Raw genomic sequence first — 255,175 nt, forward strand, 5'->3', positions numbered from 1 at the left:
TCTTAGCCTAGTCCAAATACGTGGCCAATACCTTGCGATAGCCAATCTATAGCTAAATAATAGCTAATAAATTATCAAGGAATAATCGATAAATTCCAAAAAATGCTGGGGATGACTTGGTAGTTTTTGGCCTAGCCCAAATCCATGGCCAATACCTTGCGATAGCCAATCAATAGCTAATCGATAATCGACAAATGATCTATAAATTCCGGGAAATTTGAGTACACGGGTGTGTTCGCATTTTGCCCCGATCGAAATGCGGCCGCTATTCGTCCCCGTATTCTCACGCTGTGTATTACCAGTACCACCTATTAATCCATTGGATCCACGTCTATCGCAGCTTTCGCTCTTTAGGAAACACATAGAATCCGAAGCCTTTGTCCCTTGTGTGGTTGTTGTACCAGCCAGGAACGCAGCAGGTCAATCCTCCCATCGCACGATGGCTCTACACGAACCATAAAAATTGCCAAAAATCGTTCGGATACAGAAGGCACAGGCACTCCGGGCGGCTGGAGCGGCCGGATGACTACAAGTACCAGCATGCACCGCGGCACCGGTGGCGTCGTGAAACTGGCTGGTGGGATCGGTCTATTCTGGCTTTTAGCAACTCTCAAATCTATGCAAATAAGCATCCAGGTCATTATTTCTTTCATCGAATGCCACAAGCAGCTTGCTTGGGTTGAGACGGAAGCTAGTTTCTTCCCTTTCAGTACTATCGACTCTTGCCTGGGCGGGAGCGTCTGTGCGCTGCTGCAAACGAAGTCGTTCGAGTTCTAACTCGTGCTGTCTTTGCCTTTCTCTCTCAGCTAATTCAGCTTCTCTTTGTTCTTTTCGCTCCATCGCCTCTCTTCTGTTATCTGTCGCTCCTTTGCTTCTCTTTCTTCTTTTCGCTCCATCGCCTCTCTTTCTTCTTTGGCCCGTTCGGCCGCTAGCTTTTCTTTCTCTCTTTCTAAAGCTTCTTTTTCCTTCAGGCTAACCCACTTCCGTAGTTCCGCTCCGGAAAAACCAATCTCACCACGGGCAACTAATTTCTCGACATCCATAATACCCTTAAAAAATCAAGCCGCGTGCAAAAATTATCTGCCTAGATTTCGACGATCAAACTGCTCTCTGCACACAAGTTAGCAAAAGGTGGTGCAACACTCAAAATCGTTTACAATAGCAATGTAAACGACCCTAGGCTCTTTCTCCCAACTATGGACACACAATTTGCACCAGAAAGGTCCTGTCGTGGACGCCAGAAATATTGTCACAGACCCCGTGAACGAGGCGCAGACGCCGGACCAAATTCCAAAGCCGACTTATCAGCTTCCGAAAATAATCCCACGAAAGCAAGGACAAATAAGAGTGAGCCCTCCGGTGCGCCAGCGAACGCCGGTTGCGGTCCAAAGACCGAGTCAGGGCCCAGAGTTGTCAAAACACAAAAAAATATATTCTTCACACAAGGCAGTTACACACACACACTTGCACACTTAGGCTCGACACAACACAATACAAATCAGATGGGTATTAAACAAAGGAAAATAATTAACGACAAGCACTAAGAGTCCAACACGTAAAGTACAAAATGAAAAGGAACACTAAGTGTCCAATAGTATTTACCGTGCTGGGTTGGTCTTGGAGTCAGACGATCTCGGCGTAGCTCGGGCAAATCTCGAAGAAAGAACTTTTGCCGGAAATGCAGACGCTCGATGAACTCGTCGACTAGCTTGCCGGTGAATCCCCTTCTTCCGCAGACGCTCGGTCTTCAGGTTACATCACTTCACCGGTGCGGACTGAACTCCTGAATTCCTGAATTCTACTGAACTATTCTCGCACGGCGGTTATACAGCTTCCACAGGCGTTCTCGAACCTTCCTATCGAAGTCGTGATCTCGTAGCATGGCCAAAGCTTAGGAAGCTTCGAGTCTTTTCTCGTACCTTCGACCGCCGCAGTTGGAGCATTCTCTAGGGGGGGGGGGGTGATGACTCATCCTGTTGGTGTATGCTCACGCGGTAGTAATGTCTGTCGACTCGCCGGGTGAGAAGGTGTCACGGCGCGCGCGTGTGCTCTCTCTCTCTCTGCGGTTAACGTCGCTTCGTCGAGTCTCTTCCAGACGTTTCGGCGCCGTTAGCGCTGCTGCTTGAGGCGTATGCGCTCTCCCCCTCTGTTGAAGTTGCCGCGGGGCCGGCGTGTTCTTTCGCTGGCTTGCGTGACACTCGGTGCGCGCTTGGATTACGCGCTCTTTTGTGACAAGTATAGTAAGCTGAAGGTCGGAAGTCCGAATCCTCCTGCAGTCCACTACATTTCCAGGCATGGAGTGGCGCCGGACACCGGCAAAAAAAGCGCCGACAGCTAGTGGGGCTACACTAGTCTAGGTGCAACCGAATTACGAAGGCCCACTAAGCTTCAACAATGTCACTCCCTCACCAGAACAGGAATTGGCCTCCCTGATGAAGTATTCGGCCACTACCTACCTAATGACTCCAACAATTTATCCATGGCCCTCCGTCCCAAGTAGCTGCGGAGCACCTGACCAAGGCTGCGGTCAGACCTTCTACGTCGCCGAGGGTGCTAAGACTCTCTGGGTCCGGACAGGCTGCCAATGGAAACTGAACCTGGCAACGTTCTACACACGCACCCTATCGAGTGAGGCTAGCTTAGCAGGGCTATTTGAAGAATTATCAGGTATTGAGTGTGACACTATTGGCCTTAGTGAGGTGAGAAGGACTGGTGAGGCTTATACAATGCTGACTAACGGCCACGTCCTCTGCTACAGAGGTCTTCCAGATAAGAGAGAATTCGGGTAGGATTTCTAGTCCATAAGGACATAGCGACCAACACTGATGAATTCTACAGCAATAATGAGAGAGTAGCAGTCGTCGTAATAAAGCTGAATAGGAGGTATAGAATGATGATTGTACAAGCCTACGCCCCAACCTCCATTCACGATGATGAAGGACAAGAACAGTTTTATGAAGATGTTGAATTCGCAATGAGAAAGGTGCAAACTCAGTTTACTGCAGTCATGGGCAAAAGTAGGGAAAAAGCAGGCTGGCGAGCAAGCAATTGGTAACTATGGCATCGATTCTAGGAACACTAGAGGAGAGATGTTGGTAGAATTCGCGGAAAGTCATAGGCTCCGAATAATGAATACCTTCTTCAGGAAGCGCAGCAACAGGAAGTGGACCTGGAAAATCCCTAATGGAAAAACAAGGAATGAAATAGATTTTATGCTCTCTGCCGATCTCAGCATAGTGCAAGATGTGTCAGGTAGGGTAAAGTGCAGTGACCATAGGTCAGTGAGGTGTAGGATTTCTCTCAATTTGAAGAGAGAAATAAAGTTAGTCATGAATAAACAGGCCAACCTAGACGCAGCAAGGGTTAAAAGCACACCAATTCAGGCTGGTGCTCGCAAACAAATATGCAGCTTAAGAACAGGTAGATAAAGACAACATAGAGGTAATGATCGAAACCGTAACTAGGCTGATCTGAGAAGCAGCAATTGATGTGGGAGGTAAGGCACCTAGGCAACCAGTAGGTAAGCTGACCCAAGTAACAAAGGACCTAATAAAGAAACGGCAAAACATGAAAGTGTCAAACTGGAGAGGTCAGATAGAATTCGCTGAACTGTCGAAACTGGTCAAGAAGGAGAAAGTAAGGGATATCCGAAATTATAACGTGGAAAAGATTGAGGAAGCAGTAAAATATAGACGCAACATGAAGTAAGTGAGAAGAAAACTAGGCATAGCACAAGGCAAAATGTATGCACTGAAAGATAAGCAGGGTAATATCAGCAATTTCGATGACAGTAAAAGCAGCGGAAAGATTCTATACTGACCTGTACACTGACCAGAGCAGCCAAGCTACTTTCATTCAAAGTAGTGACGAACAGGATACAGAGGCCCCCTCTGTAACTAGCGATGAAGTTAGAAGGGCCTTGAAAGACATGACCAGGGGAAAAGCTGCTGGAGCAGATAGAATAACAGTCGATTTAATCAAGGATGGAGGAGATATCATACTTGAAAAACTTGCGGCCCTTTATACGCTATGCCTCACGACTTCAAGTGTAGCATAAAGCTGGAAGAACGCCAACTTATACTCATACATAGGAAGGGAGACGTTAAAAATTCAAGAATTATAGACCCATTAGCTTACTCTCACTATTGTAGAAAATATTCACCATGGTAATTTCAAATAGAATCAGTGCAACACTTCACTTCAGCCGACCAAGAGAACAGGCTGGATTCAGGAAGGGATATTCTACGATGAATCATATCCATGCCATCCTCCAGGTAATACAGAAATCTGCGGAGTGCAATCATCCTCTCTATATGACTTTCATAGATTATGAAAAAGCATTTGATTCAGTATAGATACCAGCAGTCATAGAGGCATTGCGTAATCAAGGAGGACAGGAGGCGCACCTGATTATCTTGGCAAATATCTACAAGGATTGTACAGCAACCTTGGCTCTCCACAAGAAAAGTAGAAAGATACCAATCAAAAGTGGGGTCAGGCAAGGAGACACAATATCTCCAATGCTATTCACTGCAAGCTTAGAAGTATTCAACCTCTCATACTAGGAAGGCTTAGGAGTGAGGATCAACGGTGAGTATCTCGGCAACCTTCGCTTTGCAGATGACACTGTCCTAGTCAGCAACATTGGGGACGGAGAACAGGAAATGATTGAGGACCTGGCCAGGGAACAAGAATTCAGGATCGCCAATCAGCCTCTAGAGTCTCTAAAGGAGTACGTTTATCTAGGTCAATTACTCACAGGGGACCCTGATTATGAGAACGAAATTTACAGAAGAATAAAATTGGGTCAGAGTGCATACGGCAGGCATTGCCAAATCCTGACTGGGCGCTCACCACTGTCGTTCAAAAGAAAAGTATACAATCATTTCATTCTACCATTCCTAACATATGGGGCAGAAACTTGGAGGTTAACAAAGAAGCACGAGAACAAGTTAAGGACCACACAAAGAGCGATGGAACGAAAAATGTTAGGCTTTGCGTTAAGACACAGGAAGAGAGCAGTGTGGATCAGAGAACAAATGGGGATAACAGATATTCTAGTTGACATTAGGTGGAAAAATGGAGCTGGGCAGGCCATGCAATGCGTTGGATGGATAACCGGTGGACCATTAGAATTACAGAATGGATGCCAAGAGAAGGGAAGCGCAGTCGAGGACGGCAGAAAACTAGGTGGGGTGATGAAGTTAGGAAATTTGCAGGCGCAAGTTGGAATCAGCTAGCACAATACAGGGGTAATTGGAGATCACAGGGAGATGGCTTCGTTAGGCAGTGGATATAAATATAGGCTGATGATGATGTTTCAGGATCAAAAGAGCCTGAAACGAATAACGGTGGCGATGTTTATTGATGTCAAAGTCGCATATGATAATGTAGCACACCAAGCAATCTTCGATACTTTGACCGATGTGGGCATTGGTGGCCTTGCCTTGCGCTGGATTCATAGCTATTTGGAGGATAGATCCTTCTTCATGCTTACAGAGGATGGAATGACATCCCACTATTTAACCAGCAAAGGTGTGCAAGGCGGAGTATTAAGCCCCACGCTCTTCAACATAACACTGTTAGGCCTTGTTCGATCACTGCCAAGGATTGTCCAGATATCCATCTATGCACATGATATCTGCATCTGGGCATCCAGCGTGACACGTCCGCAGATACGAGCGAGACTGCAGAAGGCGGTCACACAAACGTCGTCTTACCAGCATATGAAAGGCCTTGAACTATCCTCAGAAAAATACCGATTACTCGCATTTACACGGAAAACAATGACTCCATATGTTATATGCATAATTGGACAAGTAATTGCTTACGAAACAAAGAACCGCTTCTTTGGAGTCATCATCGACCGTGATTTGTCTTGGACGCCACATATTTCATATATGAAAAAGAGGTTGACTGCAATAGCGCATGTATTCGAGTTTGTCGGCGGAAAGGCTTGGGGCGCATCTGTGCAATCGATGGTACAGCTGTACCATGCATTATTTATGGGCTTCCTAAGATACAGCCTGCCCGTGCTGAGTAACACTAGTAAAACGAACCTTCCCACACTCCAGAGTATACAAGCCCAAGTTCTTCGGGCGTGCCTCGGCCTGCCTAAGTGTGCATCCACAGCAGCCGCAGTCGCCATAGCGCGTGACCACCCTATAGCACAGAGCACTGCACGGGCTCGGGCTTACCCGAAAGCCCGGGCCCGGCCCGGCCCGTGGGCGGCGCCAGGCCGGGTAGAGCAATTTTTTCTCGGGCTCAGGCCGGGCTCGGGCACGGCGTGTGCTTTTTGACCCGGGCCCGGGCCGTACTCGGGTTTTTTGACGCGGGTCCGGGCTGGGCTCGGGATTTCTGGTGGTGTGCATGTAACGTGCAGCGAGTTATTCTCGGGCGTCTCAACTCTGAAAAACATATATTTTTCGGTCTCGGGCTGGGTTTCGGCCGGTTTCGAGCCGGGCCCGGGCCGGGCTGGGGCCTAAAGTAAATTGGTGACGGGCCGGGCCGGGCGGGTACCGTAGATTATTTCCGGGCCCGGGCCGGGCCCGGGTCTCGCCATAAAAGTTTTGATCGGGATCGGGTGGGCAGCCCAACGTAAAAACGGGTCCGGGCCAGGCCCGGGCTTAAAAAATCGACCCGTGCAGTGCTCTACATAGTATAGCAACGTACATTGCGCCCGACGCTCTAAGAGTGCACATTCGACAGGTCGCAAGAGTACCCTATCACTACCTTGCTTGCCTAGAAACATCTAGGCCGCATACGAGTGTTAGCCGTCTCCTGACTACTTACAGGGCATCGCTACCATCTAATTAAGTCCCAATAGCGTGGCCTTGAGTATTCACCTCGAGTGTGCCTTACCATTCCAGGCATCAATAAGAACGCACAAATGCAGTCAGCAACATTGATGCAGGCAGCGATATTGCTACTCCATGAGGTCCAGTGACCGCTTACATGTTTACACCGATGGGTCAGTCATACACTCCAGTTCATGAAGTCGAGAGTATGACGGAAGCCAGTCTGGTCGGAATGATGCATACTTAAATGGAAGGGATCGAGACACCGACCAAAAATGGTTGAAATATATTTAAAAATACAATAACGTTTCGGCTCCCCCACGGGAGCCTTGTTCACAATGAAATATGCGGCAGAGTTTGCGCCCTTTTTATGTGCGGCTCAAGCCATGACCAAGGCATTTGGTATACATGGACGGCAGATTTCCTTCGTTGCGATTAAGAGTGTGTGCCATGGTTTGGATGATTAAGGATTCAAGATACATACGCGCAGAATGATTTCGTTCCCTGGCGACCACGCGAGCTTTGTCCCAGTTAATCGTGTTTGACGTAGTTGCGCAGTGTTCGGCTAGGGCATTCGACGCAACGTGTCGTTTTTGACAGTCATTCCTGTGCTGTTGAAGTCTTTTCTTGAAGTAGACATAGGGACAGTCCGCACACGGAATGACGTACACCACACCTGGGAACTTGTCCTTTTCCAAAGGGTCTTGTACACGCACGAGCTCGTGCCTGAGTTTCCGGGAGGGAACGTGCGCAGCCTGCACGTCATATGAGCGCAGAACCAGACGGGCTTCCGTCATAATCTCGACTTCATCCATTTGCGGCAGGCGTACGGCCAGCAAGTGATCATTGAAATTCAGCGGTTCGTCTCACTGACTACGCGAATTCTGGCATTCAACGGGCATCTGATGTTCAACCTTGCCTGCAAGTCCCAGAGCTTGATCCCGCACTCGCTGCGTCTTCATAGACCCGTGTCGACGATATTTGGACAAAGCGTGGTTTCCAAGGCGGAATGGCATCTGTTGCAGGCGAGGATCATGGATTGCAAGGACCAGGTACGAAGACTCAAGGATGACGCGTTCTTTTCTAGACGGCGCTTGAGGCTCACTGCCCAGAAGAGCTTGCACGTATACAATTGCATGCTAATTTTCAAGCCAATCTACGCGCTCGGAAAAATGAGCAATGCCACGACAAAAAAATGGAAAGGGTGAAGCAGCGCGGCACAGCATGTTCGCCAGGCACCCCCAAGAACGCGGTGTACAACCTGTCCTCATACAAGTCTGACGGCTCCGAGATGGCAGTTCTAAATCTCGGGCTCAACTTGAACATGGGACCTGCAACAGACACGAAAAAAAGTAATTTGCGCCGCTGAGCGTGCTGTGAATTTGGTCTACCAATCCCGCCGGGACGAGGCTCGCACACGTGTTGTAAACGTCTTGTCAAAATTGCACGCCCAACCCGTCATGGACACCTTGTCGAAACAGGAACGCGGGGCCGTCAAGAGGCTGCAGGAGAACCAGGATATTGTCGTACTACCCGCCGACAATGGGAACGCCACCGTCCTTCTAAACAGGAGCAAATACATCAAAAAATGCGCTTGCTATTGAGTGATGCTCACACGTACGCCGACGTTGCAGGATACCCGACACCCAGACTTCAGAGGGACCTGCAAAAACTGCTGGCCGACATATTCCGCACGGTTCCGCCGCAACAAAAGCAGCTGTACTACAGATTACTCTGTCACAACGGATCAGCTCCAGCTATATATGGCCTGCCGAAGGTACACATGCCCGATGTTCCCCTGCGCCCCATAGTGGACTTCACACGTTGGCCGCTCCACAAGCTGAAAAATTTTCTTCATAGAGTGACATTGCCACTGGTTGGCAAAAGTGCTACCCATATACGCAACACGTACGACTTCATTGAAAAGGTTAAAGGGACAAGAGTCGACCTCGACGAAGTTTTAGTTTCTTTTGACGTGGTATCACTGTTCACGAGCGTACCGATAGACATGACCGTGGGTGTTTGCGTCACCGCCCTTGACAAGGACCCGACGTTGCCTGACAGATCCCCCATCGAGGTGCATGATCTAGCTAGGCTACTAAATTTTTGCCCTTTCAAACACATACTTCACGTTCCAAAAAACATTTTATCGGCAAGTCCACGGAGCGGCAATGGGGGCATCGATTTCGGTCACAGTCGCTAACCTAACAATGGAGGCTATCGAAGCTACGGCGCTGTCCTCGTTTACACCGACACCGAACGTCTTCTTCAGGTACGTCGACGACGGTTTCCGTGTTTTGCAACGACAGAACCTTGACCTTTTCACGGCTCACCTGAACAGCATGAACACAGCAATTAAGTTCACCGTAGAAGTGGAATCTGAAGGCCAGCTTCCATTCTTGGACGCCCTTGTGCAACATGAAGGACAAAATTTATTGTTCAAAGTGTATAGCAAGCAGACCCACACTGTTCGCTACCTCAACTACACATCGGTGCATCCTGCTTCGCAAAAGAGGTCTGTTGTCGGCTCTCTTCTTCCTCGGGCGAAAAATGTGTGCACTGCAGCGGAAGACTGCATGGCGGACAATGCACTTGTGCGGCGTGAATTGACGGCTTATGGTTACCCTCAGCACTTCATTGACTCAGTAGGGCGCCAGCTGGCTCGTGCAGTACCCAGCCACCCTGGACCCCTCCCCCCCCCCTCAAACGGGCTGCGATACCTTACGTCCCGGGCGTAAGCAAGACCCTTGCACGAGTTCTGCGCTCATATGACGTGCAGGCTGCGCATGTTCCCTCCCGGAAACTCAGGCACGAGCTGGTGCGCGTAAAAGACTCTTTGGAAAATGACAAGTTCCCAGGTGTGGTGTACGTCATTCCGTGTGCGGACTGTCCCTATGTCTACGTCGGAGAAACCGGAAACTTCAGGAAAAGACTTCAACAGCACAGGAATGACGTCCAAAAACGACACGTGGCGTCGAATTCCCTAGCCGAACACTGCGCAATACGTCACACACGATTAACTGGGACAAAGCTCGTGTGGTCGCCAGGGAATGAAATCATTCTGCGCGTCTGGGTCTTGAATCCTTAATCATCCAAACCATGGCGCACACTCTTAATCGCAACGAAGGAAATCTGCCGTCCATGTATGCCAAATGCATTGGTCATGTCTTGAGTCTCACATAAAAAGGGCGCAAGCTCTGCCACATATTTCATTGTGAGCAAGGCTCCCGTGGGGAAGCCGAAACGTTAATGTATTTTTATATATATTTCAACCATTTTTGGTCGGTGTCTCGATCCATTTCTTTTAAGTATACACTCCAGTTCAGCAGCTGCAGTATTTGTCCCAGCAAAATATGCAGTCAAAACATTCAGGACATCACACCTGACGTCAACGACGGCTGCCGAACATACAGCTCTGCGTGCAGCAATTCAATTGATCTATCAGGAAACGCACTAGAAATGGCCCATCTTCTGCGATTCCAAAGCCGATCTCCAGAGTTTGCTCTCGGCCTTACGCCGCGGACCCCACGAACGACTTGTGGCGGACACATGAGAAATTCACCATCTGGTAGTTGACAAAGGACATGACATCGCATTTCAATGGTTGCCAAGTCATTGTGGTATCCTTGGAAACGAGCAAGCAGACGCAGCCGCTCGATCTTTACATACCACTGCCGATTGCGTCACTATCCCTATGTCCAGAACAGATGCAGCGGGACAGCTGCATACGCTTGCTCGCGAGCTTACGTTAGTTCAATGGAATTCAACATACTCTAAAAGACCGCACCTTTATTCCCTGGATCCTGATATGAAGCTCGGCCTTCCACAGGGATTAACATGACGGGAGGTAACTCTCATTTGTCGCCTATGGCTTGGAGTATCTTTTACAAATGCGTACTCCTACGTTATCAAAATGGCCACAAGTCCCGATTGTGAAGTTTACGGGTGCAAAGAGACGATCGCGCACCTTCAGTGTGATTGTCGTCGTTTTAGTGCACTAAGAGAAGTCCTCCGCACCACGCTTGACAAGATTGACAGCCATCCCCTAACGGAAGCCAGAATTCTTGGACCCTGGTCCCAGCCGACGTCGGCACGAACTGCTTTAAAAGCGCTAGTGCGTTTCTTAAAAGAAACAGGACATGTTGAAAAACTATAGGATGTGGGAACTGATGCGTACTTTTTTTATTCTTCTCTTCTTTTCTAATATTTTCTGCCCTTACCCCATCCCCCTGTGTAGAGCAGCCAACAGGACACTTTATCTGGTTAACCTGGTTATCTGGTTAAAGTAATAGTTTTGTTTAAAGGGGGCGACAGAAATAATCTAGGAAACTTCAGACCCATATCTATTTTGCCGTGGTTCTCTAAGCCAATAGAGAAGTTAATTCACTCAAGACTGTCTACTTTTCTTGATAAACATTCACTTATTACTTCATCTCAGTTCGGTTTTAGACCTGGATTATCAACGGAAGTGGCTTTATTGCACCAAAAAGAATTAATATTACGGAACATTGAGAATAAACTGCAAACACTGGGTGTTTTTATTGACTTCTCAAAAGCGTTCGATCGAATAAATCATATAACTATGTTAAAAAAGCTGCTTTGTTATGGTATTCGAGGTATTGCAGCTGATTTATTAAGTAGCTACCTATCAGGAAGGTATGAATCAGTTTGTGTTGACCGAGAATTATCAACAGCCCGTGAAATTAAAGGCGGTGTTCCCCAAGGCAGTATCCTAGGACCCCTGTTGTTCGTCATATATATAAATGATCTTGTAAACATTGAAACCTCAGCTAACTACATAATGTATGCAGACGACACAAGTATATTTCTTCCTGGAACAGATGCTAATGACCTAGTAAAACGTGGAAATCTAATTCTGCATAAACTAAATGCATGGTCTGTCGAAAACTCATTATTAATAAATTGCTCTAAAACAAAAGCTATTTTATTCCGCCCAAAATCCGTGCCATGTAACCTCAGTGACGTCCTATACTTACAGGACCCTGTCATTGAAATATCTCCGGCAGCCAAATACCTGGGAGTAATTTTTAACGAATTTATGCCTTGGGACCACCACACTGACTAGCTACGCACTAAACTTGCGAAGGCTTTAGGCATGCTAAGGAAGTGTACGTATTTTTTCCCAGTCCGCCAGAAATGTTTAGTTTACAATGCTGTGTTTGAATCACTCTTGCGTTACTGCCATCTCGTATGGGGAAATCGCACTAAGAAAGCTCTGTATAAGCTAATGATAATGCAAAAAAATGCTGTCCGAGCGATTGCAAAGCAGCCATATGATGCACACACAACTCCTTTGTATACTAGACTCAAAATTTTGAAATTACACAATTTGTACAATTTTAAGTTACTATCCAGCCTTCAATGTGAAATACGTAAGGACACACACTATCTGAGAGCACTATCAAACTTGCGAAACAACGCTTCTTTACACTCATTGAGGCGCACAGAACTTTGGCATGTACCAAGATATCGCACGAATTATGGATTTCAGATGATGCAGTCAAGCGTCCCACAATTTTTAAATTCCACCTCACAATGGAGGATTTGGGTGTACTTTCGAGAAATGACTTGTATGCGCTTTTTGTATAATTGCTTGTTATAATTCGCTTTTTTAGTTCATTTGGTGACATAATGCAGCATAGTTTCCATCGTGTATCTATTGTTTACCTAATGTTGCAGCTTAAACAGTATTTGTTGTTCATGTATTATTTACTTCTGCGAAAGTGTCCGCTATTGTTTATCAAACCAGTACCCCAACTGAAACAGTTTGTGTACATGTATTACTTAATTCTGACAAAGAGCCCGCTGCCGAGTACTGGGAGGTGGGGCCAGTCAAGCTACATGTTGTAGCTTTTTTCCCGCTTTCCCAACCACATGTCATGTGCAATTTTCTTTTGTACTTTGTGTGTGGTAAATAAATCAACTTCAACTTCAAAACCTCTCTGCCTTTCACCTCTTGTTTTCCTCCTCCTCCTCCTCCTTGTACAACTCACTACACTCCAAGTGAATGAATTAAATAATAATGGGGGCTGTGTTATGTGACTTATCGTCTTCCTACTATTTGTTATCGGTCGTATTATGAGCATAATCACAGTATGATGCAGTGGTGACGTCACCTTCGCATTGCTACTTCGATACTGTAGTCGCTCCTGCATCGGTCCTGCAATCGCAGAATACTTTTGTTTCTTTGTCTTGTGCACTAAAATTGATTTCTTTGTTATGCTTAACGAGCTTTATTTCAACTATAACAAAATGCACAGCGAAGATTGTGCGATTGCGTTATCATACCTTGGAGAGCTTGCTTGCGTTGTATCCTCAGTAACGTCCATCTTTAGGGTATTTCATCTTGCAAAACGCCTTTGTTGCGAGATTTAAACTTCTGAATTAGACACGCAAAAACATTCGTTTGAGTGGTATTTCTAGTGACAATGTTCGTTGTACGCCGTTACCGGAGGCGTCGCTGGTTCAAGACAGAGTGCCTACGAGCGTGCGCTTATAAGCGAGCGGGCGCACTGCAGCTCGCCCCTATTGGTTTTCTTGATTTGCCCTGCTCGAGCTATCATTAGTGACCCATGGGTACCCAGGGAGCCGTAGGAATTACCCCATGCAACGAAGCGACAGTTTGAGGTTTCCTTCATTTTACCACAGAGGTACATAAATGGAGGGTATCAACCTGATCGAGGTTCACAATCGTGACACAACCGTGTGCAAGGTGACTACGTTACAATAAAGACGTCTTAAAGTTTTTGGCATCCACGCAGGCAGCAGCGTCTAACGGCCGGGCTGAGACTGTCGTTACTGGCAGGCGTCGTGATGAGCCTGGCGCCCGCTGTGAGCGGCGAGGACGAGGGCAGCCTGCGGCTGGTCATCGGCGCTCGCGTGACGACGCACGAGGGCCGCGGCAACGTGGAGATCTTCCACGCCGATCGGTGGGGCGCCGTATGCGACGACGAGTGGGACACCCGCGAGGCGCAGGTCGTCTGCCGTATGCTGGGACACGAGAACGCCTCGGCGCGTGTCACTGTCAACGCACACTTCGGAAAAGCCCTCAGTGAGTAGGCTGCGCGGGCGGTGCACTTAGATGGATGGATGCATGCTGTGAGCGTCCCATTTGAAACGGGGCGGTGGATCGCGCCGCCAAGCTCTGTTTCTTATTTTGCCTAATGAATAACATATCTTTTTTTAACATGCAAAATATTCTCAGCATCACTTTCTAAACCATTATTGGGAAATTTATTTTTGCCCTCCTCCGTTGTTCTTTGGTTTTCCTGCTTTTGTAACACCAAACCGCCAATTGCCTTTTACTAAACTCTGTTGCGGACATGTTTACTTTCTCCGTGCTATCCCTGAACCCATTGGCCTCAAGGAGGCCAGCGGAGCCTAAACCGACAGCACGGTAGATATCTTCAGATTCTAATAAAACTTCCATCGTTTCCCAAGCTTTACCGCATCAAGCACATACTTGTTCTTCCTTGTTGTATCTCTCTTTATATCTACGCGTTCTTATGCACACTGATCTCGCTTCGAAAAGTAAAGAGTTTCCCTTTGAGTTAGTATAAATTAATTTATTCCTGATTAAGTTTTTACCTTTTAGGTAGATACTCATAGCCGGTTGATTTTAAATTGCTGCCACCCAGGTGATTGTCTCAGCCTCTCTGACATTGCGGTTAACGTTCTTCGTTGCCACATTGCTTAATATTGCGGTCGCATACTTGCTGGTAATCTTCCAAGTTATTTTCCTCCAATGTTAGTGAATAATTTTCCTGAGCACTCTCGCAACCCATTTGCTTTCTTTCATATTGCTCAGCCATTCTTCGAAATCGATATTACTCTGAGCTTTCCTCACTTCAAACGTTGTCCAGCCCATATCACCTGGTACAGCTTCATTTAATTGTAGCCTTCCCGTCAGCGCCCAATGTGAAGCTGCCCGCAGTTCTTCGGTTGTCATCGAGTCCTGATTGTACCGCTGACTTCAAGAAAAGAACCGCATTTCCAAATACAATTCCTAGAAGCATTACACCTTTCCATATACCCCGCAGCATCTCGTACTTCTTGTATCTCCATGGCGCCCTGTTTTTCGTTATGGCAACATTTCTCTTCTCCGTTGCTATTATTGTTTTTCCCTGTGTTCCCGTTATATATTGCCGTCGTTTACCCATCCACCAAAAGGCATTTGTATTTACCAAGATACTTGATGATGATGACGATTTTTTGCCATCCCCTTTGAAACGGGGTGGTGACATATAGTCACGTAGCCTGCTTGAGTCACTCAGGTATGCTATATATACTTTTCATTCTAGCATTTTTGTATACATCTCCTTAATCTTTTGTTTTCTTCCTCAAAACTTCTTTATCTGCATTGTACCGCTACCTACGTCTGTAACGGATGCGGTCGTATCAATCACTTCCCTGCTTTCTTTCCCCAATACTCTAAACGTCTCTTGCTTGAGATATCTCAACTACTAACTGGTTTGATGCTTCCGTCCACTTTAAATCCAAGCGCTTCTGGAAGGTGTGCATTACTTACGGGTCTCACGGGGCCAATCCCTTTGCATTTTATTAGGGCGTGCTGATACACGTATTGCGGGAGCGCCACTGGTGGCCAGCCCCACAAGTATAGTTACAAAAAATGCCTGCTTAGAAGGCGGGAACTTTCTGGCCTTCCGTTGCTGGCTGCATTCGATCAATTGACTGCACGTCGCTGGGTCGAGACAGTTTGGACCTGGCAACAGCGTTGACTGGTCAGAAGGTCACCACCAGCTTCACGGCTACTTATAGTACCTGCTCAAAACAAGTTATCTCAATCTAGTGACGTACGGTAAGTGGCTCAAACTCACTTCTCAGCGCGCAGCTCTCGTGCTGTGCTGAGGACCGTGAAACACCAAAGAACAATAAGACAGGTTGACACGGTGGCTGGCGTAAACGGTGAGCCCCAGAGTGAGATGCTTGCTGTTTTAGAGTACAAACCAATAAAATGATATCATATGAGCCTATCTTTAGTATCCTTACCAGCAACAGCAAAAGGAACAGCAAGCCTCACACAACTTAAGCTGTATTTAAGAGATGATATACTAAACCTTCAATTGCTGTATATTGTTAAACCACATGATGTATATTTTATGCGGAGCCTACAGGTTTTCCACGAGACAACTTGTTGAACGGGAAAGCTACTTTCTATGAATTCACAAATCACCTTCTAATCCACGCGATATTAGTAATGATCGCTTTAGAATGACTTCTGGGATCGTTGTTGTGCATTGCTAATGCGAATGTGTCATAAATGCGGTGATGAGCTCAGCTTACAGGTGACTGAATGCAATCCTGTTCTGACATAAAGAGTCTAACCACTCCTTCTTTTGGCAAATAGCGTTTCTTTATTCTTTTCTATGATCACGCCAAACCAGAACACCCATGGCATGCACGCGAACTTCACGACCTGTGTTCTTGCTCTCCCTTGTAGGACCTATCTTGATGGACAACATATACTGCACGGGTGAGGAGCTCCACATCGAGGAATGTCCCTTCGACGGGTGGGGTGTGCACGACTGCGGCCGGGACGAGGCAGCGGGCGTCGAGTGCCAGCTCCCGGCACCGCCAACAACCCCGGGTCCGCCATCACCAGTCATCTTCAAGAAGAAGATAAGAGTAGGGGGAGATTCCCTTTCTATCTAGACAACATGCTGGTACATTGAAGTGCGCTCTTCTTAAAGAAATTCCACGTGTTTACCTACCTCTTATTCCCCGGATGTTTCGCGGTAGCGTCACTTAAAAAGTACTTTTGTAGAAGTTTTGTGGCGTAGCTATTCACTTAATGTATAACTGTGCAAGGAGTTGTGATTCCCACTATTTTCGCCATATTACCTGTGGTTTTGAGACAGCTGTGATAGTCGCTCTCGAAGCCAGCAGTCGTCATTGCGTTGCTACAGGCACGGCTTGCCAGCTATAAATGATAGTAACGTGAAGCTTTGTGTACGACGTCTTTATATAGGGTGTCCGAGCTAACATTAGCCAATTTTTATTAGAAAAATACGGAAGAAAAAACACGGTGCAAGATACGGTTATAAGACCTACGGTGTTCGGTCGCTAGAATTCTGACGAACCAAGATCATAGGTTTTGTAATTGTAACTGGCACCATGTATTTTTCTTGAATATCTTTCTTCTGACAGCTTTGCTAACGTCAGCTACGACACACGGTATACCACCAAGAGACAGCTGAGCAGGGACATGGTGGTCGACATATGATTTGTAAGTGGGAGCTTATATTTCGGCAGAATAAGGCGCTGCATTATGAAGCGTTCGTAATTTTGTTTAACTTTTTTATCCAAAAAGCTTGTGCTGCGCGGGCAAGTTCTTTAAACATTACTGATTCTGAACCGCGTGCAAAAAATAGGACAACTTCCATTTCACATTAATTAAACCACAGACGCTTCTATGGATTACCATCATGGATAGGAAAATGATCAGAAGTAACTACATTTAAGCAGGAAGTTTAACCACTTGGAAAGAAAGTGCGTTTTCTGTAATAAAAGTACTTGGTCCATCGTCGTGACCCGCTAAACAGATATATGTATTGGCGACCCTAGAGGATTTTTCTAATGCACAGCAACCCAAATTATTTGATTTTAATTCTATCTTTTGTTGCACAGTTCTTGTTTGTTGCAAATTCACTTTGTCACATTCGTATGTGACAATATACAAGGTGTCCCAGCTATCATGCACCAAGGTGAGCGCGCGTTTCCTCGTCTATACCAACGTGTAGAATAGGAAACTGGACCATGCCTACTTAACCTTCCTGCCCTTCCTTCCTTTTACTGTCCCTCTCTCTTCCGCACAACGCGCTTTCTATATTACTGCAGTACTATCAGGGACCACGGCACATAATCGAAAACTCTCCCCTCCCCCTCCCCCATTTCTTTCCTTTCCCGCTGGGTGCTGCTGAGGCATGAACATGGTCGCATCGTGACTCGCAGAGTCGCAGCCGGGGCAGTGTCAAGTTGCGGCTGGTCGGTGGCAGGACCCGCAACGAAGGCCGCGTCGAAGTGTACATACCCAAGCGTGGATGGGGCACCGTGTGCGGGGACGGCTGGGGCCTCCTCGAAGCAGCCACAGTCTGCCGACAGCTGGGACTCGGCTACGCCGACGCAGCCATACAGGTAACCTAGGCAACTGAAGAAAGTAGGAAGCGTCACTATGCACTGGCAACATCTCAAGCTGTTAAAAGCGTTGAATCGGTGAGGCAGCGCCCGCTTCGTCCGCAGTCACACAAGTCCTTACCCGTATGACTTTACCTACTTTAGCCGCCAGTGCCATATATCGCCTCATGCGTGACATTGAACGGACCAAAACCTTGTTCATTCCCTTACATAGCGGTAGTGATAAGTGGCATGCTTCCGCCACATTTAACATTATGGGAAGTTTAGCACCACGTAAGTTCAAATGAGACGCTCGAGCGGACCCATTGCCGCCATGCCTTCGTGAGGTTAGAACCGCCTGTAGCTAGTCCACCGTCCGTCTGCTCTTCCTCCCGGAAAGTTTCATAATTTCTTCGCTAAGATCTGCGTTATTCCTGCTAACCGCCGTCATTTATTTTTCTGTATTCGTTCCCTGTTCATCTCTCGCCGTGCATTGATCAACATCTTTTTTCTGAACCTACCATTCATTTCTGAATTTACTGCAGCGCACATGAGCGTAACACTTTTCTAAATAAAAATAAAGTTAACTGAATGCACGCTAGGCGAGTGGATACTGTCGAGTGGTTTTTCCGTGGGAAACCGGCTGAGTGCGGTTTGGCCTTTACACCGGCCCGCCCCTGCTTGCGTACAGCTGAAGTTGATTTCTGACTTAAGCTCCATCTGTACTTCGACCCTTCTCTCCGGAGAGCTGAAGTCGTAACGCTCTAGCGCTATGAAGGCTGCTCTGGCGATAACTGACGAACGGGCAGCCAGCAAAAGTGTTGGACAGCTCCGTGGCTGGCTTACAAAGCGGCCACATTTTTCGTTTTGTTACCAGTGCTAACACTTTACTTTCTTCGCTTAAGTGAGCTTGAATCGCAAACACGTTTTGTGGACAGATTCAATACTTTCAGCAGAGATTCAATACTTAAAAAAAAACCGTTTCCGCAGGGTGACCACTTTGGTGGCGGGAACCATACCATGATGCTCAGCGGTGTGATGTGCACCGGCCTGGAGAAGAACCTCGCCGACTGCCTGCATGATCAGCTGGGCGTAGGCGCCGTCACTTGCCCAGGAGTAGGGGACAGTGTCGCAGGCGTCGTCTGTGTGCGAGGTAGGCGTATAGCATAGCACATTCCAGTTTTCACTAAGGAAACACCATGGTTTGCTCCTCCTATAGAGATGGTAAAGGACATTCATTTCAACAGATACAGAAGCGTTTGTACTCTGCCCGTATCTATAGCCTATCAGTGTTTGCAACCTAGAAGAGGTCGTCTTCAAACTAACACGAATAGACAGCCCCTTTTAGGCAAGTAACGTGCGAGTTTAGCAGGTGTCGTGCCACCGATTTGGCAGCGCTGTCTTACCCGCTTTCTTACCCGCGTATGCGCCAGGCCTATATAAAACAGCGACTAACAGTGCAAACAGGCAGAAATTTGGCAAAGAGGCAGGAAAGGAACTTACGAAAAATTGTTCAGGGGATCTTTTTATCGAGTTTGACATTCTATGTATACAATACAATATATACATATCATTATACCTTATACTTCCACAATTCGAAGAATAAAGAAAAAATCAGTACATATATACATAGGCTCACCCCTCTCTATCGATGTGGAAAAAAATGACAAAGCAAAAACTTGATTATTACTGGCGTGCTCACTGATAGACGCAAGACGCGGTGCGACGACAGTGGCTGTCACTCATTGCCATATCTACAACGTTTGATCGTTATTTCTGCGAAACATGGAGTACGCCCATACCACGCAATTTCATGAAAAAGAAAACGCATTTGCCAGACGAAGGCTTTTATGAAACCGATCAATCTGCTTCCTAGCTGGGCAGTAGCATGGGCATGTTGTAAAGAGGTCAAACACGATTCATTAAGTGGCACGATTCTTGTATAGTGCGGTGTCATATCTACGTCCTTTATATGTATAATAATCTGGAAGCGATCGCAAAAGAACATCCGACCATACATTGTCTGTTTGGCCATTCGTGGAGAGTGCGGAGCCTGCGCTGCGCAAGTCTCACAGAATGACATCGTGTGCGCATAACTGTGGGGCAAACATCAAGTAGTATGCTCACGCAAACATAGGGGGTGCTGACTAAACATAAAAAATGGGAGTGGCTAGTATCAGCATATTTGTTAATAAAAAAAGAGTCAGCTCTTCGACAGGGGTGGAGATGGAAGACCAACGAAGCTGTACTATGGTGGAAATTATGTATTTCCAATTTTGACTATTAAGATGTGATGGTGTAATCGGTTATTTGAAATATAAAAGAATGAGAAATATATATGATCCGGTGGTTTTCATTTATTTAGTGACCACAGGGATGATGGCCTTGTGGTCGCTATGGTTACACCGCCATAGTGCGTACGGCAAAGGTTGGCACGTTCTTCATAAACACGTCACCAACGCAGCGCGCGTTCAATGCGAACGCGGGCAAAACGCCGCCGCCGGCGACAACAGTTCTGCGCGTTGCTGGTGCTGCTCCCCTGCCTCCCTCCCACCCACCCCACGGCCTTTCGCACGACGGAAGTCGCGTTTGCTCTCCGCCGTGCGTTCGCTCCCCGCGAAAGCGCGCGTCCCTTGCGCGCTTTCACTCGCACATACAGCATACGGCCAATAAGAGTTTTTTTTCTACACGCCGACACGACCATCGGAGACTGAGCCCTTAATAGCTTCGCTGTAAAAAAAAGAAAAAAAGAGAGATCAGGCTTTAGCGATTCCTGCTGCCCTGCACTGATTTACTGCGACAGCAGGAGGCTCCTTCTAGCAGAAACCGCTGTCTTGTATCCTTGCATGCTCATCAAATAATGCCATTATATTCTCAACAAGTAACTTCTTTGTGATTTCTGATACAGTATTACCTGCTGTTGCCTCAGAAATACATGCACAGACGTCACAACTTTCAGAGTTCGCTTGGCGCACAAAACACCTTGCTATCTCCGAGTGTGTATTTCACACAAGGGTTAGCGTTTCCGGCTCGCAACTGCACATTGCCGCCGAAGCAGAAGTTGGATTGCCAGTGGCGGTGAAGGGCAAACATTGTTTTTCTTTATATTGACACGTGTTCTTCTTTATCTTTCACCTTTGCCCGCTTTTCACCGGCTACCAAATGTTAAACATTATCGCTCGGCGCAGGACGCGCCTGCATGGATCGGAAGTATCTCGAACGTTGTCGACGCTTCTATCCATTGTCTGTTGTCACCGACGCTTATGTAAACTGATTTTATGAGCGACGCGAACTGTCTAGTACTTTCTGGAAGACACGAGGCCATCAGGAATTACTCTGGAACCTTCGATGACTCATGTATAAAAGCCGACGCGTTTCGCCGCTGATCAGATTTCGACGATCACCGATTATGTTCGCCGCTATCGTTCTGCTTCGAGTGCAACTTGCTTTTGTGGGCACAGGTTCTCCCAATAAAGTCTGTTTCGTCATTTACAGTTTTCCAGCTGTTTTCTTCACCGTCACTACTGCATGACATCTGGTGGAGCTACTAGTGCGTTCATGAATCGAACGCCCCCGAAAATCCGCGATCCAAGCCCGAAACTACAGGACAACACCAGCGTCGCCAACGGCCAGTGAGCTAGCCGTAGGCAGCAAGGACTTCTGCCGGAGCACGGACTTCTTCCCGCGAAGACCACAGCGATCAAGACCAAATCAATGACTCCAATGGCTGCTCTAGCGTCCCTCATCCTGCTGCAATAACCTCGGGAGCCAACAACCTTCCGTGTATCGTCGGCTTAAGACCCTGAAACCTGGCTGGAGACATACGAGAGGACCGCGACGTTCAAAAAATGGAGCGACGACGACAAGCTGCGCCATGTCTATTTTTCGTTGAATGACACGGCGCAGACCTGGTTTGAGAACAGAGAGACCACCCTGGTGACGTGGTACCTATTTCATGAGAACTTCGTGAGGACCTTCACGAGTGTTGTAAGAAAAGAAAAGGCGAAAAGAAAAGGCGAAAAGAAAGAAACCAGAGTGCAATTTCAGAACGAGAACATATCGATCTTCACGGAGGAGATGACTCCCCTCTTCCGCCACGCCAACCCCGACATGTCTGAAGAAAATAAAGTTTGGATCTTGATGCGGGATGTCAAATAGCAACTATTCGCCGGATTGATACGCAACCCGCCCAAGACTCGTTCAAATTGTTTCGTAGGCGACAACAATCGGTCCACTGACAACAATCGGGCCATTTCTTGAAATGCGCGGAGGCGCGCATTTCAAGAAGCTTGAAATGCGCGCCAGGATATACAACCGCCATGCGCTCACAAAGTACGCCGAAGCGCAAGCGCTAGGCACCGATGACCTGCGAGAGACGATCAGAGCGGTCGTACGGGAACAGCTGCAGAAGTTCTGCTCAAGGTCGCAGCCATAGGTGGCCTCGATCGCTGATATACTTAAAGAAGAAATTCAGCGGTCACTGGATGTGCCAGAAGTTCCAGCATCGCCTCAACCACAGCCGGAAGCGATGACCTACGCCGCCATCAAGGTAACCCCCCCCCCGCCCACGCTCGCGCCTGGGCCCCGTAACGCCGCAGTTCCGTCGTCCACCGCCGCCGCCGCCAGCACGCCCACCAGTAGCCCAGCGCAGCTCCCAGAGGGAGCTGGACGTTTGGCGCGCCCCCGACCACCGCCCGCTCTGCTATCACTGCGGGGAAGCCGCCATGTCAACCGCCGATGCCCATACCGTGAGGTGGGCCTACAAGGGTTCGCCGTTAACGCGCCGCGTCCAGTGCGAGGTGAACGGCCGCGCGACATCGCCGACTACCTCGCCGGAGCCCAGTGGCAACCACATGACCCTCACGCTCGCCGTCACCAGACCGCTACATTTCGCCGCATCGCCGTCAGTACACCGGTCCCACCTGAAGCCGATCTCAAAGCCCTTACCCGGGAAACTAAAAGCAGTAACCGATGGAGGTGCGGTTGCTTTACGACGCAATGCCGAACATCCTCTGCCACCGACGACGACGATTCGCGGATCATCACGCCGAGGTAACAGCACGCCGCCTGGCAAGAGCCTTGACAACATTTCGCCGCCCTAAAGAAGACAAGCCGACGCAGCCGTGATCCGACGCCACGACTTAACCGCAAAGCCAGACGACTGTCTACCTACCTAGACGTGCTAATCAATGGCCATAACGTCACCACTCTCGTCCAAACTGTAGCCGACTATTCCGTTTCCAGTGGCCCGTTCGCCGCCACGAAGGTGAAGACGGCCTGGTAAGCACCTGATGTCCAGACAGCGGGAGGACACCTAATAACGCCGGCTGGAGTCTGCACAGCGCGAGTCACGGATAACAACCGCACTTACCCGGAGAGCTTTGTAATCCTGCAGCCCTGCTCCAGGGATGTCATCCTAGACATGGACTCTCTAAACCAACATGGTGCCGTCATCGACTTAAGGTCCAATGCACAAAGGGATACCACCGAATACAAACATCAGTTACCATGCCTTGAATGTGCTAGAAGAACAAGTCACCATTCCACCTCGCTCCAGCGTAATGATTTCCGTCGGTACCGAAGTGCCTGCAAATATGGAAGGCGTCATCGAGGGCGGTCATCAGTTAGTGCTCTACCGTGAAATTTGCGTCGCTAGAGGCATAGCTGAGCTACGTGAAGGGAAAGCAAGAGTGATGCTCACAAAATTCAGCCACGAATACAAGCACTTAACAAAGGTGCCACGGTTGCCTACATCGATGAAATAGTACAAGTAAGCAGAGATGTCGCCTTCACGGATTCTAGCGCACCTGCAACGACGACTGTAATACCTGAACCAGCTTTCGACGTCCATCAGAACCTTCCGAGGCAGAAGAAAGAACAGCTAAAAGCCCTGCCCCTGCAATAGAAGGACTGCTTCTCGTCGTCGTCAAAAATTCGACAAACCCATGTCCCCAAGCACCGCATCATAACCGACGAATATGTCCGCCCACTCCGTCAGAGCCCATACCGAGTTTCGGCCTGCGAACGCGAGTCCATAAAGCAACAAGTCGACGAAATGCTACGCGACGACATCATTCAGCCGTCCAACTGTCCGTGAACGTCCACCGTGGTGTTAAGAAGAAGGATGGAACCCTACGTTTCTGCATCGATTATCGTCGCATCAACGAAATCACGAAGAAGGACGTATACCTTCTCCCACGGATAGACGACGCTTTGAATCGACTCTACAACGCAAAGTATTTTTCGTCAATGGACCTCAAAACCGGCTACTGGCAAATCGAAGTAGAAGAGAGGCACCGGGAGAAGACTGCTTTTATAACCCCAGACGGACTGTTCGAGTTCAAGGGCATGCTGTTTGGTCTTTGCACGGCACCTGCGACTTTCCACCGCGCCATGGATACAGTACTGGCAGGCATGAAGTGGCAGACTTGCCTCGTCTACTTGGATGATTCGTTGTGTTTGCCTCAAGCTTCGAAGAACACAACCGGCACCTTGAAACAGTTCTTCAAGCAAGCAAGACCTCCGGACTCACGTTGAAGCCAGAAAAGTGTCGCTTCGCATACGAGGAGCTCTTGTTTTCGGACTTTTCACGGATCGTTGAGCCACTGCAGGACGTACCTCCCGAAGGACGACGTCGTGTTCAAGTGGGAGACGCCGCAAGTCGAAGCATTTGAAGAACTGAAGCGACGCCTGTAATCGCCGCCAATACTTGCGCATTTCGACGGAAACGTCGAAACCGAAGCCAAACCAGCGCAAGCAGCGTATACGACTCGGCGCCGTGCTTGTGCAGAGAACTGACGGACTAGAAAGAGTTCTAAGTTACGCTAGCCAGTCGCTGTCGAAGGCGGAAAAAATTATTCCACAACAAAAAGGAGTGCATGCCTCGCCATCATCTGAGCTACATCAGAGTTTCGCCCTGCTCTATGGCAGGCCCTTCAACGTTGTGAGCGACCACCACACCTTGGCTAGCTAACGTGAAGGATCCTTCAGGTCGCCTCTCACGATGGAGTTTGAGACTTCAGGCATTCGACCTCACCGTCGTTTACAAGTCCAGGCGAAAGCACTCTGACGCCGAGTGCTTGTCTCGTGCCCCCGTCGAACTCCCGCCACAGATCGACCAGGATGACGACACTTTCTTGGGACCCATATGTGCCGACAAATTCGCCGAACAACCAGCGGACCCGTAACTAAGGAGCCTTGTAGACTACCTGGAAGGCAAGACCGTCGTTGTGCCGAAGGTGTTCAGGCGAGGATTGGCGTCGTTTTTCTTGCAAGACGACATTCTCCTAAAGAAGAATTTCTCACCACTCCGAGCCAACTACCTCCTCGTGGTACCCTCAGTATTGCGTCCAGAGGTTCTGCAAGCTCTCCATGACGACCAAACGGCTGGAAACCTTGGTATTTCCCGCACGCTCGCGAAGATTCAAGAAAAATACTGCTGACCTCGCCTCACTGCCGACGTCGCCCATTACGTAAAAACATGCCGAGACTGTCAGCGACGCAAAACACCGCCAACAAGACCAGCCGGACTTCTACAGCCGATCGAACCATCTCGCCGACCGTTCCAGCAGATTCGGGCGGACTTACTGGGGCGTTTCCCGGCGTCAACGTCCGGGAATAAATGGATCATCGTAGCTGCGGAATACGTCACCCGCTACGCCCAAACAAAAGCTTCGCCCAAAGGCAGTGCCGCCGAGGTAGCCAGATTCTTCGTTGAGGACATCCTCCTGCGTCACGGTGCCTCAGAAGTCCTCATCACCGACAGAGGTACGGCCTTTACGGCAGATCTAACACAAGCCATCTTGCTATACAGCCAGACAACATACATCACACCGACAACACTAAGCAGGATCAATCCTGACTTTCCTACTACATGCCCACACTGCGGCCATGAATACAACAACTTCGAACACATTCTCTGGCTGTGCCCTGCCAACGCGGGCACGGACTTTCCTGACCAGTCCTCCTGGGACTCAGCGCTCAGAAGTACAGAGCTCATCACTCAGCTCAAGGCTGTCCAGAGGGCCCGGGCCGTCGCCGAAGGACTCTGTCTACCGGCCCCGACCTGGGTGGAGCCACCGGATCGATTGGTGGGGCCTCCGGCCCCGCTTTAATTTTTCTCCTCTAGACCTCAATAAAGTTCGTACTCACTCACTCACAGCCAGACAAGCCATCGCCGGACCACCGCCTACCACCCACAGACAAATGGCCTCATTGAGCGCCTAAATAAGACCATCGCCGACATGCTGGCAATGTACGTCGACGTCGAACACAAGACGTGGGATGCCATCTTTCCGTACGTGGCCTTCGCATACAACACGGCCGTGCAAGAAACGACGCATATGACGCCGTTCAACCTCGTCTACGGAAGGAACCTGGCAATGAAGCTTGACGCCATGTTACCGGACGTCACCGACGAAGAAGGTCGACAGCTCGCCCGCCTGCGCATCAAAACCAGCAGGGGATCGATAGCCGACACTACAATCTTCGACGACGCTATAGTATACGTCGAGAACCAGCCCGGCGACTGCGTTTGGGTCTGGACTCCGATAAGCCGACGAGGACTTTGCGAGAAACTGTTACGACGCTATTGCGGACCATATAAGATAATCCGACGTATTGGCGCACTGGACTATGAGGTCGTGCCAGACAGCATTTCTCAAGCACAGCGGCGCCGTGCACGACCTGAAATCATCCACGTGGTGCGTCTTAGGCCTTTCTATGCCCGCTGACGAACTTAGGGACTTTGTTGCGTTGTTGTTTCTTCTTTATTACGCGTAGTTTTGTTTTCGCTTTCGTGTTTGTAGCATCGGGACGATATTTTTTTTCGGGGAGGGTATTGACCCGTGTAGTTCTTTTTCTTTCACCGGTGACCGCTTTTAACCGGCTAACAAATGTTAAACGTTAACGCTCGGAGCAGGATGCCCCTGCATGTATCGCAAGCTTCTCGAACGTTATCGATGCATCTATCCGTTGTCACCGACGCTTATGTAATCTGATTGTATGAGCGACGCGTATTGTCTAATAATTTATAGAAGACACGCGGGCACCATAAAGTCTCTATATCAGAAAAGTACCGCCATCCTTTGATAAACGCCGCTTCTCTCTCTCCTGTATCTCCGATTGGACGATGATAGCGCGCGCTTTTCACTTTTTTATATTTTCTTTTTTTCCGCCTCAGAGCCATGTTGAAAGTCCTCTGCGCAGCCGCAGTCGCCGGCACCGGCGGCGGCGCGCGCCCGGCCTGAAAGCTTCAACAAGGTATATGTAAACTGGTAGCAAAGCTTCCATAGAAGCCCATACGTTCAAAACATGGCGGTTCTTCAGCAGCTCATGGGGCTTAGCGCCATCTGTATGTAGTGGGAACACTTGCGGCGGAACAAAAATAAAGCGGATGCGACGCAATGTCCGGTACAATAGTGACGTCATACTGTTGGCACTGGCGCGAAAATTGACCTCAAAATAGTTTTCCTAGGCCTGCCGCAACCAAGGAATCGCGCCGATTGCCAACCGGCGCAAGTGCTTGGTGAGTCCGCACCTTGAGTCCGCTTCAAGTCAATGTCAGCTTTCTATCTCTAATGACTAAATTAATATAGACTCATGACTAGACTGGTGTTTAGGTATACTGCCGTTTAATTCGCCTTGGTTTTACTAGGAGATTTCATCCTTAGCCTGAGCAGCGTACCTAATATTTATAGCGCTGTTTCTGTTTCGCAGATACGCAGGTGTCTTAAGGTGTGCATTGCTTGTGTGGCTTGTGGGCTTAAATTCTAAGAAGCAAAAATAACGCGTATTCATGCGCAAGATTATGACATTTCAATTTTATTCACTGAACTTCATAACACAATTTGCATACACTGTACAGTCAGCACTGACTGTGGCAATAAGTAGAAAAAGTGCGTCTACACTACGTACATCACGCGCTGATAAATTAGACTTGCCCATAACATATAGCAACATGCACAATCAACGTCTCATTTAACAACTGCTTCAAAAGAAGAGAAAATGCCTCGAAAAATAACCGAAATATACACACACCAGGGTCCATGTCTCAAAAAAAAAGCTACCGAAAAATTGACCTAAAAATAAAAAAAAATCGACCTAAAATCGACCTAAAAATCGAAAAGGTAATTTATCCTTTTAAAATTTTTGATCGGCAGGTATACAGGTTAGAATGAGTTCAATTGACATCCAGTATGGACATTATTTCTGTTAGTATGGTGAATTTTACAGGGTTTCAAAACAATACACTGTGTTTTCAACACCTTAAAATCATTACTCAATATTCTGCCTTTGTTTCAGCATCGCAGGAAAAGAAGCACGCGAACGCGCCAGCACATATTTGCCTATCTATTGTTATGCATACAGTTTATTCTAAATTTCATCTAAAGATGTAATAAAAAATGACAAGAAGGCTTGTACACGCCAATAATTAAGGCGGAAGAACAAGAGTCCCGACGAAATAAGCAGCCGAGTCGTTGCTATTAGCAAGTTGCGCCGTTTTTTGCCTGATTACTGACACTTATATGCCTTTATAAAAAAAGAGGGCGACAGAATGGCCGACACTTAGTCAGTCGCCAGTCAGTCAATCAATCATCAAATGAAACATGCCCTGATGGGAATCTAAAATAAGGAGCGTGTACCAGAAAAAGACTATATTCTGCAGAGAGAGGTGTATAGACTCACTCCCGTAGTAGTTTTGATATCCGCCGGCTTCCATAGAGAAAATCCAAAAGTGCTTTGCAAAAAAGTTATAACAACATCAAATGCACAATGACCCGAGTGAACTGGAAATCGTGTTTGATAATGTAGCAGCCGGAGGTTTTACTCCTCACTTAGTCCACCGATGCTAAGTGGCGGTCAGGGCACTAGCACTATGACAACATCACGTTACGCCTTGCCACTAGTCTATAAACCGAGGCTGAGTTGAAATTTGTAACCTAAATAAAGACCATGGTAAAATGGGAAGGCAGGACAGAAACGACGAGGAAGGAACTGCCATGTATACCTCCTTTACTACTGGGGAACTCCACTTACACATTAATTAAAATTTCTTTTTCACAAGAGAAGATCGCTACTGGTGCATCTGCGAATATTTATTGCAAGCAGTACCGCCGAAACAGTGCAAGCCTTACTGCGCCCAAATGCTACAAAAGAATGCTACCTGGCGAGCTATAATTGCATGAGGCCACGAAGTCAGCGCTAAGAAGGATAATCCAGGATAAGAAAGAAGAAAAAAGCTGTGTCGCTCTACTTCACCACCGTGAAGGGCCACCTCCACAAACCATAGGATATGGATGTTGACATTAAAGGGATTAATTTTTATCTTTTAGAAAAAGCATGGAAAGTGTACACAGTTCACTGCTCATAATATAGTGCCAGATATGGCGTTCTCCCATTTTACGCCTTCGAATTATGTACCAAACATTTAAAAAAAATAAGTTTGCCTTCTTTGTGAGGAGACTCACCACCTTGCTCACCGCCTGGAATATACCCTGAGAAATCTCAACTGTTTAGCCTTTGCACTTGTTGCTTAGCTTGACGCTTCGTTTGTGCCACATTGAAATTCAACATTTCTTTTTCGTGCAAACCAATGCAACCCGATTCGGGCAAAGAGACAAAACAAGGCATTATAATTGTCCTCTTCACAAACGGTGAGTGTCTTTTCAACCTTCTCATGAAGACGCGTACACAACGTATGTCCTACTCTCTCCATGGAGAAAAGGCTACCGATGGCTTCCTGAAAAACATTTTCGCAGCCTTCAACAAAAGACACGAATGTAGGGGAAGGAACTGATAGACTTCCAAAGTCAGATTCCGCAGTACCTTTTACGCTCAAATATAGTAGCACTTGGTTGGCCTCACTAAATGACGCACATTCTACCTTCAGGCTACATTTCTGGGTTGTTCCGACGCATGAATGGGACCGCAAAAATTTCGCCGCTAACCAGCCGGCAAGATACACTAGGTTATTTTGCTGTATGTCCGAAAGTTCGTCCGAGAAAGAATCATCTGTCATGCTAAGCGAGACTGTGCTTCCGATATCAAGAGCCGGAAACAGTGCCGAAATACCAACAGGAAGAGTTGCCAAGACCGTTGTCATGTCCTCGGCGCAGTTAGAGTTTTCAGACAACTTGAACAGGTTATTGATCAAAAGATGCCTGAAAGCGGCCTGAAACTGACGAGCTGTAGTGTTGGTCTTCGCACCTGATTTGGACCTTATCGTCGAAAAGCTGTCTTCAAGTGCGTCCTTGTTTAATCGCCTACCGAGAACATAAGAAAATCCATAATTCATTGTGAGATGATCATAGAGCATCAAAAGAGACCGCATGGTTAAACAAAACCCGCGTATACAAGGCGGCTGCCTCGGTCAACCCACTACTCGCATGTTTTCAAATACTGCAATGCATTCCGTCAGAAACTCTCTATGAACAGAGCCATTGCACATCTCAGATGCATAAGGTGTCTTTGACGCTCTCTGTGAACTGTTCAGGCAGTCAAACAAACGATCTATCCTTTCTACAAATCGTGCAGTATGAATTGCTTCAGCGGGCAGCTGCTGAAAAGTGACCAAGTTGTACCTTGCAGCAGCACAGTGGTTGCTGAAAACGTGTGCAGCCAATTTTACAGACATCTTTGATGCAAAGGTTAGGTTAAAATGTCTGTCGTTCAGCCTTGCTATCGAACGAATCTCATGCGTGCGGTCCTTTTCATACGCCTGCCTAATGTAACTGCTCTTCACAAGGTGATCAGCTATTCTGAAATCATAATTAAATAGCATGTTTCGGAGGCATTTAAGTAAGTGCGGAGCATCGAAAAGAAAAAAGAGCCCCCTTCCGTCTGTGTCTGTATACGGCTCTTCGGTGGTGACTAGGCTTGCAAAAAGGGACATGTTCTGGCTTCCCTGGTCACAGACTACCGCTACTGGTTGCAAGCCAGCGTCCACAAGGGACTTGCAGCATTGCAAAAGCAGTTCTTTCAAAATGCTTGCGGTTGTTCCTCGATAGGCAAAAAAATAACCAAGAGGTTGTTTCCATGACGTTCGGACACCTTTTGCCATGAAGACAAGAGCCTTCTTGCAGAGGCTATTGCCTTGAAAACCGTTATATTCTTCCAGACCTTCAAACCTGTCATGCGAGGGGTTGTATGAAAGTTCTTTTTTAATGTGCATTTCATCGAAAACAATGCAATAGGCTATGTCACGCATGGAAAAGGTAGCCGCTCGTCTATTTATAAGGTCGAAGATTTCCGGGAAAAATCCAACCCTTAGTGGCACACGCTGAAGCCATAACTGCAAGGATCGCACTGATGGCAGCCTCAGAAGTCGCCTGCAATACATATAACCCATCGGACTATGAAAGTAGACCCTAAGGCAAAGGATTTGTTCTGGCTTGACCATCGGCGACCGAACCGGCTCACATTCTTCATCCTCAGCTGAGCCTCCAGGAGTGCAGCAACAGGTGGAGACACGTGTAAGCGGACGCTCCGGACGATTTCTTCAATCGTTAAAGCTTGACGCTTCCTCAGCAGTCTTCTTTGCAGCCTCCGGTTAAAATCCCGCTGTTTCCGCAGTTTTTTTTTTAACTCCTTGGTTTTTCTTCGAGCCTCGGACTCACTGGTACAGGGCGCTGTGGGTGTGGAAAGATGTGGGTTTTTCACAAAGATTGATTCATAGATATTCAATCTATATTAGTAACCGTTAAGATGAGCATGTGATATTGGCTATTTTTTACATAGTTCTGAGCTTTGAGGCAAATACTTAATCTATCCTAAAGAGACGATGCAAAACGCAAGGCACATGCAGTTTCTGATATGCTACTATGAGCAATTGCCCTGTGGAAAAAGGAACAGCTGGCGGCAATTACAGTGGGCTTGTCTTACACCTCCGTCAAAAAGAACCTTAGACTGTTATACTTCAGCTTTTCGTGCATACGAACGTCAATGCAGAGCAAACAGATAAGGTGAGTTACATGAAAAATATATATTTTAATAACTCCATCAGAAGACAAATCGTGATGAATGTCAACGTCCGAGATGGAAGGAAGACGATTGGGAGACCTGCTTTATGTGGTAGTTCTCTCTGCCAGATCACGCTTCTCGCCAGTACGCACGCATGACCAGATTGTATTTAACTTTTTACGAGGGCTATTTGTGTAACGCTAAGGAATGCTGATTACTGCAGCCCCGGCTGACTTTTACATCGTTGAATGAACTTGTGCGAATGTTTCTGCGTATTTGAGGACAGAGGGCCCGCTTGGCAAGTCATTCTTGGCACGTAAGCAGACCTGTCTGCTGCACACTTCATGTTGTATGAATCAGTGCTCAGCGCAGTGAGACCAAATAAAAGTTATTGTTTGAAAATTGAGAAATATTTAACAAAGCAGTGAAACATGACCTTATTTTAATGCCCGCCCTCTGTAGCAAGCACAAAAAGCATAACAGAAATATCTTTTCTGTTTTTACATGTTTAGCCATACATAAATCTGCGAAAGAATTGTTTTTCTGGATGAGTTTCAATTGCTTTCATATCTTTAGCTACTTCATGTTCAGCGCTATAGATGTTTTCAGCATTTTTGTAATGCTTTACCAGTATAATAATTAAGGGAGCTCAAGACAAACAGCCGATAGCAGGCAACCGCATCAACAGATGTCTTGTAATCTTAACTGGGTGCTGTCATTCGTAAGAAAATTTCCACTTTTGTTTTTAGCTTACACTTTTGTAAAATTTAAAGGGCGCGTTGGCGCCCTATATGATTTTACACGATGTAAATGTACTTACATTTGCGGAAAGCCTCAACAGCTGTGCCTGTAACGGAGCATTTTCGAAAAGTCTGTGCAACCGACGGAACCTGGGGAGCCGCGTCACCACTGGCCTCTTGTGCAGGAACGGCCCCCTCCAACTGCATGTAATCCTGTTGTTCTGCGGAGGAGGGAGAAAATATGGGGCATTTTAGCTTGTCCAAACTGGTGAGATAGCAAAAGAGAAAAGAAGTGACGAGAGTGGCGCAGAGACCACATTCCGCCAGGAGTTACCAGCGACTTCCTGCGGAGGTGCTGCGCCTCTAAGTGAAGAACAGATGTACGTGTGATCACAGTGGACCCTTACTGTGCTCCACCCTGCAATTTTTGGGTGGAACTTATTGTCGGGGAACAGTGGTGTCTTCGCTCCTTATATGTGTCCTTAACATAAAGAGGCAAGGTTACCCTCTACACGAGAGAACTCCTTCACCGAGGCGCTGCCTTCAGCAAGCCGGTAGGATGTTGGCTCAAGAACCGATGGCACCTGGGGAGCGGCGTTACCACTGCCCTCTTGTGCAGGAACAGCCTCCTCCAATTGCATGTAGCCACGGTGTGCTGCGAATGAGGGACATAATATGGTGCATTTCAGTGTGTCAAACACGCAGCAAAAAAATGAAAGGAAAAAAAGGAAGAAAGAAGTGATGAGAGTGGCACAGAGAGCACATTGCGCCAGGAATTACGTGGGACTTCCTGCGGAGAGGCTGCACGTCCAAGTGGAGGACAGGCGTACGTGTGATCACAGTGGTGCCTTACTGTGCTCCACCCTGCAGTTTTTTTCGGGTACTAAGAGAACAGTCGTGTCTTCGCTACTTATATGTGTCCTTAACATAAATAGGCAAGGAATTACCTCCTACACTAGGTGATTTCTTCACGGTGGTTGGTTGGCAGCCCATTGGCGAGACATTATCTGAGATGAACGAGCTCACGTGGCCTGACAAGTTGGACTCTGCAAACGTAATGTGGACAATTTATTTATGCCATATGCAACTACGTGTAAAGTTAAAATGAAAGTCACCTTCAATTTGGAAGGCTGGAGATGATTCTGACCAACGTCACCACACCTGTCGTCATGGGTGTCAGATCCGGTGCCTGCCATAAAGGTGTAGTAAATATACGTTAATTTTATACCAAGGAATGTATTCGATCAATTCTGTCGATGTATTCCCCTTGTTTTAATAAAGATAAGCACTGTTTTACGAACGACTATAGTACAGTCATGCCTATTGTCGCACGAAAGACGGCTTGGCGATTTGCTTACTCATAACAGGAGATATTGTAGGCTCTGCGTCGTGAAGAAGTAAACCGGGCCGCAGGAATGCTGATTCATGAAAGTGCAGCGAGCACACTACTCTCGACCATAGTTGTCCCGGCGTCTTATCTAGTAGGCATGGGTTCCTACAAAATTTCACCCAGGATAAATGCCTGCAAATTCAAAGTAGCATGTAGCATTATTTAGGCCAATGTCCTGGCGAATAAGGAAGAAAAAAAAAGAGAAAACTAGATCAACGCAAAGCAGGGTGATGACAGCAAATGAAGAACACATGGCAGGAAAGATGTGGCTGTAGCACAAAGTGAAAGCATGAAGTACGGCATGTGAGAGATTAGGGCCGCGATTTTGTAGCGAGGCATTATTACTTATTGTACTCTAGTCTTATCATCCACCGCTCAGTCTGTTACGGCTAATCCCGTTGATAACGCGAGCGGACTGTCGCTCCGACCACTGACAAAGCGCGATAAGCGCAAAAAGGCATTATTACATGAAAGGCATCGCTACAAAATACCGGCCTAGTTGTGCATCTAAGCACAGTAATAACGATTTGGAGCGTTGTTTTTATATAGAACTAAAGCGATGCGAATTTTAATTGACTGAAGCACAATATTTATGCTATTTGAATAGGCGGTGAAGCGCTGGGGAAGTTGACACCAAAAGCTCCTAGCCTAAACTACGGCAGCAACGTAGCGCTAATTGTAAAGTAACAGACGTTTCACACAGATTTTTCAAAGCACCACGGCATCCCTCCACACAACCCTACAGGAAGGCATTAATAGTAATAGAGTTTTGCCTCACCTTGTGGAATAGAGAGGAAGCCGGTGTAGTGAAACGCCAGCCGTACGGCTGTTGCTGTTGCATCCTTGCACGGCACATCGTTTCCACGGGTACCGAGGAAAACGTTCGGCGTGAACTGTTGGTCGCATCGTCCCGTAGGACGCCGAGCCCGTTGGATACAGTGTTCAGCACTTTCACCCACGATGAAACGCACCTCGCAACACCACGCTCAGCAAAAAGTAAATTGGCGCCACAATAATTCAGAGAACGCATGCAGGAGCGAAACACCAAAGCATGCGAGGAGGCGTGTCGTAGCAGACGAACTTTACGAGCTCGCCTTTCCGTGCAATACAAGGGTTGCATGGTATGATTACGACATGCGCCCCTTCTTCAGAGGGCGCTGAGAAAAAGGTATAAAAAAAGCACTATCATAATTTCTTCATTGCGCCTAATCAAAATTGATTGGGACATAAATGTCGTTTGAACAGTATAAAAAATTGCTTCGCCCTTCACAAAAAATGATTTTTTTATCACTGTTTCTTCCCTCCTCCCCTAGTCGCGCTTCAATCGCAACTCCCATAACTCCCCTTGTTGATGTCGCTGGCAATAGGTTCTGAACCGCTTTTCGCCCGAAGCTTCACGACCTATGTGAATTGGCCTTGGCTTCAACCTGGACTTTCTAGGTGCGCCACCGTCGACTTGGCTTTCGCAAGCCAAAAGTAAAGAAAAAAACAAGGGCTTTAGGAGAGGAGGCGGCGGAGGAAAGAGTAGATGGCGGTACTTTTCTTATATAGGGAATTTAGGGCACCAGGGTTTACTCTGGAACCGTCGATGACTCATGTATAAAAGCCGACGCGTTTCGCCGCTGATCATATTTCTACGATCGCCGACTGTGTTCGCCGCTATCGTTGTGCTTCGAGTGCAACTTGCTTTTGTGGGCGTCGGTTCGCCCAGTAAAGTCAGTTTCGTCGTTCACAGTTTTGCGATTGTTTTCTTCACCATCACTACCACGTGACAATATCGCTTGGGAGGGGAGGTGATGTGAAGGTAAAGATGCATGAGCTGGCCTCACAACAAATCCAGTTCCTAGCTTTCGAGTAAGCAAAGGTTGCGCTTCGACCCACCTGTACCGTGTTGCTGCTTGACGGTGCGATTTCAGAACGAAGTTTCAGAACGAAGTATTTCGAGCGGGTCGTGTGTGAACGGGGAGACTTTATTGGCGCAGACCAAGCGGACCTGGTGATTGACGAACACGAGGTGGAGCGGTCGGCCTATCTGGAGGACCGGCAGCTGCTGTACCTGCAGTGCGCAATGGAGGAGCACTGCGTCTCTGCTTCCGCCTATGCGCTCAAGGCAGACCCCGGTGAGATACCAGTGGTTGATATCTTTGGGTGTTTCGAGAAATTTACTCAACACGATGATACCTTTCGAAGTTGCCTGGTCCCGCTGTGCCTTGGTACAACCAGGGTTGAATCGAAACGCATGTCATTGTCCACTTTCGAAAAACGCATCGCATCTCTTCACAAAACTTCTCATTGACTTGTTCATTTACCAATGGTTGTTGTGGAGAATTCTCGTAAATAAGAGAAGCAACGTTTTTGATCAAAGACACCGAAAGCAATTGCAAACGCAAACATCAAAAAAACGGTGTTTACCTTGCGCTCGCCGAATCCAGCGCCTTTAAATGTCACAACCTTTGTCGATAGCAACGCTGCACCTAAATATAAGTACAGTTGCATACAGTTCTGAAGAGAAAGCTTAGTAGCGCGTAGAATGAATGCTCCATTGAGGAGAAGGTACTGAAACTGACCGGGACATTGCGAATCAGCAATATTCCAAGAAAACAAGGGAATTGACGACATAGTCTTCTAAAGAACGGCGAGGTAAATAACCAGGAAGCCAGCATGCTGTGCGAACACATTCGTGCTACTTTAGACGATATCTCGTAGCGACATGCAGGCTCATAAATGAGGTAACACTGCAGTTCATCACGTGATCACATCTCATTTAAACTGCCTTAAGCGTATCCAAGGGTGTTTTTTAGACCATGCAGAATTTCAGAAAAATCAGCTATGGCAGATAGCTTCATTCCAGTCATTGAGCTGTATTACTCAACGAGGCGGCCATTGCTTGTACAAGAAATCGAAATGCCTATTCGGTGAATTAACAAACATTCACCGAATAACTGTTCATTTATTTATTTTACGGCACATATTGCAATTTACGAATTGTAGCCGTGAGTTCGCAAGATGTGTCCACTTGGAACAATTCCTTAGGATGACACCACTTTCGAGATGTTCATTCCCAAAGCGTTAGACGAAATACATGGGCGTTCCAGTTATTTTTGTGCTACATTTTTGTACTACATATGGGGCAGAAACTTGGAGGTTAACAAAGAAGCTCGAGAACAAGTTAAGGACCGCACAAAGAGCGATGGAACGAAAAATCTTAGGACTAACGTTAAGAGAGAGGAAGAGAGCGGTGTGGATCAGAGAACAAACGGGGATAGCCGATATTCTAGTTGACATTAAGCGGAAGAAATGGAGCTGGGCAGGCCATGTAATGCGTAGGATGGATAACCGGTGGACCATTAGGGTAACAGAATGGATACCAAGAGAAGGGAAGCGCAGTCGAGGTTGGCAGAAAACCAGATGGGATGATGAAGTTAGGAAATTTGCAGGCGCAAGTTGGAATACGCTAGCGCAAGACAGGGGTAATTGGAGATCGCAGGGAGAGGCCTTCGTCCTGTAGTGGACGTAAAAAAAAATATAGGCTGATGATGATGATGACATAAAACGGCGGTTGGCAAAAATGTAAATGGAACAATAGTGGACATTTACTGCACGTTTGACGGCCCATATCACGGCGAGATACTTAGAAGTTGTTTCAAGTGGAAATGCCTTGAAAACTTACCGGCTATCATTCGTATCATGCAATATGGGCCGTAAAGTAATTATTTGAGAAGTTAATTAGTGCATGTTTGTTACGTCGATTATGTAGTTATATTTATCGGGCAAGCAATGTCCACGGGTTCGAGTAATACATCTCAAGGACTACAATTATGCTACCTGCCAAAGGTGATTAAAAAAATTCCGTATGATCTGAAAAAAGAAAAATCTCCCCCTATACGTATACGCAATATGATCGTTCTAATTTACCACTTCGCATCGGGCAAGGCTTTATTGAAATTGAAATTCATTTAGGTTTAGGTGTCACAATTTACGCACTTAGTGGAGGGAAAAGAGTGACAATGCCTGACTAGGCCCTCTCTCCCACAAAACTATGCTTTCCACTTGAACACATGACATCAGTCCCTTTGCATTTCAAGGGCACACAAACGAACCAACTCGCAATGAAGTGCGATCTCACAACGCAGAGCGAAGGGCTCTTGGCTACGCTCACCTTTATGCTTTAAATTCGCTAACAATAGGGGGCTATGTCAAGTAGCCGAGTCATTTTCACATTCGAGCCAGTGTGCAAGTCATCATTCAAATTCGACGGTTCAATGGGCTAGATAGGCTAAATTAGCTAGTTTAGCATGTATGCACAACAGAATGCGCAAAAGAACTCCAGAGATATACAAAAGAATTACCTGCAGAAACAACCTTGGGTTGATATTTTGCAAGTGCTTTCAGGCACATTAGGATAACAGACGGGCTTCTGATTGTAATGACCAACGCGTCATTCAGCCACCAGTGTGTACCTTGTAGAGAAAGCGGAAATTTTCTTCAGTATTCAAACGGGTGTACAATCACAAGACACGACATGCTTTACTCGGTAGAAAAGCGCCACAGTTTCCCACTACGACGAGAGAAGTGCAGCGAATTTCGGCGACGAACTTATCCTGTAACTTCTCTCTTTATCGTCAGGTAGAAAATTCACGCATTCACTTTTGAAGACAAGGTCTTTTTGGCGAGTTCATATCAATTTGAGGTTCGTGGAATCTGGGTACCCCATGACTTTCGCCTCGTAAATTAGATGGTTTGAGGCCTTCTAGGGCACGTAGGGCAACAAAAGAGGCGTAAAACTGAAGCTTGGAACCAAAAAGACACACAAAGTTATCGAGCTATGTAAGGAGGGGTAATCAGGCGTAAATTAAGGAAAAATGGAGACATGAAGCCCAGATGCGCTGGTTCAGACTGCCTACGCCTAAATCCCGAAACGTAAGTGTGTCTTTACTCACGTAAAAATTGGGGCCGAACCCGCAGATTGTGCAGTCTGAAAATGTGGACCAATCCCCAAGAAGTGCGGTTTAAGAATAACGAAAGTAAAGTAAAAAGTTAAGTAAAGGGCTCTATACAAAAGTAAGCTGGTACTAAAGCAAAACGTATGTCAAGTTAAGGCGACTCAGCAGCGGTTGACATCAAAGGAAGAAAGACACGGTCTACTGAGGGAGCTGCTCCTCCCCCCCCCCCGCCCAAATAACAAACATGGAAACACTTGGAAGAACAAACCACACGGTACACTAATGCGTCTCGGAAGACCTTGTCTTCAATGTCAACCGCTGGTGATTTGCCTTTTTTATAAGAGAATTATAGCTATGCGACGCACCTAAAGCGCCAAACGTGGCCATGTGCTGGCTTGCACGAGAGAAATTCGTAAAGGTGTTTTATTTCGCCTTTTATAGCATGCGTCGCTGGCCTGATGGTTAGACTCAGGTTGGCCATAAAGAGTCAGAAACATACAAATGGCAAGGTGTGCAGAAGAGCCAAAGAGAGCAATGGCTTAAAAATAACAATTGATCTATTGCGACACTTGATCACGCCAATAACTTGAACTAGTACTGGGAGCATACGTAGGAAAACGTGAAAATGCGCTACATGAAATACAACCTTTATCTATGTGCCGTTGCTTTATCAAATTGCAGGTGATGTGTCCCCAAATAACTGCTTGCAGTAGCGCTGTGGCGCCTCATTCGAAACGAGTAAATGCAATCAATAGTCGGTTGTAGTCTTCCCCAAACTCTTTTTCTCTGGACCACCTTTCCTATATACTGTTGCCACCTGACGAAAGTTAATAACTGTTTCAGCTATTGTGTTCGAAACAAATGTGCAGCCATTAAGCTTAACTTACCTCACATGTTGCTTTATTACGAACGTGCTTATAGCATATTAGACTGGTCGTTCCAGAATACTCTCCGTTCTGCGCAAAAGCGGTCTTATAATGCAGCTACAATGATTGTAAACTTTTCTTTTCAAGGCCAGCGGTAAACTTCCGGTCATAATTTCGTAATGCCAGCCGTGTGTTTCCGGATACATTTTATTTTTATGGAAATTTCTTTCTCATTATAGGGTCCCCTGTAAGTAAGTGGCCTATATAAATGTAGTCTTGCACAGATTCCAGAAGCTGACAGTCAATCACAAATTTTCAGTCACAATAATTGCATTCTACCGGTTCTAACATATATGGAGATTAACAACTTGGAGGTCAGCAGGGACGCTTGAGAAGAAGACCGAAAAATGTTAAGCATGACGTTAAAATGCAAGAAGACAGTGGTGTGGATTAGAGAGCCAACGAGGGCACCCGATATTCTAGTTGGAATTATGAGGAAGAAATGGAGCGGGGTGCGCCATATTATGGACAGGGCAAATGTGCCACTGGTCTATTAGTCACAGAATGGGTACCAAGAGAGCGTAAGAACACTCGAGGACAGCTGAGATTTCGGTGGAGTAATGAAATTAGAAAAAATTCTGGCATGAAATAGGGTTTCCTGGCTCACGACAGCAGTAATTGAAGATCGCTGGGAGAGGCCTTCGTTCTGCTGTGGACATAAATAAATGGTGATAAATAAGGTGATGTAAATATAATGAAAGATGCCGTTAATCATTGCTGCGAGCATAAGCGAGCACCAGTGGCAATAATGAAGCTGCACTGTAAAAGACAGTTTACAACATTTGCGGCCGTTTCTCGTCCACAAACAGTAATCGTCATCTAGCTGTCTTGCGTTTGCATTCCTGAACGTTGCGCGCCCAGTACTTCCAGATCACGAACGGCATTCGCGTTTTAAGCGTGACATAACATTCTTGAGAGAAAAATATCCAGATGAGAATTTTCACGAAAAGAAACGAAAGCAAGACAGATGACGATTGTTGTTTGGGGACAAAATACGTCCCGAAGGGTGGAAACTCTTTTTACAGTGCAGTTTATCATCTATCAGACCCTCTTATTCACGTAACGCAGCTTTAACAGAAGCTTTCAACACTGATATAGAACATTCCAATACTGTCACTCTGTCTCCTCACCATGTTCTATTTAGCTACAGAGCAAATGGCAACGCTTCATCCGAGCGTTGTTATCCTACGTGGCCGTGTCTTCAAACCACCGTCCCGATGCAGGTTGGCTGTACGAGAGTCGGCGCCTGCTTCGCTTCACGGCGCGCGTGGCGAACGTGGGCAACGCTGAGTTCATGCCCTTCCTGCCGAAGCACGCCTGGGTCTGGCACTCCTGCCACATGTGAGCTGCGCTTTACCTATACTCTGTGTCCCATCCCCATCGTCTTCGGTGAGCATCACTGATGCAACCCTGTGCTGAGCGCGTGGGATGCACCATTCACGTCATGGTAGGCTGGCGATCATGATAAAAGCCCGGAAGAAATGCTTAAATGGGTGTTCTGGCGCTTCACTCTTATTTTATTTTGGCATTGGCCTCCATTTGTTGGGTTAACTTTATTTCTTTTTTTCATTTACAGATGAGTATATTCAAAATTATTATGTTTGGGCTAGCCAAGTGGCAAGTTCTCCAGAGTAGCTATGATGGTATACTGTATACGTGATTCCTGCATAGCGTTTCGTATTTACTCGGCGGTACAATGAATGATCATGGCAATACACAACCCGCCGATGTGGCTTAGGGGCTATGGCACTGCGCTGTTCCCGGCTACAGCAGCCGTATTTATATGGGGGTGAAATGCGAAAACGCTCGTGCACTCTGATTAAGGTGCACAATAAGGAAACCAAGGTGGTCATTATTATTCCCGAGTTTCCCACTATGGCGCACCTCATATTCAGATCGTGCTTTTGGCACGTAAAACCCCAGAATTTCATTTATTTTTATAGCAATACACATACTGTTCAAGTTTGCGGACTCTCGTCTGCGATTAGAAGTGGTATATAGGTTCAGGATCAAAACACTTGTCCCGGTGACCGGTGTTTGGCCACTAATTTGTCTTCAGTACTTTTCGTCAGTACAAGTCCGTTTTCACCAGTACAACGCGTCGATGGAAGGTTAGCCACTGAAGCCAGCTGCTGTGCAAGTATCACGCAAGGAACCATGGCCTGCAGCACTAAAACCAATAAAGACCCAAGTGGTCACGGAGGAAGCGAGGTTGCCCCAGGTTGGCGCCTGAGAATTTTGTTGAAACGCCTAGATAGCGTATCAGGCCCCATGGAAAGGACACTAATAGCGGACATGAACGCAGGTGAAATTGGTAGATGGCCTTTCTTAAACGTCCTTGCAGCATTTGTTCAGTGAAGAAGTCATTAGGTGGGAGAATCGCGATCCGACGAGCAACTTTGTTTTTCTCAATCTGTCTCTCTCGGCGCCGACGGCACCAGTGACATCATTGCCACGACGTTCGTGCGAGATTGTGCGACTTTAGCCTTTAAGCAGTAAACTAAACAGCTGGAAAACCAGGACCCGCCCACCCAAAAAGAATCATTATAATAATAGCTAACTGTTTCAGGAACGCGACAGGAGCGTCCGTACCTATATTTCAGCTTTCGTGTTGCCGTTATGTTTCCCTAGCCTATTCCCCCTCTGACCTATAGAAAAATGCGACAATTATTGCGTTTGTTTTTGCGCACTTTTTAGAAAAATCTATAAGTGAACACTGCCTTATTCTTCTTTCGTGTCTGTTCATGATGCGGTTGGCTTAATGGATTAAGAAAAATGCATTATCAGAGTGAAGGAAACTGTTATTAAAAGTATCACGGCAAGAATACACGAAGCAGTGCTGAGCCTGCATGCATGTGGTCTGGCACGTGCCTCAGGACACCAAAATCTGTTCATACACGGGAGGTATTTTTTCGCATACGTACGCTTAGTTACCAGGATGGTGTGCGCTGTGTTGTTTTCGGTTTCAATCTTATTAGAGAAAGAAACAACTTGAAGAAAAAAGAAAGTAAAAAAGGAAGATCTTCTTCTTTCTGGGGTTTCACGCGCCAAAACCAGTTCTGATTATGAGGCATGCCGTATTGGACGGCATACGAGTTTTAGCCGTCTCCTCACTATACACGGAACATCGCTACCATTGAATTACGTCCCTGCAGCATGGCCTTCGTTACCACTGTGGTCTCTCCATTAACCTCGAATATGCCTCACCATTCCAGGCGTGAATAAGAAGGCGCAAATGCCGTCAGCAGCATTGAAGCAGGCAGCATTATTGCTACTACATGAGGTCCACAGTGACCGCTTACATGTTTACACAGATGGGTCGGTCATGCACTCCAGTTCAGCAGCTGCAGTATTTGTCCCAGCAAAATCTACAGTAATAAAATTCCGGACATAGCACTTGACATCGACGACGGCTGTCGAACTTACAGCTCTGTGTGCAGCAATGAAATTTATCGAACAGGAACCGCCCCAGAAATGGTCTATCTTCTGCGATTCCAAGGCTGCCCTCCAGAGTCTGCTCTCTGCACTACGCCGTGGACCCCACGAACGACTTGTCGCGGACACACGCGAAATTTACCATCAGGCAGTTGACAAAGGACATGACATTTTCTTTCAATGGCTGCCAAGTCACTGTGGTATCTTTGGAAACGAGCAAGCGGACGCAGCCGCTCGATCCTCACATACCAGTACCGATTGCGTCGCTATCCCTATGTCCAGAACAGACGCAGCAAGAAAGCTCCATGCGCTTGCTCGCGAGCTTACGTTAGCCCACTGGAATTCAACGGTCTTTAAAAACCAGCGCCTATGTTCCCTGGATCCTAATCTGAAGTTCCGCCTTCCACATGGCTTACCATGACGGGAGGTAACTCTCATTTGTCGCCTTAGGCTTGGAGTGGCGTTCACCAACGCGTACTCCTACCTGATGGGAATGGCCACAAGTCCAGATTGTGAAACTTGCCGGTGCAAAGAGACGATAGCACATCTTCTGTGTGATTGTCGTCGTTTTAGTGCACAAAGGAAAGTCCTCAGAACCACGCTCGACAAGATAGACAGCCGTCCCCTTATGGAAGCCAGAATTCTTGGTCCCTGGTCCCAACCGACGTCGGAACGAACTGCTTTAAAAGCGCTAGTACGCTGTTTGAAAGAAACAGCACTTCATGAAAAACTATAGAATTGTGCGGACAGATGTGTTTTTTGTTCTTTTTTGTTTTCTTTTTAATCTTCTCTTGTTTTCTAATCTTTTCTGCCCTTACCCCATCCCCCCGTGCAGAGTAGCCAACCGGACACTTAACTTGGTTAACCTCTCTGCCTTTGGCCTCTTATTTTCCTTCCTTCCTTCCTTCCTTGGAGGGCTCCGGATTAAATTTGATCACCCGGTGTTCTTTAACGTGCACTACAACGCAAGCGTACGGGCGTTTATGCATTTCGCCTCCATCCAAATCTGGTCGCCACTCCAGGGATTCAATCCCGCGTCCTCGTGAAAAAAGGAAGAACGTGCATTCTTCTTCTTCTTTCTGAGGTTTTACGTGCCCAAGATTATGAGGCACGCCGTAGTGGAGGGCTCCGGATTAATTTTGACCACCTGGGGTTCTTTAACGTGGAGCGTGCGTGCAACAGTGTATGTACTACACGCTCTCTGTAGGGCTATTCGTTGGTAAGCAAGGTATGCCAGAAACGTCCCCAGTTAGCAAACCGTCCGCAAGTCTACATCTTTAGAGTTCGATTTAACTCCTTTCTTTATTTGCGCATTTGCTTCACGAACTCACGAGTGTCGCAGAAAGCGCATGCAGAGCAATGTGAACGCTAGTGGATCGATGGAACAGCGTGTTGCTGCGCACTTGCAAGCCTGTGGCCGACATCGCCTTTGATCTCCGCTGTGCCTGCGACGTGGTATACCAGATTATCCCAACAAAATATTGGCCACTCTCTCAGCGTCCAGTAAAGTACTATCCGCACAAGTCGCAAGGTGGCCATGACGAAGTTGGTAAAATTCATTTAATTATGGGGTCTTACGTGGCAAACCAAAGATTTCATTATGATGCATGCCACAGTACGTGAAAGACTCCGAGTTAATTCTGACCACCTGTGGTTTTTTTCATCATCATCATCAGCCTATTTTTATGTCCACTGCAGGACGACGGCCTCTCCCTGCGACCTCCAATTACCCCTGTCTTGCGCTAGCTGATTCTAATTTGCGCCTACAAATTTCCTAACGTCATCACCCCACATAGTTTTCTGCCGTCCTCGACTGCGTTTCCCTTCTCTTGGCATCCATTCTGTAACTCTAATGGTACACCGGTTATCTACCCGACGCAATACATCACCTGCACATCTCCATTTTTTTCTCATAATGTCACATAGAATATCGGCTATCCCCGTTTGCTCTCGGATCCACACCACTCTCTTCCTGTCTCTTAACATTACGCCTAACATTTTTTGTTCCATCGCTCTTTGTGCGGTCTTTAACTTGCTCTCGATCTTCTTTGCTAAACTTTAGGTTTTTGCCCCATACGTTAGCACCGGTAGAATGCAATGAGTGTACACTTTTTTTCAACGACAGTGGTAAGCTCCCAGTCAGGATTTGGCAATGCCTACCGTAAGCACTCCAACCCACTTTTGTTCTTCTGTAAACATCCTTCTCATGATCATGGCCTCGTGTGATTAATTGACCTAGATAAATGTACTTCTTTACAGACTTCTAGAGACTGACTGGCAATCCTGAATTCTTGTTTCCTTGACAGGCTATTGATCATTATCTTTGTCTTCTGCATAATAATCCTCAACCGCACTCTTGCACTTTCTCGGTTAAGGTCCTCAATCATTTGTTGCAATTCATCCCCAGTCTTGCTGATCAGGACTATGTCATCTGCAAACCAAAGTTTGCCGAGATATTTGTCGTTGATGCCCACTCCTAAGCCTTCCCAGTCTAATAGCATGAACACTTCTAAGCATGCAGTGAATAGCGTGGGAGAGATTGTGTCTGCTTGCCTAACCCCTTTCTCGATAGGTAACTTTCTACTTTTCTTGTGGAGAGTCAAGGTAGCTGTGGAATCCTTGTAGATATTTGCCAAGATATTCACGTATGCCTCCTGTACTCCTTCAATACGCAATGCCTCTATGGCTGCTGGTATCTCTACTGAATCAAATGCTTTTTCTTAATCTATGAAAGCCATATAGAGAGGTTGATTGTACTCCACAGATTTCTAGATTACGTCATTGATGACAGGGATATTGTGACCTGTAGTAGTGCGAATAGGGCAAGCGCAGAGGCGGAAGAAGAAAGAAGTGCGCGTGCTAACCGCCCCGCTCGATAGTTAGCTCTCGCCGCCGTTTTTCTCCAGAGCCCAGCCGCTCTCAACAAACGCCGTCAGCCCCCTTTTGAAGACGCGTGACAAAGTGGGGGAGGTGCGGGGTACTTCTCACTCATGCCACAGACGCCTCCTGGGAGCAGAAGCACCAGCCCTGTGTTAGTCCATACTCCCGTCCATCGGACCAGCCGCAGGATCCAGGGACTGCCCCCTGAAGACACCGTAGTGCTTCAGACTACCCCAACCGGTATGGAACGTGCAATGACGAACCGGTATACACTTCAGAACCCGCTGGTGCCGAAGTTGTTCCATGGCGACGTCTTCGAAGACGTCGAAGACTGGATGACCGAATTCGAGCGCGTCGCCGAATACAACGAATGGGATAACGCGACTAAACGTAGAAATGTCTACTTTTGCCTCGAGTACGGCGCGCGTACATGGCTTCAAAACCGTGAGGAGCAACTGACGTCGTGTCGCGAGTTCCGCCGTCATCTACTGGGCACCTACGCCAGTCCTGATCGCTGCGAACGAGCCGACCGAACAATTCAGGTCCGAGTCCAGCTTCCCAACGAAAGCGTTACCGCGTTCGTCGAACATATGACGCGCCTCTTCAGACGAGCAGACCCTGGAATGACCGAGGACAAGAAGTTGCGTCACCTGATGCGAGGGGTGAAGGAGCAGCTCTTCGCTGGTCTGGTGCGCAATCCTCCGAAGACTGTCGCCGAATTTCTATCCGAGGTTGTCAGTATGGAGAACATACTTCAGCAGCGCTCTAACATTTACGATTGGCAAGTGAACGCGACTACTGACATGTCCACGGCCATCGGAAGCCACAATGACCACCTTCGGGACCTCATCCGCACCGTTGTGCGCGAAGAGATACTGAAGGTTTACGGCACCCCACAAGCCACGGTGAGCTCCATCGCGAGTGTTATAAGAGATGAAGTGCACCAAGCGCTCCGGTCCACCGTTCCTTTTGCTAACACCGCGCCTGCATCTTCTGTACACCACCGTGCGACCTACGCAGAAGTCTTGAGACAGCCTGCTTCGTCCCCGCCGCTGTTTGTTCAGGCCGCTCATCCGGTTGCACTCCCACCAGCCCAGCCAGTGCCGTACATCGAGGAACGACACACGCCTCCACCGTTTCCCCATGCTGCTCCTCCGGTTGTGCTTCCGCAAGAGCAACCGGTACATTACGCCGACGATCGACGCATGTCCCCTCGGAAGTCAGATGTTTGGCACACTCCGGATCGCCGTCCTCTGTGTTTCCACTGTGTTGAGGCAGATCATTTGTACCGCCAGTGCCCAAACCGACGCCTCGGGTTGCGGGGCTTTTCCGCCTACTCGCCGCCACCCCGTCTGGACCAACGACCTCGGGACATTGAAGATTATCTGGCTCAGCAACGCGTGGCCCCGCCTACCGGGCGGCAGTCGCGCTCGCCGTCGCCAAGGCGATTTTCACCACCGCCCCAGCGGTATTCCAGCGGGCGGTCGCTAAGTCCCCGCCGGGAAAACTAACTACAGCGACTTTTGGGGGCGAGGCCGCTGGCAGTCAACGCGCTGAAGACCTCCGATCGACGCGAGTAACGAAGGGTACCGGTCCGACATCAACTGCAGCTGAACGGAATGACCGGCTTTCGCTCGACATACCAGTGGTGATCGACGGTCACGCGGTTAGCGCTTTAGTGGATACCGGAGCGGACTATTCTATATTAAGCGGGAAGATGGTGACGTTTTTGAAGAAAGTGATTACCCCTTGACATGGCTCGCAGATTCGTACGGCTGGCGGTCACGTCGTTACTCCTCTGGGATCCTGCACGACAAGAATTCGGATTCGAGGATCGACATTCGTGGTGAGTTGCCTTGTCCTACGCGAATGCTCTCGCGACGTCATTCTCGGAGTTGACTTCCTGCAGGAATACGGCGCTGTTATTGACTTACGGGGAGGTGTAGTCACCTTCTCAGCTGACCAAGCAATCGGCACAAACGACGACAAACGACGTGCCGACGCGCTTTGTTTCCGCCGAAAGTGTTACACTTCCTCCACGAGCCAGTGTTCTAGTCGAAGTGATGTGCGGTGGAATGCGCGAAAGGGGAGTGGTTGCAGAAAGTAACTTAGCGCATTTACTGACGCAAGGTGTTTGTGCGGCCAGCAGTGTGCTACAGCTTCGTGATGGTCGATCTAAGTTGCTAGTCAGCAACTTTAGTAACGAGCATCGACACCTCTTCCGCGGTACTTCAATAGGGTTTGCCGAAGAAAAAGAACACGTCGCTGAATGCTTTGCCCCTGAACCAGTGAGGATGGCTCACAAGTCACTGGGCAACGTCGACATTAATCCAGAGTTATCTAACGACAAACAGGCAGCACTGCACGAGCTCTTGCTTGAATTCAGGGCATGCTTTGCAAGCTCGTCTAAGGTACGTCAGACTTCGGTTTCAAGGCACAGGATCATCACATGCGACGACGCACGCCCGATACACCAGCAGCCCTGCCGCGTGTCGGCAAAGGAGCGCGCAGCGATTCGTACGCAAGTACAGGAGATGATTAATGACGGCGTGATCGAACCTTCCAACAGCTCATGGTCATCTCCGGTCGTTCTTGTCAAAAAGAAAAATGGAACGCTACGCTTTTGCGTCGAATACCGGAAGCTCAACAACGTAACTAAAAAGGACGTGTACCCACTGCCATATATTGACGACTCGCTAGATAGACTGGGGCGTGCCCAGTTCTTTTCGTCACTCGATTTGAAAAGTGGATACTGGCAGGTCGAGGTAGACGAACGAGACCGCGAGAAAACGGCCTTTGTGACTCCCGACGGCCTTTACGAATTTTGAGTGCTCCCTTTCGCTTTGTGTTCCGCCCCAGCAACTTTCCAGTGAATGATGGATACTCTCCTCGCTGGATTCAAGTGGCAGACTTGCCTTGTGTATCTTGACGACGTAGTTGTCTTTTCTGAAACATTTGAGCAACATCTTCATCGCCTGCGGCATGTGCTAGAAGTGCTCCGATCGGCTGAGCTCACGCTTAAACCAGAGAAGTGTCACTTCGGTTATGAAGAGCTCAAGTTTCTCGGATACGTCGTCAGCGCGAAAGGAGTTCGACCCGATCCCGACAAGCTTGCCGCTTTAGCAGCTTTTCCTCCTCCTGCCGACAAGAAGGCCGTCCGACGCTTCCTGGGCTTGTGTGCGTATTATCGCCGCTTCATCGACAACTTCTCCAAGATTGCGGAACCCCTGACTCGCCTTACCAGGGATGACACACCATTTGCCTGGACGAATGAGCAACAGGCAGCCTTCGCTGAACTACGACAACGCATGCAGTCAGCACCCGTCCGGGCACATTTCGACGAGGAGGCTGACACCGAGGTGCATACTGACGCCAGTAACATCGGCCTTGGTGCAGTAATCGTCCAACGTCAAGGCGGCATTGAAAGAGTAATAGCTTATGCTAGCCGCTCGCTGTCCCGTGCCGAGGCGAACTACTCTACTACAGAAAAAGGGTGTCTCGCGTTCGTCTGGGCGATCACGAAGTTTCGCCCTTATCTCTACGGCCGTCCCTTCAAAGTGGTGACAGACCACCATGCTCTATGTTGGTTGGCGAATATACGCGATCCTTCAGGACGGCTGGCACGGTGGAGCTTGCGGCTGCAGGAATTCGACGTCACCATAGTTTATAAGGCTGGCCGCAAGCACGAAGACGCCGACACGTTGTCGCGTGCTCCCGCCGAATCTGTCAGTCGACAGTCAGAGGACGACGACGGCTTCCTGGGCGCCCTTACTACGTCGGACTTGGTCAGATGGCAGCGTGACGACGCTGAAATTCGACCTCTCATCGACCAATTAGAGGGCCTTCAAACAGCCATAACACGGCATTTAGGTCGCGTCTTGACGTCTTTCTGTCTAAGAGACAATGTGCTGTACAAGAAGAACGCCCGCCCGAATGACCGAGCCTACCTCCTAGTAGTTCCCAAAGACTTGCGGGACGATATTCTTTTCGCTTGCCACGAAGAGCCTACATCTCGCCACCTCGGCTCCTCACGAACGCTTGCTAGAGTGCGCGAGATGTATTACTGGCCCGGGATTTCGGCGAGCATCAAACAGTATGTTCAAGGCTGCCGTGAATGTCAGCGACGAAAGTCACCACCCCTGAAGCCCGCCGGGTTATTGCAACCCATCGAACCACCTCATAAGCCATTCGACCAAGTCGGCTTGGACATTATTGGGCCTTTTCCTCTGTCAACCGACGGCCACAAGTGGGTGATTGTCGCCACTGACTATTTAACCCGCTATGCCGAGACAGAGGCGCTCCCACGAACCACGGCTTCTGAGGTAGCGCAGTTCATGTCTCACATTGTATTGCGCCATGGTGCCCCATCTTCTGTTATCACAGACAGAGGAATGGCGTTCACGGCTTAGCTCATGGACGAAATTTTTCAACTAAGCAATACCAGGCATCGAAACACGACCGCTTACCATCCGCAGTCCAACGGCCTTACGGAGCGATTAAACAAGACCATCACAGACATGATCTCTATGTACGTCGACGTCCAGAACAAAACATGGGATCGTATCCTGCCTTATGTGACCTTCGCGTATAATACCGCCGTACAAGAAACAACGCGCTTCACACCATTTCGCCTCGTCTACGGCCGCGAAGTACAGACCACGGTGTAAGAAGATAGGTGCTCCGACGGCGCGCCCGCGCTGGGGCGAGAGAGCGGCCACTTCATGTGACCGGAAGTGAGCACCGCCGCTAGGGGCAGCACGGGTTCAGGAGGCCTTGAAGAAGCGGCGCAACAGTGGATAATTTACGACCTCCGTCAGCATTTAAACACCCATACCCAAACACATGCAATTTTTTGTTATTTAGCCGCCAAATCCGGAGCAGGTAGAAGGTTTCATGCCACTTACAGTCAAAATACCGTCATTTCGAACACGAGAGAGACGCGTCGTCTCCTCGAGCAGACGGCGCGCTGCGCTTACCGCTGCTCGCCGCGTCGGAGTCAATCGGAATGTCGGCAGAAACATAAAGGGACGCTCCTCCAACCAACTAGAGTCGTTTTAAGCAAGCGAACGTCATATATTCATCGAAATAAAGCACTTCTGTCGCGCGTGCCCATAAAAGCGCCAGCAAAGCGAGCGAAAAAGTGGCCCCCCAGAACATGTGCTGCCCCTTGCGGCAGCGGCGTGCGTAGAGTCACACTACGTGGCCGCGCCTCGCACCGCCGTCGGATCACCTTCCTTTTTAAACCGTGGTACAGACGATGCTGGACGCTATGCTTCCATGCCATGACGCCGAGAACCTAACTACTGACGCAGAAGAATTTGCTCAGCGCGCTGAGGAGGCTCGCCAACTCGCGCGGCTGCACATCGGTGAGCATTAACACGCAGATGCACGACGCTATAACATCCGTCACTGGCAAGTGCGCTACAGTCCCGGAGACCAAGTGTTGGTGTGGACCCCTGTTCGCCGCCGTGGTCTTTGGGAAAAGTTGCTCAGCCGGTATTTTGGCCCATACAAAGTGCTGCGCCGCATTTGTGACGTGAACTATGAAGTCATTCCAGACAGTGCGGCGCAAACACGGCGTGGACAACCACCTAGCCCTGACGTAATTCACGTCGTACGCATGAAGCCCTACGTTGCGCGTTCGTGATTTTTACGCTCCCATATGCACCTAATGCACTTACTCTCTGTTTCTAGAGAGGTAGAGAATTGTTTCTAGCTACGCTACTGTAGCTCTCACTGTGTTCTGTGCGCGAGCATCTTCAGTGAGCGTGTTTTAGTTTTTGCTGTTTTTTCTTGCCTTTCACCCACCAGTTCTTGAGCACCGAGCCGATGGTCTCTCCGAGGAAGGGGGAAAATGTCACCTGTAGTAGTGGGAATAGGGCAATCGCAGAGGCGCAAGAAGAAATAAGTGCGCTTGCTAGCCGCCCCGCTCGATAGTTAGCTCTCGCCGCCGTTTTTCTCCAGCGCCCAGCCGCTCTCAATAAACGTCGTCAGCCCCCTTTTGAAGACGCGTGGCAATATGATCCATCGTTGAATATCCTTTCCTGAAGCCAGCCTGTTCTCTTGGTTGATTGAAATCAAGTGTTGCCTTGATTCTATTGGAAATTATCTTGGTGAATATTTTATACAATACTGAAAGCAAGCTAATGGGCCTATAATTTTACAATTCTCTGACGTCTCCCTTCTTATGGATTAGTATAATGTTGGCATTCTTCCAGTTCTCTGTCACACTTGAAGTCGTGAGGCATTGCGTATAAAAGTGATTATTTTACGTGCCTGTAAATGCAGGTACACAAGCGCTTTTGCATATCGCCCCATCTTCATGCGGCCGCCGTGGCCGGTATCGAAACCGCAACCCCGATCTCCGCAGTGCAGTGCCATAGCCACGAAACTACCGCAGCGGAAGCCGTAGGCTTCAACCCACATGACTGTTAATTGGATCCCAGGTATACATCCACTCGGATCTGTAGTTTACGTTGCGCCCTACCAGGCCTGTAACAAAGGGTGGTGAACGAACACGATCGGCCCATTTCCAAGGTCGTAACAGCTGTTCAGTGAAAAATTGCTGAGACTTGCGCAATTTTCAACCTGTACACGTGAGATGTTCCGAACAGTTTGCCATAACGCATAACAAGTTTCACCTCGTTATAGGTTTTCGACTGCCCCACGCACCCCGACCAGATGATGATGGCGGAAGTGCATTTTAGCTTCAGCAAATACAGAGCTGGCCTCGTAAACCATGTCTGTACTGTATTTTTATTACTCTTAGGTGTAGGACTGCTTGGTGTTCTTTGTCGCAAGCCACAGTAAGTGTCAGAGGAGCCCTTTCTGCTTTTATATCTGTCGTTTGAGGAAATAGAATCAGCGTGCATTCAAGATCAATGTTTTTATTCTTCATTTTATGGGAGTGTATACAGTCTATATTGAGTTGTTCAGTCGGTATATATAATATATATATATATATATATATATATATATATAGGGTGTCCCTGCTAACACGCAGCATGGTTTTAAAAAAGAGGAACGGCGTTACGCGACGCAAACCTAGTGCGTATTTTTTCCAGTGCAGTGGAGTAGCCGCCAGTAATTTATTCATTACGGCCATTTATTTAGTTAATTGTACATAATTATCGAACTTGAGAAGTACTGTCCTAATCATCAAATTGTCAATGAGAAAATTGTAGAGCAACATCGAAAACTCCCGATACCGCTTTCTGTTGCTCAATACGTGGTACGTAAATGCGTTTTCCGAGTGTGAAATGAGCCCGCGAATACACGCAGAATTGCCACGGTACTGGCCGCTCGAGGCGCTTTGCGTGTATTCGCGGGCATCTTTCACGCTCGGAAAAACACATTTATGTAGTACGTATTGAGAAACAGAAAGCTGTATCGGGAGTTTTTCATGCTGCTCTACAACTTTCTCATTGACACTTTGATAATTAGGACACTAATTCTCGAGTTAGAGAATTAATAACAATGAACTAATTAAATCTCAGAAGAAATTGCTGGCGGCTATTCCACTGCACTGGAAACAATACGCACTAGGATTGCTTCGCGTAACGCCGTTCCTCTTTTTTAAAATCGTGCTGGGTGATAGCTGGGACACCCTGTATAGTCCTATATATTATCAGTTCCACTCTCAATTGTGTTGTTTGGTGTTTTATTGTGTTCAAAGTACAGAGTACAGTGACGAAGTGTGATGTAATAGTTACATTTTCTATATTAATGGCTGTTCTTAGTGTTACCATGGCGTTATAGGAGCCAAGTCAAACATATTCCTTAGTCTTTAGCGCCAGCGTAATGGCAATCATGCACTTTAATGTAGTATCAATCAAATAATTAAATTAGAAAACATAATACCATTACAGCGGAATGCCATGAAAAGTACTAAAAAGTTAAAGATGCTTACAAAAGCATCAAATAAATCTACCGTGGGTCGAAAGCTCTCTCACTTGGTGCATGAATGAATAGCGAAATTTTGCGGGTAACACAAGTACAAACAACAAGACTATATGGCGATGCTGAAACAATCTGGCCTCATCACAGGATAGTTCCAGGCCCGTCCCGTGTTCTTCTTACTCTGCCAATTCGTCGTGTTAACCGCTAGATTTGCCATTTAACTATGAAAATAAAAGTGGCCAACACATGCAGTAGTCTAAAAACAGCAACTACCAAGGAGGCGGCATAAACGTAGAAACCCGACAGTTGAGTAGCCTTCTCGAGCTCTAGGGTTAGTCTTAAGAGGGAAAGGCCACCGCTTCAACACCTGGGACCTCTCAGGTTCAAGACGTGGGGCTCCAGTTTCGACACATTCGTTTTATGACCGTTATGACGACTTGATGATGGATATTTCTCCCGGTGCACGGGAAACAAACGGACAGCAGTAGCCTTAATTAAGTGCGGCATTTACCGTTCCTAGCCTGCTTTGGCGATTTCGCGACTCACTGAACCTGAGCTCCTAAAGTCCTACGGGACGCTTAACCGAGAGAAATCCGGATTTTACATGTAGCCACGAAAAAAAACGAAATGTCGGTGTGCCTCTTAGTGAGAAAATAATGTTCTGCACATGCTGTTTCCAACAAGGGTGAACACTACAGGATACTGACCCACTCAGGTGCAGCAGTTGCACTAGCCATCTCTGAAATACTGACCGTTTTATAGGCTGTCATATCATGCGAGATGGTTCAGTTACCAAGTCGGAGTTTCTAGGGTGCAAAAACTATCGGAATAGACAGCAGTTATTTCAATCTATATGTCAGTTTCAACTTTTCTTAACGAGCCCACAAATTTTGAAAGCAGTAGCTAATTGTTTGAGACGATTTCAAGATTTCCTGAACTTGCATAGAAGTATTTTAACTTCCATTCAAATGTTTTTTGAGGTGCAAGAATATTCCCATAGCTAGCTTTTATCTAATTACCTTACCCTCGTGATGACAGGATGATAATTTCTAGCGACCCACGCGATTCTGTCGACGGGAGACGTCTTTGCAGCTTTGGCGGTGCTGCATTAGCCGGTGTGGGAAATAATATCCGATACGCACCACTTAAAAATGCCGGCAGTGTAAGCACGTGATTTCGCCAACGCCGGAGCTCGCCCACCGAGTTTGCACTGAACATCTCTCCTCTTTAAAACGGTATTCCTACATGTAGTCATTTTCACCCAACTACTCGCCGTTCTTCGAAAAACCGCAAACACAGAACCACCAGGTTAAACCTCTAGCTTCTCGCTAAAGTTAGCATCTATCGCTCTCCGTCGAGCCAAGCATATTGTAACGATGTGGCATCGACGGGGACGCGGAGCAGCACCAACAAAGACACTTTATCAGTCGCCAAGAAAACCAACAACGTCTTCTTCGTCTCCACGCTTAACCCAAAAGCCCGCGCTACTTCAACCTTGTCCCCACTGGCACATACGCGCGGCGATATAGTTGTTCCATTGGCTCCCCCCATAGAAAAAAAATCATCGTCCTGATCATAGAGGCTTGGCAAACTGCGATAAAGTAAAACAACTGTGCAGTCTTGTCCGTCTTCAAAGTACGGCTTCATACGAAGCACTTGAACGACCTCGGGTAAATGCCGTCGGCGCTTTGAACAGTGAGAGCCATCCGGAACGACTTCGTAGGTGACGTCACTGATGCGTCGAAGAACTATGTACGGCCCGAAGTATCTGCGCAGGAGCTTTTCAGAGAGCCCACGCTGACGAATAGGTGTCCAGACCCACACTTTGTCGCAGATCTTGTATGTTACGGGTCTGTGTCGAAGATTGTAGCGTCTGGCGTCACATTGCTGTTGTTCGTGGATTCGCCAACGCGCAAGCTGCCTAGCTGCTTGTGCTCGCTGTGTGATCTCTTCAGCACCCATCTCGTTGTCATCAAATTCATGAGAGAGCATTGCGTCTAATGTTGTCGTAACCTGACGGCCGTACACGAGGCTGAAGGGTGTCTTGCGAGTGGTCTCTTGACGAGCCGTATTCTACACGAAGGTGACATAGGGTAAAACCTCGTCCCAGTTCTTGTGCTCTACATCGACGTACATGCTTATCATGTCAGCCAGTGTCCTGTTGAGTCGTTCCGTCAGGCCGTTTGTTTGAGGGTGATAGGCCGTGGTCTTCCGGTGGGCGGTACCACTTAAACGTAGAACGATGTCCAAAAACTTGGCCATGAACGCAGTACCTCTGTCCGTGATGACTAGTGCCGGAGCGCCGTGTCTTAAAACGATGGATTCAAGAAAAAATTGCGCCGCTTCATCTGCTGTTCCCCGTCGTAGATCACCTGTCTCGGCATATCTAGTGAGATAATCCGTGGCGACGATTATTCACCTGTTGCCGGTAGCAGACGTTGGGAAGGGGTCCAGAAAATCCATGCCTACTTGTGCAAATGGTGTGGCAGGTACTTGAACAGGGTGCAGAAGGCCGGCTGGCTTGACGGAAGGTGGTTTGCGGCGCTGGCAATCCAGACATGTCTGAACATAATGCTTAACGACCGCAGCAAGTCTCAGCCAGTAGTAATTCTGCCGAATCCGTGCCTACGTGCGAGTGTAGCCCAAGTGCCCAGCGGTCGGCTCGTTGTGGCAGGCGTGTAAGATTTCACGTCGAAGCGATGAGGGAACAACGAGTAAGTAGTTGCTGCCGCTAGGGGAAAAGTTCTTCTTGTAGAGTACGTTGAGGCGCAAGCAGTATGACGTCAGCCCTCTTGTATATAGCCTTGGCACGCTGTTGGTTCGTCCTTCCAGGTAATCAATCAGCGGCAGCAATTCAATGTCATCCCGTTGCAGAAAGACCATGTCGTCATCGTCTTGTGCTGCCGTCTCAACAGGAGACCAAGAAAGGCAGTCGGCGTCTGCGTGCCGTTTTTCTGACTTGTATGCGACAGTAAAGTCGAACTCTTGGAGTCTAAGACTCCAACGTGCGAGCCGGCCGGAAGGATCTTTCAAATTAATGAGCCAGAAGAGCGAATGGTGACCGCTAATAACGGTGAAAGACCGACCGTACAAATACGGACGAAATTTCAGAACTGCCCATACCATTGCGAGGCATTCTTTTTCAGTGGTGGAGTAGTTAGCCTCCGCTCGGGACAGTGTCCTGCTGGCGTAAGCGATCACCTTTTCGCTGTCGTCCTGCCATTGTACTAGCACCGCCAGTAGACCGACATTACTATCGTCTGTGTGCAATATCGTCGGAGCGTCTTCTTCGAAGTGTGCAAGCACGGGAGGCGCTTGCATGCGTTGCCGGAGCTCGTGAAATGCCCGCTGCTGGTCTTCGCCCCAAGTGAAAGGGATATCTACTCTGGTGAGCTGTCTTAACGGCCACGCGATGCGTGAGAAATTTGCAATAAATCGCTGGTAATATGCACATAGTCCCAGAAAACGTCGCACGGCCTTTTTGTCCGATGGGGCCGGGAAATTAGCGACGGCCGCAATTTTATCCGGATCAGGTCAGACTCCTTGGTTACTGACGACGTGACCGAGGAACTGGAGCTCTTGAAAACCAAAATGGCACTTTTCAGGCTTCCACGTGAGACCGGCAGATCATATTGCTTCAAAAACAGTTTTCAGCCTTCGTAAGTGTTCGTCGAACGTTGCGGAAAAGACAATCACGTCATCCAGGTACACCAGGCATGTTTGCCATTTGAGTGTCCATTAGATGCTGAAATGTTGCTGGCGCTGAACACAAACCGAAGGGGAGCACCTCAAATTCGTAAAGTCCGTCAGGCGTCACAAAGGCGGTTTTCTCACGGTCTCTCTCATCCACTTCGATCTGCCAATAACCGCTTTTCAAGTCCATTGAGGAAAAGTAGCACGCGTTTCGCAACCTGTCCAAGGAATCATCAATACGTGGCAGTGGATAAACGTCCTTCTTTGTGACCTGATTGAGCTTCCGATAGTCTACACAGAAGCACAGGCTACCATCCTTCTTTTTCACTAAAACTACAGGTGACACCCAAGGACTATTACATGGTCGAATAACGCCATCTTCCAGCATCGTCTTCACTTGTCTTTGGGTTGCCTCGCGTTCCTTCGGGGCCATGCGATAAGGGTTTTGTCGAATAGGTCGGGCGTCGACATCAGTAATGATGCGATGTTTGGTAAGTGGCGTTTGACCAACTCTTGACGCAGATGAGAAACAGCCCTGGTACTGGTTGATGAGCTCAAGAAGACGGTCTCGCTCAACGGCCGTTAACGTCGAACTAACGTCTACAATAGGCGCAGCTGTGGGGATCGTAGATGTCGTCTCCTGCGCTAAGTGGCAGTCTTCTATCGGTATTACTTCGTCGAAATAAGCTACAGCAGTGCCTATCACGATGTGTCGACGCTCGTTACTAAAATTCGTCAGCAAGAGTTGGGCGCTTCCGTCAATTACATTAATAAGTGCTAATTAATATGCCGCAATTCAGTGCTAGCGCATTGATGTGTTCAGCGACTCCAGTCCCATTCTGCAGGCTGTCACAGTGCACGGGTACGAGAGAGCAACTCCGCGGCAAAAGTATCACGTCGTCTGCAGCTATACGTAAGCGACGTTGTGGATGCTCCTCATGCGTGACATTATCCGAGTTCGCGGCAAACGAGACGCTTGTGTCGCGGATGTTAATCACGGCACCGTACTCACGCAGGAAATCCATCCCCAATATAAGTTCCTTGCAACGCTCAGAAAGAATGACGAGGGTGGCGACGAAGGTTGAACCGGCGAATAAGAGTCAGGCTGTACATTTCCCGACAGGTGTCATCAACTGACCTCCGGCGGTTCGTATGTTGGGTCTGTGCCATGGCGTCTTCACCTTCCTTAGTTTGTCGGCGAGCTGTGCGCTTATTATTGAAAAATGGGAGCCAGTGTCAACAAGAGCGGCTACTTGGTGGCCGTCAATGCGAACGATGAGGTCGGCGCTGACGGCGTCAGTTACGTCTTTCGTAGTTGAGTCCGTCGTATTTGTCGTTGCATTCGCCGTCTTTGCCGTATTCGTCGTTGCATTCGTCGGAGTCTTTACATCGTCATACGTCGATAATGGGGATATGGCGAACTTCGAGTACTGGAAACCTCACCCCCGGAGGTCGCTGCGTCTAGTTTCCCCGTCGCGGGCTAGGAGACCTGCCCCTAGTGACGTCGGCAAAACTGCGACGCGTCGGTGAATTGTAGCGCGCAGGTGATGGCGAAGGAGAACGTGATCGGGGAGTCGTATTTTGCGGCAGGTCGTTCACAGGAGCGTCGTAGGCGCGTCGACCGTCATACGGAGAATAGGCGTAGTTGGTAGGAAAGCTTGGGTATTGGGCGGCGCGATAGTTGTTCCATTTGTGGCAAACTCGATAGACGTGTCCAGCTTCGCCACTATGGTAGCACACTGGTCGGCGATCGACGGTGCGCCACAAATCGGTTTTCCGACGCTGATAGTTCGGTGGCAACTCTCCATGGTGCCAAGGATTGGCGTGCGTGTGTCGAAGATGCGACATTGTTTGTGGTGGCGGGATCGGCGAGGTCGGTAGAGTTGACGGGGGTGACGATATCGACTCTGTTTGTAGCGTAGGTGATGGTCTAGTTGTGGGTGTCAACGGTGTCGAAGTTGCGTGGGCTGGACGGCGAACAGCCTCCGCATAAGTAAGGCGCCGCGGCGCGTTACCACAGTCTGGCGATGAAAAAGCTTGCCGGACTTCTTCCCGGACTACATCAGCTACAAAAGATACCGTTGGCGCCGATTCCGTACCCGTAGTCACAAATCCGAGCTGCCGAAGCTATTCTCGCACAACCTCTCGGATAATTTCACGCAGAGGCTTGTCGTTACTTGCCGCCAGAACGGAAGTGTTCGCCGCCGAGTTACTCATGTCGTGCTGGCGGTATCGTTGCTGCAGGGCCCGTTCAATGGCTGTGACCTCTTTTGTGAACTCCGCCACTGTAGTCGGTGGATTTCTCACAAGGCCGGCAAACAGTTGTTCTTTCATTCCGCGCAAGATATACCGTAGCTGTCGCTCCTCTGGCATGTCAGGGTCTTCTCTACGGAAACGACGGGCCATATCTTCCGAGAACATTGCAACGCTCTCATTGGGTTTTTGAATTCGGATTTCGAGGAGACGCTGCGCATTTTCCCTCCTGTCGATGCTCGTAAAAGTATCCAGCAGCTGTGCGCAGAAGTCGTCCCAGGTGGCAAAGCTTCTCTCCCGGTTGACGTACCACGTACGAGCATTGTCCTTCAGATAGAAATAGACGCTCGAAAGTTTGTCCGCCGAGCTGGTCACGTGGTTGTACTTGGCGACGCGCTCGAACTGATCAAGCCAATCTTGGACGTCTTCAAAGGCATCACCATGAAAGCTCTCCGGAACCATAGGGTTCTGCAGGGTTACTTGTGTTGGAGCCGCGGTGGCCATGGTAGTTGCAGGGGGCGAACGATTTCTTGAGGTTTCTTGCAGGGGACCGGACTCGGGCGTTAGGCCTAGTAGGCGGCGACTGAACCGCTGGACCGTTGTTTCGATGCGCAGCGCTTAACCTAAAAGCCCGCGCTACTTCAACCTTGTCCCCACTGGCACATACCCGCGGCAATATAGTTGTTCCAATATGAAAACACACAAAATCAAGCATCCTCCTCGAAATAGCTTGATATAGATTTGGCAAGCCATATCCGCTATTCGTCATGCATAATACACTGTCGCTGCCAATATAGAGTACAATGGGCATGGATGTCAAGGTCATTTAGAACAAACCGATAAATAACGCTCGATGCTCTGATGCTCGCGGATGCGTACGTGGAAAGTGGCGCGAACGCTAAATAATACGGTACACCACAAAAGCATACGGATCAAACGTATAGGGTAGGTGCAGCGGCGCAGAAAAGTCGACAAACACAAAGGAACACGCAGAGCGAACTTTTACAACACAAGGAACTGCAATTTAATAACAGAGCGGGGAATTTTAGGCGCTGTAGGAATACATCCTGGGTGGGAGGCCCAGTGTAGAGAAATATCCTCGGGGCTTCGCAAATTACGACATGCTGAAAAACACAGGCACTCACAGGCGGAAAGCTTGGTGAGACGAGTCATGTGCATTGGGTTAAGTTACAGACGGCCGGCTTCATTAAACGGTCATGAAAAAAAATTACTGTCAGCGGGCTCGCGTTCGAATCCGAGGTGTTTAATACTACGAGAGGTGCCTCTGCCACACGCTATCTAGTGTTGATTGAATCTGGCTTGATCATAGACTATCGTAAACAGTTTTGAGCCTGTATGCGCAGTACACTTGTGAACGAAGGAATCAGATATCAGTAGGCTTTGGTCAGTCTTTTATGCCTGTGTGTATGACTGTCTATATGTCTCTCTATTGAGTAGTGCGTTCAGGGAGGACTCACGGCTGCCGAACTTGATGTCGAAAGCCACGAGATGGGGCCAACAGAGCATGGGATGTTGCATAATGCAGCGCTTCCAATGCGCTACGGTGCTTTGCATACATCGCGCTAAAGAACCTGCTTTTTAATCGGTAACACGTCAAATCTAACACGTTCCTGCTTCAACGTCCGTTAGAGAGGTTCTTAGAAATGCAGAGAGAACAACTGTGGAATTCACATGCAATTCTTACAATTACGTGTCGCACATGAAAAAAATGTGTCAATGAAAACCTACTCCTTCGTATGCAGATATCACAAAAACAATACATGAATATTGTGTAAGGGGCCTGGCTACTTCATTTCTAGAAGTCACAGGATAAGCAATATATTGTTATAGAGCAAAAGTAATTAATTATAAAATGATTATGTGCCTATAATGACTCAATTATTTGGGTAATATGAGTAATGCAAACCAACAGTAAAATTATTGTTAAATAATCATTTATTATGAATCTTACGTTTTCATTACTTGAGTTATTTCAAAGTTCGATAATTAAAATTAATTTAGTAATTCAGTAATGAATTAGACGCATTAAACAGTTAATATTGCGGTGATAACCTCTGCGTAAGAATAAAAATGGGATGCCTCAGTGAAAATCAAGACTTTATATTAAACAAGGCGTCATTTGATCTACATAAACTACAAAAAAATCCGAAACAACACAAGCTTCGACGTACGCGCCAGCGGCGTAAAACCAGCACAGCTGACAACAGCAGGAATGTGCGACGGGTCGACGGATGTTGGCGGCGGCACTGCTGTCGCATGGGCTGGCCAAGGTCATTCCAAATTGGTCGCGAAGCTACGGGCGAAAAGCGCGTTAGAACGAATTGCCATCGACATCAGCAAGGGTGGTTATGGGAGCAGCGATTGAAGCGCCCCTATGTTTGGAGGGAACCAACGTTGGGAAAGAAAAAAAAGTTTTTTAATTAAAGCGAGACACCGTTAGATTCAGTCCACAAAAATAAAATTCCTAATCAACTTTATATACGCATGGCGAGAAAAAAAACTCTATTTTACTTAATCATTATTAATAAATACCTTTTTTCAGCGACCCATAAGAGCGCCCACCGATAGCGGCCGGCGTTGACGCCGCTATCACTTGATGCAATGCAGCTGTTGCAGCGTGCAGAAAGGCGCGCTGTAAAGTTAACCTGTTACAATACGCCCCCCTCACATGTTGTGTTGTGTTGTTTTGCTTGTCGGCGTCTGTCTGAATTTGGCGACGTGGGTAGTTTCATCGTTTCTTAGCCTGTTCAGTGAAAAATAGCGAGTTGCGACCGCTAGATAATTGTTTACGTTAGTAGTTTTCGTTTAGTAGTAGCTCAGGACTTTAGTAGTAGCTCAGAACGCCCATCAAGTCGAATGGCGGGGCATTTTAATATACAGCTCTAATGCAGGCCTCCGAAAACAAATTACGCGCCTTTGAGAACAAAATGACATCACTTCTATTTTTAACGGATATGACGTCACCTTATTTTTTCTTCCGCCGGAAGAGTTCTCTCCTCACACAGATGGCGCTAAGCCCCATAGATACTATACTACTATTGACCCTTTTCCCGGCGCTCCCGTGGGCGCTGCCATGTTTGATCACGTGGTGACGTGTCCATTGCTTGCCTCAGTCGCCTCCGTTGCCTCCGTGTTTACAATGCAAGCGCGTGACGCCGGTGCAGCGCAGCAAACCTACGTTTCGACGCAAATCATAGAAGTTGACTGTGTGGACGAGAAGAAGCTTTGACCACAGCCTTAGAGGACATGTAAGTGCTTTCAGAGCTCATTACGCCTTGTCCAAACGGCGTGAGCAGCGTATACGGTGCTTCTATTAAAAGCGGGCTAGAAATGTATTGCAAGCTGTGCATACATTCCGCTTATGAATTAAATCAGGATCATGCAGTGTGCTCTTCCTTCTTTATTTGGCAAGCATTTTGAAGCAGCGGCTTTTCATGTTTCTGACTCAGTAAAGTTCCTTCTCGTTGCTCGGTGTAGTCACTATTTCATTGTTTATTTTCAGCCTAATCGCTCGCGGGTGTGCTCTGCTGCGATAGATTTGCTCTTGCTGCGCACAAAGCTTGGAACGTAAAGCGTCTGTACTTCTGTACTGTTCCCTCGCTTACTCTGTGGACCGTCACGAAACGTTCAGCTTCCAACATGCGCGTCTTTTCGGTGTAGTCGCCCTCACTCATGCTTTGGCACATCGACACATTGATTCAAGTGTGCGCCCATTCACTTATGATTGGTACGTTGGCGATAGGGTGGGCGTCGTAAGTTTGCGTGCAAATAGGGGTTGATGTGTGTAGATATCGCGCGAGCACGCGCTATAAGCCTCACAATGTCATACCAACAAGCCCAAATCACTGCATTACAATAGGTTGATTCCATTCCTTAATATGCGAATCACTATTTTTGCAGCGAACTACCGCACACGCCTTTCCTTTATCGTTACACATTTTGCAGCATGAATTGGGCGCAGTGCATTAGCAAACACCCAGTTGCATTTCCGACAGCTGATCGCACAGTAGCAGGGCAGAATTAGCAGTAATGGTTTCGTATTCGTGCGCATTCGCTGAGGCAACATATGGCGCGCCGCCGAAAGCGCCATCTCGTTCCTCTAGAGCAAACTGTTCCGCGAAAAGGGTCAATATAAAAAGTAGCGCCAACCATTTCCCTCCTCCTCCGTTCCACTGTCGCGCTCGGCGCGGCAAGGGCGATCGAGGCGCGATCTTGACAGTGTCGGCCCTGTCGGCTCATGTCGGCCCTGCCGTACCAGACGATGGCAAACGCGCTACCAGATTAAATCCGCGGAAAACTTCGATCGCGCCCTGCGGAGCAGTTTCGGAGGTGCTATTTGGCTTCGTCAGTCAGTAACTGGCCTTAATAATGCCGTTTTGGAAGTAGCAACGCGACGATGTGAGGCGGCGCAAATACAAAGTGTGCAGCAAGCGTTTGCGCTCGCCGGATGACAAGCAAAAAAAAAAGCCTTTTGCCCTCGCCTTGTCGGTTGCGCCAACTGAAGGCGCAGCAGCATGCCATCACAACGAAGTTCTTGTCCCTAACACGTTTGATCCGTTTGTGCGTGCAGCACTTTCGTCGCACAGGCCCGAGAATGGTGGTCGGAGCGCGCTGGAAAGAAAACAATATACAAAAGCGCACCGCGTGCTTCCGCGTGACACGGATTGGCCAATGAGGAGCGGAGGAGGTTTGGGCGACAGGAAGCAGCCAGGAGGAAACGCCGAGGTGAGCGCGGTGGCGGCAAGATATAAGAATGGCGCTACTTTTTATACACAGGGGCTCTATGATCCGCCGACGAACCGCCATGTTTTGAACGTATGGGCTTCTATGGAAGCTTCGCTATACCAGGTATATTTACCTTGGGCTGGCATCCAAGTGCCGGACCTTTCCACACTTTTCGCCTCAGGGCAATGCAGGGCGCGTGCCGCCCCTGAACACACTACCCCCTTCTAGTACACCTTGAATTCACGTAAACGTTTACAGGTCGGGCTATGTCAGCCTTAAGTAAAGATGTGAAAGCCCGCGTGCATGAACCATACCGAATAGTTCATATACATTCCTATGCTTATGTCAGTGTCAACGTGGTCGGTGCATCAAACGTGCTATAAGACGGTAGTGTTCTGTTCGCACACTGTTTTCTCGCCTTGACGCTGACTGCTGCCGTGTTCTCGGCCTGATTACATTTCTGCGTAAACTGCCACAGGGGTGATGAAATCATGTATGTAAACGAGGAACCTTTAGTTGCCTTGTATTCGTGCGCTCCCTTTGGACATTCGCATACAGGATCACTGAGCCAACTGGCCTGACTAGATCACGTTAGTATATATATATATATATATATATATATATATATCATTGAACATGAGCCTCTCGTACATGCAGGCATTACCACTCAATGGAAGTGTTCGCTCACTATGACGTGCTCGACACGGCCGGACAGCGTGTGGCTGAGGGCCACAAGGCGAGCTTCTGCCTCGAGGACAACGTGTGCCAGCCCGGAGTGGACAAGCGCTACAATTGCGCAAACTACGGCGACCAGGGAATCTCTGTCGGCTGCACCGACACCTACGCACACAACATCGACTGCCAGTGGGTCGACATGACCGACGTGCCACACGGACACTACACTCTCAGGGTGCGGATGCGCAAGCTTAAAGTGATCGTTTCCTGAAATAAAAAGAGCCTATAGCGATTTCGGAAACTTGAAGTGGTTCATAAAGTTCGAAGATATCTCACTAAAGTCGATAGGAATGTCGGCCTCGGACGTGACGCACAGTAATCCAGCAGCTGACATTAGTGCTTCCATCTGGCGAAGTGTGCTCAGGAAAGTAGGTATTATCGCCACCTAGTATCAGCGTTTGATTACCAAGCCGTTTTATGTTCATCAGGGCGTGACCAGTGATGAAGCACTATAATTTAGTCACTGACTGCCTAGGAAAACGAAAGTTACTGTAGTTTTGCAAGGAAGCAAGGAAACGTCCCCCTGCGCTAAGAGAAAGAGAGGGATTGAAGTGCCCCGTTAGCCAGGATTACGCCACAGTAAGTATTCTGTGGCGTAATTGAAGATTAAAGATTGACGGCAGTGACGAATAGCAAAACAAATGAATTATTTTAAAGGTACAAAATACCTCGTGTATCTTCAGGCATTAGGAAAAATTGGAACGACCTGCGTAGACAAAAGACAAACATTGTAGACAAACTGCCTTGAGGAAAGGCTTGCTTCCCGAATTTGGGTTTATTTTCATCATCTATACATTTTTATTGGGATTGCAGTAAAAATACCTATAACAGTCGTTTAGAGGCGTCGGCTGCAGTCTGTGGTTAGTGCTTCGAGATAACCTATGTTTTTATCAGCTCATCCGATCCCTCTCATAAGTGCTGATGTAAATATGAGCATGTACCAAAATCTACATTGTTGGTGTTTTGGAATCTGCGGAGAGTGCGTAAAAAACCCTACTCTCCTACTACGCAGGTGTCCATCAACCCGGAATACAAACTGGCTGAGATGAGCTACGATAACAACGCTGCTATATGCGACCTCATCTACACGCAGACCTACGCTGCCGTCACAAACTGCACTCTTGGAAGGCCGTGAACTCGCAGCGACAACGAGAACGCTCCTTGCCCAAGAGGACGTGCATCTCAAGGAGCGTCGAGATAAAGTGGACACGTCAATGTGCCTGTTCGGACTCCTCCGACCTACCACATATGACCGTTCATTGGTTGGTGCTGCACTCAAGGTCCAAGTCGCAGCAATGGTGTTTGCGGCAGTCGAGGAAAAAGGACAACTCGCGCCTGTGTGAATGTTTTTTTTTTCTTTTTGTAAAAAAAGTTACGACGGCATCAGTCGCAGGGTCTACACGGCAGCATCCTGGTAACGACGGATGTGCTCGCGAGACCGTCTAGCGTTCTGCTTGACCGCCTTAAGGTACAGCGATCATAGCGAGCTGCAAGCGCATTCAGCGGAAAGGACTCGAATGATATAGCATACCTCTACGTGTTCTAATACGTTAGATGGCTCTCAGAGTTACCTTCCTAAGTGTGCATGCCACTTACACAACACTAGTGACCTGCATGATGACTTAGACATCGGGTGTGGGGACAGATGCTCGGATCAACAGAACCCCGTGAATCGAAGTTCGTAACGACATTTGTTTTTTCATGCCTGTTGCGTCAAAATAGTCTCCAGAACGGCGCTGCGACGCTGCTGACAAATATTGAATAAAAAAAGAATGAGCGCCGCAAGGTGACTGACAATGACTGGCTGGACCGTGGATGCCACAGGGTATCCGGACGTCTAATAAATGTGGAAAGAATGTGAGATTGCTGTAGGCTTGCAAAGTCGCCAAACTAGGAGCTACCCCCCCCCCCCCTTTCAAGCCGACTTGAAATCAAGCTCGGTTCAATACTCAGGTTTGGCAGGGGGATCTTCACCAACACCAAATACATCTTAGCGCTTCCTGTAACATTGTCTCTGGTCGTGCCTGTGTGTTCTTAGCGGGATAGTGCAGTCGACTTCTCGGGGAGCTAGGGCTTGCTACTGCCCAATCCACCCACCCCTGGTCTGTTGTGATTTCCTGTGCTAAGTTAAAATTGAAGAGACATATATTTACATGAGCCCGTTTCAAAGGTCAAGTTAGGTTCATATACATGCAGGCGCGGCTGAAAATTATGTAAGTGAAGTTATTTATAATAAGGTTTGATTCGCAAATCGTTGAGAAAAGTGACCATCCACATACGCCACACAAGCAGTAGGCGCATAGATAGCCGCCTTAACACCACCACCAATGACGAGCAACTGAAAGCTGATATGCTGATGTTCAACGGCTACTTTATGCCACCTGCTGGTACAGTAATTGCACTGCCCAAGAAACTTGAGTGTTTTCTGATGTATACGCTAACAAAATAAAAATTACAATAATAAAAAGGACATCAAGCAGCGTGACACTTTTTCTTAGTGTAAGATCGACATATAAGGTAACACACGAAGGATATGTGAGTCTGGTTACCGAACAGCAACGAGCAAATCCACAGAAAAAGCGTAGCCAAAACAAGCACAAATAAAACAAAACAAGAACAAAGAAACAAAACCACAAATTACAAGCCACAGCACAGTAGGATGCGCAGTGCCTAGAATTTGTATATAAGTCTTAGTATATAAACCTTCGTCCTGCAGTGGACATAAACGTAGAATGGTGATGAGGATTATACAGTCAAAAGTGGTAGAGCAAGGAATGTCACTGGAGTCATCGCTTCGACATTGGTTCTTGTTAAAGCGCTGGCTCCAGTGACATTCCTTATTCTATCAATGTTCATCACTTCATGCATCCATATTCCTGTGAACCTTTCTATTGTTTTAGCATACAATCGTGCTTGCTTATATGAAACTTACATAAATGTTTACATTTTTCTTACAAATATTTGTCTTATCGCTTTCCGGATTTCACGTAAAAGTGCAGACAAGCTGCATGTTTGTAAACAAAGAGACATGGCGAGCACAATGCAGGGAAAAAATGTAATACCATTCTTACACTCTTTCCAAAGTAATAATGCAAAGCTTGGCCACGTGTGTTAACCTTGCCTCCGAGAAAATTGGTATCACTAGGGTATGTCGTTTTCTTTTAAGTTTTTTGGCGCTTATTTAACGCGAAGGCAGAGCCACCGCCACTTTCGTAATGTCATGCTCAGACAGAAACTTGCCCTAACTGCATCCTCTATAAATAAATCTAAAATTCGCGCCATGTCCCTGAACCCAAATCCATTTGCAATCTCGCCAACGGGGCTTGAATTGAATGCAAACAGCTGCCGCGCGGGTATTTCTTTCACGGGTTAAGGAGGCAGAAATACTTGCCAAGAGCAGTAAAAAACTCATAGCACGCTTACGGCTGTGAAACGTGAATGCCTAAATTTTAGCTGCGTTGTGGGCAAGGACTTCTTGCTCCCAATCTCAAGCTCGTTGAATCGCTTTTGGGGTTGAAGGTCCCGCATGTTTCACAATATTTAATTGTAAATGATGTTTTATATTGTTCTAGTTTAAACTGTAACGCTCCTCACCGATGCTGGAGTACACGTCGGTTTTCTATAAGCGTACACTAGCACAGCTAAAGCGCTTTGACGACGGGGGCTTAAGGGCAATAGGATGACGACGAGTGTATGACTACAATGGCATGACGATGACCATGTGGCGATTTTATGGTGACGACGACGTGAGAATGACGGAAGGAGTAGAATCAGACGAAAGCTGGAATGACGACAATGGAAGGAACGCGAAGGCATTCCTTCCATGCCTTCGCGTTCCATGCCGACGACGGCATGGAATTGACTGCATGGCAATGACTGTATATATATATATATATATATACAGGGTGTTTCAGCGAACACTTTCAAAATTTATTTAAGGTTGCCTGTGATAGACAGCCCAATCCTAGTTAATGAGCTGGTCTACTCGAAAAGGCGGACATTACATGAACAAAAAATTGAAATGCATAAACGATTAATCAACAAAAATTCACTAATTAAGTTTTTAACTAATTACCTGATGGCCCATATTGCAATTTACAAATTGTAGCCGTGGAGTTCGCAAGGTGGATCCACTTGGAATGAATTATCAGGATGACACCAGTTTCGAGATATTAATTCACGAACTTTCCGGAGAAATGCATGGGCGTTCTAGTTAAGTTCTTAAAGAAACGTCGATTTATGCATTGAAGAACAAAAATAACTGGAACGCCAATGCATTTCTCCGCAAAGTTCGGGAATTGATATCTCGAAACTGGTGTCATCCCGAGAATTCGTTCCAAATGAATCCGCCTTGCGAACTCCACGGCTACAATTTGTAAATTGCAATATGGGCCATCAGGTAATTAGTTAAAAACTTAATTAGTAAATTTCTGTTAATTATTCAATAATGCATTTCAATTTCTTGTGCAAGTAATGTCCGCCTCTTCGAGTAGACCAGCTCATGAACTAGAATTGTGCTATCTGCCACAGGCAACCTTAAATAAATTTTGAAAGTGTTCGCTGAAACACCCTGTATATATATATATATATATATATATATATATATATATATATATATATATATATATATATATAACGACGACGCAGTGACGACAATGTCATGAGGACGCCAACATAATAACGATTCAATGACGAAAGCATGATTACGGTGGAATAATAATTACTTCGATGAAACAACGAAGACGGTATGAAGAAGACGGCATGACGACAATAGGATGACCACGAGTGTATGAAAACAATCGCGTGACGACGGCTCTATGAGAACGACTGGTTAACGACGATTGTATGACGAGATTCGGATAATGATGATGGTGTGACATGGCGTGAAATAGCGTGACAGCTACTGTATGGCGGCGACGGCTAAACGACGATGGCGTGACGACTGAGCGTGACTCTCAGTTGCATGACGTCATACACAGTGGCGTGTACGCAGCAGCACATGCCTGAGAAGAAGTGTAGACTGCACTATCTCCGGGATCTGTCCACCACTGCGAACTGCACCAACGGCGCAAAACTGAGCAACGAGCTAAGAAAAGCTAGCCATAGAAAAACGTCTTTATTTCATGAATGGGATAAATGTCGACAGCTGTATGCAGAGAACTTGCTCTCATGCTTTCGCTTTGGTTTTCCTCGAAATGCTATTTTTTTTGAAGTTCCTTTTAGTGCATGTCTCTGTTGCTGAGTCAAGATCAGTGGTCTCCATGGGATTAGTCTTAAGCCGATAGGTGTCATTCTAGGTGTTCGTTTTGTGACTGCTCCTGCCGCTGTGTACGCATGTGCGATCAAATACGTTAGTTTATTTGGCATTAGCAGGTTAACAGAAATAATATATTGTTACGGGGAGAAAATATATGTAGTATTTACAATATATACAGTTCTAAGGTTGTAGCTCTGTGGCCAGGGTAACACCATCTACCGAGCCCCGAGTCACTTGAGCCTCTTCTTCACCAACCAACGTCATTTTGTCCACAGCGGTACAAACTCGTACGTGACAATAACCCCCGGCGGCAGAAACACCATTCTTAGGGTGTCGAATCATTGTGCGAGTTATAGGCCTTTAGTCGCCAAACGAGCACGATATCAGTTCCTGGGGGGGGGGGGGGGGTAGAAGACTTGGGAGTCACAGGTGATATCTCATATGTGAGGCTGGTGACTTGGCGAAGAACTCGGTATGGCCCGACGTATCGTGGCAGTAGTTTTTCGGAAAGGCCGACGCGACAGCACGGTATCCAAAGCAGGACAAGGGACCCCGGGCTGAAATGAGCGTCCCGACGACGACTGTCGTAACGGTGCTTCTGGATAGTCTGAGATGCCAGAAGACGGTCATGGCCAATACGACGTGCTGTGGCCGCGCGAACAATGGCGTCGTGAGCATAGAACGTTGTAATGGTGGCATCAGAAGGGAGCAGCAAGTCAAGAGGCAGGAGGGGGTCACAGCCATATAGTAGATAAAACGTGGAATAACCTGTAATATCGTGACGCGACTAATTGTATGCAAACGTCACGAAAGGTAAGGTGCAGTCACAATCCCGGTGATCATCAGACACGTACATGGAGAGCATGTCCGTGAGTGTACGGTTGAGATGCTCGCTAAGTCCGTTTGTCTGTGGGTGGTAAGCAGTCGTGAACTTGTGGGACGTTGAGCAAGAGCGAAGAAGGTTGTTGACAACCTTAGAAAGAAAACAGCGGCCTCTATCAGTGAGTAGCAGACGTGGGGCACCATGATGTAGGATCACTTCATGGAGGAGAAAATCAGTCACATCAGTTGCGCAGCTTCTAGGGAGGGCCCGCGTTATGGCATAACGCGTGGTATAGTCCGTCGCAACGGCCACCCACTTGTTACCGGAGGATGAGGTTGGAAATGAGTCAAGGAGGTCCAGGCCGACGCGGAAAAATGGCTCACCGGGGATATCTATAGGCTGAAGGTGCCCAGCGGGATACAATGGAGGCTTCTTGCGGCGTTGGCAAAGTTCGCAGGTAGCGACGTAGCTTCTAAAAGGGCGATATAGCCCAGGCCAGAAAAATTGTCTGCGCACATGGTCGTATGTACGGGAGACACCCAAATCACCAGCGGTGGGCGCATCGTGTATCTGCGAGAGAATTGTCGAGCGCAGCGTCAGTATAAGGTGCCGTCCTGGAGAACAAACATACGGAGAGAATCGTCCTGTTGCTCCGAGGTAAGGCGTTCTATGGTGGATCGCGAATGTGGGTCACGACGCTGCTCGTCGGCGATGCTTGATAAGTCGGAGACCGACAAAACGCAGTTATCGGTTTCGGTGCCATCGGGTGGGTCGACAGGGTAGCGGGAGAGGCAGTCCGCGTCCTTATATAACAGCCCAGATTTGTAGTACACGGAAAACTTTACTCTTGCAGGCGTAAACCCAGCGGCCAAGACGGCCTGTCGAGTCTCTGAGTGAGGATAGCCAACATAAGGCATAATGATCTGTCACGACGGGGAAATGTCGACCAAACAGGTAAGGGCGGAACTTAGCAATGGACCAAACAAGGGCCAAGCATTCACGTTCTGTTATGGAGTAGTTTCGCTCTGGTGCAGAAAGAAGACGGCTGGCATACGCGATCACGCGATTCGTGTCCCGCTATCGTTGGGACAAAATAGCGCCAATGCCATGGCCGCTTGCATCAGTGCGAACTTCTGTGTAGGCATGCGGATCAAAATGACCCAACACGGGTGGATTGATAAGGCGACTGATAAGCGTTGAAAATGCTTCAGCCTGGTCAGGTCCCCAACGAAAAGTGGTGTCCTTTTTAGGAGGTCTGTGAGAGGTCGAGCAATTTCGGCAAAGTTCTGGGTAAATCACCGAAAATAGGAACACAGCCCTAGAAAACTTCGGACAGCGGTAGAAGAACACGGAAGTGGAAACTCACCAACGGCACGAACTTTGTCAGGATCAGGCTGGACGGCAAAAGCGTCAACCAATTGACCGAGTACTTATATTTGGCGGCGGCCGAAATGACATTTTGAAGAATTGAGCTGTAAGCCGGCCCGTCGAAAAATATCAAGGATAGCTCAGAGTCGGTGGAGGTGGCTCTCAAACGTCGGTGAAAAAACTATGATGCCATCAAGGTAGCAGAAGCGTGTGGTCCATTTGAATCCGCGCAGAAGAGAGTCCATCATGCGCTCGAAGGTAGCAGGGGCATTAAACAGTCCGAAAGGCATCACTTTAAATTGGTAGAGACTTTCTGGGGTGAAGAAGGCGGTCTTTTCGCGATCTTGTTCATCTACTGCGATTTTCCAGTAGCCAGAGCGCAAATCAATCGAGGAAAAATAACTGGCACCGTGTAAGCAGTCGAGCGCGTCATCAATACGCGGAAGCGGATACACGTCCTTTTTCGTAATTTTATTCAGGTGACGGTAATCGATACAAAATCTCCAGGTATTGTCCTTCTTTTTAACCAAAACGACAGGTGACGCCCACGGTCTGCAGCAAGGCTCGATAATATCTTTGGAGAGCACTTTGCCTACCTCCGTTTGGATCACCTGGCGTTCAGCCTCTGACACACGGTAGGGCCTCCGGTGTATAGGAGGAGCGTCACCAGTGTGGATGGGATGGGTGACGACACGGGGTCAACCTAGCGGGCGGTTTCCAAAATCAAAGATGTCTTCATAGGGGATCACAATGCGGCGAAGGGCGTCGGCGTAAGCAAGTCGTAGGTCAGTAGCTATCATTGGCGTAAACTTGTCGTTGCGTGAAGTAGGAGGGTCGGAAGCTGCAGCAGTGTCGAATCGTGGTTCGGGCGTAAGAGAAGCTACTCCACAGTCTTCCAAAGGGGACAGCAAAGCGATAGATACACCGTCAGGAAGCACTTGCAGACACGAACAAAAGTTCAAAAGTGGAAGCCACGCCCGATTGTTGACAAGAGTTGCAATTGAGCTTGGTAGTGCTATTTAGCGTGCCAGGAGAACGTCGCAAAGTGGGGACACCACGTAAGGACCATCTCGAAGTGGAGGAAAAGGCGACATGAGGATGTAGGTAGCAGCATCAGGTTGCAGTCGAACAAATTCAGAAAAACGAAGTTGGGACTTGTGGTTGTTGGTCGGGTCGGCAAAGTAATGGGGCAGTTCAAGGCCAAGGGTGCCGGTTGCACAGTCATTAAGTGCTGAATGAGCAGTCAGGAAGTCGATTCCAAGAATTACTTCGTGGGGACACTCGGCCAGTACAGTGAACAGGTCTAACACTGGACGACCGGCAATGGTAACACGGGTGGCGGACATTCCCATCACGGCTGTTGTACTGTCATTAGCTACTCGGACGGCAGGCAATTCGGCAGGTGTCAGGACTTTACGGAGACGGCTACGACGATTTGATCGCATAACCGACACCTGAGCGCAAGTATTGGTGAGGGCTTGAACGGGTATATCATCAACAAAAATTTCAGCAAGGTTCCGTCGAGCAGCACGGGTCAGCAGAGGTTTTGCAGTCGGAGTCGTCAACGCAGCCTCACCTCCGGGGGCTGCATTGCTTTGTTTCCCGAGAACCGGCCCGCGTAGGACGGGGACGAGGGACGTCGAGGTGTAGGCGAACGGGACTGACGGCGCTGCGGCGAGGACGAGTGGCTAGTGGTGTTTCTCCGAGAGCATATGGTAGAGGCGAGGAGTACCAGCGGAGTACCAAAGGCGAGGAGTACCAGCGGAGATGTGACCGACCCGGGAGCAAGCAAAGCAAATTGGCCTGTCATCCGGCGTTCGCCATTCAGAGGGGTTCTGATATCAATTCGGGAACGACTGGCGAGGTGCAGCAGAGGCAAAGACAGGAGCGGTACGGGTGAGACGTGGGCGGATGACAGACTGGATGTCCATGTTTGGAATTTCTTGGCGGACAACAGCTTGAATGAGCGAGATGGTCATGTTGTCGTGTGTTTGGGGACAGTGAGAACTTGGTGCCGTAGCCTCAAGTTCGCGACGGATGACCTGTGTCAAGCTTTGCGTGGCAGGCGGATGTGATGCCGGAGGGTCGTTGCAGGAGGAAGTGGCAGCCGTATTCGGAAGTCGGTCGAAGCGTTGTACGATGCGTTTGCTCTTCGCTTGCTCAAAATTCCGGCATTCCTTTATGATGGATTGAACCGTTGAGCAGTTCCTGCAAAGCAGGAGGTTGAACGCATCGTCCGCGATGCCCTTCAAGAAGTGTCCAACCCTACCGGCCTCTAGCATGTCCGCGTCCGCTTTACGACAGCGAGCCAGAATGTCTTGAAAATGCGCGACGTACAATTCGGTTGGTATCTGGACACGAGACGCTAGCTCTTGACTGGCCTCCATTTGACATCCCACAGGTATTCCGAAAAGATTGCGTAGCTTTTCCTTGCAGGAGTCCCAGCTTGTAATTTCAGTTTCTTGCGCCTCGAATCATACCTTCGCGGTTCCTCCCAAGTTAAAGATCACGTTGGCCAGCAAAACTGTGGCATTCCACTTGTTGTGCTTACCGACGCGCTCATACGACGTCAGCCAGTCTTCGACGTCGACCTTGCCAGTGCCGGTGAAGATTCCCGGGTGACGTAGTGCCACTTCCGCTGGTGTCTAAGCAGCGGAGGCAGCGTCAGCGTCGGAGGCAGTGTCAACAGCCATAACAGCGGAACCCATGTGACGCCCGCTGCGAAGATCCAGGGCCGGCTTGTGGCGAGATTGCCCAGCACCTCCACCAAAATGTTACGGGGAATAATGTATTTACAATATATACAGTTAGTAGATTGTAGCTCTGTGGCCAGGGTAACACCATCTCCCGAGCCCCGAGACACTTAACCCTCTTCTTCACCAACCAACGTCATTTTGTCCACAGCGGTACAAACTCGTACGTGACAATATAATTCAATTCAGGAGTCCTATATGCCAAAACAACGGTTTCATTATGAGGCACGCCATAGTGGGGGACTCCGGATTAATTTTGAGCACCAGTGGATCTTTAACGTGCCTCCAATGCACCGGACACGGGTGTTCTTGAATTTCGCCCCCCATCGAAATGCGGCCGCCGCGGCCGGGATTTGATCCCGTGACCTCGCGCTTGGAAGCGCAACACCATAGCCTCTAAGCCACCGCGGTGGGTAGAAATAATAAAAAGATATGGAAAAGAAAGGTTCTTTCAGTCAAATGGGATGTTCGACATTTACTACGTTTAATGCCACCCATCATCAAACGTTATGTAGAACGGCAGTAGAATCCACTTCGATGGTGACCGTTCAAGCGGGAGCAGAGCATGCTCCTCTATGCGTGCTGCTCTTACTTGATCCCACACGTCTTCACTGAAGCGGTGGCGCTGCATTTTGTACACAACGAACGCCGTCACCCCCATACACATCCCGTTTTTCTCAGAATACGTGGCGACTGGAAGACATACCAGAGACAGTCTAGAAAGGGGCCGTCTGCATGCATGCAGCCTCGCCCCTCCGTGGTCAGCCCCCTTTGCTGACCACAGGCATCTCTCCCCACCTAGAGCCCGATGTTTTACGACCTTGTGTACTGTTGAGAGTAAAACCGCGTTTCGAAGAGCAAGGTTGTCTCCCTGTTTTCTCCCCAGAGATCGCGAGGCGCCCTTTGCGTGGGGGCCGCTTCGGGCGAGTGCACGCGTGTGTGTTACTTCGCGTCGAGTATTTCTGATCCACAGAGGTACATTAGTGGCCGCTGTTGACAAGACCGAGTCCCTCCAATCAAGTGCGCGGTTGGAGAGCTGACTCCGTGGTCGGTAGTTTACCAGTTCTTGCCTCCTCGAAGCTCCGCTGGCATTTTCTTACAAAATATCTAACCATGTGCACTATTAAAGGAACGAACCTTCATATGGGCACTGAGAATACAGTTAATGGTAATACAAAGCTTTAGTCTCGGCTAGGTTGTTCATTTCTATAATAAATGTAATACGCCCGCACATATCAAACAGATCAAACAAGCGTCATGTCGCCATTACTAACTTCTTTATTCTCTTCTTCAATCCCCCCGCTCCCTCCGATGTTCTCAGACTTCTTCTTCTCATTCGGTACGCTTCACTCCCCCCACCTTTTTATTCATCCCTGCTGGGATGGTATTTAAACACATTTGCTATGGACGCCGATTCTTCATTTTCTTTCGGGCCGATATATCAGACAGTTTTAAGTTGCCTTGCTGACTTGCAGTTTTCACGACACGATACGGTCCTTTATAGCCAGATCCAGTATTTGATAACCCCTTTCTCACGAGAACCAAGTCTCCTACCTCCAGAGCTGCTAACGTTGTGTTTTGCTTCTTATCGAAGTTTCTTTTTCATTCTTTCACGGTATTTCGCTTGGCTGTCTTCTGTCCTTCTTCTTTCTGCAAGCTGTACTATCTTGTCGACTCCCAAGGATACATCAGCGGGAAGATAAGTTGGTTTTCCAGTAGCAACAAAGAGTGGTGTACATCCTAGACCAGTTGTGTGCGATCGGTTAATTATGATGAGATACTGCTGCTTCAAGGCAGCACTTCCATCCTCCCGGGAAACTTGGGTACATGCTGATGTATTGCTTCAGGTCCCGAATAGTTTGTTCCGCCAATCCATTAGCTGCTGGATGGTACGGGGCAGTGAATCTGTGTTACTCCTCGTCGTTCTGCCCATTCCTGCAGTTTATGGCTTCGGAAGGCTGGACCATTATCCGATACCAAAACTTTGACGCTGTCAAACATTTTGCGTTTGAGCAATGAGATCACGCTGTTGGCGTCCTCTCTTCCTGGCTTCGCTGCTACCATCCTTGTGCACTCATCCACGCACACAAGGAACGCTTGCGTTTTCTTCACACCTTCCGATTTCTTACGGAGTTCGGCGAAGTCTAGGTGGACAACTTCAAATGGTGTCCCTGAATGTTTCGGCAATGCCATTTGTTGAGTTGGTTGTTTGTATTTCACCTTATTCAGTTGACATTCGTGACATGATTGCACATACATGTTCGCGTCTCGTTTCATGTGGGGCCATGTAAATCTCTTCGCGAGCTTCATGTAGGTTCGCCAAAATCCATCGTGTCCACCTGAATGAGGGCTATTATGGTAGAGATCCAAGATCTTTGGCACAAGTGTGGGAGGCATTGTAATTTTTCCCGTCACTGTAGGTTGTAGTGCTTCAGTTCCTTCTCAAAGTTTAGCGGCGTTTATTGCTTCTTGGTTAAATGAAACAGGCTTGACCGCCAACCTCGACATAGCATCAGCGTCTTTCATGGAATCTCCCGGGCGATGACTGACGTCAAAGTCAAACTGCTGAAGCTCGTTCACCCAGCGTGCAATTTTTCCTTTAAGTTCCGCCAACTTAAAAAGGTGTGTCAGTGCTTCGTGATCAGTATAAAGCTTGAATTTTGATCCTTCTAAGTAGGAGCGGAATAACCGAATGGCCTTTAGGACAGCTAGGGCTTCTTTATCAGTTGTTGTGTAGTTTACTTCCGTCTTGGTGAAAGTGCAACTGAAGTAACCCAGCATGCGAGGCTGTTGATTGGCTGCCCGGGTGGAGTCTCGTTGATACAGAACCGCTCCCGTTCCATAATGTGACGCATCTGTATTTAGTTCAAATGGAAGCGAAAAGTCCGGAAGGCAAAGCACAGGGTCAGAAGAAATTAGCTGTAATAGCTAGCTCTTCGTATGCATCGTCGCATTCTCTTGTCCATTGAAAAGGTACATCTTTTGCGTCAACCTTGTTAAGCACCGTGTCTTCATAGCGTAGTCTCGAATAAATGCTCTGAAATGTCGGGCTAGTCCCAAAACACGCGAAGTGAATGGACGTCAGAAGGCTTCACAAGTTTAGCGATGCGCGCCACGGACTCTTCTTTGGTATTTTTAGTGGTACCATCAAATACTCGACCCAAAAAGGTAACTTTGTTCTTAAAGAACTCGCTCTTCTTGAAGTTTACCTTGAGCATGGCTTCGGACAAAGCAGTGAGAACATGCGCAAGGTGTTCTTCATGTTGCTGCTTACTCTTAGAATATACAATGATGTCCACATATACATTGCAAAAGCACCCCATAAAAGGGTTCAAAACTGTATTTATAATCTTCTGAAGCCAACTGGGCGAGTTTTTCTAACCAAACGGCAGACGATTATATTCATAAATGTCCAATGGAGTCACAAAGGCGGTGTATTGCTTGGTTTCTTCTTGAAGTGGCATTTGCCAGAAGCCTTTGCACAGATCTATCCTGGACAACCAGGTGCAGCCGCCTGTGTCGTCAATGATGCTGTCTATCCGAGGCATTGGAAATAGGATCAAATATGTTTGGTTGTTGATCGCTCTATAGTCAGTGCACAGCCTGAGGCAACCTTCTTCTTTTGGGGTAATGGTGATTGGCGATGCAAATGGCGATACAGATGGACGGATGATGCCAGCATTTAACATCTTTTGAAGCTCCTTTTTTAGCCTTGTCTTCTTTTCTCTCGATAGGTTGTATGGCTTTTTCCTGACTATAGTAGTGTCCTGTAATTTAAAGGGGACTTCAAACTTGGTGGTACCAGTAGGATAGCCTCCGAAGCAGAACAATTCCGGATAGAGTTTCTGAATACTTTCTCCATTTTCGGCCTGCGAATTCGGTTTGCATCAGTCAAAGGTTTGGAATTATCTTCATGAGGGCTTACAGACACAGTCTCGTCCCAATGAATGTTTAGCCTCAACGCTTTCATGTCCGGGCGAGAGAGAAGGAAGTCGTATACGACACCTTCTATCACCAAGGCATTAACCTCCGCGTACTGCGACTCATATTTTAGCTTTAAGCTTATGCATTCGCAGTGTTCCTTTTCACGACCATCATACCCTCGTACAAGGACTGATCTGCCAATGAATATGTCTTCTGCATCTGCTCTGCTTCTCTTGACTATCGATATTGAAGCTCCACTGTCGACAAGAGCTTGTACGTTCTGTCCGTTAACTTCAAGGTGTATGTGAAGTAAACTTGAAGAAATTAGTAGGATGGTCTTGTTTAGTTTCGGTTGAACACACTGAGGCTTTTGTGGCATTTGTTTCTCTTTCAACAGTGCTGGTGACTGCAAGGCGTCACCGGGTCGTGAGTCGGTGGCTCTAAGTCTAATATTTGCACTGTCTTTAAGTTGCGGCGACCTTGCATCCGAGTTGCTCGACTGAGTATCTGACTGGTGGGGAACATGTGGCCGCGTCTTCCAGCTCCTCTCGGACCAGCAGTGAGGGAATACTTGTAGCAGCTCTAGTAGAGCTTCGAGAGTGTCCGGCCCTTTTATTTATGCATGCCGTTGCAAATCTCTCGGGAGACCGTGAATTATAAGTGCTAAGACTGATCTTAATGGCAACTCTGGTTCAGCAAGTGTAAGTAGTTGCTGCTTCTTAAGGAAGCAGTCATGCGGTGAACCAGATCTAAAACGGTACACAAGTGCTAAGACTGATCTTAATGGCAACTCTAGTTCAGCAAGTCTAAGCAGTCGCTGCTTCTCAAGGAAGTATTCATGCGGTGAACCAGACCTAAAACGGTACAACAGCGCCTGGTCCCATCGCTGTACGCTATTTGTTTTGAATGTAGACCGAAAGTTCTCCTTCCACATGCACCAAGGTTCGCAAACGTGCTCTAAGAACCGCAACTCGTGCCACTTTTTTGCTACACCACTGAGAAATTGTCGCATGTTTAAGACCCGGTCTTGGTCAGACATCCATCCGTTGTATTTCGCTGCGGCCTCATAAAATATGATCCACCCTTCTGGGTTATCCGAAGACCCGTCAAAAGTTTCAGGCCGTAAAATTTCAATTGGGTGGTTTCTTTTGTGGCGTAAAGCAGACAGGAGAGTTTCCGTCATTTCATTCTGTTGCAAAAATTGTTCCTGTTGCGTCGTTATGGCCCGAAGAATTGTTGACATCTTGTCACATGATGCTCCACGACCTAATGGTCGTCCGAGTACAAGCTGGTTAAACAGGGTCACTGGGATATTCACCTTCGCCGAACCTCGTTTAACAAGCTCTTCGGGCGACATAGAAGCTCGATCCAGAACAACATCCAGGAGCTCACCCGTTGTTGTGTCCAAAGGGAGGTCGACCGGGGAATCATCCTGGACTTGGTAGCATTTGAATACCACTCAGTCGTTGTACTCCTCCACGAAAAAAGTCACCCACATCTTCTTTCACTTGTCGGCTGCGCCAAAATATGTAATAAGCCCGCACATATCAAACAGACCAAACAAGCGTCATGTCGCCATTACTAACTTCTTTATTCTCTTCTTCAATCCCCCGCTCTCTCTGATGTTCTCAGACTTCTTCTCATTCGGTACGCTTCAATTAACCCCTGCACGGCGCGAGACACACAAAAAAGTTGTAAGCAGCTTAGACCTAATATTGTTGAAAAGAATGACTTCGGGTGGAGTGTCCTCATTTCACTTGTACAATAACAAATACCATTTGTAGCCGGCCAACAGCTCCGCTGGTATTTTCTGAGAGAAGATCGCGCAGAGTTCGTTATTCAAGAACAAAGTTTTATATGTTCAAGAGACCATACATTGAATGGCACGATAGTCGTGGTCTCGGCTGCTTGTTTGTTAGAGCAATGGTGTATATGCAGGAATGAAAATAATATTGTAACGGATACGAAAGGCAGGCACAAAAAGAGAGAACAAAAGACGAAGAGAACGAAGAGCTCGAGAGGCCGGACTGCACTACGATCACGCTCCGATCATCGCCCATCTCCTGTAAAATAAAACCATTTCTTCACAACTCTTCGTAACAGTTGTGGTAGAAGGTGCGGGTAATCGATACCCGAAGACGGAGGCTGAACCACAAGTTCTTCGACGGAGCCGTCGCCTTGCTGGACTCCCACCGAATGCACCGGAGTTGAGCATGTCCTACGACGCAGATGAACAATGGCCTATTGCAACTGCTGTGCCGACCAGTTCCATTCAGCAACAGAGATGCGCGTCCCTTCGCCGGAAGACCGGACGAAGACGTCGAGGAATGGCTCATCCATTATCACCGGGTGAGTGCCGCCAACAAGTGGAACAGCGCTTCTCAGCTATCGAACGTCGTGTTCTTTCTAACGGATACTGCATTGATGTGGTTCGAGAATCACGAGGAAACGTTAACGACATGGAGCAGATTTGTTTCTGAAATCAAAGAGCGATTCGGCGACTCCGCGACGAAAAAGAAAAGGGCAGAACAGACGCTACTGCAATGCGCGCAAGTGCCAGGCGAAACCTGCACAACCTACATTGAGGCAGTTATAAAACTGTGTAGGATGGTAGATTCTGGAATGTCTGAGGAAGACAAAGTCGGGCACATCCTAAAAGGAATTGCTGAGGATGTTTAGTTTCCTCTTCGCAAAAGACACCCTAGCTTCCGTCGCCGACGTCATTCGGCACTGTCGCACTTTCGAGCAACTGAAGACGAGGCGCATCACGCCGAAGTTTGGCAGGCTACCCAATGTGACGACAGTTGCAAGCGTAGAGAGCAACCAGCCCCTCGATCTTGCAGCAACAACCCGACAAATAGTTCAGGAAGAACTCAGCCTGCACGCGCAAGTGACACACCCAGGCACTCATAGCTTCCGCTTACCACCAGATTTCGAGCCAAACGTGGCATCCTTCTCCCGTATACTGCGGCAAGGGGCATTGAGGATTATGAACTCGCGCCCCGACAGCAGCCACGTCTCTACGACAGAGGCCCTACTTATGACGCTCAGCCACAACGAGAACAGCCGCGTTTTTACCCCCGAAGCCCTGTGACTTCTGCGAGGCCGCGCCAAGAACAGCACCGACCCTACTACCACGACGTGGCTTATAATCGATATAATGGATTTCAGCGAGCTGCAGACACACATTATTCACATGACAACTAACTTTCTCGCCGCCCGCAGCAGGCTAGCATTCGCTTCGAGGAAGATGCTGTCAACCACGACCCTCCCGTATGCTACAACTGCGGTTCCTCAGGCCATATTGCTCGGTATTGTCGCCAAGGCCGTCAATCACGAAGGACACCACCGATGTTCTCGCCACCCGGAACCCGTACTTCATGTAATTTGCGGACGACCGATTTGCTTCCAATGGACCGCTTCTCGCGCGCGACCAGACGCAGAGATTCGCCAGCATCTGAGCGCAGTTTGATGCCACCAAATAACCGTCCCCGTCGCTCTCCGTCCCCTCGGCGCCGTTCTTCCTCACCACCGCCGGGAAACTAGCATCCGCTGCCAATGGGGGTGAGGTCGCCGGACGGTCTTTGGAAGAAATACCTGTGCCTGTTGTGATGCACAAGAAAAAAGTGAATGTGTTGATTGACGGAATACCGACCATGGCGTTAGTTGATGATGGAGCAACTGTGTCTGTGATGAGCCTCACTATCAAAAACCGTCTAGGCCACAAAGTTATGTTTTCTTGGAACGACGGTATTACCTTTCGTGGAGTAGGCGGCGAGGGCTTCATCCCCTTGGTGTTTGTGCTGTGAGTGTTTAGTTGGCTGGGAAAATGTTTGTGTCGGAATTCCTTGTTCTTTCTCGATGTTCACACGATGTCATTCGTGGTATCGATTTTCTTAAACAATGCGGTGCTTCCGTGGACTTTGGTTGTGGCGAAATATCGTTAAACAAGTTATTTATATCAGCACGTCCCGAACAAAGCTCGCGTGGTGAAGACAGGGACACAGACACACTCAATGTTCTTGATGAAGTGATTGCACCATCGTGGTGCCGGACGCCCGTTCGTATTTTTGCAAATACTGTTGACGCTGATTGTGTTGACCTTGTCGTTAAGCCTCTCCGCATAAACTGTGCTAAAAAAAGTATACTTGTGCCCTGCTCTGTCGTGTGCATGACGAAAGGAGTCGCCACATTGTGGGCGCTGAACTGTTCCTCCACGCCGATTGTCCTCCCTCGCGGTATGAAAATCGCTCTATTCAATGAAGCCGCATGTAGCTCAATAGCGGCACTAACTGCGGACGTCTCTACAGCTTGCTCTCCTTGCGATAATTGCCATTCTGAAGAGTTAACGCTTGGCATGATCAGCAAGGTTCTGTGTACATCGGAACGACAAGCACTGGTACAGGTCCTTGCCAGGCATGAGGCTGCATTCGACTTCACGCATGGAGATGCACCCCTTCATTTACCGTCGTGCCGCGCTCGTCACCGAATAGATACCGGCTCAGCACTCCCCATCCGCCAGAAGCCCTACCGAGTGTCATCCTCCGAGAGCAAAGTTATTGCAGAGCAAGTCAAGGAGATGATGAACAAAGGTGTCGTTCAAGAATCGTCTAGCCCATGGGCAGCCCCAGTAATCCTGGTCAGGAAAAAAGATGGCTCCTGGAGATTCTGCGTAGATTACAGACGTCTAAACGCAGTGACAAAGAAGGATGTCTATCCGCTACCAGGAATCGATGACGTCATTGATTACTTACACGCTGCTTCGTACTTCTCAACACTTGATTTGCGATCGGGGTATTGGCGAATACCTATGGACCCTACCGACAAGGATAAGACCGCTTTCGTGACTTCAGATGGCCTATTACAATTTTATGTTATGCCTTTTTGCCTTTGCAATGCTCCTGCCACATTCGAAAGATTCATGGACACAGTACTACGTGGTCTAAAGTGGGAGATATCCATGCGTTACCTCGATGATGTTGTAATATTTGGCCGCACGTTTCAAGAACACAACGAACGCCTTATCCTTGTTCTCGACTGCATCGAAAAAGCTGGACTGGTTCTAAACTAAAAAAATGTAGGTTTGGCGAATGCCAAACACTGGTCCTGGGAAACTTAGTCGACAAGGATGGCGTCAGACCCTATCCTCGTAAGATTCAAGCGGTGAGCGCCTTCAAGCCAGCGCAGTCAGCACGAAAACTTCGCTCATTCATTGGCCTATGTTCATATTTCCGTCGTTTTGTTCCCCGGTTTGCCGACATCGTTTACCCATTGACAAGTATTGTGCGACAAGATGCGGCCTTTAATTGGACACCAGAGTGACGCTTCATTCTCTCAATTGAAGTTTATACTAACGTCAGCACCCCTCTTGCGTCACTTCGATCCATCTTGCCTGACTGAAGTTCACACTGATGCTAGTGGAATCGGGATAGGCGCGGTTATTGTACAACGTCACAGTGGCGCAGACCATCTTGTCGCATATGCCAGCCGTTGCCTGAGCAAATCTGAACGCAAATATAAGGTTACGGAACAACAATGCCTTTCAGCTGTTTTCGCTGTACAGAAGTTTCGGTGTTATCTTTACGGTAGACCATTCAAGATTATCACCGACCATCATTCTTTATGCTGGCTGGTCGGTTTGCGTGATCCCTCTGGTCACTTCGTACGTTGGGTGCTGCGCCTTATTGTGACTCGGGGTCCGGGACGAGAGACGGAGTCTTGAAGCAGGCGAAGAGGAGACGAAAGCTTTATACAATATGTACAAATATGTACAGATATTGCAGAAATAGCAGGTAATAGCTGGTAATAGCTGCCCTAAGCTGGTGATAGCTGGTCCAAGCAGTCAGAGCGCACCAGACCGACGGGGCGGCCGGTGGCGACTCTCTGGCTTAACAATGGGCCGGTTCTACCTTAAATCCCCTTGGCGGCGGCTCCTCGTCGACAGGAGCCAGACGGGACGGTTGCTGACGCACCCCTGTCGTATTGTGTCGTCGCGTCCCCTTGGCGACTCGTCGACAGGACCCAGAGGGACGGGTGGCGATGATGGCAGGTGCTATGGCACAAGACCACCCCCGCCGCCAGACAATGCATCCAGAGGTCGAGCTGTCCGACGCAGCTCGGAAGATTGGATGCGCCGGTTGAATGACGTCTAGGATGGTTTGGAGGTCTCGGCTCTGCCGCTTTTCCCGCCGGTGGTCTTTTCTGCTGCTCGGTCCTGATAATGTCCACTGGAACGACCAAGAATCAACAACGCCAAACCACTCCGGCCAAAGCAAGCACCCTCCGAATGCTCTGCAAACCGCAAGACCAAAATCATCGTACAACGCATTTTCCCACATCTGCCTTCGCTAAACAAAACAAAACAACAACAAAAAAAAATCCCGAACAACACGAGACACGTATCTGAGATAGAAATTCGAGATACGGACCTCTTTTTTTTAATTTAATTGTCAATGCGCGAGTCTTAATCAAATCAGAATTGCGTCTCAAGCGATTGTCAACTGTAATGCGGGCGGGTTGTCAAAGATCAAAGTTGCCGAAGATGACTTAATTTTGCCCCCGAAAGCAATGACGCAAAGGCTGAACACCGCTAATCTTTGCGCTTGGGCGCCACTTCGCAAAAGTGCTTAATGAAATCCGACAACTGTCACCGCATAAAGAAATAGCCCCCCCCCCCCTTACTGCTGACAAAATGCGCTCGGAAAAACGAGCACCACATTTTTAAAGCACAGAAGCGGTCCTAACAAAAAAACAAACAAACAAAAAACAAATACTAAAACTTGCACGAACTACATGAAAGCAAAAGTGAATCAAAATTCTACACTGAACTAACGCGTACCATACAAAACAATCAATCTAAATTAAGCATTTAAGCTTTGTCTAGCCTAGGTTAAACGTAAAAACAACAAACAAATGAAAACACTGACGCTTTCTCTACTTGAGCTTTCAGCAATCAGGTCTCAGTAAAATGATTAACCAACTAAAAAATGTCGGTGTCTCGTGAATAAAAGGGACCAGAGCATAAAACGATGCGCTGTTTTTGGCATATCCACCCTTTTAACGCTGAACATGCGACTGAACTTTAACGCAACAAAACACACAAAAACAAAATGATGACTTAAAAGACAAATAACAAAATGTGCCTTCAAAATACCTGGGTGGTGTTTCAGGTGGTGTTCACAAACACACCCTTTCAGACGCGCTCGAGCGGGTCGCCCATTTTCGGGTGTACGCGTTGTCCACTCGCGACACCAGAACAAAGCTTATTTGCCCGAAGCACCTGCGACTTTCGACCCGCGGCCTCCAAATACTGCGAGAGAGACGCATTCATGGACCCGCGTGCACGCTCTCCCTTTGACCGCTGGGCAGTCGCCTGTCTTTCCTCCAGGAAGGGAGCGGCAATTGAAGCAGACTATTAAGCATACCCAATGCTTCGATACGTTCCTCTGCTTACAATTCCTTGACATCGCTGTGAAACGGCGGCATTTGCGGCGTCTGAATTTCCGAGAAATTCTGCCTTTAGTGACGCGCGTCACGCCTATTATAGATCGCAGTAGCCGCCTAAGCCTCGGGTTCACCATATAGCGCTTTTTCCCAACGTGTTGGCGGTTGGCGCGCTTGACCCGGCTCGTATCGCCGCCCGAGTCCGACTTTCTCGGCTTGCGCCTTCGTCGTTTGCCCTGGGCGCGGCTCACAGGGCTTGCGGTCTCGGCACGCGTACTCGTAGGTACGCTGCCTTCTCGTCGCAGCGATATCGCTCCGGGCGGCAAAACCAAGCTAGGTTCGTGGTCATCGCTAGATGTCTGTACCTCTAACAGAACATAACTGCATCCGACGCCATCTGAGCTAGCCGGCTCGCCCTGAGGTCTCTCCTCAACTGACCGGATTTTATCGCTGCTAATGAGATCAAAGGGGCTATTGTTGGCTACTGTTTGGAAAGCCGCCTCTTTAGACGGCGAAACAACAGTGTGTTCGCGCTCGTCACATAGCGTGTGCACCAGTGGCATCACATCATTTGCTACGCATCCTAAGCTAGTAGCCATCTTAATAGGTGGCCTGTCTTCGACAAGCTCGGCCTTGTCGCTACCGCCTTGGCCTTCGCAGTCGGCCTGACTTATAGCTTCAAAATGCCTCAACAGAGCCATCTTTGCCTCATCGTAGTCCCGCTTCTCCTCATCAAGCAGGCGTTCCAGAACACACGAGAGTCTACGAGGAAGCAACAGGATCAACCGCTCGGACCAGAGGTTCCGGTTGACACCTTCTTTCTCGCAAACCTTTTCAAAGTCCGCAAGAAAAGCAACAATGTTTTCGCCTGCCTTGAAATTATGAAGATGGTATCGCGCTGTGTGCCATGCCCATGTTTGAATTTCTCGACGGCGCTCTCGCCTTGCCCTTTCCCCCTGACTTAAGTGCTCCTTCGCCTCTAACTCGCGCCTCTTACGTCTAACGCGTTCCTTTGCCTCGAGCTTTCGCTCCACAATCATTTCCCAAGCCTCTTCGGTTTCCTCGGTCGTCACGTCCTCTGCTCGCATCACGTTGAGAATCGCTTTCCTTGCTTTTTCATAGCCGGCGGAAATGCCCAACTCCTCGCAAATTTGAATGAGGTCCTGAACTTGGAATTCCTCCATCGCGATCTCGTTCCTCGTGTTGCTGGTCCACTAAATTTACCTTACTTTAAACTAGAATCCACTGTTTAAGAAGGTAAATGCATAAATCAGTCTGCCAAAGAAACAAAACACTCTCCTAACATCTTCCTGTGCTAGAGAGGTCTGGCGACCTGAAAAGCAAACATCGGGCACTCACCCAGTCAAAGTGGTTGACGCCGGTCGGTCTGGTAGCTGCCATCGAGCGGTATAGCAGGCGTCCTCGTATCTCGCAGCTTGCCATCCGCTGTTGAGATACTGGTTCGTCTATCCCATAGCTGCCATCCACTATTGTGACTCGGGGTCCGGGACGAGAGACGGAGTCTGGAAGCAGGCGAAGAGGAGACGAAAGCTTTATACAATATGTACAAATATGTACAGATATAGCAGAAATAGCAGGTAATAGCTGGTAATAGCTGCCCTAAGCTGGTGATAGCTGGTCCAAGCAGTCAGAGCGCACCAGACCGACGGGGCGGCCGGTGGCGACTCTCTGGCTTAACAATGGGCCGGTTCTTCCTTAAATTCTCCTGGCGGCGGCTCCTCGTCGACAGGAGCCAGACGGGACGGTTGCTGACGTCGCCCGCGCCGTATTGTGTCGTCGCGTCCCCTTGGCGACTCGTCTACAGGACCCAGAGGGACGGGTGGCGATGATGGCAGGTGCTATGACACAACAGCCTCCAGGAATACGACTTTGTGGTGTCGTACAAAAGTGGCCGTCGTCACGCTGACGCCGACTGCCTCTTTTGGATTCCTCTTGCAACTACCGACTGCAATGCTGAGAATTTTGACGACTGCCTCGCTGCTTTTACTTGTACGTTCCCTGATGCGGCAGACTTTCAGCGAGAACAACGGAATGATCTTACCCTCGATCCGCCTTTTGTTGCCGCCCGTACTTCTCAAGGCAGCGGTCGCTTTACTGTCCGTGATGAGGTGCTCTACAAAACTAATTACTTCAGGCATGGAGCGCATGTTCTGCTTGTTGTCCCCGAGAGTCTCCCCTCCGACGTTCTACGCGCCATGCATGACGATGCGACATCCGGACATTTCGGCTTCGTACGAACGCTACACCGCACGCAGGAGCGCTTTTTCTGGCCCAAGATGTACGAAACAACCAAGCGCTATGTGGCTAGTTGTGAAACGTGCCAACGTCACAAGCGACCGACAACCGCAGCCCCGGGTCCCCTTCGGCCATTGACACCGCCTAGTACACCCTTCGAGCAAATAGGCATTGACATTTTGGGTCTATTCCCGTTATCCAACAACAAGAACCGTTGGATAATTGTCTGCGTCGACCACCTTACACGATATGCCGAAACTGCAGCCATACCCTCATCCACCGCTGCTTGCGTGGCGGTCTTCCTGCTGCGTTCTGTGGTCCTTCGTCATGGCTCACCACGTGTCATCATCAGCGATAGTGGTTGCCAGTTCACTGCTGATGCCATTGAAGAGTTACTTCGTTTGTGCACTTCACAGTTCCGGCATTCCACGCCGTATCCACAGACCAATGGCCTCGTTCAAAGGACAAACAGAACGCTGACCAACATGCTTGCCATCTACGTCTCCTACAATCATAAGAACTGGAACGACGTGCTACCCTTCATCACTTACGCATATAACACGGCGAACCACGAACTATAACCCATTTTATCTCCTGTGTGGAAGGTTACCGCGAAGCCCTCTGGACACTTTCTTACCCTTCGTTCTGCACAATGACGATTCTGTATCGAAGACTTTGTGTCTCGCCGAAGAAGCCCGTCGAATAGCTCGTCTTCGTACTCTGGCATCGCAAAGTCGTTCGAAAGAGCGATACGACGACCGTCACCTACAAGTATCGTTCGAAAAAGGTGACTTGGTCCTTCTTTGGACACCGCAACGCAAGCGTGGATTGTGCCAAAAGCTCTTGTCACAATATTCAGGCCCATTTGTAGTTGTGGACCGCCTGAGCGAACTCACTTACGTAATAGCTCGCCTCCTGTGCAATGGTCGGCGATCAAGCAGAACTCAGCTGACTCACATTGCTCGCCTGAAGCCTTTCTACCCTGCTTGTCCATCCTGACTCGCCCCACGGGCTTCGTCTGCTTGCGGGGAAATGTAATGGATACGAAAGGCAGGAACAAAAAGAGAGAAGAGAAGACGAAGAGAACGAAGAGCTCGAGAGGCCGGACTGCACTACGATCACGCTCCGATCATCGCCCATCGCCTGTAAAATAAAACAATTTCTTCACAACTCTTCGCAACAATATATATACATATATATATATATATGTATATATATATATATACATACATACATACATACATATCCAGCAGTATACATTTCACGATGACTGCTGACGCCACTGCGATTAGCGTTCAAGCAATTTAGTTACACATCATATTGCTGAATACACCTTCACTTACACCCTCTACCGGTACTTATACAACCTGTAGTGGTCATTCTGAGATTTCCATTGTTTCAGTATATGCGACACACACTGACTCCGGAATCTCACGACTTTATTATGACACTTGCTCGCCAGGGTCGGCCATGATCATGACGGCATGAGCGCAATGGGATGACAGCGATTGCATGACGACGATGACGGGAAGACGACGGCTTGACGAGAATCCAATGACAATCGAAGCTGGAAGGACGACGATGGAACGACTACGACGGCATCGAGAATTTATGACAAAGATTGCATGACAAAGGCTGTATGAAAAATACGCAATGACAACGATGGCATGAAAACGTCGGCATAATCGCGATTGAATGACGACGGCACAGTTACCAATTAATAATCAGTGCATGACGTCGATGGAACAATCGAGGTACTATGAGCATGACGAATCACGACAATGGGAATATGTTTCTGAAATGACGACGATGGTAAGACGACAGCTTGACGACGACAACATGACGGCAATGGTATGATGACGACTGTGTGACATCAATGGAGTAATGGCGATGGCAAGACAAAAGTCGCATGACAGACTGGATAGATGGAAAGACATGATAGATAGACTCAAAGCGTCTGAAGTAAATATTGTTAGTCGCATTAACAACACAGAACACACCATCCCCAACTGCTATAGGAATCAGCTGGTTCAGGGTATACCTAGAGTAGTACTGGAATCTTGACTGGGGTGCTATGCAGGATGCGCCGAGTTTCTCGTTCGCACGAGTTTTGACCGAGTTTGCTCGATGGCAGTCAGTGAACGGAGATAGCAAGGAACGTACAACAAGAGCGGACACGAAGAAATGTCGAGATAAAGCCGGGTATGACAACACGAGCGCACCCTGCGCGGCACAGTGATTCCGCGCTTCAAGCACAGAGGACTGCGCAACAAAACGCGCCAGCGCCGCGTAATGTTATCAACGTATTATCGCGATTTAGCAATACCGTCACAGTCCCGCTGTCTATCTGTACACTTGCCGTGAGCCGCTTGCCACGCCTTTCTCGGGTGCGTCAAGGGCGTGCCTCCTCTTTCGGGCATTATCTTTCTATCCTCCGTCGAATGCGAACAGGGCACATGCGGTGCATTCTTGCACCTACACTTTCCTTCAATCGAATACTTTTAAATACAACAAATAAAATAACAAACATTTTATTTCTTAAAGTAACGGTTTTTCGTTTTGAATGCTATAAATTTGTGATGTCAAACGGACATCGAGTGAATTATTAAATTTTGCACTTTTTTGCCGCGAATGGCGACAGTGAGGCGAAAGCTTACAAACGGATACATTCTAGAGGGTCGCATGCACGAAGGAGTTCATACGGCGAGCATTCACCAGGAGCGCTGCAGTGCTATTCTCGATAATGTCGATGCGATAATGACGCATAAAGGCAGTCATGACAATAATCTGCCCATTCCCTGTCTATTGGGGAATGGCAACGCAGTGCTGCGGCATGGCTGTTCACCGCAGGTGCTTTCATTTATTTATTTATTTATTTATTTATTTACAGTACCCTCAGGGCCCAGAAGGGCGTTACAGAGGGGGTGGGTACAATAAACGATAACAAAACAACATGGTCAAACAATTAGTAGTATTTAGAGTGATAAACTCAAAATATGATCAGTTATTGCAGTCTTGAAAGATGGTGCCTCCTGATTGAGGCGGCTATTAAGGCCGCCGCTTTACCAACTGAAACGACACTGTAGCCATAGAGACGAGAGCAACGGCTGTCGCTGCAAAATTGCTGTGCGGTATTCTAGGGTCCGTAGTGACGCAGCACAGTGCAAATGCACCGGTTTATCTGCGTGCGCGAAGCCTCCGCGATGCATTGCGAAGAAGAGCGTGCTACCCAGCGACACAATTCATCGCTTGTCACCGCTTGCCCAGTGAAGGTGCCTCCGTGCTGAGTGTGTTCTTCACTCCAATGTGCTTGCCGAATGCCTCTGCTGCTGAGCTAACAGCGATCGCAGATGGATATCGTAACGACAGCTCAGCAATTGCATTTTGGCGGCTGTGGACTCTTGTGTGCAGTTAGAAAATTAGAGTTCGAACGCAGGAAGGTGTTGCAATTGTTTAGTGTGCCGTGCTTGTGATCAAGAAATGCCATCGCATTGGCTGTGTTTGCGCTGAACGCTGATCGTGTTCGCGACACTGCATCATTGACAGAGCAGCCATCTCAAATGACAGCTGCGATACGTTATCGTTGAAAAACACTACGCACTGCTCAGGATCGTCGTCCACCACGGCGCATCGACGCCTTGCAAGCAGCTACAATGACGTGCAGATAATTATTTGCTGTGCGCTACGTCGCCACAATGCAGACAATGAAACTTGTTGTGGGGCCATCACAGCCCAAGCAGATATATGCATAAGCCACTGAAAGTCGACGCTTTTTATTTTTTGATAGTGTTGCTGAGTACATCACCGATGACAATGCGTTGTGCGTGTTTTATTTCGCCAGTCAAGATTGTTAATGCCTCTCAGTTCCCCACCACGTCGCTGTTGCCGAAAAATATGTTGGGCGTGTCCCAACCGTGGTGGGCGCGCACAAGAGTTACATGCCTCGCGCGGGGCGTGACCTATGGTTTTCATTGACAGGCGAACTCGTGTCAAACTCGTACATCGCGAAACCTCCCTCGAGTTGAACTCGTGAACATGGCGGCGGCAGCAGCAGCTGGTGTCATCGCATCCAGCGGCAGTAAGCGTCAATATGAGCGTCTGAACTCGCTCACCTACATAACCGACGTAGAGTTTCAGCGTCATTTTTGCCTTTCCAAAACGTCAGTGCGCTGGCTCTGTGACGAGTTAGGCGAATACCCTCATGTGCGGAGACAGCGTGGCGGGCAAATCATGCTTTCCGGGCACAGAGTGGTGTGACTAGGCTGCGGAGGAAAGGTTCGTGCGATCGCTTCGGCTTTCTCCAGTTTCAAGCACTGCTCGTCCACCACGCTCCAGCCCCAGGCAAGGTCCGGCACTGTCATCAGAATACTGGGGCACCTGCGAGCACCTGGGTCTAAACCAGGACCAACCAACCTGCCCAGGCGAAGTGGTCACATTATATTGGAAGACTCAGAATGGACGCCGGGCTGCCTTCCGGTGCAACAGCTGCCGAAATCAGTTTTAGCCGTTACACGGTACCGCTGCACTGCAGGGGCAGAGAGGCGAAGGAAGTTACTTCACCAACACGGACCGCCTCGGCCGTGAACGACCACCTTTCCAGGCGGCAAATGATTTGGCTCACGTACTGCTTTGAGCAAAAGCGTAGACATATGACAATTGAAGGAGATGACTGGCGACTTGTTTCCTCTATCGGAGCACGCCATCGCCGACTGGAGGAACTACCCCCGTAAGGCCGCGAGGGACGAGCAGCTGGCGCGACCTCCACTCGGTGCCCCGGGTAGATAGCGCAAATTGACGAGTGCCTTCTTCGCAGCGAGCAAAAGTACAATCGAGGCCGCCTAATGACGGGCGACAACTTTCCGCCGAGCCGCCAAAATTACGGCAGTGGTAAAGATGGTGGCCCATGGGTCTTCGGCATGTTCTGCGCTACCAGAGGGGTGCTGCGACTTTCAAAGTCGACCGAAGAAAGGCGGTGACGCTAGGTGCCATTATTGCAGCCAATGTTCAACCGGGGACCATTATTCATAGTGACTAATTGGCCGCATACAAATGTATCCCAAATTTAGTGGATGCTAACGGGGCTATGCCTCAATCCGCATTGCTGAACAGTCAACCACGGCGTGAACTTTGTGGACCCCATCACGGGCGTTCACGCGCAAAAAATAGAAAGTTATTCTCAAAAAGTAAAGCGCTACCTCGTCAGCGATGGGTACAGGGTAACTGGACCGATGCTGGAGTCCCACCTGGGATGGATGTGGTGGCACTCAATGGCAACCTGCGCTGCAAAGACCATTTCTTGCGTTTGTTAAAAGCCATGGATCGCTCGAGCTACCCAGTATAAAGACTCTTTCCTGCGGTTGTTAGAAACCATCGCTCGACGTTTGCCAGTATGAAGGTGCATTGCAAAGAAAAAGAAAAAGCGTAGTTTTCTGACCCTTGTATGAGTGCTTTCCGGCATTCCTGAGTGCTTACACGGTAAGCGCATGGCAAACCACTTATGCGCTAGCCGACGCTCACTTCGTCTCGCAGCTGGGGCAGCTGGGGTGCCTCGATGCGCGCGTGGCACCCTACTCGCAGCCTTTCTTTAGCGCGAGCAACGAGCGATCTGTTAAAAGCCCAGTGTGAAAACCAGGCGCTCACCAATCTGTGCTCGGAAATGGGAGCGTAAGCACGTAGCGAGCAGCACCAATCCAATCCAGAGCAAAGATAAGGAGCAACTAGCGATCTGTTGGAACCCCAGTGAGAAACCCAAGCGCACACCAATCGGTGCTCGGAAATGCTAGCGCAAGCACGTATCAAGCCGCGCCAAGCGAATCCAGAGAAAAAAAAGAGGAGGGCGAGCGTCCCCTCGTGGTATAACACGAAACGTATTAAGCTACAAATTAGTCTAATACACCTTCACTGTACATCTTGTAAACTTTAAAATGCTTACAACCCACGTTAATGTGACTAATATTATTTTACTAAGTGCATTTATTTTATAACTTGCTTCTGCCTGTAATGCAATCGCGAGAACGACAAACAAGTGAAAGAAGGCACGACCATGCACCGACCGTATGATCACTTGAGCCCCAGTTTGTCGACCGCCCATATGGCAACGCCCAAGGGATGATAGCTACCCAGAGTGAATCTAGATAAACCAATGAAACTGGAGGCGTGCCGATGGACCAACTTTGTCTTGTTACAATTAGTTCTTTCATCTTGGGGCGTCGCCAGAGCTCGTGAAGATCCCGAGTTTCGCCAAACTCGGTGCATCCCGCATAGCACCCCTGGTATTTAGATGTGGCTATATAATGCTGACGCAGATACCTACCATGTCATATCTGCTCGGTTCAAGAGTTCCTTGCATTGGAAATTAACCTTTGGCGATGTGTTTTAGCTGTGCGTATACCGTTGTCCTTCTCTTTCTCGTGCCATTCACGTATGCAATACGGCATGCAAGTCAAAATCTGCTGTGTGTGTGCGTGAGTGCGTGTGTTTTTGCGTGTGCGCGTGTGGGTGAGTGCGTGCGTGCGTGCGTGTGCGTGCGTTAGCCTTTGCTTAGTTCTTTTTTCCGGAGCTCTGAATAAACCACATGTAGTATGAAACAAATAATCAGGAAAACGTGCCCGCTTGTGCACCTGGTTTGCTGCATTTTCAGTCATGCTTCCAAATAACGAAGACCGTGTGCGTGTAGTAAAAACAAGTGACCAGCCCGAGCGTCCAGGTAAATTCAACAGTCAGCGGGAAGGTTATCAGCAGGCATATGAACTGTACTTTTTAGATGTCCAGTTGAGAAAACTGGAAACCATACGCACGTTCACGTTGTGGCGTCATCTTTTTTTTTTTTCACATGTCACTGTCTTTCTTTACGGTGCGGAAAATAAATACCTTATTTGCACGCAAATAACGCTACCACTAATATAAAGCGAGGAGGTACTTTCGGTCCCTCAGAAAAAGAATATATATATAACGATTATAACGCGATCTGATGTCACAGAGCAAAAGGGAGAAACGCATACAAGCGAATGCCCAGAGAGCTCTTTATACATCGTTAGTGCGAGAGAGATAATAAACATCTTTATTATGTAAATGCAGCTTTGGAGAAGCGTCCTCTTTCCAGAATGCCTTGAGCTCGTGCAGCATCATGGGTCCTCGCAATCAGCCGTTACTGGGAAGTGCCGTCGCAAAATACTGTTTAAGAACGAGTGCATGCGCCGTTAACTAGATATCCCTGATGACGTCTTTGTCACCATCGGCGAGGAAGGCGTCATCCTGCACGCTCCCAAGATTATTCAACAAGCATTAATTTAGAAGTGCCGTGACAATCGAGCACCGCCAAGTTTCGAACACTACTCCGTACGCGATAGCAATCGTGGTTGTGCCTATATAGTGATTAACCTCACAGCAGTTTGACATACCAGAAGCAATAACGCATCAAAAATACCCAAGAAATGATCCTCGACGACTATTTAGGTCAATGAAAGCATTTCTGAAAGTCAACGACGCAACTGTAAATGTGTTTCTGAGCAAATTTTCATTTTGTGTTTTCCAATTTATGTGGCCCTGCCGACGAGCCCTGAATCATCTTCACTGCTTTGCGCCTTGTTCTTTTTATTTATCTACTGTCATTGCTCTTGTCGTTATTGGCACCAGAGGAGGCGGTGCCACGTTCCAGGGCAGGGAAGCACACCAACTCCTCCACGTCGAGGTAGGCGATTTGACCGACGATTCCAAGCTGGCCACCGTCCATGAGGCGTCTCACTAGCATGAACGGGATCAGGAGCGACACCAGGCGCTCCGTGATCTCGTTGAGGGGGGCAGGTATGAGGCCCTCTCCGGGCTAAACATTTCGACAGAATTACCTGTCTGGTTGGGAAAATTGATTAAGACTTGGAGATTGACTCCAACCAAATAAGGAAATTTACTAGCCCGACGTTTCGGAACCAATTCGCCTCCTTCTTCAGAGGGTATTCTTCGGAGGTGGCGGTGTGCCGCTTTTAAAAGGTCCGTCGTAACAAAGGAGAGGAAGGGGGAGAGAGCGTAAGGTGCGGAGACACTTGGCAGGGCACCTGTTCTAGACAGACAAAATAGGTGGTGGGGGTGGGGTGGGGTGGTGGGAGGGAGGGGGAGGGCTTCGGCGTCACTGGTCGTCTGGGTTGACCGATGCTGGGCGCCCTTTAGTCGCTGGAATGCGTTGACGAGGGACAGGGGGCGGGGGGGGGGCGAGTTGTTTTGGTGTTGCTGACCTAGAGCGGGGGGTCCTTTCTTCCCTTCGTCGCGTCTGCAAGGCCATGAACATACAAAGAAGGAAGGATGCCCTTCACTCGGTTTATATTACCCGCCGTGTTCTGAATGTGCCAAGACTCCAGTAGTAGCCTTTTTCGCCAGTTTGTCTCTGTTTGAAGGATTTGGATTTCTTGGAAAGAAATCTTGTGGTCGGCGTCTTCGGAATGTTCGGCGACGGCGCTGCGTATTCGGTTGAATGTTCTGACGTCGTTTTCATGTTGTCTGATTCTTTCTTTTAGATTTTTGGTTTCCCTGATGTCCGACGCCGGACAGTCGGCACAGCTGATTTTATAGACGACGCCTTGAGCTTTTTCTTTTGGTGGACGGTCTTTTGGTTTAGGAATGACAATATTCAAAGTGTTCATCGGTTTATTCGCGACTTTGAGGCCTTCTTTTTTCAAGATTCGGCTGAGAGCTTCGCTGGTACCTTTGACATATGGGATGGACACTCGTTTCTGTGGTCGAGAGGGAGTCAACGGTTGGAGGTCTCGTAGTTTGTTTTTTCTTTTTTGTTGTCGGGTTGTTTTTCGAATGAATTCCGTTGTATAGCCGTTCCCTTTGAGTTCGTTGAGAACCGTTCTCCTTTCTTTCTTTTGATCTGATTCCAATGTGCAATGAGTTTCGACTCTTATCAATAAAGAATTTACGACCGATGCCTTGTGGTTTGCCGGATGGTTGGATGCGAAGTGTAAGTAGCGGCCTGTTGGGTTGGTTTTCGGTAGACTGAGAATTTTAGATTGCCGTTCGTTCGTGTAACTTGTACATCTAGGAATGGTAACGATCCGTTTTGTTCGCGCTCCGACGTGAACTGTATATCCGGGTCTATGGAATTTAAATGGCTCTGCAGGTTTTCGACTTGCGACTCCTTGACGATACAGAAGCAATCATACATGTACCTGAGGAAAACTTTTGGCTTCGGTGAAAAAGTACTCAGAGCTCTGTCTTCGATATTTTCCATCGTTAGGTTAGCCATGGTGACGGAAATTGAGGCCCCCATGGGAGTTCCTTTCACCTTCTTGTAGTAGCTGCCTCGGAAGGTGAAGTAGGTATTTGACAGGCATAGCACGAGAAGGCGGCAGATCTCGTCTACACTCAAGGGTGTTCTCACGTCGAGTGTGTCGTCGCGTTCCAGGGCCTCCCTTGTTGCGGATATAGCTAACTGAATGGGTACTCTGGTGAACAAAGAAATAACATCAAAAGAGACCAGGCATTCATCATCTTCGAGGCGTACATTTGATATGAGCTTGATTCCCGTGCCCCTAGAGGGGCACGGGAATCCGTTGCTTCGAGAGAGACGCGGTACCGTGGCGGGAATCCCGGCACGTTGCGCACAGCCCAAATGAACTCAGTCGTTCCTCGGAAACACTCACTCGAGGCTCGCCACATGCGCGGGTCGCGACACGCTGACTACCTCCGATCAGAATCAGAGGCGATCGCAGATGCTACATGCTGCACAAGATTCGTCTTCGCCGAAGTGCCTTAGAGAGTTCTCGTCTGTGCCTCGAAAGTTCCGGTCCTAAAATAGGTGCCGCGTGGTCTCGGTAGACTCTTCGGCAGCCATCCGCTTTGCGTGTTAGTGTTCGTCGGCCACGCGTCGCTTCTCTTCTTGCTCACGGTGCTTGGCAAAGCAGTGCTGCTTCGCTGCGCGTGTCTAGAAGGCCCGTCGCTTCGCCTAGTGCCTCGCCGCCCGTGCCGCTTCGGTATGCATCGCACACCTCTGTCGTCTCTTAAGAGCTTTTGCACCATTACGCTCCTCTTTTGTTTGATACTTTTGAGGGACCATTGCTGTATCTGCAAGTAGGGTCGACCCCTACGTGCAGCATATTTATTTATTTATTTTTACATACTGCAGCCCTGTTAGGGCTATGGCAGCAGTGGGGAATTATACAGTTGTAGAGCGTACACAAATTGCGAATATAAGCAGCACGAAGCAAGAAAAACAACACAAAAAGTAAATCAATAACAGTCAAGCTTGAGCAAGAAATCGTCCAGAGGAAGGGAGCGAATGGCACCAGGCAGAGAGTTCCAATAATCAATGGTTAAAGGAAAAAAGCTATATTTAAACGCATCTGTTCGTGACCGATAAGGTACAATATTAAGATGGTGATATCTCCTAGCTGAGGAAGGTTCCACAAATTTTATGTATTTGCTAAGGCAAGAATTGTTCGATGAGTTAATTAGTGAATGCAATGGCTTTAGGGATTCTATGTTGCGACGGGTGCTGAGAGTTGTTAGATTTAACTCTGAAAGTTTAGAAGACGGAGAAAAGTTGCTGTCATAATGACGGTAGATAAACCGGATAGCTTTTTTCTGGACCATTTCCAATTTCATGGTGTCTGATTTCTTATGCGCATTCCATACCACACAAGCATACTCCATAAGTGGCCGGATAACTGATTTGTAAGCGACTACTTTAGTATTTAAAGGAGCTGTGCGCAAAGTACGCCGTAAGTAGCCCAGCTTCTTAAGTGCTTTGTTGCAAATATAATTTATATAATGAGACCAAGACATGTTATTAGTAAAATAAAGACCCAGGTATTTATATTCGGACACTCTTTCCAGTGCGCAACCGTTAAATGCATAAGAAAATGTGGATGGAAACAAACGCCTACAGAATGACATGTACACAGATTTCTTGAAATTTATAGTCATTTGCCAGGTTTTACACCATTGGCAAAAATAGTCAAAAGAATCATTAAGAAGAATATGATCTTTAGGTGACTTTATAGTTTGATAAAGCACGCAGTCGTCCGCGTATAAGCGTATGTTGACAGGTATGCTGGAAGGTAAATCATTAATATACAGCAAAAAGAGTAAGGGTCCCAGGACAGAACCCTGCGGCACACCGGAAGTTACGTCAACAGCGGCAGAGTTGGTGTTCCTGAAACGAACGCTTTGTGAACGGTCACTGAGAAAACTAGTGATCCAGTTAACAAGAGAGGAATTGTTAAATATCGAGTCAAGCTTGCATAAAAGTTTGGAGTGAGTAACTGTATCAAAAGCTTTTGAGAGGTCGATAAAGATAGAATCAATTTGGTAACCTAAATCAAGTGTACTGACAATGTCGTGACTAAATTCTATCAACTGAGTAATAGTACTGTAACCACGCCGAAAACCGTGTTGAAAGCTAGATAAAATATTGTTATTAGCAAGGTAGTCAGAATTATGCCTGTGTAGTATGTGCTCCAACATCTTGCAGGAGTATGATGTTAGAGAGATCGGCCTGTAATTTGACAGACACTGTTTGTCGCCAGATTTATATAACGGAATAACTATTGCTGTTTTCCACGACGAAGGAACTGTGCTAGTTGATAGTGATTTCTTGAATATAAGCGTTAGGTAGCGACAACACCAAAGAGAATAACGACGCAGAAAAGTATTGGGAATCCCATCTTGGCCGCAGCTCTTTTTCATGTCAAGGTTCAAGATCATGTTAAGAATACCTTCCTCAGAGACAAAGGCATCTTCAATAGGAGGATACACATCACTGCTGTAAGGAGGAATTTCGAGGTTGTCTATCGCGAAAACAGATTGAAAATGCGCGTTAAATGCGGTGGCGATTACCTTAGGATCACTAGAGGACACATTGTTAACCATAAAAGTATTGCTAGAACTTACGTTAGGAAAAATTGCGGTCCAGAATTTTCTAGGGTTACTGTGCAATAAGTTAGTTAAGGTAACATTATAGTAAAAATCGCTGGCTTTCTTTGCCTTGGTGCGATATTTATCCTTAAGAAGAAGAAACTGTGCTGTAGCATGGATGTCACCCGCACGCTTTAGGCGTCTCAGTCTGGAAATGCGGCGGGACATGTGCAGTAATTCTCTAGTCATCCAAGGGACCGTTGGGTTTTGTTTCTTAGTTTTCAGAGGAACAAAGCTTCGGATGCACCTGAGGACAATGTCTTGAAAAAACGAGACTAATGCATTAACATCGCAGGACGCGTTAAGTTGTTCGAACTGCTCGAAAGAATTACATAACACATCAGTAATTGAGTCATCATCAGCCCGATTGAAATCGTGAAAAGTAGTATAAATATAATTAGACGCAGGGACACTTAAGGAAATTGACACTAGTACAGCTTTGTGATCCGACAGACCATCTTCGACTTCACACTCATACTGCTCATCAGGAAAACACACACTGACGAACACAAGGTCCAAAACGGCTGCCCCTCTGGTAATGCAATCAACGATCTGCTTTATACCAAATGAAAGTGAAAGGTCGACAAGCTCTTTGCACAATAGGACATCGTGACCGGATACGGATAAGCTTGGCCATGTTATACCAGGAGCATTGAAGTCGCCCATTAATATAACATTAGCAGAATAAGCATTATGTACGTTCATGAAATTGCTTAACGTATGAAGATCTGTAGCGGCTGATCCAGGAGGGCGATAGAAAACACCAATTAAAAGAGTTTTCTTATGAAGGTTAACCTTACACCAAACTGTCTCAAGCTCACGAGGCTCCTCAAGCACAGAGAAGTTGAGGTCAGACCTCAGAAACAATCCGACACCACCGCCTCTTCTTCCATCTTTACGATCGCTCCGAACTACATTAAAATCGGGTGGAGATATTTCCGAGTCACAGATTTCGTCATGTAGCCACGTATCAGTGACTCCGACAATATGAGGCGAGTAAGTAGTTGTTAAGGATACGAAATCAGAAAACTTATTTATTAAACTTCTGGCATTAGTATTCAAAAGCCGAAGGTTGTCGTGGGAATCTTGGAAAAGTCAGTGTGAACCACCTCGTTTAACAGTTGAGTGACTCTTTGAAGAAGTAGTAGAAGTATTTATCAAGGTTTTTGTACTGTCGTCCCAGGTGTATTTCACATTGTCAATGAAGGCATGATCATAGCGCAAACGGACTATGTGACCATTATTCCTGTAGGAAGTGGTAGCTTCCCACAGACTTTTTCTGATAGAACGTACGCGAGCCGAGAAATCTTCAGCTATGTGAATATGAGTGCCTTTCAGTCTAAATGCATTCTTAAGAACAACCAATTTGGTGCGGTAGTCCAGAAGCTTAATGATGATGGGGCGCGGTCGATCGCCATTCCTTTTACCTATACTATGACAGCGCTCGATTGGGGGGCATTCAATTTTAAGCTGTCCTGTAAATAATTATGAGACCTGACTTAGTAAAGCTTCGTTAGTTTCTTCTGCCAGTTGAGAAACTCCATGCAAAATAAGATTATTTCTACGTGACCGGTTATCGAGATCATCGTTCCAAGACAAAAGTTTGTTTACTGTATCATTCAATGATTGGATTTCAACACGGGTAGCATTATCACTCGATGTACTAATTTGAGAAGCGGAAGACAAGGACTCAAGATCGCATACACGTTTTTCAAGTGCATCAAAGCGAGAGTTAACTGTATGTTGAAACTGCTTAATGTCGCTTATATCTTGTGCCATTCTATTTTGTCCTTCAAGCAGCTTAGCAAGCATATTGGCTATGTTGGAATCTACACCGACAGAAGCCATATTGTCAGATTTGCCGTCTGAAGATACAGAGTATGTTAAGTCTGCAGTACAAGTACTTCTAGAACGAGTGGCCTTTTCGGAGTTATCTTTACAAGGTTTAGGAGGGCCTGGATTCAACTCAACGTCACCGCTCAGAAGCAGTGTGCTGAAGCAATACATGACATAAGAGTGCAAAGAAATAAGCGAAAAACCATGACCATGTGGGTGAGAAAACAACAGCAGACAATGATCATTTGAGCGAACAGTGGTAGCTCCTTCAAGATAACATACCTGCGCAAAAAGCAGAGTGCGGATGAGCATACTGTCGTCACTGCTGTTGCCTCGACCACTGAAGCCAGAAGCGGATGGTGCGGGTTTTATATCCTGGCTCGAAGATGTCACGGAACCATGCTGACCAGTATCAGAAACATCCAGAACAATGTCATCGATGACGTAGGCATACGGATCGCTTGGAGCGCAAGTAGGCAAGCCATGACTATCGTCCACCAGGGAGATAGGGCTGTCCAGGCGCAAGCAGAAGCTGTCCACGTGCTGAACGCGTTTCCGTGAAGCTTGTAGGCCAGATTGTAGGTCCACATCCAGCGCAGCGCAGTAGATGGCTCGATCAGCAAGGCAGAGGAAAGACTGCGCAAAAAGCAGAGTGCGGATGAGCATACTGTCGTCACTGCTGTTGCCTCGCCCACTGAAGCCAGAAGCGGATGGTGCGGGTTTTATATCCTGGCTCGAAGATGTCACGGGACCATGCTGACCGGTATCAGAAACATCCAGAACAATGTCATCGATGACGTAGGCATACGGATCGCTTGGAGCGCAAGTAGACAAGCCATGACTATCGTCCACCAGGGAGATAGGGCTGTCCAGGCGCAAGCAGAAGCTGTCCACGTGCTGAACGCCTTTCCGTGAAGCTTGTAGGCCAGCTTGTAGGTCCACATCCAGCGCAGCGCAGTAGATGGCTCGATCAGCAAGGCAGAGGAAAGACTGCGCAAAAAGCAGAGTGCGGATGAGCATACTGTCGTCACTGCTGTTGCCTCGCCCACTCTCTGATATGTTATCTCACCTAGCACCACCCAGCCACGTCTATTTGTAGCGAGCGCACCCGCACTGGCGAGTCGTGCAAGGAGACGTCGTGCCAGTAGCCAGTAGCGGCGAGCCAGCGGGCACATGGGGGCGCGCGTCCATCGGCGACAAACTCTGCGACCTTGAGCAGCCTCGCGTTTGACATTGGCTCTGACTCAGCAAAGAAATACTTCGCATTTACAAAACTGTTTTATATTCAGGTCACAAACCCGAATATAGCGCAAGGCAAGATATGATGCCTGAAATATCGAAAGGATGATTCGCTTTAGATTGGTGCAAATACGATACACAAAAATGAAGTCATGGAAAAACTTGACCGGACGTTTTTAAGGACGATCTACGAGTTTTTCATTTAAACGGATGCGTTTATACGGCTAGTTGTTTTTTTCCTAATTGAACATTGGTAATTATTTAATTATTTATTTTCACTGCAAAAATAGTCGAGCAACTCCAGCGCACTACGAAGAGTTCGACGTATGTTCGCTAAAGATCTATCTACTCCGCCTACTTTTTTTTTCAGTTGAATGCGTGACTCAAGTTACGTAAAAGCCCATACAGTATTGAACATAAGGAGAAATGACAGTTTGTTTTCTGCAAGTTGCGCGGAACTGAAGGAGAGCGGCGCGCATGCGCAGCATGGCGTGAGTAAAACACCTTAACAAAAAATCAAGCGCTGGCTTTTCCGATGTGACTACGCGAAATGATGAAGAATAAAATTACACTCTTCGTCCCAAATCTCGAACAAATAGATACCCACTGCATCAGCCATATGTCTATGGCATTGCGCTGCTGAGATATTGGGTTCAACCGCGGCGGCTGTCTTTCATTCAAGGCGAAATGCAAAAGCGCTCATCTTCGATTTAGGCGCACGTTAAAGAACCCTAGATGATCAAAATTATTCCAGGGCCCCCCACAACAGCGCACTTCGTAATCGGATAGTAGGTTTGGTACATGAAACGCCAGATTTATAATTAACTAGCATCAATGTAGAATGCCTTTGCATGGGCGCTGGGAATGTCTGCACACCACAAACCACGGTGACTTTTAGAGAATTTCTTCCTATGTTTCCTAGTTATTTTTTCCTGCTGATTGGTTTGGCCGCTGCGCTTCTCTATCCTGTCCCATCGTCGCTTCTGGAAATCTTGACACGTTTAGTTCTTTCAGTGCACTCGGTAAATATTTTTAGTGCGATTAGCAATCTCTGTGAGCTTTAACCATGTTTTCGGTGTGTATATGTTTGTTTGTATTTATCCTCATTCACGCAAACTTAGGTCACTAAGTATGTGCCGGTCTTCAATGACAAAAAAATATATTTTAAAATGTCTCCTTTACTGGGTGGAATTCAAGCCGCACCGTATTATTTTACACACACGTCCTACGTGGACTTCGTGGCAGCGGCACTAGATGGTGCAGCATTGCTTTAATGCACCCGTGCATGAGGTTCGCATCTACTCTCGTGGTGGTGTACGAAGAAAGACTTGGTGGGATAGTCAGGTTCGGGAAGCCCTAAACGCCCGAAGAGAGGGAAACCGAATACATAGAAAATCTGTAAAGACACTCCCTCCGGGTGGCTGTGAAGAGAGGTGGCAGGAGTATTCGAATTGCAAAAGAGCCATGCAAGCAATGGTACACCGCAACATTGCTGAACATGACAGTAGACAGTTCCACTTGCTGACTGCTTACAAGCGAAACGGCCCCAAGCGGTTTTGGGCATGCGTGTGCTCCCTGGACAGGAAGGTGTGCGCTCCGCAGATTCGGCATGAGGAGACTCTGGCCGTCACTAATCTTGAGACGGACATCACGGAGCATATGCATAAACTATATCAATTTGAGCTTGAACAGCCTCTGCAGACCTCCAAGACGACTTAAGATTTGGGAGATTATTGCTCCACTAAAGCGCTTGTGAAATGAGAGGTGTCACGGCTGGCCTTAAACAGCTCATTCACACACATTGGAGTGCAGACAGCAAAGGGTGTGGATGGCATACCTGCCGCTCTTGTTAAGTGGCTGGGAGACAAAGCACGTTATCACCTCGCTAATATTTTTTCTGGTATCGTGGCGGGCGACCTAATTTGTAGACTGGCTGACTGGAAGAGTGTACGTCATCAAAAAGAAAGGCGGAGATGCTGGTCTTATATCTGATTACAGACCGTTAACAGTGACAAGCATCATATACCGTATATTCGCACAAATCCTCAAGACGTGGATGAGTGCATGGGCAGAGAACAACGACGTGCTCATAAAATTACAATATGTGTTTTGAGCTGGCAGGTGACTAGATTACAGTCTTTTTGTGCTGACTCGAACAGTGGAAGTAAGCCGCAAGGAGTCAAGAAGCCTTTGTGGTTGCTTTCTGGATGTATCAAAGGCATACGACAGTGTTCCCTATGGCCATCTATTCCGCCGGATGGCAGACATCCGCATGCCTGAATTATGGATTGGTCTGCTACGCCAGCTGCACAAAAACAACACTGTCGTTGCACAATTTGGCGGAGCCCAGTCCCAACAGTCGAGTTGCGGGGACAAAAGCAGGGCTGTCCAATGTCACCCATGCTATATATGTTATAAGGTTCCCGACTGTAGCGAGCACTTATAGCAGCTGGAGTCGGTTTTTCCTTCAGGTACACGTACGAAAGAACCCCGGTGACTTGGAAGCTGCCTGGTTTAGTGTACGCTGACGACGTAGTCCTTCTATCAGAGAGCCCAAATGACCTTCAACAGCTGGTCACACTATCTGCGACCTGCTTACACCACTTCGATTTTGGCTTTAATGCCAAAAATTCTGCCGTCTTGCTGCTCTCAGGTCCACAGCCCAATGTCAACATACACCTGCCTGGAGGTGAACTAATACAGTGTGCCACGGAATACCGGTATCTCGGTGTGGTGTTCAGCACCATAAGTGACTTGCTGACGACTCTTATAGAGAGCCTACGCAAAAGATCACAGAGAGCAGCAAAGGTTCTACGTCGGAAAAGCCTGTGGCGGTGTAACCACTTCCTGATTGTCCGACATTTGAGAAAATGTGTGCATATACATGGCCTGACTTTTGCAAATTCAGTTGTCGGCCTCACCGCAAAAATCAGGGAATGGTTGGAGCGAGTCCAGCGAAAACTGGGCCGTCTGGCCCTTGGTTGTCATGGGCGCGTCGCAATCGAGGCCTTTCAGGGTGATCTGGGTTGGTCCAAGTACGAGGCGCGTGGAACAAGCAGCAAGCTATCCTATGAGGGATCTCTGCCCCTCTTGGACAACACACGATGGCCCAGGCGTCTGTTGAGATACACCTTCATAACAGGCAAAAAACGTAGTGGTGTAAGTGGGTTCAATTTCTGCGCCGCAACTATGGATATGGACCAGTATGCGAGGATCGGGAGTCCAAGTGGACAGTGGCCGTAAAGGCTCAGGTGGGGGAAGAGAAGACCATGAAGTGGCGGAATGCAATGGTGGCGAAATATACCTTGCGGATGTACAGCACTCACAAGATTAACATTAAAATGGAGGAGTGTACGATAACAGCGGTGGCAGTGTGCTCCTCTTTGAGGCCCGAGCCGGAGCGCTGCGCACGCTTGTGTACCGACGCCACTTCGACTCGTCCGTTCACCTCATATGTCGGACATGTGGCATGGAGGAGGAAGATCTGGAACACCTAGTCCTCCGGTGTGCCGGTTTGTGCCCACGACACATGAGGGCACCACACTTCTGCTATCACAGGGATTTGGGTGCGAGAATGGAGTGCGGGAACGGGGTGCGGCGGTGTCTAACGCAGTGCGCGTAACGAAGGACAAACTGGCGCAGTGGTGGCGTACGACTTGGCAGCAACACAGTGCGGCCAACTCTGAAGGGAACAGCTGAAATCCAGTGTCTCAACGTCAATGTCTGTGCACCAGGATGGGCTGCGTGTGCAAAGGAGCTGGGGTTGGCCTTGTAACGGCGATGTAACGCTAAAAAAAAACAGCTGCTCTCAGAGATGCACAGGCACACCGCACGTGCTCGGCACGCGCTCGTGCCATTCATCATCATCACCATTCATAATCATCATCGTCAGCTAATCACATTAACGTCGGAATATAGACGATTCCATGTTGGATCCATGAGCGCCGCCATCTTGTACTACAACGCACATAATTTCTAAGTTTTATGAGAAGTTGAATCACGTAACATGGTTAAAAAACGCTGAACGGAATGATACAACTATTTTCATGCTAGCAAATTGACGCTTGTAACGTACATTTCGCTGTTAAAGATAGAAACAGCAGCATTAATAGCCCAATATGGCGGCACCTAGACGCTTCCGTAGAATGGTCTTATATATAGTTGCTGCCGCAATTTCCTTGTGGTTGCAGATGCCTAAACGTAAGCGCTGAAGACACAACAAATTTTATTGTTATTTTTATTTATTTTGCTTTACACAGAGGCCCGCTAGTAAGACAGCTTCGTATTCAACGTTTTCAAACCTGAAGTGCGCGAGGTAAAACCCAATTATGCTTTCTCGTGGTAGGCCGGAGAATGAAGGATACTGGTTGCTATTTTCTGCGGCTGCAGAATTCCCCATTTCGCTGCGAGAATGGAAAGGCGGTGGCAAATTCACTTGTCCTGGCAAAGTCTCTCCACGTAGATCTTCACGTTCTCTTTAGGCACGGCTAAAAACGAGTACGTTGTCAGCTCAAGGTCAGGCTGGAACAGGTGAGAAAATTTATTGTTAGCATGGCTATCTTAAAGAAGAATGAGATTTAAAATTTTATTTTTACAGCAGTATATTGTTGCGTATATACCTTTATGTAAAATAACGCATAACGGAAGATTCCTGACGTCGCATGCACGGTCTATGTACTGGCAGAGCACGAAGATTTTCCAGGAAAGAGCACTGACAAGGGCACAAGGTGCGATGACACACCGCTGAAATAGCAACTTCAACTTGTCGACCTCTGCTGGACTAGCAGAGTTACCAGTCATGCGGTGCATCTTCGTCCCTTCTGCCCTTCTCAGCGCATTCTGTTGGAAACGCTTCTGGCTTCTCTGATTATCCTACACCGTGAATATTGCACAAACGACACTTCAATAGGAAATGCGGCCTTTTATTACTATAAATTTGAAACAATGACGTAGCGTTCGAAGGCCTGACTAATTGCCTTGATAATGTACCTCTCAAATTTTTCTCTATGTCTCTTTCAGCGTTTAATAAAGTGCCTATTAGGCTTTTAAATGACAGGCCATATGGACATCATAATTGCTGGGCCGTGGGAATTCCAGAGAAACAGCGCTAACGCTAGAATATTTAATGAAAGCGAAATACAAATTCACTGAAGCTTTGTAGGCATAGGCTCCAGCGGCATCGATGGAGAGAAACGAGTGTTTTCGTGTATTCTTTAGCTGGCCTGCCGTTCAACATCCACAAAAATATTTACAGGCACCTGGGCCATTCAAAGGTATTCTCAGATTTCTTCCTATTGTGCCAGTGTTCTGCGCCACGAAAGAGTCATTCAGTCAGTTTTATTTAGGTCACTAGTGTGGCCTCGGCCATAAACGACGTATTAGAGGGTTTTAGCTGAGTGCCTATGGTCCGCTCCGCTCAGACCGGCTTACAATAGCAATTTCCACGCAACCGATTAGCGGGAACGCCAGTGTGCTTGCGCAGAACATTCATGGTGGTAGCGGAACGAAGATCGCTTCCCACGCTACACTTGCGAAGGCGATTGAGCGGAGCGTGAGAGCGCGTCTACTTGGCTTCTCGGTCTTTAGCAGCCGAACTGATAGCGCGGCACTCGCATCTCGGCAAGACGCGCATACCAAATGCGAAATCTACGCAGTTCCCTGCAGTGTCTCAGCGCGTGAAATCTGAGCGGAGCGTAAGCGACGCTCAACTAAAGCTGCCTATTATAAGCTAAAACTTCGAGCAGCAGAATCTTCCAGCTAAGTCACAATCAAAACGCCTGAAGTCGAAACAAATCAAGAAATGAAGTCTAAAAGCACGGTACATGCGGCGCTTATATTCACTGGAGCACTAACTGACCGCGTCATCCCTCGCCGCTTGCATGATCACCGGGAAGGAATGCGCAACGCTCTCGCCAGCGGATGCAAGCGCCGAAAAAAATTTGGCTGTGCAAAAGGTAATTGTTACACGAGTTCAACAGGATTAGGAGTAACAGGAGGCGGAAATAAATCTAGAGTTACTATTTCTCTGGCATGATAAAAAAGTTGCCGGAATTGCGGTCTAGTTTGCCGACCAGTGCTGAATTGGCGCAACACAACCACTGCCCGGTTTCTCGCTCGACTCTTTCCCCGCCACGGTTTCGTCCTCTGCAGATTTTCCCCGCTCTCGGAGAAACGTGGACACTATATATGTAGGCATAATGAACGCACGCATCATCACCGCGCTTTAATCTTATGTTGCTTGAAAGGATGATCTACTGCTGCGCTTTTCGTCTGCTGCAGTGCTTCCGGCACTTGGGAAATTGGTGCTGTGCCGCCACGGAACTTCCACTGGGCACCCGTTCTCGAGATTGTCACCTTGCGCACAGGTGTCGGTCTGCTCAGTGCTGGATGCGTTGGGTCCCGTCATGTCGACAGCAGCAGAGGCGCCCAAATATGATTTCGATACTAAAAACACAACGCACAACACATTCCAACCTTTCCTTCAGTCTGCCTTCAACCGCGTCGACGCGGTGGTCTTGGAACTGGCTGTTTACAGAAGGTGCCGTTCGCTTTTTTATTGCTTTTCTTCCTTTTCAAGATGACGTTTCGCAAATCCGCGACAAGAAATATTAAAGCACTACTGTCTGCGTTTAAGTACAAGCTTAGAGAACGACTATGGAAGCCCAAGAGCGGACGAATTTGTTACATCGGCACGTATGACCACCGCTTCTCGTTCGCTCGACGTATTGAAAAAATTGCTCCAGTTTGACGCGCAAAAATGTCCGAACATAACCAAGCACTCATATTTACGCATATGATAAGTGTAGCATCACTCCGAGAGGCGACGGTATTAGCAGCCGTGCGTGCCCCTTCGACATCGGCGTCTGGGAGACGGGGTGTATAGCGGTCTGTAATTAACGATTTAAATAGCTGGTTCCCAGTCCTCAAACTCTTCGTCTTGCATACTGTTTTCGTGTTTAGCAAAGGAGTGTCAGGTGAGTACACTGCTCTCACTAGCGCACATTTAGAGGACGTGTCATTTTTTTTCAGGAACATATATGTCATGCAGTAGCTGACACCTAAGCACAGAAGTTGTTTGAGCAGCCACTATTGAAAGGGCTGTCACTTGACGCCTGCTTGACATGAGACGCAGATATCCAGTTTCATAAATTCAGTAACGCGTCATTGTATACAAACGTACTCAGTTATGCATTCCCTTGTCACTCAGAAAAGCCATTGTGAGATGGCAAGCAGCTCTTGGCAAAGCTGCTTATATCGCATATACGCATGTATCGTGTGTGGACAGCACGCCGTTTATGCTGTTCTCCCTTGTTCTACATAGACCGTTCGACGCAAAAAACTCTGTATCTAAACCTCCGTGGTCTAAAATGAACTCTAAGATTACCCTTCTTCGTCGCCAATTTCTTAGCTTTTACGGGTAGCACATACGCGAACTCAACAGGTGCGCTGTATAAACGCTGTTGTCCCTCCAGGGAAAGTAAGCCGAGCTTAAAAAGGGCCTAGTTGGTGTAGCTTCATCGTTTTGTTGCGCTGTGGCAGGCATGGTGGCGCACGAAGTAGTAAAAAATCACGTACTTGCCGGTGCTTCGATCGTAACACGATTAATGACCATGAGCGCGAGTGGTAATGGATATTGCGAGCAAGGCGTCATTGGACGACACTCGATTGTGGCACTGGCACCGAAAGGTGAAAGTCGGTGCAAGTCGGTGCGATTGCTACCATAGTGAGCTTCTACCAATACTTTCAAACTTATAGAGCATTGTTTATTACAAGCACAAATTGACCATTTTCAACAAAGAAGCAGTTTGCTCGCGCACTCAGAGAGAGAGAGAGAGAGAGAAGTAAGCTTTATTGGAGGCGCAATTGCTGAGGTGAGACCCTGGCAGAGGAGCCAGCGTGGATGTCATGTGGCCGCGACGCAGTTGGCCCACTCTGCCAGCATGACTTGGCATTCAGGGTCATCCGTCTTGATCGCAGGTTTCCCGGCGTCGAGCGTGGGGGCTTGCTGAAGAATTATCCTTGATGGGGGGTTAGATGGGCACCCCCAAACTATATAATCTCGGTGTGCAGTTAGTGCTTCGCCGTGCCCGAAGCTAGGTTTGAACTCTTGCTTGGAAAGTTCAGTCACCCTTTTGGGCCTTAGCACGGATCGAGTCTGTACCCGCCGTAGAGTCATGGCCTGCTCCCGGGAGGGAATCATGCTCGGGAACTGATACGCTCTGCACGAATCCTTGTAGAATTGCGTGAATTCGAGATAGGTGAGGATGGGTTCAAGCCAGCCGTCCGGGTCGAGTGATCCCACCTCCCGGTTGTCTGCAGCTCGGGCGGCTAGGTAGCGGCAGCTCGGGCGACCAATGCCATCAATGGCAGCGATTGTGCAACGGCCATTACCCGCACAAGCGGCGTCCACGTAGATGGGCGGTGTGTTCTTAAGACCTGGCCAGAGCGCGTCCGCCCTGGCTTTACGTCGATCTGTGTTGCTTCTTTCTTCTTCTTTCTGGGGTTTTACGTGTCATAACCAGTTCTGATTATGAGGCACGCCGTAGTGGAAGGCTCCGGAGTAATTTTGACCACCTGGGATTCTTTAACGTGCACTACAACGCAAGCACACGGGCGTTTTTGCATTTCGCCTCTATCGAAAAGCGGCCGCCGCGGCCGGGATTCGATCCCGCGATCTCGTGCTCAGCAGCGCAACGCCTTAGCTGACTGAGCCACCACGGCGGGTCGATCTGTGTTGCAATTCTCATGTTTTTGGGGAACAGGTCAAATCGGACATTATTCGATTCGTTATTCAAAAATTTCAAATATTCCCCTGATATTAACATAATGAATATTTTTCGACATCGCTGTCATGTCGGTCTAGTGCGCGCGTACGCCGACACTCCGTTCCGACGCACAGCCGTAACACCACGACTTCGATGAAACAGCGCGCGTGCGAAGGCAAGACTCACGCACACAGGCAGACGTTGCGAAAGTGCTGTTGCTCGTATTGACGTCATCAAATTGACAACGCCCACCTTCTTTATGTCACACCTGGCGCTGCCTATGCCATCAGGCGCAGAAGAAATGATTAGAAAAGCCAGCATACAAGAGTGGGACTGTTTTTCGAATTTGTGGTTTCTCGTTGGCACTGTGATGTTCGCTAAATGTCATGGTTATGACATTGTACACAAAATAACCGTGTTTTTTCACATGTGCTTAACACGCCTGTTTCTGCAGTCAACGATGAGGAGGTCTTCAAATAATCTATTGGCGGTTCATCCGAGGAGAGCATGACGTAGACTGTCGACTGCGTACACGTTCTCCTTCGTTTGATGACAATGGCATCCTCAAACTAAACTGCTTTTGTGAGCTTAGAAAGGCCTGGAGCAAGAAAAGCATTCACCGGTGGTTGGAGTGGCCCTATCACTCCCCTGTTACTGTAGCCAACGAGCGCAGTTGTTGTAACTTAGGCATTACCCTGGACCTTAAATGAGATTTTCCCAAATGGGCTCCGCAGTTCGTCGGTTGAAGCACCTGTCGATGTAGTTTTGCTGGGGCAAGTCGATGCGTCAAATGAAAGATATGATGGTGTGAAACGTGTGTTTTGCATATATTATTGCGTAGTGGGTAAACTGAGGCTTGTATTGGGCCCATGCCTCTGCTACTGCCCTACTTTTGATGACCAAGAAACAGATTCTTCGTCTGTGAAATCTGTGAAAGTGCTCTCACAGAAGCTAAAGTATTGGTAGCCTGGACACGTCCGTCATCCGCAGCGAATCACTGCAGCCCTGCTGCGCTTTTTTCTTAAATGAGTGCCTGTTCGCGCTCATCACTTCGCCTACTTTTGCCTCTTTTCCTTTACTACCTCCTCCCCAGTAGGTGCAGCAAATCAGATGAAACTTCACCACTTAACTTCACTCCCTTTCCTTGTCTGTCTATATGCTGGGCATCGAGGTAGCAGAAGAGAATGTATGGAAAATAAATGAGCAAAAGCTTACGTTCTGTCTCGGGACCAAGGTGATCTTGAATTGACGAAGCACTTGAGCAGTAACCGAGGCAAGCTCGAGAAGAGCCAGACGTGAGCCGACGCACATGCGTGGCCCCAGTCCGAATGGATGGTAGGCGGTTGAGTTGATCAGATGCTTGTTTTCGGGGCTAAACCTGCAATAATAGCACATACCATTACTAAGAGCCCGGAAATAAGAAGAGAAAGGAAGAGGTTGGGGGGTAAAGTTGGCTTATTGCACTGAAATTCGTCTTCTGGGACCAGGTCGGGCTCAAACGAATGTCGGAACGGATGGTACCACGCGGGTAAACAAGTTCGGTTAACTCCCCTGGACTGTCTTGGCTTTGCAAATAAACGTAACATAAACAACTACATTTGAGGGTAAAGCTCGTATTTGAGCTAGCTGGTGCATACAGTTTAGATTTTTCTTCAATAAGTTTAGCTCAATCCTGAAACTGGACTAGGTCGCCTCTTGTTTAATTGTTGTAATCGAACCAACAGTTAATCATGATCGTTGGGATACCTAATGAAGTAGCTTTCATATCCGTAATTAAGAGGGAAATTTGCTTTTTCGTAGCACTATATTTGGAACTAAAGGTGAATTTACATGACGTAAAGTCGCGAAGCGTATCACCGATGCGTATAATATTAAGGGAGTCATTCACGCTTCGGCCTTTAGTATTGTAATGTGACTGATTATTTACCTTGTACCATCACCCAAAATAGCGTACATCGTCAGAAAAAATCATGTCTATTAGAAGAGCAGCGAACTGCTGCCGAACTCTACAGTAACATTCCTGAATATAGCGGTAGGGAAGCGCCATGTGTGCTGTTTTCCCTGACCTCCGCATTCATTGTTTCTTGATGTTTTCGAGCGAAATTACATAAAATAAATGAAGCGGTGAAAGGCAATACAGGAATTGGTAATCGAAAGGAACCCTCGGGGTATCTATGCACCCATCACAGTTTAACGAAATTCCACAGTCTACACAGTAGGAAAACACGAAAACCCCTTGTTCTCCCTCGGGAGATGTCTGAAGCCCGCTCTAGAGGCCGTGTCGCACGCGACTGAAAGGACGAGGGCTCGACTCGCGCCTAAAGTGACACAAAAAAGAACGCTCTGCTTGACCTTCATCGGGGTATAGAGCGACAGCTGACGGACAACTCGGCCGCAAGCCTTTTATGCCGCGGTTTGTAAGAAAGAAAAAAATGAAGCAGGGGAGAAAATTAAATTCGGCAGAGACGATTACGACAGCTTACGGGCGGGAGTTCACGAGCATTATACTGTTTGTAGAACTCGTAACGTTATGAACGCGCTCATTTTATACACTCGTGACGTGTCGCCACCTCCTCCCCATTGTCTGCGCCGTCGCGTGCCCAATGACGCACGCACTAGGCCACACCTTTATTCAGCGAGATGTGTGCGACGTGATGTGTCCAATCACGCGCGCACTAGGCACACGTTTAGTAAGCCTGACCCGTGGAGCCGCTGTGGCGTCCAGGAAGCGTGCTCGTGTTGCACCCCGGAGTTCGATCCCCGCCCACGCCATAATGTACTGAATTTTATTTTCAAGGCCGTTGCATAATTTTGTTTATATGAGCCTCCCCCAGAAATGTAGCGTCAATTATCCGGAAATTAGCGACGTGTTTTCATTATTTGCGGCGTCGGTCATTTTCGGTACCATATTTCGGTCCCGCCGGCGCCGACGGATTTTCGTGTAATGGGGCATATAATGCTTGCGAAATAAGAAAATAAGCGATCACCCGCGCGAACGCCGCAGGGCACATCACAGTACTGTGGGCAATTACACAAGCTGCGGTAGATGGTCACGGAGGCAAGGAGCGCAAACGGCATGTGCTCACTTTGTGCCTAGTCGGGAATTTTATAACGCAAGGCGGATACCTTTCTCATACAATACGTACCCCTATTTTGGATGCGGAGCTAGCCCACCCGCGAGACTTCGCCTCCCACCACCATCATAGTATGTTTTCTTTAACTTTGTGCCATGAAAATGCGTACCTCTAATCGTAGCTGGCGCATGGGAACGATAGTTGTTCTCAAGGCATTTCTAGGCAACGACGCGCAGGCGAAGTTTTCATTATGGCGCTCTATTGACACGTGGTCGACATTAATTACTTTACTCGTCTGAGATGCTGCCCTTACAGGTTACTGCACTACGCCCGATAATTAGCTTGTTAACCTAGTGCGGGACAGGCTGAATCTCCAAATTAAAGCGGTCTTCAGACTGCGAGGCAAAACTAAGGCTTGGTCTAAGAACCAGTTAGCGATCAAAATTATGTATAATAAAGAAGGCAGCATACCAGCTTGGAGTGTCCTAAAAACAACGTAATCTTGTGTATAAAAAAACCAAAAGCTCAAGAACACTGGCAGAAGTTGGTACTTTAATGGCACGACAATGTCACCGTGACTAGAGCATGTACAGTAACATTAACCAATACCAAAGACTGATGAGCTTTTTTACATGAGCGCAAATTGATTGCTGTATATCTGTAAATTAGCAAAGCACTCGGTTGCAGTCTTGTTAACATGCATGAGGAATTTTGATGATCCTTCATAGGAAAAGATGCAGCCCAATCGCAAAGAACCTCGTCGTCGGATATTAATTGATACTGTTATGCCTATCCGACATGGTGCAAACGTATGACCAAATTAGTAGTCGGCCATTAAAGTCTATAAGGTAGCTCTTATAAATTAATTTGTGTGGTTTGCAGATGGTATGTCGTCTTCTAAAACACCGCGGTGTAACGTTTTGCGATTGCGCTGTTATCTCAGGCTACCTACAAGAGAGCAGCGAAACAGAGACGTCACGTTATTCCCCTAATAGATGCTTAAATGGACACTAAAGGCAATATTATTTCAACGTGGACTGTAAAAATATCATACCAGAAACCTCGAAACGCTTGTTTCGTGCCAAGAAAAGACTTATTTTAAAAGAAAATTGCGTCTGCAGCGTCAGCGTACATCTAGTGTAACTCAAATCGCCCGCCCGAGCGAGAAGTGGTGACGTCATGGCTATATAGTGACGTTGTACCGCCCAACGTTACTAGACTAGCTTAAGTTGTAAAACCCTCCGCCCTTGCGCTCACCGCCGCTGTCGCCACTCATTGGGGAGCCGCCAGAGGGCGGCGCCGTTCCATCGCGCTCCGTTGCAGACGCCTCGGCACAGCCTTGAGCTCGTGCGGCCGGGCAGCTTGCGCGTGTTTCACGCTCGCTGGCGTTCTCCCTATAGTCTGAATTAGTGATACCATCCGAAATCGGTGTCCTCCTACAGCAATAACATATATCGGGCTAGCTGGTTCATACTGAAAGAAGGGTAAACTGCACGATCGGAAGAAATGCATACGATGAAGCGCAGAAGCTGCGTTTTTAAGTATCGTGTTTCTTCCTGCCGCCTAAACCTTTCACGCAGGTTACTTTTCCGCTACAGCAGCTTGGCACGTTTTCTAGCTGCTTTTACTTGCTTAACGCTTTGGTATGGGGCAGTTAACGCCAGCTGGCGAGACCAAATTTGTTATCCACAAAAATAACAGCACAACGTTCTTGTAAACCAATGAATGTTTTATTAAAGAAAACGAAGTTAAAAACAACTGTATGCCCCTATATATAGCTAAGACTTAAACTGTCATAAGGGACACAATCTAGGCAAATGATTCGGGCCTACGTGGACACCAACTCCACCTACAGCAGCTTGGCACGTTTCCTCGCTGCCTTTACTTTAGGGATGGTCGATGAAATGTTTTAATCGATTAACGATTAATCGTTCGTCGCTTTAGCGTATCATCGATTAATCGATTTCGATGCGGGGTTTTTCGTCGATTAATCGATTAATCGACTTTTTTTCGGGCGCTTTAAAAAGGCTGAAACACAGTTATCTATTCACGTAATTACCTATTTTAACGCTTGAAAGGTGGGACCAGGATAAGACATACAAGCGTATAAATTTTGATAAAGAATAATGTTTAATATGTTAGAGGTCAACTATAATTGCCACTAGTGACTAGTGAAGGAATAAGCAATATACAGAGTTTTCATATTGACACGTGTACTTGTTTATCTTTCCCGGGTGACCGCTTTTCACCGGCTAACAAATGTTAAGGTGGTGGTCCCACTCCGGCGGCACCAGCCCCCCGTTTCGAGTACTTTTGGAGCAACCGTGGTGGCTCTTCTACTAAGGATATAAAGTTGTCGTATATGCCATAAAAAAGCCTAATTCTTGTAGATTCCAACTATTTATATTATAAAGAAATTGAATAATGTGATTTAGAAATAAATGTTCAAGATCAAGCATGATATACATGGTTTTTGCGAAATGTGTCTCAGTTGTGACCATATTTAGAAGAAACTACCGCATTTACTGCATTGCGGCTTGCTCTGTAGCTTTAGGACATATTTATCTATTTCCTAGACGCAGCAAAATAATGTTGAATTTTTACTTTTTGGATAATTTGCTTTTGAAGATTGCCAAATATCGCAACTTCTGTTGTAAACAGCCCGGCCACTACATGCTCTAGAAAGCTTAATTTTGGACAATTAGAGTTCAAGGAATTTCCATGTAGGACGCTAAATTTCATTCATGTACCTTTATTAGTTTTACACCGCACCTTCGTAGCTTTAGTACCTTCCCGCAAAAATGGGCAAAAGTAGGACCAGAATTCTAAATAATGATTAATTTCGGTCGCATTATTAGGAAAGCCAAGAAAGGTACATAAATGAAATTTTGCATCCCAATGGGAAATTGCTTGATCTCTAATTTGTCCAAAATTTAGCTTCCTTGAGCGTTTAGTTGCCGGGCTGTTTAAAACAGAAGTTGCGATATTTTGGCAAACTTCAAAAGCAAATTATCCAAAAACTAAAAATTTAAGATTGTTTTGCTGCGTCTAAGAAATAAATATGTCCTAAATCTACAGAGCAAGCCGCAATGCAGTAAATGCGGTAATTTCTTCTAAATATGGTCACAACTGAGACACAGTTCGCAAAAACCATGCATCTCATGCTTGTTCTTGAACATTTATTTCTAAATCACATTAATCAATTTCTTAATATTATCTATAGTTAGAATATACAAGAATTAAGCTTTTTTATGGTATATACCACAACTTTATATCCTAAGTAGAAGAGCCGCCGCGGTTGCTCCAAAGGTACTCAAAACGGGGGGCTGGTGCTGCCGGACCGCCACCTTAAACGTTATCGCTCGGCGCAGGAAGCGCCTGCATGTATCGGAATTTTCTCGAACGTTATCGATGCTTCTACCCGTTGTCAGTTGTCACCGACGCTTATCTAATGTGATTGTATGAGTGTCGCCAATTGTTTAGTACCTTCTGGAAGACACGCGGGTACCAGAGATTACTCTGGAACCTTCGATGACTCATGTATAAAAGCCGACGCGCTTCGCCGCTGATCAGATTTCGACGATCGCCGATTGTGTTCGCCGCTATCGTTGTGCTTCGAGTGAAACTTGCTTTTGTGGGCACAGGCTCGCCCAATAAAAAGTCCGTTTCGTCATTCACAGTTTTGCGACTGTTTTCTTCATCGTAACTACTACGTGACAACTACTACGGAATTTTTAAAAATCGCCTGTGGCAGGTAGCATAATTTCTATCGTTGAGCGGTGGACATTAGTAGCATGAGCAATCGAAAGACATATTCAACCAATTAACAAAAATTGACTAATGAACTTCTTGGTTAATTACTTTATGACACATATCGCCATTTACGAATTGTAGCCGGTGAGTTTGCAAGACGCATCTACTTGAAATGAATTTCCAGGATGACACCAGTTTCGAGATACTATTTCTCAAAGTGTGGGACGAAATACATGGACGTTACAGTTACTTTTGTGCTTCAATGCATTTTGGTAAAAAATTAAGTGGAACAGTGCATTTTTACGGCGAGTGTGATGGCGCATATCTCCAAACTGGTGTCATTCTGGAAATTCATTGCAAGTGGATACGCCTGACAAGATCACCGGCTACAATTCGTAAATTGTTATATGTGTCGTAAAGTAATTAATTAAGAAGTTAATCAGTGATTTTTCGTTAATTAGTTGAATATGTGTTTCGATTTCTCGTGCGAATTCGCGCCTCATCGAATAACCCAGATCAATGATAAAATTATGCTACCTGCCACAGGCGATTTCTAAAAATTCCGTAAAACTTAAAAATGAACACCCTGTATGTTAAAAATGGCGCTTACTGAGGAGGGTGGGCATGGAGGAAGGAATAATTAGAAGAGAACATCGCAGCACGACTGACATCAAGAAGTAATGGCGCAACACGTTATGGCCACATCAGAGCGCGCGGTAGGTTTAATCCTGCCGGGTGCAGGGCAGCAGCGCAGCTGAACGGGTGCGCACTGATTTGAAACTGCTGCGAACCTAACATTATCGGCCAATACGTTGTCACTCAGGGTCACGTGTTGACCCTACTGCGAAGTAAAAAGCGAAGGAAATCGCGTGACGGTGAGTTCGCTTGCCAAGACTAGCTGCCTCACGTAATGCTCTCGCCTAGTTTATTTCTTCCTCCACGGGGGCGGCCTCTCTCCGGGCCCCAGGCAGCCTGTGTGACGTGCGCGTAAAGCGGGGAAGCGCTTGGCCAGCTCGACATGACTCGGGAAAACAGTCGACAGTCGCTCTCGGTCTTCGCAGCCGCGCGGTCGTTGCTCGTACTCCGCATTCTACAGTACGATTTCAAAATTTTCACGCCACTTTAGTCACTGTCTGGAAAACGATTAATCGAACTGCTTTAATCGATTAAACCGATTAAATTAAAGGTACACATCGATGACGATTAATCGTTTTGCGGCGTACTTTTAGTCGATTAATCGATTAATCGTTCATCGATATTACCATCCCTACTTTACTTCAAGGCTGGATCCCCGCCGCTGCTCCAGGAACCTTACCTAAGCATCCATTTTTATGCAAGGTATGCGTGTATTCATGCGCGTGACTAAACGGACATTAGCGTAGCTTGCACAAGTGGTGCAAAGCTAAAGAAACAGCGGAGCTGATCGGCACCTAGCTGGTCCTGCCCTTTACGGGTTAAGCTTTTCCGGAATTTATTGATTATTGATCGATTACCTATTGATTGGCTATCGCAAGGTATCGGCCACGTATTTGGGCTACGCTAATCGCTACGAAGTCATCCGCAGCATTTTCCGGAATTTATCGATTATTTATTGATTATCGATTAGCTATTGATAGGCTATCACAAGGTATTGGCCACGTATTTGGGCTAGGCTAAGCACTACCAAATCATCCCTTGCATTTTCCGGAATTTATTGTTTATTAATCGATTATTGATTAGCTATTATTGGCTATCGCAAGGGGATGCGAGGTGCAGCTGTGCGCAGTGACGTCATCGCTAGGCGAGTTTTTGAGAACACTACGCGGAGAAACAAAAAGCGTAAACAGCGCCGCTGTTAAAAATTTAATGATGCGTGCACTCAGTTCCTGAAAGCGCAAGGGGCACCCAACACGACTAGGCGTAATCTCTGACAGCTCTTCTAAGATGACCGAGAACAGGTCACCAAAAATCTCTCTTCGTTTGCGTTTTTTTTGTCCCCCAGGGGAAGGTTCGGGAACACTTTCGGCACCGCACCCTCGGCAAGTGTCCACTTGTCTCGTGGCACCTCAACCGTCTGTCCATTGATAATATGCACAAAAACTTTAAGATGTCCTGCTCATGATAGTGTAAATCACACACCATGGATTTCGCAGAGAGCTCCCGGTCGTCAGGAGGAATCGCTCTGTTCAACGCCGAGCGAAGGGTCGCACTGCTGGGAGCACATAAGAAGTGGCGCGCCGAACTCTCGACATCGTTCGATAGCCGCTTGTTGCAGTCAGGAACTCAGCACGTCGGCATCGTCTGGTAATATCATTAACAAACGCGGCGAAGGCTACAGTTTCGCGGATGACATGCGAGGAGTTTTTTATTTTCTCAAAATGGACCAAATCCCGAAGCCGAAACTAGACTAAATTTGGCTGCAACGAAAACTACTTGCAATTGGCTTCCATTTACGACACTGTTCAAAACGAAATGGGCCAAATGCACATAGAAACACGTACTCAAAGGAGCTATCCCGAATCAAAAATGAGCCAAATGCGAGGCATGTTTCAATCAAAGTGAGCCAAATCCACTCAACCAATGGGGGAGCTACCTGCGCACCCCGTGACCAAACAGCCGAAATGGCCGCCACTACTCTGCTTCCCGCTTGAACGTGTGGCTTCGTTTTGGTGTTTCTTATCCAAGTTTGCTCGTTTGAAATGGAAGAAGACGGTAACGAAGAGATTGGGGACCGGTCCGTTCCCAGAAGAAGTGGTCCTAGACTACGTAACGAGCGGGAAGCGCGAAACGTAGCACAGCCCAATTGCGGCCACAATAAGAAAACGTTGAAGTGCGCTCTCGTTTCGACAACTTCCGCAAGAAGTTTCAAGCAGAAATTCCTGGGATTCCCGAAAGAAAAGCCTGGTGCTTTTATTTAAATGTCTTGCTCTTCGGAATCCGTGAAGCGCCGGAAAACAGGGATACACGCCCCCCCCCCCCCCCCCCCCCGGTGGGCTCTCAGCGACATACAAGGTACGCCTCCACGATGAAAAAGTGATTCCAGTGTGTCGCGATATGTTTTGTGCTGTGCAAGGAGTCAGCCGCAGTACCGTCACAAGATTGCTAAAGCACAAGCATGAGAACGGTGAAATCAAGCCTGAAAGTCCAGGCGGCGACCACAATTTAAGAAAGTATGGTCACAAGCGTGCAACAATGGATTGCAGCTAGAAAATCACAGTCGATAATACTTTCATGCAGAATATTTCTAAAAAAATTATTCACATAATGATTTTTTTTCTTTTTTGCGTTGCAAAGACCTGCATCAATAAACGTTTTTTTTAAAATGGGCCAACTCCTGTGTGACGAATCTATTTGTGCCAGATCCAAACTTCAAAGGTTAATATCTGGTATAGTAATGACGTCACATCTTTATTTTAGTGCTCCCATGAGGTCCTCATATCTGTACCATGAAAAAAATTAATTCAGCAGGCGCCACCGTTCTATCAGTAGGAAAGAACGATGTTTTTCTCAATTCCACTTAAAGTGGACCTGGCTCTTTTAGAAAAAAAAAAACTCCTCATGCTTCATGAAATCCGCCGTCAACAACCAACCACAGAATACACCAACGCTGCACAGCGTGTTTCGTCCGGCCAGTTCGCGTAGCCGGCTAGTGGGGAAGTGAAGCTGGGTTCGACGGCAGCGCCATGAAGGCGCGGGTGGGTGGCGGTTCCGCGCAAAGCCGCAGAGTTTTACAACTGAAGCTAGTCTAGTAATGTTGGTGCCACCAGTGAGTAAAACTAGAGTGTACTAGAATGGGGGAGTAGGTCTAGCGGACGCCTTGGCAAGCTCCGATGGTGAAGCAAAAAAACCTTGAAATTGCGGCGGCGCTGCGATCGCCTTATTCTGAATATCCGGCCAATAAATGTTGAATCCGGCCGTTTCGGCAGCGCTCATTGGCTGAGGCGAGCTCTAGGGCTGTGTAGCCGTTATCTGCTCGGCGCACCTGTCGTTGTTAAGTCGTTTGTATTCTTTCCGCCGCTCTTTTTCCATTTTACTTACAATAGATCGGTGGGGAATAATATCAGTGTGGCCGCCACCGAGTATCCGCCTGTGAAAGCTCCATGCAGCTGCGATAGGGTCTCCGTTGCGACAAGTGTCCGGTCAGCGCGCGGGGCCGCTCCTTCGGGAAAAAACGACGGTGGCGCCACGAACTTTTCAATGAAAAAAAAAAAAGAGTCAGCGGGGAGTCTGCGTTGGACCCACTCCCCCAAACTAGTACACTCTAGTAAAACGGCACCCGCAGACGTCGCTACGGCTTTTTTTTTTTGCGCGGCCAGAAACAGAGCCAAGACTACAGCCAAGACAGAGTCGACGGCAGTGCGAAAGCGGAAAGTAAAGTGCGCGCCCGGTGATTGCCGACGCTCATCGCAATGGACCAACTGGTTGACGACCCTGACATCGACACATTCGCTCGCGATGCTGGGCTCGATTTTAGCGATTGAAGCTCCGATGAGCGTCAGATGCTGCCGTGGGCTCACGCTGCCTGCGTCGTTGCCTACTACGACGGCAACCTCGACCCCGGCTCTTCCGAGCGCGAAAGCAGTAAGGACTCCAGAAATGTGACGTCGGGTGACGAAGCTGGTCACCGTGTGGACGTGCCATCGCGCCAACCGTTCAGGCATCCCGAGACATCACATGGACGTGGCATTCTCTGCTGCTAGCAAATTCAAGTGCGAGTTTAGCGAGCCAGCAACACCAGCGCAGCACTACGCGATATCGGAAATACGTAAACTCGAAAGCGCGCGCGGCGCAGAGTCGAGCGAAAACGAAACCTTTTGACCACCTGTGTCGTTATCAGGTGTAACGGCCAAAAAGGTATTTTTCTAAGAATTTAGAATAGAAGTAGACGAGTAGCATTTTCTTTCGTCTTATAATCCCACGAAATAACCTTTTTAACACGAGTGGTTGAGTGCTAGTGACATGTTTTTTTAGGAGTGTCTTCGTCATCGGGTAAGTGCCGGAATGTCCCTGGGCTTTGTCCTGCATCTTGTCTGCTCTTGTCATCTTGTCATCTTTGTCCTGCTCTTATCTTGTCCTGCATTTCCATCGATTTCTCGATTACTGAAGCGCTGTTCGCGATTATGGGCGCTATAACGTAAAATGATTCCAAACTATTTGATTCCAATTTCTGCAATCAGCCTCCACGATTGGTCAAAACGTTTTCGGGCCACTCCCAACTTCGCCTGTCTGTCACGCGACGTCACGACAACAGTGATAGCTCCCCATCTGAAATAACGTGTACACACTGATTATGCATGAATAAACAGCGCAAAAGAAAAATAATTATTCCTGATTCGACGCCTTTTCACAGTTAGCCCTCTGCTATTGGTACAATGTTTTCTGGCTACGCCCACTTCGCCTGTCTGTCACGCCATGTCACAAAACCGCGAAAACTTTCCACGTCAAAGTGACGTGTACGCGAAAAAATGCATTAATATGCCGAGCAAAACTGAAAAATTTTCTGAATAGCCACAGACTGCCCCGTTCCGAAAGGAATAGAAGATGGCTGCCCGCCGATCGCTCAAGCCCTCGCTACTCGCACCTGCCGGCGAGCATGTATTTAGTTGCGCATGATAAACCTTTTTGCGTGGCAGTAAAACGTTATCGAGCCCTTTCGGCATGCATACAACATCGCTTTGCCAACTCTTCCTTGCTGAGGATCCGTTTTAGCGGCATTCATATCCTTCCGTTGCACGCCGCCACGATTTTCGGCCAGCCACCGCAAGCTAAGTAAGGCGAAGCGGACCAATCGGAAAAGCCGGCACCGCCCTCTTCATGCGGTTATCTATTTTCACTCTGCTGGCTTGCCCCTTCGAAACCCTCTCCATCAGAGTTTGCTCCTCGCCTCTTGTCAGCCAATTACATAAGAAAAACCGCTGAGTGTGGACAACGTTATTGGTTTTGAAAGCGAACAAATGTGACCTCCTATAAACGAGGATAGTGTTTGGTTGGGTTGTTCAGACAACGCTGCGGGTCATCGCCCGATGCTTGCGTCGATGGTTACGTAAATTTGACGTCAGGAGTTTGTAATCAAAACAGTTTGGAATCATTTTACGTTATAGCGCCCTATATTTCCGCCTTGGACGTTCTAGAGCATTGCTCTATCACTTTAGCTTGACTTTTTATTTGACTTTAGTGTCGCTCTAAACATGTATCCATAGTGACGCTGTACCTATACAACAACATTGTGCCTATTACAACTGTACCTATTAGCAACAGTGGCTTAACTTTTCAGGTTTGTTTCTGCCTGCGTTTATAGTGTTGCAGTGCTTTGATTTGAAGATGCCTTAACGAAAAATTCCGCTACAGCTTTTTGTTCTTGTCTCTGGCGGCGGCTGCTACTACTCCCGCAGCAGCTGCTAATGGCGTGGCCGCGCGCGGCCGCGCTCCCCTTATCTTGAAAGGGATCTGCGATGGGGACAGAGCGTCGAGTGCTCATAGCCTTCTGAGACCTGAATAGAATTATTGAATGTAATCGCTCTTCAAGATGGTTTTATTGCGGTGACAATAATACAGACACTCCAAGCGTATTTGGGCCGTCACCGTCGCCGTGATGTTCCGTATAAAGTCCAAACACGGTGACATCGTCGCCTCTCGCCGTACGCACCATGTGTGAAAGCTTGCGAGGGTCAGCTGACGATCGCGGATCAATCTCGCGCGCGCGAAGGGAAAAGGCGGGGCGGAAGCGCGCCGTCTTCTGTCGCGCGCGAGGCACGGAATGAGGCGGGAGAGGGGAGCGTTATACTCCGCCGGAGCGTTGTACTCCGGCGGCGGCTGCTGCTCACGGCGCGGCCACGGGGACGCCGAACCTTGACAGCGATCTGCGACGTGCACAAAGTGCTCACCCGCGCGGGCCTCATCTTCAAAGCGATCTGTGAAGTGGACAAAGTACGTCCAGTGCCGGTAGCTTCGCATGCGCTGTGCTTTCGACGTTTAGTTTGCGTTGAAGCTCGAAGCAGCTTGTAGGCCAATTCGATCGCTGCTGCGCGTTTTGACAGAGACTATGCGCAGTGATCGAGAGAGATGTGTTCATGCTTACTTGTGCTTGCGTGACACCGTGCTTGTTAATTTACTTAGTAAGCGAATGTTTGCAAATTTATTCTGCCAATAAAGCTGATATCCTTCGCATAGCTGTCCAAGAATATTCTACCGCAATAGCATATATAGCTACCGGATAGCATACTTCACTTACCTCTCTGGCTTAAATTTTTCTGGTTCATCCCAGTGTCTTGGATCATGGTGGAGATGGTATGTGGGGACAACCACGGACGTTCCTTTTTTGATGAGGTACTTGCCGCACCGATGGTCTTCCTCTGCACACCGTGATTGTCTGGAAAGAAGTGCAAGAAAATTGTGGTAAAAATGTATAGAAACAGTATTAGTTACATAAATCAAAATGCGCATTGTAAGCTCTAATATAAAAGAGTGTGCTTTGTGCACACTAAAAAGGTCAGTAAAACAAATTAAAAAGAACCAGCAAGGCTAGAAGGATTAATTGGTGCGCTAGTTCGTTTTCCATTGCTGAACACGTAACTTAGCGCAATACAACACATGCAAAAGAAAGGGAGACACAGATAAGCACTACTCGCGCCTGTTTGATAGCCGGGAAGGACTCTACATATTTATCCTCTTGTCACGCATGCGCATACACAACAATAAGAAAGGGCACATGTACACTCATGGACAAATGAAACCAAAACAAGAAATTAAAAGCAGAACACCTTTCGCAAGTACAAACTGGAGAGCGCGTTTCACACCACTACTTATACGGTAGCCAAAGATGGTATAAGCCCCAGAGTAGGCGTAGAAATCATAATCGTGATAACATTACATATATAATATTGTAATGTTATCAAATAATAAGTAATATAATATATATATATATATATATATATATATATATTGCTGAAATAAAAAAAAAGAACGCACCCTACCTACCCCTAGGTTTTTCGTATTTCAAGTGTCGTATTTCAAGGCGGTTGCGCAAGAAGTCGAATTCAGAATCAAGTAAGAGATAGACGGGTCGCTTATACACTGATCTCTGTTGATGATAAAGAGGGCCTTCAATGCAAGTCTAGAAGAAGCGTTACCACTCCTGACTCTACTGGTGCGTCCAAAAATCGAGCGTCACTGCCCCACGCGGTATCATAGGCCCCATATGTGCGCCCTTATCTTCCTTCTAGTTTATGTTTTGCGCATATTCCCTTACGCGGTCGTTCACGCAACGTTCGGTGTGACCGATATGCAACTTCACGCAATACGAATGCCTTGCAACCAGCAAGCACCTGGAAAAATGAAAAGCGGGAAATATTCTGTGTGAAGATGCATCAGTGAAGCAGTTAGTTCCGTCATTGGCGCTTTAAATCGAAGATGTTTTCACTATCTTCACTGTTCAACCACTCTACTAATAGTCATGAATGAAATTATTGCTCATAATGCAAGTAATAGGTATCTTCTTAAGGGTTTTTGCATCATAATACAACCAACGACGAGTCTTACACTCAGAGGCGTATAGAATATTAGCCAAAAAGTCCAAGGCAGCAGATTGCATTTAATTAGGAAAAAACGGCACGTATGTGCTAGAAAACGCCTGAATATATGCCCGGAACATGTTATTATCGAAAATATGTAGCCGATCCAGTAATGGTTGAGCATCATTATCGCCGCGCCGAGCCGCGTGGCGCTCGGATGAGGACTCCGCCTTCCAAGTAGTGCCCTACATCTTCACCGGATCACGGAACGCTCTGCAGTGAAGGCGTAGGAAGAAGCAAGGTATAGGACCTCAGTTAAGTTGTAATGTTGTTGTTGTTTCATCTTCAATCAAAATTGGTCACTGTAGGGCCGCCTGTACTATACATCGAAATTAAATCCCAGCGACTGTGAAACCCAAACAAGGAAATTGCGCAGATCCCACGCACTATGGGAATCAATGTTATGAGAAGCATTTTGCTGGTACATGGTTATCCAACATTGTTCGTGGTTCTGGAAAACTATACGAGGTGAACCAACGAGTTTGTGCAAATTGAGCAGTCATATTTCCGGGTCGCGATCATATGTGTATGTGACGCCAGCAGCTCTATGACGACCACGTTGAAGACGACCGCACGGCGACAGCAGCACGATTTCTACGCATGCCGTTAGACGCGAGCTTACGGCATGATAGTTCTTGGTGTCTGCATAGGTAGTGAACGAGCGTTAGCGAGACAAACAGAAATTGGGACGTCGTAAACGACTGCCGTGCTATGCAATCGTAGGTACCTATGCCTATGTCATATGGGCTATATTAAAACTACGATACCATTTGCACTCCCGCGAAGAAATGTTAAAGCCTGATTAACTTCAGCGATCATTAAGCCGGCAAAACGTCGCGCAATTTCTACGTAGCGTTAGCTGCGACGAGCAAAATACTGGAAAAATTGTGACCGAACAGTCAAATTCCATGAACCCGTTTCTGTCTACATAATTACTATATTACAAATTGATATTGCGAGGAACATAGATTTTGAAATTTCATTTTGTGATCTTAACTCTCCATCCAGATTTAATTGTTTACAAACGTTCATCTATACGCAACAATGTTGCCACACCTCTCTAGTGAAGTTCATATTATATGATTCCGTTACTGTCCACGTAATTACTACACACCTGCATTATACCAAGGAACATATATTTCAACTTTCCTTTTGACGCCTTAACGCTCTATCCACTTTTAATTGTTGACAGACTTACAGCAATACGCAATAGCGTTGCTACACGCTTCTGTCGATCCGTATATATTTTATGAACACGTTTCTATCCACCTAATTACCATATTACATCTTCATTTTGCGAGAACATACGTTTCCAAGTTTCATTTTATCACTTCAAAGCTCCATTCATTTTTAATTGCTAGCAGACTTTTAGCTATATGTAACAGCGTTACCACACGTTTCTGCCAAACTGCGATATTCTATGAACACGTTTCTTTCTACCTACTTACTACATTACACTTATATTTTACGAGGACCATATATTTTAAACTTTCGTGTTGACACTTCAACACTCAATACACTTTTAATTGATAACAGACTTTCAGCTACACGCCACGACGCTACTACAATTTTATACTGAACTGTCATATACTGTGAACCCCTTTCTGTCAACATAATTACTATATTACAACTTGATTTTGCCAGGAATATATATTTTCACCTTTCGTTTTGGCACTTTAATGCACCGACCGCTTTTAATTGTCCGCTAGCTCTCACGTCTAGAAAACACCGTTGTCACACTTTTCTGGCCAACTGTCCTAATCTATGAACCCATTTCCGCCGACCTAATTACTACACATTGCCTTGACTTTGCGATTAACATATATTTTAAAATTTTATTTTGCCAATTTAACGCACAATCCAGTTTTAATTATCGACAGACTTTCAGACAGTGTTGCCACACTCTTCTGCCCAACTGTCATGCTCAATGAACCCATTTCTTTCCACCTAATCACTATACTACAGTTACATTTTCCCGAGGAACATGTATTTTCAAATTTATTTCGTTTACTTTAATGCTCCATCCAATTTTAATTGTTGACAGACTTTCAGCTATGAGCAACAGTGTTGCCATACTTTTGTGCCCCATTGTCATACCCTATGAACCCATTTCATTCTACGTAATTACTGTGCTAAACTTAGATTTTGCCGAGGACCATATATTGTCAAATATCGTTTTGAAATTTTAACACTATAGCCGCGTTTACATGAATGCGACAGTGGCGCATTGCATCACATTTCTAGCTCACCGCATTCATGTAAACAGTGGTAATGCGCTAGGAAGGCGCATCGTATTAATGCGCGAGGCGATTGCAGATTTACGGGCGGGAGTCGACTCACTCATGTGGCGCTACGTTCTCGGGAGAGTTAATGCACTACATGTAAAAGGCATCGCATCGCCTTTCCCAAATGCGCTGAGAAATGCGATGCGCTACTGTCGCATTCATGCAAACGCGGCTTATACCTACTTTTAATTGTTGACTGACTTTTTGCTATATGCAGTGGCGTTGCCACACTTTTCTGTAGAACTGTTATGTTCTATGAACTCGTTTCTGTCCACCTAATCGCTATATTACACCTTGATTTTGCAAGGAACCTACATTTTCGAGTTTCATTTGGGCACTTTAACGCTCCATCCCGTTTAAATTGTTGCAGACTTCGAGCTTTGCGCAACCGTGTTGCCAAACGTTTATGCCCCCATTGTCATACAATATGAACCCGTTTCATTCCACGGAATTACTGTGCTACACCTAGATTTCGCCAAGGAACATATATTTTCAAATTTCGTTTTCACATTTTAACAATATAGCTCCTTTCATAAAGATATATGTTTCATGCAGCTATATGAAACATACAGCTATATGTTTCAGATATATGTTGCATATAACTGAGAATCAGGTTGACTGACTTTCAGATATATGCAACAGCATTGATACACTTTCTTTTGAAATTGTTATATTCTATGAACTTGTTTTGGTCCACCTAATTACTACAACTCCCACGCATTATGCCGAGGAACATGTATTTTCACCTTTCGTTTTGACACGTTAACGCACCATCCACTTTTAATTGTTGTCTGGCTTAGAGCTGCAGGCAACACCGTTGCTACACTTTTCTGGATAAGTGTCGTACTCTATGAACTCAGTTCTATCAACATAATTATACTATGCCTAGATCTTACCAAAGAACATGTATTCTCAAATTTTATTCTCGCACTTTAACGCGCTATCCAGTTTTTATTGTTGACAGACGTTCAGATATAAGCAACAGTGTTGCCACATTTTACTGTCCAAATGTCATACTCAATGAACCCGTTTGGGTCCCCCTAATCACTATATTACACCTACATTTTCCCGAGAAACATGTATTTTCAAATTTATGGAGTCACTTTAACGCCCAGTGCAGTTTTTCTTGTTGACATGCTTTCATGTATACGCAACAACGTAACTACACCTTTCTGCCAAACTGTCATATTCTATGAACCTGTTTCTGTTCAACTAATTACCATATTACACCGTGATTTGGCGGGGAACACAGTGAGCCGCAGTGTACGTAACTCGGCCGCTCCATCATTCCTTGCACGAGTGCAAGATGAGCGACTCAAAATAGTGCGTGCGTATTATCTGACTAGTCCCACTAGGCAGTCATTTTACTCCGAATCTGCTGTATTGTAAACCTTGTGAAGGAGAAAAAAATTGCCCGTGAGCTTAAGTCGAAAACAAATTTATAGGCGCTTGCCAAATTAAAAAGAATATATATATATAAGCACATAAAATAGGGCTGCAACATTGCCCCAGCGTACATTCGTTTTTCTTATTTGTACTGCATAGAGGTAAAATAACCTTGTCTAAAAGGAAAATTCCCCATATCGCCCATGTATTGAAATCGGGAACCACAAGGCCGCCGCCATGTTGATACTCTGTGCAGGCGCGGAGGGGCAGACGACAAGATGCGATTCAGACGAGGTGCGCAATCAACGCTATCCCAAGGCTCCGTCGGTATGGTAGCGTCATCTAGTTAAGGCGCCTGCAAACGCTGCCTTTCGGACACCGTAAGTTTTACATCAAAATTTTCTAAATAGCCATCCGATCTTTCTGAAAAATATACGGAATTAACTTCTAACGTTGGCCGTGCCTACGTGATACGTGCAAGTGCTTGCTTTTGCATAATATTTTGAATATTTTTAGTGTTACAAAAATAGTTGCAGCAACATGGTTCCGCCTATGGGGTTCCCATTTTTTCGCCCAGCTTTTCCTCTATATACATATAGAGTCAGTATACTAACTCTATGTTGTATTGGGTAGCCTAATAACGGGTCATGCAAGCGCCGGCTTTAATGGCGGTCTCCATTCTCTGAGGCGACACCCATAGAGCGAATCGATGAAGGCGGTGTCATGCTGAAGGCGCTTCCACTCTTCTGTTGCTTGCCACATTTGATCGCGGCTGCTGTGAATGGCGTCCACGCGTCACTCATGTGTTGCCTCTCGCGATCTCCCGATTAGCGAGGCAGCCGCGCCACACTTCGCTCCGTTTGCAATGTGCCGCACGAAACAGATTATCCGGGCCAGCTACGCTACTCACAGCGTTCTCTTCCTAATATAAACCGTGTACCTAAATAACCATAGTATAAAATATTCACACGCGAAATGAAGACACGCGTAGAGCTGCAGTCACATTTCGCATTAGGGAGTATCCAAACCTTCAGCGAATTTCTTTATGTTGTTTCGGTCTCTTGGGCTCTAGGCGCATATTTGCGTTCCTGCTGCACTTCGACACGGCACGCCGGCGCTATTTGACCCCGGCAAGGCGATAAATTTTGTTTGACCGTCTGCACTGCATTTCAAGCAATTTAGGCTTAAGGCACGGTACCGAGCGTTGGGACGAAGTTAGCGAAAAACAGCTCGGCCGTTGTCGCGTGTTAGTTTGGCAGGTACTGAATCTTACTGGTACATGTTTGCGGCGCTTTCTATGGGCCCCAGCATTATTATAACTTATTTAAGTAGTTTTTGGACATGCTCGCCGCCCCGGGCGTTGTGCCGCGTGTTAGCGAAAGACGGCTCGCCTTTGTAGTGCGGTTAGGCGTCTACTGAATCTTACTGGAACATGTTTGTGACGCTTTCTATGGACCTAAACCTAATTGAAATTTTGTCAGTACTTGTAGGGGTACTTTTTTGGTATGCGTACCGGACCGCACAGGGTCTTGTGACGCAGTCAGCGAAAAACACCTCGGCAGCTGTGGTGCAGTTCGGTGTGTACTGAATTTCCCTGGGACATGTTTGCGACGCTTTATATGGGCCCCAACAATATTGTAACTAATTTCGGTACTTTTTGGGCATGCTAGCCGCGCAGTACATTGTGACGCAGTTAACAAAATACATGTCGGAGTGAAAAACAGGTAGGCCGCTGTAGCACAGTTAGCTTAAGGTTTATCAGTTCAGCCTTGACATGAATTTTACAGGGCCAAGTTCGTGCGTCTTTTATGCCCCCCCCCCCCCCACACACACACACAACATGTACCTTCTTTCAGTACTCACGCTTGTTGGAAATACGACGAGCGTTTGCCAAGAGTGATAATACGGGAGTATTTTGCTTGCGCCATCAGAACGCGCATAAGGTGGCGGCGAGGAGCACAAAAACCAGAAACTTTTAATTTGAAAATTCCCTCTTCGGAACCACTGAAAAGAGGCTCAGCATCCATGTATTTGTCTTGAGTGCAAGCAGAAGGCATTCTGCGAGCATCTAGCACGGTATGACTGGGAGCTTGTGCTGTGGCCACCTCTGTGTACGTGGCGCATCATCGTGTCGGCTGACACCAAGTTGTCTCGAAAACGTGCAGTCACCCGTGTATTTGTCATCTTAAGGAGTATAAAATACGGCCCAGGAATTGGGGACTGCTTGTAAATCAGATGTCTTCGTCCTATGTCATGCATTATATTTTTTGGGAATGGTCACGTGTTCTCTATGCCATGTTTCTAAGAGCGAGTTGCCTTTCTTCGTGATGTCGCCCTTTCACCACTTTCGCACGTTTCGCCTCTACGCGCAGTTTTCCTATAATGTCTAAAATACCAAAATAACGCATGCTTGTAATTTACTTTTTTCCGCTGATGCCATCCGGTTGAGCTTCGTACGGAAACTCCTGCTGCTTACCTGGTGTCACAACATTTTATGAACACACAAGAAGCGTGCAACGAGCATTTACATAGATCCAAATAAACATTTCCTCATTTCACGGGGCGTCTTGTGTCTACTTTATGAAATTGCACGTTGCACAGAGGAGAGATTCGATGGAGGCTCGTAAACATAGCTGGCAACCATGTTTATTTTAAGGAACAAGAACAAACAATACCGCACCAAGACAGCGCGCGGTTGAGCAGTAGAAGCAAAAGCAAATACCGCACCCATCAGCGCAGCCTGCCTAACCCGCACCAGCTATCGTTGAAAACGCGCGTGCCCAAAACCAAAACCAGAAGTGTGGTTCGGGTTCTGACGTCAGCCGTTTGGTGCGCTACAGTCAATAGGGCCGCTGGGCTGTATGGGAATTCCTGCTCTTGTTGAATGTCTTTATGGTGCCACTGACAACTCGTCGCGTCGATTGATATAAAAGAATCGGTTTAAAATACGATCTAAAGTCTAAAAGTTCCGTGAAACGGTTGCCCGAAGAACAAAAAATAAAAAAGCATGATAGGAAAAACAGTGACTCGCTGTAAGTCACTGTGACACATAACCGTCTTATCGGCTGTCGGTGGCCATTATAATGCCGTGAGCTGTCATTTTCGACAAATGCAGGCGTGGTGTGAGTGCCAACAGTTAGCGGAAGAGGACCCCCCTTTCCCCTCTGTTTTCGAGAGCGCCATCCGCGTAGCGCTCTAACTCGGTTTCGAGGCTAATTGCCACGTGTTCGCGTGTTTCCGCTCATAGTGCTCGTGATAGTACGTCTGGCTACCTGCCAATACTAGAGTGTTTTAGCTGAGCGCTTGCTGTCCGCTCCGCTCAGACCGGCATATGCTAGCGAATGCCACACAACCGCTTTGCGGGAACACAATTGCGCTTGCGCACAACGCTCACATCGGCAGCGGAACGAAGACCGCATCCCTCGCTCCGCTACAAAGCCGACTGAGCGGAGCGTGACAGCGTGTCTACTTGGTCTCTTCGTCGTTTTGCAGCTGAGTTGATTGCGCGTCGCTTGCGTCTCGGCAAGGCACGCTTATCAAATGCGAAATCTACGCAGTTCCCTGCAGTATCTCGGAGCGTGAAATCTGAGCGGAGCGGAGCGGAAGCGGCGCTCTGCTTAAACTGTCTACTATCGCTGTTCTCGATTAGCCATGACCCTACTATACAGGATGTTCATTTTTAGGTTTTACGGAATTCTTATAAATTGCCTGATGCAAATAGCATAATTCATATCATTGAACTGGGTTATTCGATGAGACGGACATTAGTAGCAGGAGAAATCGAAGCACATATTCAACTTACTAAAAAAATTCCCTAATAAACTTCTTAGTTAAATACTTTGACACATATTGCAATTTACGAATTGTAGCCGGTGAGCTTGTCAGGCGTACCCACTTAGAATGAATTTCCAGAATGACACCAGTTTGGAGACATGCGCCATGAAACTCGCCGTCAAAAGGCACTTACTTTTATACCAAAACGGTGTTTTATACATTGAAGCTCAAAAGTAACTGGAAAGCCCATGTATTTCATCCCACACGTTGGGAAATAGTATCTCAAAACTGGTGTCATCCTGGAAATTTATTTCAAGTGGATGCGTGTTGCAAGCTCACCGGCTACAATTCGTAAATTGCAATATGTGTCATAAAGTAAATAACTAAGAAGTTCATTATTAAATTTTTGTTGATTAGTTGAATGTGTGTTCCCATTTGTCGTGCTGCTAATGTCCGCCTTTTCGAATATCCCAGCCCAAGGATAAGAATCATGCTACCTGCCACGGGCGTTTTTTTTAAATTCTGTAAAGCCTAATTTTAAACACCCGGTATAGGTTCTCAACGACTGGACTTTTGCAGGCTTGCGAGAACTCGATTAAGGGCATACAGTAGTTTCAATGCACATAAAGTTGTCAATGTCTGCAGCTTGTCCAGTAGCACGCGAAGAGTGCACGCACCAGTAGCACCACCATTAGTAGTAGCAATAGCACCAGTAGCACACACCATTCAGCTAAGCATTGACAAGATTTGCTGATCTTATTTGTTATTTTGTGAGGAGCAGATAAGCTGTCTAATACTGGCGAAGCGCGTTGTCATTCAGTTGGTAAATGAAGCCTCGAGAGTTCAAGCCAAGCGTCAGCTGTCGTTCTGTTCACATCTTCTTTGTCCTAAGGCTCGACTGCTCATAGCCTGGGCGGCAGAGAGGTTGTGCTGTTGTTCGTGGCTCGCGTTGTGTAGACGCTTTGGACGTTCGTGAAGGGATTTCGAGACGGGGTTATCGTGGCTTAACAGATGCTTCTTGGTGTATTATTGAATAGCATTTTGACGAGAACGCAAGAAGACACACAGACACGGCGCAGACACAGCGCTAACCCCACAGACAAGGCGCTAACTTGGCGTACAATGGAGAGAAGTTCCGGCTTGGTCCGTGGTGTTTCCGTAGCAAATTTTTATCCAGGTTCCAAAACATATCGTACGCCATCCGGAAAGCTTATACCTTCAGGAACGTGAAGACTTCCGGTCACTGTTTGGCGGTCTGAACGACTAGGCGCAAATACTTGCGGACTTGAAAATTGCACACTGATGGCTCGAAGGCGTGTTAAAATTGTGCATTCAGGTAAGCTCTGTAATGTCGACCATGTTGCTGCCACTCTTCTCGTAGAATTTTGAGAACTCTTCTGCCATGTCCAATTGAAGGAATGAATCCCACAAACAGCATCCTGAGATCTTCCGGTAGAATTTACGTGCGTAAACAGAAGCTAATTAAACGTGCTCTGCATGCTGCTGTGGCGATGAGGGCATCGGTGCCACATGGATCCAGGAGTATACGTGTAGGAAAGGTCACGTTGAACAAGAAATGAAACGCAGTCGATCAGATAACTGAGCATCTTTGGCAACTTCATCTGCGCTAGTTACGACCTCATACATATAAAACCCGCCAAACTGTGACCGGAAGTCTTCACGTTCCTGAAGACTTCAGCCTTCCGGATGGCGTACGACATAGCTTGTAACTTGGACCAAAATTCGCCACGGAAACTACGAGGACAAAGCCAGAACTCCTCTCCATTGTACGCTAAGTTAGCGTCGTGTCTGTCTTTCGTGTGCCTTCTTCAGCCCTCGTCTATATGCGCTACAATCATACTGCATAATTCCATACCAACCAGCCCGCATTGAAACACTAGTTAACAGATGTGGCCGCTTTTCTAACACAGAAATGGTTTCTCACCATTTTCATTCATATTGTCATTTCCATTCGATTCAAAAGGCGGTCATTCGAAGATTCATCGCAAGGTCCGCCTAAATTTTGGTAACTTCAGCACAGTGGCCTGGTAGTGTTTATTGCTGTGCAGCCTAGCGCATCGAGAACAGGTGGGGTAAACCTGATATACTGGTGGGAGAGTAGTAGTAATTATAAGCAGCAATCGAAATTAAAAGAAATACTTACGTTATTATTGGCGGATACATTCGCATCGTCTCAGAAATTACTTGGTTTGTGTATGGAAGTTCTTTAAGAGTGTACACAGACAAGTGGTCTCCCTAAAGAAATAAAGAAAACAGTTCAATAACAGAGAAGAATAATTTTGAAAGTAAATGGCCACAACACCAGAGCTAAACGGGCATTATGTGAAGCAGTGCATAATATTTCCCTCATTAAGAAATATAGATCCAGATATATCCACCAGGCCTTAATTTTAATAAACCACGATATCACTGCATCACACTAAACATCGTCTAAGCAACCAACCTACCGTACATGCAAGACCTGCGACAAATTATCTAAAAGCGACCCACAAAAAAGCAACCTTGGATCAAGGAAGGTAAATTGTCCCCTCGCCATGAGTTGGCGCATATAAATAAAGCTTTCTTTTTTTCCCGCGAGATTTGGAGCAGCCTACTGTTACTGACAATTTCGTATGGGAAGGCTGCAATAGGATGTCAGCGTCAAGGAAAGACAGAGGCGTAGACATGCATATTAGGCGAGGTATGAAGTGGCAAAGGGTAAAAGAGGCACGTAAGGAGCATTCATGGATTATCGGCACATGTGAAGGCAAGAAGACGTGGCTTGAAGTTGCTTACCTATGGACTGGTAGTAATAGCTAAGAAATAAAATAAGGATTTAATTGATTGCATTAGAAGCGATATAAATGAGTTAAAGAAATCGCTCCAGGTCGCTTTAGTAGGAGCTATGAATGCGCACTTGGAGGATTTATATATATGGATCAAAACCGTTTTCTAGTGCTGGATCTGAGCGATCAACAGAACCTTATAGCATTTAACAGAGAGAATAAGTGTCATGGACAGGTAACATGGCAATGCTGTAGTAGGCAGTCATGTATCACTTGCACCTTAGTGTCAAAAACGCTCTACGAACCACTAAACCAAATGATATTAGACGAACATGGAAAAAATAGCCTAGGACAATCCTAAACCTTGAAATTTGGGAGACATACTACCGCAAAGCTTGACCGATTAGTATCAGAATTTCTAAATTTGCGTGAAAAGTAAATAACAGATAGTAAAAAACAATAAAAAATTGAGGCGTTTCCTGCAAAATCTGGAAGTATACGCAATTCACGACTTTATGGAGCTGGAGCTGAGACGGACAGGGCCAAAAAATTGTTGCATTGGAAAGAGGAAACCACGTAAGTGGTCGAACAAGGAAATAAAGCAAGCTATAGAAGAGCGTAAAGAGGCATCTAGGGCTCATCAAGAAGCCAAAATGTAGAGATTACACCAAGAAGAGGTGCTCCTTAGATGGAACAAATACCGGGAAAAGAAAAGGGAGGCCAGTGATGTCGTGCAAGTGAAAATTAAATGCACAAGTGAACTTTCGGTCCATACCATTCACAAAAGAGACAAAGGCGCACCCAATAGAATGCGGAACCATGCAAGAGCACTCCGAGCTCCCAGTAAAAATTAGCGAAATGCTACAAGGGATGAAGACGGTAACATCTTCGAAGGAGACGATCCGCTGCGGTATATCAGATGCGTCTTTAGGTATAACTTCGGCACGAAAGAAAGCGTAGTTCAGAGCAAACAGATCTAGCAAAACCAGAGAAGCCCAGCTGAGATATGAACATTTAGCATAGAAAACTTTTGATGGAAAAAAGCAGAAGAAAATGACCCTAATAACACGTCCCCAGGACCCGATGAAATCCCAATACAGTTAATCAAAAAGCTCGGTCCAAAGAGCAAGGCACTGCTGACTAATGCCAAAGAGCAAATGATTGCAACGAAGAAAATTCCGGTTGGATGGCGTGAAAGCAAGATGAAGAGAGAGAGAGAGAGAGAAGTCATAGGGGAAAGGCAGGGAGGTTAACCAGGCTGAGCCCGGTAGGCTACCCTGCACTGGGGAAGGGGGAGAAGGGATTGAAAGAGGAGAAGGAAGAGAGAAGTTCACAGTTCACACCTTGCACATGTACAGTCAAGCGTTCATAGCTGATTTTCATCACAGGCGGTCATACAGGCTTGTGCACTTCAAAAAACGCAGCAGCGCCTTTGTAGCCCTGTACATAGAAGACGCACGAGGCCACGGGCCCAAGATCTTCTCCTCCGTAAAAGGCCTGTCGTCTAAGTGCCCCAAAGCAGTCCGAAGGGCAATCCTCTCTTCTTCGTATCTAGGACAGTCACATAAGATATGTCTGGTGGTTTCCTCAATACCACATGTGCTGCAGTTGGCACTGTCCGCCATTCCAATTAGGAATGAATAGGAGTTTGTAAAAGAAACTCCTAATCGCAGGCGGCACAGTAAGGTTTCATCATGTCGTTTAAAACCGGGTAAAAGTTGCAATTGCATCTGTGGGTCCATGGCATATAAGCGCCGGTTAGTAAACTCTGGTGTATTCCATTTTCTTAGAGTTATAGAATGGGCAAGACTGCTGAGGTGCCGCGCTGCATCCGTTCTTGACAAAGGTATTGGTATTCTTTCATATTGGGCATGTGCTTCACGGGCAGCTTTGTCGGCACATTCATTGCCAGTGATGTTGCAGTGCCCTGGTAGCCACTGAAATACAATGTCGTGGCCTCTGACCACCGCTTGATGGTAGCGTAATCGTATCTCTGCTACCAATTGTTCATGTGGGCTGCGGCGCAGAGCTGATAAAAGTGACTGTAGGGCTGCCTTCGAATCACAGAATATAGCCCAATTATTTGGTGATTTTTCGTGCACATAAAGCACAGCGCTACGGAGGGCGGCAAGTTCAGACCCTGTCGATGTTGTGACGTGGCTGATCTTGAAATTCTTGCAGAATGATGCCGACGGAATAACTACTGCACCAGTAGAGCTGGTCAGAGTCGAAGATCCATCTGTATAAATGTGAATACGATCAGAGTAGGAATCATGCAGCAGATGTAGAGCAGCTTGATTCAGGGCACAAGTAGGCAAGTCGGACTTCTTTGTAACTCCCGGAATGGAGAGCCGCACTTCTGGCTGCCGGAGACACCATAAAGGACAAGGTGGTCTTGCTGCAGGCGTGAAGTCTGATGGAAGAGAAGATCGATAGGAGGTTACAATGCCTGAAAAGGTTGCATCTGGTCTACTTTCTGGGAGAGAAGCAAGGCGTTGAGACTGTAGTCGGGAAAGGTGTCGAAGATGATTTCGAAGGGTGTCTGTGGCGACATACGTTCTGATGGGATGTTCCCTGGCGATGGCAATTGTTGCAGCTGTTGAAGCGCATCGCGGTAGGCCAAGACAAGTTCTAAGTGCTTGAGCTTGCATGCTCTCAAGCACTCTGAGGTTTGTCCTCCGGGCGCTTGACAACACCGGGGTGCTGTAACGCAAGAAACCCATAAAGAGTGCTTTGTATAATTGCAGCACAGAGTGCACCGATGGTCCCCATGCTTTTCCGGCGATGGCTTTGAAGAGGTGGCTGATCGAGAGGAGTCTTATCCTTAGGTAGGATACATGAGGGCTCCAGGAGAGGTCGCGGTCAACAGTGATCCCTAAAAACCGATGGTTCTTTTGTACAAAATAGGCTGGCCATTAATAGACACAGGATATTCGGCCATCGATTTTCGCGTAAAGGCGACTAATGCGCATTTCTCTGTTGAAACGCCGAGACCTTGTCTCTGAAGATAAGTAGATGTCCTCGTTGCAGCCTTTTGTAACCTTGCGCGAACTTGCGGGCGAGTTACTCCGGAAGCCCAGATGCAGATGTCATCTGCGTAAATTGATAGACTGACAGGCTGTGGCAAGGATTCCGCCAACCCAATCAGAGCCAGGTTGAACAAAACTGGGCTTAAAACACCACCTTGTGGAACCCCACGGTTGGTATAGTGGTCGGTAGTTTGACCATCTTCAGTGACTACAAAGAAGCTCCTTTGGGTCAAGTAGCTACGAATCCACCGAAAAGTGCGGCCTCCGATTTCAGCAGCCACGTGTGCGTCAAGAATTGCTTCATGGGAGACATTATCATAAGCACCCCTCACGTCTAAAAATAGCGCTACAGAGATGCGTTTGGATGATTTTTGGTGTTGAATCGACGACACGAGATCAATGACGTTGTCGACCGACGAACGACCACGTCGAAAGCCTGTCATCGCGTCTGGATAAACATTGTAATGTTCAAGAAACCACTCGAGGCGCGTGAGGATCATCCTTTCCATCAACTTGCCAACGCAGCTGGCGAGAGCAATAGGCCGATAGGATTTCAGTTCAAGGGGAGACTTTCCTTGCTTTAAGATCGGTACAAGACGGCTGCGCTTCCACTCAGGGGGAACAACACCGTCACTCCATGAGACATTGAGATGATGCAGCAGGATCTCTCGTGCTTCATGATCAAGGTGGCGGAGAGCAGCATATGTTACGTTGTCGGGTCCGGGCGAAGAGGAACGCCTGCAAATGGCTAAAGCAGCCTCCATTTCTTCCATGGAGAAAAGTTCATCCATTGCCGAAACTTGCATGAGGGGAACTTCGTACAATTCAAGATCCTTTTGTAGCATTCTGTTACTTGCAATTTCCGCACAAAAGTCTTCTCCTACATCCACTTCTCGACAGCCTTGGTGGAGAGCCAGTGCCTTAAAGGGGTGGCGTTGCTGAGGAGAAGAGCGAAGGCCCTGGAGAGTTCGCCATACGCGGGAGAGTGCTTTGCGGGGGTCCAACGAGTAACAGAATGAACGCCATCGTTCGTTGTCTAATTTGTCCATGCGACGACGTATTTTCTTCTGCGTGCGCCTGGCCTCCCTAAGGTCTAGAATCGACTTTGTGCGTCTGTATCTCTTCTCGGCACGCCGACGTATTGCACGAAGCCTTTCTAGTTCAATGTCGAAGTCTGTGCGAGCAGGTGACCATGAGAAACAGCGCGTCGCAGCATGCATCGCGTCCGCAATCACAAGCTCTATGCTACGTGCAAGGCCTCTCTGGCATTCGGCATTCACCGAGGCTTGAAATGCGGGCCAATCAATTGTTCGAGAGACCATAGGGAAAAACATATTGCTTAGACCTTTGATGGCAACGTAAGTAGGAATATGGTCACTTCCGCGCGTTTCCAAATCAGTAAACCAGTAGACGCACGAGGTAAGGCATCGCGACACCAAAGTAAGGTCTAGGCAGCTGCTATACGACGACCCTTTCAAGAAGGTTGGACTGCCATCGTTCAAAAGGCAGAGGTCATGGTCCGAAGCAAAATATACAAGAGTCTGACCTCTTGAATTGGTTCTTGTACTTCCCCAAAGTGGATGATGGGCGTTGAAATCCCCTGTGATAATCCAAGGACTGGAGGTCGACGTCAAAACATTTCCAAGCCTTGTGTAGTCTAAACGGCTTGATGGGGAAATGTAACCGGCGACGAGTGTGAAGGAGAGACTCTTCTTCTTTATGCTAAGGCACACATACTGGTTGTCGTCATGAGGAGGCACGGCCTGGGCCACGTAGGTGAGCTCTTTGCGAACATAAACGAGGACCTTGCTGATTTTGTCACAGGTGGCGGAGGTAAAAGCTTCGTATCCTGATAATCTGAGGATATTTTTCACGTTTGGTTCACAGATGACTAGCACCGGAAACCGATTGACATATACAAATTGGCGAAAATCAGAAATACGTGATATCAGGCCTCTCGCATTCCACTGAAGAATTGAGGCATTCTTGACGTCTTCTTGAAAAAGTCGCCTCTGCAGAAGTGGGCGGGCCATGTTTCTAATGTAAGCTTTCAAGTACAGGAGCGAGAGCATCCAGTACTTGTAAAGCGCATCGAGCAGTCGAAGTTTGTGCATTTCCCAAAAGCGTGCGAATCGCAGCTATTAATGACTTCAGCAGAATAACCACCTGCACATCCTGTTCAGGCAGCTTGTCGGAAGCAAGAGGTACGTCCGATGAAGGAGACGTACGTCGCTCAAGCTCAGCAGGTGGGCGTGCATTTGGCAGTGCAGGCCAGGCAACGTCATAAGCACTTTTCTGGGCTTCTTTGTCATTCAATACGTTGCGTCTGGTCTCGCGCAAGGACTGCTGTTTCTCAATTCGAGATGATGACGCTGCTGGACTAGATTGGCGCTGAGGGGGGTTTTTCGCGTTCTTTGGGGAACGTCTGCGGTGGCGGCGGGAGCGTCGTTTTTTCACAGAAACGGCTGCTTCCCGGTGCGTAGAGCCTTCCCTTACCATCTCCTTAAGTATACTCCACTCCTTCTTGATTCGGGGGCAAGTTTTCGATGTGGCTTCATGAGATCCCTTGCAGTTTCGGCACTTAAATTCAGTTGCTTGGCAGGATTCCGTTGTATGGAACCCAGCACAGCGTGCACATACTGCAGCGTGATTGCAAACACCTCTGACGTGACCCAACCGAAGGCACTTGTGGCACTGCAGAGGTTTCGGAATGAACGGCTTTACGGGGTGGCGAAAATGGCCGACCTTGACATTAGATGGTATGGTGTCGCCCTTGAAGACTATCTTCACACACCATGAATTGCCAATCCGAGATACCTGGATGATGGTACTATCAGGAGTGGCTGTCTTGACTAGGATAGGCAAGTCTTCATTCGGTATTGCTACATCTACGTCATAGATGACGCCTATCGCTGTATCCTTGTCGACAGTAATGTGGGAGCGCACTTTGATCCCGTTCAGATCGGTTACTGTACGCAAGATGTCAAACGCGGTTGCATGCGTGACATCTACGGCGAGAATGTTCTTGCGAGTGTTAATTCTTATGTCGGTGATTTCATTGGGAACTAATCTTTCAAGGAAGGCGGAGACAGCTTGCCTATTCAGATGCCGCAGATTGTCCGAGGATACCACCGGCATGAAGAGTATGGCGGGGGCTCGAGGACGGCTCATGTTCTGCACTGTAGATGTACTTGCAGGCGAAGGTGTCCTGAGGCTCCTCCGCTTCGCCTTGCGGCTTCGTACGGCTTCGAAGCCGTCTTCGGAGTCTTCTCCGCTGGCCGAGTAGAGTTCCGTGCTGTCACTGGCGGCATCGTCCATTTCACTGTTACGCTTCCGCGACGGCACCGCGGAACGCGAGGTCAGGTCGGGAGAGAACCGGGCAGTGTCGACGTTCATCACTGCCGGTGGGGGACCGAAGTCCCGTAGCTAAAACCGAAAAAACCGAAAATCAGCAGGAGACGGGAAAGCACCAGTCAACTAGAGACACACTTCGTCGTCGTCCACCGGGACGATCCGAAAGCAAGATGAACCTCTTTTACAAAGACAAAGGTGATTAGGATAAGATGATCTGAAAGCAAGATGAACCTCTTTTACAAAGACAAAGGTGATTAGGATAAGACGAGCTCGTACAGGCCAGTTACGGTAACGTCAGTCAATCAATCAATCAATCAACTTTTATTTCCGTTGGGTAGGAGGAGTACGGATCTAAAAGCTTGAACAGCTTGACGAGGTCCCGACCCCATTACAGTTGGCAAAACAGCAGGATGATGGTCAGTCATGCACGAAGAGTTCACATACATCGACGAGTATTACATAACATCGCGTGACACAAAATTTTGTAACAAAGCGCGAAACAATAGAGCTTATTTTCATAGGCTTGAAATGGCATGAAAATAAAAAGCAGTGATCGACAAGAAGGAGAAAAAATTCGAAAGGATGTACTCTTCCTGAAAACATATGCACTGGGCGAAGTGTTTGATGAGACAATTTCGATTACACGAAGGATGAAAATCTTCATGGTCTAATAAGTTTAACAGGGAAGGTAGCTTGTAGGACAAAGATTGTTCATCATAAGTAGTTCAAGGGGTGGGTACAGTCCACATTTCTTTGTGCCTGGTTAGACGAACACTTGTGTTTACTTTAACTTAGCAAGATTAATTATGGTATCGGTACCATACTTAACAAAAGCTTTATAACACATCAGCCTATATTTATATAAACAAAACACTGGAAGAATTTCGAACTTTGCAAAAAGAAGTTTTGGGAGTGGATATACAGAATGGCAGTCCATGCCATAAAATTATAACTGTCGGGGCTCTCAGTTCCTCAGCACTCAAATAAAGCTCTTGTCATGTCATGTCATTGAATGCAAAACGCTTCCCAAATCTCGCGTGCTCTTTGATAATGCTAGATTTGGGAAGCGTTTTGCATTCAATTGCACGGAAACTCCTGCATCAGCGTACCCTCTGTTTCTCTGCATAGCTGCGAGATTAGCTACTTCTTAAAAACATGATAACCTGCTATGATGACGCGCGTGATGTGATGATTTCATTCCCTTCCCAGCGCAGAAACCGTGTTTTTCTGGCCTTCTGCGCTGAATCTGTGTATTATATACATTGCATTCCCAGCAAGGGGTTGTTAGTTCAGCGCCCTGTCTGTCTTCTCACTTCGTCCCGTCCTAGCGCTGTTCGCTCCCGTCCTAATGATTGGAGTTACTTAAAATTAGTTGACTCTTAAAAATATTTTGCTTAGGTAGACAGTAAAATGCAATTAAACATATTTCTTTGCGCTCTACGCGGCTCCCTCTTTGCGAACTATATATACTACTGACGACGAAATGTTTGGCAAATATTCTGCTATACACGTAATACAATGTACGCCATGGTTGCTTTAGTTTAATGACCCCATAAAGAAACAGCAGGTTTATGCAATCTAAGGTTCCGACAGCAAAATCTGTCCAGTTGCACTCATTCCGGATTACGTCTGAACCTATAAAGGAGACACTATAGGACGGCTCCTAATTTCTTCTTCTTTCTGGGGTTTTAATTGTCAAATTAAACCAGTTCTGATTATGAGGCACGCCGTAGTGGAGGGCTCCTGATTAATTTTTACCACCTAGGGTTCTCCACAACGCAAGTACACGGGCGTTTTTGCATTTCGCCTCCATCGAAATGCGGCCGCCGCAGCCGGGATTCGATCCCGCGATCTCGTGCTCAGCAGCGCAACGCCTTAGCTGACTGAGCCACCGTGGCGGGTAACGGCTAATAATTTGGAATTATGTGTTTTTGCACATGACCCTTTGGGAATATGTCTGTGCATTGAATGATTACAGAAGGCGAATGGGCTTTATCTAAACTCTGGCTTCTTCACTAAGCTCTGGCCGCTGCTGGTAGCATACTTGGATTGAAAGGCTTGGCTTCAAAACTATTATCGTTGGTTCGACTCCATGTATATCTGCTCCGATATCTATTTATACGTTACGTTGTGCTGTGCCCTAACCAAGGCAAGAGAAATGAATGAACATGATGACCACATTTCTTAACCTATAACTGCTGTTCACTTAAAGGTTAATTACGTTTACGCTGCCAATACTACGTGAATAATGACGGGTGACTTCGTACGGGTGATTCATCAAACTATAAGAAATCGAATCGTAACAAACACTGTAATAGCCGCGATAAGCGCTGATACATATGTAGAATCACCAGCTCCCATTGGGCAGCTAATATACCGATTGTTAAATACAATAACAAACGAAATCAAGATGCAAGGTGAAGAAAAGTGAACATTGGTAGTGAAAATTTTTTTGGCTCTAGCGCGATACTTGGGCTTTTGTACGTGGCAGTCAAATCGGTCCATTTTAATTAAATAGTCCAGCGGAACCCTACCTGTTTTTCGAAAGCTTCAAGAACCTCTTGACGCATTTTTTCTTGGATATCTGGATGTCTTCCCATAACGTAAAACCAGTAGGTCAACACTAGTCGCGTCGTATCGTATCTGCGTTCAAAATAAGCACAATATAATGCGTGCGTTAATTTCTTTTTCGGCCTCATTTGGCACGTACTGAAACTCACCCGCCAACGAATATTGTCATGCAGTTTGTCGACAGCTCGTTCAGAGTTTCGCGGGGCAAAGGAGCTATGGAAAGAAAGCAAATATTTAGGTTACAAAACAAGAAAACATTATTTTTGGAGGTGTTAGAACAGAGAAATTGTCGAATCGAATCGAACAAGAATATTGGAGAAAAATGGCGTTGGAATATCGAATCGAATGCGGAATATTTTCTAATTATTGTACAAAGTCAAATATAAAACTTGTGTGAAGGCTGTTTTGCAAAATTCACCAGCCCTTCCCCTGTCAAGAAAATGTGGATAAGCGAAGCTACGTCGTGTGTGTATCTGAACTTCGTGGTGATTTTCTTTCTCTCTCTCTCTATCTACATTTCTTTATTTTCCTCCTCCTTGTTTCTTTCTCTCTTTATTTCTGTCTTTGTTCCTTTCTCCCTCTCTTTCTCTATCTCTCTTTATCTCTCTCTTGCTCTCTTTTTTTGTCTCTGGTATGTGCCGTTGAGCTTGGACTCCTTCTGCACTATTCCCAGGATCGGCCCACTTTTCAGTGTGACACCGCCGCCACCACCACCACCGCCGACACTTGTGAGGGCATAAAGAATACTCGTCCATTCTAAATTATTATAGGGTACCCGAAGAAAATACTCTCCCCCACCCCCATCGCTCACTCACCAAAGAGGAGGCTACCAGCTGGAGGCTTAGCAAGGCAGGTACCTACCTCAACCTCCACCTAGGTCCTCAGTAATATCCACCCCACGGCATACCCTTCACGATGCCCGTGGTGTTCCGAGAAAGCCACTATATTCCACATTACATGGGCGTGTAGTGCAATCACTACCTTACTCCCCATCCAACATCCCAGCGCGGAGCGGTGGGAGTCGCTGCTGGCCCGCGAGGCCTTGGACGATTAGCTTAGCCTGATTGACAGGGCACGCAGGGCGGCGACGGCGAGCGGAGCCCCCCCCCCCCCCCGCTCCCACCATAGTTTTCCTAATAATGCGACCGAAATTATGCAATATTTAGAATACTGGTCCTACTTTTGCCCATTTTTGCTGGAAGCCACTATAGCTACGAAGCTGCGGTTTAAAAGTAATAAATGTACAAGAATGATATTTTGCGTCCAAAATGGGAATTCCTTTAACTCTAATATATGCAAAATTTAGCTTCCTTGTGCGTGTAGTTGCCGGGCTGTTTACAGCAGAAATTTGCGATATTTGGCAATCTTCAAAAGCAAATTATCCAAAAAGTAAAAATTCAACAATACTTTGCTGCATCTAGGAAATAGATAAATATGTCCTACAGCTACAGAGCAAGCCTCAATGCAGTAAATGCGGTAGTTTCTTCTAAATATGGTGACAACTGAGACACAGTTCGCAAAAATCATGTATCTCAAGCTTGTTCTTGAACATTGATTGCTAAATCACATTAATCAATTTCTTGATATTATGTACAAGAATGAAGGTTCTTTTATGGTATATACGACAACTTTATATCCTAAGTAGAAGAACCGCCACGGTTGCTCCAAAAGTACTGAAAACGGGGGGGGGGGGGGTGCTTGTGCCGCCGGAGTGGGACCTCCACCTTAACGGCTGACGAGACGCAAGGAGCGCGCAGACGAGGAGAGGGTTTTGACAGGGCCGAGTTGGCGCAGTGAAAGTAGATCACCGGATGATGAGAGTGGTGCAGGCGTCTCTGAATGGTACGCTTCCTCTTGCTTAGCTTCCGGTGGCTCGTCAGTGATTGCGGCATTGTGCACAGGTGCGTCAGAAATGCTGCCAAAACACATGCTCAGTTAAAATGGTTTGGCACATCGATGTGGTATGCATGATGAAAGGTCTATCTAACGTTATAACCCCCAGCAAAATGCTTGTTATACGCAATAAAATCAATTTTCGCCGGTAGCTTCGAGTACACAGCGCCGAGGCATTCAGCGGACAGCCATCTTTTACTCCTTTCGGAAAGAACATGTTTAAACGGGCAGATGTTTTAACGTGCGGCTGGCGGAGCATAATAATAAAGTAGAGAGCACCGCAATAGATGGGCACCTGGCTGCCCACTGTAGAAAATGTGACGCGAAGGAACCATGCTACCCTCTCTTTACACAAACTGTTGTTGTGTATCGCCACAGGAATAAGATAACGAGGGAAATTGTCGAAGCAGCAGAGATAGCTAGAGGATGTGATGATTGCGTTAGCACGCCGTCTATTCTTTTATCCAAGAAAGAGCTCGCACTTTTGGCACAGTAGCCACATGACTGTTTTTCCTTTCTTCTTTCCTTCAGAGTGTTTTTTGCAGTGCCTTTCCCTATGAATCCCAGTTAAGATTACAATGACCCACCAACACGCCCAAACTTCTTCCCTGCTAACGGAAAGAACAGTCTACGGCTATTGCGTTTTGCTCGGCATACTAACGCAATATTATTGCGTACATGTCACTTTGTCGTGGTGAGCTTAAGCGTGTTTGTGATGTCGCCTGACAGGACGGCGAAGTAGGCGTGACCAAAAAACAGTTTCACCAATCGCGGAAGGGTGACAAAGGCGTAGAATCATTGAGAAATGAGCTTTTCGTTTTGTTTGACATAACAGTGCACATCAGTCTGTACACCTAACTTGAGATGGGGCCTTTTAACGGTTTTCGTTACGTCTCGTGACAGACAGACGAAGAGGGCGTGGCCTCAAAAATGTTTTGACAATTGCGGAGGCTTAACGAAGGAAATGCAATCGAAGGAGTTTCAAGTAGCTTTGCGCTATAGCGCCTGAGCTCACACACAAGACAGCACATAGGTATGTACCGTGTGAACCGGAATATAGGTCAAGATATTCTCATCAAGACAAGCTAAAGTCACCCCTAGTCTTTAAAGTGGTTTTTAGACTTACGTGAGTCATCGTTTAGCAACCTGTGTTTACGCAGGCATTCTTTTTTTTTTCTTCTCCCTAGGTCCTTTGTGTCTCCCTATGTCCAATCGAGTTCCGACATTTCCGTTCCCATCAACGTAGCGTCTGATTTGCTTAGTGTTTTTATTTTTTCGCCCTTTGAAGGATGAGTAGTGGTACGAAGACGCAGTTTTCAGCTGCACTTAAGATAAAAGTTGCTGGCTACGCTGAAGCGAACGGCAACATGGCCGCTCAGCGCCAGTTGACGTTTCAGAAAAAGCGTGTGGTATTGGAGAGTGCAGTAAGGGAAGCTGCTGAAATGAAACCCGTGCAAAACATCATTTCGTAGGCGTAGTGCAGTTCATCCTCAGCTTGAGGACACACTCGTGGACTTTGTGCAGCTACGAGGCCACCCTGTGGGAGGCGGCCAGTGCCAAATGGTCGTCTCCCGAGGACAGTGCTGCTACTTCCGACGAATGAGACTACAGCTCCTATGGTGGGTGAGTGGTGGCGTTTCGAAAATAAATGCGTTTCGGCGATTTCGTGTTGTTTTCTTTTTTCCCCTCTTCTTTTCGTCTAAACGTCGACCAATATTGGCACTCGCTTATAATTCGGTTTATACAGTATATAATGGGCATATATATAGCCATGTGTGCTGTTCCCCTACAGATGTGGTATTGGTCAGCTGTGTTCTCCACATAATTACGCAGTGAAACAACAAATGGTAGCTAGATATTCTCACTTCTACAAATTTACGCCTTCAGGCACATAATTACTGTATTAAAAACAAAGCTTTCCATGCTTTCTTCCCCGCGTGCGTCTGCTTGGTTGGTTTTTTGGCGAGCAATGGAGGCCGATCCAAGAGAGCGCGGAATTGGTATAATCCGCGGTTGCCTGGGTAACGTAGGTCACATGGTGGGCATCTCCGCGTCCTGCCGGGCAGGCACGCAGTCGTTATGCTGCAAAATGTGCTGCAGTTTTATAGGATTTATTGAACTCTCCACAAAAGCTTCGCATCACACAGATATTAACGTGTGAGTTTAATCTGCATAGCTTTTTTTTGAACCGCTTATAGCCGGTTGTCGCGATTCTGCGACATACAACCCTGGCGCTCCTAAACGGAGGACAAACTTGAACAATATAAAGCCGGATTCTGACGAAATACGCAGTTGGCCAACGAATGCAACAAAAACAGTCTCTGACTCAAGCGTGAACGCTTCGCTAAACTCAAGTGCGGATGCATTTGTTATTGCGCATAATTTCCAGTCGCCATCCCTGCAATACTTCTGCTCTTGAACATCTTTACTTCCATCAGTCTACACTACGCACCGCCATATTCGACTCCTCCATAGGGGCTGTAGGAGAGTGAGCTACATAAGCGCTGCGAAGTAAAGCATTCATTGACCTGACGGAAAAGTCCCCTTGTCGAAACGTTGGATTCCAGGGAGATTCATTGTTCGACCCCCACTGGTCGGACTTCGTCTCCGTCTTCCTGCGTACCTTTGTTTTGTTTAGACTGCAATACGCGTTGTTTTACAGGATGCCACAACATACGGTTGGGCTTCCAAATAAAAAAATGTACAGTGACAAAACATGTCGACACGAATATATTTTTTCACGCAAAATGCCACGTTTAATTCTTTCTAACAAACTTAAATATTTCACCATGAGGTAGCAAATGGTGTGAAACTAACTTAAGATGTTCTGACTTCACATACGAAGACGTTAAGGCGCTATCCAAATGTTTTTATTTAAACAAAGAGGATCGCACATTACGAGATTAGAAGATTTATTTGTTGTGAGGTGAATGATAAAAAATGGCGTCCTTATTTAACATTGTCTAGTGAGAAAATCGCTGAAAAAAATTGAATACAACAATCATCTGCAACTTATTCGCGCTGATGTATGGTGAGAGAAGTATGTTAATGTTCTGAATGGCTTTCTCGGTGTAATTATCATCAAATATACAGTGATACTTTATAAGCAAAGCTGCAGAATTGGTAATTGAGTAAAACACGAGGAATATTTGTAAATTACGCTGCCATCCGTGAAATTGGCTGCCTAAAAGACTCTCCCGTTGATCAAAATGAATATAATACAACCACGTAGATATCCTGTCACAAGCATGTTTTCATTGTAGCAACGAAAAACACAGGGGATACTCAGCACTTTCGTTTTATGCCACACCCTGATTTATGTATCCTTCTGGTTCAAAAGGGAAGGGCCAATTTTCGTGAAAGCAATGCAGTGAAAGCATTTTTTTTCTTGCGACACCGCAATATTAGTGGTGGTGAACATAAGTAAAAGCCTGATAAGAAAAATAACTCACAAAACCAGCTACAAACGAAACCTCGCTAAAAATACAGAGTATAACACCCATTCTCATCAGCGGATAACATTAGCTCTAGCTTCTCAAGAATGTGGGCCTAGCGTAATTCAGGGCTTTAGTGGGTATTCTTGAAGCCAGTTCGTAATTGGGAATTTCTGTAGCAGCTTTTAGAAAGGCAATATATTTACCAAGTGAGATGAACAGCAAAAAACGCGGTGTTTAGAAAATGGAAACGTTTATAGAAAATATGGGAGTACGAGGCTCATTTAAGTAGCTAACGCTTCAATATCTTTTCCAAGTATTTGTAAAAGGCAAAAACCCTTACCCAACTAAGCTAAGGTGTTTTCTTCCCGCATCATCCCGTAGTTTCTTACTAAACGAGAGCGTATCTTTTTTTTATTTAAGAATGGTGGGTGCTCTTAATTCGTCTTTACTGCTTCAACGACTTAGGGAACCAATCACATCAAGTCTGCATTGTACCTGCACTGTCTGCTTTGGCCAAGCATTTTTCAGCATCCGAACGTTCTGCGCGGAGAAGTCCATCAAGAAGCATCTGAGCCATGTCCGGTACATTCATCTGAAAATAAATATATAACCAATAGACAAGTCAGGTGACCGCAAGGTATAACAGTTCAGTTAGACCTCACAAATAAATTTAGCATACACGTAAGTTTCTACAGTGAAATGTAATTCCGCTTTAATATGAGCGTGGAGAGAACTTAAGCACAGAAACGAGCTTCCTGTTTGTCACATTTGAAATACTAATCAGTATATTCGTTCACTCTTTCGCACGCTATAACTTGACTATTAGCAAGTGAATGCTACCGCGTGCTGCGGTACTTGCCCACATGGACAGTCAACGTTGCAAATGGAGCTGAGCGGGCGGCGGATAAAGGTGCAAAGTTTTGCGTGAATGCATGGGCTGTAAGAGCTTAGCGAAAATCAAGCGAAGCGAATCACTGAGACAAGCCTTTAGATTATCTTAACCCGTGAAGCTTTACCCTTTATTGCGATAGAAATTACATGGACAGTCCAGGCGCATTTCTGCCGTCGCCGTGAGCATCTGTATAAAGTCCAACGGTGATAAAGTCGTCACCGCAGGCCGTATTCGGTATGTGCGAGTGAAAGCGCGCGATGGAGGAAGGCGCAGAGCAAACGCGACGTTTTCGGTCGCGCGGAAGGCCGTGGGGGGGGGGGGGAGGAAGGGAGGGGGCGGCGTTGTTCTCCGAGAGGAAGCGCGCATTTCTCGAAAGCGTGAATGGGGAACCGAGGATCGCGGCTCAATGTCGCGAGCAAAAGGAGAAACGTGGGAAGGTAGTGCGGGAGGGTGGAGGTGTGGCTTCTACTCCACCAGCAACTGCGCACCTTGCACGGCCGCGCTCGCGATCGCGCGCCGTATTTTGACAGCGATCGGCAGACGGCTCATACCTTTGTGCGCGCTGTGTTCTCGCCGCTCAGTTTCCGTTGCAGCGATAGACTGCAGGAAGGTCACTTCGATCGCTACTGCTGCCACGATTGCTCACGCCCGCGTTTTGACAGCGAGTGTCCGCGGTCATTGAGTGTGATGTGTTCATGTTTCCTTGAGCGCGCGGACACCATGCTTCTCAGTTCAGTCACTATGCGAATGTTTCCAAGCTTATACGGCCAATAAAACGACTATCCTTACTTCATATAGCTGTCTAGTAATTTACTATCACAATTGGTGCTTTGTCTTGCGGGTGAAACTGTGGCTTTTAATTTGCATTGAAATAAATGTCCGGAAATGAGAAATCCGTTACTTCCAAAATTACGTTCTAGTCCCACGGGCTCGTGCAGTATCCAGAACTAGAGTGAAATTTTCTGCAACTGCTGCAACCATTAAGTGCCACATTTTCTGTTCTTTTAATGCGTAGCATATTTTAACTAGGTTCCCGGGGCCATTTCCTGCTGCGTTCCGTTCGTCCTTCTGTTTTGTGTCCCCAAAAACCCGTAGCGCCGTCTAGGTTTGCATGCGATTTTCTGTGATTACACAAACTTCTGTAAGTTTACCGCCACCTGCTTATGGGCGCACGAGCCCCCAGCGCGATATTTTGTCAGAAAGCCCCCAGCTGCCGACACACATGGGCCCAAAGTCCAAACCGTACAGCTTCATGCAACAATTACTAGGGGAAACTCTGACGCTAGTCTCTACAGGAGCTGCAAGCGGAGTGGTTAAGTTAGTAGGAAATTTGCCTGAACTTCGCCCTTTTGGCTTCAAACGGCTTTGTGACTTTGCAAATTGATCATTTTTAACAAAGTACTCTGTATAAATAATTATAAATAAATTAAGGCCATCAAATTGTCCGATAGCAGCATTCGAACACAGGACGTCTAGTACAGATGCTCGATATTGGAACCATTACGCCACGGACGCACGCATCGAGAAGCGACACATAACGGCCTTACGAATTTCTCGCGGGAAAGCGAGCGCATTGATCGACGCTTGACGCGTTTCGATTTCGCCACCTCGGAGGCTGAACTGCTGCAATCAGTATAGTATTATATGATATGCATAGGGTCTTCTGCGTTTATACAAGTATATACAGATTGCGTAGAAACTTAGCTCAATGAAGGCAGATAGAGCAAAATAAACATATCCGCAAGAACATCTGAAACCAAAAGCACGACGATCGGACAAATCCATGATTGTGCTAACCATGATTGGTGGGGGAACGATCGCAGCACCAGTCGAATTCCCTCTGGTAATTATCGCAAGAAACTCTATGGCCCAACCTATTGTTAAATTATGGCAGTCTTTGTCTCAAGGGTATACAGTATAAGCCTCATAAGAAATGATTCCAAAGAATGCAACGCACGATGTCACAGTTCCTATCTCCAGGGACTATAGTTTCTGCCCCAGTATTATTTTCTTTTATCTTTAGTTTGTCGGAAAGCTGCCCGTGCTGGTCATGGTCGTCTCTAAATTCACCGGCCATGATATGAATCCGCCAATACGCGATCCTCGATACAACTGATGGCAGATTCGATGCCGTTATGTATAAGACCACAACTGAATGGCAGTCGCCGCTAATTTTTTTGCTTTACAGTGAGCGACATTCTGTTTGTCTTTGAAACGAAGGCGTTGCTATAACCACTGACGCTTTAATTAATGTGATTCCTGAGTTTTTCAATCCCGGCAGCCAATTGATACGAATTCGGGTGGTTTTCTTGCTATCGGCACCGAACGCACCCGTTTCACAAGCAACTTAGCAGGCGGTTTGTGACCATACCACATAACAAGCTTTTCTGTCACGGGTCACCTTTCCCCCTTCCCAATTTTTAACAAGAGGCGCAAAACAAGAGGTGTATCACAAACCGCTGGATTTTTACGACGGTATTGGATGATCTCTTCCGCCTTCTTGGTCATGTCTGCAATGGGGTTGGCGTAAAGTAGGCTGAGGAGCTTCACAGGCAATTTCAAAAGCCAAGGCCAGTGGTAGCAGTTCTCTGAAACATGACATACAACATTTCTTGACGGCAACGTAATTCACGACATTAATGCTTCTTATGGACATTTAGTTAGGAAATTTGCAGGCGCAAGTTGGAATACGCTAGCGCAAGACAGGGGTAAATGGAGATCGCAGGGAGAGGCCTTCGTCCTGCAGTGGACATAAAATATAGGCTGATGATGATGATGATGATGAATGCTTCTTAAGGACATTTAGATTTATTTAAGATACTCCTGAAGCCAATGAAAGGCCTGTTAATCATATATGCGGCCTCCGCTTGGGCTCACACAATGGCAATATTCTAAAACATACTCCATGTCGCGAAAGCCGTTATTGGAGCTTATGCAAAACGTATTTCTGAGAGCAACACATACTGCATGACTTGGTCGCCTTCAGTACACAGTTTCTAACCCTAAATACGGCCGGTAGGCTTCTTTATTAATTTAGAAAGTATTATCAAGCCTACAATTTTTTTTTATTTTTAATTAGCATGCTTTGTCTACTTCAGGCACTTTGAGCCTATCTATCTATCTATCTATCTATCTATCTATCTATCTATCTAGCCAGCCAGCCAGCTAGCTAGCTAGCTATCTAGCCTCTTACGCCGACACAGTGGCAAAAAAGTTTTCTACACTCCAAGAAAAATGCCGGGGAAAACTGCAGCAACTGGCCTGTTATTCCTAAAAAGGGCGCTTTCGACCCTCAAAGGACTAACTGCAGGAGCGTGAGTGTCGTGTGCAAATTTTGGGGAGTAAGTGTTTAGTCCCTGGTCGAAAAGAGAGCAACGGCAGGACGAACGGCAACAGTTAGTCCCCATGCGCTTCACTATTTTCTTCTGTGTCGTGGAATAGAGCGCCGAAAACGGTATTGTCTATAAATCATGAATATTTTGAAGCTCGCGCACTGTCTATTGAACTACATTCAAAGCAGCACTTTGTCTCTTCGTGAGAAAATTGTGTGAAATTTAAAATCTAGAGTGCGAAGGAACCATGCAAGGTCATGTACATGCCATAAGCGAACGATACACACTAAACGCGCAAGTCATTGATGGACTGCCACATGTTCTTGGTCAATAGTACCCAAGTTCCTTTCGTTCCAAGGAGATTAGAAACCTAAAAGAAGCGATATGTAGCTCAAACTGGGCACGCTAAGCGACAGGTAAGTTCGCCTTATCTGTCGTCTTGCGTGCCCCGTATGCGCTCGCTACACGTACGTACATCGCGTCTCATCGCGTAATCGGGCCGCTTTCTTTTTGCAGTCGCATGGTTGCAAGTACACGCAGCGTTCTCTCCCCGCATAGCATACACAAAATGCCGAGTCTCTTGCATTGCCACATCTGCATTTCGATGCTTAACCTTGTCTCAGTATGCTGTCTCGCCAAGCGAGCTGCCGTGGTGTATATGGGTCGGGTACCTGACTTGTGAGCGCGAGGACGTTAGTTCGAGTCCTACTTTGGAGCGCTTTTTTCTTTGCCACCTCAATAGCTTTTTTGTTATCAGCGTTTAAATGGCTAATTTCGTCAATTCCATCCTTGCTGAGCATCGGAAAAAATTACCGTTACTCCCTTGAGGGGCATCGGAAAAGAGCAACTGTTAGTCCCCTTCATGGAGTAACCACATGGGGAGTAACAGTTCATCCTCTCGCAGTTACTCCCCATTAGGACGAATGGTTGTGGAAGGTCAGTTACTCCCGAAAAGGACTAACCTCGATACCCCATTTCGTCCTTTTTTTCTTAGAGTGTACCAGCCTGGGCCGCTAGGTATGTGCTCGCGGTCATGATGCCGTCGTGGTCGTGCAGTCGTCGTCATTCAAGCTTTGTCATCCGACTCTCATCATGCCGGTGTCTTCAAGCCATCGTCTTCGTACACTCGTCGTCATCTCATTGTCCTCATGTCTTCCTCGTCACTCTGCCGTCGTTGTACCATCGTCATCTCATTGACGTCATGTCGTCGTCGTCATACCACCGTTATCGTTCCATCAATGTAATTTCTTTGTTATTCCAACGTCGTCACTATTTTGGCGCCATACAGCAGTAGTCGTCATGCCGCCATGCTGATGGGCAACCTAGGCAAGCGAGTTCCTTAGCAAAGCGGGACGATACCTCCTCATGTGCCTACGTAGACGAAGCAACGGAAGTCTCAGAGTGACCACAACGTACGCTACATAAACGTGACTGCAGAAATAGTGTGTCGCTACGTAACTCGAACGCTAATCCAACTACCATCGACAGTCTTCTGCCGTAATTTGTTTCTGAAAATTTATTTCCCGTTGTAGTCCGCACTCATTTCGACTCCGTGGAGTTGTAGAGCATGCACCCAAAGCACGGCACACTGGGGCGTGTTTTCTTATCTTCTTCTTATTTTTTTGCATTACACCCTAGCCATCTAAATACAGGCGCTATGACCGGGAATCGAAACCAAAGTGCCGCCGTTTTATTAATTACCGAGTTCGTTCTTGCACCTTTACCGCATTGTTTCCACGCTGTTCAAAGTACGTTCAACGCCAGCTGCTTCGTTCATTTCGCGCAAAAGAGCAGCTTGGATCGATACCGCAGAAGGCGATTCTGCGGACGCCATTTTCGCGAAGGACGAAGCACTATCCACGAGGAAGCCCTCTGCGGCGCTGTGGTTGTGCTGACTGTTGCACATATAAATTTCGCCATTGTCAAATCAATCGTTTGTACATTTTAAACGTAAATGATCTATATATGGCAGTGTTGGAACGATTTATTTTGTTCTTTGAAAGTTTTCACTTGAGGAAGGGGAGAGCTCCATTTTCAGTATCAAAAAGCTTGAATAATGATTTTACTAGAAAAGTAGAAAAATTCGCGCAACAAGGCCGCAGCTACGACCGGCTGAGATGCTTCCAAGTAAACAGCTGCCGAGGAAACCACTTGTCGAGGCCATTTAGCCACGCAACGTGTTCCGAACTATGGCACTAAATCTCGCTGGTCAATGTTGCAGACGGTGTACAGCGTTTCAGAGGCCAGGACAGTCGGTCTCGGGCCGAATCCCGGCTGTGGCGGTCGCACACACACACACACACACACACACACACACACACACATATATATATATATATATATAGATATATATATATATTGGTGTGCAATTTCATTGTGTACTCATTGGTGTACAATTTCCAATGAGCTGAAAAGTGTCAATGAGAAAATTGTAGAGCAACATGAAAAACTTTTGATACACGATTTCTTTTGCTCAATCGGTGCTACTTAAAAGTGTTTTTCCGAGCGTGAAAGAAGGTCGCAAATACACGCAAGCGAGATGGAGAGCGAGAGAGGAAAGGCGGGGAGGTTGACCAATAGAGAGTTTCCGGTTTGCTACCCTACACTGAGGTGGGGGATGTAGGGGTTGGAAAGCGTGCAAAGAGAGAGAGAGAGAAAAAAAAAAAAAATAAAAAACACAGGCATAGGTAACAGAAAAGGCGTTCCGATCGCAGACGTTCACACAGGCCTGTCGATTTCAGGAAGCGCAGGAGCGCTTGCACGGCCTTCTGATGCCATGTTGCGTCGCGTCGATGTTGCAGAATTCTTTCTTCCAAAAAAGGCGGGTCGTCCAAATGGTTCAGCATGACGGAAAGCGATTGTCTCTGCACACTGTATTGTGGGCCCTGACAAAGAACATGACGAATGATTTCCGCGTCCTCACAATTGCCACACGCTGCGCTGTCGGCCATCTCTATATGCGGAACGCGTAGGCATTGGTAAACGCGACGCCCAACCATAGCCTACACAGAAAGGTCGTGTCTCTTCCGGGAACTCTTGGTGGAAGTCGATGGCTTAGTTAAGGTTAGATCCAAGGTGTATAATTGGGCGTGCAAAAAATGTGGTTTATTCCACTCTGATAAAGTGCACTGGCGTGCAATAGGCGGATCATCCTTGCACCATCTGTCCTAGACAGCGGGATCGATAGGCGGTTGTCTTCTTCATGAGATGAACGAGCTGCTTCATCGGCACGTTCATTGCCAATGATTCAACAGTGACTTGGTAGCCACTGAAAGATGATTCCATGTCCTTTCTCAGTCATGTGGTGCATGGCCCCTGTGATTTCGAACACCAACTGTTTCTGCGGACCGGCCATAAGGCTGGCAATGAACTCTGCAGTACCGTCTTCGAGTGGCTTAAAACAGACCATTTGTGTGGTGGCTCGTCATTAATGAAGTGTAGTGCGGCTCTAAGCGCTGCGAGTTCTACTGCCGTCGACGTTGTCAAGTGGATGTTTTCATCTTGATAGTGGTGGCTTCTTCTGGAATGACGATAGGTGTAGTAGAGCTGTTCTGCAAGATGGAGCCGTCGGTGTATCATCATCATCAGCCTATATTTTATGTCCACTGCAGGACGGAGGCCTCTCCCTGCGATCTCCAATTACCCCTGTCTTGCGCTAGCGTATTCCAACTTGCGCCTGCAAATTTCCTAACTTCATCATCCCATCTGGTTTTCTGCCGACCTCGACTGCGCTTCCTTCTCTTGGTATCCATTCTGTAACCCTAATGGTCCACCGGTTATCCATCCTACGCATTACATGGCCTGCCCAGCTCCATTTCTTCCGCTTAATGTCAACTAGAATATCGGCTATCCCCGTTTGTTCTCTGATCCACACCGCTCTCGTCCTGTCTCTTAACGTTAGTCCTAAGATTTTTCGTTCCATCGCTCTTTGTGCGGTCCTTAACTTGTTCTCGAGCTTCTTTGTTAACCTCCAAGTCGGTGTATATGTGGGTGTAATTCCGATACTTTTCATATAATAGGAGTAAGGTAAGCTGTTTAAGAGCCGGCGATGACATATCTACTTTTTTCCCGGACGCCAGGTATTGTCAGGTTGATGGTTGGCTGAATGAGGCACCAAGGAGGTGTGGAAGGTCTTGCGGCAGGTGTGAAGCAAGATGGTATAACCTCACGATGTGCGGATACCATTCAGCAGAACGATGCGCGTGGTCTCTCCAGAGGTACACAGGCTAGATGGTGGCAAGGAGTCCGTGCAAGTTGCCTTACGTGCACTCTTAGTGCTTCAACGGCGATGTGGGTCTTGATGATGCAATAGTTGCCGCCGTTGACGCACTTCGAGGAAGATTTAGACAACTCTGGAGCGCCTGGGCCTGCACACTTTGTATAGTACGTAGGCTTGTATTACTTTACTTACGTTAATCAATGCTGGCAAGCTGTGCCGCAAGAAGCCGAGAAAAATTACTCTATATAGTCGAAGCATAGCGCTTGTCAACATTCCCCAGGTCTTTCCAGCGAAGAACTTCAAAAGGTGACAGATGCCTGTCAACCGCTTTTTCATGGACACTACATGGGGGCTCCATGAGATGTCCCTGTCAATAATGGCACCCAAGAATTTGCATGACCGTGCAATTGGTATCATCTACCCATTGATTATTACACTGTAGTGCGTCATAGGCTTACGCGTAAATGCCACAAGTGCACATTTATCAGATGAAATCTCCAGGCCTTGATTTCGGAGGTAGTATGTAGTCTGAGTGGCAGCATTTGTAACCTGGCGCGCATCTGTAAGCTTGTCACTCCGGACGCCCAAATGCATATGTCGTCCGCGTACATTGATAATTTAACTGCGCTTGGAAGGTGATCAAAGAGACCAATCAACGTAAGGTTAAACAACGTAGGGTTCAGTACGCCACCGTGGGGGACGCCACAGTAGGTGTAATGTAAAGAAATGCGGCCGTCCTCGGTGCGCACAAAGAAAGATCGCATAGAAAGATAGATAGCTATGTATCCATCGGAACATCCGACCACCGCGGCGAGGGTGGCTTCATGTGTAACGTTGTCACACGCCCCTTTGACGTCGAGGAGAACAAAGAAGCGCACAGACGTTTACACCCTTTTTCTTGCTGAACGTAGGTAACCTGGTCGACGACAATATCAATCGACGAGCGGCCATGTCGGAATCCTGCCATGGCATGTGGGTAGGCGTTGTGGTATTCCAAGTACCACTCCAGGCGTCCGAGGATCATCTTCTCCATCACTTTCCCACACAGCTCGCCAATGCAATCGGACGATATGATGAAAGCTCCAACGGATACTTTCCACGTTTCAGTAACGTAACAACGCGACTAGCCTTCCAGCTGGGGGGAATTGTGCCAGCTCACCAGGACTCATTATAGATTTCAAGAAAAACACTCCTCGCTCGCTTATCCAGATGACAGAGAGCTCTGTAAGAAATTTCGTCAGGTCCAGGTGATTACGTGCGTCTGTAGAAAGCTAGCGTCGCCTTCAGTTTATGGATTGAAAATTGTATATCCATGCCGGGTCATGTGGTGGCGGGAAGCTGATGGAACGTGATAAGTTGTTGGAAGCTGTGAGTTGCCCGGATAGTCTGGCACATAAGTCTTCTGCGATATCAATATCGCCTGTCTTATCAATATGTCCTGTCTTCTTCTGCCACCGTCCGCGTCTTCTCGCGCTTATACAAGGAATATGGTGCCGTACCAACTTGCCCAACTATCCATCCTTTCGCAGTATATCAATATCTGGTCGTTGTTGGAAGAAGACCAGAGCCTTGAATAGAGACTGCTGTACGGGTGGTGTCCTGAGCCCTCGCACCGTCCTCCATAAGTGCGATAGGGGCTTGCGAGGGTCTAGTGATTCAAGAAAACAGTCCAGCTTGTGATTCTAGCTTATCTAACCAGCGCTGGATCTTCTATTGTAGGCGTCTCGTAGTCCGTAGATCGTCCATTGAATTCGTGCATTGGTATCTACGTTCGGCACGTCACCGGATTGCTCGAAGCCGCTATAATTCTATATCAAATTCAGTGAATTTCGAAGACCACATTAGAGTACGCGAACTGTCTTGCACTGTGCTCTTGAATATGTCTTCCAAATTATATAATAAATTACCTTGACATTGGTCTTCTACTACAGACTAGAATTTGGGCTAGTCCACTCTTCGGATGGTACCACTTGACATCAAAGAGGACAGTCCTCTGATCTTGACATACGTGAAAATATGGTCACTCTCGCGTGTTTCAATGTCCGTAAACCATCCTGTACACCTGACGACACTTCGTGAGACGAAGGCCAAGTCAAGACAGCTGCTGTATGTGGAGCCGCGTAAAATGTAGTACTGCCGTCATTTAAAACCCAGAGTTCGCTGTTGGAGGCGAATGATAACAATGCTCTGCCATTCACGTTGATTTTTGTACTTCCACAGATTGCATGATGAGTGTTGAAGTCCCCGATGATAATCCATGGATCAGGAGACGTTGACAGGATGTCTCGTAATCTTTTAGAGTCAAATATACTTGATGGTGATAGGTACGCACCCACAACAGTGACGGTAAGTCTTTTCTTCTTTACTATTAAGCATACGTATTGGTTATCGTCATGAGGTGGCACATGCTGAAGAATGTAAGTGAGGTCACGGCGAATAAACAGCATAACGCTGCTTTTTTTCCCACTACTTGATGACATAAATGATTCATAGCCGGATAGCCTGATGGAGTTTTATAAGTTCGGCTCGCAAATGATGATGATGGGAAACCTGTTGACACACATGAACTGTCAGAAATCAGCGATGCGCGTTCGGATTTCTAGGGCATTTCACTGGAAGATTGCTGCTTTTCGGACCTCCTCCCGAAGAGATAGTTGCTGGTGAGCCATGATTTACTCAAGGGCTGCCAGCGCCGGACTTTGTGTGCCCAGTACTTGCAGTGTACTTTTGAATGACGCTGTGTGCATGTTGTTCAGCAACACGCGAATGACATTCATTAAGCATCGCAGTAGAGATACCACTTGCTGATCTGTATGTCGCACCTCATCCGATGGAGCAGCTTGCTGTACTAGATGCGGCACTTGATGTTCCACTATAGGGCGTGTACTTGGAAGCGGGGGCCGTTCATTTGTAGGGAGACGTTTCGTAGTTTTCGGCAGTCCAGCGTCAGCGTTTGCTGCGCTGGGAACTGCAGGTGACCTTGTTATTTGAAGAGGTGACGCATTTTTCGAAGCTGTCAGTCTTACGTGAGGACCATCGGCGGCGGCGGCGTCTACGTCACACTGTTTCAGCGGCCTCCTTGTGGGTTGAACTGTCGCTAATGATTTGTTTGAGCAAAGAACATTCCTTCCTAATCTTCGAGCAGTCTTTCGAAGAAGCACTGTGAGCGGCTTGACAGTTAGGGCACTTCAAAACAGTCACACAACAGTTTTGTTCTGAGTGGGGCTCGGCGCACTTCCACTCTGCCAACAACCGCGCTCGTCGCTCGCTCGCACCGTCTCTTATCTCCACACGGCTCTGACCTTTATGCACCGCGTGCATTCGCCGCTGAGTTTCCGTTGAAGCGATAGACCGCACGTACCTTCGCCGCTGCGGCGTATCCGCTTGCTGCCAGAGTTTTGACGGTCGTTGTCTGCAGTCATTCAGTGTGATATATTCATGTTTGTTTGTGCGCGCTCACACCACGCTTGTTCATTCAGTTAGTAATAGTCAGGCCACATTTTCCAACGCACGCTACACATGCAATGCTGCCCGGATCGGCAGTGCAGCGCTAGAGGTGTGTCCCTTCGCACGCGCTGTCCACGGGAAGCGCTTCTCATCAACACCACCGTTTCACACGCGCCTTCTCGTCGTCATCGAGTCTCTCTTCATGTCGGTCTACTTACGCCGCAGCACACCTGCTTACTTAATCAGCTCATGTTTACTACAATTCATATTGCTACCAAAGCCGCTCACCTTACTTCGTATGACATTGCTGTGTTGCTATCGCATTCATTGCTTCTCCCTTAGGGCGAAACTGTGACATTTTTTAGGGTGAACGAACTTGACACCGAAGATGTATTGACGATCCTTCCCTTGGCTTTACGGTGCAAGACAGATTCAAATCCGTCTTGCGATGACTTGTCAGCCGATGCGGAGTACAGCTCAGTGTCCTCGCGGTCACTAGATGTATTTTCGCGCTTCCTCGAAGCGTTTCCCGTTGATGAACCGGGACCGGACGGGGCCTCGGGATTTTGCACTTCCATCACCGCGAGATGTGGGGCGGGAGGACCCACAAAACCATTGAAAACTGCAGAAAATCAGAAAGACGGGCAGGTTGTGTTCCACAAAACAAGCACCCAATACACGCAAAGTGCCACGAGTGGCCAGTCGCGCGCAATTTAGCGTGTATTTGCGGGCCTCTTTCAATCTCGGAAAAGCTGTTTGATATATCACGTATTGAGCAGCAGAAAGCTGCAGTATCGGGAGTTTTTAATGTTGCTCTACAATTTTCTCATTGACACTTTGCATCTAATTATATTATTGGAGAAGTTGTAAATAATTAGGACTAATTATGTAATTAGTCGAAATTCTACAAATGAGCGGAGTATCTCCAAGCGACGGCAAATAATATCACCTTGATTTTGTCTAGCTACATGGCATTTGCATATTTTTAAATCTTGGTGCATGATAATTAGGACACCCTGCATATATATATATATATATATATATATATATATTCATGACTGAAATATTCACAAGTTTATCAACAAAAATACTATTATACTCGCGGTCAACTTTCTGTGGCAATGAAGGGAAAGCTGCGGGCGCGTGGCAGCTGCTTATGTGTTACCGCGCCAAGTAGTCCGGCAGCGTTTGAGAGTGCTTTTGGTTGCTCGGAACAGACGCTGAATCGGCGCAGCTTCCACGGCAGCGGCTGTGCGTTTGCGCAGACGCGGAACGGGAAAAGCCACAAGATAAGCAAACTTTTACGCTCAGTGGTGTGTTCTGTCTTATTTAACTGTTGCGAATAAGGTGTTTATGTTTTCTCTTCTCCAGCCTAAACTAGCGTGGATTTAAACGCGGGACTCTCTTCAGAAGTGCTCCCACTTGTGGGCGTTTTGCCTCCGTAGCATTCCCTTCAATGCCACAGAAAGTTGTCCGCGAGTATAGTTTACTAGCGTTTCGCCTGGTGGCCCGGCCTTCATCAGAGTGAACGGGACTACAAAACACGTTCGTTTCCAAAGTGTCGGAAAAAGAAGAAGCCCATGGGAAGGTTATGTGGCTCCAAACAAAGTGCTATTATTAACTTTACCTTTATTATTATTATCTTTAGTAATCATATCATAAGAAGCCAACAAACCATGACACCAAGGACAACATAGGGGAAATTACTTGTACTTACTGAATGAATTAAAGAATTGATAAATTAATGCAAATGAAAATAGGTGAAAAAACAAAATCTAACCTTTTATTAATCGTTGCTTTCCGTCTCAGGTTGCACGCATTATTAAATTTTAATCATATTTCATTGCACAAATGAACTGTCACATGTACCTCTTAATCTGGTGCAACTCTTGCATCGGTGAAGTTCAGTTTCGCAGAATGCTCAAATCTACTACTCTATGATCTTAGCGCTCTGTCAGCGATACGTTGCAGTTTTTATATACAGCAGGAAGTTTATGCACAAATAATCCTGGCATGGTAGAGTTTCCGGTACACACACTTGTTTTACGCATAAAGAGTAAATTAACCGCACCTGACTGTTTGTGACGTCCACAACGCATGGCGATCGCAGCGGCTGCTTTGCAACGAGTTACAAAATCACATACGCACGCAAGGAAGTAACAAACAAATAATCCGCCGTGGTCGCGTAGTGGCTTTGGTGTTGGGCTACTAAGCACGAGGTCGCGGGATGAAATCCCGACCACAGCGGTCGCATTTCAATGGGGGCGAAATGCGAAAACACCCGTGTACTTAAATTTAGGTGCACGTTAAAGAACCCCAGGTGGTGCAAATTATTCCGGCGTCCCCCCCTACGGCGTGCCTTATAATCAGGTCATGGTTTTAGCACGTAAAACCCCATAATCTATTCAGGAAACAAGCAAATAAAAAACTTGCAACACCTGGTCACTGTACACAATGAAATTTTATCAGTAGGCCTTTTTATGAACCATTTCGGCAAAATAAAAATAATGCACAATCACAGTGGGCATCAGCATGCAGAATCTCTCATTTCTTTCATTTCTTTACTACCGTTCGACTCATCTTTGCATGTGGCTTTCTCTGAACATCTTACTTTTTGAAGCTTAGCTCTTTACTGCGGTTTACGATTGAGAGTGACGTAAGATTTGCTCCATGTGAAAGCTGCAGTGCATTCCAGAGCACCTGACAATGAGATTCGATTAACTTGGGCGTCACTTACGGCCAAGGTTATAAAGGAATCCAGAGTTGAGGTTCGGTAGGATGGCGAGGGCATTCTTAAAGAGCGGGTATTCGGGATTCCGTTGTACATTTGTGTCTATACCATACGCCGCCTTGCCGATGACGTCGAAGGTCAACCTCTCGCAAAGGCTGTTTATGTCCGCCTCGACACCCTTGTCAGCGTGCTCACCTAAGACATCGATAAACTGCTGCTGGGCGTGCAGCAGCGAGGGCATCACCTGCGGGCAGAAAATGGTGGGTATTACCTGTGCGTCAGTCGTAACTTGGGTTATTAGTGCAATGTCCAGAGCTGGCCACCCACATGTAGAATAGCCACCTTGAACACCATGGTCGGTGATGGCACGTGGCTAAGACAACATATCGATGTGCATAATTATAGATACCCATCCTGAATTACACAAGTTAAACAAGACCTTTCACTTGAGCCATTAATTACTCGTTGTATCATTGCTCTTTTAAAAGCATTCCACAAATTTAGTCACTCCAGTATGACATCCACTGTACACCTTAATCTCACTTATCGAACTTCACGCTGACTGCATAACAACTTTAGTTTATCTCACGTGTAAGTTGATACTGAAGCATTTAACTTATCGACTCTTACACGATCTAACCATTTGTAGAATGACCTTCTGGATAACATTGTATCATAGCGAGACCATGCAAAGTTCTGCGATTATGTAAAAAAATATATATGCTCTAAAATCTGATGTTTTGCACTTGCCACATTCACCATCGCCCTTGCCCATAGCGCTGTTGCCGATATGTCCATGTGTTCTTCTTTTTTACGGGCAAGCGATCATTTGTCAATTGTTTTAGAGCGAAGCTGTTGGCCTCTACTTGGTGGGGATTTTTCCTTGGCTCGTTCTGTGCTCGCTCAAAAAACATTACCACCACCTAGCGGCCACGGCCACTCAGACAGATATCAAACAGCAAGCTGGAACAGGGCTTTGTCTTTTATTTCCCGCGTAGCACAATTATGTATTCTCGTATATTCGAATTACAATCCGAAGCTGCCATGTCTGCGGTTTGTGTGTAAGTCATACTTTACGAATTCTCTGACGCATTTTACTTTGAGAAACTCAATTAGTTAATTAGGGCACTTGCGTTCGGCGGAGTGCCTAGGAGAATGAGGATGTATGCTGCACCTCCGCACACGTGCGTGCGCGCGTAACATACGCAGGTACACAATGTATCTGTCCGTGATGCGTGGGCGCTCTGCGGCAGCGCGCGCTGCCACCGTAATCGACATTAGGGCAAACACTTGCTATCCAAACACAGTACAACAGGCAAACACTGTTTATACACAGTACCGCCATCTAGCGGCCGTGGCCACTCAGACAGACCTCAAATGGCAGCTGGCAGACTGCTTTGTATTTGAGTTCCCGCTTAACAGAAATTTGTTTTCTCGTACATTAGAATTAAATTCCGAAGCTGCAGGTTGGGTGTAAGTAGTACTTTACCAATTGTCTAACGTAATTTACTTCGTAAAATTCTGTTAGTTCAATAAGACCCTTGCGCTTTGCGGAGTGCCTACAAGAATGAGGATGTATGCTGCACTACGGCACACGTGCGTGCGCGCCTGATGTAGGTCGTGTGTGGTGGTGGTATTTGTCTAACATCGGGAACAGCTTCGCTGTAAATCCACGTTCACAGGGTGGAAAGGAAGCGTTTTTTTTTCTCCGTTGCGCTGTTTCCTTTAAGCTAAAATTGCATTTTTGGTTCATTTTTTCATTTAAATATTTGTTTTATAGCTATATGAATTATATGACGTGTTTCGTGAGACGCATTTCCAGGCGCATTTCTGCTATCGCCGTCGTTGTGAGGTTCCCTATAAAGTCTACGACCGCGCTCCGTGTGCTCTTTGTGCGTGTGAAAACGTGCGATGGTGAATTGGCTGCTCGCGCCCGCCAGGCAGCAAGGCTCCAGGGGGAGGGTAGGAAGTGGGGATGACGCGTACCACGCCGCGCGCTCCCGCACGGGCGGCTGTATCTTGAAAGCCATCTGCTGCGGGGGCAGAGTCCTTCCTCCCTCAGCTGTGTTTTGGCGGCTTAGTTCGCGTTGGTGCGAGCAGCGGGACGAAGGTCAATTCGCTCGCTGCTGCTGCCGTGCTTACTCACTACAATGTTTTGACAGCGAGTTTCCGTGGTCATCGAGTGAGATGCATTCATGTTTGCTTGTGTGGGCGTGACACCATGCTTGTTAAATTAGTATGCCTATCTTCACAAGTTTATGCGGCTGATAAAACTATTATCCTTACGTCGTACAGCTTTCCACTAGTCCGCTATCGCAATAGATGCTTCGATTTTCGGGCGAAACTGCGATTTTTTTTTCAATTTTGAATGCTATTGCTATTTCCTTGGTATTTCCTTGGTCTCTTGTCAAGTTCTTGGGTTCCTTCGCATATTTTTGCACTAATAGACGTTTTACTTTGTTAAGCTGCTCATGTATTTTGATCTTTAGGTATGTATTTACTGTACTGCCCCCCTTGCACAATGCCTCACAAGGGCTCTACAAGGTCATCATCTTAATCATCAGCCTATATTTATGTCCACTGCAGAACGAACGCATCTCCCTGCGATCTCCAATTACCCCTGTCTTGCGCTAGCTGATTCCCATTTGTGCCAGCAAATTTTCTAACTTCTTCAACTCACCTAGTTTTCTGGCGTCCTCGACTGCACTTCCCTTCTCTTGGTATCCATTCTGTAACTCTAATGCTCCACCGGTTATCCATCCTACGCATTACATGGCCTGCCCAGCTCCACTTTTCCCGCTTATTGTGAACTAGAATATCAGCTATCCCCGTTTGTTCTCTAATCCGCACCGCTCTCTTCCTGTCTCTTAACGTTAGGCCTAACATTTTTCGTTCCATCGCTCTTTGCGCGGTCCTTAACTTGTTCTCGAGCTTCTTTGTTAACCTCCAAGTTTCTGCCCCATATGTTAGCGCCGGTAGAATGCAATGATTGCACACTTTTCTTTACAACGACAGTGAGAAGTTCCGAGTCAGGATTTGGCAATGCCTGCTGTATGCACACCAACCCAATTTTATTCTTTTGTAAATTTCTTTCTCATGATCAGGGCCCCCTGTGGTAATTGACCTAGATAAACGTACTCCTTCACAGACTCTAGAGGCAGACTGGCACCCGCCGTGGTTGCTCAGTGGCTATGGTGTTGGGCTGCTGAGCACGAGGTCGCGGGATCGAATCCCGGCCACGGCGGCCTCATTTCGATGGTGGCGAAATGCGAAAACACCCGTGTACTTAGATTTAGGAGCACGTTAAAGAACCCCAGGTGGTCCAAATTTCCGGAGTCCCCCACTACGGCATGCCTCATAATCAGATCGGGGTTTTGGCACGTCAAACCCCATAATTAATTTTTATTTTTGAGGCTGACTGGCGATTATAATTATTAGGTAATTATAAATAAATATCAGCATCGCCAGAAAGAATTTCGCAGATCGGTGCCGTATCAGACTGAAGCAACACCCTGCCTCGACAACGCTGCAGTGTCACATTTCCCCGCCATGTCCAGCGTAATTATTTTTAATGTGTTTTACTTCGAGCGTGAGAAATAGGCAAATAACCACGCAATTACACGCCCTCGTGCCGCGACCTAAACGATCCCAAAAGTAATTTGAAAGAATTTACTGTGCTCCAAGCCTCCCCCGACAACCAGCCAGAAGTGACAAGCAGTTGGTCTTAGTGTTGGCTTCTGCTAATGGCGATTGTTTTTCCAATGTGACGATCGCAGCCTACGCGCTGAGCAGCGTCATGGAATCGCGATGGAGTGCTTGGGATGCCAGAAAAAAATATTTTTATTCGAAAACAAACAAACCTCAAAAGATTGAAAAAAGCACTGGGCGACCCATCGACCGAGTTGTCACGGTACAATGCGCGACCGTAGCGCCGAAAGTTCTGTTGGCTGCCGAAAGTTAGCTGCCGAAAGTAATGTTGACGTGCATCAACGACCGTAGCCACCTTTGTTGCATGCGAGCCGTAACCGAGGTGGTTGCCCAGTGAGGCAATGATAGGAGTTAGTTCCTTCAAATCACACTTGAAGTGAAGGTACAAGATCTACAATAAGTGCACAACAATAATAATGCAAACAGTTCGCTCACGACATTGCTTTTTCAGTAGGGCGAGGTTTTCGTACTGACGTCATTTGCACAAATTTTTCTGAAGATTCTGGAACCGTAGTTATTCTTACCTACTCTAAAGTATAATTTAGAGTAATGAAACCTTATTGCTTTCGTTTACGATATTGTACTAAGTGTTCGCAGCATGTGAACCTGAACGCCACATGTTACTCATTCCTTACAGTGTCCGCTGCGGTCACTGAAGGGTTGGTCCTTGGCTGATTATTGTTTTGAACTTAAGTGAATGACTTAGCTCCGTATCATGTGTTCCAGCAATCGGGCCTTAGATTGATGAGTAAGTTTATTAGGAAATAAATCAATTTAGTGAGAATACCCAGCACCTTATTCATTCGTTGCTTTAATTGGAGCTTCACGCGCTGTGTCAAAGAAATTATAATGAATTTAGCGAAACTGCTGCTATGTTATTGCGAGCACAGTACCTCCATCATCAAAAATATTTTTTTTTCAATGGTTTACAGGAAATCGCGGGTTTCCAACCCAAATGTGGGAATATTGCCTTTAAACCAATTAATCGTGACCTGAACAAATATGTAGCGCTTGCGCTTGAGCATCAAAAGAACTCGGATGCAAGGGGTGCAGTACGTTACTTTATGCCCCCCCCCCCCAGAAACTAAGAAAGAGATGCAAACAATAGGAATTTATCACTAACGGTGCAACGACTGTTGCTCCACAAGTTGCGTGACGTTGCCAAAATAGAAGCAGTTCTAAAGTGCGCTGATTTATTCCATTTTCGCTATGGTGACGGTTTCTCGCCTTCTTCTATTATGTTCCTCAAGCTTAACCGCACTTTCCGGAAACCGGGAAATAAAAGCATGAAAATATTAAGCAGCATAACCAATTCCTCATCTCGTTTATCATGGAAAACCTGCATAAATTTCGCTAAACTCTTTTGCACGCACAGTTGCCAGGCCGGATACTAAGGTCCGGTTAAGGTCCGGATACTTTGAAATAGCTCCTTTCCACAAGGACAGCCACTTTAGTATCACAACCGGAAGGATTCGTTCATCTCATGTTAAGTGAAATTCTTATATCCACACCGTTATTTTTTAATATTAAGTTTTACGTGCGAAAAGCATATGATTATAATGGACGCTGTATTGGGGGACTCCGAAATAATTTTGAACATCTGGGGTTCTTGAAATCCGCCTAAAGCACGGAACACGGGCGTTATTGCACTTCAGGTTCATCGAAATGTGGCCGCCGCGACCGGGATTTCCTCCCGCGACCTCGTGTTTGGCAGCGCAACGCCAAAGCGACTACGTCACCACGGCGGGTAGCCACACTGGTTGCTGCTCCATCTAGTAACTTATGATTGTTTTACGTCATCGTCCGTGGTATAGTTCACTGCATGTGGTGTTGCGCTGGTGAAATCTAGATCGCCTGTTTGATCCATTCCGATGGGGGCAGAATGCAAAAAAAAAACACTCATGTAATTAGATTTAGGTACACGTTAAAGAACTCCAGGTTGTCAAAAGAATACTGTAGTGCCCAACTATACGGCGTGCCTCATATTATATCGTGTCTTGAGCATGTAAAACCCAAGATTTTAATTATTTTGTGGCACTTTACTTCTTTTCGATTACGCTTCCTTAGTTTTAACTTTCAATACTTCTTTTTTTGTTCATATGTTGTATCAGGCACACACCTTTGTTGTTTCCTTTCTCTTCGTTTAACACAATGCTACAGCTGCTTCATAGCTGACCTCTAATTTCGGATACAATAATTCAAAACAAATTTAAAAATTTATTTATTTATTTCTTTGTACAAAATACTCCTAAAGACCCTCGCAACCGAGGGTATTACATGGGGGGGGGGGGGTATACAGGGAATATAAGAAATACAACGACAAAAGGAACACATGTGACACTATACTAACAAGTGAGAATTTCGTTATACAGTCATAACACTGTACAACACTATACAAATTAATAACACCTATACAACCTTCAAACAAATGTATTCAAATAAACAGCAAGAATCATCATAGAATTATAAGGAATAAAACAAAATCCCAATGCACATATAGATAACATTTTACACAAGGATTACGCTTTAGTACTGGCAGACATTAGATTTCAAAATTGATCATGATCTGTGGTAGTAGCAACACGTGGAGGCAAAGCGTTCCAGTTATAGTGCGTGGAACAAATGAATGTGCGTAGTTAAATTAACGACATGACAAGCGATTGACTTTGAAAGGATGGTCGCGTTGAGTGAGTGATGATACAATTTATGAAAAAGTGATAAACGTGGAATTTTACGGCGGAAAGATAGTTCTTCAAAGCCAGCACGTTTCTTCAATGCTGTGATGCTGGTATGAAGTGAATAATCAGAGTAGATGAAACGAACAGCGCGGTTCTGCAGTGATTCAATGCTATTTATTAAATATGCTTGATTGGGTTCCCAAATTGCCGAAGCATATTCGATTTTAGGTCGCATTAGAGTGGTATAAGCACGTGATAGGAGGTGGGAAGGAGCATGGTTCAAGTTGTGTTTTAAAAGACCCAATGACCGATTAACGGATGCAACAGTAAGGTTAATATGATGGTTCCATGTTAAGTCGGAGTGAATGTGAACACAAAGGTACTACGTATAAGTGGTTACCATATCAACTGGATTATTATTTAAGGTATATGCGGTTAGAATACGGGTCTTACGGTTAGTGAAAGACATAGATTTTGTTTTAGAAAGGTTAAGCTGCCTGAGCCAGGTAGAGCACCATGCTGTTACGGAGTCAAGGTCATGCTGTAGGGCAAGGCGATCATCATTAGGATAAATTTTATGGTAAATTACACAATCGTCAACGAGAAGTTTGATTTCGGTCAGATTTGGAATAAAATTTACTTTAAGAAAGTGATCGAACAACGAAATCGGTTTTGCAATGTCATTTGTCTATCCTGCTCATTATATGACATCCTCTTTCTCACTTTTAAATTTGACGTTCGGCAATGCCTGTTGAGGACTACATTTCTCCTTGAAACTCAGATTAACTTGAAGGGCAATGTTGAATGATTTGTGTATATATTTAAACAATATTATGCTGTATGACTAAAAACAACAAAACAAACGAACGTTAGCCGCTCTAAAAAGCAGAGAGCGCACTCCCATACCGCTTTTAGCTTGGCGGTAGTGAAGAAAGGCGACATGCTTGCCCGCGAGGTCCTCCACGTCTCGCCCTTGGAGAGCACAATGTACCTCGAGAAGACGGGGTCCATCTCGTAGATGTGCATCATGCGCTGAGGCAAAACGAATAACACGACGTTGGTTGCATGTATATTATATGCTGTAAATGCATGTGTTTGGAAAATACAACCATTATTGAGGTTTAAAAGGGTGCTGAACCACCGCTCAAACTAGGTGAAAAAACGCATTCCGCGGATAGCCTACGCGGCCGGGAACATCTCAGCCGCTCATTTTGCACTCTTGCGCGGCGCGTAGGGTTCAGAAGCGGAGCGCGGAGTCACCTTATTCTCAAACGCTTCCAGTTACTTTTTTGCTTCAATGCATAAAACAGCGTTTTTTTAAGAAGTAACTGGAACGCCAGTGGACGCCTTGAAAATTATCTCGAAACTGGTGCAGTTCTGAGAATCCGTTCCAAGTGGATACGCTTTGCGAACTCATCGGTTATAATTCGTAGATTCAAATATCTGCCGTACAGTAATTAATTATACCATTTATCAGCGTAATTCTTGCAAATCAGTTCTGCCGAATCCCGCAAGGTGGAAGAAGTATCATAAAAGGAAAAGTTTGTTATCCACCCGAATGTAGCATGAATCGCAATTATGTTATTTATTTAGTCATGCATTTTTATTTCTCGTAGAAATAATGGCCGCCTCTTCGAATAATTGAGATCAAGGGTTAGAATTGCGCAATCTGCCACAGGCATTTTTTTTTAATTTTTGACCTTCTAAAAAAATAATACCCGGTAAAGCGTTCAGCGTCTATACTCCATCTCAGAAGTTGTTCGCAGCACGGTGGAAGCTGCAAGACTCTTTACCCAATAGGTAGGCCGAATGCCCCTCGTTGTGTTCGAGATGTGTTCATCCGCGCCGCGCCGTTCGGTCACCGGCTTCTGAATTCGTGGCATACGACGTGCATGCGCAAAGTTCTCAACACGTCACGTATCGCTGTAATGTATCACGCACCGAGCAGCAACAAAACTTTCTACTGTCGCAATTACTGAAACAGTTACGCCCGGAACTGTATTCTGCTGGGCAAGGATATTGCCTCTGTACACCTTGGACCTTCGGCAGTACTGCAAAGGAGTTGTGAGAAGGAGTCGAGCGCCATGCTGCGGCGGAACCTTTCCACAACCTACCTACATCTCCCCTCTTGCTTCTTAACTCTCTTTACTCTTCCCCTCTCCCCCACCCCTTGATGCTGAACCGTGCTTCCTTATGGGTATCGGAAGGTAGCATCATCGTCCTTTCTGTGTACCACTGTATATAGTCGAGCGCTAGTGCGCACTTACTGCGGTCTGCAGCATGCGTATCGTATTGAGCTTCGTTTTGAGTTCTACAAAGTGAACAATGTGGATTTGCCTACAATCCGTGCAGGACAAAGCCGGTCCCCACGTCGTAGTACTGTCAGGCTGGAGCACGCGAACTTGCATTCCAACCCTACATGTAATGCATTTGACAATAGCATATGACACTAGCGCGCGGCCACACGTAGCTGCGTCTGTTGCGTAGCGTAAATACCGTGGCCGCCGCTGGGTGCCGCTACGAGGCTGCTCGCCGCAACGCCGTAAGCGGGGTACTCTGTCGCCCGCCGCGGTCCTCGGAGGACGTTGAGGGCGAATGGGGAAGGTAAATACTGCGCTCGGAGCAATTACGCTCGCACTAAGTCTTTTTGAAAATTTATTTCTGTTACGCATTCTTAAGAACAGCATACATATTCATGTGGTGTCCTTGAGGCTTCGAAGAAATGTACTTCAGGGCCCCTTTAAACGAGTGATTTCGCATTCCTAAAGCAAGGCACTGTAGGGCTGGTTCCACTAAAGTAGGTGCCAACAGAGACAAGCTACCTTCTGCTGCTTTCTCCACCGATAAGTTATTCACAACATCACTCTCGCATATAGCATCCACTCTACCACTACAACATACTTGTGCGCAATGCTATCTTGAAATGACTTAGCATTGTGCTGTAGACCGCTTATTCGGCTCAACTCGACATTGTGCCCCGTGTTTTAGCAAAAAAAAAAAAAAATACAAGCATGCTCTCCGTAGACTGCACTAAGACAGAAATGAAATGGAGGCTCGGATTGGACGCATTCTTCTGAGGAACGTGAGCTGCTAATATTAAAGCCAGTAGAGGTTCAAGGGCCCTATGCGCCTATTTCTCAGCCATCGCTATAATATTCGTGCCTAATGGTTCGAGCATGTGGCAACGGCTTTTAAAAAAGTTCCGATGAAAGAAGATGACGTCCTTTACACTGCTTCCTCACAGGACTTCAGATGTTACCGCCACAAAATTGACGTGACGGCTTTACGAGACTCTGGATACTCTGGGACATCTTCACTGAAATGTAGTTGTTATTTCCTGTTACACATTCCGTGCTTATATCTGGCTTATCAGCCTATCCTTGCCTTCAAAATGAAATCAAATTAAAGCAAATTCGTTTCACATCCAATGCATGATGTATGCGGCACAGACGTATTTGGCTTGACCGGGGTCTGCGCCCTTTTCAAAATTGTCTAAAAGTAAAGAAAACAAGAATTAGCAACCGCAATCAGACATTGTTAGATAGCATTGTACAGTGGCATGAGGGGAATCTAAATATACGCAATGAAAAATGGTGGTTCGAGCATTGTAATACAGGGGCAATCATCATTGTTGCAGAACTGTAGGGAATGAAGTAAGTAATCAGAAACCAAATGAATTTAACAAGGACGGTAAGGAGTGGGAGAGTAGCTCTGTTCCATAATATATGCATGCGCGGGGTATGAACGAGGTCGCATTATGACGAGTGTTGTATTTTTTTATGTTCTTGCATAAACTGGATAGGTGCTCAATGTAAGGTACCGTTCCAGGAGTAATTCATTGAATAACAAGTTACGGGACAAACTTGAAGTTTCTTTCAAAGGGGTTCAGTGTGTGCGTCATAGGCCGACTTGCTAATAGCATGCACATCCTTTTTCTGTAGTAGAGAAAGTTTAGTAATGTTTGACCCTGTAGTGTTTCCCCAGACAAGGTGACAGTAGTTTAGGTGTGAAAGAAAGAGAGAGTTATATACTAATAATTTGACGGGAGTGGGTAGAGAAGAGCGTACGTTCGAAAGGGCACCCACGACGCCTGCAAGTTTACCGCTGAGCATATCAATATAATACAATATAATGTTTATTCCAGGTTAAATCTCCATAAAAAATGACGCCAATGCATTTCACTGAGGAGGTTACATCCACAGTTGAGTTTCCAATAGTTATACGGTCAGTAATATTAGCCCTAGAATTTTTAGGCTGAACTAGAATGGCTTTCGTTTTGTTCGGGTTAATGGTTAATGAGTTTCCTTGACACCGTGTATTAAGCTTATTTATTGCTGAATTTGCGCAACTAACCAGTTCACTACAGCTAGCAGACCTAATTAATAAGGTGGTATCGTCGGCATAAATATATTTAGCCGCTGAATTAATGCTTGTTATGTCGTTAATATAAACATTAAATAATAGCGGCCCGAGAATGCTCCCCTGAGGCGCCCCACTTGTTACTAATTTAAGATCTGGTGTATGATTTCCTATTACAACCACTTTACATTGGTACTCCTGATAGCTCTTTATTATACTTAAAAATTGGCCTCTAACCCCATGGGTTTCCTGTGAGTGTTTCATAGATAATACGATCGAAGGCCTTGGAGAAGTCTATGAACACCCCTAGTGTTAATAACTTTTGTTCATATGCGTTAAGTATGAACTCTTTTTTAGGCTAAGAGTGCCTGTTCCGTCGAACGTCCTTTCGTGAAGCCAAATTGATCGTCGGTAATGATGTGAAGTTTTTCACAACACGAAAGCATTCTAACGTTAATCAATTTTTCAATACATTTAGAAAAGACCGGTAGGATCGATATAGGTCTGTAATTGAATAATAGGTTCTTATAACCATCTTTAAAAATAACAGTAACTTTCGCTACTTGTAGTGTTTTCTGAAATGTACCATTTAAAAAAGCGAGGTTAAAAACATGCTGTAATACCGGGGGAGATAATATATGTGACATACATAGCAGGGCTAATTTGCAAGCCATCAATATCAGTGCTTCTACTTTTCCGAAAATTTATCAATGACTTATCTCCTGAGCACTGGTGGGTGTTAGAAATGCACTGACAGGATTATTAGATGTAAGATGGCCTAAGCTAGCAGGATGATGAGGGCTGTTAATAAGAGAAGTGAAGTAATCATTAAACGAATTTGCTAATAATGAACCTGACATTGGTGTGCCATTTAGATTTATTTGATGAGACTGCTGCGCATTCCGCTTTACTCTCCCTAGCGCACCATTTAGCCTTTGCCAGACGATGTCGTTACGTTTCATTATCTGTGGATTAAATATATTATGCATATAATTCTTTTTAGCCTCTCTGAGGGCATGTGTTAATTTGTTTATGAAAGATTTAAAATTCTGAAAGTCATTTACATCTCTTGTTTGCAAAAATTTTCTATACAGTCTATCTTTTTGTGTTATTTGAGATAGAAGGCTCTTTGTGATCCAAGGTTTTCGTACTTTTCTGTTGCGTGTTTTCGTTTTATTCGGAAAATGTTTGATGTAAGTGGATTTAAACAGATGCGAAAAGCAGTTATAGGCCAAACAAGGTTCAATCTCATTGTATATTTCCGACTAGTCTATGTTCAGCTCATCGCTTCAAAATTGGTCTAGTGAAATCGGATTGATATGCTGAAATGAGATTGGCTCTTCTTTATTGGATAAGCGACATGGTTTATGTGGGTCAGTGGTAAGAAAGATTGGGAAGTGATCACTGATGTGTACGCCAATTACGCCCGAAAGCAAACTGGAAGTGGGGTTGTTTGTGATAAAAAGGTCGAGCAACGTCTCATTGTTATTTTGGACACGAGTGGGCTCAATTATAGGGTTATTGGAAGCATTTGACTCTAACACCATTAGGAAATCACGCTTTGTCGGTGATGCGTGTAGTAAGTTTATGTTCATATCACCCTCTATAGCTAGCTTTGATCCAGTTTCGTTTGCCCAGCTAATAAAATTTTCCGGGGATGCAAGGAATGCCGCTGTATTACCATTTCGGGGACGATATAAAACAGAGAAAACGTTGTCACCGTTTGAGACCGTTAGGATTTCAATATCATCAGTCATTTCAGTGTAGTCAGGAACGATATTCAATTCCAATGAATTCCTTGCCGTGAGTAATACACCACCCCCTTTTTTCACTGCTAGGTTTAAGTAATGTGTGGTGTAACCAGCAGCCTTAAGTACTTCGTAATAATTTTGGTACCAGGGGCACTATAACGTAAAATTATTCCAAACTGTTTCGATTACAATTTCTGCAATCAGCCTCCACGATTGGTCGAAACATTTTCGGGCCACTCCCAATTTCGCCTGTCTGTCACGCGACGTCACGAAAACCATGATAGCTCCCCATCTGATATAACGTGTACACACTGAATATGCATGATTAAACCTCACAAAAGAAAAATCATCATTCCCGATTCGACGCCTTTTCACCATTAGCCCTCTGCTATTGGTCCAATGTTTTGACCAATAGCAGACTGCACCGTTCTGAAAGGAATATAAGATGGCTGCCCGCCGATCCCTCAGGCCCTCGCTAGTCGCACCTGCCGGTGAGCATGTATTTATTTGCGCATGATAAACCTTTATGCGTGGCAGAAAAACGTTTTCGAGCCCTTTCGGCATGCATATGACATCTCTCTGCCAACTCTTCCTTGCTGAGGATCCGTTTTAGCGGCATTCTTATCCTTCTGTTACACGCCGCCGTGATTTTCGACCAGCCATCGCAAGCTAAGTAAGGCGAAGCGGACCAATCGGAGAAGCCGGCACCACCCTCTTCATGCGGTTATCTATTTTCACTGTGCTGGCTCGGCCCCATCGAAACCCTCTCCACTAGAGCGCGCTCCTCGCCTCTTGTCAGGCAATTAGATAAGAAAACCACTGAGTGTAGATAATGGTATTGGTTTTGAAAGCAAACAAAGGTGACCTATAAACGAGGAGAGTGTTTGATTGGGTTGTTCAGACAACGCTGCGGGTCACCGCCCGATGCCTGCGTCAGTGGTTACGTAAATTTCACATCAGGAGTTTGGAATCAAAACAGCTTCCAATAATTTTACATTATAGCGCCCCATATCCACATCATATGTGAAGCTAAAACGTGAAAATAAAGCATGCAAGTCGTCTTCTTTGTTCCGCGCGGACTGTGCGTTTAGATGAATAAAAGTTAAGCTAGACTTCATTGTTTTGTGTAATGCGCATACATCTATCGGAGTTAGGAATTTACCCGCCTTGCCCATGTATGCCATTCCACTGTGATGCATCAGGCACTATTATAATACTGTAGAAGTGGAATTGATGCAGGTGTCCGCGTTTTTGGCAGGGCGTCGTAACTGGTAGAGGCGATGCGTTCACTTTCGTTATTTGCATACTTTATATTCTTCACCGCGAGTACGCATAAAGGTCGATGCCTTGTTTTCTTCCTGTAGTATAAAGGGCAGGCCGTATACGTATATTTTTCTACTCTTCTGCATCAGCACTTGTTGACGTGAGTTGAGTGAACTCAAATTTATATTATTCGGGTTCTGTAATGCGAGTCTATTGTATGGACTGTGGGCATAACACATTAACCAGAGGATCTGGTCATTGCTTTTTCTTTTGTTCCCGCCTAACAAGGAAACTTCCGAACACACTCATTAAATTGAATTACGTACTGCATGTGATCATTCGAAGTTCAAGACTTGTTTATTATGCTCCTTTTGTTAAATTTTGCGTATCCTTCACATGCACGTAAAAACTGTCATCTCTCATACATTTTGGTCTTTCTTTCATTACGCTGGTGCAAGAAAATGTCACACTGACCTAGCCATTTACTACTACTAACTACTGTACTGGCCGACTCCCCCACCTGCTGAAAGAACGTGTCATGCAATTGAAGGCAGGCAATACAGCAAAACAAAATTCCGCTCGATGCATGGTATAAGTAGAAACGCATGTACTCACCCCGCGACCTTGAAACTTGCTGAACTCCTTGAAGAAGACTTCGTTTATAATTTCCGGGTCTTTTACTACCATGAACGGGGTATCACCTAGAAAAAATCTAGTCGGAGAAGCAGAATCTTAGCTCCTCGGAGTGGTCATGTTTGATAAAAAGGAAAGGCTGGAGTGCAAGAGCAGAATGGAAGCACCACCCAAATTGGGGAGAAGAGAAGCAAAATTCATCGACGGATTACGATACTCCCCAATGGGAAATTGGAGCGCAGCTCTATACGCTTTATACGCTCTATACGCTTTATTATATATAGCTCTATATGCTTTATTTCGCCATATATTGGCTGGCCTGGACAATCTCTCTCGTGCGGCACGTTGCAAATGGAGCGAAGTGTGGCTCGACGGCATCGCTCATCGGAAGATCGCAAGAGGAAGCGCGTGGGTGACGCGTGGCCGCGATTCAGAGCAGCCGCCGCAGACAACCTCCGCTCATGCAGCGCTTTGTTTCCATGCATAAGACGCGCGCTACACTGGCGCTATCTCGTAGCCTTCGTCGCCGCAATGCCCCACGTGCGCCGCACTACCCTCTTATGGTATCTTCGACTGGTCGCCTCGGAGCGCTCTAGATTGCTCTCACGAGCGGCGTTGTCTTCGGCTGGTTGAAAGAGGGTGTGCGCCTTGCGTTCGGCTGGTTCTTTTCGATCGCTCTCCTCCCGCGTCGAGCGCTCTGAGGCGCTCCGCGCCCTGTCGTCGGAGCAGTCGTCGAGATGAGAGCGTTTCCAGCAACGTCATCACAGCACAGCGTCGCCGTTCTTGGCGACGGTCCACCGTAGCTTAGGCAACCTAGGCCACAGCATGCTGGCGGATCAACGAACGGTCGTCCCGCCGGCTCATCCGCCGGTTTAGCTTTAGATAGGCGAAACATCGGACGTTAGCAGTAGTCAGGTGGTTTCGCATCTGCCATTTCCTCCTCCGAGAGCGACTCACACGTTCGGCTTGCGCGCTTGTCCTCTACCTCCGAGTTCGGGGAACGCCGGATCTGCACGACTCTGCTTCGGGGGATGGATGCGACCAGTCGAAGATACCATTAGTCAAGTAGCGTATAACGTCCGGCACATATGCGGTATATTTTCGTTCCAGCGTAAAATGATGTATATAGGCGGACTTTCAAGTAATATTATGCGTGACAATAGCTGCGGCGGCAGGCTAAGCCCGCTTTAGGGTACGACCACGCTAGCGGCAGAAAACGCGCGCGTCATGCCGCGGGCGGCAAGTTGCCGCGCGTCAGCGTTTTGCCGCGTAGCCACCGTGGCAAGCGCGTTTCGCCGCGCGGCAGCGTGATGAGATCTCCCGCGCTCTCCGAACGCGCGAGCAACACTGCGAGCGCTCGTTGTTTCATGCGGGAGACGACGATCGTCGATTGCAAACCCGGCGCGCACCGGAGGCGGTCTGGTTGTGATGGCTCCGTTACGTCACCCTCGTCGCTCTTGATTGGTTCTTCATCTAGCGGCACGCGGCACTTGCCGCAGAAATGGGTCTCGAACCCATTTCGCGGGGCATGCCGCAAAATCCCCGATTCCTGCCACTTCTGCCGCGCGCGGCATGACGCGTTGCCGCCCGTCCTGCCGCGGGCAGCAAGTTGTCGCGCGTCAGCGCTTTGCCGCGAGGCCACCGTGGCAAGCGCGTCTCGCCCCGCGGCAGCGCGATAAGATCTCGCGCGCTCTCGGAACACTGAATCACCGTGAGCAGAAAAGGTACGATCGGACAGCGTCCTCAAATCGCTCGGTGGAACCTCGAGAGATGACGATCGTCGATTGGAAAGCCGGCGCGGAGCGGCGGCGGTCAGGCTGCCATGGCTCCCTGACGTCACCGTCATCGCTCTTGATTGGTTCTTCATCGCGCGGCACGCGGCATTTGCCGCAGAAATGGGTCTCGAACCCATATCGCGCGGCACGCCGCAAAACCCCCGATTCCTGCCGCTTTTGCAGCGCGCGGCATGACGCGTTGCCGCGCGTTCTTGACGCGCGTTTTTGCCGCGGGTTTTTGCCGCTCGCGTGGCCGTACCCTTATGGCACGTACACACTAGCGGCAAAACGCGCGCGGTGCTCCGCCGGCGGCAAAACGCAGCAGCGGCAGGGCGGCCACACCAACCGGCGGCGCGCCGCTGCGGCAATCACGTGACAGACTAGACTCCTCTCCCCTTCTCGAACTATCCGGGAGCTCACGCTTGCAGATGATAGTGCGAAACGAGAAACAAGCGGTCGGGCGGGTCCGCATGGCACCAGTTTCCCGCGCGCACGTCACGGAAGCGGGCCGCTCTCATTGGTCTCCTTCATCCGCGGCACGCGGCAAACCGCAAAAAATCGGTCCAGGAGCGATCCCTGCCGCGGCAACAAAAACCCGTTTCGCGGCTGCTTTCGCGGCGCGCGTCTTGCCGCCGGCGGCGCGCCGCCTGCGTTTTTCCGCTAGTGTGTACGTGGCACTATGCGGCCGTGAGCGGACGCAACGTTTATATGCAGCCCTGCAAATTTGTCGCGCTTCTTGCGCGCCAAAGTGTTGAGAGAGCGTTACAAAGCAAAAGCTGCAAGGAGCAGGGAGGGATATGCTTTGAGGAAGAAAGAAAATTGAAAGGCAGAAGCAGAGAACGAAGAGAAAGAAGTCGACGCCTCAGCGTTGCTTTGATGGCGGAAGAGGAGGAAATGCTGCGCGGGCCGGCATCCTCCATGGCCGGCCGCGAAGGAGCGAGAACAGGGCGGATGAGACGATTGTTTTCGGCAGTAATTATTGTCATATCTTTGTACCGGCGACGTTATGCGACTGTGTTCGTCGCATAAGGGGTATAAAGGGAATGAAAGGAAACAGGAGAGCCGAGATTTAAAATAGAAAGGAAGAGAATGTGTGCACATCAATGCGATGCCGTGCACTACAGCAACAATCCACATGTCAAGTAGCAGGGCAATGCAAGGGTGTTGAACACAGTCTGACCAATACTTCTGTCCCGCAACAAGGGGCAATTAAGCGCAGTCAAGTGTGGTTTTCTAGCCACACCACAATGAGGGCAGTCAAATAAAAGACATTGGATCGTTATCTCGCAGCCTCAGAAGTTTACGGTTAAAATTGAGGTCTGTTTTGTGCAAGATCACTACTATGTTGGCCTCGAACAACTATTGAACAAAACATAGCCCTAACATGCCAAGGTGAAGCATTTTTTCTAATTGTCTAACATTGAGTGGAATATTATTTTTCATTCCAGGTACGAGGGTCACCTGGAGGCCCAGGAGTCATTAGGACAAATAACTGTGAACATATATGAATGATATCTAATGTTTTTGTGATGACGGAACAATTATGTCAAAAGAAAACACGTATTTAAAAATGCTGTTTTCCCTTGTTAGCAATGTATACATAAAGAACTTCACTTGGATCTCTCTGCATTCGCCCAACCACTGCGGTAGTTATACGGACTGTTCTCCGGAGGGCAAAAGAGTTCTTCAATTCAAATAGGCACGGAGGTGTGTTCGAAAAGAAACCAAACTTATTGTACAACATTTTAAGCTCTGTCCCCCTCAAAGTAGTCCCCTCTTTTGGCAATACATTATTCCTATTATCTCATCCATTTTTGGAAAGCCTCCTGGAACGCTTTTTCTGGGATGGCGCATAGGTTTCGTGTCGCCTTCTCTTGAAATTTCTTTTATGGCTTGAAAAGACGTGCTTTCAACCTTGTTTTAAGTTCAGGAAACAGGAAAAAGGCTTCTGGGGCTAGGTCTTGAAAGTACGGTGGATGAGGCATAACGAAATTGTGATGTTTTGCTAGATAGCTGCAGACAAAGAGCGACGCGTGACCTGGCACATTGTCACGTTGCAACAATTAAGTCTGGGTTTCCCCCAATTCAGGCTTCCTACTGCATACATCATCCCGCAAACGCGCTAGAATTCCTTGGTAGACTGCCTTGTTTACCATCTGACCACGTGGTACAAATTCCTGATGGACTATGTCTTTCCAGTCAGAAAACACCACCATTACCTTGATTTTTTCGCTGACTAATGCGTGCTTTCTTGGACGAGAAGACTGTTCGCCCACCCACTGCGACGACTGCACTTTTGTTTCAATATCAGAGACATAAACGCATGTATCATTGCCTGTTGTGATGTTACAGAAGTTTTCATTATCATTGCCAGTGGCATGCAGTTCCTGGCTTATTTCAACACAGGGGTTTCTGATCGACACTCAACAAACGCGGCACGAATTTTGCACTGACCCGACGCATCTCAAGTTTGTCATTCACAATAGGATGCCATGATCCTATGCTGATGCCCACTTCGTCAGCTATTTCTCGAACAGTTAAACGACGATTTCCGCGAATTACAGCGCGCACTCTCTTGACATGGTCATCATCTGTTGATGTGGAAGATCGTCGTCCAGGCTTGGGATCGTCACCAACCGACATTCTGCCTTGTTCAAGATGCTCAAACCACTCATAGCACTGAGTGCGACTCATACAGTTTTCACCGTATGCATGGTTAAGCAACTGAAATGTCTCTGAAAGTTTTTCCAAGTTTAATTGTAGCAAAATTTCACACACACACGTTGTTCTTTAACCTATTTCGTTGTTACACTGGCACTAATCCAGCAAACAGCTTGTGCACGTGCTCACTTCTTTGTAGCTCACCAACTAGCGGTCAGAGCGATACGCGGCAAATCGAACTTTGTTGCCTAAACCCGCTGCTACATGCGTTCGGTAGCCGCAGCGTGCTCTCTGCCGGTTGGCGTGCCATTTCAAAAGTTTGCTTTCTTTTTGAACACACCTCGTACATTTTCAAGCAGCGCTTTCATTCTTTCTTTTTTTTTCATCCTAGTCATGGATAGCTATTTTTTTCTTTAAAGCTGCGAACACTTAGCTGTCTAAATTCCTCATTAGATAACTTATCTATAGAAAATGTGACCTTACAGTAAGTTTAGTACATAAGTGTGTTCTGTTCCTCATGTTGTACTTATCTCATATTTTACGTAGTTTTGGTTATAAACAAAACTTTTTTTAATGAACGAGAAAATGGCGAACTGAGAGGCCCAACTCTTTTTGGTCGCAACTGCATGAAGTTCACGCAAGTTAATGTGTTATGCTTGTTTCACATTTTAAAAGCTGCAGGCACTAACACTGCCTATCTGCTTTTTTATTTCCTGTTGCAGTTTGCCTTTTACTTGTTGGTGTCAGAGCTTGATATATAAGTCCCCATTCTGGGTAAAAAACCTACAGTGAATCTATGGTGGGCACTTGTCACTTTGTTGTACTGTAAATAAATCATTCTCCTTTGAAAAATATGATCTTTGTCTGTGTCTGCATGAACGCGTCTGCATGAATGTACAGCATGCTTTCAGATGGCGTACACAGATGAAGTGGCCATTCCGCAAAAGCATACTTAACGTGGTAGGAGAAAAATATGTGCTTTTAATAACTGTGCATATAGGGCATAGTTGATACAACGAAGGTAGAAGCACTCAACTAATGTACGCGATACCTAAATCCGAATTCAATCTCTCGTTCGAGATAATTAGGTATGCTAGCGTGCAGTCCATTTCACCTGCTTGCAACCACTTCATGGCACACCTTCCTTTGCCGGACACAGCACAATAGCGCGTACCCGCTTAATACAGCGCGTGCACTTTATTACAGTCTGCACGGTGCTTTCTTTTCCTTTTTTGAGATAATTAAAAGTAATTTGTGCATGAATGCGGCTTGTCTTGCGCACGGTGATCCATTTGCATTCCAGATAGCAGAGAGTGCTCATTGTGGTGGTGCTGATCATATAAATATATCGCAAGATACAATGGGCAAATCGCACTTAGTCCACGTTCATTTTGCGTCGAAGCCATCGACTTGAAATGGTAGTAATGGAGCTGTTGTAAGCTTCGACACGCCGGCAAAATCCCTGCCTTGTTATACGAAATTTCAAACAATCGATTCGTTCTTTCAAAGACAGTCGCCGCAGTAGCAAAGTGACTTTAGCAATTCGGCCGCACCTGTCGCATTCCGACGGAAATGCAAAAACGCTTGTGTCGCTCTTTCGGTGCGCGTTAAATAAGTCCAGGGGGCCACAATTAATCCTAGCTCTCCATCACTGCGTCCCTCGTAATCCACAGCAGTTTCGGGAAGCTAAGCCCCATAATATAAATTCTTTAGGCACGCCTCAATTTCTTTTCTCACTTCGTTCCTTTAAGCTCGACGGCACTGCAGGTATGGGCACGGTAGCCAGTTGCAACGTCGCGTGCATGCGCCTGGCAAGTGAAGAGGTGAAAACAAGCTAGCGTGTGCAAAGCAGTGAAGCTTCCGATATTTGCAATTCTGTTAAGGTAAGCTCACGGGCGGAGATACAGACGCGCCTTGCTGCTTCAAAATACTGAATGATTAACTACAACGGAGCAGCATAATAGGATCGGTTCGAGAGCATTCTTCGTGATACTCACAAAAGCTATATATGTCAGTCTTAAGGACAGGGCATACCTGTTGAGGGTTGAGGCCAGCGCAGGTGAATGGAAATATTTGTTGGTTCAACAAACTTAATTAGACGGGCCGGCAAAATACCGCCTGCTTATTCGACGTCTCAGAATATCGGAGCCGTATTGCCGTTATACCGTCGAGGCAGCGCAACAGCGCGGGTCAGTTATAACTGAACCTTCTGAACGAGGTTGAAAGTTTCTCAAAGCCGAGTTCCCGGTTAAACAGCGACTGCAGCCGCAGCATAGCGAATAAAGAGAAAACATTGAAGAACAACATTTGCCTGACGAAGCAGTTTTTCTTTTCGTGCAGCTCCCAAGCTCCGTAATCCTACCCCGTTTAGCCTTTCCACCCCACAAGACAGCTGTTGAAAGCGGTGTTCGTATACAGCTACTCATTTAAATGCATCTACTATCACCAACCACCTAAGCATCGGTAACAGCTACACAAACTATATGTATACCACGGACGATCGCCGATGGTGAATGATCAACATAAAACGACAGCCTCGGAAGCACAAATGAATCTACAAATCGCTATGCGAGTCCTGCGTGACAGCGTAGTGATGTGGAGCCGTGGTTAGCTTGTTTGGTTCTCACGCGGTGTACCCGGGTTCGATTCCCAGTGTTCCCATGTTTGTGTGATGTGTGTTATCAATTTCCTATAACGTGGTTCTATGCTATGTGTAGGAAACAGCGCGCAAAACCGGTCTGGACGCCACCTGTGTAAATAAATAGTTCTTTTAGTAAAAAATACCCATTGGGCCGCATAATTTTGAGCCGCATAAGATTTGAGCCCCTTAGTAAGGAGGGCGGATTTGATCTGAAATACCGCATAAAAATGTAGGGTTACGCGTGACGTGCAGCAAGCGGCCCTACTATGAGCCATTTAAATGCGGGCCGCATATACAAGAGCCGCATAAAATAGGCCGCTTACAGTAAGCCATTTATAAGCGTCGAAAGTTTGACCTACTTTCCGCCCTATATGCGTTGTTTTAAGCAGGTATTTGCTAAGAGTGTACGCTTTTCTTGTCGCGCTTTCACCATACCCTCCTGCGCCTTCTGCCTCATGATTCCGTTGCACCCTCCTCTTCGCGCTCTCTTCTCTCTCGGCGCTTTTTTCATGCCCCGCAATGCTCCGCCTTCGCTCTCCTCTTTCGCTGTGCTCGTTCGCTCGACTACGAGGTAGAACGCCAACGCTCGCCACAGGAACGGGCGTTTAGAAGCTGCACTCTAAAAATAGTCTGTGACTTACGGAGCGCCCAGATGACGATTTCTGTCCTCCGTTTCATGTGCGCTCCTTGAGTAAAATATTAATCGTCATCATCTAGCCGAAATATTGACCCTGCTGAAGTTCTCTTCCTAAAGAAAATGTTTTAAAAAAGAGTTCAAGGATAACACTATAAAAACAGCCAGTTATCAACTCATTTTACCTCAGTTTGGAATCATAATGTCCCGTTGTAGGGGGTGATAAGGGAAATGCTTTGGAAATTTCTTAAAAAAGAGTCAACAAGTTTCTTTAGCGATTTCTTCAGTGTGGTCTTTCAGGACACCGGGCAGATTGAAATACATCAAAGTATACTAATCAAACAGGTAATATTGTCACCCAACTAGTACAGCTAAAATAGTTGACCAGCGAAAGATTGGCAAAAAAAACTTCTGCCTTGAGCAATGTTGTTGTTGTTGTTGCCTCAAAAACATGGCTTTAGCAATGGCTGGTCCTCGGAGAGCGCGCGCGCAACCACGAACTTCATCATTCTCGCCTCAAGGGCCCAGAGCCATCACTTGCCAACTTATTTCGCGTCAATAATAGGAATTACATCAATTACATATTTAACCAAAACAGGCAGACGACCTATACTAAAGCTAAATTCACACGATGCACGGATGGCGGATTCGGCCCGCATGACGAGTACCACGTCGCTCAACTCCGAAAAATCACGCTGCTAGCAGCTCGTCTGCGCGGTCGTTGTGTAATGCATGATTCGGCGGGACTAAACGACGTGATGGTTGTGCGTAGAATTTGGTCCGTCGTGTAAATTCAGCCTAATACGAAACATCAAGCCTTTGATCTTAAGGGTTTCCAATCGCTTCACTAGTTGCAAAAAAACTGATATTGCTAATTTTCGCGGAGTATGGGATTCCGGCGGATTTTACCCACCTTACTGGCTCTGCGAGGCTACAGAGCGCAGCTGGCGGCGGCATAGCAGACGCCCATGAGTGATGTCATAATTTCCGCCTCAATGTCCGGCGTGTATGAAGTGGAAGAGATCACTGCTTAATATAAACGTTCGCTTATGCTTAATATCTCATTACATGCTTATCAACCTGTAAAGATGGACAGGAAATATGGCTGGATGTTTCCGTTCAGTGAGCGAGAAGTTGTAGTAGCATAGCCATGTTATCACTAGTCGGTGTTTTAGAGAGGATGACAACGTGGCGAACCTTTCAGACCTCGACATGGACGAAGGTGGATTCCGAATTGTGCGCCATCGTAAAGACAGGGCGAAGGGCATTCCAGTGTTAATCACTGCAGCATCCGAAAGAGCTGATTTAAGGCAAGTGAACCCTATTCTCCTGTATTCTGAGCTTGAAACGATTCTCGGTAGAGCACCAGTGAAGAGTCACTTCACAGCACAGGGAGCATTGCTCTTAGATGTTGAGACAGAAGGACAAGCCAACATCCTTCTAGAGACCAAGAATATCGGCGGCATAGCCATATCTGCCCGTGTCCCACACAGTTATATGAAAAACATGTGCATTGTTAGAGGAGTCCCAAAATGGTACTCGGATGAAGAGCTGCTCACCTTCCTGAGACCTCAGGGAGTATTTCATGCAAGAAGAATCATCCGTCGGGTCCAAACCTCGTCATCTGAATGGGAGTCAAGGCGCACTAACTCGGTGGTTCTCACATTTGCTCCAAATTCTGAACGCCCGGAGAAGATCAACCTTGGTTTCACCAGACACGAGCTTATCGACTACGTGGAGACACCACCACGCTGTTTTAAGTGTCAGCGCTTCGGACATATCGCTAAGTACTGTCGGGGGGAACAGAGGTGCAAGCGCTGTGGGGGACCTCATGATTTTAAGACGTGTGCTAGTAAAGAAAACTCTGTGTGTGCAAACTGCAGCGGCGACCATCCTGCTAGCTACGGTCGTTGTCCTGCGCGGACAGCTGCTCAACGAAGGAACAAGATGTTTGTTTTGGGTCCAAAGAATGCAAGCGCACCATCGAACACGAAGAAGACACTCAGCGCGCCACAACTAACTGGTTTGGAAAGAGAGTACGCTTCTCATTTACCGCGTCTCACACCGATAAACGAAGTTATTGAGCCAACGCAAACGGTCACCGCCGCTGAGAAACCTGTTGCAAAAGAGTCCGAAAAGCGCACCTATGCGGCCGCAGTGAACCGACTTCAAGCACCACTTGGAAGCAATCAGCTGGAAAACTGCCAGCATGTGATACGCGCTTTGTTCACGGCACTACGTTCCCACGTCGCGAAGATGCCTACGAGTTCAACGAAGGATATGCTGGAAGCAGTGCTGGCTCTTGAGTCAGTAATACTCTGCTCTACTTCCACATACCCTCAGTAGCATAATGGCAATTTCTCGCCCACTTGGTCCACTCCGTCGTCCAAAAGTGCCCCTAATAATGCAATGGAACTGCGCCGGTATTCGACAGCGTCTGTGTGAACTTAGCCTTTTCCTTCGAGACATACCTATGCCAATCCTAGCCCTCTCGGAGGCTGGTCTCCCTAATGGAAGGACGATCCCAGGATACATCAGACATGGAAATCCGAGTATACCGTCATTTGCCAATGGAAGTGCGATGATATACATCAGGCGAGAAATACCTCACGTCGCCTTACCAGTGCAAGACCTTTGTTCTACCTACTTGGAAGTCACCGCTGTGCAAGTGTGCCTAGGAAACCGAAAACTCAGTGTGGTGTCGGTGTATATAAGTCCACGCAGGAAGGTCTCCATGGAGGCGTTTATAAAGGACCTTTGTATTCGTTGCCCCTCTCCTAGAATTATCTGTGGCGATTTTAACGTACATCATTCGCTTTGGGGAGATAAGATTACAGATTTACGAGGCAAGGAACTTGTCGCTGCCGCGGATGCTGCTGACTTATGTATCGCGAACGATGGCAAGCCGACTTTCTTCAGACCACCAGATTCATGGAGTGCCATAGACCTCGTGATCCATTCTACAGACCTCTGCGTATCGTCGACAACGGCCCCAGACAGGATGCACAGCGACCATTTTCCGATCTTCACCAACATCACCGGATTCCACACTGCTGGTCGACAATTCTGTGCTGTGACACGCTGGGACACATACAGAGAAGCGTTGGATGAATCCCCTGGTGAGCTGTTCGCAGATATGCTGCGGAGCAAGAGAGTGGCTACCTCAATGTTGAAACTGCCAGATCATTTCCCTATTCCTGATTTGAAACTAAAGAACCTCTGCGCAGCGCGTAGGAGAGCGGAGCGCAAGCTAATGAGAAAAACGGGAAATACCTCTGCAAAAACGGAATACAACAGGATAAACGCTGTCATCCGTCGTCACACAAAAAGGTTAAGACGAGTTTAGTGGGCTGCTTTCTGTGAGAGCTTATCGGCGTTTACTCCCATGACAAGGATATGGGGAGTAATGAATAGCCTATCCGGAAAGATTCGCCCGCACAGGCCATTCGAAGCACTTGCTTTAAAGCAAGGAAAAGATTTGCAAACCCTTGCAGAAGCTTTTGCAGACGTTTACACATCTGGCAGATCAGCAGGAGTATCGAACCCTATGTTGCCGCAAGCATTCCATACCACGGATGCGCCATTCACTTTCCTTGAGTTGAATTTGGCGCTTAGCAAATTAAGAAGACGCTGTGCTGTGGGTCCCGATTCGATCAGCAATCAGATGCTGACAAATCTGCCATACGATCGAAGACGAGCCCTTCTGGACATATTTAATCACGTCTGGAGCACAGGAGAGATTCCAGAAACGTGGAAGATAGCATGGTTGGTGCCAGTACCCAAGTCCGGAAAGGATCCTGCGAACCTCGCCTCATATCGGCCAGTATCGCTAACATCATGCGTATCAAAGTTGATGGAAAGAGTAGTATGTACGAGGCTAACGTGGTATCTTGAGCAAGGAACTAGACTGCCATCGTGCATGACCGGCTTTCGTCCACGGTTGAGTGCCCAGGACAGTGGCTTGGATTTACTAAGCCATATCGAGCACCATCGCGCAGACGGCCTTTCCACACTCGCCATCTTTATGGACGTTGCCAAGGCATACGACTGTGTGCTTCATACAGGCATCATCAACGGACTCCAAAACATGAGCGTCTCGGGAAATGCTCTTCGATTCGTCCATGAATTTCTCAGAGATCGGTGTGTCCAAGTTAAGCTCGGCAGTATACTGAGTGATAAACGACGAATTTCCCTCGGTGTCCCACAAGGAAGCGTCCTATCTCCCTTGCTTTTTAACGTTGCCATGGCCAGCCTTCCAGATGCACTGAAAGTAGGTCGGACGGCAGTTAAAATGTCTATCTACGCAGATGACATCTGCATTTGGATCTCGGGGTACCAACACAAACGGTTGGCCCGGATAGCCCAGGGCGCAATCACCACCATCGAACGCCACTTATCGACGCTTGGCCTATCTTTATCAGCGGAAAAATCTGCCTTCATGCTTTTCCCGGGAGTGAGACGCAAGTCAACACGCCTGACGCTGAACATCAGAGGGCATTCAATTCGTCGTGCAAATCATGTTCGATTCCTGGGCGTCACCATCGACAGCAAGCTACTATGGGGTCGTGCGGTCGAAAGTGTTGTGGCTGCATCAGTGCAAAGAGTCAACGCACTTCGTCGATTGGCAGGTGTACGTTGGGGAAACAACCCTATGTCCATGCTTAAACTGAACGCTGCACTGATAACAAGCCGCATTCTCTATCAGCTCCCTCTGATATCACCGTCATCGAGCCAATTCGAGCGCTTGGAGGCTGTGCACAGAAAGGGACTTCGCTTGGCGATGGGAGTTCCACAGACTGCTTCAAACAAGAAAGTCACTAATGAGGCAGCGTCTCTTCCACTCCGCCTCTTGGCATCTCAGGCGTTGCTGATGCAGCTATTAAGGCTGGGTGAGTCCCGCGCAGGCACGGCGCTTCTCCGGCGGCTAAGAGCAAGAACTCGCTCACATTTTCATGCGGCGCTGAATACTTTCCGATTTTTAGGATTGCAATGGCCTAAACGAAGTCGCCCTCACCCGCCATGGTCCTTTTCGGACGTTACATGCAGCCTCAGTGTACCCCACCTACCGGCGAAACGCACCATTTCAACTGCAGAAGCAAAGTTTATTTTGCTGGAACACTTGAGCACAGTGTTTCAAAGCCACCTACAAGTGTACACAGATGGTTCGGTGTGCGCACAAACAGATAGCTGCGCAGCGGCTTTCTGCATACCATCCCTTGATGTGTCATGGTCTGGCCGACTGGATCGCGTTGTCTCCTCTACAACAGTAGAAAGCGCCGCAATCACCGCGGCTTTGCGGAAACTACGGGCCTTCTCTGCACGAGATGTCGTGGTGCTGACGGATTCCAAGTCAGCGTTACAGAGATTACATCGTGGCCTACCTTTAGAGAAATTTACAAGGCAATCTCTGGCACTGATTAACGATCTGACAAGCAAAGGATTTAACATAAGATTCCAGTGGATACCATCACACGTAGGAATTGATGGAAACGAGAAAGCTGACGCCCTTGCTCGCCTAGCGCTGACATGTGTCCCAAAAGTGAAAGCTCCAAAAGCTTTTCAGAACCCTAAGGGTGCAATCCGCCTTCACTTTAAGGAGATCCACAAGAATCCCCACGAAGCCTGTGTGACTCATGGATTTACCCGCGAAGAAGCGACGCTTTTATACCGCATCAGAACCGACTGCGCGTACACCCCAGCTTGGTTATTCAAAACTGGGCTTCGCGCATCCCCATTCTGTGCATTCTGTGGTGACATTGGTGACATCGAACATTTCATTTCGATATGCCCGCAGTTTGACACAGAAAGAAAAGCGGTGGTCGACAGCCTACAAAAGAGCGGTCTTACGCACGGTACCTTTGAAGACGTCGTTTTCCCCGGAGGGCCTGCGACAATCAGGAAGAGAGCGCAACGACTGCTGATAGCCTTCCTGCGAGACACGGGGCTCAACGACACCTGGTGACACACCCCTGATCTCAACTCGAAGGAGGATCAGGCGGAACAATTGCCGGCTATGTATGCCAGGCTAACCCCGCCTGCTTCGACACCACCACCACCACCACCACCACCACCTAGAGTACATGCTTAAAATTTACAAAACAACCCCGCCGAGTGCGTCACGCGCTCTTATGAAACTCATATTACGCCACTCATGTAAATTACTGCGTACATCACAGCGGTGGCGAGTGTTTCACGTAGCTTGAACCAAGCTCTAAAGAAGTGGTACATCTTAAGTTAATTACACCAACTTAATATTGTTTGTAGTCATCATGATATTTTGTGAAATGTAATTAAATATGAATCCCTTCGCTGGGTAGTTCTGGGTGATATCAAGCATTAACAGGATGCATGAAAGATATCAGCTTAGTTCTTAGATATAACTTGTACGCATAAGTTATATTTTAAATTATGATACCTCCGCATTATTATACGTATAAAATACGGAAGGCCTGCGCAAAGGAAAGAGATTTCTTGCATGACAATTTTCTCATGAATTCCAACTCACTGCGAAAAACAGGGAATTTCACGGCTGATATGTTGGTACACGCTGCTATCCGAAATGATGCATTGTTGCTAGTACCTCAAGTGACGAGTGATGCTCGTTGTTTCTTAAAGAATGCGGCTAATTTTCCAGGGCAAATTGGTTTGCAGCCCAGGCAAGCAATTCAATATACCGAATAAGACCAGCCGCTCTGTTTAAACAATTCATGGACCATGGTTAGGTACAGCCTACACCAAGAGCTTCCTGTTTAAAATGGGAGGAGCTGACAGCACTAAATGCTGATTTGAAGAGGTTGAAGACATAGAACTTCTTTTACACTGATCTAATATGACAATCCCCGAAACAAGGTTTCCTCCAAGCTATGATTGCTTTATACAGACGCCCGCTAGCCAATAAGAAAACTCTTGGATGCATCACCGTTAGAAAAATTGCAACCCATTGGTGCACAAGCACCCAAGCAACACGTAACGTTGTGTAAACGTTGCCTGATTGTAACAAATGTCAGGCAACGTTAAACAGCCAACCTCAATGTTGAATGTACGTTGCCAGCTGTACGTTCAAGTGATGTCACAAATAAGTGTAACAGCAACATCCCGACACCCACGTTGTGTCAACGTTGAATGTAAACATCAATTTAACGTGTAAATGCTATCAATGCAGCAACGTTACAAAACAGCACGTTCCAAGAACGTTGCCGGATGTCACCAATATTGACATTAATGTGATGCCAGGCTGCTGTAGCATTTCGCAAGTGTACGTTCATGCAATTATAATATATTTTCATTTTCAACGAACACTCATTTTTATCATACAGTGAGGTATGGAGCTGTATAGTGGTTATGCAGTAATTAATATTTTCTAAGGAACACCATGTTAAATTATGTTTATTGTGCTTCTCCACAGATAAGAACTGCTACAAATGATATTAATTAAATGGCAGAAGCATTCACATGATGAAAATGCTAATTGTTGCAACCTATAGTAGACAAAGTTACGCATAAAAGTACTCCCTTCCCGGCCACGGCGGCCGCATTTCGATGGGGGCGAAATGCGAAAATGCCCGCGTACTTAGATTTAGGCGCACGTTAAAGAACCCCAGGTGGTCCAAATTTCTGGAGTCCCCCACTACGGCGTGCCTCATAATCAGAACTGGTTCTGGCACGTAAAACCCCATTATTTTTTTCAAAGTACTCCCTTCTTCTGCACCAAATGCACAAGACCTTGCGACTGCTTGCACACCACATGCCCCTAAAAGTGGAAACATTAAGCAGTCGCCATCATGAATACTGAATGCGCACAAGCCCCATGATACCAGCTGCATAAAAATAACGAACACATGCACACTGCACAGAGGACACACACAGATCATATCTACTTGTCTATATGAAAAACAGTGCATTTTTTCCGTTGCCGTATGGCTTACATCATAGAAATGGCAAGAGAGCAAATGACTATGTTTAATGAGTTTGTTTCATATGCAATACTGTATGACCTTCCCCCCTTTATTTGCTTTAGTTTATGCTGCACTGAATGTAGTGCTATGTTATTATTTTTTCTTTTTTTATTGACACCTTCCGATCTATTTACTCACATGTGAGCGCCCGACGCCCTCTGTTGCCTTTGATGGGTTTTTTGGGCTGGTCAAGTTGCCTGCGCGCAACTTTTTATCCAGAAACCCACCAAGTAATTCTTTTCATGGGAAATAAATTATTATTATTATTATTATTATTATTATTATTATTATTATTATTATTATTATTATTATTATTATAAGCCACTAATCCGGCTGCAAACACATTTCTGCCACACACCACATAGGACACATGCACGCTGCAGAAATTTTTTAAGGAGGAATATTCGCGAGCCGCCCGATAAACACAGACGGCACCCACACAGGAACACAGGAGCGCAGCCCTCTCACATTGAACACACTGACACCAAAGGAAATGCGGAAGATACGAGTGTAACCTGCGCCACACGAGCTATCAACCCTCGTGGATTTGATCCTTTCCAACTGAAACAGTCACAACGCGCACGGAAACATCGCACACTGCACATGTGTACCTCCGACATCGTGTCAACAATTCCTGAGGCTAGAATGTATGTTGACGACATGATAAAGTTATTTAAGACAAAGTGATGGCGTAAGAAAAGTAGGCAGTATCGCGAAACCTCATGGGTTGGCTTCGAGACAGCCCAAACAGTTCAAATCCCGCCACAGGGACGGCTAGATAAGAATAACGTTAGCTAATATCGAAGGCTATGCTTTTGCTCGCTGCAGACGGCGGAAGCAATTCAAAGGTAAAAATACGTGATAGAATTTCTTTCTGTGCTAAACTATAGCGTAACATATAGGTTGTTCTATGATTATTTTGTCTCGCAACATCTATACGTAATAGGGTGCAACCGGGCACAAAATTTAAGCGTGTGAGTGTGCCGGTTAATATTTTTGGAATCACAGAGGCCACAACAGTCTCACAAGTATGCACGCGGTGCTGTTGTTATTCCTCCGTGTTGAATGATGAATGATGAAGCGATTAGCGTGTACGCCTTGACCGAAACGCATGTAAGAGATTTGGAGCAGCCGCCTGTTATTGACAATTTTGTATGGGAAGGGTGCAACAGAATGACCGGGTCAAGGAAAGGCGGAGGCGTAGGCGTACTAATAAGGCGAGGTCTGAAGTGGCGAAGGGTAAACGAGACATGTAAAGAGCATTTATGGATTAGCGGCACATGGCACGGTAAAAAGACGTGGCTGGGAGTAGCTTACCTATGGACAGGTAGTGATAGCGAAGAAAAAATATGGAGTTGGTTGATTGCATTGCAAGCGATATTAATGAGTTCAGTAAATCGGGCCAGGTGATATTAGTGGGGAGATATGAACGCACACATGGACGATTTAGACGGATATACTGATTACAACGGCTCTCTAGTGCTAGATCTGTGTGATGAACAGAACCTTATAGTAGTTAACAGGGAGAATAAGTGTCATGGACAGATAACGTGGCAAAGCGGAAACAGGCAGTCATGTATCGACTACGCCTTAGTCTCGGAAATGGTCTACGAACAACTAGACTAAATGATAATAGACGAAAATAGAAAAAATAGCCTGGGAAGCGATCATAGACGTTTAGCTTTAAAGTTTGGGCGAGATACTAGCGCAGAACATGAACCAATAGCCTCAGAGTTTTTTTTAAAATGAATGACGAGCAAATAACAGAGATCGCAAACAACATAGAGAAGAAAATTGAGGATTTTCCTGCAGCAGTCTGGGAATATAAGAAACTGGTGGACGTTATGCAGCATGAAATAAGGCGGACACGGCAAAACAATTGTTGGATTGTCAAGAGGAAACCACGTAAGTGGTGGAACAAGGAAATAAAGCAAGCTATAGAAGATCGTAAAGAGGCATCTAGGGCTGATCGAGAAGCCAAAAAGTTGGGATTACAAGACGAAGAGGTGCTCCTTAGATGGAATACATAGCGGAAAAGAAAAGTGTTGCGAGTGAGCTCGTGCAAGAGAAAATTAAATGCGCAAGTGAACGTTGGGTGCATAACATTCACAAAAGAGACAAAGGCGCTGCAAAAAGATTCTGGAACCATGTAAAATCACTCGGAGCTCCAACTAAAAACTCGCAACCGGCCATAAGAGATGAAGACGGTAACATCTATGAAGGAGATGTTGCCACGAGGTACATCACAGACGTCATTAGGGACAACTTCGGCACGAGAAAAAGCATAGTTCAGACAATAGATCCAGCAACAGCAGAGAGGCCAGAGAGATCACAATTTAGCATAGAAAGCTTTTATTAGAAAAAGGCAGCAGAAAAAGTCCCCAACAACAGGGCAGCAGGACCCGATAAAATCCCATTACAGCTAATCAAAAACCTCGGACCAAAAAGCAAGGCACTGCTGACTAATGCCATAGAGCAAGTGATTAGAACAAAGAAAATTCCCGTTGGATGGCATGAAGCAAGATGAATCTCATCTACAAAGGCAAAGGAGATAAGGGTCAGACGAGCTCGTACAGGCCAGTTACAGTAACGTCGGTGATATATAGAATGGCAATGCAAGCCATAAAATTAGAACTGTCGAAGTGGGTGGATAAAAACGATGTATTGGGGGAACTACAGAATGGGTTCAGGCCAGGCAGACACTTAGAAGACAATGTTTATACTAACTCAGTGCATAGAGATTTCAGTAGCTCAGAATAGACCTTTAGGGATAGCATTTCTAGATATTAAAGGAGCTTATGACAACGTATACTGGGAATTGTTCTGGGATATTCTTCAATACGAAGGCATAGATGATGATTTTGTGGAGCTGCTGAGGGAGATATATAGAGACAACCAAGTACAAGTGGTATGGTAAGGTCGAAAAGGAAATTAAATGGTGGGAATTCACGAAGCATTGAAGCAACGATGCCCTCTGTCACCATTGTTGTTCACGCTTTACGTCAAGGGTATAGAAAGACGACTGGAAAACAGCGAATCAGGTTTTGACTTATCCTACATGCGTAATGGAGAAATGGTGCAACAGAAGGTCCCTGGACTGATGTACGCAGACGACATTGTGCTACTAGCGGACAATAAAAAAGATTTACAGATACTTGCGAATATCTGTGGGAATTCAGCGACAAATCTAGGCTTTAAGTTTAGCACAGAAAAATCAGGAATTCCCATCTTTAATGACTACACGAGTAACTTCGTGGTGTCAATTCAACAGCAAGTAATACCCGTACTGAAGCAATATAAGTACCTCGGCGTACACATAAACGAAAGAAAGAATTACTCAAGCAACCACCAAGGTAATCTGAAAATAAAGGGGAAGCGGAATGCAGCAATAATGAAACACAGAGCACTGTGGGGCCACAATAAGTATGAGGTGGTGCGTGGAATCTGGAAAGGAGTAATGGTGCCAGCGCTAACATTCGCAAATGCCATTATATGCTTAAAATCGGATATATTGGCGGGTTTGGAAGTTACCCAAAGATCAGTAGGCCGGTTGGCTTTGGGATCCCACGGTAATACCACAAATGAGGCAGTGCAGGGTGACATGGGTTGGGCCTCTTTTGAAGTCAGAGAAGCACAGAGCAAAATTAGTTTTGAAGAAAGGCTCAGGAACATGGATGAAAATAAATGGGCGACTAAAGTGCACAAGTATGTCTACATGAAAAGCGTGGACACAGAATGGAGGAAGAGGTGAAGGAAGTTGACAACCAAGTACAGGATAATCGAAACTGTAAATAGACAACCAGGAGTCATCAGAAAGAAAGTGAGAGAAAAAGAGACCGTAAATTGGATGCAAATAATGGAAACAAAAAGGACAATGGAGATTTACAAGAATGAGAAGAAAGAAATTAAACGGGGCAACTGTACGATAACACAAAGGGTTATTTGTGTTATTGCTATTTGAGGCTCGAGCCGGTTGCCTAAGGACGAAAACATACCGGAACAAATATTCGGAACTAGATGAGACATGTGTATGCTGCAGTAAAGATTCATAAACCACTCAGCACATCTTGATGGAATGCGACGGGGTCCACCCAGCGAGAACCGTAGGTAACGTGCAACTCCCGCAGAAACGCTTGGGTTTAAAGTGGAAGGAAACATAAACAGATCAGCCGTAGAGATCAGCAAGAGATGACTAGAGTACTGGCGGAAAAAAAGCAGGCAAACGATGGATACGACCTGATCTCTTAAAATCGTAGGCAGCGGTACAAGGTAAATTTTTGAAAAATAAAAATAATAATGAGAGGTATACAAAAATGCTAGATAAAGAACATGTAGAGTATGCCTGATTAAATGAAGCAGGCTAGGTGACTATTTGTCGCCGCCCTGTTTCAAAGGGGATGCCAATCAATTATCATCGTCAACATCGTGTTCTGTTATGGCGGTCGTATGTGCGGGGTGCTATGATGCGTTTGCGTGATCGTGAGTTTTTGTGTGTGCTGTAATGAAGTGGGTCGCATTTAGCATGCAGAGAAGTGCCTGAAGATACCTTGTGTCATGCTGCAACCTCGCCGTATGCGTGGCGCGCCAGGCAAATGTGGACCAACGATTTTATGCCGTGGAATGCGGCCCCTTTGTTTGTCGTTGTGGAAAGTTGGCTGGACGTCGCAAAGAAATGATGCGTGTTAGCGCGCCTCAGCTCGTCCACTACGCGGCGGCATGTATGCGGGCAGTAAAATCGTCGACGCAGCACCGGCAGCTTGGAGAGCGCTTTGCGAACCCGTCGTACCATTCAAAAGGTAAGTAAGCATGCTGGGTAACATCACGCGTACTGTGCGAGCTTCTCGTGTGTGCCTAGCGTGCGCGAACCTAGGAAATAGAAGTCCCGCGACAAGAGTGCAACCTGTGCTGATCCTTGCTGAACGCTGGTTGTCAGCACATAGTTACGCAAGTTTATTGCTTCGATGCGAAATATAAAATCATGATAAGCGTTCTCTTCCGATGATAAATATAACGATCGGAAATAATCGTGATCATCATGTGCGCGCTGTGCGTGATCTCCCGCTTTTCTGCTGAAGTTGCATAATAACGACTCATTTGCCTCTTCACCGATTCTTATTACAATGATGTTTCCTCGCCTATAAATAGTTCGACGTTGTAAATCTTTGCTTATGAAGTTTTCGTTTACGACAGTTTTAGAAAAAAAATGTAAGCAATCACAGCTTGCTACTAGTACAACTTACTTTTAAAGACAAGATGTTTTGACATATCTTATACGTAACTAAATATGACAGGGGAAGGTTGCTTAAACTGAGTCATGGAAAAAAATGAATTGTTTTGCAAACAAACATTTCTTTGCTCTGTGCTGCTGCTGCGTGTCAATAATTTTACTGTGAGGAAAGTGTCCCCATTATCAGTCATCAGTGACTTCTACTTTGTGCACTGTTGCCACCCTGCAATAAGCAATAATGCAAACATTGTTTTCGTGACTATTTTTAGATGCTCCATGCATGTGTAGACAATTTGACGGCTTTATAATGCTACGTGCCACTGCTATAAGTTAACACCGAACTTATTTTATAGTGGCGAGGCTGTGACCCACAACAGTGCCCACATAACGGAGGAGCCACCTGACACCTTGGCTATGCCTGCCGTAACGCAATGTGTAATCTGGATGGTCGGGTCAGGTATGTTTAGTGTACGTGTTCCAAAAAGTAGCATCTCGGTATCATTCATGTCTAAGTTAATCGACATTACTCAACACAGCTTACTAAATAGGTCCAATATTTATGCAGTCAGTCAGTCAGTCAAATAACTTTATTTAAAGGCCCTGCGAGTTTGTGGGACGGGCAAATGGTCCCGCCTAGGTGACGGCCAGGAGCTCTTGAGCTCTGGCGGCTTCCTCGGCCCGCTGGACAGCCCAAAGTTGATAGTCAAGGGCAGAGCTGAGCAACACAGTCTCCCAGCACACGCGGAGGCGATCGTGAGAGGCTGCATCCCCATTATTGTTTGTTATGCCTCGACATTCCCATAGCATATGTTCCAGATTGGCTCTAGAACCACAGTTTTTGCATTTATTTGTCTTACCCATATCTGGGTAAATGAGATGTGAGATCGCCGGGTTCGGATAAGTTCTGGTCTGTAATTGCCGCCATTCGACAGACTGCTTTTTGCTGAACTTTCGGGGAGGTGGTGGGAAAATGCACCTTTGCAATTGGTAATGTTGTGTGATGTCATTAAATCTGGTCATACGATCCTTCCATTCCCACTCCTCTCCATCCTCGTTCTCAGGAGACGCTAAGGTGCCGGCCGTATTATCGGCCGTGACTCGGTCCGTGAGCCCTCGAGCCACGTCATGCGCCGTCTTATTATTATTGCTGTGTCCTGGCGAGGTGGATGTGTGAGCGGGTGTCCATATTAAATAAACATCTTTTTCTTGACTTTTGGTACCTGCCATTAGGATTCGTAGTGCTTCAGGAGAGATTCGGCCATTAGCAAAATTTCGTACTGCCGCCTGAGAGTCACTGACTGTTACGTCCGCTTCGGTCTGTGATAGTGCTAGCGCAATAGCGATCTCCTCCGCAGTCTCGATGTTTACTGTGCTTGCCGTAACGCATGTTTTGCACTTCTTTTCATGATCAATTACTACGGCTGTAAAGCCGCGCCTGTGCTTGTATCTAGCAGCGTCTACAAATACTGTGTCTTTACTATTCCCAAATTTCTTTTGTATGACCATTGCTCTGCTTTCTCTTCTGCCTTTATGGTACACGGGATGCATGTTCTTTGGTAATGGGGGAACGGTTATTGTATCCCTGACACAATTCGGGATGTCCACTTTGGTACCCAATACCTAGTTTTTCTAGTATGTGTCTTCCTGTCTTGGTCTTGGAAAGGCGTTCATACTGCGCTATCCGCTGCGCCTCTATGAGCTCATCTATTGTGTTGTACAGGCCTAATTCTAATAGCCTGTCGGTACTAGTGCGGATTGGTAGTCCTACGGCTTGTTTATAAATTTTCCTAATGAGGCATTCTAATTTAATCTTTTCTGCAGCGTACAATCTAAGGTAGGGTACGACGTATACGATCCTGCGGAAAACGAACGCCCGTACCAGTCTGATCATGTTTCCTTCCTTCATTCCACTGTGTCTATTGGCTATCCTTTTGATCAACCTCATAACTTGAGATACTGCCCCTTCCAACTTCCTAATGATTGCTCCATTGTTGCCTTTTGCTTCAATGAGCAGTCCCAAAACTCTGATTTTATCAACCTTAGATATGGGTTTATCATCGACAGTCTTCAATTCTATGTCCGTTTCTACATTGTCTGCCCCCCTGTAGCTGTTTGGTTTACGGCCCCTGCAAGTTGGCCTGTACAATAATAATTCCGATTTTTCCGCCGAGCAAACCAATCCGGTTCCCTCTAGGTATTGTTCGACTGTTTCAATAGCACTTTGGAGTGTCTGTTCTATCTGCCCATCATTACCCTCCTTTACCCATAAGGTAATGTCATCGGCATATATAGTGTGGTTAAGGCCCTCAATGTCTTCTAGTTTCGCTGGTAATCCTGATAATGCCAGATTAAACAGCAACGGTGATATCACTGACCCCTGTGGTGTGCCGGCGCTACCAATCTCAATCTCTTCCGAGATGAGGTCTCCCACGGTGATCTTTGCCTTTCTGCCAGTTAGGAAGTCTCGAACATAATTGTATGTTCTCCTTCCTAATCCTAGCTCTTTAAGGCTGCTGAGTATTGTCTGATGTGTTACACTGTAAAATGCTTTCTTTAAGTCTAAGCCGAGGATGGCTCTATTGAATCTGCCTGGGTTGTCTATGATTTGGTGTTTAAGCTGGAGCATCGCATCCTGCGTGGAAAGATTCCTTCTGAAACCCAGCATAGTGGAGGGAAATAGGTCCCTGTCCTCGAGATAGGTAGTTAGTCTCGCTAGGACTGCATGCTCCATCAGCTTTCCAACGCAAGATGTGAGATATTTATGCAACTTGCTGTTTTATTGTGTTCATAGCTGTTATGCACACCTTATCGTATTCTATATAAAATTAGGCCTAACATGTCCTCATGTTAAGTATTTTTTTGCATCAATCGCTTAGCTGCAAGTTACATTTTAATTTTTCTTAGAACACTCTCTATTTATCACTCTTTTGTTTTCTGGTTTTGAAACTGTTTCCTATGTTGTAGGTTTTATTTCCGAATTTTGGGTGATTATGCTACACTCTTGTGCAGCTTCTGCGCATGTAAAAATTCAATATGTAGTGGGCGAATATGTCATAGGCGTAAGCATTCAGTGTGCTTCCCATTGTTTAACATTCATAATCACAATTATTCCTGTCTTGTTCCTAGAATAACTGCCACTGGAAAATACACATTGGATGAGCTTAAACTTCTTGAAATGATACACGAAGGCCAGTATTCACTGTGCTGCAGTTACAACAGTTCTGAAGTGTTTTCCAGTAAGCTTGCTTTCTTCTCTCCCATGTTATATTCTTGGCAGGCTATCCCTATTCATGCAAGTAGTAGTTGCGAGTCTGTGTCCAGTTACATTATTTTTCACTTTAAGTCAATACATAGAACACGTAGTTAACTGGTAGGTAGTTCGTTGTATTGAGTATTGAAAAATAAGAGCAAAGTAAAAGCAAAGTAAAACAGCTTCACACCAAGAGAAGCAGTAGAGCTGTTTCTTGAATTTCTTGTTTTTCAAACCTTAGTAGCCGCTGCTGGCATGAGGGGACACTGTAGAGGCTGAATTCACCAAAATGACGTGCTTATGCATTCGAATTAGTGTGTTTTGTTCCATAGAAATATGTGGTTTCTTGTTTGGACATTGCAGTCCATTCAAAAGTAAAAAGTTAAAATAACCGAGATCAAGTTACTAAGTGTTGACTGTATATATGTGTCATTTTTCGTTGTATTGTTGTGAAGGTAGCCGAGAAAACTGCCTTTTGTTGTTCTTTTTTTTCGCTAAGGCGCGCCCAAGCTATCCTCTGATAAAGTACGGGCTTGCTAAGTGGCTTTTTTTCAAGAAAAGCTTACGCCATAACGTCTTGTACTGCGATAGTGAGAAACCACAGAACTATATCATGGAAGTCCACAAAGCTGAGGACTCGCCGAACTAAGATGCAAGTGCCACAACACCAGTTACCTGCTCGACATGCCACTCAGGCACTCGACTGATGACAAAACATTTATTGTGGGAGTTCCGCAGGCTACGAAGACATTGTGTAGACATATCTGAAGCTGCACATTAGGACTTAAAAAGAAGGACAATACCCAATAACAACAGCCCACGCGACACTACAGTCCTTCACAACAGTCGACACTACAATTCACGTCTGCAGTCTAATTCGACACTACAGTCCACGCGACACTTCACTCCTTGTCTGTCGTACTCACTTCGTCCCGTTCTAGCGCGGTTTGTTCCGTCGTAATGATGTACCAACCAGCCTAGACCAGCACACTCCGTCTTGGACTTCACACACCAGAAGCATGGATGGATCATTTTTGTGATTTCTCCCTTTCTCCTCTATTTACCCCATTTCCCTATATAGTCATTCAAGCCAGTAGTTTCTATGCAATGCAAATTTATCGGTGAATTGCAGTGCAAATGTAGGCAGCGACAGACAGTCAAGACGACAGACATGCGGCAACTTTTAACAAAAAGATATATTTTCGCCGACCCATGTTTATAGCCGTCAGTCACCACATTGAACATGCGCAATTCGCACCCTTTAGAATAAAGTTAACTCTTTGACAAGTGTACAGATGGTGTGCTGATACACACAGAGCCAAGTCGCGAAATCTTTTCAGCCTCAATTATTTCACGTGTTAGTGGATCACCGCTTCTGCTGGAAACAGTACACTGAGCAAACGACGGTGCAGTCACATGAACTGCAATGACATTCAAGCTTACCGTCACGCACGTTTTTCTTGACATTGTATGAGTGTTCTCTCAGCAGGTCATTGATACAGCGTCCCATTTGACCTATGTACTGTTTACCACAACAAAGAGGGATACAATAATGTTCGTCACCTGTTGCTAACACAGGTGACGAACAGAATTAGGTGTTTTTGTTACATGTGTGGCATGATGCGACATTTCCTTTGATTACACAACTTTAGAATGATATGCAATTTTCTTGATATTGTGAGAGCTTATGAATGTAGGGTATGACGGCCAGTTTTTTGTCTGTCAGATGCAGTGACCACATGACCCTTTACTCTGAAAGCGCATGCGCCGAGTGGTTGCCATGTGGTTACTGTATCTGACAGACATAAAGTGGCTGTCAAACCATACATCCATAAGCTGCAGTATCATGAAAACTGCAGATCGTTCCAAAGTTAAAGTTGTCTTCTCTGCACCTCAGAAGCTTATAAAATTGTGTAATCAAAGTAAATGTGGCAGCGCAGCACACGAGTGTAACAAAAAGCACAAAAATCCGTTCGTCACCTAAGTTAAAACATGGTGTAGTGTACCGCTCTTTCTTGTGGTAAACAGTACTTAGGTCAAACAGGACGGTGCATCAATGACCGACTGTGAGAACAGTCATACAATGTTAGGAAAAATGTGTGTTACAATTGGCTTGCATGTTGTTTCAGTTTGTGTGTCTGTGCACCATTGTTTTCTCGGTGTACTGTTGTCAGCAGAAGCAGTGATCAACACGTGAAATTATTGAGGCTGCAAAGATTGTGCGACTTGGCTCTGTATGTGTCAGCATCTGTACACTTATCAGACACAGAGTTGACCTTCCTAAGGATGTCAATTACGCTTGTACATTGTGATGAGGGGTGGCTATAAACATAGGTCGCCGAAAATAAAGCTTTTTGTTGGAAGGTTAGCACACATCTATTCCTCGTCTTTTCTGTCGTCAATATCTGTGCTGCAATTGACCAATATGTTGTACCAACATGTAAAATTTATCACTTACTCATTGGAACTTTCTTTCATCACGAATGAAATGTGGTTTTGGTACTGTGGTAGAGCATTCACTTCATTTGTTAATTATTGTTCTCTTCCAAGACTGAATTGGACGTAACAAGCAGCCATGACATTTCAAGGAAGCTTTATGTTAAAGGAATATATTGATACCAATGTCTTAACTGCTTAGCGCAATAAAGGAAGTTGTGGGTATTGTTTATTGTGCTTTCCTTGCTCCTGTGTACAAACTTATTGCTATAATGGTTAGGTTTTACTGAAATTTGCTTTTAATGTTTTGCATTATTCTCCTGCGTAAGGTCACTATTGTTTGCTTCACAGTTATGTGATGCTTAAGTTGTTTGTAAGCATTTTTATAGCTTTTTTCACAGTAAACATGGCTTATTTATTTATTTATTTATTTATTTATTTATTTATTTACAGTACCTACAGCGCCCTTGTGGGGCATTAGTGTAGGGGGAAATATTAACATTCAAATACAAAAAATACAAATACATAGCAAAATGCAGATTGGTGACATCTCATTCGGAATTATCCACAGAACAACTATGAAATTTCATTTATAATTAACAAAGGCAAAAAAATAATAAATTGCTAGGACAAATCGCACAGATTGACCTGCAAGCACAAATCAAGCCCAAATAGAAGCACAAATAGAAGCAGGCACAAATATAAGCACAAATCTCTTGAAGGAGAAGAAACTGTTAACAATAACTTTCATGTGAGTCCAGGCTGAGATGAAATGAAACTTTGAAGGACAAGTGGAAATGTTGAAAGGGGAGCGGAGACAATTTCTTGCGGGAGTTTGTTCCATTGTTGAATTGTGCGTGGGAAAAATGAATACTTGAAAAGATTTATTCTGGTAGCAAACTCGCGCACTTTTAATGTGTGATCAGTACGGGCAGATGTATATGTAGGCTCCAGTATATAGTTTTCTTTTTCAATGCCTTCAGTTTTTCAGATGGCACTTTATAGTTTGATGCAATTCATGTCTCTGCAGGTTACCGCATTATTGACTTCGAAACCAGTGACATACTTCAGTTTTTCAGATGACACTTTATAGTTTGATGCAATTCATGTCTCTGCAGGTTACCGCATTGTTGACTTGGAAACCAGTGAGGTCTCTGGATGCAAGTGAAGCTACCGAGGGAAGCATGTGTGCATCACTTGCTCTGCTGGCCATCCTCTGCAAAAGTGAAGGCTGACTTTCAGTGCTTGGATGACTTTGTCACTCTACCCCCTGGGCTGTGTTGACTCCTTCACACTTGCTGCCATCTCTGCAAGCTTAGGCAAAAAGACTGGCTGGATGCTTGGCAGGACACAGTATCCAACCGCAGTTATACTGTGCTGTGTTTTTGTACATTACAAAGTCACGAAGGACAGTATTTGTGCTGTTATTAAGAACTATAAATTGTGTTCTGCCATTGAAATACGGGCACTCATCAAAAAGCAAACAATTTCGAAGTCTGACCTAAATGTCACATATATTGTATATTACCACCACAAGGTAAGATACACAGATATCTTGGTAATATACACGAGATATATGCGTAAACGAATGCTGTTTTTCACTAATTCTTGTTTCACATTTTCATGCATATGCAACATGAAAACTACTAGAATGCATAATCTGTCAAGAAAATATAAATTTAAGGGTTGGTGGTGCTGTCAGCCGTGGCATGCTGACAGCACTGTGTTATGCATGTCTATAAATATTCTGCAATGTAATTTGAGTGTTGCTTCAACGTCACATACGTACGTTGCCTGAAAGCTCAAGTGACATAAGGCAACATCCAGATTACTTTGTCAGAAAGTTCCGTTAACGTTATGTCAACGTCGTGAATGTGCTGCTCAACGCTGCCACAACGTTACTGCCCAACGTTGTCTGGCGATCAAAAAAGCGGAAATTAGCAGCATGTAGGCACACGTTATGCACCGACACTTGTGCACATTCACAGAACGTTACGGCAACATTTTGCGTTACTTGGGAAATAGTACAGTTTTTGGAGGAATCAGCAATATCGGAGTTACTTAATCAGATTGTAGCACTTTTAACTCTCTTTTCCATCTTGATATTTTTCTTGGCCATATTGTTCTTTTGTAATAGCAGATATATTTCCTTATGCGTTTAATTGTGTTGTCATGTTTCTGTTGCTCTTATGGCCGTGTTCGCGCGTGTTGTGCTTGGTATGTGGCAACCAAGAGTGACCTCGTTTTGAACTACCCAGGAGCATTTATTTGTGACTAAATACTTTTGTGCGAAAAATGATTTTTCGGCATACACTAACTTTGAAATGATGTCATTGTTCTTTTTTGTGATCCTTGCATCTATTCTGACCATCATTTTGAGCAGAAGTTCTCATCATGTCATAGATTAGGAATAGCGGGCAGCAGCTGTAGGCACCTGCCTCTTTTTAGATGCAGTTAATAAAATTAACCGCACAAAGAGCGAAGGAACAAAAAGTGTTAGGCCTAACGTTAAGAGACAGGAAGAGAGCGGTGTGGATCAGAGAGCAAACTGGAATAAGCGATATTCTAGTTGACATTAGAGAAAAAAATGGATCTGGGCAGGCCATGTAATGTGTAGGATGGATAACCGGTGGACAATTAAAGTTACAGAATGGAAACCAAGAGAAGGGAAGCGCAGTCGAGGATGGCAGAAAACTAGTGGGGGTGACGAAGTTAGGAAATTTGCAGGCGCAAGTTGGAATCGGCTAGCGTAAGACAGTCGTAATTGGTGATCGCAGGGAGAGGCCTTCGTCCTGCAGTGGACATGAATATAGGTTGAAGATGATGCATAAAATAAAGGTATGAACTAGCTAAATTAAACTGATGAAATTCTAAAATATACGTGTTAAGGCATATGTTGTGCTTGAAAAGTTGTAGAGTGTGCTATGAAACATTCAATGAAGTGCTTTTATTGATGCTATCTTTCATGACGTTCAGTTTTCCGGGTTCTGAAGAAATATGATTTAAAAAATGACGTCAAGGTGCGCCTGCGAATATGGGGTCAGATTCACAAAACTTTCCTTTCGTAAGTGCTCTTTGCTATTGGCCGGCCACCTCATCAATAATATGTCTTGCATCTGGACTGGCTGAAATTCTTTCTTAGGAACAATTCTAAAGTAAGAAGTTTTTGTGAATTGGGGCCCTGAATTGTAGCCATGTAGCGTGCTCGATCACGATTCCCAGAACGAAGCCCATATAATTACTTCAACAAATAGCATGAAATAGCAAAAAATTAGAAATATACTGAGCCATCGCAATTACGCGGCGCCCAGCACAAAACCGGTAGCAATGTTTGCATCGTCGTTGTGAAAACGTAAACCGATCATGGCAGCAAAAGAGACAGGCCAACACTGAACATGGGTAGAAACATTCACGTCTGGTATTTTTTTGAAGGGTATGGGGGCTTTGTTTTTGGGACGCATGATTGAGAGGCTGAAATACAGACGCTCAAGCGGGCAATGTGTTCATTTTTGATATTTTGCGAGATTTCCTTAGAGTTCAATAAAAAGTATTACGTAAATTATAAAATCATTGAAACAACTTCATTTCGTATTTCTTAGCACTGTATCCAACTTCTCGACTACAACTGTTGCCGTAAAACCGGATATTTGAGAATTTGCACTATTGAACTTAAATGATTGTGTTCGTAATCACACTTCATAAAATATTCTGACTGACTCAAGGCGACTAGAAACAATATTGTGTTGGTGCCTTCCGCCTAATATGTACGACGTTCTTCAAAGCTTGGTTTAGGTACACGAAACGCCTCGTGCAATTACTTTAACTCAAAGCGATCGATTCCGCTATTTGAACCAAAGTAGGTCATCTCAGCCATCGTCATTGAACATTTCCAATACTGAAGGCAAGTTCATAACTGCAACATACGAAAGCTGTTGAATGGAAGGGAACCCTTCTCTGTATTCACACGGAATTTCCAAACTACTTCCGTCGAGCACAGACTTCCGCCATGCAGTGGCCATGGAGTACGCATGCGCATGGACGCTATAATCTTACATATAGAGGCAGCCGTGAACGTTCGGCGCAGCGAAGAGCGTTATGCGACTTTCATCCTACTTATTCGTCCGTACAAAAAATAAAACAATGCCTGAATGCCATCGATCTACAAAATTGCAGAAAATGACTGCGCTCCGCTTGACGAAAGAGCCTCATGCACTACCGGTCCCATCCTGAATGACTCACCCAAAAACATCGCCGAATTCATTTATCCACCGACCCAAGGTTTTGATGATGGGCTGAAATAAAACAAGTACAAAATGAGTAATTTAGCTCGCAGACAAAGCTGCAGAATGAAATACAAATTACATATCAGCGATTACAAGGTGTGATGAATTTAAAATCACTATAATTATGTGGCTTTAAGTGCAAGAACCACCAAGAACCATGATCTGATTGCGAGCACTCCCGTGGGGGAGGGCAGGGGACTCCGGATTATTTTCGCAAACATTGCGTAGAGAACGCGCACCTAAATATAAGTATATGAACGTTTTTGGTTTTCGCTCCCATCGTAATGCTGCGATCACGGCCAGGATTGAACCCACGATGTCGAGCTTAGCAGCGCAATGCCATAGCTACTAAGCACCGCCGACAAGGTTTCACAAGGTTTCAGCAAGGTTTCATCTCTCGCGTGATTTGCCTTGTGTAAGATCTCTGCATTTCGCTGAATCAGGGCTTGTGTGAAGTACAAAGCTTTTATTTACGTGTTAAACTATTACTGTGTGCATGCCTTGCAAACCCTTCTTCCATTACTAGCCAACGTAGCCTTTATTTTTAATGCGAATAGCGTTCCATATGCGCATTGACAGGACCAGTTTTCTTTCCGGCTGCTATCTAGCTATTCCATCAAACATTTGGGCTGATCCCGAAGATAGTGAAGTTTGAAAATGTGCGCCGTTAACGTGAGTATGCGCCGCTCTTCAATGAACCTCTGACGCCAACTTGGGTCACTGTGAATGTGCCACGTCGTATGCGTGGACTTCACGGCGGCGCCGGCGGAAGGCGCAGTGCGTCCAGGGGGAGAGAGGAACCCGGCTGGAGTAGACGCCTCACACATGACGCATTTCGGCTATTCGCATACTTGGACGATCATCGTAGATCAGTACTGACTGAATGATTGTGCTGCCATTTCAGAATGGACAATTCTTGTCACAAAAAATAAGGTCAGTGCTTTTTCGCACTGTGGCCTCACCCCAACAGCGTAATTTTTTGGCTATTTTAACAACCTCGGAACCCTTTCACGCATCGCATATGGGAGAAGGGGGGGGGGGGTTGAGAGAACACGGATTTCCCAGTTTCTGTCATGATGGAAGTACGAGCTTATCAAGCACACGAGAATACCCTATCGTTGATGATAACCGGTACTTCTCTTATACAGAACCACAATAGGCGGTACAAATTTTGTCGCAATCAAGAGTGAAAAACAGACGCAAATCAATGCTACAACATATCTTGTAAGATCATTTACACCAGAATAACGGCAATAGTGTGTTGTGAAGATGAAAACTTGTTATGAATGAGCGCAAGTAGGTACATAAGAAGGTAGAAAGTATAAATATTTCATAACGCACGAACCCTAAAAGGTAGCGGAATCTAATAGAAAGAAGGAGGACGGTAAGTGAACGAATTAACCGACGCCATTTTGAAACAGGTGAGATCACTTAAAGCGACTATGAAGACAGGCAATTCATTTCTTTTTAATGGGCAGTGATGTCGGCTATTTTCTGTATATCTTTGTACGTGCATATATCCAAGAAAGTTTCAGGATGTCACCTACGCAAAAAAAGGAACAAAATGTGTAATTAAGCTAATGGCGTAATATGACTTCGTACGAATAATGAATGACTAGCATAAATATAAATGACGAACAGAGGGGCAACGACAGACATATTCAGAGGGAACATTTGCGTGCAACGCGAAGTGAAGCCAATATATCCTAATATGCTCGCTTTTGCATGTGTCAGTTATCATTTGGAGATGGATTCTTTGTTTTCCATCGCATTCTGCAAATGCACGTGTCTGATGTAAACTCAGTTGTCACCGCTATTTCGTGCTCGTAGTGTCCGTGTGCTCGTTGTTATTGAGTTGTGAATTAGAGCATAAAATATATTTTTGAAAGAACTCATGATCATAAACTTTACAAGCACTTATGCAAATGTGTGAGTATAAGTATTGTCGCGTTAAGTGTAAGGAGTCCAGGGTGTTGAACCGAAAAAAATGCTTGGTTGGTTCGGGGTCGGGTTCAATGCGCTACGATTTCGTTCCGGTTCAGTTCTGGTTTCGAGAAGTAAAAAATTAGAGCGGTTTCGCGAACCGGTTCGCAGGCCTGACCCATTTCGGAAAAAGTTCAGTGCAGTCCAGTTTAACCTGCCCTATGCCGCAATGCTGCATAGTACAATCTAAAAAATTAGAGCGGTTTCGCGAACCGGTTCGCAGCCCTGACCCATTTCGGAAAAAGGTTCAGTGCAGTCCATTTTATCCTGCCCCATGCCGATATGCTGCATAGTACTATCGACTTGTCAGCACGGCGCGTTCTCAAGTTTCATCAAGAGGAGACAGACATGTACGAATGAATTATACAGAAAGTGCGTAATTTCCATGCACATATTATAGACGAAGGTAATTAGTGAAATCCCCGCGTCAGCGTCATGTTTGAGTAGCTTCCACACTCGTTACTTTGACAGCAGCAGAATCACTTAATTTTTGTTTTGCTTCAGTTTTTACTACTGGACGGGTGGAGAGCGAACTGTGGTATGAGATCTACGGGGTCGAAGACAGCGCAAATTCACACTGCAATTCTCAAATTAAAACTTCAAACTTCTAGTCAGTAGCAAATAAAGGAGCCAGGATTGGACATTTCGCTCAGTTTGCGGCTTTTTTACACGCAGGTGAGCACATTGATGCTTCTGAACGATGATTAAAGACGGTTTGTGCTCAACAATACCTTAAAATTTTTTGCTATCTGCACGTGGCGCGTAGTCTTGCGTTGGCTAAGCTTGGACAAATAATTCAACTGCGCACATTGTGCCAAAAAGAAATTCTACTACTCGAAGAGCGTTCTACTCTGCTTGGCTAAGCACCAACTGTGTGTTGAACCATGCCACCTAACAAACTCAGATTTCGCGTGCCGTTTGCAGCCGCGGTTACCGCTAACTGAGAAGGTAAATGCACTCATTAGTAACCGTAGTGTTGTGGTTACAGTACGTCAAAAAGCTAAACTCGTTGATATCCCTCATCGAGGACATCGTCTTTTCCGCTCTACATATTTATCTAGCTTTATTAACAAGTTGGCCGGACGGCCGAATTGGGAGCCCCACCAGAAGGGTCAATCGTGCGGAATCCATGAAACAACGTTGATGGAGCAAAAATAACTGGCATGGTCGCCTTCAGATATGGATTGGATTATGGGGCTTTGCGTGCCAAAACCACGACCTGATTATGAGGCACGCCTTGGGGGGGACTCTGGAAATTTGGACTACCTGGGGTTCTTTAACGTGCACCTAAATCTAAGTACACGGGTGTTTTCGCATTTCGCCCCCATCGCAATGCGGCCGCCGTGGCCGGGATTCGATCCCGCGACCTCGTGCTCAGCAGCCCAACACCATAGCCACTGAGCAACCACGGCGGGTTCAGATTAGCAGGCGTCTCTGCCGAGGTGACTGTAGTTAAGCATCGTTTATACCCATTCTCTCACACAAAGTAACTCGTGGGTCGTATTAATCTTCTAGTAGTGTGTGGCGATTGAGTAAGTAGTTATTCGAACAATCGTTCAAACTATTGAGCACCTGTTGTCGCCTTATATGCTTGAACCGTCTCGTGCCGAACCGGTAACCATTATTAATTTTTTTCGGTTCAGGTTCAGGCACATTCCAAAAATAACGGTTCGGGTTCACTTAGCCTAAAATAGCCGTTCTGGTAAGCTTTTTCGTTAGGGTGTGGTTCGACACTTTGATTATAACAGGCATGCGAGTTGACGCTTAAATATGCCGCTCATTCTTAGGGGATTATTTTTAAACGCATAGCATTCTTTTTCTTCATTGAATTGTACAAATTCCCACGGAAACTTAACAATACAATTATTTAACTCAGTCACACTGTGGTGCAAATATCAGTGTTTAGAATTTTGGAAACTCATTCAGCACGTCAAGGATTTTATCGACCTGTTACCGAATGATGCCAAACCACATCGCCCAGCAACCGCCGTGGTTGCTTAGTGACTATGGTGTTGGGCTGGAAAGCAAGAGGTCACGGGATCGAATCCCGGCTACGGCGGCCGCATTTCGATAGGGACGAAATGCGAAAACACCCGTGTGCTTATATTTAGGTGCACGTTAAAGAACCACAGGTGGTCCTAATTTTCCGGAGTCCCCACTTAGGCGTGCCTCATAATGAGATCGTGGTTTGGTCACGGAAAACCCAATAATTTAATTCTTAACATCTTTCAGCAGTCATGCGCAAAAGTTTTTTTTTTTTCGCGTTTCCCTCTGACAAGACATGGTGCGTTTTCTTGGACAATGTAGTGCAGTGGCGAACACCTTTGCACAGAATTTTCCGTGCAGTTTATTACTTGGTTTTGTACGTACCGGTTTCCAAAACTCGCTTGAGTTGCCACTGAGGAAGCTGCGAAGCGGCACTGTGGGTACGGCCGTGCCCTCGAAGGCGTCAAAGCATTTTTGACGCATCCTGCACCAGCCATGAGAAGGGTTCGAAATAGCAATGCGACTTTGTTGGCGGTTTGAAGTAAATATATTAAAGGTGTTCTTAACGACAGCTCGGTGAAAAAACACAGTCTGCGGATAGCATACGCTGCTGTCAACATCTCAGCCACGTTTTACAGTTATGCGCGGCGCGTTGAGCTCGCAAGCGGAGCGCGATGTCACCTTTTATTACGATAGCAATTATATGGAGACTCCGGGCTCATTTCCGCCATCGGCGTCACCGGCGCCACCATTGTAATGTTCCGTACAAAGTCCAAGTGCAATGACATCGCGGCCGCGCGCTGTATGCTATGGGTGCGAGTGAAAGCGTGCAGACGTGAGCTGAGAAGGATGGTGGCTGGATCTCGCGTGCGCAAGGGTCGAAGGCGGGGAGGAAGCGCTACGTCTTCCATCGCGGGCAAGGAAAGAAGGGGGGGGGGGGGGGGGGGCGGGCTTCTATTCTGGCAGCGGCTGCGTATGGCGCGTCTGAATGTGGCCGCGAGGCCTCATCTTGAAAGCGAGCTGCGGTAGGTACATACGCGTAGTCTAGGCGCGCCCAGGGCTGATCTTATTGTGCGCTGTGTTTTCACTGCGTAGTGTGCGTTGAAGCGAGAGGCCGCACAAAGGGGAATTCCCTCGCTGCTGCTGCTGCCGCTGTTCCTCACGCCAGCATTTTGTCAGGGAGTGTCCGCGTTCAGTGAGGGCGAAGTGTTCATGTTTGCCTGTTCGCGCGTGACACCATGCTTGTTAAGTTAACATTAGTTGGCAAGAGAATGTTCACAAGTGTGTACGGCCGATAAAACTAATATGCTTACTTCGTATAGCTGCCTAATTATTTGCTATCACAATCGATGCTTTCCCTTTCAGGCGAAACTGCGCCATTATGTCTCACAGTCTTTTTTCAAAGAAAGCCTTGTCCTCACCAGTTTCGAAGTTGCTGGCACCTGGCATATAGGACAGATTCCCATAGACGGCTGCAATTGGCCGATAGCTGACATCAATCAAGAAGAGCGTTTGGATCAGTGCGCATGTTTATACTGTTACGGTGTATATTATTTGACACAGTTAACTAAACAGGCTGAAACAAGTGAAAATCTTCATTTCGAATGTCGATAAGAGCTATGCACTTCCAGAATAGGCCCACTATGATTCGCTCATGCCCGGGCGCGACCGTCCGCCCACGCAGAAATGAATGTTTGGTCACCACACTGCTTATGGATGTCATTGCCGTGGGATCTCGCTAATTTCGATAAGTTTTGCACACTAAACTTGCGTCAAACCACGGGAAACTGCGCCTGCCACGCCTCGCGAGAAATGGCGGCACGCGCCCGTCAGCGTGCGCTCACTCCCAGCTAAGGTTGCTCCTGGGCGATCCTGGCTGTGCACTTTGGCAGACATCGCTTCGTATTGAGCTAATTATAACGCTTAAAAAGCGCAATTTGGTTTTGTCTATCTCTGCAGGACAAAGCTGGTCCGCAGCACGTAGCACGGCGAGGCTGGAGCACACGAGCGCGAGCGCGCATTCCAACCCTGCCGCGCACATAGCAAGCGCACTACACTTATTTTTTATCCCGTTAATATCGCCAGCAGTGCCATTCTTGGCGTTATTGCGGGGAGCACAAAACATCATAAACTGAATCACCAGTTTTGCGGCCAACCACATCTTCTGTTAACTCATTCCACTGGTCTACAGTTCTTGGGAAAAAATGAATACATAAAAAGATCTGTCCTGGAGGTGTGAGGCAAGACCTTAAATTCGTGGTCCATACATGAAGACAGGTATTGCACTGGCTGGAGATAATTGGAAGCACTATTTCCGTTTTTTGTGAATTGAATAAATTAAATAAGTCGACGATTTCGCTTCTTTCACTTAGCGAGGGCTATTTAACGTCTGGCTTCATGGTTCTTGAATATCGGTCAAATCTTGCTGCAAGAGACTGACTATACGCTCAAGGGCATTAACATGAACCATGTGAAACGGGTCCCACACGAGGCAGTAATATTAGGGTATTAGCCTTATATACGCCAGATACGTGGCCTCCTCAACCTCCCTAGTTACGTGTTTGATTTTGCGCTGTAAGAAGCCGAGAGCTTTTGCCGCTTTATTAACGACACTGTTTTCTGCGGCCCATGTCCCATCCTCATAAAGTTGTTAGTACTTTATTTTCTGTTGAGCTGATCATTTATAGCGTAGTGAGTGATTAGTTCATTTACCCTTTCAGTTAAATTAGATGAACGCACTTGTTAGTGTTTAGTACCATGTCATTATTTATTCCACCACCACTTTTCCACACGATGAGACCACTTTGCCGAGCGATGACAGTGCTCTTCCGAGCGGCACCATGGTGTTGAGCTCACATTTCTTCATCGGGTTCGTAGGCGAGCTCCACCTCATGCTCTGGGGTGATGTCGTAGTCGTCGTCAGACGGGTACCTGAAGCGTGTTGCATCTTATTCGTCATCCTCCGTGGGGTTCGGCGACGGCGTCTGCGGGTCCAAGTTGATCGACAGTATAGCATGGCCTTGTGATCGGAGTAGTGCGACGTCGATGACTACCTTACTTCGTGCACTGTGCGTGACATGTTCTCGAACGCCACGTGGATTCCGGCGCCTCGCGAAGTGGTGTTTGCATCTATTAGAGAGGCGAGTCTTAAGTTGAGGTCGTTCGCGGCTCGCGCGTTCGCTCTTGCATATTTCGCTGTGTTTGCTCGGTCGGTTACGCCGACGCTCGCCGTGGGAATGGGCGCCTTAGAGCTGTGCTCTAAAAATAGAGCTGGGCAGGCCATGTAATGCGTAGGGCAGATAAGCAGTGGATCATTAGAATCAGAGAATGGTTGTCAAGGAAGGAAGCGTTGCCGAGGACGGCAGGGAATTAGGCGGGGGGATGAAATAAGTAAAGTTGCAGGCGCATCCTGGAATCAGCTAGCACAAAGCATCGGTATACAGAGATCGCTGCGAGAGGCCTTTCTCCTGCATGACAAGAACTTTATTTGAGTCCTGAGGAACTGAGATCTAGGCGAGCCGAAGGCTCCCCCAGATTAAGTCGGTGGCTCCGCCCACGATGGGACCGGGAGACCAAGTCCCGTCGCGATGTCGTGGGCCCTCTGGACAGCCTGGAGTTGAATTTGAATATTGCTGCTCTTGAGGGATTCCACACATTGCTCTTTCGTGATGGGTGGAGAGGCGTTAAGGGCTGGGCACAACCAGAGCATATGATCTGCAGTTGATGATATGTTAATCATGACCATATAAAGCGAACAAACAATGAAGCCAAGGAAACCATAGTGAGAAATTTAGGTGTGGTTCAAATTGAAATGTAGAAAATATCGAAGAAAAAAGTTAAATTACAACGGATGGAAAAAAAACTTGCCGCCGGCAGTAGACGAACCCGAAACCTTCGCATTGCGCGTGCGTTGCACTAGCAATTGTGCTACGGGGAGTACATTTTCAAGCATTATTACGTAATATAACGGTAAGTATCACATCGTTCTGCGTTTTTTTTTTGCATATTGAGTGGTCAAGATCGGTATTATTGCGATCCCTTTCGCTGTTTTCGATTCCTTTCGTAATAAATCAACCGCTCAATCATGACCAGCAAATTGTTAGATCACCGATGGCGGTGCAGCGCGCTGCCTGGGCCACTGTCGTAGCGCGGAAACAAAAACGAAATTGTTACATTATTCTGGGGTGCTATGCAGGATGCGCCGAGTTTCTCATTCGCACGAGCTTTACGCGAGCTTGCTTACCTGAGTGGGCACGGAGGCACGGCCAGGAGCAGTATGCTTCAGTTACCACGCTTCTGCCATTTACAGGCTTAATTGGCTTCTTTTCTGCTGCTGCAAGCATCGTCGGTGCAAGCCTCGCCATGTTCCACACGAGCATGGTCGTTTCCGTCCCGCAATTGCAGTTACCAACTGCCTGACTTTCAGCCGCAAAAGAAATCATGCCCAGATGGAAGCGCTATCATCCCATCCCTCTGCGCATGGCCTTCTTGGACGATGACGTCATAGCCAGGAACGGACTTAAATGGATGGTGGTGCAACGGCCTCTTCAGTGGGCACGGAGGCACGGCCAGGAGCAGTAGGCTTAAGTTACCACGCTTCTGCCTTTTACAGGCTTACCTGGCTTCTTTTCTGCTGCTGCAAGCGTCGTCGGTGCAAGCCTCACCATGTTCCACACGAGCATGGTCGTTTCCGTCCCGTAGTTGCAGTTACCAACTGCCTGACTTTCAGCCGAAAAAAGAAATCAAGCCCAAATGGAAGCGCTATCATCCCATCCTTCTGCGCATGGTCTTCTTGGACGATGACGTCTCAGCCAGGAAGGGACCTAAATGGATGGCGGTGCAACGGTCTCTTCAGTGGGCATGGAGGCACGGCCAGGAGCAGTATGCTTCAGTTACCACGCTTCTGCCATTTACAGGCTTACCTGGCTTCTTTTCTGCTGCTGCAAGCATCGTCGGTGCAAGCCTCGCCATGTTCCACACGAGCATGGTCGTTTCCGTCCCGCAATTGCAGTTACCAACTGCCTGACTTTCAGCCGCAAAAGAAATCAAGCCCAGATGGAAGCGCTATCATCCCATCCTTCTGCGCATGGTCTTCTTGGACGATGACGTCTCAGCCAGGAAGGGACCTAAATGGATGGCGGTGCAACGGTCTCTTGAGTGGGCATGGAGGCACGGCCAGGAGCAGTATGCTTCAGTTACCACGCTTCTGCCATTTACAGGCTTACCTGGCTTCTTTTCTGCTGCTGCAAGCGTCGTCGGTGCAAGCCTCACCATGTTCCACACGAGCATGGTCGTTCCCGTCCCGTAGTTGCAGTTACCAACTGCGTGACTTTCAGCCGAAAAAAGAAATCAAGCCCAGATGGAAGCGCTATCATCCCATCTTTCTGCGCATGGTCTTCTTGGACGATGACGTCTCAGCCAGGAAGGGACCTAAATGGATGGCGGTGCAACGGTCTCTTCAGTGGACACGGAGGCACGGCCAAGAGCAGTATGCTTCAGTTACCACGCTTCTGCCATTTACAGGCTTACCTGGCTTCTTTTCTGCTGCTGCGAGCATCGTCGGTGCAAGCCTCGCCATGTTCCACACGAGCATGGTCGTTCCCGTTCCGCAACTGCAGTTACCAACTGCCTGACTTTCAGCCGCAAAAGAAATCATGCCCAGATGGAAGCGCTATCATCCCATCCCTCTGCGCATGGCCTTCTTGGACGATGACGTCATAGCCAGGAACGGACTTAAATGGATGTTGGTGCAACTGTCTCTTCAGTGGGCACGGCGGCACGGCCAGGAGCAGTATGCTTCAGTTACCACGCTTCTGCCATTTACAGGCTTACCTGGCTTCTTTTCTGCTGCTGCAAGCATCGTCGGTGCAAGCCTCGCCATGTTCCACACGAGCATGGTCGTTTCCATCCCGCAATTGCAGTTACCAACTGCCTGACTTTCAGCCGCAAAAGAAATCAAGCCCAGATGGAAGCGCTATCATCCCATCCTTCTGCGCATGGTCTTCTTGGACGATGACGTCTCAGCCAGGAACGGACTTAAATGGATGGCGGTGCAACGGTCTCTTCAGTGGGCACGGAGGCACGGCCAGGAGCAGTAGGCTTAAGTTCCCACGCGTCTGCCTTTTACAGGCTTACCTGGCTTCTTTTCTGCTGCTGCAAGCGTCGTCGGTGCAAGCCTCACCATGTTCCACACGAGCATGGTCGTTCCCGTCCCGTAGTTGCAGTTACCAACTGCCTGACTTTCAGCCGAAAAAAGAAATCAAGCCCAGATGGAAGCGCTATCATCCCATCCTTCGGCGCATGGTCTTCTTGGACGAGGACGTCTCAGCCAGGAAGGGACCTAAATGGATGGCGGTGCAACGGTCTCTTCAGTGGGCATGGAGGCACGGCCCGGAGCAGTATGCTTCACTTACCGCGCTTCTACCTTTTACAGGCTTACCTGGCTTCTTTTCTGCTGCTGCAAGCATCGTCGGTGCAAGCCTCGCCATGTTCCACACGAGCATGGTCGTTTCCGTCCCGCAATTGCAGTTACCAACTGCCTGACTTTCAGCCGCAAAAGAAATCAAGCCCAGATGGAAGCGCTATCATCCCATCCTTCTGCACATGGTCTTCTTGGACGATGACGTCTCAGCCAGGAAGGGACCTAAATGGATTCCGGTGCAACGGTCTCTTGAGTGGGCATGGAGGAACGGCCAGGAGCAGTATGCGTCAGTTACCACGCTTCTGCCATTTACAGGCTTACCTGGCTTCTTTTCTGCTGCTGCAAGCATCGTCGGCGCAAGCCTCGCCATGTTCCGCACGAGCATGGTCGTTCCCGTTCCGCAACTGCAGTTACCAACTGCCTGACTTTCAGCCGCAAAAGAAATCATGCCCAGATGGAAGCGCTATCATCCCATCCCTCTGCGCATGGCCTTCTTGGACGATGACGTCATAGCCAGGAACGGACTTAAATGGATGGTGGTGCAACTGTCTCTTCAGTGGGCACGGCGGCACGGCCAGGAGCAGTATGCTTCAGTTCCCATGCTTCTACCTTTTACAGGCTTACCTGGCTTCTTTTCTGCTGCTGCAATCATCGTCGGTGCAAGCCTCACCATGTTCCACACGAGCATGGTCGTTTCCGTCCAGCAATTGCAGTTACCAACTGCCTGACTTTCAGCCGCAAAAGAAATCAAGCCCAGATGGAAGCGCTATCATCCCAACCCTCTGCGCATGGTCTTCTTGGACGATGACGTCACAGCCAGGAACGGACTTAAATGGATGGTGGTGCAAGTGTCTCTTCAGTGGGCACGGCGGCACGGCCAGGAGCAGTATGCTTCAGTTCCGATGCTTCTACCTTTTACAGGCTTACCTGGCTTCTTTTCTGCTGCTGCAAGCGTCGTCGGTGCAAGCCTCACCATGTTCCACACGAGCATGGTCGTTCCCGTCCCGTAGTTGCAGTTACCAACTGCCTGACTTTCAGCCGAAAAAAAGAAATCAAGCCCAGATGGAAGCGCTATCATCCCATCCTTCTGCGCATGGTCTTCTTGGACGATGACGTCTCAGCCAGGAACGGACTTAAATGGATGGCGGTGCAACGGTCTCTTCAGTGGGCACGGAGGCACGGCCAGGAGCAGTATGCTTCAGTTACCACGCTTCTGCCTTTTACAAGCTTACCTGGCTTCTTTTCTGCTGCTGCGAGCGTCGTCGGTGCAAGCCTCGCCATGTTTCACACGAGCATGGTCGTTCCCGTCCCGCAACTGCAGTTACCAACTGCATGACTTTCAGCCGCAAAAGAAATCATGCCCAGATGGAAGCGCTATCATCCCATCCTTCTGCGCATGGTCTTCTTGGACGATGACGTCTCAGCCAGGAAGGGACCTAAATGGATGGCGGTGCAACGGTCTCTTCAGTGGGCATGGAGGCACGGCCAGGAGCAGTATGCTTCAGTTACCACGCTTCTGCCTTTTACAAGCTTACCTGGCTTCTTTTCTGCTGCTGCGAGCGTCGTCGGTGCAAGCCTCGCCATGTTTCACACGAGCATGGTCGTTCCCGTCCCGCAACTGCAGTTACCAACTGCATGACTTTCAGCCGCAAAAGAAATCAAGCCCAGATGGAAGCGCTATCATCCCATCCTTCTGCGCATGGTCTTCTTGGACGATGACGTCTCAGCCAGGAACGGACTTAAATGGATGGCGGTGCAACGGTCTCTTCAGTGGGCACGGAGGCACGGCCAGGAGCAGTATGCTTCAGTTACCACGCTTCTGCCTTTTACAAGCTTACCTGGCTTCTTTTCTGCTGCTGCGAGCGTCGTCGGTGCAAGCCTCGCCATGTTCCACACGAGCATGGTCGTTCCCGTTCCGCAACTGCAGTTACCAACTGCCTGACTTTCAGCCGCAAAAGAAATCATGCCCAGATGGAAGCGCTATCATCCCATCCCTCTGCGCATGGCCTTCTTGGACGATGACGTCACAGCCAGGAACGGACCTAAATGGATGGCCGTGCAACGGTCTCATCAGTGGGCATGGAGGCACGGCCAGGAGCAGTATGCTTCAGTTACCACGCTTCTGCCATTTACAGGCTTACCTGGCTTCTTTTCTGCTGCTACAAGCGTCGTCGGTGCAAGCCTCACCATGTTCCACACGAGCATGGTCGTTCCCGTCCCGTAGTTGCAGTTACCAACTGCCTGACTTTCAGCCGAAAAAAGAAATCAAGCGCAGATGGAAGCGCTATCATCGCATCCTTCTGCGCATGGTCTTCTTGGACGATGACGTCTCAGCCAGGAAGGGACCTAAATGGATTCCGGTGCAACGGTCTCTTGAGTGGGCATGGAGGAACGGCCAGGAGCAGTATGCGTCAGTTACCACGCTTCTGCCATTTACAGGCTTACCTGGCTTCTTTTCTGCTGCTGCAAGCATCGTCGGCGCAAGCCTCGCCATGTTCCGCACGAGCATGGTCGTTCCCGTTCCGCAACTGCAGTTACCAACTGCCTGACTTTCAGCCGCAAAAGAAATCATGCCCAGATGGAAGCGCTATCATCCCATCCCTCTGCGCATGGCCTTCTTGGACGATGACGTCATAGCCAGGAACGGACTTAAATGGATGGTGGTGCAACTGTCTCTTCAGTGGGCACGGCGGCACGGCCAGGAGCAGTATGCTTCAGTTCCCATGCTTCTACCTTTTACAGGCTTACCTGGCTTCTTTTCTGCTGCTGCAATCATCGTCGGTGCAAGCCTCACCATGTTCCACACGAGCATGGTCGTTTCCGTCCAGCAATTGCAGTTACCAACTGCCTGACTTTCAGCCGCAAAAGAAATCAAGCCCAGATGGAAGCGCTATCATCCCAACCCTCTGCGCATGGTCTTCTTGGACGATGACGTCACAGCCAGGAACGGACTTAAATGGATGGTGGTGCAAGTGTCTCTTCAGTGGGCACGGCGGCACGGCCAGGAGCAGTATGCTTCAGTTCCGATGCTTCTACCTTTTACAGGCTTACCTGGCTTCTTTTCTGCTGCTGCAAGCGTCGTCGGTGCAAGCCTCACCATGTTCCACACGAGCATGGTCGTTCCCGTCCCGTAGTTGCAGTTACCAACTGCCTGACTTTCAGCCGAAAAAAGAAATCAAGCCCAGATGGAAGCGCTATCATCCCATCCTTCTGCGCATGGTCTTCTTGGACGATGACGTCTCAGCCAGGAACGGACTTAAATGGATGGCGGTGCAACGGTCTCTTCAGTGGGCACGGAGGCACGGCCAGGAGCAGTATGCTTCAGTTACCACGCTTCTGCCTTTTACAAGCTTACCTGGCTTCTTTTCTGCTGCTGCGAGCGTCGTCGGTGCAAGCCTCGCCATGTTTCACACGAGCATGGTCGTTCCCGTCCCGCAACTGCAGTTACCAACTGCATGACTTTCAGCCGCAAAAGAATCATGCCCAGATGGAAGCGCTATCATCCCATCCTTCTGCGCATGGTCTTCTTGGACGATGACGTCTCAGCCAGGAAGGGACCTAAATGGATGGCGGTGCAACGGTCTCTTCAGTGGGCATGGAGGCACGGCCAGGAGCAGTATGCTTCAGTTACCACGCTTCTGCCTTTTACAAGCTTACCTGGCTTCTTTTCTGCTGCTGCGAGCGTCGTCGGTGCAAGCCTCGCCATGTTTCACACGAGCATGGTCGTTCCCGTCCCGCAACTGCAGTTACCAACTGCATGACTTTCAGCCGCAAAAGAAATCAAGCCCAGATGGAAGCGCTATCATCCCATCCTTCTGCGCATGGTCTTCTTGGACGATGACGTCTCAGCCAGGAACGGACTTAAATGGATGGCGGTGCAACGGTCTCTTCAGTGGGCACGGAGGCACGGCCAGGAGCAGTATGCTTCAGTTACCACGCTTCTGCCTTTTACAAGCTTACCTGGCTTCTTTTCTGCTGCTGCGAGCGTCGTCGGTGCAAGCCTCGCCATGTTCCACACGAGCATGGTCGTTCCCGTTCCGCAACTGCAGTTACCAACTGCCTGACTTTCAGCCGCAAAAGAAATCATGCCCAGATGGAAGCGCTATCATCCCATCCCTCTGCGCATGGCCTTCTTGGACGATGACGTCACAGCCAGGAACGGACCTAAATGGATGGCCGTGCAACGGTCTCATCAGTGGGCATGGAGGCACGGCCAGGAGCAGTATGCTTCAGTTACCACGCTTCTGCCATTTACAGGCTTACCTGGCTTCTTTTCTGCTGCTACAAGCGTCGTCGGTGCAAGCCTCACCATGTTCCACACGAGCATGGTCGTTCCCGTCCCGTAGTTGCAGTTACCAACTGCCTGACTTTCAGCCGAAAAAAGAAATCAAGCGCAGATGGAAGCGCTATCATCGCATCCTTCTGCGCATGGTCTTCTTGGACGATGACGTCTCAGCCAGGAACGGACTTAAATGGATGGCGGTGCAACGGTCTCTTCAGTGGGCACGGAGGCACGGCCAGGAGCAGTATGCTTCAGTTACCACGCTTCTGCCTTTTACAGGCTTACCTGGCTTCTTTTCTGCTGCTGCAAGCGTCGTCGGTGCAAGCCTCGCCATGTTTCACACGAGCATGGTCGTTCCCGTCCCGCAACTGCAGTTACCAACTGCATGACTTTCAGCCGCAAAAGGAATCATGCCCAGATGGAAGCGCTATCATCCCATCCTTCTGCGCATGGTCTTCTTGGACGATGACATCTCAGCCAGGAAGGGACCTAAATGGATGGCGGTGCAACGGTCTCTTCAGTGGGCATGGAGGCACGGCCAGGAGCAGTTTGCTTCAGTTACCACGCTTCTGCCATTTACAGGCTTACCTGGCTTCTTTTCTGCTGCTGCAAGCATCATCGGTGCAAGCCTCGCCATGTTCCACACGAGCATGGTCGTTTCCGTCCCGTAATTGCAGTTACCAACTGCCTGACTTTCAGCCGCAAAAGAAATCAAGCCCAGATGGAAGCGCTACCATCCCATCCTTCTGCGCATGGTCTTCTTGGACGATGACGTCTCAGCCAGGAAGGGACCTAAAGGGATGGCCGTGCAACGGTCTCTTCAGTGGGCATGGAGGCACGGCCAGGAGCAGTATGCTTCAGTTACCACGTTTCTGCCATTTACAGGCTTACCTGGCTTCTTTTCTGCTGCTGCAAGCGTCGTCGGTGCAAGCCTCGCCATGTTTCACACGAGCATGGTCGTTCCCGTCCCGCAACTGCAGTTACCAACTGCATGACTTTCAGCCGAAAAAAGAAATCAAGCCGAGATGGAAGCGCTATCATCCCATCCTTCTGCGCATGGTCTTCTTCGACGATGACGTCACAGCCAGGAACGGACTTAAATGGATGGTGGTGCAACTGTCTCTTCAGTGGGCACGGCGGCACGGCCAGGAGCAGTATGCTTCAGTTCCCATGCTTCTACCTGTTACAGGCTTACCTGGCTTCTTTTCTGCTGCTGCAATCATCGTCGGTGCAAGCCTCACCATGTTCCACACGAGCATGGTCGTATCCGTCCCGCAATTGCAGTTACCAACTGCCTGACTTTCAGCCGCAAAAGAAATCAAGCCCAGATGGAAGCCCTATCATCCCATCCTTCTGCGCATGGTCTTCTTGGACGATGACGTCTCAGCCAGGAACGGAGTTAAATGGATGGCGGTGCAACGGTCTCTTCAGTGGGCACGGAGGCACGGCCAGGAGCAGTATGCTTCAGTTACCACGCTTCTGCCTTTTACAGGCTTACCTGGATTCTTTTCTGCTGCTGCAAGCGTCGTCGGTGCAAGCCTCACCATGTTTCACACGAGCATGGTCGGTCCCGTCCCGCAACTGCAGTTACCAACTGCATGACTTTCAGCCGCAAAAGAAATCATGCCCAGATGGAAGCGCTATCATCCCATCCTTCTGCGCAAGGTCTTCTTGCACGATGACGTCACAGCCAGGAACGGACTTAAATGGATGGCGGTGCAACGGTCGCTTTAGTGGGCATGGAGGCACGGCCAGGAGCAGTAGGCTTCAGTTCCCACGCTTCTGCCTTTTACAGGCTTACCTGGCTTCTTTTCTGCTGCTGCAAGCGTCGTCGGTGCAAGCCTCACCACGTTCCACACGAGCATGGTCGTTCCCGTCCCGCAGTTGCAGTTACCAACTGCCTGACTTTCAGCCGAAAAAGAAATCAAGCCCAGATGGAAGCGCTATCATCGCATCCTTCTGCGCATGGTCTTCTTGGACGATGACGTCTCAGCCATGAACGGACTTAAATGGATGGCGGTGCAACGGTCTCTTCAGTGGGCACGGAGGCACGGCCAGGAGCAGTATGCTTCAGTTACCACTTTTCTGCCTTTTACAGGCTTACCTGGCTTCTTTTCTGCTGCTGCAAGCGTCGTCGGTGCAAGCCTCGCCATGTTTCACACGACCATGGTCGTTCCCGTCCCGCAACTGCAGTTACCAACTGCATGACTTTCAGCCGCAAAAGAAATCAAGCCGAGATGGAAGCGCTATCATCCCATCCTTCTGCGCATGGTCTTCTTCGACGATGACGTCACAGCCAGGAACGGACTTAAATGGATGGTGGTGCAACTGTCTCTTCAGTGGGCACGGCGGCACGGCCAGGAGCAGTATGCTTCAGTTCCCATGCTTCTTCCTGTTACAGGCTTACCTGGCTTCTTTTCTGCTGCTGCAATCATCGTCGGTGCAAGCCTCACCATGTTCCACACGAGCATGGTCGTATCCGTCCCGCAATTGCAGTTACCAACTGCCTGACTTTCAGCCGCAAAAGAAATCAAGCCCAGATGGAAGCCCTATCATCCCATCCTTCTGCGCATGGTCTTCTTGGACGATGACGTCTCAGCCAGGAACGGAGTTAAATGGATGGCGGTGCAACGGTCTCTTCAGTGGGCACGGAGGCACGGCCAGGAGCAGTATGCTTCAGTTACCACGCTTCTGCCTTTTACAGGCTTACCTGGATTCTTTTCTGCTGCTGCAAGCGTCGTCGGTGCAAGCCTCACCATGTTTCACACGAGCATGGTCGGTCCCGTCCCGCAACTGCAGTTACCAACTGCATGACTTTCAGCCGCAAAAGAAATCATGCCCAGATGGAAGCGCTATCATCCCATCCTTCTGCGCAAGGTCTTCTTGCACGATGACGTCACAGCCAGGAACGGACTTAAATGGATGGCGGTGCAACGGTCGCTTTAGTGGGCATGGAGGCACGGCCAGGAGCAGTAGGCTTCAGTTCCCACGCTTCTGCCTTTTACAGGCTTACCTGGCTTCTTTTCTGCTGCTGCAAGCGTCGTCGGTGCAAGCCTCACCATGTTCCACACGAGCATGGTCGTATCCGTCCCGCAATTGCAGTTACCAACTGCCTGACTTTCAGCCGCAAAAGAAATCAAGCCCAGATGGAAGCCCTATCATCCCATCCTTCTGCGCATGGTCTTCTTGGACGATGACGTCTCAGCCAGGAACGGAGTTAAATGGATGGCGGTGCAACGGTCTCTTCAGTGGGCACGGAGGCACGGCCAGGAGCAGTATGCTTCAGTTACCACGCTTCTGCCTTTTACAGGCTTACCTGGATTCTTTTCTGCTGCTGCAAGCGTCGTCGGTGCAAGCCTCACCATGTTTCACACGAGCATGGTCGGTCCCGTCCCGCAACTGCAGTTCCCAACTGCATGACTTTCAGCCGAAAAAGAAATCATGCCCAGATGGAAGCGCTATCATCCCATCCTTCTGCGCAAGGTCTTCTTGCACGATGACGTCACAGCCAGGAACGGACTTAAATGGATGGCGGTGCAACGGTCGCTTTAGTGGGCATGGAGGCACGGCCAGGAGCAGTAGGCTTCAGTTCCCACGCTTCTGCCTTTTACAGGCTTACCTGGCTTCTTTTCTGCTGCTGCAAGCGTCGTCGGTGCAAGCCTCACCACGTTCCACACGAGCATGGTCGTTCCCGTCCCGCAGTTGCAGTTACCAACTGCCTGACTTTCAGCCGAAAAAAGAAATCAAGCCCAGATGGAAGCGCTATCATCGCATCCTTCTGCGCATGGTCTTCTTGGACGATGACGTCTCAGCCATGAACGGACTTAAATGGATGGCGGTGCAACGGTCTCTTCAGTGGGCACGGAGGCACGGCCAGGAGCAGTATGCTTCAGTTACCACTTTTCTGCCTTTTACAGGCTTACCTGGCTTCTTTTCTGCTGCTGCAAGCGTCGTCGGTGCAAGCCTCGCCATGTTTCACACGACCATGGTCGTTCCCGTCCCGCAACTGCAGTTACCAACTGCATGACTTTCAGCCGCAAAAGAAATCATGCCCAGATGGAAGCGCTATCATCCCATCCTTCTGCGCAAGGTCTTCTTGCACGATGACGTCACAGCCAGGAACGGACTTAAATGGATGGCGGTGCAACGGTCGCTTTAGTGGGCATGGAGGCACGGCCAGGAGCAGTAGGCTTCAGTTCCCACGCTTCTGCCTTTTACAGGCTTACCTGGCTTCTTTTCTGCTGCTGCAAGCGTCGTCGGTGCAAGCCTCACCATGTTCCACACGAGCATGGTCGTTCCCGTCCCGCAGTTGCAGTTACCAACTGCCTGACTTTCAGCCGAAAAAAGAAATCAAGCCCAGATGGAAGCGCTATCAACCCATCCTTCTGCGCATGGTCTTCTTGGACGATGACGTCTCAGCCAGGAACGGACCTAAATGGATGGTGGAGCAACGGTCTCTTCAGTAGGCACGGAGGCACGGCCAGGAGCAGTATTCTTCAGTTCCCACGCTTCTGCCTTTTACAGGTGTGTAAGCCATACTTTTTGTACGCTAAGAAAAATGATAATCTTTGTTTGGTCCTGCTTCCGTGCCCGGAAGTGCTTGCTGACATTGCCTGTGATTGTTTTTCGATGCTTTTTTTATTACTTCGTTCTGGTAATGTGGAAGCTAATCCGGGCCCTCACACGCGAACTAAAGCCCTGCTCGATATAGATTCATTGGCTGATGATCCCTCCGAAAAGATCAGTCATATTTACCCTCATTAAAGACCTCCACACGCGCTCAACGCATTCCGCAAAGGTCCAGAATGAGTTGGCAACTGTTGTTAAAGATATAAGGACGAGCCAAAAGAAAATCGAAGCTCAAGTCACATCAATCCAGAAGAGGCTTGATGAACTTGAAACAAAAACGAAATCGATTGAACTCCTAGAGCGTTCTGCCAGGTATCAGTGATCACGTAAAGGACTCGGTCAAGTCGGTTGAAACCCATCTTAGCGATTTAGAATCCCGTCTAAATGAGCAAGAGGACCGTTCCCGGCGCAACAACATAATTCTTCGAGGCATTCCAGATTCTCAAGAATCGTGGGAACAATGCGAGTCCAAGATAAGGGCCATCTTAACAGGTGCTCTTGACGCCCTGTCAGACAACGCGATCGAACGCGCACATCGCTTAGGATATTATTCGCAAAACAAATGCCGCCGTATGATCGTCAAATTTTCTGATCTCAAATAAAAAAAGTGCTTTCTGCAAGAGCAATACTGAAAGAGAAAAATATAAGCGTTAGCGAAGACTTTTGTGTAGCCCCACGTGAAGTGAGGCGAAAACTCTTCCAGTTTGCTAAAGGTCAACCTGACGCACCCGCCTACCAAGTGCGTTACAAAAATTTAATTATAAATAAGAAATAATATGTCTACGACCCGATACGTCAATGTGTCAAAGAAAACGAGTCACGCAGAGCTGCAGACAATGCAGAGCATGCGCCTGGGTGCGCACTTGTTACCGGGCAGTCGACGTCCACTGCTCGTTCTGTGAGATAGGAACGCGACAGGATCAGCAAACGCAACCTATCGAATACCTCATTTCTTTTTACTAACATGCGAACCATTATCACAAAGGCGTGGCACTGGAATCGGCCATTGACACATGCGGACCTGACATTATCGCGTTAACCGAAACATGGCTTCATCCACAAGTCGGGGATTATGAATTATACACGAACTCGTGCGATTTTTCTGTTTACCACTGTGACCGTGATACACGCCAAGGTGTACTGCTGGCGATAAATAAAAGGTTACCTTCACATTGCAGTAAAATTACATCCAGTTTGGAGATTGTATGGGTAGTCGTAAAACTAGCGTATCAAAAAATAATTTTGGGTGTCTTCTATCGCCCCCAAATTTCACTGCAACATTTGTGAGTGATTTGCACGATGCCATTCATAGTGTTTGCTCTCGTCACACCACAGCGCCAATTTTCTTGCTTGGTGCTTTTAATATGCCGAATATTATGTGGAAAAATGACCCCCCCCCCCCCCGGCACAGTATATCCCAACTCCCCTATGGCACAAGATCTCTTGAAATTGTGCAATACCTTTTCACTGACCCAGATCGTTAGGGAACCAATAAGAATAACCATGTCTGTTTGGCCTTGTTTTTACCACCCGACCCGATCTTATTTCCGATATAACATGCTTGCCAGGTATCAGTGATCATTGTCTACTTTCATTTAAAGTTTGCCTCGAGCAACCTAAACCGATTAAAAAGATCAAGACATTAAGAAATTATAACAAGGCTGACTTGCTCTCAATTAATAATGAACTCGCAGTATTCCTTGATGAATACTTGCGTGAATTGGAATGCCGTAATGTTCAGTCAAACTGGTGTATCTTTGTTAATAAAGTGACTGAATTAACAGACACATCCCTGTTTACACGATCACCTCTAATCTAAAAAACCATAGTATAATCGTCACCTAAAACGCTTGTCTAATCAAAAGAGCGCCTGTTTAAATCAGCTAAACTAAGCCGTAACAATTCTCGTTGATCAGCCTACAAACACAGCACCGATGAGTACGCGTAGGCCCTAAAAGACGCCAAAGATAACTTCCTAAGCAGCACATTACCTTCTATGTTTCAAACTAACCCTAAAAAATTTTGGCGCATGGGTAATTTTAAAGACGATAATAAAATAGAGCTGAGTGACCTTAATGGTGACGCTATACCGGCCAACCAGTCTCCCGGAGTACTAAATGAAGTTTTCGCAAAACATTTTTCGTTACCCAGCAATTCCACTCCGCCACACCTACGACCATATGACCATGATATAATGTTCCCTCTCATTATCAGCTATGATGGAGTCGCAAGCATCATTAGATCCCTAAAACGGTCCTCTGCGCCGGGTTGTGATCAGATTAATGTGATGTTCCTACAAAGCACAGTTTGCTACACATCAATCATCTTAACTAAAATTTTCCAGCAATCATTGCACGATGGTATTCTTCCATCCGAGTGGAAGGTCGGGAAGGTAATTCCAATTCATAAATCAGGCAATAATCATTCCCCTCTAACTTCCAGACCAATTTCGCTCACAAGTATACCTTCTAAAATACTAGAGCATATCTTGGCTTCTCACCTAGCTACGTTCTTGGAATCGCATTCATTTTTCACACAATCGCAGCATGGATTTCGCTAATCATACTCGTGTGAAACTCAATTAACACTTTTTGTACACAAACTAAACACCATTCTTGAAAATAGGTCCTTGGGTGATTGCATTTTTCTTGACTTTTCGAAAGCCTTTAACAAAGTGTGTCACAAACTGCTCATTTATAAATTACGACTACTTAACCTCGATCCCTGCATTTGAATCTGGATTGAAAGTTTTCTTATTAACCGTTATCCGTTTGTTTCAGCTAATGGCCCGAATTCTGAAGAATGCACAGTCCATTCTGGTGTACCGCAGGGCCCAGTCCTCGGCCCTCTTCTTTTCCTCATTTATATTAACGATTTACCATCTTGCATTTCCTCATCCGTTCATTTGTTTGCCGATGACTGCGTAATTTTCCGAGAAATAACAAGTCCAAACGACGCCGCTCTTCTTCAAGCTAACAATAACGCCGTCTTTGAGTGGTGTGACACCTGGATCATGGAACTAAACACCAAAAAAATGCAAATTCATGCGAGTGTCTAAAAAGATTCCTAGTTTACCTACTTATTACTTAAATAATGTACTACTCGACAGCGTATATCCATATAAGTACCTCGGAGTTCACATCAGTAGCAATCTAACATGGGATACTCACATCTCTCATGTTGTCTGCAACGCTAATCGCATGCTCGGATATCTTCGTCGTAACTTAGCAAAATCGCCTTCGTCTCTTAAACTAATGCTATATAAAACACTCATTCGTCCTAAGTTAGAATATGCCGCTTAGGTTTGGGATCCGCATCATAATAATTTGGTACATTCGCTAGAAAGGGTGCATAATAATTCGGTCCCTTTTATACTCTCTAATTACAATCGAATCTCGAGCATCGCGGTAGTGAAAGTTAACCTTAAACTACCTACGCTTGCTTCTCGGCGTGCGATGCTTCGCTTAAGCCTTTTTCACAAACTGTATCATCATCCTTATCCACGCGATTTACTAATACTTTCTCCCCATTACATTTCGCACCGTCTGGATCATGCTCATAAAGTTGGCATTCCGTTGTGTAAAACAGAATCATTCCTACAGTCATACATTCCATGCACATCAAATTATTGGCTTCCTAAATTGGTTGTAACAATCTCAGATCACGAAAAATTTGTGACTTCATTAACGAATGCATTCTAACATCTTGTTGTATTTTGCCTCCTTATAGCAATTATTGTATAATTAGAAACACTGGACTGCTTCTTTTGTACTTATAGTATTTTTTGTAACATGTATTCTGCCTCTTCATAACTATTATCGCATAACTAGAAACATTGTGCTGCTTCTTGTAGCAAAATTTTTATTGTTTTTCTGTATTTTATACCACTCCCCTCTGTAATGTCTGTTGACCCTGAGGGTACCATATATAAATAAATAAATAAATGGCAGTCAGTGAACGAAGATAGCAAGGAACGTACAAAAACAGCAGGCAAAAAGAAATGACAACATGAGGGCACCCTGCGCGGCACAGAGCTTCCGCGCTTCAAGCATAGAAGACTGCGCCACAGAAGGCACCAGCGCCGCGTATTGTTATCAACGTATTATCGCAATTTAGCAATACCGCCACTGTCCCGCTGCCTATCTGTACACTTGCCGTGAGGCCACGCCATTCTCGGGCGCGTCAAGGGCGTGCCCCCTCTTTCGAGCATTATCTTTGTATCCACCATCGAATACGAACAGGGCACATGCGGTGCATTCTTGCACCTACACTTTTCCTCAATCAAATAATTTAAAATACAGCAAATAAAATAACGAACATTTCCTTTCTTAAGGTATCGTTTTTTCATTTTGAATGTTATAAATTTGTGATGACAAACGGGGATCGAAGGAATTATTAAATTTTGCACTTTTTGGCCGCGAGTAGCGACAGTGAGGCGAAACCTTACAAGCGGATAGATTCTAGAGGGTCGCACGCACGAGGGAGATAAAACGGTGAGCAGTCTCCACGCTGTAAAAACAAATGAGCCTGAATGGGGGTTATGGTTTATTACCTTTTAAAACTCCATCGGCCAATACATTTACTCCATCACCATGGAGTAAAAAAAAAACATAAAACCATGATTTTACCTCCTTCCCGAAATGACGGAGTAAAAAAACGGAATGACCGGATATCACTCCATTTACAAAATGGAGTTTATCAGTGCGAAAACCTCGTGCCTTGAAATGGAGTGAAAATGTATTTCCTCCGTGCACTGTAAACACAACTTACAGCCGACATAGGTAAGAGATACGACGTGCAACCTTTTTAAACTCCTCGGCGCCAAATCTTATTTAGTCAGCGGGATCGTATTCAACATAAAAACATGAATTCATTCCCAACACTCGTAGATGTACTAAAATCAATCTTAAAATGCAGTTTTCTCCGTCACGAGAAATCTCGTTTGTAAATGGAGCAAAATTGAGGCTAGAGCGGCAGTCGCATGCTAGACACAGTCGGGTCCTTTACGGCTCTCCAATTTTTTCTTGTTTCGTGCACTTCAACTCGTGGATACTACTTTGGATAATCAGCGGCCATTTCTACAAGCCTTTGGCGTCTTCATGGCAGCAACGACATCTCGATGTCTTCCTTAGAATGCCACGCACGACGGAGATTCCGACCACCTCGTGGACAATGGCATAAAGACGCGATTTTAGGCCTAATATCCATCGACTGCTCGAGGCCGGGCAGCCGCAATGTCATTCATGCACGCCCGACGAGCCTCGTCCAGCGGAGCCAACCTCGCATCAGTCACCTCAGGTGAAACGTGGTGAACGTGGTTAAACAATTTTTCGTGCGGGATGTAGATAGCTTGTGGTACTTGCATTCGGAGCTGTGGCGTTTACTTGTGCTCTAATGGACGCCTTGGTCTCAGCGTGCAAGATTAATATTGTTCGAGAATGGCGGGCGATGCTGCATGAACCAGGTGAGCCTGAAGGTTTTGGCCGTCGAGTTATGTGTTACACGTATCGAAGGAGGTGCCTCTAATGTGGCGCTACCGCTTTCTTTAGCAACTCGCTTCAAGCTGAGAATGCCATTAGAATAATACAATGTGGGCTGATATTATGATGAAAAAATAGCGTGTCTCTGCTTGGGTGTGAGTGCGGTCGGAAAGGGAGCGTGCGCACTTTGCCTGAGTGTGCGTGCGCGTCTGTGAGCGCGTGCGTTTTTACTATGTGTGTACGTCGCTGCTTTTTCGTGAAATCTTACGCATGAAAGCTTTCATGTGTGTCCGTGTGCATATAGTTTTGTTGCAGCAGCGCTTGCATACACTTGCTTGTGGGGTTTTGACATCGGTCAGCGCGCAGGCAGGCACAGACGCGCCACTAATTGCAAGGCGACGCGAAGCATGGGGACTGCAAGTAAGTTGGGGAGGCGAGAACAATCGTCGTCTCTCGTCACTCCGACACGCGTTTGGCAGGTTTTGTGCACACTGACCCCACCGGAATGCGGCGTGTCCATTTTCGCTAGCGTGCTTGCGTGTTCTCCCTCTCCCGGCGAGGAGGATACCATTCAGGCACCCTAAAAGTGGTATGGTCAATAGGCGCGATCGTGAACTTGCGCGTCGGTTTGCAATCCAATTTTCTGTACGTGTCGTTGGGGCGTGCTCACTTCTTGACTTCCGTCGTCAATGATTTAGGAAGACTCCAGCTCCATCCAATTTTGAAATACGGAATTATCTACGGACTTCTCACCATGCCACATATTGAGTAAAAACCATTTGCGAATGTGTGTAGGTCGTCTGCCGTGTTTAGTTGTTTTTATTCCTTTTTTTGTAAATGCATTACATGTCTTGTTTTAAATGTGGTTCCCCTTAGCTAAGGAGAGCGATAGTCTATATTGTTCACTCGAGTAATTAAATTGTTGTTACAGTTGGTTGCGTTTCGTTCTCTCATTGAATGTTGTCCGCATTTCCTTTTATCAGTACATCTGCAATGTGTTGTTGTCATGCGCGTTTGTTTATTGAATGCGCGTTATGTTGGACTCTTGGTCTTGCTGGTGTATGGTATATGCTTTGTATTATTGTTATTTGATATGTATCATTTCAAGCAACATGTTGTTATTACGAGTAATTTTCCTTAAATGCTGTGTTTCCCTGTACGTTGCGTCTCGCGTGGGATGTTGTAATGCCTACAGATAATAAAATATACTTTATACCGCTATCCGGAAAGCCACATTTTATTGTCTTCATTAAATGCTAACGTGCGCTGAAATGCTAACAAGAAATACATAGGCGAGAATTTACTCCTCTCAGGTATTCCATTCGCTAATGGTCTAACGTTATTAAGAAATAACATCGTGCATACTTGAATCTTGTCCATGTCACATACTCTCGCCTACGTGAAAGCGCAAATGCGGTCGTTTTATTTGCGCTGAATTCGTGTTTCGATTTACGTTATTGAACAGAGTTGACTAGCCGAGCAAGGGCACCTAATTAATGGGTAGATAAATGCTCTTACTATAATTCAATTCTATATTAGTCTCCAGTGAAGTATTATAAATGCATTTGAAGTCTAGCTAGGAAGGTGGAAAACAAAATAAGCTACGGTAAAGGTTGTTACCGGCACAAAACATAGCATCTGCAGTACTTTATTAGTGATTAATAAGTGTCGTAAAGCCACGGCACGAAAGCTGCTGCTTCAATTCATTGCAGGAAAAAAAGTACAAATAATGTAGCAGGATCTCAAGAAACTCTCTTCAGAAATGGATTAGTATTTACTCCATTTGCAACACCTAAAGAACACTTTCCAGAAATTAAGTAATATTCACTCCAATTTGAACACTTAAAGGCTCGCTCAAGAAATCAAGTAATATTCTATCCAATTAGGATACCTAAAAACCCCTTCCAGAAATGAAGTAATATTCACTCCGATTGGAACACTGTAAACACTCCCGAGAGAAATGAAGTAATATTTACTCTTATTTGAACACCAAAAAAACTCTTGTGAGAGATGGAGTTAATTAAAACTCCATATGAATGAAGTATATTAAACTCTCATTCGGGAATGCGCTAGGCGACGAGGCATTTACTCCGATCTGGGATTATTTGTGCTTAGTGTGGTACGCAGAATTTGAGTGTTTTGTTCACTCCAATGTGCTTGCCGATTGCCTCTGCTGCTGAGCTAACAGCGATCGCAGATGAATATCGTAACGACAGCACAGCAGCCGAATTTTGGTGGGTGAGGACTCTTGTGTGCATTTAGGAAATTAGGCTTCGAACGCAGGAAGGTGTTGTAACTGTATAGTAAGCCGTGCTTATGATGAAAAAATGCCATCGCACTGGGTGTAGAAAAACGAGCGTTTCTCGACGCTGACAGTGTTTGCGACACTGCGGCTCCAAAACATCACCGATGACAGAGCAGCCATCTGAAACGACAGGTACCTGGTCGTTGGAAAAACACTACGCACTGCTCAGCATCGTCGTCCACCACGGCGCATCGACGCCTTGCAAGCAGCTAGAGTGACGTGTCGATACGTATTTCCTGTGCACTGCGTCGCAACAATGCAAGCAATGAAACAGTGTTTTGGGGCCATGACAGCGCAAGAAGATATGTGCATAAGCCAGTGAAATTCGACGCTTTGTTTTTGATAGCGGTGCTCAGTACATCACCGATGACAGTGTGTGGTGCTTGTTTTATTTCGGCGGTCAAGACTATTGATGCCTCTCAGTTCCGCCCCACGTCGCTGTTGCCGAAAAATAAGTTGGGCGTGGCCCAATCATGCTGGGCGCGCGCACAAGAGTTACATGCCTCGCGCGGGGCGTGACCTATGGTTTTGATTGACAGACGAATTCGTGCCAAAATCGTACATCGCGAAACCCCCCTCAAGTTGAACTCGCGACCATGGCGGCGGCAGCAGCAGCCTGTGTCATCGCATCCAGCGCCGCAAGCGTCAATATGACCATCTGTACCCGTTCACCTACATGGCCGACGTAGAGTTGCAGCGTCATTTTTGCCTTTCCAAAACGTCAGTGTGCTGCCTGTCTGACGAGTTAGGCGAAGGCCCTCGTCTGCGGAGACAGCGTGGCTGGCAAATTATGCTTTCCGAGCACACATTGGTGTGACTAGGCTGCGGAGGAAAAGTTCGTGCGATCGCTTCAGCTCTCTCCGGCTTCAAGCGCTGTTCGTCCACCGTGCCCCAGCCCCAGGCCAGGTCCGACGGCGTCGCCGGAGTACTGGGGCACCTGCGAGCACCTAGGGTTCAACCCGGATCAACCAACCTGCGAAGGCGAAGTGGTCACATTATGTAGGAAGACTCAAAATGGACGCCTGGCTGCCTTCCGGTGCAACAGGTGCGGAAAGTAGTTTTCGCAGTTACACGGTACCGCTCCACTGCACGGGCAGAGAGGCGAAGGAAGTCACTTCGCCAACACGGACCGCTTCGGCCTTCCGAACGACCACCTCTCCAGGCGGCAAATGATTTGGCTCACGTACTGCCTGAGCAAAAGCATAGACATATGACTGTTGAAGGAGATGATCGGTGACTTGTTTCCTTTATCGGAGCATGTAATTGCCGACTGGAGGAACTACCCCCGTGAGGTCGCGAGGGACGAGCTGCTGGCGCGACCTCCACTCGGTGGCCCCGGGAAGATAGCGTAAATTGACGAGTGCCTCCTTCGCGGCGAGCAAAAGTACAATCGATGCCGCCTATTAACGGGCGACAACGTTCCGCCGAGCCGCCAAAATTACGGCGTGGTCTTCGGCATGGTCTGCGCGACCAATGAGGTGCTGCGACTTTTCAAGGTCGACCGACGAAAGGCGGCGACGCTAGGCGCCATTACTGCAGCCAATGTTCAACCGGGGACCATTATTCATACTGACGAATTGGCCACACAAAACTGTGTCCCAAATTTAGTGGATGCTAACGGGGCTATACCTCAATCTGCATTAGGAGACAGTTAATCATAGCTTGAACTTTATGGACTCCATCACGGGCGTTCACGCGCAAAAGAAAATAGTTATTGTCAAAAAGTGAAGCGCCACCTCCTCAGCAGTGGGTACAGGGTAACTGCACCGGTGCTGGAGTTCCACCTGGGATGGTGGCAGTCAACAACCATGTGCGCTGCAAAGAGCCTTTCTTGCGTTTGTTAGAAGCCACGGATATCTCGGGCTACCCAGTATAAAGACTCCTTCCTGGGGTTGTTAGAAGCCATAGCTCGGCGCTAGCTAATATGAAGGTGCATCATAAAATAAAAGAAAATAGAGCGTAGTTTTCCGACCATTGTATGAGTGTTTTCAGGCATTCCTGAGTGCTTACAAGGTAAGCGCGCGGCAAACCACTTAGGCGCTAGCCGACGCTCACTTCGTCTCGCAGCTGGGGCAGCTGCGGTGCCTCGATGCGCGCACGCACATCGAGGCACCCTACTCGCAGCCTTTTTTTAGCGCGAGCAACGAGCGATCTGGTAAAAGCCCAGTGTGAAAACCAGGCGCACACCCATCTGTGCTCGGAAATGGGGGCTCAAGCATGTAGCGCGCCGCACCAATTCAATCCAGAGGAAATAGAAGGAGCAACGGCCGATCTGTTGAAAGCCCAGTGCAAAAACCAAGCGCTCAATAATCGGTGCTCGGAAATGCTAGCGCAAGCACGTAGCGAGCCGCGCCAATCTAATCCAGAGGAAAAAAAGAGGAGGGTGAGCGTCCCCTTGTGGTATAACGCGAAGCGTATTAAACGACGAATTAGTCTAATACACATTCAGTGTACATCTTGTAAACTTTAAAATGCTTATAACCCACGTTAATGTGACCAATATTATTTTACGAAATGCATTTATTTTATAACTTGCTTGTGCCTGTAATGCACTCGGTGGAACGACAAACAAGTGAAAGAAGGCAGAACCATGCACCGGCCGTATGATCAGTGAGCCCCAGTTTGTCGACCGCCCATATAGCTACGCCCAAGGGATGATAGCCAGCCAGAGTGAATCTAGATAAACCAATAAAACTGGACGCGTGCCAACGGACAAACTTTGTCTTGTTACCATTAGTTCTTTCGTTGAGGGGCTTCGCCTGAGGGGCTTCGCCAGATCCCGAGTTTCGCCAAACTCGGCGCGTCCTGCATAACACCCATGGCCTAGGCTGGTATGTTGCAGCAATGCGTTATGCTTTATTCTATACTAGTCTTATCCACCGCTCACGGCTGGCTGATCCCGTTGATAACGTGAGCGGACCGTCGCTCTGACCACTGACCAAGCGCGAAAAGCCCGAAAAGGCATTAGCATCGGAGAGGCATCACTACAAAATACCGCCGCTAGTTTGGCCGTTGCGAAATAGTGTGTTAAAAGAGAAAGAGCTTTTTTGTGCCGAGGCGCGCGTACGTTGAAAACTATGTTCGACGTTCGCCGGACTTGGGGCTGCGCTGTAACCATAGTGTGATCGCAAGAGGAGCGTCAATGCGAATGCGTGAAAGCGCAGAGTGGAAACTACGTTACCTGATCAGCCATTGGCCCAGGCTGTAGCAGGCGCATACAGCGAGCGCCACAAGCAAGGCCCAGCCATGATCCATCGTTGCTGTCACTTCCTACTTCAATCATGGCATTTGCGAGACGCGGGAACCACTTATAACTCCTCCGCTTAATTCCTTGGAGGGCGGGATTTGTCGTTTTTGCGAAGGGAAGATGGCCGTGTCGCAAGAGTCAAGGCCCGCCCCAGTTGACGTCCTTTATTCGAACAAAACGCAAGTTAACACGCCTGCTCTTCTCTGAGCCGGATGATTGATACGCCGTTTTTAATCAAAAATGCAGCGCATGTAGAAGATTCCGAGCGTGCCAGCATTACAATAGAGAATTTTGTATAGCCTAAAACGCTTGCGTTCGCGTTAGCGTCCGAGGCAACGCTAAAGCTGAGTAACTATAGCATAGCGGAACGGAGTGAAACGCTCGCGCTGACGCAAACATATGCGGGCGCCTTCTAGATGTAAAAACACAAAGCCAAATTCAGTAAGCCAAATTCACACGAAATGTCTAGCTAATACAATGCCCAATCCGCAAGTGTTTCACATATTCAAGCGAATGAGTGAGCTTAGCAAAATATAAGTCCCCGGAATAAAACTAAAGGTAGCGACATTCCTCCCCACCAGGGATCTGCTTCTCCTGGTCTCCTCGCCGCTCGCGCTTTCCCTCTACGCTCACCCGGGCAGTTTCGTCGTTCGCTCCGACGCACGCCAGCTTCGCCCATAGAGTTACGTGAAGTGAGAGATCAAAAATTGTTGTTGGGTGTTGGCGCATGGATGTCTACTGTATTTAGGGCTTGTTTACTGTGTGCTGTGCTAGGGGGCTGTGATGGAACGCTATGAAACTGGCAGAACCAGATGATGTTTGTGCTTTTTCGGCACCGTAAGTGCGCACTTGCCTCTCCGGGTTGGCTGCCTGCTTCCAGTTAGAAGCCTTTTGAGGCTAGTTTCGTGGATAAATTCCTTTAATATCTAGTTCCAGCACAAAAATGTGAGCTCATCTATACGTAATCTACATCATATTGATATACGTGCCAGAGCTGTGATTGACTTTTGTCATCCACAACCAGTGTACCTGCAGGCAAGAACACTGTCGCGGCTTGCACAGATCAAGCCACTTCGCGAGTTATTTCTATTGCATTGATCACATTCTTCATTTCGCTTTCTAAACACACTTGCCCGGCGTTAAACGGCTGCGATTGCTTGACTTCTTGGAATCGGCGAAAAAAGAAAGAAATCGGCACACTATACAAACACGAGCGCAGACTATCAACCGGCATTTAACAAGACATTTTCAAAGTGTGCGACAAAATGCATGGGCGTTCCAGTTAACTTTTTTGAGGAAAACACTGTTTTATGCATTGAAGCACAAAGTTAACTAAAACGCCCATGCATTTCGTCGGACACATTGAAAATTATTATCTCGAAACTGGTTCAGTCCTTAGAATTCGTTTCAAGTAGATACGCCTTGCGAACTCAGCGGCTATAATGCGTAGATTGAAAGATGTGCCGTAAAATCATTATTTCAAAAGTTAATTAACGTAATTATGTTAATTAATCAATTAGGCGTTTCGATTTCTCATGGAAGTAACGGCCGCCTCGTCGAGTAGTTTAAATCAAGGATAAAAATTCTGCTATCTGCCACAGGCAATTAAAAAAAATTTGGGGCCGCTAAAATGAAGCACCCTGTATAGCACGCACAGCCACCACGTTTTAATCACGCGGAGTCGAGCATAGAGCGGAACAATGAATGCATGCTGCTCACCGCTTCAACGTAATTTCAACGTGCCCAAACTTACGAATTCTCATCAACGCGTACACGACAGTGCGCGATACCCCGTTCAAAATCCCAACGTATACCTTTCCAGCTATAAAGCCTAATTCACAATAGTGAAAATTATTTATACTAGTCAAGAGCTGCCTGTCCTCGCAAAAAATATTTGCAGCGCCTAAAATGCATGGACTGACAAAGCTACGCACTCTTAGTAGTACAATAACGCGCGCTACGTTTTTAGCACTATGTATGACAGCAAACAGCCTACACACTCCATAGATTCATACACTTGTTGACGCATAGGTGCTTGTTGACGGTAGTGCAACCAGGAGAAAATATCTGAACAAGAACTGAGAAAGCAAGCCTCGCATGAGTCTACCCATGACTATAGGATTAACCACGCCTGAGTTCCGTAGCCCGTGATCACAGAAAAAAGCTCTGTTCGTGCACTTTTCACCTTGAGCATACTTAAAAGCAATAACATAAAACGAGCAGTAACAGAGTTCCTCAATGACGCGGGTATCCAGGAAATTTACCCAAAACAAATCCATAATCAAAAGACCTTGCGAATGCCTCGCCGCAGCAACTCGACGGCCAACAGTTATGGCGGTGACTACACCGAGACGCGTAAAAAAGAAAGAAATATAGAGAAAATGGCGCGAGACATACCACGTGACGGCGCTCAACAAGCTCCGAGACGCACACCTTCTCGCCGGCCTCTTCTCATGCTCCTCGTCGCAGCTGCGGCGGTAAGATAAAATAATTTCGCTACCTTTACTTTTATTCAGGGAGCTTAGCGAAATACAGGCTTCGGCGACATCTCGACACGGCTACAGCAAACATGAGCAAACTCTCTCGTTAAGCCTACTGCGCCGCTTATTGAGAACCTATCTTGAAAACAGCGCCCATTTGTCACCAGTACGCCACTGTGGAAGCATCATCATACAAATCTAAAGCAAATACGAGCATTAGTGGGGAACGAACGAGGCGAAAAGCGCAGGCCGACAGCTCGATATACCCGATGCGGGCGGCTCGAAGTGACGCCATGTTGCCCTACGTAAAGCTCCCCTTGCGTGCGTTAGAGTTGAACGCTAAATCCCGAAAATAGCGTACGTACGCAAGAGCTCCAGCACCGTTTACGTACCGCGCATGCGCAGTTGAGATCACGCAACGCTAACGCCAACTCTTTGCCTTTGCTGCTATACGCCATACTAAAGCTGTCTAATATCGCGTGCGTCAGTAACGCCTATACACGGCAACTCTTTTGTTGAAAATGAAGCAGACAACGCGCAATGCTTTAGGCTGTTGTGTTGACGCACAGTGCTGCTAAAAAAAGAAAAAAAAACATGGCCGTTGCAGATTCCAAAACACTCAACTGGCACAACATTGCGTTGCACTGGGAATACTTCCAAACAGTCTTTACCAGGTTCCTGACTCTCGGAACGATCACTCGATGTGGGAAATCCTGTTTGTACGTCTCTATGAAAAGCAATAGTATGAGCCTTTCACTCAAGTAAAGCAAGTACAGCATGGTGTCAGAAGTCACCGAGCGAAAGCTCTGTCGTCATGCAACGCATTTCTAGTACGGCTCCGACACAAGAAAAGAAAAAAACAGGAGCCTCTCGCCGTAGGGTGGGAATTCTAGCTGTCGGAGGCATGCCGGGTACTCGGGACAAGAATCACATGTAGCAGGTGTTGGAGCGTTTCCGAACGAATAGGAGGAGGAAAAGAAAGAAGGCATGGAGGTCAACAAGACGCGCGTCAGGCTTGATACCCTACGTAAAGAAAGGAGAGTCTACTGATCTTGAAAATGGTGCCTATTGATAACTAATCTGCTGAAAATGCATATCCAAGTGATGAGACGTATCAGCTTTTGCATATAATGAAGCGATTTTGCATCAAATTCGGGAGCTGAGCTTTTGCTCACGCAGATTTGTTGACGGAGACGAAAAATGCGCGGAACCCTAGCAATAGACAGCTTCGCTGAAATACTTTGGAATCCGAAGCATCACACTCATGTACCAACGGTGAGATGTTGGCGCGAAATTCAAAAAAGGAACTTTGACCTTGATTTTCTCTACTAGTAATCAAGCTATGGTGAAATTAGCGAAAATAAGTTTTCAAAGATTTGTTTATTAGTGTAATAAGATTTAGAGTTTATTTAGTGCCCTTTAATCTTCACAGTTTGAACAAGAAAGTAAAGACCAGTGTACTGTCATTCCTCTTTGTTTTTGTGCTGTTTTGCGGCCTCTGCGCTTTCCCCAACTTCTCCGAGTGTTCCCAGTTATTCCTTTTTTCTATCTTGCGGCGTTTGTATCGACATATAACTCTATGAAATGCACTAAATGGTTGGAATTTTCGTTTTCATGAATGATGGCCCGAGCTGAAAGGTCTCCACAATAAACGCTTGTTCCAAGAAGTGTATTAGTTCTTCACAGATAACCTTGCGGCAGCCAGTAGCACCTCGAGCTTCGTTTACACAAACACGACACTGCTGGGGTGAGTCTTGTGGAGGTGAAATTCAGTCGTTGAATTCATTTTTAAACACCTACGGGTTAGATACTCCAAAATAACTTATTTTTTGAGCATATTGGTGCTCAGGGTTACCATACGCATTGTTCTTGGTGCACAGTAGAATAACATTAAGCAGGCGAATAGGAAAAAGGAGAGAAAGGTATCTCTTTGTTCATGTTCCCCTGCTTTTTCTCCTAATAGTCGGCGCCAGGAACAATATGTATAGCAAACCTTCGGGTCACGCAGGGGGGACGTCTGGGAAGGCATGACTTATATTAAGAACTCAAATGGTAGTGATATATGCCATGAAATATGCACACTTTGTAGATACAACTTTGAATAAACAGATCCAGAATAATCAGCGTTTTCTTTTTTTATCAGGGAAACATTCGGCAAACGGGAGTGCTTCCCAAATGCTCGGGGGACGATTCTAAATCAATTTTAGTGTTATAGTGTTAAATAGTAGTATCTAGATTCCCAGAAGGAAGAGGCATATTGATTTTGGGTCAGGAAAGGCGTTTACACAAGTGCAGATTTAACGACGTGGGTGCAATAGAACATATGCTGTTAAAGTTTCTTCATCTAAATGGCTAACATTGCTGCACAACATGCGTGCTGATGAGTCAAGATTATCGGCCACCAGTTGTAGGACTGTCCCCAGTGCGTGTGTGCGTGCGCGAAATGCCCTCCGTCCCCTCTCCTCCTCCATTCTCTGCGCCATTGTCTGAGCCGGTAGCTTTGATATTTGATGTGCTTAAACTTACATCGAGCTACACCGTGAGACACCCGATCTCCGGGCATCGGGATGAGCCGGGGAGTAGAGGTTTTTTCACAGTACACTATACTAACATAGCTATGCTAAGAGCAAAAAAGACAAAATAGGGTCGGGCGATCAGTAGCACGACCTGGGAAGGCATGACTTGGCTTTCATGTCGTGGCGTCGACATGAAAGAAGCACGGGTAGATGACATGCTCCAGTGTGTTCACGGCCATGGCTTCTTGATTAACTATCGCGCCGGGCACAGCTTTCGACCTGCTTCACGTTTCTCACGCTAAGCTTTACTGCCATTTTCTTTTTCCTGCGAGATAAGTTCTTGTTTGTGCTTACATTAGAAGTTCACTTCCATAGGTTAGACTTAAGACCTCTCGGAGAAGAGAATCGAACATGGGGAAGTGGGTCAAGTATGCGAGAAAATATAAAAAAGAATGGGAGCAAGACCCCGAGCCCAAAGTGGGTCCTGGTGCGTATACTTATACATAGTTTGCCCGTAACATGACAGATGCAGGTACTTATTGTGCTAATATCGAAACATGTTTGCCACGATGCCATCAGTGAGCCACATCACATGAATATCATCAGTGTGTTAGCTTAGCAGGTGAGGTGTCGCGCTGCTGGCTCGAGGACGGGAGTTGTATCCCCGGCCACGGCGGCCGACTTTCGATAGAGGCGAAATGTTGAAACACCCGTGTACTTAGATTTATGTGCACGTTAAAGAACCCCAGGTGGTCAAAATTAATCCGGAGTCCCACACTCCTTCATGCCTCCCAATCATATCGTGATTTTGGCACGTAAAACCCCAGTAATTATTATTATGAGCATATCAACATGGTTTGTTTTTGGACAGGAACCGGTTTTCACAAGATTAACACTGTTATCCATTTGTCGTTTACCTTTCCTCTTTGTGAGCGGTCGCGGCTTTTGCTATTTCGAGCGAGTTACGTTCGGGACGTGCTCGTCGGCGCAAACGAATGCGCGATTGTTACACTTGTGTGCCGTTTTGCGCAGCAACCGTTTAAAGTTTCGCTTACACCGATTGAGACAGTGGCTGGCATCTCTTGTATCTCACTTCTTTTTAACTCATCTTCTTGCCGTGCTGGAGACCTAAGATGGCAGCCAGGTTGATGTAAATGGAAACCATATAGAGTGTGTCGCAGGTAACCGGGCTAATCTAATTAACGAGAAAACAAGATAGGGCGATGAATCAAATAACGCGAGATATCAGGGCGATACACTGGTTTTGGCACATAAAAAAGAGCTAAGAATAATAACTTAGTTCTATCTGTCGTAAAATAAAAACACTATGATTTCGCCTTCCGCAGCTATTCACTGCAACCGTGATGTCGACCGTCCGACGGCAAGGAGTTTTGATTACAACGGGTTGTGCAAAAAATGCATGCGTTGCTGAATGTGAAAGTTTATATACATATAAAACTGCAAATAAAAATGGCTATATTTGGCTACGAAATACTTTGCTCTCTTTTTGTTTTTGGCTACATTTGGGCTACAATTATTCTAACTTTGGGCTACGCCGCCTCGTCCAACCTGGCAACACTGTCGCAGTCTCGATTCGTGAGCTCTTTAGGGGCGGATTTCTGCCCCTCTGGAACGTTCATTAGGGCGCCACTTATAGCCCAAGCAAAGCCAAGTCACAAATTTTCAGTAGACGAAATATAGCCACAAAGCCAACTCGTCGAAGTCGACGCCAAAAATTTGTTTCTGCAGCCCAATTTAACAATATATAGCCAAACCTGGCAACACTGCACTTCGATCGACGGACCTGGTGATTCAAACCAGGCTGGCAGAGTGGTTGGCTAGTGTTGCGGCTCCCTGGGCCCCGACCTTGTCCCCCGTCCAGCCTAGGCTTCATTTCCCCTCCCCTCTATATATAATAAAGTTTACCCCCCCCCCCACCCCTGCTCGAGTAGAAACAAATCTCGAAGGCTATGATTCAGCTGACTGAGCCGGCAGCGCGCCTGTGCGCCGACCTCAGTTTCTGCTATGCATTAGCGCAAATGGACGACCAGCTTTTGTGTAAAGCAAGGTCATAGAGCTAAAATCTGCTTGTTCATCGGTGCACAAGCCTCTAAAAGCGCTATAGCATTTTTTAGGATATATTGGCCTAAATGACCATCCTTAACCATGTGACATTTACGTGGTGCGCACATGAGTGCTGGGGAACTTTTCTTTCTCTCTCTTCCTTCCATTTTCTCCTTCTTTTCTCTAGGTACATAGCAAACCGAACGCCTTCTCCCTTTGAGCTACTTAAATTACTCTTATCAAATTATCTCGCTCTCCTAAAAAAATTGCAGTTTCGCCCGAAAGGCGAAGCGCGATTGCGATATGAACTAGTGGACAGCTATGCGAAGTAAAGATAGTGCGTACCACTTAATCATTTCTGGTCAATCCAAGCACCAATCTCTCAAGCAATAAATTAACATTATCTTGGTCTTTTCTGGCCTAATAGAATTGCAAGAACAGCGTGAACTCTGATCCTACAAACACAAGCAGTAGTACTGCTGACAAAGTAGCCTGTCTTTTGAGGCACCCGACGGTATACAGTAGTAAATACTTGTAGAAAATATGCTGCTTCTGATCTGGTTCTAGCTACAGCTGCAGGTAAATTATGAAGGCTGCAACAATAAATTTATTCTATTGGATGCCGATGACAGTTGGCTTCCATGGGGCTTACAGAAGTTCAGCATTTGACCGAGGAACAAAATGTAGGGTAGCAGCGTGTATTGTGGGGTCCCACAAGAGGACAAATGGTGATGCAGACTGTCACAATGGCGATGCTGAAAAATACAGTACAGAGCACATTTATATTGTTACGGTGAGATGTGTTTATTAATGGCAAATTATGAATGCGAGAGGACTAGAAACCGATGATGTCACAGTCCGAACTCACGTCGTCTTCCTTCACTTTCAAGCGTCCTCCCGTATCGTAGCAATTCCCCCCTTTGCAGACGATGCCCACCGGGCGAGTCATTTGGAATCCCGGTGGTGAAAACGTTTAAGACGGGCGACATGGACAACGTTGGTCTTGCTTGAGCGGCGGCCAGTAGACAAGAGTCGACAGATCACGTACGTGACATCACCGAGACGTGCCATAACGACAAAGGGGCCGGTGTAACGTGCCAAGAACTTTTGGTATAGTCCGCGCTTCCGAAGTGGCGTCCATAGCCACACCAAATCGCCTTTCTCGTACGATACGTGCTGATGGTGCTCGTCATAACGGGTTTTAGAGCGTTCTTGGGAGGCAAAAGTACGAAGGCGGGCGATGCGCCGGGCCTCTTCTGCGCGGCAAAGTGTTTCGGCCAGAGAAGTTTCGGCGGTTTCGGAGAACGGAAGGATAGAATCGAGAGCTGTACGCGGTTTACGGACGTATAGGAGATAAAATGGGCTGTATCCGGTGGTCTCGTGTTTTGCGGTATTGTAGGCGAAAGTTATGAAAGGCAACATAGTGTACCAAGTTTTGTGAGCGGAATCAACGTACATCGCAAGCATGTTGATGAGAGTTCTGTTGGTCCGTTCAGTTAAACCGTTAGTCTGTGGGTGGTACGGGGTGGCGTGACGAAAATGAGACGTAGAAAGCCGGAGAAGCTCTTCAACCCCATCGGCAACAAATTGCCGGCCACGATCACTGATAATAACACAAGGGGATCCATGGCGTAAAATGACGTATGAGAGCGTGAAGTGTGAAACTTCAGCGGCCGTTGCTGCACGAATCGGCGCACTTTCTGCATAGCGTGTCAGGTGATTGACGCATACTATAATCCACCGGTTGCCTGTCGTTGATCGCGGCAGAGGGCCGAGCAGATCAACACCAACTACCTCAAACGGTGAAGCAGGGGACGTGATGGGATGCAGAAGTCCGGGAGGGCCGCTAGTAGGGCGCTTGTAGCGTTGACACAGTTCTCAGCTCACAACGTACGCTGCTACACTTTGGCGCATCTTTGGCCAGAAGAAACGTTCTTGTGTGCGCTGAAACGTCCTGGAAAATCCCATATGTCCAGATGTAGGGTCATCGTGCATTACTTGGAGCACATCACGTCGCAAGCTTGTCGGCACGACTATAGTCGGATACAACTTTAGAAGACAGCGGCATTTGTCCCTCAAAGGCGGATGGACACGAGCCGGCACCAATAGGCGCGCACTTCAGGTGACGTCATGAGCCGGACGGCCGGTGTCCCCGCCGACGGAGAACATGCCTCACATGGCCGCCCTCGCTTCGAACTGGGCCGAGTCGCGTCAGCTCTGTGCGTCTCCCTTCGTCAGAGTGAATTCGAATTGTTTGTGGTGGTCTGTCATGCCGGAAATATTATTGTGAGCTTACGATGCACAATTTGTGCCGCGTGCGTTTGTTCTGAGCCGTGAGCCGGCGAAGAAAGATTGCAGCGAACATCGGTGACGCTGCGCTTCGTGTGGAAACAGGATCCGGCGGCGACATACCGCTGCAAACAAACATCGTATGTGTTTGTTCCGTGGTATTTTGTTTTGCTCCTAAGTGAAGTTACGACGAGGAGAGTTCGCCAAAGTCTGGTACCTACTGTGAGCGGCGGGTGTGTTTGTGTACTGTGCCCCTGTGTTTCTCGTCGGACGTGGTGAAGTGATGGAGCAATACCATTATCAGGATAAATGAGAAAAGCGTGCGCAGCTGAAACCAACCTGCGAATTTCTCAACAGAAAAGATTTGTGAAAACAACCTCCAACGCAACGATTCGTTGCTGCCAGCTCAGCGTGAAAACGACCGATCGTTGGCAGCAGTGTGATAAGATAGCCGAGCGTCTAGCAACGTCGTTCGAGTGTTGTGTAGCACCGTCGATTGATTGCTTTCCACCAATGCTAACAATCAGTGACTAACACGCGCTGCTTGAGCGAATGTCATTGGATTGTTAACGGTCAGGCGTTTGGAAGCAGTGTTTGTTTCCTTAATGTCAGCCTGAATGCTAAGACTGATACACTGGTGCCGTTGCAAGGGAGCTTGGCATGTATTCGCGTCGCTGTGTGGCTTAGAACTCTTCGCTCACTGCAAGCGCCAGCTGTAGAAAGCCTGCTGTGATACAAACGCGCATAAGCTGTGCTGTCAGCTCTCGACTTGCTTTCCCACAACACAGCTTTGCGCTTTGTCGTGATATGTCGCTACTAAAAAATTCCTATGACAGTGAAGGCAACAGAGCCAATGTGTGCATTAAAAAAAAGTACGACCGAGTAGGCACAGCTGCTTGTGAACTGACTCCTAATAGTTCTACTCGCGTCTGCGTTAAATGTGTGTGCGTGTTTTCTTGTGTGTTTGTGTATATTTGTTATTTTGCCCTTTTTGTATTTTAGATCTTAGTTTTCGCGTTTGTGTTCATGTGTGTGAATATGTGAGTTCTTCCGTGCGTGTATGTATTTATTCCTATTTTTATCCTTTTATTTTTGCATTTGATCTTGTAAGCATGCTGCAGCCACGACTTTCTTTATAATTCCATTAACTCGTCTCATTCAAAGCACCAAGTTCTGTGAATAGCAGGGCTGGCCTCTTCGATGTCATTAAAGCGATTCTCTCTTGTCTACCTTGCCTCCTCAGTCTGTCACCTTGCTTTGTTTTCTGCTACTATTCTGACCTTGCTTCCTGTGCTGTTGCCGCAACGTGATTAGCCAACTTGCACCAAAGAAAGTTATATCAGCTGTGACAATAGAAACATTGACAGATACAAAATGTTAAAAGCATCACATGGCTTGCACAGTTACTTCGTTTCTTACCCCTGTTAATGTGTTTATGCATCAGTACATACGGTAGCTTCCCAGAAGTGCACATGAAAAGGTGCCATATTGTGAAACAGCACCTTCCTATGTTGTTGCATTCAGTCTTAATAAACAGATGGTTTTGCTGCTTGTCACATGTGGTCGTACACATATATAACATTGTGCAGTGGGGTATCATTTCCTGTCTTGACGCTTTCATCATTACAAATGCAGTTTTCTAGTGAATGGAGTCCAGCAAAGCAGTGCTGTGAGAGCTTTTGCAACTTTCACCATTTATTACTTCCCCAATTTCACTGTCTGAATCTGTCCGTCACTTTGCCTACGGCTTGTAATGAACAAAGTGACTCACTAAAACACGTTCAACTTTATTGAGCATTTTCCCGGTACGTAAATATGACAAAAAATGCTAGCAAAGTTAATCACGTTAATAATTGTGCTTGCATTCGCATTACTTGCTCGAGTCAGATTAATAAATTGAAAATTGGCTATGACAACACTTCAATTTTCAGTGCAGACTGCTAACGGAGCCATAAAGCGTGCTCCGACTTCTGATATTTCACTATGGGACGCGTCAAACTCGACAGTGGCTGCCTGAATGAGCATTTTGGCCTCACTAAGCTAATGATGTCTTATATTTGTTCTCTTAATTGCATTACTTGTGTGAGCCAGATAACAAAATAAACAATGCAACCACATGAATGCGCTTTGGCATTCAAGCTGCTCACTGTGGCTGTCAGTTTCGTGTTGTCTGCTGCTATTTCACCACCACTCGCTATGACATGACTGCGATTTCAAGTGCAGACTGCTAACAGAACCATAAAACGTGCTCTGACTACTGCTATTTCACTATGGGGCGCGTCAAACTCGACGGTGGCTGCCTGAATGAGCATTTTGGGCCTCACTAAGCTAATGATGTCTTATATTTGTTCTCTTATTCGCATTACTTGTGTGAGCCAGATAACAAAATAAACAATGCAACCACATGAATGTGCTTTGGCATTCAAGCTGATGACAGTGGCCGTCAGTTCCGTGTTGTCTGCTGCTATTTCACCACCGCTCGCTATGACATGACTGCGATTTCCAGTGCAGACTGCTAAGAGAACCATAAAGCATGCTCTGACTAATGCTATTTCACTATGGGGCGCATCAAACTCGACGGTGGCTGCCTGAATGAGCATTTT

At 46.9% G+C, this 255,175-nt stretch overlaps 2 protein-coding genes and 1 pseudogene across 2 annotated transcripts; 1 reads left to right on the top strand and 2 right to left on the bottom strand.

Annotated features, from left to right (window-relative positions):
* The first annotated feature begins 13,583 nt into the window (after nucleotides 1–13,583).
* LOC119437318 (lysyl oxidase homolog 3) lies at nucleotides 13,584–68,310 on the top strand. Its single transcript, XM_037704372.2, has 8 exons — nucleotides 13,584–13,869; nucleotides 16,279–16,463; nucleotides 17,790–17,972; nucleotides 18,942–19,104; nucleotides 36,023–36,160; nucleotides 41,133–41,250; nucleotides 65,473–65,725; nucleotides 66,563–68,310. Exons 1-8 carry the CDS (start codon nucleotides 13,632–13,634, stop codon nucleotides 66,683–66,685), a joined length of 1,401 nt encoding a protein of 466 aa, XP_037560300.1. The 5' UTR covers nucleotides 13,584–13,631; the 3' UTR covers nucleotides 66,686–68,310.
* LOC119437319 (uncharacterized) lies at nucleotides 29,457–30,732 on the bottom strand (annotated as a pseudogene).
* A 40,270-nt stretch (nucleotides 68,311–108,580) lies between the features above and the next one.
* Nucleotides 108,581–243,287, bottom strand: LOC119437320 (cytochrome P450 3A6-like). Its single transcript, XM_037704374.2, has 14 exons — nucleotides 243,158–243,287; nucleotides 217,244–217,343; nucleotides 212,847–212,899; nucleotides 182,011–182,107; nucleotides 174,929–175,054; nucleotides 167,643–167,880; nucleotides 156,365–156,495; nucleotides 153,511–153,607; nucleotides 147,835–147,898; nucleotides 147,649–147,757; nucleotides 138,110–138,201; nucleotides 127,162–127,299; nucleotides 114,340–114,502; nucleotides 108,581–108,880 (listed from the first exon to the last, which is right to left on the bottom strand). Exons 1-14 carry the CDS (start codon nucleotides 243,229–243,231, stop codon nucleotides 108,791–108,793), a joined length of 1,572 nt encoding a protein of 523 aa, XP_037560302.1. The 5' UTR covers nucleotides 243,232–243,287; the 3' UTR covers nucleotides 108,581–108,790.
* Nucleotides 243,288–255,175: the final 11,888 nt, after the last annotated feature.

The sequence above is a fragment of the Dermacentor silvarum genome, chromosome 1 (assembly GCF_013339745.2).
Source record: "Dermacentor silvarum isolate Dsil-2018 chromosome 1, BIME_Dsil_1.4, whole genome shotgun sequence".
NCBI classification, from domain to species: Eukaryota; Metazoa; Arthropoda; class Arachnida; order Ixodida; family Ixodidae; genus Dermacentor; species Dermacentor silvarum.

Bases quoted from the DNA above. Each gene is read 5' to 3' on its own strand.
- LOC119437318 (XM_037704372.2), top strand. From the start codon at position 13,632: ATGAGCCTGGCGCCCGCTGTGAGCGGCGAGGACGAGGGCAGCCTGCGG. The intron at 16,464-17,789 runs GTAGGGGGAGAT...CGTGACTCGCAG, and splicing joins TCTTCAAGAAGAAGATAAGA to AGTCGCAGCCGGGGCAGTGT. The intron at 36,161-41,132 runs GTGAGATACCAG...GTCCCGATGCAG, and splicing joins TGCGCTCAAGGCAGACCCCG to GTTGGCTGTACGAGAGTCGG.
- LOC119437320 (XM_037704374.2), bottom strand. From the start codon at position 243,231: ATGGATCATGGCTGGGCCTTGCTTGTGGCGCTCGCTGTATGCGCCTGC. The intron at 167,881-174,928 runs GTATGGGAGTGC...TTCTGCCCGCAG, and splicing joins CTACCGCCAAGCTAAAAGCG to GTGATGCCCTCGCTGCTGCA. The intron at 108,881-114,339 runs GTAAGCTTTTGC...CACCTGTTCCAG, and splicing joins CCTTGGTCCCGAGACAGAAC to CCTGACCTTGAGCTGACAAC.